The 288,358-nt window shown below is 43.0% G+C and overlaps 1 protein-coding gene across 2 annotated transcripts; it reads left to right on the top strand.

The window, feature by feature from the left end:
• The first annotated feature begins 5,210 nt into the window (after positions 1-5,210).
• RASA3 (RAS p21 protein activator 3) lies at positions 5,211-216,527 on the top strand. Of its 2 annotated transcripts, none has more exons than XM_014600460.3 (24): positions 5,211-5,373; positions 67,452-67,569; positions 90,764-90,867; positions 106,107-106,201; positions 124,287-124,363; positions 165,893-165,973; positions 170,274-170,346; positions 175,679-175,758; positions 184,084-184,188; positions 184,748-184,904; positions 185,809-185,957; positions 190,944-191,058; positions 191,939-192,013; positions 192,722-192,845; positions 193,918-194,024; positions 195,366-195,443; positions 196,961-197,038; positions 197,519-197,592; positions 205,018-205,133; positions 207,011-207,093; positions 210,640-210,848; positions 211,747-211,850; positions 213,361-213,544; positions 214,686-216,527. In XM_014600460.3, exons 1-24 carry the CDS (start codon positions 5,319-5,321, stop codon positions 214,759-214,761), a joined length of 2,517 nt encoding a protein of 838 aa, XP_014455946.1. In that variant the 5' UTR covers positions 5,211-5,318; the 3' UTR covers positions 214,762-216,527. The 2 variants fall into 2 exon arrangements, with proteins under 2 accessions (XP_014455946.1, XP_006272541.1); XM_006272479.4 differs by having other exon boundaries at positions 205,018-205,124.
• Positions 216,528-288,358: the final 71,831 nt, after the last annotated feature.

Consider the following 288,358-nt stretch of genomic DNA (forward strand, 5'->3'; position numbering starts at 1 on the left):
GTCCAAATTGATTTTTAAAAAAGATTTGGAAAAGATTCGGAGAGCTTTGATTTGGGCAGTCCCTGCTGGCTGCAGAAGGGAGCTGCAGCCGACTTGGAGCTGGTAGGTACTAGGGGTGAGGGCACCCTTTTTCTTAAAGGGCCAGAGCTGGCCTGGGCAGGGCACCTGTGGGGGGGCTGGGGGAGCGAGGGGGGGATCGGGGGGCTCATGTAAAGCCCCCCCATGCAGCGTGGGGTGGTGGGGTGCAGCAGGGATTGCCCCTTGCCCAGCAGCACCCAGTGAGTTGGGGCTTTTTTTAACAAGCGGTGGGAGCTGGGGTGGGCAGGGCAGCAATTGCTGGGCTAGGAGAGTAGGTGGCTGGTTCAGAGATTCATCAGCAGCCAAATCTCTGAATCGGATTCGGCCGAAGCGAATCAGAACAGTGATTCGAATCACCAAATCGAATCGCTGTCCCCCGAATTGGCCAAAACCGAAGTGAATATTAGACACGTCGCATAAGCCTACTATTTATAGCTTTTATTGCATCATGACCAAGTGCTGAAAGTACCGGTCTCTACTGATATTAATGATATCACTTTTAAGTTCTTGACACCTTAGGAGGAAAAACCAGCCAGAAAATCAAATGCCTTGAGGTCTGTCTGAAGAACAGGTCTATTTGTGTTGTGTAAAGTTTAGGGTCTAACCCATCTAGATTATGCCAGGAAGGGTGCTTGTTTGTTCCAGTTACGAATGCATTTGAGATGAGTACATTCATCACAAAGAACTGGACTGAAACTATCAACTCTTCATATAGGTCACAGAACAGATAGAAGATAGTATCAACTTTGAATCATTGCAAAATTATGCTAGCTTTTAACTGGAGCTCATGAGACCCTATAACCTTTTACACCCTGTTTCATGTGGTGTCCAGAAATATGCTTTCCATATTTCCTTAAGATTTCATTTAATGGAAATAAAGACAGACTAACCCACTGAAATGAAAACAGTGCATCAGGAGTACTTGTTACTGGGAAAGCAAGAAATTAAAGATGAAGTAGTTTAGGCATGCATCAAGAAAAACAGAATGCAGGGAGGAGGCTGACAGGATGATACACAAGGAGCATTGTCAAGGGAAAAGGTCAAATGGAAAGTAGTTGCTAAAAATCACAAGGAGACAAATTTGTTGTTCCTCGTGATAGATGTTAATTGGTGGGTTATAAAGATTCTTAATATCTTCACTAATTAAAATGTAAGAAGGTGACAGTTCTTCCTGAGTGGTCATAATGTTTTTAGTTTTTCTTATTAAATTAATGGAATCTACAGAGCTTTTGGAAATTTCTTCTATTCTTTTATACCTAGGTCTAGTGGTTTGGGTACCAGATTAAGCTTTAAGAAATCTGAGTTTAAATCCTAGCTGTTCCACAGACTTCCTGTGACACTGGGCAAGTTATAGTATGCCTGCATTCTTTTTAATATCAGGGAAGGGATGCTGCTGCCTCTCTACCACACAGGAATATTGTGAAGATAAATTTATTAGGGTGGATTGCGTTAATTTCCCCATCTCTAACTACTGGTATTTATTACATCTTCTAAATATGATTTACGGCTTTTCTGGCAGTTTATAATGGGCTGGCAAAGTATGACACAAACATCAACCCTGTTACCAGTAGTCTGATCCTGCCTGGAAATGTTAAATGAGTTACAGCTGCTCAGTTAGACTTCGCCTAAAAAATGGGGTGTGCTTTACTTTGAAGAGGGCTCTCCTAATAAATAAACCTGATAGGAATAAAGACCCAGGTAGGGTTTTTTTGTTTTGTTTTGTTTTGTTTTAAATCTCTTGTTCAGCTAGTTCAGGTCACGACTCTTCCCTCCATAGATTGATCTTCACTAGCAACATTGAAGGAACCTCTCCCCCCCCCCCAAAAAATCCCCCAACAGCACAACAAACAAACAACAAAGCAAAACCAAAAAACTACAGTGCTGCTACCTGGTATGCATTGGTGTGGTTTGGAAATTAATGGATACTTTGGGATGGAGAGAGGTTGTAACAAAACATCCAATAGAACTTTTTAGGCTCCTCACCAATTAATTAGATTATCATATTGCTTCAATCTCTTTTAAAGTTAAGACCATTCAAAACCATACTGTTTCGGGAAAAGTGAGTTTTCTGCATGGACACATCTAACGCCAACTTGAGAGTGTCACGCATTGATAGTGTGTAGAAGGAAATATTATTTTAGCAATATTTCAGGCTTATGGCACCCTTGGAGCCTGGAGTCCTCCCTTCATGGCTTGTAAAATTGTGCAGTGGAGCCTTATTTTAAGCGCTGAAGCTGGGAGCTATTGTAACTGTCAGATAGAGGATGCTGTTGGCCATTTAGATCATTAATAACTGCAACAAGCCGTTATTAATGATAAACACTTTTGGTATGTTTCAAATATGACTACAGATGAGCACAATTTTTTTTGTGGCCCACAGTAAACCATAATGGATTATGAGCTATGTGGTACCTGTACTTATTCCTGTGTAACTTGTTTTGCTTTTAGATGTAAAACACAACAGAATATGGCCCCACAACTCTTATCTAAGAACAGAGTAATGCTTGGCATAAAGGAAAAATATACATATTAATTGTACTTTACCAACACTAGTGACGCCTCCTGGCTCTTTCTGGTACAGCAGAGATGCAGAAAATGAGTCTAAAACAAGTTATTTAGAATTTGATTCTTGTGAGGAAGTAAGCCTTAAGAATGAGGCTTGCAAGAGAAAGAAGTTTAACATTCAGTTTTTGGATGAAATTGCATGAGGTAGAGAAGTGGCAGGATTGGGAAGTAAAGCAAATGTGTCAGTTTTATTTAGCAAATGGTCTAATGCCACCCATGAAAATGGGAATGGGAAGAGGTAAAATATTCTCTCTGAGGTGGAGTATTTAACAATTAGAAAAAGGAAGCATGTTTCGCTATAGGCTTATTGTTTTCAGTAGTACCTGTTACTGAGACATAAAATAATTTTTCCCTACTAATAAATCACTGTGTCTCTACTTTATGTTAATGATAAGTCCTGTAGCATAGAAAAGGTGAGGCCTGCCCACTTGTGTATAATCAAAATGGCTTAGTTTCCATGCTTGTGCAGCATTTTATGAATCAAGTTGGTTGCTATGCTTCATCAATGTTGAAAGAATTACAAATATAAGCTATTTTAATATGACTCCCTTCATAAGGGGAGGATTTTATGAAGCACTTAGAGGATTTGCATGCTGAGAATCTCTAATCTTATAAGTGAGAAGTATAATTTGGCTGCATAGACAAAGAGGATTGAACCAGAGAATTCCCCAAAATACTTATTGCTTCCTTTTCTCAATTTCTAACCTTGGCAGTTTCCTCCTGGAGTCAGGAGCATACCTGCTTGCAGGGAACACGGAAATGCTCAAGGTCTTCCTCTCTGCAGACCCCAGGCTTCCGTAATAGCTAGGAGTTACCAATTGCTATTTAAAACTCTCTTTTTTTCAACATTACGTATCCATCAAGAAATCAGTATTTCCACTGCTTCAAGTTATATATTCCGGACAACGACAGGACTAAAGACCCTTATTCTTCTCAGCTTGTCTGGATCTTTATCTATCTTCCTCCCCCAAATTTCCTGCCTCAGGCAAGAGCGTACTGGCCTTAAGATTGTAGAAGGAAAAAATGAGGACATCAAAACAGTCTCTTACTAACCCACTGACTCTCTTTTTAAGCTCAGGTTGACCTTCACCTATTTCTCTCTCTCTCTCTCGCTTCTGAACTACGTAGTCTGATTAGGGAGTGTAGCGGCAACACAAGGCAATTTTAGTTATTTTTTGGACAGGCCCGCAGAACAGGCTTTTGCCTCTGTTCTCAAATGTCTAAGGATCTTGGGATCACAACAGATGAAAACACTTTTCATTCAAAAGCTTGTCTAAGTCTGTCCCAACCATGCGCTCAGTTTAGTAGAAGAACCCACTGAATAAAACGAATCTTTGTCTCTTGCATCAGGATCTTGGGACAAGTTATGGAGATGAGCATTTGGGCTAGAGCCATCAAGGTGGTAGAGGTGATATCTTTTATTAGACCAAGCAGATAGTTGTAAAAAAAAATTATTTATTTGCTCAGGATAGAGCTGACAAACAAATCACGGATGTATTCAGCTGTTGGGTGTCTGGCTGGGCTCCTTCACGGTTCTGCTCCAGCAGGGAACCTACCCCATGGGGTTCTTCCCTTAAATGCTGACAACCACTTTACCCTTCCAAGGCCAGTCTTGGAGAAGAAAAGGACTAGGAACATTTCCTGAAGAAAAGCTTGCTCACCTTCTCCTTTATAATAATTGGTATTATTGTCCTTCATTGTTAATAAGCATTGATTGCATTTTCACACCACCTTACCCAAAAAGGTTTCCAGACCTGGTTAAAAACAGAGCTACTAAAAAAAACCACTGACATTTAAACCAGAATGATACAAGGGGGTGTAGGCTGTAGCTGTGTTGGTCTGAGGCGGAAGGAAGACATGGTTCTTTGGGTGAATCCGATAGCTTTTATTAGACCAACTTAAATAGTTGGAAAAGTTTTTTTCCTAGCAAGCTTTTTAAACCCGAAAGCTTGTTATGGAACTTTTCCCTCCAACTATTTAAGTTGGTCTAATAAAAGATACCAGAATGATACAGTGCCCCCACTCTGGGGCAGCTGTCAGTTTCCTGGAGCCCAATGTTTGGCTCCCAGAGCCAGGGCAGCTTGTTCCTTGCTCTCTCCCGCTAGCACCAGCTTCCCGGCTCTGCCACTGGGACTTGCATTTGCCCAGCACCACAGCTCAGCGAAGACCCGAGGCTGCCCCGACACTGCCACCCTGCTGCCCTGGGGCTCGCCGGCTTGCCCCTGCCCCCTAGCGCGGGGCGCCACTCAACGAACCCCGCAGCTCGAGTTCCCCCTCCCTCCTCGCGCTTGGGGCGGAGGGGTGGGGCCACCCGCGCGAACAAGCCAATGAGCGGCGAGGCCGGGCGCTCGCTGACTAACGAGACAGCGGCGGCGGGAGAGGAGGGAATGTAGAAGGCTGGGTCTGTTGGCTGGAGGCTGCAGTCTCACTCAGGGGGAGGCACCCCGCGCGACCGAACCAATGAGCGGCGACGCCGGGCGCCCACTGACCAATGAGACGGCGGCGGCGGGGAATGTTGAGCCGGGGGGGCGGGGTGGCGCGCGCTGTTCCCCGCGCCCCCTGGCGGCAGGCGCTCTGTACGCGCCGCACCGCACCGAGTCGCTTGCTCGCCTCGCCCCTGCTACTGCCGCGGGCTGCGTCTGGCTGGCTGGAGACGGAGCTGGGCGCAGCGCACCATGGCGGTGGAGGAAGAGGGGCTGCGGGTCTTTCAGAGCGTCCGGATCAAAATAGGTAGGGGCCGCCTTGCAAGAAAGTGCCTGAAGTTTCTTCCTTTGCGAAGTGGGGGATGCTGCAGCCTCCCCTGCGAGCCCGGGCACCTGGGGGGCGGCGGGGTGTGCAGCCCCCTGCCCCGGGACACGCCGGGCGCCCCGGGGTGCTGGGGGAGAAGCGCTGTCCCCAGACCGCAGGGTTAGAAAGTGAGCGGGCAGCTCGGCTCGGCTCGGCTCGGCTCCCCTCGGCAGTGCTCTGACTGGCCGGGAAATCCCTCCTTCCCCTCGCAGCATCGGCCCCGCACGAGGTCACCGAGTCCAGCACCCGGCTCCGACCAGGGCCAGCCCTAAGTAAATCACCCCAGCCAGGGTTCTGCCTAGCCGGCTCTTAAACCCCCCCAAGGATGGAGAGTCCAGCTCCCTGTCTGGGTAGGAAGACGAAGCCCGGATCCAAGGGCAGCGCTTTAGTTTTTTCCCCTTTTCGATTTTATTTTTTATCCCCCCCCCCCCCCCCCCCCATACATGGCAGCAGGCTCCGAACGTCAAAGGGAACCAGGGGGCCTGAAGTGCCCACCAGGGATCCTCCTGGGAGCGGAAGGGGGTCAGGTGCCTCGTTCCCCTCGGTTTTCTCTCTGGGGCCTTTTGGAAATGCTGGCGAGCTATTGCAAAAGCGACTTTGCTGTTGCCAGCGGTCGTGTCGGACAAAGTGAAATGTCTTGTTGCAGGGAAAATTGATTTGCATGAGGCATGCCACCTATGTCACGGAGCGGGGCGTAGGTGAGCTGTCTGTTCTGACCCATTGTGAGAAGTCAGAATCTGCAACTACTAGGGTGAAATGCGACGGCAGTGTGAAGGAGGGGGTTGGACTAGATGACCTCCTGAGATCCCTTCCAACCCTTCTTTTCTCTCATTCTATGAATGAAGTTGGTGTGCGGGCATTTCTTGTCACTTTTCCCAAAAATGTATTCAGGGAGTCTGTGCTCTACGAGGGAGTTGGACTTGCTTTCAAGTTAAAAGATATCGTGTTATATCTTTACTGATGGTCTTATTGCTAGCCCATTCATTCCTCGTTTAATAAGACTGGACTAAAGAAATAAGAATTTTCCTCCATTGCTTCTTCCTACCATTTTGCATGGGAGAGAAGCATGGTTCAGGTAGTAACACCCTGACTATGCTTCACTGAAAGGATAACTGGTATTACCTTATGTAGATGCCTGCCATAATTAGAATATGGTGATCCTGACAGAGATTTAATTTTAGCAACAAAAGCTAAAAGGTTTGAGATTAATTTGATTAAAGCATCCACCAAAAATAATCCTACTACAGGTTTCAGTATCTGAAACCCTATTAGATTAATGGATTTGATTATGCAGTACTACAGTAGTGATTCATCACCGCTTATCTACAGATAAAGCAGTCAGAGGCTATGAATGTGTTGTTGATACTAGGTACCTTCTGCTGCTTTAAAAAAATAAAAGATCAAATCCTCTCCCCGCATGTACCTGATGAGTTACGAGTAATCCTAATGTAGCAGAGAGCAGTAATATGTACATGATCAAAGTTGATTGCTTTGTACGGTAGAGGGCGGTAGTAAATGTACACAGAAGCCAACTTGTTCCTTCTTTTGTTCACTAGTAAGGAACCCAAAGCTGTATTCATCAACGCCCATGGAAGCCATTCCTGAAGAAATGCTGGCATAATGATTGTTTAACAAACAAACATTGAACATCATTTTGGACATCAGTGCATTCTCACAGAGATGAAAGTCTTCTCAGCAGAATAGGTCTGACAGGATTACTTCAATTTTCAAAATGACCTGAAAACATGTAATTTGATGTGAGGCAGTTCTGATTTGCTAAATCTTGCTAGGATACTTCAGGGTTCCTACTTGCTACCTTAAGAAGTGGAAAGAAGCCAAGGCATGGTCTTATCAGGAAGAAAAACTTAGTTTCCTTTAGGAAGCTCTGCACGGATGATGGATGAAGGGACCACTACTGATGCTCCTTGATTTATCCAGAATTAAAGATGGGATATCAGTTCTAATAACATTTAACGGGATATGGTATAATGTTCTGTTTTTTTCTAACCATTTCCCCATTGTGGTTAGCATTACCTTAGTCTGGTTTGGATTCACTTTCAGTCTGCTGTTCTCTCTCTTTAGGACATGATCTCCTCTTAGTCTTATTCTTGCAATAGATTTATTTTCTTCTGTAGAGAATGGCACTTTTGTTTTCCTCATAGCCGTATTGTTGTCTGTACAACTCAACCCATCTCCAAATGGCCTTATATAGACTGGAGAGGGGGTGGGGAAGGGTGACAAAATAAATTCCTTTGTGACCTGCACTTGAGGGCTTTGAGAGAGTGCGGAGTTGTTACTACTCTACCTGTTACTCAGATCTTTTATTTGATTAGCAGGAGAGAGAGGGGGACATCTCATTATCTATCTGTTTCTGTTCATAACACTTCTATTTTTTTAAAATAAAATGATTTGAGACATGAAAGCAGCCTAAGAGCAAAAAGGAAAAAAATACACTCTATATGCTATTGAAGATCTGAGTTAATCTGTTCTTATTTGGCTACCTTTTCCTGCTACTGTATTCTTATGGTCCATCTTCATTGAAAATTAATTTTGCCAGAATCCTTGATGCATAAACAAAACAATGTGTCATGTAAGACTAAACAAACACTTCCTATAAGATTGGTACTTTGAGGAAGTGTGCAGCTCTGATAATTCCATGAGTCAGTGTTTCAGAACCTGAAAGGAAGCAACATAAGACTTGTGGCAGATGATTGGTTGGAAAAACTACAGAGAGAGTGCTTCTGCTTGGCAACATAACTTGTACCTTATTGTTAATAAATATGCTATACGTAATTGCTATCTTTTTTTTCTTCTTGGCTTGTGGTCATTTTGCCATTTGACTAGCTTGGACATTCAATTACAGAAAGAAAAGCAAAGTACATATCCAGAATTCTTTGTCCTTTGTTATGTAGGAAGCAGAATAGAAAATAGTAGTCCCTTTAGGACTCCAGATTCGTGAACTTAGTTTTTTAGTGTAAAACAAACAAACCCTTTGCATGTTTGTTGTTTCAAGCTATGTAAAATTATACAGCTACTATAAAGTTCTGCATTTCTATCTATAAGCCCCTCTTAGTACATGAAGACTGCTAAGCAAGTTGTCCTAAAGCAATAAAATAATAGTGCTACAATCCTATGTATCTTTTGGGGTTTCCCATATTGCATGTTGCTGTAATGTCTTAGGCCCGGTATAGCAGGCTGTTTGGTAATGGTTGAACCTTATTTTGATTACACAGAGGCCTACTGACTTCAAGAACTGTTTGTTTAAGTCAGCATGTAGATCTTGAGTACTCACCAGCAGCTGAAAAACAGCCATGAACATTTAAACTGATGTTATTCTAAGGTAGGGGTTGGCAACCTATGTCCCATGGGCCAGGTCCAGTCTGCAAACATAGGGCTTCAGCAGCCAGATGCATCTAGTTTGGGTTAGAGGCGGGTGGGTGCCAGGATTTAGCCGCTGCTGCCTGTCACAACCCAAAGTTGTGATTTTTTTTTTGTGTGTGCGCTTCGGCACTGCTAAATTATTTTCCCGCTAAATTGCAGCTTCTTTGCATGGTGGAGTTTTCTGCTGCAGAAGAGAACCCCGGTGCAACGGAGAATTTCCCGCCAATTTGTAGCTTTTTTTGTATAGTGCATTTCTTTTTGCATCTAAGAAATGCTTGGTGCAAAGAGTTCCTGCCATTTGTATTCAAATTCGAGCCACATTACTGGTTCACATTAAATTATGCACACGTGGCGGCTAGCGATTGGCTTGCTAGCCGTATAAGAAGCTTGTGTGGTTTCCGCCCAAGTTGGAGGACTCCACAAACACCAGGAGGAGGAGACTTCACGCTGTGTGAAGATCTCTAAGCGCTGCGGATCCTCACGGACCCAACGCGTTTCTTAAAAGGCAATAGAGGCTTGACTAGCCTCTGGCCTCTCCCCATCGCCGATAGATTCCTAGATGTATCCCTTCCTGCACGAGAAACAGACGAACCCACAGAGCTTCAACAACTCCGTGGGTTCGTACAACAAGTTTGCTCTCTCCCACGGAGCTTCAACAACTCTGTGGGAGAGAACGAACCTGTCATAGTCCTCTAACGAGGATTTAAGCGGAGCTGTACCTGGAAAACTGTCCAGCCTACACCACGACCACCTTTGGTGTAAGTAAGCAATCTTTAAATCAACCACTATGCGTCTGTGACTAATTCTAGCTCGCCCCCGGTCTTCTCCGACCCCGTGTGCCCGGGCTGCTGGCCACAGCCCGCGTGTGCAAAGACGGCCCCGGACCGCTCCCGGCCCACACACTGCCATTGCTTTTCCCTGCGGTGGCACAAGGATAGTGTCCATAGCTGGTATTTTTCCCTGCAACAGTGTGGGACTTTGGCAGTAATTGCTTTCCCCTGCCACTGTGGGGATGAGTACTGGCTGCAGACACTCTCCCTGTGCTGCCATGGAGAAAAGCATGCTGCTAGGTGCTTTTTCCATGCAGCAGCTGGGAAAAGCAGTGGCGATGGCTTGGTCCTAGCACCCACCTACCGTGCACTGGGCTGCTTCTGACCCAAAATTAAAAAGGTTCCTGCCCCTTGTTCTAAGAAGGTTTGTTGATAACACCAGATTAACTTCTCTACTACTTTTGATAAATGACACACAAACTTCATCTTTTCCTGTCACAGGTAACCTCTGGTCTAAAGTTCACATCTGAAGCATGAGTAGAAAGAAGTAGTTAACCATGTTAATTTGAAGTCAGGCAGAAGGCAGGGCAGGGTGGCACCTTAAAGATTAATTCATTCAGAAATGCATAAACTTTTGTATGTAATGGCTTACTCTGTCATGTGACTGCATAGGTGCCTATGCCTGTGCCAGGTCTGGGCGGTGAGGAGCTGCATTGGGTCTGGACAGCTGGAAGCTATGCCTTTGCTGTCGCTTCTTCCTGTGCTTTCTACTCTCCCTGGCTGCAGTGGTGGCGCTTCTAGTTGGTGGGGAACCAACCTGGGGCTGAGCAGTTGGAAGCAACATCCATGGTGCTGTTGTTTCTCTCTGCCTCTCCTCACCTCTGCAGTGTGGGTACAGCTCCCCACCAGCTGGAAACTCCATCCACACTGCCACCAGGAAGAGCAGAGAGATGGAAGATGCATCTGAACCATCATCACTTCTCCCCAGCTTCTCAGCCCTTCCAACTTCTTGGTCCTGTTGCAGGCCTGGGCAAAGGGAGAGCCCTTTGGCTTTGTGGGATGGATCCAGTGCCTCTGCAGGCAGGAGGTGGCCTGTGGGTCACTTGTTGCTGACCACTGCTGTAAACTATTGGATGTTAGAGTAGACTTGAACTTGTGACTTTCTGTTCCTCCCATTAATGAATCACTTGTGACATGTCCTAGTCTCTTGATAGTGTAATTTGTAAAATGAGTGTTCAGAAGTCATGTTTATGATGACTTGCAGACTCATAAAAGTCATGTAAGTCAGTTCAGTGCTGAGGGGCATAGTTTATGAGGCTCTCGCCATATACAGTACCTCATTGTTTGGGGTAAACCTTTTGGCTCACTTCTGAATCCTCCGGCCACTTTTTTTTGTGATGGAGATGGAGGGTACCAAAGAGGACTTCTGGATACAAAAAACTTGGCACTCCCTCTCCAGTAAGCACAAAGGCCACTAATGGACAGCAACGTAGGTGTGTGGTGGGTACCAGGGCAAAACTGGCATCACGAGTGCCTGGCTACCAAGTTACACCACTGCTAATGAAAACCTCTTTACCTCTGAGAAGATGGTACTTTTGGTCCTTGTAAATACTGTAATGCAGTGTCAGATTTAGAAATAGAAGAGAAAGAGGAATAGAGGAAGCCAGGTTGAATTTTAGAAATTATCAGTTTGGAAAGAATGCTTTATTTCTGACATGGATCACTGTGGAAGGAGTAAAAACAACTAAATCTGTGCACTGCACAGAGATGAAGCAAATGTAGAAGCATCAGTTAAAATGTGCAATAAAACATTTTCTTAGTGAGTGCTTTCTTTTCTCCTTAATATATGTTTTAGAAAACAGTTACTTTGAAGAATGCATGCTGTGTGAATGATAGAGTAATGATCTATTTTGCAGTCAGTAGCCCAGCAAGTGATGGAACTAAAGAAAATTAATTGCATTTCCTGGAATATATTCAGGAATTCATGAGATCAGTGTTACATATTGAAATGTTAACAAGTACAGCTTAAACTGATGCTGCTTAGTGTATAAAGAGTGGGGAAGCAATTCAAATTGCTTTTCATATTGTCTGCTGTGCTAGAAATTATTTAAGGTATAGGCCTGACTAGTTTTGAGAGGCTTCAGAATAGTATATGCAGGGTTTGGGTTTTGTTTTTTTTATCCTTGTGGCTCACTAGTTCAAAGTTTTGTTTTTTTCCAGTTTGGTAGAAAACAGTTACACTGCTATTTGTTTTTTGTTCACTGTGCTGCATGAAAGGTATTGTGGCCTACTCCCTTTCTAGGGAACAGACTATATCTATAGCTCTTACCAAATCTATGAGCAGGGAAAAAAAAGAACAGACTTGAAGAAGATTCTATCATCTGACCCTGAAGGATTGCCCCCCCTCCAAGGAGGGCTGAAGTGCATATGATGCAGCATGGGAAAGATTTCTCAGCTGTTGTTTTGCTATCCCTTGTTTATACGAGTAAACAGAGTCTGGTAGTCTTTGGGGAGTCAGTCTGGTATCTTTCATGATTTGTAAATTAACACGTTTTATGTAAAAAATGATTAAGTTGTATTTGGGAACAAAAGCCAAGATGACTCAGTTTCTGGAGTGTCTGGAAGGTGAATGCCTTAATAGCTAAGGTTAGTAGGTCAGAAAAACAGATTAATTCAGGACGACACTAGGGAGTCTGAACATAACTTCCTGGTTTTTTCCTTTTCTAGAATTAATGGACAAACATGCTCTCTTTTGATCTCTGTTTACAGTTAACTAATGGTGACTCTCCTTGAGCCTTCAGAAATCTAGCTAGGTTACTAGCTTGACTGTCAGGGTGTTAACGTTTTCTTCCATGGCATTTGATATCCTACAGCATTTACCATTCTTCAGAAAGTGTTGCCCGTTGCATTAAAGTAGTTTTTAAACTAGTTTTTATTGATGGGCAAACAAATAAATACTCAGCTTCTTGAATCATGTTAATAATTCCCATACTTAGTAAGTCTCTTTCTAGTGTTGTTCTGATACTAATTTCTCTCAAGTTTCATGTGTCAGTTTGTGACCTCTCATCTGTTACATACAGTCTGATTAAACTACTCAGGAAGGCTGACTTCTTTCTGAAATGCATGTTTTCAATATGACAAGCTAACCGTGACCACAGACTTGCAATCTGCTTCTATATAACACAAATATTAAAATTGCTTCACTCTGCTCTGTGGCTACAAAGGATTAAAAATATGGCAAGCTGCTCAGATGGGGCATGGTCTCAGGGCCACATTTACAGCAGATTATTCCTTGTACCACATGCTGGATCCAGTCATGCCAACTCTGTCATTGGATGCTGTTTTTTATATATGCCACTAAAAATTGTAAAATGTAAACAGTGTTACTTTTGATTATCCTGCTTTCATGCTAAGAAATAATATTTTATTTTTCCAGTTTACATTAAAAACAGTACATAAGGATGAATTATTTTATACATGTTTGATTATGAATTTGCCACCATGCCAGGGAAACTATCCTTCAAGGAAAATATTCTTTTTTGTGTAGGTGGGAGGTATAGGTATGCTAACTAGCTGCTGTGGCTTCATAGGGGAGAATCTTTTCCTCCACACTCTTGCCCAGCACTACTTGCTAAATGAAGCACCTTTCTTTTAGTTAGATATGGCAATTTGCTGAGGAGCACATTACCAGTTTTAATACATCCCACTCAGATGTCTGAGAGGACAAAACTGTACAGAAGTCTCAGACAATGTAAAGATAAAGAACAAATGAAGAGGTGATTCTGTTTAAAAAGAAAACAAACCGCATGCAAGTTCACAAGTGTTTTGCAAGCTACTTCCTAGTTAGTCCTGAATGTGCAGCAAAACTAGATATGAATCAGCAGTCAAAAAGAGAAGAAACTCTTAAGCTCCCAGGGGTGTTAATATTACTAACACCAGGGAAAAGGAACAGATCTCTTGGGTGTTAAGATTAAAATGAACTATCATTATACAGATCTGAAGGTACCTTTCGAACTTGCCCGTCCTCACCTCTTGGGCCAATTGGTTGTTTTGGCATACAACTCATTTTAGTTATAAGAAGAATTGTTTTGTTGGAACCATTTGTTACTGGTTCTTTGAATTGCCTTGAGGAACTTCACTTCATGGAGGAGGGCAGAAAGTCAGAGCTGAATGGATCTGACACCCTTGGTTTGTCCATTCCCTTTGGTAAAGTACAATGCTAAATGTGGCATATCTACAAAAATGAGTCCTATAATTGTCTTTTCCAACATGGGGATGAGAGGCAGGCAGGAGAAAAGAGAGCCTTGGAATAAAGGGAGCTATATGTTTCTTGAGCTCAAATGTTGCCAGAGTTTGCTGGGGGAAAAAAAACAAGTATTAAACAGTTAATCTGTTTATAATGACTCAAGAAGACAAATAAAACTCTAATAGCAATATTATAATGCTGTAGTATTAAGAAACTGTAGCCTGCTGATTTGCATCCTACAAATGACTCAAGGGACCAGGACATTTTAATAGATCATTAAAACATGCCCTGTTATTTTGTAATGCTATATTTAAACCTGCTATGTTTAGAATTTTATCCATTTTGGGTACAAAGCTTGGTAAATGTTTTAGCAGTAGTAATAGTCACTCTTGTGAAGCTAAGAAGCTGGTTATGGGCTTCTGCTTTCTTACCATTTTTAACATTTTAGCAGTACTAATAAAAGTCCACCTATTTTATCTGTTCTTAATGACTGTTTAGCATTATGGAGTGGTACCTAGATTTAAATTCCATTGGTCAGCCTGACTTCTTTTTTTCAAACCAAACTTATCCTCTCCCCCCAAGTCACCACCAAAAGCAAACCACTTCCCTGAAACTTCAGATGTTGTATCATCCCACATGAGAGGTTTTTTGGGATGTTTGGCAAAACCAAAAAAAACTGTTTTAAAATTCTGGTGGTCTGGAAACGCTTCTTAAAGTTCATGTGTGGAAACACATTTGTGGACCTTTGTGTTTCCAAAATAACTTGACCTAGAAACTTAAAGCTTTTAGGTTGTTTTGGCGTCAAAAAGAAAAACCTTATTTTTTAGGGAGTGGTAAGAAAAGGGGAAGTGAAGTGGGTAAAGAAACCAAAATATATTGGGCCTATCTAACTTCCAGGGTTAGAAGGTTGGAGGTGCCAGTTTTTAAACCTTATTTTCAGTGATCTAGTCTCTGACTTTTGTATCTGTCTAATTAGGTCAATTTTGAGACTCATCTGGTGGTTTACTTCAAATTCGTGTCTCCCACAGATAGTGCATGCACAGAAGGAAGGGCGAGTGACTGTTCCTTCTGGCTGATGGATAGCAGCTTCTTCAGCCCCACTTTCTGGGAGGGGACCTCAGTAGTGCAGTGATGAGAAAAGAAGCTGGGTGGCCAAGGAGAGTAGGAACAGAAAGTCTTGGATTGAGGGGGAATACATGGATTGAATGAGGACTGTAGTTAAGGATGTGTTTATACAGGTGTGGAAAGAACTGGCAGATTGTGTTGGTGGTATTACATAGTGTAAAACATGCATATACTGTCAGATACTATGTAATGCTTATGTCCATCCATATAAGAAAATTCATTATTGGCTTAGAAGAGAGATGTTGGAGGTTTTCAACCTTTGTCTAGCCAGGTTTTCAAGACCTGGCTAGACAAAGCTTTGGCTGGGATGACCTAGTCCTGCTTTGAGCAGGGGTTGGACTAGATGACCTCCTGAGGTCCCTTCCAACCCTAATTTTCTATGATTCTACGATTTTTTTTAAAATTATATGAAATATGGCAAAAAATGTAATACTTTCTTTTGGTATTCACTTCAGCTAATAATTTGAGGAGAAAAGAACGTTGTATTATAAAAATATGAATTCTGTTTCTGGTATTTTAATATGTTAAAGAATTAGAAAATTTTCTCATGTCCGTATCACATCTTGTAGTGTGTGAACCATTGTTACAGTATCTCAGACACGTTTCCTGCTGAAGTCATGGTTATGCTTTTTGTCACTGCTTGCTTCTCAAGAATATTTCAAAACCTGCTTGAAAGAAGTCCGCCTTAGAAGACCATCATTTTTGTGTCAGTTTGTCTTCCTGTTTCAAAAAAGGAACTTGCAAAATTCAGGAAATTTGGTTATATAAAATGCTTCAGTTACTCATGAAAGATTTCTCTTCCTAATATTGTTGTGAATACTAAAAACCAAAGTCGGTAATTCTCTAAGGGTATAAACTTTTGGCTATGCTAGCAAGTAGCTACCGCAAGTTCCTACTGGCTTTCAGTTTTCCCCATAGGCCTTTAAAGCAAATGATAGTAACCAGTATTTTTAGTGACCTCTGATCAATTTTGTTTTCCATTGGCTAATTGTTTCAGCTTAATATTTCAAATGTAGAAAAAAAGACCACTTAAAACACTGTTTGCAGGTGTGCTTCCTACGTCATTTATGAACTCTTGCATGCAAATGCATGTGAAATGACTCTTAGGTTTTAAAGTAACTCTTATTTTTGGAAGGAGGAAAGGAAAAAGACTGTTACAATCCTGCTTCTAAACATGATATATTTTCAGAAGTATAACTAGAAGTTGCTTGTAGTTGCTTAATTTTAAACAAGAGCTCCTAGAGAAAATGGATAATGGTTGCCTTTACAGGACATCAGTTTGATTTCTAGCTAGTATTTCCCAGCTGGTGTTGGAGTACATCTGGAATCTATGAAATTCCTTTCTTTGTTCATCATTTCCTGCTTCATTTGGTAGTACAGTGCAGGGTTTTGAAGCCTGTTTCTCTAGGTATTTTATTATAAGGTGCGTTCTTGAAAATTTACTGACTTCCTAATAGCGGTCATGTGGTAGTGATTTATAGTATAGTATAGGTGGGTTTTTTTGTTGTTGTTTTTGGGGGTTTTGTGTTACACTTTTAAATCTTGGGTTGTTGGTGTTTTTTTTTTTCCCCTTTTCTTTCAATATCTCACTCCAAGTTGGCCTCCTGGAGTCCCTGGCAATAATTCAGTGTTCAGAGGGTTAGGGAGGAGGGAGGTAGAAAGAGGAACAGAATCTGCTACAGTGAATGAAAGCACCCTTTCTTAATCTCTAACCATAGAACCAATGTGTGATACAAAACTGAATCGGTTGTATAGAAAATGCAGTGTATGAGTTCTTACAGTTGCCCAGTTCACTTCTCATTTGGAAATTTAGTAGCAGCTATAAAATAGCGTAACCAAAACCTTGAAAAGCATTTTTTTATCTTTTTGAGACCATTACAATGTTTGGGTGAGTTGGAGACCCGTACAATAACAGTAGTTGAGGAAAGTGGATGAGACGGTGGGTGTAAATTGTATTGTTGCAGACAGAACATGCCAAGGAGCTGTGGGAATGCAGTTGTTTGATAGAAGTTAGTTTATATTTTTTGCAGTGCTATGTTAGTGTCTACTAGCAAAGCATTGAATAATGAATGTTTGAAGCCTGAACTTTTCCTGCTCCCAATATTGGTGGACCATGTACATTTTCCATAGTAAATGGAAGTGCAGGTTCAGTAGCTGATGATTTGCTCTTCCATTTTACTGTCTAGTTTCTACCATAAACATTCCCAAGATTAGCCTTTAAACAGCAATACTCTGGTAATGATAACTGTCTGTTGGTTTAACTTACACTAGAGATTCACAAGCTTTTTCATAAGTTGGACCCCCTTAATTACAAGTGACCTTTGAGCATTTATCACAAATGTCCAAACTACCCTTCACTTCCATTTCAAATTGTTGGACCTCTCAGTGACTGCTACAGCAATTGCGTACACAGAGAACTTAATATTAAGGAAGTATTTATTTTATTTTTAGCTGTCTTGCTTAATGCAATTTAACAGATAGTAACAAGGAGAGCTAATACTGAATGACCTGCCAGCTTTCTACAGACCACATTTTGAGAACTGCTGACTCCAGCTATCTTTCTTTCTTGTCTATTGATTTTTAACATGCTTTTAATGGAAACAGTGTATCACTAGTTGCACTAAAAGGCTTGTAAATATAGTAGTCCTATAATTACACTTAAACAGAACAACCACTTCAGCTAAAGAAGTCATTTATTTTGCTTCAGGAGATGCACAAAAGAAGTTAAGAACAGTCAAGCCTCAATAATTATGTGAAATTAGTTCTTTATAGGGGAAGATGCACCTTTAAGTCTGTGATATACAATGTTACGATTTTTTTTCATTTAACAACAGTAAAGCCTCTGAGTAAAATAATAATACAGATATATTACTGAAAATTGGCTGTGGCATTGAGATGGAGCTGGCTGCAGTGATAGGATAAGCTGTTCCTGATTCTGAGAAACATATAAAATTATGGTAACACTGATAAGCAGGGACCCTGGTTTTCTCTGATTTAACCCCCCCCCCCCTAATTTTTGGTTTAAAAAAAAAGTAACCCCAAATTCACATTTTCACATGATTTGAATGAAACACCACTAATATATAGGTATGTGTGTGTATATATAGTGGTGTACAAAAAACTAGAACTCGTGGTTCCAGAATGATACCTTTTATTACACCAACTGGAAAATGGCAAGAAAATTGTCCTTTTCTGCAAGCTTTCGGGACCAAAGTCCCTTCGTCAGGCTGTGGGAGAAGTGTAGATGGTACAAGATGGTAAAAAGTCCCTATAGGTAGGAAATAAACTTCATTTTTGCACAGAGGGAGCTGAAGATGGAAGTCTGTCCCTCTGGGTCCATGAGTGTCTTTGTGAGCTGTGTTGAGGAGCTCTTTGATGTGTTGATCAAGTAAAATTCCTTCCCTGGAGGTGTCAGATGGGAGGCAGGGAGGCCAAAAAAACTCCCTTGTTGTTCTGCAATGAGGTTTAAAATCCAAAAGCTGCTTTTGGATTTTAAACTTCATTGCAGAACAACAAGGAAGTTTAACCGAGACAGTGGGGACAGTGATTCGAATCACTGGATCTAATTGCTGTCCTCCAAATCGGCCAAGTCTGAATCGAATACTTCCCTATTTGCACAGGCCTAGTAGTAATCAGTGGCTCGATACCAGCTGCCAACCACACGTGGAGTGCCCCAGGAGTCTGGGGGATGGTTTTGTTTAATATCTTTATCAGTGACTTGGAAGAGTCAGAAGTTGGGATAGAGTGCACCCTCAGCAAGTCTGCAGGTGACACCAAGCTGGAGCGAGTAGTAGGTACACTGGAGGGTAGAGCTAGGAGTCGGAGAGACCTAGACAAGTTGGAGGATTGGACCAAAAGAAATCTTACGAGGTTCTGTAAGGACAAGTGCAAAGTCCTGCACTCAGGACAGAACAATGCCAGGTCTGGGGACCAACTGGCTAATTAGCAGCTCTGTAGAAAAGGACCTGGGGGTTACAGTGGACAATAAACAGAATAATGAGCCAACAGTGTGCCCTTGTTGTGAAGAAAGCTAATGGTGTACTGGGCTGCATTAGTAGGAACGCTGCTACCAGCTACAGGGAAGTGATTATTCCTCTCTATGTGGTACTGGGTAGGCCACATCTGGAGTAGTGTCCAGTTTTGGGCCCCCCACTACAGAAAAGATGTGGACAAATTGGAGAGAGTCCAGTGGAGAACAATGAAAATGGTTAGGGGGCTAGGGCACAAATGAGAGGCTGAGGAAACTGGGCTTATTTAGTCCACAGAAGAGAAGCCTGAGAGAGGATTTAATAGCAGTCTTCAGCTACCTGAAGGGGTGTTTGAAAGAGGATGTAGCTAGACTGTTCTCAGTGGTGGCAGAGGACAGAACAAGGAGCAATGGTCTCAAGTTGTAGCAGGGGAAGTTTAGGTTAGATATTAGGAAAATCTTTCTTACTAGGAAGGTAGTAAAACACTGGAACAGGTTACTCAGGAAGCTTGTGGAATCCTTGTAGGTTTTTAAGATCTGATTAAACAAAGGCCTTGGCTGGGATGATCTAGTTGGGGATGGTCCTGGTTTGAGCAGGGTGTTGGACTTGATGACCTCCTGAGGTCCTTCCTTCCAAGCCTAATTTTCTGTGATTCTATGCATGATCTATCCTTTGACTTGACCCAGCTAGTGCCATTTTAGTCTCAATTCAAAAGCTATCATGAGCTGTGTGTTTGTTAGCATATAGTCTATTCAACCTATTATATACACCCTTTTTATCAATAATGGATAGTATTATCTGTCAACAATCTCTGAAAGGAAACTGGATGAATGTTCGCTCAAGCCAAATCCTGGAAAAAAAGTGACGATGGTAGAAATTATGACACCCCTGTTTTTGAGGGAATTACCTTGGTGGTCAAGATGGCATTCTGTCTTAACATCCCACTGCACTCATTTTAGCTTTTGGACACCTGTGTAGTAACCTGCAAAGGAATCCTTAATTTGGCCATCTTTTCCTGTCAACCAGATAGTTTTGTGTTGTGCTTTCAGTACTTGGACCTGATCCATTCTGTAGCTAGTTACTTCCTGAGAGAAGCAATCTGAAAAGAGCTGTTTCTAAAACCCTGTATCCCAGTTTGAGTTGCAACAAATTCCAGATCCATTATACAACATCAGTGCAGTATTTAGTAATTTTTGGTATTGCATCAGTAAAGAGTTGCTAAGAAATCCAGAGTATTTTCACAGTAAAATAGTGCTTCATTTAAAAACATGGAAAAACTTTATTTCTGGTGGGGCAGAAATTCTATGTATTGTCCAACACCTCTTCCTTGGATTATGTGTGTATATAAAATGTCATAACTTTCTAGAATGCACTGAAAGTAAAATACTAAGTGAATGACAGTTTATTTTCAACTCGGGACAGACCTGAGTACTTGGCTGCTCTTTTATTGCTCAGTAAGATAATAGATCACATACATATTTTTTCTGCTGGGTGTGCAGGTTTTTTATGCTGAATATCTTGCTTCCATTTGAGAGAACTGAAAGATTAACACTTGTCACTATAAAATATTGTTGTCACCTTTTTGAGGGAGGAAGGGGGGGGTAAGGGGTGAGTCTGTGCAGCAAACAATGGAAGTACAATCTTACTTAGGAGAAAAGCCTTTGGGCCAGATGGTGACTTGCTCATCCCATGAAATTTTATTCAGATTTAGCTGAATTATAAACTTGCCCTTTTCCATTTCTTCCTTTCATTGTTACTGCTTAATGCTGGCAGCATGACAAAACACCTAAATGCTCAAAGGCCAAGCCCCTGCGGCAGCAGCATATGCTGCATTAGAATCTCCTGGGGGCAGAAAGTCAGTTTGGTAGAGTGTGTACTCAGGAAATGAAATAGTGCCTTGTATGCAGGATCCCTGGGCTAGATCCAGTTAGGTACATCATGGCCAGAGTGGACCTCAGATTCAGAGCTGGACCCCTAGAGTGTCTGTCCAGTGCCTGGGTACAGTTAAATGTCTCAGAAGAGGTGTTCTAGAAAATCTACCTGCTGAGCAGGAAGTCATGTGGAGCTAGCCATTGGGAAACTGAGCTCAGGAATCATTCTCCTTCCCTCTCTGGGGCTTGGACATCAGTGCTGCAGAGATATATCTTTGTTCCTTCAGGATTTAGTGGCTGGTCAGTGTAGATACTTGCAACTGTTCTTTGAAAGGAGGGAGCATGGGTGGCTTGTTTTATTTAAATGAACAAAAAACACTCAAACAAACCATAAACAAACAATACATGAGAGTGGGAAGAGAAGGCAGTGCCCATCTTATTGGCTTACTGGGTAGTGCACATGCCGGGCACCGCTTCAAGAACTGTGTATACATTTTTTATTTATTTTTTTTTACTTTAAAGAGGTATAGGATTTTATACCCCACTCCTGCCACCTCCCTGAAATAGTCTTGGGAGAATAGACTGAAACCTAGAACTTCACCCTCCTCATTAGGTCGTTTAAATCACTAGGATATAGAATCAGCCTCCCTCTGCATGCACTCTTTCTAGCCTTCTGGTTCAGAAATTTCTTTTGACACAATGGCAATGGAGAGGTATAGAGTGCCCCTAGCTAGTCTAGCCTGCTTCTCGGAAGTGCAAGATGTAGGTTTTACTATCCCCTCCCTCTGCCTCTGATAGACTGAGGAGTTTAACCCCAGTTCCCCTACTTTTTGGGTGAATGCCATTAAGCGTATATATAAAATGGGCACCATCACTTCATTCTTCTCTTCTAGTGGCTGCATTCTAATCTAATATTATAAAAGCCTTAATCTATCTGTCCGTAACACTTTATTCGTGCTCTGATTGGCTGACTGAAACAGCTAATCGGAGTGCGAATACAACATTGGGACAGGAGGTGGTGGCATGGCAGAGCTCTGCCATGGTGGTGTGGACACAAGACAGAGTGGGGGGGAGGGTGTCCCCCCTGCCCTGCTTCCTGGAGATGGTGGCAATGGCACAGACATAATGGAGGGGGGGGTGAGGCCAGCAGCACTGCCCCCCCCCAGCTCCCTGCAGGTGGTGACAGGGGAGGGGGGGGAGCCGAGGCCACCAGAGCTGGCTTCACCCCCCCTCGCTTCTCCTTGGAGGTGGCTGTGGTGGTGCGGGGAGGCAAGGCCATCAGTGCTGGTCTTGGCCCTGCACTGACCCCTTCTGTTGTTGCTGTCTGCAGGGTCGATCCGGGCCAACGCCATGGTGGTGGTGGTGGGGGGGAGGAAGAGTGGACCTGGGGCGATGCTGCGGTGGTGGTGGGGGGAGGGGAGGAGTGGGCCCGGGCCCAGTGCAGGGGGAGGACTGGCCTGATGTAGTAGCGGCGGGGGAGGGGAGGAGCGGGCCTCTTTCCCCCACCCTGTGTTGGCCCCAAGCCCACTCCTCCTGTCACCCCACTGCATTGGCTTGGGCCCGCTGCTCCCCCCACGCCCTCCGCTGCAGCGGGCTGGCTTCTCACCACCCTTGGGCCTGGTCCTCCCCCACACTCCCTGCATTGGGCCCAGGCCTGCTCCTCCCTGCCCTCCGTTGTTCTGTCAGGGAAGGGGGGAGTGGGCCCAGATGGGGGGAGGGGGTGGTGGCATGGGGCTCTGTCCCCTCCCCCCCATCCCAGCATTCTTGATGGTCAGTTGGCTGGTTCTAATATTATAAAAGCCTCTGTCTGTCTGTCTGTCTGTCTGTCTGTCTGTCTGTCTGTCTGTCTGTAACACTTTATTCCTACTCTGATTGGCTGCCAGTGACCTAGATGATGGCACAGAGTGCACCCTCAGCAAGTTTTTAGATGACACCAAGCTAGGGGGAGTAGTAGATATGCTGGAGGGTAGGGCTAGGATTCAGAGTGACCTAGACAAACTGGGGGATTGGGCCAAAAGGAATTTCATGAGGTTCAACAAGGACAAGTGCAAAATCCTGCAGTTCACATGGAACAATCCCATGCACCAGTACAGGCTGGGGGCTGACTGGTTGGGCAGCAGCTCTGCTGAAAAGAACCTTGCGAGGGTTACAGTGGACAGTAAACTGAATACAGGCCAGCAGTGTGCCCTTGTTGCAAAGAAGGCTAAAAGCATACTGGGCTGTATTGGCAGGTGCGTTGCCAACAGTTCAAGGGAAGTGATTATTCCCCTTTATTCAGCACTTGTAAGGCCACATCTGGAGTATTGTGTTGAGTTTTGGGTCCCCCCCACTATAAGAAGGATGTGGACAAATTGGAGAGGGCCCAGAAGAGGGCAACAAAATGGTGAGGGGGCTGGGGGACATGACTTCTGAGGAAAGACTGAGGGAACTGAATTTATTTAGCCTTGAGAAGAAGAGACTGAGAGGGCATTTAATATCAGTCTTCAACTACCTGAAGTGGGGTTTGAAAGAGGATGGTACTAGATTGTTCTCAGTGGTGGCAGATGACAGAGCAAGGAATGGCAATGGTCTCAAGTTGCTGCAAGGAAAGTTTAGGTTAGATATTACGTAAAATTTTCTCAGTAGGAGGGTAGTAAAACATTGGAACAGTTATCCAGAAAGGTGGCAGAAGCTCTATCCTTGGAGGTTTTCAAAATCCAGCTAGACAAAGTATTGGCTGGGATGATCTAGTTCTAGGGGTGGTCCTGCTTTGAGCACAGGGTTGGACTAGATGACTTCCTGAGGTCCCTTCCAACCCTAATTTTCTATGATTCTATGAGGCACTTTACACAAAATCATGACAGGCAGCCGGTAATTATATGTTTACTGTTTTTGAGTCCAGTTTGATACACCTTAAGGCAAATCTGTTAAATTTTCATAACTATCATTGGAATCAGTTGGCTTGTGTGTGTGCAAAACTGATGCTGGTGGCCTTCACTTTTAAAAAATGCCTTGTATTGCTCAGTTTGGTTTTATTAGTCTTCTTTTGAAGAACCTCAGGCGGTACCTCTGTACTAAAATAATACATAATTAAGCTAGGTAGAGGGATGTGGTGGAGAAAAGCTTTGAAATATGTTTCTATAAAAGAATTTTATTTTAAAAGTATTAAAAAGCTTCAACATTTTTCAAGAATACGGTTGCAGTTTCTATTGTTAGTTGTGGAATATGCAATAACCATTGCAGGATGATGGGAGAACTTCTCTGCTAGATTTACACGTGAAGGGGGAAGGAGGATAGTTAATTTAAGGGCTACTTTTCTGAACAAAACTAACTGCCTCCTTTTTTTTTTTTTTTTTTTTTTTAAAGACACTGTTACTGTGGACTGTGTTCTCAGCTTCCATATTAATTTCAAGGCCTTTAACATAAAACTCTAGTATGGACTCCAGGAGCAGATCAGGGGTTTATAGGCTTAGCCATAGACAACCTAATCTTATTGCTCTGGGTTCATACTCTTGAAATAATCCAGATTGGATGGTGCAGTCCTGTACCACTGTAAGGCGTTAAACAATAACAGTTTGTAAAATGAACTAAGTGGGCCAGGTCAAGCTTTCAGGTGTCATTTTTATCAGTTCATTAATTGCCTAATTAACCTTGATGGTAAATGGGTTCTTAAACTAATTATTTGGAAGATCAACCTGATTTAGAAAAGTCACTGAACATATGGCATTTATTCTGTCTAACAAGCTCCCTGAATATTTATATCTGGTCTTTTTGATACTAAGTTGTTTTATATTCATGGTTGTTTTTGCCCTACATTCTCAAAAGTTCACTGGCAAACCTAGAATTAATCCATGAAAAGGATTTTTATTTTTTGTGTGTGTGCCAGTGGTTCTCAGCCTTTCTAGATGCAAAGCACCCCTCCATAATTTTGAATTGAATGGCACTAATTTTTTATTACAGTGCACTCCTCCTTGCAGAGGAGCTAGGCAGTGGGGGCGGGGGAGCAGCCAGGCATGGAGAGCATGAACCTGCCCTTATCCGCTTATCTCCTCACTTTACCTGTGGTACGCTTCAAAGGATCTCACAGCACACCAGGATGCCCCAGCACCCTGGCTATGAGTTACTGGTGTATGCACACACGTACGTAAAGCTGCATTAAAAGAACATTATTAAGGTGGTGAAGTCAAGCACTCAAAAGATAAGTGCCGGTATTAAGGTTGTCAGGTCTGCTTTAATTTGGTCCTCTTGTGCATATGACGTTTGATGCAATCTTAAATTGAACTTGTGTTCTGTTTTTTTTTTTCCCCACAACCCCTCCTTATACAGTGTATGGGTTGGATGGTGCTCACTTAGCGAGTAGCTGTCTAGTATTTTGTTTTGCCCTCATTTTCCAGTTTGTGGCCCCATGCTTTATTGTACTCTGTGTTCAAACCTTGTTTGGAAGACAGAACTCTTAATGTCTGCTTCCTGTTGGAGTGAGTACCTTGCAATTCCCCTGAGCTTCTTAGGTGATGAATTGAGGTACAGAGTAAATATCCATGACTTTTTGGGTGCCTAATTTGAGACTTCCAAGCCCTGGTTTTGTTTGTCCCCCCAAGTACTTAGCATTATGTAGACTTGTATGTGTTCAAAGCACAGCTCTGAATTATTATTATAAATACTCACAACTTCTGCAAATCAGACCTCAAGATTTCAAGTTGAGAAACTCGGAAAATAAGGAACTCGCAAGGAGTGACCACTACTGAAAAGTCTGGTGCAAGAGGTTTCCCCTTATCACAATAAAGCTCAGGGAGAGATGGAGATCAGTTCCCCAAGACAGCTTTCAGCTGCCTTAACCATGAGACAGTCCTCTATCTTCCTGATCATCACCATGTTCCTTACACATCTTATGGCCCCAGCAACTGGGGTGGAGGGAGAGGGAGGATGAGAGATGGTGTCCTCCAGACATGTGTCACACACAGCTCTGATTCATCCCCATTCTGTTGCAGGGAGGTGGTAATGAAGGGGGAGGAACATGTGATCATGCATCTTTGCCTGGCTAGTCCAAGTGCCCCCTTTCCTTCCAGGTCCCATCTTTTGTCCTTCAGCCTTTCATTTAGCTGGCTTCCTTCTCTTTACCCAGTGTCATTCAGAGCAGAAGGGAATTGCAACGAATATCCTACCCAGACGATGCTCATTTTGAGTAGATTCTTGTAAAGCAGGCGCAGATCTTTACTGAGCGTGTCATGTACAAATTGAGATGTACTCCCCTCTCTTGGCCCCCCCCCCAAAAAAAAGTTTACAGTTTGGCCCAATTATTTTGATGGAGCCGGCAAAAGCACATTCTTGAAGCTAAGTCTCAGTCCTCACTCCAAATGTCAAGACCTTGTACAACTTGTGGCATTATAATTTCCCATAGGAAAAGTTACTACAGTTTTTAACATGAGCAAAAAAAAAGGGGGGGGTGTATTATTTTTTTTTTTTGGTTCAGTTCTTTGAAATAGCTGAGCCTTTTCGGTTGGAACTTCCCAAAAAACTGAGCCTAAGGCCCCCGCTACACATTACATCTATTGCACAATTACCCTGTTAATTGTGCAGTAAATATAGACTGACTCCTTATGCAAATTAATTATTGTTCCTTAAAGGTCTACCCAGCTATAAAGCTATTTTTTGCAAATGTTTAATAATTATATAGTTGGCTTCTATGCAGCTTTAATTTGCATGTGTAGGCAGTCTTGCCACTAGGAGACCACAGCTATTCCCATACCCCAGCCACATGTGCTGCCAGAACTGAGAGGCCCCACACCTGATGTATTGCGCAGCTGGGACCTAGAGCCCTGTCAGGTGTAGGACTCTCGGTCCTGGCTGCATGCGGCCTCTGCTGCTGGGAGCCCCCTCAGCAAAGGGGGCTTCTAGCTGTGGGAACCTGCTTCTTGTTGATGTGGGAGGAGCCCAGGATCAGGTTCCTTCTGCACCAGTATTAAGGTGCAATTGAATCTAATTCGCAATCCCATAATCATGCCTCCTGCCATGCACATGTGGCAGGAGGTATGGTTGTATGGATTACACATTAAATCCAATTATATCTTTACCTGCACATGTAGAGGGGACTTATGACAACCATCTGCCTTGGAAGAGTCCTTCCAACCCATCTGCCTCACTTGGTTTTGGACTCCTCTCATGTATTTGCAAGATACAGCATCCATTCCCTTTCTGTATTTACACTGACAGTATGCAGTATTTTTAGTACTGTAGTAAGCAGCACCTCGTCAGGTCCCCTGGGATTCATTGCAGTCTGAACTGTATATGTGTGGACATGTACATGCACACATACACACCAGTCCTGTCTGAAATGGCTTACAGTCTAAACAGGCTAGTAAAGCAGCACCCTAGGTTTCTTAAATATAATACATCTGTCTTCATGTTACGAGCTGTCAGCTTTCTAGAGGGCTATGTGTTACTTATATTTGCAATGTAACCTTTTCCTTAGTCCTGGCAAGTGCAACCCTGTTGCAAATATTATTCTACTTCTAACTAGATGAGCAAACAGTTCCTGAGACCTTGGTGTCTATTGATACCCCTTTGAGGTAGGGAAATATCTTAAGTCTTGGAGTGGAACTAAGGTACAGGGATTAATTTGTCTACTCCACATCATTGTGTATTGGGAATTGTACACTGACCTTCCAAGTTCCAATCCAATGCATGAGCCACAAAACCATCCTTCCTCCCGTTGTTGCGTAGTTTAGGCCTTGTCTAGCTTGGTGTTTTTTCTCATAAAACATCCTACTGTTGCTAAGGCTAGCCGTAACAATGATGGGAATTGACACAGGGAAGAAGTGGACCTGTAGCAACTATTGCTGTTGTGCAGTGAAATACTGTATTTTGGCAATAATATGCATCCTGCTGTTTGTTTGAGGAGCTGAACTTCAATTTGTTTCTAGATGTGGCTTTGCATTCCTGGTGTTTCCAATGAAGAGGGGAGAAAACTATCCTACAACTCCCTTTTGTGGAACAGATACATATGCAATGCACTGCAGAGAGGCTACCTAATTTAATGGAAATGGTTCATTAGGCTTGTGGGAGGGTTAGAAAGCTATTTAAAATACAAGCATGTATTCCTTGATGCTGGTATTCCTCCTCTCCTTCCTCCCTTCCTGTGGAATTTTGTATCTTTTAACCCTTCTGTATGCTGGTGTCTAGCTTTCATGTTTAAAAATATTTTAATGAACTTATTTTAGTTCCTTAGTCTTATGTTTCAAAAACCTGTCTCATTTTTCTAGTACTTCTGGTACGGGTTCTTGTCTGTCACCAGGTATACTGCTGGAGTAATGCTCCATTGGTCAGCAGGAGAGAGCTATTAGTGATGCAAAGTGTTTTGTTTTGTTTTTCCTCCAGAGTGAAGTTGTTAAGAATAATATCAGTTTCTCTGCTCCTTTTCTGGGAGTAGCACAGATGGAGTTTCACAAATGTGCGGTGAGAGGGCTGCACAGAATTTCCATGATATTGTGCTAGTAATTGATCCCTGAGCTCAACCATTGGGTCCTAATAAGACCTGAAGAAGTGGGGGAGGTGTGAGAACCTGTTCACTTTTGGGTTTTCTTGCCTCTTTGAAAAGGAAGGAAATGCCTCTGATAAGTAAAACTGCATTGTTTGCTAAGATGTATTATCTTTCGTAATGAAAGAAATAAAATGATTGCTACTTTACAGATGGGGAAACTGAGGCATGATGCGTCCAGCTGAAAGTGTATTTATTGTCTTATAGAGTGAAAAACCAGTAGTTCTAGTTCTAACATATGTCCTGGTCCATGCTCCATGGATCACACTGCCACTAAACTATGTATATGAAAAATAGTCCTGTAAGGTTTGAAGAACAAAACACTTTGAAAAATTTCCTGTTCCCAGATTTGGAGGTACTACTTTTTATATGTGCAATACCACATAAGTGTGATTTTTTTAAAAAAAAATGAGACTGCTGTAGTGAGATCTGAACAAAGAAATGGAAAATAAAGATTTAGAAGCTTTGTGGAAGGTAATGGATAATTTTCTCATTGAATCTGTTGAAGAAGCTGATCTGGATTATGCTTTAGTAATATTATTAGGGTTAAAGGATATTATTGAACTGGAAAGCACAAATAAATTTACTCTTCATATTTTTATGTTCTTATTGGTGAAAACAGCTGGGGAAGCAATTGTTATGCATATAAACATTAGTGAATAACAAGGAAAGTTTTTATTGCAGAAAAATGAAAAATGCTGCAAGAACTACTAGATGTGTTTGAATTTTGTTCTCTCTGTGGATACTGTTCTCATGAAAAATGTTACAACAAACATGGCGTTCATAAAATCTATACAAAATACAGCCTAGATCTTATTGTGGAACAGCTGTTTTCTTGTTTGAGATCATGGAGTAATAAGGAGCAAGATTAAGAAGGGATAAAATGAATACAAGCAATTAACAGAAAGCTTTTCAGAGTTTTCTTGTAAAAATTGTGGCACGCATGATGTTAAGCAGAAGCAAACTAGGCTAATTATAGATGTGCTGTAAGACACTCAACAATTTAATTCCAGAAAAAGGTTCTGCTAGTGAAAGGTGTGTATGTGCGCAGACACATTTCATTTATGTTACTTTACTGTGGACTGTGGCAGGCTCTGAATTAGATTAGGTACCTTTGAACTAAATGATACAGCAGCTAGGTAAGGAGGAGGAAATAGAAGTCTAAAAGGCATACTTAACCAGCCAAGTGGCTTTTTCCATTCTAGTAACTAGCATAATTTGTTAAGCTGTTCTATCTGTTCAGTGTAAATCTTTTTGTGCATGCACTGTTCTGTTGTTTGCACCTTTTAATGATAACAAATGGAACAGCTTCTGCCTGGATAACCACAATGATGCATCTAATGGAAAAGAATGGAGTTATCCAATAAGAGGGGTATATTCACATGTATTTCTCTCCTTTCTGCAACCATCTTTATTTAAGTAAAGAGCACATCTCCCAAGGAATATAAGATTTAGACTATTTTGAGGAATTATTTTGTTAATTGTTACTATAACTTTAACTGCTAATGCAAATTCGGGATCTACAAATGTGATTATTTTTGAGTATGGGGTAAAATGCCACATTTTCTCCCTCCAGAGTTAGAGGTAGTTCTCTTAACTATACAAACGAATATAGCATGCTGTTTTACATGGATCCAAATGGAAGAGATGGCCTTAAACCAGCATGGGTTCATTGCAACCAGCATGGGTTCAGTAGAGGCAGGTTCTGTCAGACCAGCCTGGTGGCCTTCTATGACCAGGTCACAAAAGCCTTAGCCACAGGGGTAGCAGTGGATGTAGTCTTTCTGGACTTCAGGAGGGCCTTTGACACTGTCTCTCGCCCCATTCTCATTAAAAAACTAGGGGACTGTGGCGTCGACATCTACACAGTTAAATGTGTCGCTAACTGGCTGGAGGGCCGCACCTGGAGAGTGGTGATGGATGGGTCACTTTTGACCTGGAGGGATGTGGGCATTGGGGTCCCCCAGGGCTCGGTCCTTGGACCCGCGCTGTTCAACATCTTCATCAGCGACTTGGACGAGGGGGTAAAAAGCACCCTATTCAAATTTGCTGATGACACTAAGATGTGGGGAGATGTGGGCACGCTAGAAGGGAGGAATAGGCTGCAATTGGACTTGGACAGGTTACAGGGGTGGGCAGATGAGAACAGGATGGGTTTCAACACTGACAAGTGCAAGGTGCTGCACCTGGGGAGAAAGAACCAGCAGCATACCTATACCCTGGGGAACTCCCTTCTTGTCAGGGCAGAGGCAGAAAAGGATCTTGGAATCATTATTGATGCCAAAATGAACATGGGCCGACACCGTGGGGACGCGGTCAGGAAGGCTAACCATACCTTGTCATGCATCCACAGATGCATCTCGAGCAGGTCCAAGAAGGTGATCCTCCCCCTCTATGCGGCACTGGTCAGGCCGCAGTTGGAGTACTGCGTCCAGTTCTGGGCGCTGCACTTCAAGAGAGATGTGGACAGCTTTGAGAGGGTTTAGAGGAGGGCCACCCGCATGATCAGGGGGCAGCAGGGCAGGCCCTACGAGGAGGGGCTACGAGACCTGAACCTGTTCAGCATCCACAAGAGAAGGCTGAGGGGGGATCTAGTGGCCTGTTACAAACTAGTCAGAAGGAACCAGCAGGTATTGGGAGAGTCTCTGTTCCCACGAGCACTACCAAGAATGACTAGAAATAACGGTCACAGACTGGCAGAGGGTAGATTCAGACTAGACATCAGGAGATGCTACTTCACAGTCAGGGCGGCTAGGACCTGGAACCAGCTTCGAAGCGAAGTGGTGCTGGCTCCTAACCTGGTGGTCTTTAAGAGGAGGTTAGATGAACACCTCGCTGGGGTTGTTTGACCGCAGTAATTTTTCCTGCCATGGCAGGGGGTTGGACTTGATGATCTGCTCAGGTCCCTTATGACCCTACCAACTATGAAACTATAAACTCTCAGCAGAGAAAAGCACAAACACTGTTTACTTGGTTTTGCTGTCTTCGGAGAAGAGCAGTAATTATTTTTATGATGCGTTACTTTTGTCATGCTCTTGTTTAAAGTATACCGTAGTTACCAACCCCAGTAAAAGTTAGATACATGGTCATAATGGCAGACACCACATGGTAAGAGCATAGACCAGGGGTGGGCAAAATGTGGGCCGGATGTGGCCCACCAGGCCATTCTATCTGGCCTGTGGAGCCCCTAAAAATTTTAGAAAATTAATATTTATCTGCCCCTGGCTGCCTATCTTTTGGCCCTTGATGGCTTGCTGAAACTCAGTAAGTGGCCCTCCGCCCAAAATAAATGATAAATGCCAATACGAGTTAAATTAATATTCACTTACAAAACTAGGATAAGCTGTGATTCATGTAGTCTGTCTTGATGCATCGCCAGAAAAAGATGAGTATCTATAAGACTCTACTGGCCTGCTTGAGATTACAAATTCACTGAACAAAGTAACTGGTTTGACCACAAAATACGATAATAATCTGTCCCTGAAAGGAAATCAGAAAAACAAAATGGGTTCAGAGAAGAATATTTTTTCCATGTCACTTTTTTCACTACTCCATTTTTTTTCTTTTAATAAATATCAAGTAATCTTACTTACAATTCCAGCATCCCTTTAAAGTTTAATTTTGGATCCTTAAATTCTTAAAGATTAACTTCTCAAGAAGTTTCTTTGCTCTGTTGAAAAGAACAAATCCTATAAGATGAGTTCTAAATGTAGCCAGGAACCTCAGTCGCAGAGGGATTCTGTCAAAACAAAAATCACATTTATCTGAAAATGTTGTACTGACTAGTTGTTTTTTTTTTCCCTTAACACCCTAAGTGTTACCTTGGAGGATACCTTTAGAGGTAATAGTGTTACACTAGAAGAATAAGTTACTGTAGTAACTTTTTAAATAACTTATTTTAAAGGAATTTTTAGTAAAGATTAATGCATATATTTAAGGTAGCTATATTGACGGATAATTCCCAATGTGAGTTGGGTACATCTATTAATCCATAGCCTGGATTAAGTTAAGTGCCTAATTTTGTAGAATTTGTGTATTACAGTATTTAGTAGTAGAAATATATAACCTGGATTATGTAATGAAGTTGACATGCAGAATTCTTATTTAACAATTAGTATCTTTGAACAGAATACTGTTGGATGTTTGTAGAATGTAAGTTTTTCTTAATTGGTGAAATACTCATTTCATTGCAAATCATACCAGAATAGTGTTATACACTAAGCACACACTTAGAGTAATGCACTGTTTTTGTTTTTTAGAAATGGAGAATATGTAATAAACATTAGGGTTGCGCACAGAAGTTGCTTTTGTCGCCATTTAAAATGCTTTATTACTGTAACTTAACAGAAGTGCACAGCTTTACAGCACTCCTAAAGTGCTGTACCCATTTTTAACCCTTGTTAAATAACGTATTAAATTTGAAACACTGTATTTTTACAGCACTTCAGCTGTAAATATTTACAGCGCTTTAAATAACTTCTGTAGGCTGGTCAAATTTCTGACCAGTGATGAAGCCCCAGGAGGCTGAAAAGTACCCCTTTACTCCTAGCCTGGAAAGTACAAGGAGGCTCAGAGGCACCTCCCCCACCAAACACTGCACGTCTGTCATGTTTCAGAGTGCTATAACTTTATAGTGCTATAAAAAGTGTTCTAAATTACAGTGCTGTAAAACATGCACAGAGCACTCTGTACACAGAAGTCACCCTAGATGTCACAAGTGGTAATATAGAGCCATAAGCAGCTTGTAGTGCCTTTTAACTTCTAACCACATAATAAACGTCATTTTCACTTTACTGTTACATGTTTCTCTGCCTTAAGTCAAATGACTTTTTGGGAATAAGGCAAAAATAAGGTGCATGTGTGAGAACAATGCATCCTGAATTGTGGACCTCTGACAACTTTTAATTACTTACATCTTCAGGAGAATGCTATCATATTAGAGTGGCTACACATTGCTGCCATCACCTGAGAAAGATGAGATTGTTTTGATCATCCACTTACAAAAGTTCTGTTTGGGGTGGGGAAAGCAAGATCATAACTAGGTTGTGGGCAAGAAAGTGCTGGACTAAACATTTTTGCATCACTGCATCCTACCATCTCTCATTACCCAAAATAGATATTGTCCAGTGTCTAGGAAAGTCACAGAAAATATAACTATTTTTAGCTTTTATTTCAAAAGATACAAAGTTGTGGCTGATCCTTTAATGCTGTTGTGTCATGGCTGTCTCCAGATGATTCTTTTTAGGAATTTGGAATTGTCTCTAGTATGTTCCTAAATGGCCCAGTGTATGGTCAACTGCATGTCAAAGATGGTTTGGAGCATCAAAGTGAAAGGGCAAGATGTCATATTTTGCTGCTGCATGTGCATGCAAAAATAAAACTGGCATCTAGCCACTGTGAGTGTGATTTTTAGCTTTTTTAAAATAATGGTATAATAGTGAGTATAAAATTAGTTTGAGGGAAGAAGAAGAAAAAAGCTGAGGAAGCACTTTGCCAAATTTCAGTGACTTGAAAAGATATTTAAGATACGGTAACTATTGCTTTATTTGTGAACACGCATGTTTTCATGATCATAAGAATTCACCTAATCACTAGTTAGACAGTTTAATATGCACTGAGTATACATAAAAATGGGAAATGTTTGGTTTGCTTTCCAGCCTACACTTGATACCACAGGCATTGGTGGGAGTTGACCTATGGATTAGGAGGAGTTAGAGGGTCAATACTTGACATAATTCTGCAGTAAGTACTATATGCAAAGTATTGGACTTGCCCTAAATTTCAGTCTATAGTTCCCATTGCTGTTCTAAAGTTTCCACTTAAGAGTTAAGTCAGGTTGTTCTTCGTCTAGGTCCAGTGCATTAAAACATCAAATATTTACAACTATATTTTTTTCAAGAGAGATTGCCATTTTAATGAGCAGTTTTGTGCGGTGTTCTGTTTTACTTTTAATTCAAGAATTTCAACAGGCAGGAGTTCACTAATTTTAATAATATTAGTTTGAGGGGAAATGGTGAACTAATAAAAATTAAAAAAAAAAAATTCAAGTTTTAAAACATTACTGATTGAAAGGACTTTAGTATTATGTGACTGCCCACAGCTGAGTTTTCGGGGATAATTAATATTTGGATTTCCTTCTGCTGTGTCATGTCTCTTTGATCTTGATCACTGAGGAAATTTGAAATGCATGAATCTAGCACCTTTTGAAGATGCTGATGAGTCAAATTGCAGCCAAGTTATTAACATCTGTGGTTAGATTATCTTCCTACCACTATTGAAAATACTTCCAGATTTCACTCCTATTATCTGTCTGACATGGAGGTGTAATCTGTGTTCAAAGTATTTCAGGGATCATATCTGTTGTAATGCCTTTTGTTGTGATTTGTTACTAGGTCTGTAGTGGTTGGAGTTTTTTCTTTCTTTTCTTTCTTTCAACCTATTTACTGCCACCTTGGCATACATAGTTTTTGTTCTTCCATTGTACCCTCATTTCCAATGCAGTTCTAAGTCACTCATTAAGTTGTTGCATACTCTGTTGCCAAATGTTGTTGTAGTACCCCTTTTGGGATGTGTGACAGGAAAGACGCTGTGGACTGGTTTGTGTTTTAAAAAGACTGAAATTTGGCTCTTCATTAATACTGCCATCTGTTTTCTTTTATTCTGAAGCCTGGCAACTGCTCTTGCAAATAATCCCAACCAAGTATAATAAATAAAAGCTTAACAGGTGTATATACTGTGAGTTTGCAAGTGTGTTAAAGTGAAGGGAGAAATCCTTACTCGTGGAAAGGATGCTAAATGAGGTTTTACTGGGGTAGTTCTGGGAGTAGATCCCAGTCCCTTGGACTTGGATTTAGATGTGGTTAGAGGTCCCTGTAGTGTTAAAGCAATGAGTCTGACCAGATATTGTCATTAAGGGAGACTTATTAGGTTTCCAGATGCAGCTTAAGCAAGTAATAGTAGTGGGGCCTGGATATTCCTGGATATGAGAGAATCAGTTTCTTTACCATGATCACTGAAACGAGAGGAGAAAGCTATACTGTCATCATTACTTACAAACATCAAGTGTAAAACAGCAAACTTGCTCATAGAAAGTAGCCTTGGATCAGTTCTGTTTAAACTAGTAGATAAGCAAAGGCAGGCCTTTTTACAAAAGGTACATCTGTCAGGCCCACGGCCATACTGTGCAGCTAGTTCTGTGTGCCATCTCTGGAACAAGTAGTATGGCTGGGCTAGCTCAGGTGTTGTGCCCTGCTAACACAACTAATATTACTCTTGCAGCTAGTGCATGCTGAGCTAGCTCAGGGTGTGTAGATGTATGATTAGAGCCATGATTTCAGAAGGGCAAGCTTTGAGGGATACAGGAAAATAGTCAACTGGTATGAAGATCTCTGGAACTCCAAAGTTGAATTGATCTAACTTAAAAAAATACTAGAAAAATATCTGGTTCTTGCATCCAAAGCAAGGTGAAAAATCATGTTAGGTCTGGATTTCCATGCTGAATAAATAACCACTTTAAAATGATATCAGGAAGCAGAGAGCCTACAAAGAACTGGGAGGGAGGAAGAGGCAGGGGACTGATCAGTAAAGAAAGCCATGTGTTGGGAGTCAGGAAGAGCAGGGGGAGAATTGGAAGAAGTCAAACTGAGCTAGACCTTGGAAAGGAACTTTAAAGTAAACAAATAGAAAAAAATTCTTCAGCCATCTAGATAAGATTAGGAAAGAAGGAGGTTGCCTTGACATAAGGATGGGGTGAGATCACGGATAATTGGGTGTGACCCAAACACTAAACTATGCGCTTAATTTTTCAGTAAGGATGGTGAAGGACATGGAGGCAGAGGCAGGTGGCTAATGAGAATGAGGGTATGAAAATAATACCATCTGAGGTAGAACTAAAGTTCATAATTCAGTATGCCTAAGTCAGGCAAACCACATACAGGCAGTCCTTGACTTAAGATGTTTTGAGTTACAACACACGGCACTTACGACGCTTATGAATTGACACCCTGTTTTGACTTTTTGACATCAATTTTGACTTTATGATGCTTGATCGGATGCCACGCCACGCCAGCAAACAAGTTTGTTGCATTGCCCATTTCCCTGGAGAACATCTGTCCAAACTTCCTTGGACACTTTCTTTAAGAAAGCAGAGAAGACGCTAGAAAAACCTGAAGCTAAGACTCCCAAGAAGACTCCAGCCAAGAGCCCTTCAAAAAGTCCAGCAAAGTCGCCTCAAAGAAGTCCTTCCAAATCAATATGATTGCTATTTACAATATAAATACATTAATGTAACTGTATTACTCATCTTTAATTGATTGACTACAAAATACTGGGTTATTTTTGGTGAAAATAAGGTTTCAGGCCTTGGTTCAGGAACCAATCCCCCATTTATAACATTGTTCCTATGGGAAAATTGGTTCCGAGTTACAACATTGCGACTTAAGACACAGTTTTCAGGAACCAATTGTCATAAGTCTGAGGACTGCCTGTACGTTCTGCTGCAGAATGCTGAAAGAGCTGGCTCATTAAACCATAAACACCATAGCAAGGTTTTAAAAATATATTTGGCTGGTTCTATTTAACTAGAGAAGTACAAATGTCTGCATTTAATCTAGGTAACTGTAAACTGGGTAGTCTGACTCTCATAGCATGAAAATCTTTGGAGTCTGGGAAGGAAAGAAAGATTAAATCCATGCTGGTAGATGGAAAATAAGATAAAATGTAACATGGATCTCCCAGACATGCCAGACCAGCCTGATATCTTTCAGATAACTTTTGGTTTTTTTTCCTAGGCACAGAAAATGTGGTATATAGCCTCTGTTAGGACATCAATAGAGCATATAGTATGGTGCCATGTGGAAAATTATTAGCTAAGATGATTAGTGTTATGAACTGTGAGATGAGTAAGGAACTGGCTGAATGGCAGATGTCAGTGGCTTGCCCCAAAAAGAGGACTATTAGGCTGGAGGAAAATTAGTAGAATTCTTTAAGAATCTTAATATTTTCATTAATGACATGGGCATAAGAAATAGGGGTGTACTAGTGAGATCTGCTAGTGACCCAAAGATAGGGAAGTATCATCAGCAGGGATTCTGGTTTTCTCTGATTAAAAAAAAACAATTCCCCCCCCCCCCCCATTTTTGGATTTTAAAAAGTAATCTAAAATCCACATTTTTCCATGATTAAAATGCAACACTGGAATATATAGATATCTATATAAAAATCAGGATCCCTGATCATCAGTACAGCAGAGAATCTGGATTTCATACATATTTGGGTGACTTTAGGATTGAAGTAATACAAATGGGATGAAATTTAATAGTACAGATTGCAAGGTTAGGTGTTTTGGAATTGATTAGTACAGTAATAACAAATGTTAGCTGGGAGCTCATCACCTGGAAATTATAGGGGAAGAGAAACCTGTTTTTACCAGTCAGTCCCAAGAACTACAAGTGTGATGCAGCTGTGGAAATAAGATGCATCAGGCTGGTTAAGCCCAGTGGAGATGGGGGGGAGTATTAATGCCATTGTATGACACATGGGTGAGACATTCTGGAATGTTGTGTAGAATTTTTATCACCTATCTGGTTCAAGAAAAGTGAATTGGGGCTGAAAGAGGTGCAGAGAGAGGCTACCTTTGTGGTAGCATCTCCCTTTTCATGATTAGGAAACTAAAAGAACTTGTGTTATGTAGCCTAGCAAAATGAAGGCTGAGAAATGAGTTGGGATAGCTCTCTAAATACATGGAGTGGAATTGGCACCGGGTAGGTGGAAAAAATGTATTTATGCCAAAGGACAAGTTGATCCAGGAACAAACAGCCATGATCAAGCTATAGGCTGGAAATCAAAAACATATTCTGAACTGTCATAGCAGTGAGGTTTGGGAGCAGTCTTCTAGGAAGAGCACTGGAGGCAAAATACCTAACTAAACCTAAGATGGAGTTTATGGAAAGGATGATATGCCCTTCCAGCAATAGCGGGGCACTTGGACACTGACCCAGTAGATGTCCTTCAGTCCTGTGTTCTTAAGTCTGTATTTCGGGTGAAGTGTAGGAAATTGTACAGCCTGTTTGTGTCAGTAGAATAAATTCGACAATCGTGCACCTGATGGATGGAACTACCGACAGAATAATACTTGCCATGGCTCAACTGCATTCATAAAGACTTCTTTAGCCTTTATCTTCCAACTTTAGGGCTGTAGTGTTGCAGAATGACAGTCATAGACTTCAGATGCTACTGGTATGATTTTTTTTGGCAGCTAGAGTCACCCAGGCAAATTAAAGACTTTGTGGTTGGAACCTATTTTTAGAGAACCTCCTTCAAGAAACAAAAATTACAGTCTCTTTGAGAGGGCATGTCACAAATGTTACTAATGTACAGTTTGGAATACACATCTTGCTGAAAATTGGCAAAGAATTTCCTGCTTTGATTCATGTAGTCTAGAATGGAGTTGATAGATTATTCTTCAATTATTTCATAAGTGACATCAACTTTCGTTGATTTTAAAAAAGAAGTAGTTTCAGGTGTGACACCTCCCCTTGAATATACTTGCAAAAGTGTTGTTGTTGTTTTTAAATAATGTTGCAATTGTACTTTCCAGTTGTTTTTAAAATATTTCTTTCCTTTCTGTCAGTAAAACTCTACACGTGCCAGTCTGGCAAGCAAGCATGTTCTGTTTGTATCTGGGTTTTAAAAGAGAAACAGTGCTGTCAAAGGTAGACCAAATAAACACCTATGATGACTAATAGTGAATTAGAAACATGGCTTCCTTTTTGTGTCTAGTATAGGCAAGTAGGAGTGCTTTACTAATTACTGCTTGCTAAAAAGCAGGCAGTGTGTACACTCTGATCTTCATGTTCTGTACAGCAGAAGATCCTTGTATTGATGGTCAATAATATATTAAACTTTGCCTATTCCTATTATTACTAAAAGTTTTTTAATGTTTAGTATTAATTTTCTTAAATTTTATTTTAGTAAAAGACTTGCTGAAATCGCATCCATTGTTATTTTGACCACTCTGCTTTCTTTTCTTATTTCTACCATATACCCCTTATCTGTCTTGCCTTTTGAGCTCTAATACTCAATAGGGGTGTCAAATGTACAGCCTGTTGGCCATATCTGACTTGTAGAGCCTTGTTGACTGACCTGCAGGGCTTCTAGGTTAAGTACAGACCGTCAAAAAGCCCACGGTTGAATCAATTCAGTCTTTGCAGGTTAGTCTAAGATGCAGAAGTTAAACTGAGAAAGAACTGGACACATTTACTTTTGATTCAGGAAATGCAGCCACATGCCTGCAGTGGTTCAGACCAGAAGCCAGGGGTGGGGGAACTATAGCATAGCTCTCTGGCATGTAGCCAGGATGGGCTCTGTGTTCACTTCCTGTTTTTGCTGCCCCCGAGGTCTCTGGGATTTGCAGTCCAGATTCACAGTACCAGGACTCTGCAGGGTTGTTCATCACTTCCTATTCTTGCTTCCAGGTGCCTCTGGGATTTGTAGTCCACAGTCACAGCCAGCAATAACTTTCAGTAATTTTAGCAGGGCAAGGCACCTCTGTATTCGGGGGAAGGGGGTTTTAATGCCCTCCCTGGCCTTAGACCCCAGCCAGGATTTGCCTAGTGAGGAGCAATCCCTGCCTCCCCTCCCCCCAACCCTTCTTTGGTGGAGCAGACTGCACACCCCAGCTCAGAGCTGGAAAGCATGCTGGGGGACTCTGATTTAACTTAAACCAGGAAGGTATCTGAGACAAAAGTTTCATAACTGATTTGGGTCAAAGTGGTTTAACTCTGATACTACATTCAACCAGGCTTATCTTAAACCGGTTTCAGCCATTTTGAAACTGGTTTACGTGCACTGAGCTTCTGTTCTGTTGCAGTTTTAAACCAGTTTCTGATCACTTAAACCAGTTTATGTGTAACTTCTGTCCCTATCCCTAGAGGAGCCAGGAATTCAGGGGCTTGACCTCCTCTAGAAATCCAGGGTGTGGAGCCCTGAATCAAATGTGTGCCATAGTAAGGGGTAAGTGATGGCTGTTAACTCCCATGGTAGCAGCTGCTGCTTGTCCCACAGCTGCCCTAGAGAAATTTTGCGGTATAGATCTGGCCCATTAAGAATCCTATGGTTTGGATCTGGCCTGGGGGTTGGATGAGCTTGACACCCCAGCTCTAGGCAGATGCATACATGAGCTTTTATGCAGGCATAAGTTGTTTTTTGGGGGGTTGAGGTTTTTTTTGTTGTTTTCAGAGGAGAGACTCTTTTATGCATTTGTACAGCTTTCAGTATAATAACATCTTTGGCTGCTAGTGCAATGTAAACCAAGTGCCCTATTGTACTGAGCTACATACAGTAATACATTGTAATACATTGCCCTATTGTACTGAGCTACATACAGTAATACAAATAAAGCAGATTAAATATATTAATCCAGAAACACTACATCTGGCCTTCTGCATAATTTTATGCCACTCTCTTGTGTATATCTTTTGAGTTCCTTGACTTCTGTATAGGTGAAAGGAAGCTGTTTTATCACCAGTAATAATTATGTATAATAATTTTACACCTCCAAAATGCGTCACCAACATTAAATCCTGTTTTTCCAATCGTATGGAGTTGCTAAAGTTATACTGCTGGGGGGGGGGGGGGGGTCTAGTGTTTTGCTACATAAGCACTTTGCACATCTTGAAGAAAAGAAAATAGGTCAACATTCCCTTTTTATACTGTTTCACACTTTGGTTTTGGTGCACAAGCAGAATGCTGCAACAGCTGGCTTGCAAATGCTGCAGGGAAGAATCAATTCTTCAGTGAAAAACTGGCTCTTACATCTTACGAATTTTTTTGTAAAAGTAATTCATCACCATTCCCAGTCCAGTTTGTCTCCTAATATGACTTTGCCCTCAGCCTCTTTGTTTTAGATGCACATTACTAGATCAACTACTGAACTTGTACTTTTCACCCTAAATGAAACCTTAATCTTTGCATTTGTATGAAAGACATGTACTCTGACTCTTATTTCTGGTTTCTGCACTACCATATGTGACCCATGGTAGGGCTTGAGGAGTAAACTATTTTTTCTCTTCATATAATTAGTAGGAACAATTGTGAAGTTGGATAGCCTAACATTTGGTTCTCATCAGATTGCCTGCACAGAAAAATGACTCATTCTTTGTTGGGTAAGCTTGTTTCTCAGACCAAGATTCATGTGATGTTCCCTCTCTCAGGGAGATCAAGTTAGTCACTGTTTGAAATCTTGTTTAAAAAAATAAATTGCATTCTAGGTTGATGCATTACTTATCAGATATTTTGCTTCTGCCTGCTGAGTTGGTTTAGCTACATCGATTTCTGGAAAATTTGGAGACTAATCCTGCCAATTATGAACCAGGCATGTTATCCCAATGAAATTAGAAATGTTATAGTCTTTGAATCTTTTGTGCTGGCAAGAGATTAAAAAGTGGGTGGACATATAATTTTTTTTAACCAAACTTGTTCATCCACATATTTTTAAAAATTGCACAATCATCATGGCAGTGGTTAGTATTCTATTTTGTTAGTATTCTTCTATAGCATTCATCAATTTTAAAAATATTGCATTTAAAATTTTGTACATTAATTGCTATGTAGAGGTTCTTTGGATCAAAGAGGGGAAAAAAGACCACATATTTGTACAGTGCCTTGATATGTGAAGGGGTACATAAATGCAAGTAGTACTGAAAGAATCAGTAGTTGTAGCATGTCTCTGTCTTCCTGATATTGAACCATATTTGAAAAAGTGAAACAGGGATGATGTTATAGAAATTATCTTTGCAAAAAGCTTCACACTTCAAAAGTGTATGATCTTTGGAGTCAGTGTTTTATGGAGGTAGAAAAGGTTTATGTGCTCTAGTGAAATAGGAGGTCTTTCAACATTAATTGGGAAAGAGGTAGTGGTGGTGGTTCTGCAGTCATTTCCTTAATCTGAGAAGACATGGATCACATGATGAATAGTCTCTTTAGGACCTGGAATTTAAACCTCCCCCCAAAACAAACAAACAAACAAACAAAAACAAAACAGCCCTCAATTCAGAGGATGAGTGGTAATGGCTACAGCCTGGGCATCGGCATCTTGGGCACTGACTATCCAGCTCACTGAATAAAGTTGAGATGGAGGGGTGGTAATCTTCAAAAGCATTTGCTTGTGTACTCTATTATATTGCATAGAGGCAAGGGAGCTCCATCAGAGTTCTATGCAGTACGTTAATTCTGGTACCTACAAACTTTTCATTGTGCTTCACTTTGTGCCCTGACATTCTCTTAACATTGTGGGGTTTTTTTTGGTTTTGAAAAACTAATATGCATAAGCAAAGGTGTAGACAGCTCACCAGGATCTCACTCCCTGAAACAGTAGAATATTCAAAAAATGATCCTATTGTCTGTGTGGTCCTACTGTCCTGTTCTTGTTTTGCTCCAGTATTCAAGTCCCTTGTTAATGGTACTGAAACAAATTTACAGCCATTAAACATTAAGTGTTCATCTGGGTTATTAGTTATATGCATCTCTTCCTCAGTACATGCATATGAATATTTGGCTTATCTAGGCATATAAGAGAAGTTCAAATTTTAATGAACCTTGTGTCTGTAGATATATTTGTATCAAAGTATGGAATATTCAATCACTTCAACTCAGCCTTGAAAAATGTTCTGTCTTCGGACAAGGGTTTGTTTCTTCTTGACTTCCTTGAAGGCTCAGATCAAGTGTACCTCTTTCCCTTGTCCTGTTCTTTAGGGTTATGGTAGTAGTTTGAATAAGAATTGGATCTTTATTCCTTAAGAGTTATCTGCCCCAGGTGTATAGTTCTTGCCTGAAGTCACCGTAGTCCTCAATTTTCAATTATTTGGCTGATGTGGAGCTAGTGGGACAAGTCCTCAGCTCATGTAACCTGGCATATATCCAGTGAGATGAGGATCTTACCCAGTAACTTCAGGTCATAGGCATAACAAGAACCCATGAATCCTTAGATCCTATTTTCATATAAACTACTCTTAGTAGTAAGAAACCTTTCCACCTACCACAGGAAACTGACTTTATTCAATTACTATGATGGTGTTGACATTTTAGTAACCTACTTGGTTCTTGCAAATATTCTGCAGGAGTCAAGTACTCATCCCAGTTAAATTCAAGGGTAGTTGAGTATCTCATGTATTTAGGAATTTTTGAAAATCCCCAGCCCTAGAACTCTGCTGTTTTATAACTTAATTTATCAGTATCTTCTCTTACTGTAGCTGTTTATCATTTGGTGCTAGGTACCATCCTTAGATGTATGGCGAACACTCCTGTATCTACTTAATTTTTTCTTAAAATGTACTAAATCTGTACAAAAAGAATGTAGGAGCATAATAATAGGTTGATAACCTCAAAGAGAATTATTTTAAGTTTGCAAGTAGGTGCAAAGTATTTTGATGATTCCCTCCCTCCATTCACATATATTATGTGTTAAGATATTTAAATGTAGTGTTGACATAAAACTGAAAGAAGAATAACATTTAAAGTTTGTTCGATTACTTGAATGGTGGCAAGAAGCCCAGGTGGCTGTAGTCCTTCCACTTCTCCCCACATGCATAGTTCCTGCATGTTATGTTTTAGAACAGGGATCAGCAATATATAGCATGCAGGCTGGAGCCACTGGATCTGGGCCAACAGGCTTTGCCTGTTCCTATACCCGTGCCTACTAGGGGTGTGTGAAGTGGGTGGTATTTGATTCAGATTTGGCCCGATTCGGGGGACAGTGATTTGATTTTTTCCCCCCCCCCCCCACCTCCCCGATTCGGGGGACAGTGTCCTGATTTCATTCCACCAAATCCAAATCACAACTTTGTCTTTTCTACATACCTCAAAGTAGCAGGCACGGCTCATGAACGCTACAATGGTGGAGTGAATGGAGTGTCCCATGGGACCACGGTGCCTCCCACCACCCCATGTGCTTGGCGGCAGACCCGGAAGTGGACCAAAAGTATTTCCGGTCCACTTCTGGGTCTGTGGCTTGGCAATCAGTTGCAGTGGCTCCACTTCTGGGTCTGCTCCTGAGTGCGCTGAGGACCGTCCCACGCTCCTGTGGGACACTCCATCCACCTCAGCATCTCAGCATTTATGAGCTGTCTGTTACCTTGAAGTATGTAGAAAAAACATATAAAGCTATGTCTATGGCTGAACCGTCTAATCTCTCCAAATTGAATTGGAGGCTTCCGATTTGATTCAGAGAGGTTAATGGGTCTCCTGATTCGATTTGGATTCGGAGAATTGGCCGCTGAATCTGGCCGAAGCTTTGGACAGTCCTAATGCCTACACCGGGGCCAGGCAGCTTCCAGCTGAGCTTGCACTACTGCAGCTTCTCCCTGCCTGCCCTCCCCCCCCCCCCCCCCAACTCTGGTCCCACACAGCTATGTTGTTTTGGTGGCATATTAGCACGAGGCAACTTTCCCCTTGCCTGTCCCAGGGCTAAACAGTTGAGAGCTATACCCATTTCCCTAGCCTCTCTGCTCCTCAGCTGTGATGGAAGCACAATTTCTAGCCTGTGGGAAACTGTGCTGGGGCAAAGCATCTGCAAGCTGCACCTGTATCACCACTGTCCACTGCCTTTCCTTCCCCACAGCTGTGGTGTGGACACAAGTTCAAGCCAAAGGGAGCTGTGCTGGGATAGGGCAGCTTCCAGCTGTGCCTGCTAGGGTGACCACCCATCCCTAATTGGGTAGGACAGTCCCAAAATGTAAACATCAAGTTTCAGTCCTGGCTGAATGACTCCAGCACAGCATTTGTCCTGGATTCCCTTTGACACAGTCAAACCATGGCAACTGTCATCCCAGTATCATGTTCAGGGATCCGAGTTTTCCATTCGTTGTGGAAAAACATGTATTTTCTCCTTTGAAGGAGAAAAATGCAGGAAACCGTTGGTTTCAAGGGGCTGCACACGTACATGTGTGGTGAGCAATACAGCCAGGTAATGGTGGACAGCAGGTCCCTCAGCTGCCTGCAGGTAAGCCTGTGTGTGGAAGGGGGGCCATAGGTGATGTGTGTCGGGGGGTGGGGGAGCAGATTGAGGCCCCCACCGTGAGGGAGGGGGCAGGGCAGGGTTGCTAGCTGGGGCTGGGTGGGGTTGCTGCCCAGCCAGGGTGGTGCATGGGGCCTTGGGCAGGAATACAGCACGGAGCCACAGGTGGCTCATCTGGGGGTGGCAGGTGGCTGCCATTGCGCACACTCCTGGGGCCAGAGGCATGGAGAGGCACATGACCCACCAGATTTGTGCGCGGGCTGGGGAAGGATGCAGGCTGACCACTGTGGGCTCGGGGCTCCCTGCCCTGCTGTCCTTCCCTTGGGGCCTCTGCTGCCCAGTGCCTGGGACTAGCATGGGAGAGCAGAGTGGGGTGGGGAGGCTCAGTGTCCCACTCTTGCATTTTGAAAAGATGGGCACCCTAGTGCCAGCACTGCAGCCAGGCTAGGGGAGGCTGGAGTATGGAGAAGCAATAGCAGGCAGATGCAGTTTGTAGATACCTGGTCCCAACAGCTCCCTATGGACTGGAAGCTGTGCTTGCACTGCATCCAGGGAAGGGCAGACTGGGGGGCAGCAGTGATGCAGGTGCAGTTCCCAGCTGTCTAGCTCTGGTGTGGGTATGGAGAAAGCTCCCCTGCCACTGAAGCATTGCTGAAGCCACCTGGTCCATGTTGGACAGGAGATCGGTCATTCTGGTCTGCAGCTTGAAAAAGGCTGCTGGCCCCTGTACTAGATTATTTGAAGCTGGGTGATGGTGAGATAACAAAGTATGAAAGTATTTTTTGTAGGTACTAGAATAGGGGGGGCTGCAGGGCTTGTTGCTGGCATGTTAGACCCTGCAGGAACAGCTGTAGCAGTGGGAACTGCTTTGTCCTCCTGAGCTGAAAATCACTGAGATGGGTTTAAATTCAGAAAATATGTGGAGGGGAGCCTTGAGGCTTAAAAAATTGGGAACATGCACTAAAAGGTTTTTGTGGCCCCCAGACCTAGAAGCAGGTTCATACCTGTAGTTATGAAAACACAGTTGTCTTTTTTGATTTAAAAAACAAACAAACAAACATTTGTTTTCAACAAAGGAAAACTAGTTCTTTTTAGTTTTTTCTTTCTACTGTAAACTCTGGATGACATTTAAAGAGAAATTCAACATTTTTAGGGCCCAAAATATCCCCCATGAGTAAAGGTAAATGTCATACAGTAACATAATAATCTGTTTGTTTAAAATATTTTGGTCCCATAAGCAACTATTTTCATGATTAAAAAGAAAATTTTTTTTGGCTTTTCTTTTAAAAAAAAAGAAAAAGAAAGTAATTCCTTAACCCTAGGGTTGATTGCTGCTAATAACTCAAACTGAGATGCATAAAGGGAGGAGAGATTTTCAGTTAAACTGATCTTGGAATAGCTGTTGAACTTGGGTGAGAGGAAACGAGCCAAGCAGTTTGGAAATCAGTAGTCTTATTTTTTGTCTGGCTTATGCAGTCATCTTTTGGAACTGGATTACTAGCCTTATTAAAAGATGAACTTTTACAATTATTATGCAAAATGTAATCCACAAAGGAAACATTTTATTATATATATATTTTTAGAAGAACAGTCTGCAGGGGTAATACATTTTAGTTAACGGAGCCTACCCTTTTTTTTTTTTTTTCTTCTTTGCGAAATGCTCTGTGTCCTCCAGCAGATCATGCTCTGTGCTGGAAGTGGGGAGAGATCGCTACAAGTATGTTCTGTAAGCATGACGAAGGGTTTTTGAACCTGAAAGCTTGCTTAATAACTATTCTCCAACCATTTGGGTTGGTCTAATAAAAGATATCAAATTCACCCAAGGAACCTTGTCTGCCTTCTGTAAGCATAGCATTTATCTCCTCCATATTAGGTGCTCCTACTGAAATCATGATTTTTTGTGAAATCTGGCTTCACCTGCGAAAGCAGGAGTGCCTCCAAAATTCATGACAGGGGAACCGACTTTCTAGAAAATAAAATGCTGGCTTCCTGGAGGGATCTAGCAGTCAGGGCATTGCAGCAGCCTGCTGGGGCAGGGAATGGTGGAGGGGAGGCTGCCCACTTGAAGGGCTGCTGGCAAGATGGTTGCTGCCCCTGCCCCTCATTGGCTGCGAGGGCTGCCTGTCACGTAGCAGCAAGTGGTGTGGCTGCATGATGAACAGCCCTCACAGCCAGTCAGTGCTGAGGAGCAGGGTCATACTGCAGGCAGCCCTTGCAGCCAATCAGCAGTGAGGGGCTGGGACCACTGGGGCCCCTCAGCTAAGCAGTCATGGAGGGGGGCCGTGGTGCTCCACCTGTGAAATGGCTGCCGGGCCCCGTGTTCTGCTCACGAAATCGGGGCAGGAGGGGGTGCAGCTTCCTTGAATTGGGTAGGTCCCTATCTATAACCCATTGTGTCTGAGCCTTTCAAAGTCTTGTGCCATGCCTAACTCTCATCACATCCTGTGTGGTCAGAAAATACTGTTCTGATTTCTCAGTGGGAACTGAGGTAGAGAATACCACGTGGCTCGCCCAAAGTACTCAGGGCATTGGTGCCTGAGTAATGAATTGTACCTCAGGCTCCCACCCCAAGCACCGAGGCTTGCATTTCTCCCATGTGTAGAAAGGAGAGAATGATGTTCATGTTCTTTTGTAAGACTTTTTGAGATCTGAAGCTAAAGATTAACTTAATAATGCTGGCTCTTATTATTTGGTGTTATCAGTGCATTGTTTAATGCACTTTGTATGTGAAGGCTGTCTTCTGTATTTCATCTTTCTTCTTTGCATTGCAGCTGTCCATCCTCTGTTGGGCATAGAGGACTTATCAGTAAGAAGATTATGTAAGCTCATACCAGAAAATCATTATTTATAACCATCTATCTGCAGATAATGTTGAGAGTAAAATATTCCCAGTAACATTTTGAATAAAGTCCTTTTTAACAATGCTGAATTGGAATTTGAAAATAAACTGCAAATATCTAGAATTGGGCTGCATATGTTGTATATCAAGTCTAGATATGCAGCCTATAGCTTAATTTATATAACGAAAAGTATATAAAAATAAATAATGGACATATTTCAAAACTGGTTTAATTAAATGTGCCATTTATTTTCTAGTTGAAAAGATACAATGCATCTTTCTGTAAACAGAGCAAACCAAACACACAAAACCTGGTTGTTATGGTTATGCTTGGAGTATATCATATTCTACTGGCCTTCAGAAAAATTCTTGTGCCGGCGTGGTCTGTTGCATCTGTTATAGTCTTGTGTCAAGGCGCATAGGAAAGACTTGGTAGAGCTCTACAAATCTTTCTGAACAGATGACAGCAGTGGCAAGTTGTAGTTGTATACCTTTCCTGGTATTGTATAACACTTGTGAAAAGTTTGCTTTGTCGATAGACTAAGTACAGAGAGAAGTTGAGGTTAAACTTTTTGCTTTCTTGCCTATCCCAAGCATTTTGTATTTGTCTTCAAACTTTTTTTCAAATTTGCATTAGAATTAAGTTTAATGATTTGATTACAAGCCTGAAATAACATAATTTAAAAGAGGGAGAAAAATAGATCCTTGTTGAGATTGCTGGTGTGCAGGGATCCTGCTTTTCTCTGATTTAAAAAAAAAATCCCCAATTTTGGTTTAAAAAAAAAAAAAAGTAACCCCAAATCCACACTTTTCCATTATTTAAATGTAACACCATTAATATATATCTATCTCCATAGATATAAATAGATATAGATCTATCTATCTGTAGATCTGCATCTATAGTGGTGTTTCATTTAAGTCACAGAAAAATGTGGATTTGGAATTAATTATTTTTAAACTGAAAATTGGGGATTTTTTTAAAATTGGAGAAAACCAGGATCCCTGTGGATGTGGTACTGAGATACCATTGAGGATCCTGATGTCAACTGTCCAGTTTTTTTCAGTGTTGTGGTGTTTTGTCACTGATAGCTCCCTGACTTTGAATTCACTTCCTTGTGATGGTGATTGGTAGTAAAGACAGTTAGGCTTTCACTGTTGAGATGTGTTGTTTTTATTTGCTAAAAAGTTGATTGTTCTCTAGACAAATGGCACTTAAAAATTTGGTAACTTGTGCTGGAGTGAAAGGGCATGTCTACACTGCCTCTGACTATGCTAGGGAGCATTGCTGTGATGGTGTACTCTTCCCCCTTGGCCCTGTTCTCTGTGTGCCAAATACTGAAAAATGTAAAGTAGTTGCTGTTTGGTATGTGGCCAGCTCTCTTCTCTACTTGGGGCATGCTTGGTGATACTGGGTGCATGCCTGTAACAGCAGATAGGTGACTTTTTTGGCATTTGGTGTGCACAGAGCAGAAGTGAGTGGGCAGGGTGTGCTTTCACAGCAGCGCTTTCTACTGCAGTTGGAGGACATAGACACATGCCCTTAGACTCATTAATCACAGAATAAGATAGCTAGCATGTGAGCAACTTTTTAAAAATGAAGCTTAAACACTGCAAGATCTTTCTAAGTTATCAGGATGAGACCTTGCTATAGCACTGTTCAAATCTTTATAGCTTTTCTGTGAAGTAGGTACTACTTGGTATATAATTCATTTTTGCTAGTTTGTAGACCCATTGATTTTAAATATATCAAAAGACTTGTCTTTTCATATGCTGTAAGTGTACGAGTGTCACCTGAACAGTATTATCTATTAAACAGTGGAGTGAATCCGGTGACTTAATGAAAAAGCTGGAGCAGTTTAAAAAGAGAAAAAGGTAATTGCAGTAAATTCACTTGCATGTTGCACTTGGTATATCAGTCGTAAGAACTGGTAAGTAGGGTATATGGTTAGAGATCATGGCAGTGTTATGTAGGAAACTACATGTGTGGTAAACAATATTTAATAACTATATAGAGTAGAATTAAATAAATGTAACACTATAAGTAGTTTCTTATTGGAAACACCTTCATCCTAAGAGAAGGTGTTGTCCAATACAAGATTTTCCACCTTTCAGGGAATAGTTGACGAATCTGAAGAAAACATATGTGAGAACAGCCTAGGATCTGAGTCTGTTTGCCATTTTGTTCAAAAGTGTCTCGATGGCCGGAGCCGACTCGAGGTGATTTAGAAATCACTCAGTCGTTTGGGCGGGCTGGTGAATGGAGAGGCAGACACAGCTTATTGGTTGCAAAAACTTTACTTACGCCGCTTGTAGCCGCGACGCAGGTGGTCCGGTCGCTTAAACAACTATGCGAGTTGCTCCAGCTGGCAGGGCTCAGGCCAGCTAATCCGTCCACAAATTAAGCCGGCAGGGAAAGGGTACGTCGAGGATTGCGCTCGGCGACGGGGAGAAGAATCGATAGGTGATCAGTCTATCGATCAGCTCAGCCGCAAGTCAGATCTCTTTAGAGGCACTCTGCAGCGTGCTCAAAGTTCTCTGACTTGGGCGGAAGTCGCACGAAATTTTAAACGGCTAGCAAGCCAATTACTAGCCGCCACGTAGGAATAATTTAGAACTGGCCAATAGCGGGACACAAATTTGCATTCAAATGGCGGGAACTCTCTTGCACCGGGGTTTTTCTGTTGCAACAAAACCCCTTTGCTGTGCAAGAGGCTCTCATGTGGCAGGAAAATTCCATCGTGCCGAGGCACCAAAATCACTGGGTTGTGACAAAAAAACAATACTTTTATAAATATATGCTCTGGGAAATCAGCGTGAAATATCTTTCCTTTAAAAAGGGCCTAAATTTAATGAATGCCATTGTCCTGAAGTATAACATCTTAGGATTTGTCTAATACTCTTTGCCCTCAAGGGTACCGTGGAAAGCTAAGATTCTAGGCAGGGATGCATGAGATGGATGCACAAGCCTTGGTGTGGCTCTAAGGTGCTTGCTTATTTGACCAAGGCAAGAGCAGAAGAAGTAGGGAAGGAGATGTCTAACATACATCTGTTTGATCTGTTGTCATGCCAAAAAACTCAAGGGGACAAATGCTCCCGGAAGGTAGAGCTGAGATATTACAGGTCAATTAATATGCAGAGTTTCTTGCTGACCTTGTTCCAGGTTTGTTTTGAAGGTTCTCAAATTCTGTGAATAGAAAAAAGTAGCTTTTGTTTTAACGTAAATGGCAGAGAAATTATACTTCTGGCTTTTTGTTCCCAACTGAGTTCCCCAAGGGTATTCACCTGTGCTGTGGAAAATACTCAATAAAATAAATTAAAATTAAACCCCACAGTTCATGGGCAGGGCTCTTCCATTAAGAAAGGACTCCAATTCTGACAGTGTCAAGTCTGAATTATATCAAATCTGTAAGCAAATCTCATGCTTTAGGGCTTCAGCTGCTCCTCTACAGAAGTCGGGAAGAATTTCCCCCCCCTTTCAATCCACAATTGGGCCAGATGTGTCCTGGTTGTTTTTAAAGTAGGGCTGTCCAGCTTATGGGTAGCCATGGGCGTTGCGCAGTGCAGGCCACAGACTTGGGACTGCATGACTGCTCCTGTCACGTATGCAGCCCAGCTTCTCCCTTTGCTGTATGCACAATGCCTCCTCCCTCACACACACCTTGCCACAAGGCTATGTAGGCAGCCTGCCCTGCAGCATGGGCAGCCCAGCTTCCTCTGCTATTCATGCAACATTCCCAGCCCCTCTCAATTGTATGCATCATGAGGACAGCCCACCTGCAGCTTGCACCAAACAATCTGGCTCCCTCCTTTGGCATGCATGCCCCATATGCAGCCCAGCTCCCTCCCCTTGCTGCATGTGTGGCTTGGGGAGCCTGGCCCCGTAACACTGCATTGCGCTGTCCCGCTCATAGGAGCTGGGGAGGGAACCAGAAGCTGGAAGAGGAAGGAGGGACCTGGAGACCCCAGCCACAGCTGCCACAAGATTAGTGGCCAGGAGCCTGCAGGCCACATGTTAACCCATTTTGGTTAAAGCATCAGTTTGACCACACTTGGCAGCAGGACATGATGTAAGGTAGATCAGCACTTTGGAGCGGTTAAGGGAAGCTTTTCTTAGATGTTTGGTGACGATTTATTTAACTTGAATATTTCTGACTGAGTAGTTTCTGGTTGAGTAAAGCGAAGGCAGTTAGGGAGAACTGAATTTTTGAAAAGGCTGCATCTAGCTTTGTTCCAGCCTTCTTTTCAACTTCTGAGCATTTATCATATTTTTAGTTACAACATGTTTCTTTTGTAATTGGCTATATTACAAACATTGACCAAAAGTCTTATTTTTCATATGAATGTAAACAATCCCAATTTTTGTTTGTTTGTTTGTGAGTTGGATGGTTTAATGCCATAAGAGGGAAGTAACAATTGCATTGTTCTTTTCCTATTTTTGTCTTGTTTCCACATACTTGCATTTCCTTCAACACCATGAAGTATCATGGAAACAATGAACTAAAATTGTGTTGTATTGCCTTGCTGACTTTTTGCTATCAAAATGCACACGCACACATACACACACAACAGCAAAACAGGTAAAATTTTAAAAGAAAAAAAATTGTTTTTGATAATGCTATGGATGTGTAAAGTTCTTGTACACATGTTGGTTTCCAATACTGACCAGGTTTTTTAACACTGTAGCCATGTGAGGAGGAACTAGAATACCATTAAAACATCTTCAAAAGAAGCAGCTTAATTGATGTAGGATCTTAATTGTGTATTTATGAATTGTGGGTGCCGAGTATAGTCGGAATGGGGCCGCGATGGAGTGGAATTAGGCACAAACGCGTACTGGTTGAATTGAAAAGAACTTTACTTACAAACTGACGTACAGGGACTTGCGTCGATGCACACAGTGTAGGTACAAGCAAAATCACACTGATGTTTTCCAAGCATGCAGGGTGCGGGGTACGTTGGGACGGTCGTCGACGGGGAGTGGTTGGTGGTTGATCAAGCCTCCAATTTTGCTCCAAGGTACACATGGAGTTCTCCAACTTGGGCGGAAACTACCCAAGCTTTTATACGGCTAGTGAGCCAATTGCTAGCCGCCAGGTATGAATAATTTACAATGAGCCAATCGGTAGCATGCATCCAAACGGTGCAACTGCTAGTTTTGGAGGGAGCTGATCACTGCACCAAGGTTTTTCCCGCTGTAATGAGGCATCCCTTGCACCGGATATTCGCATCGTGCTAAGAATTCTGCTGTGTCGAGGCACTTTTAATTACTAAGTACTGACATGAATATTTTAAATCTATTGCTTGTGTTTCCTGCCTTGTTCTGTTCTACTAAAAATAACATAAATCACTAGCTGTTTGCCTAGCACAATTCCATGATGGAAAAGTATGTTAATGTTACTTCCTTCTGCTGGTCATCCCCTCCCTCCTCTTTCATTCTCTCCTTCCCAGTCTCCCTCAGCAGATGTTCAGTGACTTCAAAACTTTGTTTTCATTGTGAGAAAACTCCGTTTTAGTTTTAGGAAATTTAATATTAAAGAAAAGTAACACACCAGCCAAAAACTTCAAACACATTCACAGTTTTACATTTTCAAGGGCATATAGCAATCTACAGCCACATCCCAACAATGCTAAAAATATCAGGAAAAATCTCGAGCTACAGCACATGCAGCTGGGAAGTCACATAAGATGCATCTCATTCCAAAATAACAGCAGTCTTCAAAATACAAGTCCAGTTGCAAAGTAATTAAAGATTCTACCTGGTATTGAAAGGTAAAAGGACAGTTTAGTTACTCCCCCTCCCTCCCCCCATGTTCCCCTTCCCACACACACTTCCTCATTGCTGTGTGTTGGAGAGGGGAATGGGATCAATCAAAAGGAACTTGAAGATTTTACTATACTAAATGTGTCAAGAAAACAAGGCAGACTAATTACTCACAGTAAAACCAGTTTGAGAGCAACTTTTCCAGGAGTTCTCATATTTTTCAAATGATCACAGCAAACTGTCCTTTTGTAGAAAATGGCTTCACTTTTGTTAGAAAGCTACTGCCTTATTTGGATGATACCCCTTGTGGCTATTTAAAGTAAGGTTTGTTCTGCACGTTAAGTTTACTTACTCAGATGTTTACGAAGGTTTTTTAGCAAACATTTTTTATACCTCACAATTATAGGAAAGTAAGGGGAGAGAGAGAGTCAATTTAAAGCTAGTTTCAGACCAGATATGGATAACTCTATGATGATGCTGATTAAAATGGGGAGGTTTTTTTTGAAGACCTAGATCAGAGTTTAGTTCTATTCCATCATAGGTGTTTGTCTGCTTTTCTTATGTCTGTTCATCACCATGTTGGAAAGCTTTGCGTATTCATCAATGACTTCAGATAAGTAGGTATTGTCCATGGTAGAAAGCAGCCTTCTTCCACTCCAGCTCATTAAGAATCTATAGCCCCTCTTCCCAAATGAATTTCTGACCACAGAAATTGATACAGCAGTCCTACCAATAGATAGGCTTAGCATGATTGCCTGCCTGTTGATATTTTGCTATGAGCACCAGTCTCTCCTCTGACTTCCAGGACAAAGAATGATGGTCCCTTAGAAGGACACTTGAGAAAGCTGTGGCAGGAAAAGTTCTTTGGGTAGATATGATATCTTTTATTAGACCAAGTAAATAGTTGGAAAAAATGTTCTTTGCAAGCTTTCCAATATTTTTTTCCAATTACTTAGTTGGTCTAATAAAAGATAACATATCTACCGAAAGAACCTTGCTCGCTTATGTCCTTAGACCAACACAGCTACAATAGAGAACACTGAGAAAGCTGTGTTCACTCTCTGCCTCTGCCATGGGTGCTGTCTGTGAACCTTTGAACAAATTATTTAGTCTCTGCTGTTCTACCATCCTCCATTTGTTATGTGTTGTAAGGATCTGTATTGGGTAATCTGATACTATGGTACTGAGGATTGCATAAAGACCCAAGAAGGATAAATTGACAAGGAATCTAAGGCTTTGGTCTTTTCAGCCTGCAACAGGAATTACCCTAGTATAGACATGCCTCACTGCCCAGAAAATGTGAAAGGAGAAAATAAGAAAATTCATTAATCCAGTAGGGTCATGCAGACCTAGGAAGTGCTTATCATGGTGGCACATATTGTAAGGGGGAGGAAAAATTTAAGGTAGGTATGAAAAGGATTTAGCAAGGCTTGCTATGTATTTGCTTAACACATTCCACTTTAATGTTGCCAACAAAAGTGTTCCAGAGACTTTTACCAAGAACATCTAATTGTAATAGCAAATGACTTCATAGCTTAGAAGATACTGCATATTGAGATAAACATAAATGGTAAAATGCATATACATTTGTGTGGAAAAATGAGGAGAGAGACTATTCCTGTATAGTTTAAAGTAGCAGAAGGTCTCTTGCTGAGCTAATGTTTACAGTAGTTAATATATATTAATGCAAACAATATAATACAAGATTGAGGGTTATAGTTTCTGTTTTTTCCTTCTTGTTGGCTTAAACACCATAAGGGAAAAAGACACTTGTGAGTTTTGGCCTGCTTTGTGAGAAGGAATGGCTTACCAGGACTTTCCCCTGCGGGCTGCTTTGTATCGAGAGAAGACCATACCTCTGTAGCATACAAAAGAGACTGCAGTGATGCGTTCCGTCCATGAAATGCATTTCCAAACTGATAACTGTTTATTAGTTGTCTGCATGGTTGAAATTAGGCTTCTCTAACTTTTTGTTAAGCTTTTAATCTCTTTGAGTTGATCTCCATAATACCCCTGCCAAATGTAAAGGTTAAACAGTTCAGATATCTTTTTCTTCCTCATCATTCACAACCCATGTTCAATTACACTTTTTGGCTGCACACAGAAAAAAGTTGGTTCTCTATATTTGCCCAAACTGTGTCTGTAAAGTGGTGTCACTCTTCCTTCATAGAGATGGCATATGTTCTTAATCATCTGCCCTAGGCAGGAAACTTCTATGTAGTTTCACATATTTCAGTTTTCTGGATTTTCTGGGTTGCTTGCACATAAACCACCCAAAAATTATCAGCCAGTTGACCAATAAAACATGCCAACTGTTTAAAAAAAAAAAATCACTGACTTTGTACTGAATTTATTTCCTATGTATGTCTAGACGCTTTGTTATAAGTAAAGAGGTAAATTACTGATTCTGAACTTGTCATATCCTGTTAACAATAATTTATGTTGACATCTTTGTGTGCAACAAGAACATCTGCTAATTTTAAGCTTCATTAGAAACGAAGAAAAGTCAGTTGGCAGAAATTTTAATTGCTACCTTTAAAGACTTGTTTTAAAATTATTAAAGAAAATGCATCTTAAAAGCTAAACCTGTAAGCCTTAGCTTAATTCTAAGAGAAGAAGAAAATCCATCAGTATTAATCATTTAGCAAAATAATTTAGTGGGACAAATCTGCTTGTGATAAGGGAACAAGTAAAAAACAAAACAAACAAACCCAAACAAACCCAAAAAAACAACTGCCCCTCAAAGCCCCGCCCCCCCCTCCCCCTTTCCAGGTAAGGGTGCCTGCCATGTTTATCTTTTCCAGGTGAACTTAGACCAGTGGTCTCCAACATTTTTTAAGTAGGAGATCACCTTTGCATTTAAAAGCAACCCAAGATCTGCTGTGTACTGCTGCCCTCCTCCTCCCCCTTCTTCCCCTTGCCCAGCAGGTAAGTCTGTGGGGGGGGGGGAAGGGGGTGCAGATCGAGACAGAGGAAGAAAAAATTATTTGGGGGCGCACCCCTCCAGCAGGTAAGTCGCACCCACCTGAGGCCCCACTGCCTCTGTAGCACTGTCCCTCACCGCAGGGGCCTTGATTTTTGCCTCTGTCCCTTCCCTTTCCCACAGACTGATCTGGGCTGGGATGCGTGCATGTGCATGCACATGGGCACTCAGCCCCCCACCCCAGCTTCAGATCAACTCCAAGAGGCACTGAGATCTACTGGCAGATCGAGATCCACTGGTTGGTGACCACTGACTTAGACAGTGCTTCCTTAAATCCATTCCCTGAAATAATCTTTTGGAAAAGCCTATAAATAAAACTACGCTCGGCAGTTCCAAGTGAGTGAAACGAGCAGTATAAAGCATTAGTAGAAAATGTAGGTTTAAAGTACAAGTATGGGGTTGAGGGGTACTTTGGTAGATGAGGAGAGAGAGTCACAAATAGAGATGGAAAGATTTGAGGTTGGGAAGGGGTGGGGAGAGGGAATGACAAAGTAAGCAAAAGGCAAACAAGTAAGGAAGAGAGTAGGCTTTCTTCCCAAATAAATTAAGCTTTTTAGTAGTCCTTGTCCTTGGCTGCTGTTCTTAATAAGCCTGCTTGTTTAGTTTTTCTTGGAGTGTTGACTAATGTCCTGGGTCCTGGGCCAGTATGAAATTGCACAAAGTCTTTGTGGCACCTGGACTCTTTTTTTTCAACGCTTCAAGTTTATAGATACAAGAGTAACAGAGGTCTGCTAGGAACTTTTTAGTTGCTTATAGGCTACCCTCTTCAGTGGATATTTCTATCCCATCTTGTGTATTAAAGTACAAGATACTGAATAGCTTACATTAGAAATTGAGACTTGAAGCCAGTGTATGAGCAAGACCAGAGAATAATTCTTGAGAGACCTGAAAATCATCAGGAGTTAGTTGACACAAAAAAAAGGGGTCTTTGGGAGCTGCTGTAAGGAACGAATCCAGTTATTGTGATCCTTTCTCTTCATCTCTGGTTAGGTGGTTATCAGGTTTCACATCTATAGAAGATTGCTCTGTGAAAGTTCAAGCTTCATTAAAACTATACTGTCAGCCTTTAGATGAAGATCTAGTGCCATATTTTCTTCACTCTAGGTTTTAGACTGGGGGTGTTGACCTCAACTCAGGTCCCAGGCTGGATCTGGACTATGAGGCTCTTTGCAGGTTGGGTTGGCAAGGGCAGTTGAGACAGTGGGGCAAGCAGCCACTTGCTGCAGCAGAGATGATGCAAGCAATGGGCTGCTGGGCAACCAGGGCTGTGTTGGCACAGCCTGAGCTCACTCCCCTGCCACCAATGGCCATATCTGATGGGGCCCCAGTTTCCACAGTGAGCCTCATCTCTACTTTAACTCCACCCACAAGTTTCCTTGGTCTGCCAGTAGCTTGCCGGGATCGATGGTGTGGCTCTGTGGACTGGATCTAGCCCACAGGCCATGCATGTATTTGATACTCCTGTTATTAATGATGGGTCCTAGTCTAGCTAATTCAGCTAGAATAGTGGCTATGGTTGAGTGGGCCATTGTTGGTAATCTAAAATTGTCTGCACTTCAGAGGGATGAACAGTTTCCAGAAGGAAATAGCTAGTGAATATTCTTGGTTGAAAGATGTAGAGAAAGTATAATGAGGTGAGGGAAAAGAAAAAAAAAATCTTCCCTACTGGGGGTGTTGATCTTTGGAGAAATCTTAATGCCATCAGTCATGTTGCAATAGACGGTACAAAAAGGGTTGGATTTGATGTATGTGGTATGACCGGTAAGATGTCCTCCATCAGCAGTAGAGCACTGTCACCTTTAGAGTTTGCATTGCTGGTGCTAGCTATAGTGCTTGGTGATTTCTAGAGTTAAGGTGTCCTCTTTGGTAGATGACTCAGTCATTTATTGCATTGTTAGCTTCCAGCTTGGAAACATTTTTCCATGTATTGAAATGGGGACTTAAGGAGAAAATCAGGACCTAATTTTGGTATGATGCAGTTGTTTTCCCTGCTTCCTAATTGTCAAGGAAAAACTTGCTTTCAGTGCCAGAGATGCTGTTAGTACAAAGTTACTCTTTGCTTTTGTCCTGGTTCTGATGATGAAAGTGTATTTCGACAGAGTTCTTGCTCTACAATTTTGGGGGATGGTTCCCATTTTTGGGGCTGGAACTGACAGTGAGAGTCATCTCCTGTCTTGTGAGGATACTGGGCCTTTGTGAGTTGTCTTAGTGTCCAAGGAAATGAGATTTTCTTCATGAAAAGAATTCAGACTGTCTGAAGATTTTCATTTTCTTGTCCTTGTCGAGAACGATCAGTAGACTGAGCAATGATTAGGAAGTGGCTCTTGCCAAAGGAAAACAAATGAGAGTTGTAGCCATCTGTGAAGAGAACTGCACAGTTGCCAGACAAGCGGGGTTTAAAATGTTGTGCTAGGTACAGACGTTCAGAAAGCCAGAGGTAGAAAGAATCGATCTAAGTTCACAGTTTTCTGTAAGGAGCGTAATTTAGATAGGCAGCGAACAGAACACACATTTATCCTTGGTGTGGGTTGGGGAGACTGGGTTCTGCTATTTTTAAGCCAGTCTGTGCCAAACTTCTGTTCTGTTATGTGTATAGACCAGTTTCCAATCACTTTTATAGCAGTGGAAGTGTAATGTCTGTACCTGGCCTTGATGGTTTGGGATTTGCCATTACTGGTGGCTGTGATATGAAATGTCAAGTGGAATTCAAGGAAAAGGGAGAACCTTAGTAACAAACTTGAATCCTGACCAAGTAAAGCTAAGGATGTTCTACATGAAAGCGGTGGCCACTGCTGGTCCCATCTTGCTGCCATGCACAATGAGAGGGAACTGAGGGACTTCAGTTGCTACTGTTATGCCTTTTCGAGGGCACAAGTCAGCTGGGCACCTGGGGAAACGACGCATGGAGGTGGTAGTGGAAACTTCCAGTTGTCACAAAATTAGGACCTAATTTTGGTATTAAGTCCCCCTTCTTCCTCCCCCCACCCCCCCCACACACACACACTGCTGCCCCAGTCACCATGCCTCAGTGACACTATTGGTGCCTTCTATTTGCTCAGATGCAAGTCCACAAGGAATTTGGGGCTTGAAACAACAAAACTACTTCTTATTTGACAAATTTTATTTTTTCCTGGAGCCTTACAGTGAAATAATCAGTTTTCTATATTGTATAGCAAAGTGCTGGCAGGCCAAAAAAATCTAGTTTTCCAGATTATTGAAATCAAGTCACAGATGGCTATTTGCAACCTGATTTAATCTAATGCAGCCTGTCTCTTTCTTAGAGAGCTGAGGGTGTATGCACAGGCACATTTAGAGTTTTTGCTCCATTTAATTTTCATAGGTAAAACAATGAAGCACCAAAGAGAAATCTATTCAAGGAAATAGGCCTTTACTCGCTACTAGGCTTTTTGGGTTTTTTTTAATAGAATTTGTTTTTATGCCATGTTTGATTAGATAACATGGCACTTGTGAATCAGGTTGAACATAAAATACACAATAACCTGAAGGCATTGTTACATAAAAGAAAAAGGCAGTAATCTGTACATGCATGGTTTATAGAATATGAGGTGCACTTATTTACAGTGTCTGAACATGCAACCGTGTACCTCTTTGACTCTGTCAGTCTTGTAGTTTTAATTTAATTTTCTTATTTAACAGTAGCAGTTTTTCCCTTTTTTCATCAATGTGACAGACCAACACAAATGTTTGATTGTGCTGGGCAATTAGTGAAATCAATTTATATATAGACTTGGTAGGATTTGATTTTTATTATTTAACAATTTCAATAGCTAAAATCAATGTTTGTTTATTTTTAAACTGTTTAGATTTGTATTGAATTATTATTTTTTACTTTATTTTTATTTTTTTTAATTTTCAGGATTGATGGGATGTGGGGGCGTGCACATCCACGTCCACACACAAAGATGCCCACTTTCTCCTCCAACCCAGCACACAGCGGGCATGGGGGGAGTTGCTGGGCTGTTACCCTGCTGCTACTGCTGAGCTCAGCACCAGCTTTCCTTTTTGTCTCGCAGTGGTTGCTACTTCCCTGCTCCCTAGCAAGGAAACCTCCAGCTGCTACACTGGCATTTACCCCTTACAGCTAGGGGTTTGCCATGCCCACAGGAACCTGACTGGGCACTGTGACAGCAGCCTATTCTTACGTCCCCATTAATTTTGATCATTAACGGTGGAAATATTGAGGTGAAATTGATGTTTGATGAAGTTTACTGATTAAAAAATCAAATCCTGCCATGCTTGCCTATACACAAAGTGCTCTCTCCTCTGCTTATATGGCACACAATTTTTTCAGCTGTATTGGTTCGTGATGTTTTACAGAATTTAAATTTGGACAGAAGTGAGTTAATTTTGTCCATTTTTGATATTTATCATATTTTTCAGCTGCATATTGATTTGCTAAAGCAGTGCAATCCTTCAAGAATGGAATAATTAGTTACATTTTATAAAGGATGATGTACCGGCACCGACAAGTTTAGGTAACGGATAACAAATTGTATGTATGCCTAAATGTTAGTATTTTTCAAAAATTTCATTCCACGGCCAAGCATTCCTATGGTTTGTTATAAGGCTCATTAGATAGAATCCTAATATAGGGAAAGAACATTTACATCCTACTTGTGGTTGACTTTGCACCATGTCCTGCTTGCAGATTTGTTAATACCTGATTTTTTTACTGAGGGGCATCTTCAGGGTTCAGACATTTGAAGCAGCTTGAGACAGTTGTGCAGACCTATATGCCCTTTGAAGCAGTCCAAAAATTGGTGGAAATACTCAAAAAATAACCTTGAAGGAAACGCATATGATGTAGCAGTGCTTCAAAAGCATTTACATGTGCACAGTCTACAGAATGTGACTGAGTCCTCCAACATCCCACAGTGCTTTGTTCTTTTCCCCTACCCAGAAGCAAATGGGGCAGTATCAGTGAGTAGTCGCTTGTCCAGTTTGTTTCTGTTCTACCAGAACATATTTTTCCTCCCCACCCTGGGACTTGGGAGATCAGAGACCCCATGATCTAGTAGTGGGGATATATGGTCCAGAAGACCAAGCCAGAGCAGGTAGGAGAACACTTGCTACCATCAACTCTATTCATACCTTGGGAGGTGGTGGAGAGCAGACCTGTAGTGTCCAAGGAGACTGGGGTTGTCAAGCTGCATTGATTGTCTGCTCTGCTCCTCTCCTTTTTCAATCCCTGTTTTGGCTACAGCCCCTCTGTTGTGCCCTCTGGCAGGAGAGCATACAGCTGTGGTGATTCTGAAACTATCCAGCTGGGGGACATGGTGGGGCGGGAGGGCTGGTAGTCCATACTCCAAAGTATAGCTGCATTTTTAAATGTTATGTCTGTCTCCACCCTTTAGGCAGAGGATTCTGTGCATGAGGAATATTTGGCACATAAATGACAATGGAAATATATCATTTTGTTATAACAGTTTTGGACTCCTTGCTGATCCATGGATGTTTTATGGGGTAGGGAAGGAGAAAGCTTTCCTTGAAAATGATATCATCAAAGATGTTTAGTAGAAAACCTCAAAACAAGTTACAATTTCTGAAACTTTGAGAACATGGGGAAGGTTTCTGTTGTTGGCTTACACCATCATTTTGTTTTATTCTTGACATGCTTGCAAAGAGCTTGTTCAGTAGATGTGTACTTAGTGCCGCTGAAGTGAAGTGAATCATTGTTGATCATAGCTTGTATACATTGGCTTTTTCAGATTTGTTTTTTTTCCTGTGCCTGACTTTCTCTCCCTGAAATGAAATGCCAGGGTATAGGAAGCTCAGCTGTTGTTTTCTCTGACTTTGTTTCAAGCTGTGTTAGGGAATGATTCTCTTTTGCCTGTTCGGTAAATCAAATATCACTTGCATTATACTTAAAGCTTACCAACACAAGAGTAAGCTAGGCATTTACCTCTGAAGACTGATAGTTTACTTCAAAAGTACAGTTTTACAGAGACTTGGTTCTTGATTTGCTTTAACTGGAGTCCAAGGTAGGGTGATTTTTAGCTCTTGTGTTGCTTCAGGATTGTGTACACACAACTTCCAGCATAAGAGCTGCTGCATGTTCCTGAGTAGTTGGTGCCCCTTCCTTTTTGAAGCTTCTACAAGCGTATGATTGTCCATATCCTTTGTTGCAAATCTATGTGCAATAAAATTGTATGGTACTATAAATATTGGATACACGAGAAACTGCTTGTGTAAAGGATACTAGATAGCAGATGACATTCTGAAGGGGCTAATTTTGTTAACATGGAGAACCTGCCAACTAGGCAGATTATGTAGCTAACCCATAATTCTTAGCTATGCCATCCTTCTTTCTCCTGCTTTCCCCTCCAAACCATCCAGTAAACCCAGATAATGTTTCTGTAATAAAAATAAATAAATACATATTGGTATATGTCTGAGCTAACACAAAATTAGTGGTTGATAAGCTTTGACACTAATTAAGTTGATAACGCAATTAGTATATGGGGATGGTGAGTTAATCCTTTGTTTATGGCATCCATGGTTTATTAAGGCCTTCAGCCAATAGAAAGTGTCAAATATCTGTCCCCTCTTTTTTTCTTCTGTGTGTTGACCACTTATAATATTTTGGTATTTGTTGCTCTTAGTTTCTTTTCAATACATGAATAGTCTTTTTCCAATAACTTGCACAGTATCTGTTTTTTAAACTCCATATGCATTATTACTTCTGCATTGTTTGTCTTCAGTAATTTTTTTTCCAAAAAATGGGTCTCAAAGCCATTGCTTTCAAATTTCAGAATAGTGTTGTACAAAACGCTAATGTAATACTAAATGTAATACTCCCAAAGAAAACTGTTCAGGTGAGAAAAAATGATTTGCAAATTAAGAATGTCTGGAAATAGAGGGAAGGATGATAGGGAAAAGTCAGTCTAATTTGTTTTAATTTAATTTTAAATCTGAAAAATTTGGATCATCAGAATTCACAAAACCTGCAAGGGTAAATCATATAGCACCAAGGGGGAGGTGTCCTCCTCACTCAGCTTCATGTTGAAACTCCCTTTGGAGCAAGTTTCAAAATAGGCTGGCCCAGCACAAGATTAAATGTGAGAACAGAAAGTGAAAAACAGTTTTTGAAGGGTGGGGGGTCTTTAAGCTGCTGAGAATGTCTGACTGAGACAGAGAGAGAGAAATAAAATATGGCCTCTTAGAGCACAGCCTGTAGATATGTGTATACAAGTCAGGACGTGTTGATCAAAGCTCATGCCTCTCTGAACCATTAATCTTTAAGAAGCCATCTTGCCCTAACTTCTGCCTAGGGTGTCTACTGACACATCCCCAGAATACAGGGCATGCCCTTGATGAGGGGCAGGCCCCCTCGTCTAATCAGCAGTGAGGGGTGGGGCTGCTGCCTCCTTCACCAATCAGCAGTGAGGGGTGGGGCCACAGGCCCCTTGGCCATTCAGCAGCCAGGAGCGGAGCCACCACCTCCCTTCCTCCCTAGCTGGCTTGGAGCCCCTCTCCTGGCTGTGCACCACCTTACCTCTAGGCACAGCCAGTAGAATCATGAGGACAAATGATTGACATTCATTTCTAACAAACTGAAAAACAGGACTTTTTGCTGTCCATTCTTCATTCAGAAATGGATGGGAACAAAAGGTTTAAAAACAGGACGGTCTGATTATAAAACAGCCAGCAGCCACCCTACTTCTGCCTGACATTAGGCTAACATAACTAACAACCTCTTTCTCGCTATAACCTGCTTAGTGTAGGTGCTGGTGTCGGGCTAGCCAAGGAAATGCATGTTTCTGTGCATTCTGTACTGCACTCCTGCCTGCCCACTGGCTGCTACTCCCTCCACTTGCCGCCATTTCCCCACCTTCCTGCCGCTGCCACTGATGCTTCTTCCCCCCCCCCCCCCCACTGCTCTGGCAGCGTGTGGTTCCCAGCTGCATGGCAGGGACCGCAGACCACAGCAGGAGCCAGCCTGGCTCCTGTGGAATGTGGAGATTGTTGGTGGTCCTTCCCTCCCTGCTGTTGTTATTTGGCTGCACTCTGGGGTGGAGGGAGGCAGGAAAGAGCCCCAGGGTCGCTAGGCCAGAAGCCTTTGCTAGAGGGTGGGGTGGAGCCGGTCAGGCCTTGCTGCTGCTCCTCCTGGGTCGTGTTTCTGGCGCCTCCTGCTTCCTGCCACTGCTGGTGCCTCGTCAGCTTCGCCAGGGAGCCATGGACAAATAATAATTAATTTTATAAATTTTTAGGGGCCCTGCAGGCCAGATAGAATGGCCTGGTGGGCTGGATGCAGCCCATGGGCCATATTTTGCCCACCCCTGAAGTAGAGTGAGTATTTAGAATACAAGAGGTAGGAATGCAGGAGGGAGGGGAAGGGAGGAGCAAGGATGCTGGGAGAGGCGTACAAAGAAAGAACCCATCAAAACAAAGGGGATCACAACAACTATTCCAGGTCCTGGGATAAAAATCCATAGTCCCTGTTTGAACCATACTTAACACAGTCCAGTTTGTGCATGATTTCTTGTTCCACAATTTCCTGTTCAAACTTAAAAACAAAAACAAAACTCCTGCCTGAGAACAACAGTCCTGAGGCCAGTGATGATGTGTTCAGGGAGGTTGAAGTGTTCTCCCATAGGCTTTTGTGTCTTTCTGCAGTTGCTGTCAGATTGGTGTTCACTCATTCTTAAACATAGTTTGCCCTGTCTGATGCAGACAGCAGCTGGGCATTGTAAGCAGGTGATGATTTATGTGATGTTGGTAGAGTGGCAGGTGAATGAACCCTGGATGTTGTACTCCTTATTTGGTCTAGTGATGATGTGTTCTGTGTTGATGTAGGGGCACAACAGGAATTTGAGCCCATTGTAAAGTCTGGTGTGTTGGTGAGGATGGGAGTTAGTTTGAGATGCACCATTTGAGGTTGTTATATAACTGGAAGAATATCTCCATGCTGCACCTGCTGTGTCTCAAGGAGTTTGTTTAAAACTGAAATCTAATCTGAAGTGTAGCTATATGGATCACTTTGTAACCCTTCAGATTACAATAGTCTTTCTCCAGCTGTAAAAATTAAGACGGAGTTTGTCAAGCTGCAGTTTCGTACATATTGTCTTAAGGTTTTAGAATTTATCACATAACTTCTATGTTGGCAGTCAAATACTAGCAATTTTATTGTGTATTCTGTACCACACATCCAGAGTTATGCTGAGATGCAAGCCAAATGGCAATTAAAAATAAACTACAGAAGAAGTAATAGAGTAAGGAAAGATGTCAAATTCTGTTACTTTATGCTCTTACATTAAGGTATGGGGAGTCTGCTTAATCAGATTCTGCTGTGTAGTTGCCCTTTCTGCTGCAAGTCTTCCTTTGCAACATTAACATGCACATTGCATCCAGCTGTGCTGTTTAATTTATGCAGCCATTTAGGTCATCTCTGAATTTGGCCCAAAGTCTGCAGAATGGATGTTTTTAATTAACAAGAAGTTGGAACATGAAGTTGGTTATATTAATAGTGAAGCTTTTTGAGAATTGGAGACTGGAAAAGGGCATGAGCCTTATAGAACAAACTTACCCTGAGCTGCAGGTGACTGAGAGAAAGCTACACTTGTTACAGTTGCTTAGAAGTTAGAGGAATGAAATCTATTTGGCAAGCAATTTTGCATTTTCATTCTTTTTTCCCCCGTATCTTACTAGTGGAGTATGCTCTATTGCATGCCACAACTCATAACAATCTCTTGGTAACAAAGAAGTGGAGTTTAAACCTGCCGAGTGGACACTTCCTTAAACTTTCAAAGAGCAATCAAGGCGTGTCCTTGAAGTATAAACACAGCTAAGTGGTGTTAAGGTGTTTCAGCGAAGTTCTTGGTAGAATTATCCAGTTTCCTTTCCTAGGCTTTTCTTTTGACAGTCATTTTGCTGAGCAAACTTGGTTTGTAATTTTGGTTATTGATGGAAAGGTTGAGGGAGAGACTTACTCCATTCTTATTTCAGGATTTAATACAAAATTAGGGACATCTTAAAAATATTATGAGTTTCCATTCTTTGATTACAGTCCAGTTCTCAGTCCTAGTTTCTAATATGGAGTATGTGTGTGTGTACTTCTGGTCTGTAGTTCTGAAACAAGCAAAGGAGTAATGACTAAGTCATTTTTTAATGGTGGGCACTTGCACAGCACCCATGTCCAAAGGTTTCAGGGGGATATATATGCAATTTGAATTAGACTTCAAAGCACTCTTATGAAGTGAGTCTTATTGAACCCCCTGGCATTGTACCTTAGCCAAGTCACTTTTTTCATCTTGGAGAGTAGCAGAGCTGTGGATAAAGTCATTGTTATAAATTCCCTGGTTTAACTGTTCAGTAACATTTTTGATAAAATGACTGGGGCACTTGAAAATGTTATCCTTGACCATGGCATTTTCATCTTACAGTACACATTGCTTGAGGCACATTAAAATAAAGTGGGCTAGATAATAGAAGACTAATCTGTACAATTTTAATGTAATCATATGCTTCCCCCCCACACACTTATGATCTATTCCTATTTAAAGTTTGATTTATTTATTTATTCTTTCCTTTAGGAGAAGCAAAAAATCTTCCTACATATCCAGGGCCAAACAAGATGAGGGATTGCTACTGTACAGTAAACCTGGACCAGGAGGAGGTTTTCAGGACCAAAATAGTGGAGAAGTCACTATGGTAACAGATACTTGTTTGCACATATATTTAGTCTGCTTTTTTTTAATACCATGGAACATTTCTGTTTTATATGAAGTGTATGTAATCTTCCAGATATACTTATTTTGGTGCAACGAAGAACAGCTTATTGCAGGAATTGGCAATCCCCAGCACGTGTTCCAGAGCATGGCATGCAAAGCCATTTTCTTCTGCATGCCACAGCCGGCAGCAGGTGGCCAGGAAGCTGCAAGCCCTGCTACAAGCAGCCTGGGCCCTGTGGCAGGCAGCAGCTGCCCAGAGCTCAGGCTAACTGCAGCTGGGAGGCTACAAACAGCTGCATGGGACTTCACAGCTCCGGCCCCAGCTCTGTGGCTGCGGTGATTGCACGTGCACCTCCAGTCGCACAGGCGAGAAGGAGCCCAGGGAAGTGCAACTCTGGCCTCTCCGCCACTTTCCTCCTGGAGGGCACGCATGCAGCCACAGCCATAGAGCTGGTGCCAGGGTTGTGGAGCCCAGCGTAGCTGTTTGTAGCCTGCCTGCCACTTGCTGCAGCTGTCCGGTGCAACCCCAGCTTCTCCTCAGCTGTCTACCCAGAGGCACGCATGTAGCCGCTGCTGATGATGAGGATCGGGCCCTTCCCAGATGCACTGCCTTTATCATGCCAAGCTGAGGCGCGGGTGGAGGTTGGGTTGTTTTTGGCACTCTGGCCAAAAATGTTGCTGACCCTTGGCCTACTGGATTTTTTAATTGTAAAAATAATATAATAGCATAAATAGAGGCATTATGTCTTGGCTTCTAACAGTCTGTTTTATCTTGTATGTGTTTTAAAAAAAAAATGGTTCTTCTCCTGAAGCAGAGCATATCAAATCGTCTTTAAGAATTTACAGTGCATGCAGCTCTGTCTACTTGTTATGATACTTGTTCAAAACTGACAGCCAAAAAGCAGGACCATTTAATCCAGCTGTCAGGGTTGTTACTGCTTACTGTTCTCATGACTTCACAGCTGTTCCTGAAGTGGATCGGAAAATTACAGTGGGGCTCTGCACTGATAGATGTGGCAAGGTTGGATGGTGGGAAAATAGGTGAAAACAGTATTTGTGTGAGGGGGAGAAAGTGGAAAGCAGTTAGTGATAAATTCCCCAGATGGTGATGAGTTCACTGCTTTTCCCTACTTTGTATGTATGCATTAAGCCTCTTAATGCAAATTAAGTGTTTTTTCTGTTCCTGAAATTATTACATCTCTCTGGAATGCTCAGATGAAGAGGAGAGATGAGAAGAGGCTACAAGAGTTGTCCGTTTTCCCTGTGCTCTCAACTTGCTGGGTAGCTTTTTCAGATGGAGTGGAGGGGATTGTTTTCTCCCAGTAGCTGTCTTAAATGTGGCCATTGTTAGAATCTAACCTGAAATCCTGCCTCTCCTTCAGATTTGAGCATCTGCCTGCAGCTCTGAGCTAGGTGCTCATTCACATCCCCAAACCCTCTTCTGCACTTATACTTCTGACTTTGTGCCACAGGGTCAGGCTCTTTTCTAGCTTGCTCTCTCTGTGGTCTCCTGAATGTGTCCTCCTGTCCTGTCTGTATAGTGGTTCAGCTGCCATAAGGGTGGCAGAGGGTGCCCCCATGCAGCCTGGCCTAGTCTTGTAGTTAGGGCCCTCTCTTGGTATGGGAATGATGCAGGTTTGAACCCTGTAGAGCTTAAGCGAGCTTCGAACTTGGTGTTCTGTTTCCTGGATGACTGCTGTAACTCTTAGACTTGCATAAAGAGTGAATTCCTCCTCATCTGGATGCTTTTGGATGGCAGTGGTCATGTCTGCAGTGCTTTGTGCTGAACTCCGTGCTGTCAGTGTGCATTAAAGTATGTTCCTAATAGATCGGGACACATGGGCAATGAGGATGCCTAGGTCTCGAATGCCTTGTAGCCTTATGCATGAGAGAAGTAGTGAGATGTTTAGTGTAACCAGGTGGCAATACCTTTCTGTATGTGCAGAACTTTAGGGATTCAAGTACTTGAGGTAAAATGCCTAGGTTATTTCAGGTGCCTCAGGAATGAGACTGGTCTGGATTACTGTCCTGGGCTTACCATATTTACTTGAATCCAAGATAAGGTTTCTTCCCCCACCCATTTAACATGGGGTGGAGGAGAAAGCCCCTTGTCTTGGACTTGAACACAAGATGGCAGGAGGGATGGGTGGCTGCAGCAGCTCTGGCTTTGGCTTTGACTTACCACTGCCCCTACCCCCTGCAGCACATAGTTGCTTTGGTCCCAGTCCAGTGGTGGTGGAAGAATCTCCAGCCCACGCAACTGCCACTGGGACTGGAGAAACCATGTGCTTTATGCCCCAGGCTGGAGTAGGGTCAGAGCCCTGCCAGAGCTGGAGGATAAGCAGTGGCAGGGAGGGTGCAAGCGTGAGTGGGAGAAGTAGTGGGGGGGCAGTCTCCACCTGAGGGGAGCAGGTGCTGGGGCACACAGGCATAGGGAGGGCATGTGGTATGGGGGACAGGCACCATGGGGCAAGGTGAAGGAAGGCAAGGGGCCGGGGTCAGGTTGTTTGACCGTCCCTCCCATCATGCACCCTTCCCCCCTCTATTGCCTGTCTTCTTGCTATTGCTTTCCCTGCTGTACTGGTTGGGCGGGGATTATTTCTCCAATGATTTAATTCTATACGTGGAAAAATGACAAATGTTATTTCCTATGTATAGAATCCAGTTATTGAAGGGCCATCTTAAATTTGTAGTTGTCTTGCATTTGCATAAATTGGCTAGTCACCTTCATTACTTTTTACAGCTTGCCCTTAAGCACTAATCCACACAGTTTTAAGCTGTCTGCATTTACAATTTTTCTTGCATTCTTTATTTTTCGTCTTTTCCCAGTGCAAGTAAGATATGGGATAATGGCAGGTGGAGGAGCCAGATGCATAGCGCAGCTTTTTGACCACTGGTGGCTACATGTAATTAGGATAATCGGGTCTTATTTCTGAAGTTGATGATTTGTTCTTACCTTAATTGAAAACGTATCTAGTTGAAGCTTGAAATCAGTTCTGTTTGAAGTAGTTTGGTAATTGTCACTCAGATCCAGTCTCATTCAAGTTTGTGAAGCAGTGTTGCTCAGAACCGAAAGTTACATATTCTTCTTCTGTCACAGAAGGGTTTGTGATCTTAGTTTAGACTTCATTTCACTAAAGTAATTCAGTAATTTTCCACTGAAAAAAATCCTATAAAATAAAAATAGGTTTGAGGAATAAATAAGAAAAATAAGCTTTCCTTGGGGAAAATGCCATCTGTTTTTATCTTAAAATGGTGCACTGAAGCCATTCTGAACAGTTGCTGTTCTCCTGGAGAGTGATAGGTCTTCCATTCTGTAGTGCTAAGCAGGGAATATCTCCTCCCTTGTTAGCTTTTGAGTCCTCTTTCTTCCCTTGACCTTTTATTCCTAGGTAGTCTGTCCTCTACCTTAAGGCTTTTGTCTCTGCAAGGGTAAGTAAGGGTAAATTTAAATTTTCTAGGAACATTTCTTCCTCTGGGCTTTTGGCTCGGGGGAGTTGGGTGGGGGAGAGGTGAGGGAATGTGCAGTAATTTCCTGGAAACTTAACTTCAACTTTTGTGCCACCAACTTCTAGGTACTGCTACCAGTTGCATTTCTTTCTTAGTCCCAAATGAAAATTCAGGATGGGAAGGGTTAGGTTTGTCTCTAGAGTCTCTCTTTATTTGGGGAAATTATCTGTTATCTTAGTTAACTTTGTGAAGAGTGCACAGAATATATATAGCCTTTAACCAGATTGTATTTCAAGATGTAGTAAAACAAGCACACAGGCTCATAAGGAGATTTATTTTTTCCAAGTGCTTTTCAGACAGTGCTGTGCTAGCTTATTATTCCTTTTGGGCTCCAACTCATAAATTACCTGGTCATCTCCAGCCACTTGTATTATTGCATTCTTTGCTGCTGGTTTAAATCAAATGAATTTACTAAGTAGCTGTAAATTACCAAGCAGGCCAGGTTAGTGTGCCCTGAGGGCCTATGTACATCCCTCCAATGCAATACTAAACACAGCAGTATGTGTTTTCTTGTGTATAGTCTCCTGCCTTGGAACTCTTTGGTGTAATAACCAAGCGTGGGCTTGATTCCCCCTATTGTGTACATCACTGTTATGATATATGGCATGAGCTATTAGGATAAGGACATGAAGTAAAGCTGAAAAAGTAGACGTGCCGAGAAATCAGTTGGATTTAATGTACTGACTGCAGTTGTAGGTGAGAGAAGCAGAAAGTGGCAGCTCTGCAGTTGTAGGTTCCTGATTCTCAATTTCTAATGCATTTAGGATTCCTGTCAGAACTTGGATAATCCCAAAGTAATAGGAACTTTGAACTCATGGAAGCAAAATATAGAAATTATGTATTTCCTCACTCTTTATTGACAATTTAAATGTACCAATTAAGGTTTTTTTAACTTTTTAAAAATAAAAGTGCTTAATCTTGGTTTTTTTAGCACATTGAGAGTTGCTGGTGAGAAATCTCCCATTTCATACCTGATTTGGCATTATTTTTTTCCATTAAATGTGTAAATATATGAACAGGTAGTTGCGCGCACATGTGTGTGTAGAAAATTGAAATGCCGTATTTACTCAAATACAATATGATGTCCCCCCTGCAACTGGCATAGGCAGAAAAAGACTCTTGTCTTTATAAATGCATACATGGCAACCTCATTAAATACATGATTTATCATTAAACTGTTGCCAAGGGTCTCCTTCCTCTAGCTGGTCCCTTAGCCAAGGCCTACTGTCCTGGACTTGACTTCTGGGCTCCATCCCCTTATCCTGCCCTCTGGGGCCTTTCTCTCTGCCCTGCTCAGGCTGTGGGATCCCTGGCCCCGTTTACTTCCCACAGGCCCTTAAGTCTGTGCCCTTCTTGGACTCCTGTCCCTCTCTGGGCTTTCTCCTTCCTTCTTGGGCTCCAGGCTCACTGGTACCAAGCTCTGCCCCTCTCTGGGTTCCCTCCTTCTCAGACCACACTGGGCTCCCCAGCCCCCCCCCCCCCCCCTTGTGGTCTGTGCCTTGAGTCTGATCCCTGCTAGGGTGCAAGGTGGTCACATGCCAGCTCCCAAGCACTGATGGGACCTCCAAAACCACCCTTTCTAATACCACCCACACCACCAGTGTAAATCTCTATAACTTGGAATAAACCCTCTGGCTATCGCACACCTTCTGACTTGGGTCTGAACACAAACCCCAAGCTCTTGTTCTGTATCACTCAGCTCTCTGCTACCCTGAGTCCTCTTCCCCTGCAAGTCTGCAACTTTCTACTTGCATTACTCCCAGGGTAGTATAGGCATCGGCCAGGAGCTCCTCTGCAGCTCTCCTGCCCTGGAGCTCTTCCTTCGGCAGCTCCCAGAACCAAACTAACTGCTCTGGCTCAAGCCCTGGGTTTATATGGCTGGAAGCCATGCCCTGTTTTGGTCTTGTGCCTCCCTGAGCTGCTGCAGGTATTGCCTGATTTAGCTAGCCAGCTCAGCCCCAGGGAAACTTACTGCTGCTGGCCTCTGCTGTAATACTAGTTTGTAATAGGTAAACCCCCAGGTACTTGTTCCCTGGCTGCTTATAATGGGCTGATTTTCTCCCTCCTGGGGCTCTTCCTCCTGCTCCTTCACTCTTAAAGTAACAGGAGCCTCTAGCTGTCTCTACAGGTCACTGTGGCTTGAGTGACCTGTTGGCTGTGGTGGAGCCCAGGCTGCCCTGTCTGTTGGCATGGTATTGTGCAGTGTTGCCCCACCCATACATTTGTGTCTGGTGTTGAAGGCTCAGCATGGAGACCAAAAGAAGGGGAGATTCCCTCTGACCTGCTCACAGGCTGTTCCTCCTTGCCCTGTGTGGCTTCTGCCTCCTGTTGTCCAGTGATGCCAGCTGTATTGAGCTGGTGCTATCTCAAGCTGTGCTCCCTATTAATCATCCCGCAATACCCTTTCTGCTGGCCCACAACCTAATGAACTGTGGTAAATCACAAGCCTTTAACTTTAGATGAATATAATTCATAGTTTGTACTACATATAAATAAGTGCCAAAGTACTGCTTAGATACATGTTCATGGAGTACCTGTGTAAAAACTGCCCAGTTTCAAAAAAATATAACGTGCATCAATTTTGGATGAGCTAAGTGTGTGGGTACTATATGCAAATTGCTCCAGCATGTTTAATCTCAAGGTCATTGTTTTCAGGTTTGTTCCTCAATTCCATGTGCTGAGGGAGAGCAGGGTCTGATGGTAAGGAGAGTTGGTAGGGGCTACTGGGAGAGAAGTTAGGGGGAGAAGCAGAGTGAAAAGGGACTACTTGCCCTCCAAACTTTTTTTCCCTGGTACAGCAGTGAGAGGGTGACCAATTCAAGGCAAACCTCAATAATTACATTCTGTACCTGTAAAATTATAACAAATTTATAAATTTTCCATATACAGAATCTGATTATTGGGGGATCATCTTATAATTAGGGTTGTCTTCTATTCGAGTAAATACAGTATATGCTGAATGACTCTGAAAGTGTCTTATAATAAGGGACCTACTTAAATTGCAGTTTTACAATTTTCGCGGCATAAGCTGTGAAAAATGGCATTGGCTGCAATTTTCTAGGATATCGACCAACAAAGAAAAATAAAATGCTGATTCTTCAGTGGGAGACAGCTTTCCTTGCTGCTGCTGCAGCCCAGCCTGACCTGGAAGAGAAGGTGCCAGCTGGCAGGGCAGCAAGATGTCTCTCTCCCCCTGGGGGCCTCTCTGCCAGTTGGTGCCAAGGGGTGGGGCTGGCATGTAATGACAACGAAATTGGATCTTTGGGCCACAAAAGTTACTTTCTCTTGCCACAAGTTGGGTAGGTCCCTGTTTATAATTCATACTTCCTTGCACTGATAGTCCATATAATTTCTAGTTTCTTATGCATCCATTAATGTCTTTATGTAAACAACTGCAAAATTAAAGCATAGATGAAATGCATTGTCTTGTCTAATCAGTAACTCGGTGCATTTTTAGCTATTGGTCCTGGAATGGTACATTCATGGTGGGAGGAAGGAGGAGATGGTGGTGGCAGTGCCAACTAAAATCAGTCCCCATTGTTCTAATTGGTACAAATGCACCTAGAATAGTAGAAGAGGCCTAGTCTCAAGAAGCATACCGTCTAAATCAGAGGTATGTGCATGTCTGCATCTTTTTGCGTGCATTTGTGGTGGGTTACACATAGTGGGGCTTCAATTGCAATAAGGCAATCCAGTAAACATTTGTGAAATAAAGCAGTGGAAAAAAGTGCACTGAGTTTTGGTTCTGGTTTAAAACCTATGAGATACGATAGGAAGAGCATATGATTTTACTAGAATCGACTAAAAACTGGTGCCAAGTAACTCCTGAAAATAGCATTGGCTTATACAGGTCAAGCTTCTCTACCTGAAAGCTACAAGGTGCGGTTAGCCTTCCTGACTGCATCCCCACATTGGCAGCCCATGTTCATCTTGGAATCAATAACAATGCCAAGATCCTTTTCTGCCTCTGTGCTGACAAGAAGGGAGTTCCCCAGCCTGTAGGTATGCTGTTGGTTCTCCCCCCCCCCCCTCCCCCCCACCCAGGTGCAGCACCTTGCACTTGTCAGTGTTGAAACCCATCCTGTTCTCATCCGCCCACCTCTGTAACCTGTCCAGATCTAGTTGTAGCCTGTCCCTGTCTTCTAGTTTGCTCACTTCTCCCCACATCTTAGTGTAATTTGCAAATTTGAACAAGGTGCTTTTCACCCCCTTGTCCAAGTTGCTGATGAAGATGTTGAACAGTATGGGACCGAGCCCTGGGGAACCCCACTGCCCACATCCCTCCAGGTTGAAAATGGGCTGTACACCACCACTCTCTGGGTGTGGCGCTCCAGCCAAGTGTTGATTTTTCAAATACATTAGGTCGAAGAAGGGCAAAAATTCTGAGTGATCTTATGGCAAAGTATAATTTTGTTCATAGTTTTAGTATTTTCACCTACAGGATCGTCCCGCATTACATTCTTCAGTTTATTCCAGTCGGGCTCTACAAAGTTGTCCTAATAGTAGAATTTAGACTCTTCCAACATTTGGCACCATCAGACCAATACATTGTGTTTGATGCCAAGAGAGGCCAGCTGGCAGAAATGATTTAGGTCCTTGACAGTGATTTAAGAGTATTATCTGACTTCCAGAAGTAAGATACATAACCCAAAGCCCACCAGTTCTTAATTTTTAATAGGAAAATGTAGTACTCATCAAGTCACCAGGCTCACGGAAATATTGATATGGGCCTTCAAATTAAGGCACCTGCCTGGAAAATAGGATACCAAGGCTCAGTTCCTAGGCTTTGCAACAAATGTACTGTGTGATTCTGGGTATAGTGCCCAGAAGCATGCATGTGTGTACATGTGCCTTTGCTAGTATGTGTGATTAATATTTTTGCCAAATATCAAAAATATTTTGATGCTTCATTAAATCAATCATTTGCCATCTTCCAAGATGACAGATTCCAAATTCTCCCCATCCAGGACCCATTCCTAGCTATATTTCTTCTCCAAGGATAAAATTCCTTGGTTTGTTGGCATTCAAATTGATTTTTGCCTTTGCTGTTTGTATTAAATGTTTCCATTGGCTTAAAAGGCAGTGTCAGCTGCAATGAGAAAATCAAGGCAATTTCTCTGATCCTGGGTGAAGAATGGATAGAATGTGACATCACCCTAAATCTATTTCAGAGGTATAAATACAGGCCAAAGCACTGTGAATGAAACTTACTGTCAGGCATTTCTAACATCTTGATTCCATGGTTGTTTAGTTCTTTACTAAGAACTTTTTTGCTTATCCTAAGCAGAGCAATCAAAGCCTGAATGAAAGGGATAAAACAAAAACTATTTGGGCATTTAGTCTGTTTTTTTCTTTAGACTTTGATGTGGAAGAGCATATATACCATGAAGTCTGAAGTGACTCCACAGTTACAGTTGCATTGCGATTAACACAAGACTAACATTTCTGTCTGTGTTCACACTTTTCTGAATAAACATATTTTAAAAATTTGTTACAGAACTCTTTGGGGTGGAAATTTTCTGAGTAAATTCACAGTATTATTTTAAATATTTTCCTGGCATGTTTTAAAAACTGCTTCCTTTTATCAGTTTTCTCTGTGTTTCTTTAGCTAAAAACAGTCCCAAACTCCAAATTTCCCTTTTACGTTTGATCGTATCTTGGACATAAGCCACTTCTCAAAGTTTTTTAAATGGATAGTTATTCCCCTTCCTTTGGAGAGAAGCCAAAAATTGCTGTTTCATCAGCTACTTCCCTGTTTTGATGCGCTCAGTTTGTCTGTCTGAAATGACTGCCCTACCCAGCACAGATGCTGTACAGAAGGAGCCTTGAGCTAGATGTGATAAGCAGTGCTTTGAGTTTTGGCACTTCAGTTGTTCCCAGATTTGCAACTTTACAGATTTAGGGCTGGAAGGGACCTTGTGAAATCACCGGGTCCAGGCTCCCTCTTCTAGTCAGATAAGACTGCTGGGGCAAATAAGGTGTGCATCCAGTCTCCTTTTAAAGATATTCAGGGTAGGTGCCTGTACCACCCCCACTGGGAGTCTGTTCCAGTGTCTGGTCACAAACTGCAAGTTTTTCCTTCTATGCAGGCTGAAATCTTCTAGGAGTTTATTACCATTGCTCCTGGTTTTCCCCAGGGTGCTTTGGTGAATAGTTGTTCACCTAGCCCCTGATGCTGTTCTCTGATATATTTGTAAGCTGCCACCAAATCCCCCTGAAGTCTTCTCTGTTCTAGGTTGAACAGTCAGCCTATATCTGTCAGCCTTTCCTTATATGGCTTGCTCTTCAGGGCTCTGATCATAAGAGTGGCTCTTCTCTGGACTCTCTCAAGCTTCTCCGCATCCTTCTCGAAGTGTGGTGCCCAGAACTGGATGCAGTACTCCAGCTGCGGCCTCACCAGTGCTGAGTAGATAGGGAGAATAACTTCCTTAGTTTTGTTTTGAGATGCATCTGTTGATGCATACCAGTGTATCGTTTGCTCTGCTAACGGAAGCATCACACTGCTGGCTCATATTCATTTTATGGCCAATTATGACCCCCACATCCCTTTTGAATGTGGTGCTAGCTAGTGTAGCACCACCAAGCCTGTAAATTTGTTGTGGATTTTTCCTCCCAAGATGGAGTAGTTTACACTTAGTGTTGAACAGCATCTGGTTCTGGTCTGCCCATCTAATTAATCTGTCTAGGTACTCCTGGATTGTCAGTCTACCCTGATGCGTGGCTGCACTTCCCCACAGCTTAGTCTTATTGGCAACCTTTGCCAGTGTGCTTTTCACTTCCACATCCAGATCATTGAAGATGTTGAAAAGCACTGGTCCAAGTACCGAACCCTGGGGGACCCCACTGGCTACCTTCCGCCAGGTCGACGCAGATCCGTCTATTAGTACTTTCTGGGTCCGACCCCACAGCCAGTTTCCCAGCCATCTGACCATTGAATTGTTGAGCTCATAGTCCCCTAGTTTTACCTTGAGAGCCTCATGAGACGCCAAGTCAAAGGCATTCCTAAAGTAGTAAATGATGTCGACCTACTCTCCCTTATCCAGGTGGTGAGTAACCTGGTTGTAGAAGGAGATGAGGTTAGTCGGGCATGACCTACCCACAGCAAAGCTGTGCTGGCTGTCATTCAGAATTTTGCCTTCTACTGGCTTATCGCATATGGACACTGAATTTTTCGAGGATTTTTCCTGAAATTGAAGTCAATCAGCCTGTAGTTCCCTGGGTCCTCTCTCCTCCCCTTCTTGAAGGTGGGCACAACATTGGCTGTCTTCCAGTCTTATGGGACCTCTCCTGAGCATCACTAATTTTCAAAGAGGTTCTCCAGCAGTCCTGCGATGACTTCAGCTAGTCCGTTCAGCGCATTCAGGCGGAGTTCGTGAAGTCCTGCTGACTTACAAATATCAGCCTCTCTAGCTGTTCTTTCTCCAGCTCTTCATTGACTGTTGGTTGGTGATCATCCCTTCTGTGGCTATTTTGTGTCATATTTGCATTCGGCAGGCTATCACTCTGACTAATGGAATACAGATGCGAAGTACTCATTCAGGAGTACAGTTTTCTCCTTGGTGTCGGTGATCAGATGTCCAGATGCATTGAGCAGTGGTCTCACATTTCCACTGGTTTTCCTTCTGTTTCCTCTTTCTGTTCTTGATTTTGGTTGCTAACCTGAATTCAGTCACCGCCTTTGCTTTTCTAATCTGCCCCTTACAGGTGTGGGCCAATCTTATGTAGTTCTCCTTCGGGCCTATTCCTAGCTTCCATCATTGGTAAGGCTCCCTTTTCTTTTTCAGAAGATCTGTGACTTCCCTATTGAGCCAAAGTGACCTTCTGGCCCCTGTGCCACCTTTTTTGTGTACAGGTATGGACAGCTTCTGTGCACTGAGGATCGTGTCCTTGAGGAACAACCACTCTTCATCCACACTCTTTCCCTGCAGACCATGATCCCATAGGGCATTACTCACTAAAGTCTTTAGCTTATTGAAGTCAGCTTTTTTAAAGTCAAGAATATTAAAGTAAAAAAGTTCCCACAGGTTCATTCTTCAGTGTACTCTCACTGTCCATCTTGCTTTGTCCACCACACCCTCTATTCAGTGGTCACATTTTGCTATTAAGCACCAATCTGTATCACCATTTAATTAATTTCAGTATGGATATTAATACTTAAGGTGGGAAGCTATATAAGTAGGGGAGCCTGGGAACAGTTTGGGCCACCTATGATAGATTAGTGGAAGGGGAAGGAAGGCTTTGTGGCTAGGACAGTGGGGAAATAACACAGCTGAGAAAGTGCCAAAAAAGGGAGCAATGTTTGTGGTGGGGAAGGAAGTATGGTGAAAAATCTCTGGGAGGGGTTTGTGAAAGAGACTACATGTCCTTGCATATCCTCCTATGGATCCATATGAGTAACTTGTCAGCACTGAGGTAGGCTTCAGTTATAAATGTGAAAAATGTCTGAAATATATATATAATATGTCTATCTATCTGTCTATCTATCTGTAAGTAGAGTTCTACTTCTGTTGTGAAGGTGCAAACACAGACAGGGAGGGGACTGGGATAACCTGGGGGAAAGTAGAGTTAATTACATCAGAAATACATATGGTCAGTGGCTAAGGGAGAATCTGTGCATGTTGAGATGACATTGTCAGAGGATGGGGTTTTGTGTTGACTGGGAGACTTTCAGCCTTCCAGGCATATCCACCTGCTGTCGCTTCCTGGCATAGTCAAAGTGGAAGAAGCACAGGCTCTGGATGCTTGCAAAAGAGAAATGAAGTGGGATGAGGATCGAATAGAACACATTTTAGCGAAACATGGCGCTTTTTGTTCTTTCTCTTTGGTATCATATGAAAACTAACGTGTGTTTGGGTTCTTATGCTTTATAATTGTTCAAGCCTGGATACTTATAGGCTTGAGAAACTGTTTCTGTGTTTTTTCCAGTAGAAACCTTACTGCCATGAGCCATATTTCCACTGCTGTGTTTGGCATAGCTCAGCTGACCTCACTGAGCTAGATGAATCTGCACCAGGGGCGGTCAATTATTTGGGCCCGAGGGCCACACACGGAGTTTTGATGAGCTGTTGTGGGCCAGGTCAGCACCCTCCAAGCCTCCCCTGGGCAACAACTCTCCAAAACTCCTTATGGGGCTTTGGGTGGGTGGGGAAAAGTGTTCGGGAGTGGGATGAGTGTGATTTGCTCCCTGCACGCCCTGCTGTGTGGGAGAGGTGGGGGTGCGCTGAGGGGACCGGCTGCCTGAGAGCCAGCTGCGGTTGCCATGAGGGAGGAGGAGGCGGGGCTGGATGCAGCAGAGCTTGCCTGGTCTGCGGCTGCCCCTGCAGCGCTCTGCATGGGGCCGAGCCCCTCAGGCAGCCTGCACTGTGCTCCCCCCTATGCCCACCGGCCCCAGCCCTGGTCCAGGCCCACCCTGGCCAATTGCAGCTTCTGGCAGGGCTGTTCCCAGTGCAGCTGCAGTCAGCTGGGTGCTGCTCTGCTCCCCTCATGTCTAGTGGGAGCTGCTCTGCTGACACGTACCCCCTGCTCTCCCACACACAGTAGTGCAGCAGGGGCAGGAGCGGGAGGAGAAGCTACTGCTGCAGGTGAAGGGAGCAGAGCAGCACCCAGCCGACTGCAGCTACACTGGGAAGAGCCCCGCCAGAAGCTGTGCACTGGCTGGCACGCAGGCCAGTGGGCAGTGGTGGGAGTGCAGCGTGGGTTGCCCTGGTGGGAGTGGGTACAGCTTGGCCCAATGTGGAGTACTGTGGGGCAGCCACAGATTGGATCCAGTCAGTTGATGGGCTAGATGCAGCCCATGGGCCGTATTTTGCCCACCCTGGTCTACAGCAAACGAGGATGTATGTGGTATTAATCATAATATTTTATCATTTGGGGGGGGGGGGGGGAGGTTCATGGAGAAAATGCAACAACAATCTTTGAGTTCACTATTTGTGGTAGATGCAGTTGAAACCAGGCAGCACTGGCTGCAGGTCCCTTTACATACAGTACATTTACATGCAAGGAAAAAGTGGCTTAGGCAGAGTGAATGATGCAGTCTCACTCTGATAGTGGCTTAAGTTGAATGTTTTGGTCTTGATTAGCGATTCTCAACCTTTTTGGACTTGAGCTAATACCACCCCTCACTGAAACCGAGGCACTCCTTCATAACTTCTGTGAATTGAGTGACACCCAATTTAAAAAACTAATTTATATATTACAGAGCTTACCGCCTTGCAGAGGGACTGGGCAGCGCAGGTGTGAGTTCATTCAGGCAGGGGCAAGCCTGAGCCTGTCTCTATCTATTTAGCTTAATTACTTATCTGCTCATACCTCACTGGCACCCTGGTTGACAATTGCTGGTCTCTGTGGTGTTTTAGTTGCTATGCTTCTTGCTAATTAGAATATCTCAATTTTGTTTCACAGATAATGCCATGTATCTTAATAAATGTATCGGCTCCCCTTTGGTTCCTCCTACACGAGCTTGCTCACTTACCTTTCCTCGTGGCTCTGTGGAGCCAGTTACTATAGAGGTCCAAAATTTGAATGCACCCTAATCTATTATCTGGCCCATGCAAATATTTTGAAAGATCCCTTTTATTTTTCTGCTGCCCCCACTTTTTCAAAGAGATGTCATTTAGTATGGATGTTACTTTTACCAGCCAAATACTGAGTTATTCAGCAATGGGGAAGTGCCTTTCTGTAGATGTATTCATTCTATTTTTGCTTCCAACTCACACTGTGATGTGAACTCTGGTCTTCAGTTCATGTAACAGGATGAATCCAGTATTTCTAAATGTTTTGGAATACTCTGAGGATGTGGAGTTCTCTGTGGCATGTTAATAGTCCTTGCTTAGAAGCACAAAGACAGTTTTCTTTTTAAAAAAGAAAATCCATGCACAAAGAGGTTTGGTTTGACGGGTTTCATTATTATTCATCGTACAACTCTTTCACTTCATCCACTGAAGTACTAGTGCCAAAATAAAAACAAGACTGCTTTTGCAAATCACCAAGCATTGAGAAATAAGTACAGGGTTTTGCAACATAATCTAAAGCTAAAAAAATGATTGTAGTCTGTGAGGTTCACTTCGTAATGTCTGTCTCTCTTCCTCTCAATGAACATTGCAATGATTTTAATAGATCTTTGTACATAAGAAGCTTTAAAGATTAAGACTTCTGTGGAATCACTTGGCAAATGCACAAAAGCAATTAAAAAATTCTGCTTCTTTGTTAAGAGACCCAAATCATGAGAACTGGGTTTGAAAACTTAAAAGTTAAGCTGTCCATTTCCATATATATTTTACTGCTTACACTTGCCCTATCCATTTCATACCTCAATTTGACTCTTAATGTCTTTTCCCCTTAAAACTTGCACAACCTATATTCTAGACTTTTTTTGTTCTTTTTTTTTTTTATTGTAGCCATAGTAGATAATCAGAAATGAGTCTCTTGAATGGGAAACATGACACTAGGTGAAGTTGGGTGCATGAAAAATTCTTTGGTTGTAGAAGATGAGAAGGATTACGTTGTTAATTTCCAGATATTCTCACACTTGGGCACTTAAAGCAATTGGAAGTTTTGTTAAAAGCCAGAGACATTTGCTTAGGTATCTCCCCCCCCCCCCCTTTTTTTAATTAAGTTTTCATTTATGACCTGTTGATCATTGGACAAAGAAAAAAAAAGGGTAAGACCCACAATGCAGTAGTGCATTGCAGTGCAGTAGTACATTGGCATAAAAACCTGCAAGAAAAAAGGTCCTCATGAGATCTGTGAAAATGGGGCTTCCCTCCTTCAGATTGTGGCAAGTTTTTAGCTTGGTGGGTTTTTTTGTGTGTGTGGGAAGGAGAGGGTAATGAAGCCTGAGTGTAATATGGAGAATAAGAGGCAGGAGGGAATTGATTGATTGATGTTTGTCCTACTACATTTGTCACAGTTGGGTGAACAGCATGTGAAACTTGACTCAAGTCAATTTTGGGGGTGGGGGGTGCAAAGACTAGGTGCTTTCTGACTCGGGCTGTTTATGAGAATAGTAGCTTCAACCTTAACCATGGAGTTGCTGCTGTTAACTTTTGGGTACAGCAGTTGTGTGCTTAGGAATTCCATAATTCTGTGAATAATTCCAGTCAACAAACTATCTTTACAATACAACTAAAGGCAGATTAATAAAAACATGCACAGGAAAAATTAAAAAACAATGGTTTAAGTTCAATATCCTGCATCCAAAGGACTTGAGACTGAAAATACCTTGTTTCTAGTCTGAAAAGAGGTTAATTTCATGGAGATTATCACTTAAAAAGAAGGGTATTCTGTGGCTTCCATTCCTGAAAATGCCATTTTCAGCAGTTACCATTTCCTTTTCTGTCATTGCAAGACTTTAAAGAATCTGAAGCTATTTTGACGCTTCTTGCCGAAATACTTGGGTTTTGCAAATATTGAAGCTTATTCTAACATTTTAACCTCCAGCTGGGTTGATTCTAGAGTTTTTTGTTTCTAAAGACCATGTCAGTTGCCTGTGGACAACGAAGGGAATTGCTGCTCCTGCTCTTGACTTTTTTTTTTTTTTAACGAATTTTTGTGTTAAATAAAAGTACTCGGCATAACCAACAGGGTCAGTTGATTCCTGTGGGGGAGGGAAATTCTTTACTTTTTTTGGAAAGAGGGTTCTAGAGCCCCGAGGCTGATGCCTGAGAAGACTCTCAGCTTGGGAAATACATCATGGGGTTTGACTGGTGACCTCTGGCTTCTCAGGTCTAGGCTTAACACAAAGTGGGTACTGTTTGAAGGGATACATGAAGGATAAGCTTGCAATTTAAGTGGAAGCTCAAAGTAGTCGCGTGGTTCCTTTTGATTCCTTTAGAAAGAAGATATTGTTTTTTCAAAGCCAGCCTTGCCAATGCAAGAGAGGAGGGGAAAATCAGATTAGATTTAATGTGTTTTTTCTTGCAGTTGAAACTTTACTGCTTATTATGTTCTGCATGAGAACTTGCTTTTATGAATGAGCAGTGCAATATGACTGAAAGATATTTCCTGAATTAGTCAAATTTTATGTTTCCAAAGAAGCCACTGAAAAGAGTTTCTGAAGTGTAAATAAGGAACCTTATTCTACAAACATAATTGAGTATAATGCTTATTGTGAGGAATACCAATGAGTTTAGTAGTACTACTCCATACTAGTAAGCTTTGTCTAGTAGTGCTTGCAGGATCCAAGCGTCACATAACTAGCTGCTTCCCTTGCACTTCATCCTTTGCCCTTCTCCCTTCTTCCCTTCCCTTGCATTTCTCCCCTCTCCAGTGTCATGCATTGCAAATTGGGTTTAAAAGATTTCCTTTTTCCAGTTTCCTCACCAGGCTGTTACCCTCCAGGATGTTTTCAGTATATTTCCCTGTGGTCTTCCTTCAGTTGTCTTTTCTACTCTTAAATACCACAGAAGATGATGGTTTGACTGCCCTCCTGGAGCTTTATTCTAGGACCAAACTACTATGCCTATTGCTTTCCTTTTCCCTAGTATCAAATGAATTGCCTTCATTTTCAGTATGGATTTGAGTAGAGAGTGCGTTAAGCGTATTTGTTTTGTACCATCTTTTAAATCCTCAGGAAGCCCAGTACAATTCCAGCAATCTTAATGGATAAATGGGTTATAACTGATAGTTTATTAGACATCATATCATTAATAAGGTTAGAATGAATATGTACTTTTTTTTCTCGTGTATTTTCATTCATAGTTTCATAGTTGGTAGGGTCGGAAGGGACCTGAGGAGATCATCTAGTCCGACCCCCTGCCATGGCAGGAAAGAATACTGGAGTCAAATGACCCCGGCCAGATGTTCGTCCAGCCTTTTTTTTTTAAAGACCCCCAGAGTAGGAGCCAGCACCACTTCTTTTGGAAGTTGGTTCCAGGTCCTAGCCGCCCTGACAGTGAAATAGTGCCTCCTAATGTCTAGCCTGAAACTACCCTCCACTAACTTGTGTCCATTGTTTCTTGTAACTCCCAGGAGTGCTCGGGGGAGCAGGGACTCTTCCGATGCCTGCTGGTCCCCCTTGACTAGTTTGTAGACTGCCGCTAGATCCCCTCTCAGCCTTCTCTTTTGGAGGCTGAACAGGTTCAGGTCCCTCAGCCTCTCCTCGTAGGGCCTGCCCTGTTGACCCCTGATCATGCGGGTGGCCCTCCTTTGGACCCTCTCCATATTGGCCACATCCCTCCTGAAGTGCGGCACCCAGAACTGGACGCAGTACTCCAGCTGCGGCCTGACTAGTGTCGCATAGAGGGGGAGGATCACCTCCTCGGACCTGCTTGAGATGCATCTGTGGATGCACGACAAGGTATGGTTGGCCTTCCTGACCACGTCCCCACTTTGTCGGCCCATGTTCATTGTGGCATCAATGACAACTCCAAGATTCTTTTCTGTCTCAACACTGGCGAGAAGGGAGTTCCCCAGCCTGTAGGTGTGCCGCTGGTTCTTCCTCCCCAGGTGCATTACCCTGCACTTGTCAGTGTTGAACCTCATCCTGTTCTCATCGGCCTGCCTCCGTAACCTGTCTAGATCCACTTGCAGCCTGTTCCTTCCTACTAGCATACCCACTTCACCTCACATCTTAGTGTTATCTGCAAATTTGAACAGGGTGCTTTCTACCCCCTCGCCCAAGTCACTGATGAAGATGTTGAATAGTGCAGGCCTGAGGACTGAGCCCTGGGGAACCCCACTGCCCACATCCCTCCAGGTCGAATAAGACCCGTCCACCACCACCCTCTGGGTGCGGCCCTCCAGCCAGTTAGTGACCCATCTAACTGTGTAGGCATCAATACGACTGTCTCCTAGTTTCTTACTGAGAATAGGGTCAGAGACGGTATCGAAGGCCTTCCTGAAGTCCAGAAAGACTATATCCACTGCGACACCTGCATCCAAGGACTTGGTGACCTGGTCATAGAAGGCCACCAGGTTGGTTTGACAAGACCTGCCCCTAATGATCCCATGCTGGTTGCCCCTGAGCATAACCTCCCCTGCTGGCCCTTCCTGGACATGTGCCGGGATAATTCTTTCGAAAAGCTTCCCCAGGACCAAGGTAAGACTCACGGTCCTGTAGTTTCCTGGGTCTTCCCTCCTTCCTTTTTTGAAGATGGGGACCACATTGGCCCTTTTCCAGTCTTCCGGCACATCGCCTGAGCACCACGAGTGCTCGTAGAGCTGTGCCAGATGTCCCGCAATGACCCCTGCTAGTTCCTTCAGCACTCTGGGGTGGAGATCATCAGGACCTGTGGATTTAAATATATCTAGTCCCTCCAGAAGTTCCCTGACAAGGTCTTAATTAACCCTAGGCCTGGGGGTGCCACCCACAGGGCCCTTGGGGGTGCCAGTGGGAGAGATATCCGGGTCCTTCCTCAGAAATACAGAGGCAAAGAAATTGTTGAATATGTCAGCTTTACTGTCAGGTGAGGTAATCAGATTTCCTAGTGTGTTCTGCAGAGGCCCCACGTTACCTGGCACCTTCTTTTGCCCCCCTATGCATTTGAAAAAGGACTTCCTGCTGTCCTTGATCTGGGTCGCTAGTCCCAGCTCCATTTCTGCCTTGGCCTTCCTGACCGCCCCTGCTCCCCCCCCGACACACACACACACATTCCCGAGCTACCGAGGTATAGCCCTCTCGTGATGGCCCCTCCCTTCCAACAGGTGTACACCTCCTTTTTTGTTTGGAGATGTTCCCGGATGCTTTTGGTGAGCCATGGGGGCCTTTGCACCCTCTTGCCCCCTTTGATTCCTGTAGGGATTACTTCCCTTTGAGCTTGGAGGATCGTCTCCTTAAGGAACGACCACTCCTCCCGGACACACAACTCCCTCCAGCTCTGGGACCTCAGTACTTCCCCCACTAGTTTTCTCACCTCGTTAAAGTCCGCCCTCCTGAAGTCAAGGGCTGCTGCCTTGCTGGAGGCTTTTGCCACCTTGTGCTGGATGGTGAATTCCAGCAGATGATGATCGCTACCGCCCAGGTGGTCGAGCACCCGCAGACCCCGTACCAGGTCGTCGCCCGTGGCCAGGACCAAATCCAACAAGGTGTCTCCCCTGGTGGGGCTGTGTACGTCCTGGGTTAGATGGAGGTCCTGTACGTCAGTTAAGAGCCTGCGTGAGTGGTCAGACCTGGCTGTCCGCTCCTCCCAGCAGATGTCTGGAAAGTTTAGGTCACCCATGACGACCACATTCTTGGCCCTAACTATCTCCGTGAGCTGACTTAAGAATTCCTGGTCTCGATCTTCTCCTTGGTTGGGTGGTCTGTAGTAGACCCCCACCGTTAAGTCCCTTTCTCCCCAACCCCCTTGTATTTTAACCCAGAGCACTTCCGTTCGCTCCTCCTCTGACCCAGTGTTACTCACTGTGGATGCGTGTTGCTCCTTGACATAGAGTGCCACACCCCCACCCTTCCTACCTGTCCTATCTTTCCTGTAGAGCCTGTAGCCCTTGATATTCACTGCCCAGTCATGCGTTGGGTCCCACCACGTTTTGTTGTATCCATCAAGAATGCGTTGGATGGAAAGAAGCTTTTATGGATAGGTGTGCTAGCAGGTCAAAAAAAAAAAAAAAGCAAACAGACTTTTTACCAAGCAACTTAAACCTGGGTGTTTTTTATTCTGCTACAATGTTTTGGCACTGTGTGCACCAGATTTTAGGCATGTGCTTAATTTTATGCCTGTAAATATTCTCTCAGAAGATAAATGTGTAAGTGCCTGTAGGATTAGCACCATCTTGAATCATTGTGTTAGCATTCTAGATTGGCTTTCAGTTTGGTAAACAAGTTCATGCTACAGACTTGTATCAATTTTTTTAAAAGCATACCGCAGTATTGAAATTCAAATAAGGTAACTTTCTGGGAGAGACCATGAAAAGGGGAAAAAATGGGTATGTTGTCTTGTCATTTTAAAAGAAAAATGCCAATGGAAATTTCATTTTGTGATCTTTGAATATACTTGGTCTTTGAGTGAAGTATAATACTTAACAGTTATTAAGTGACTTAAACTGAAACATTAATCATAGAATCATAGAAGTAGGGTCAGAAGGGACCTTGTAGATCTTCAAGTCCGACCCCCTGCCTGGGCAAGAGGAAAACTGGGCTCAGTTGACCCCAGCCAGGTAGGCATCAAGCCGCTTCTTAAAGACCCCCAGGGTAGGAGTCAGCGCCACTTCCCTTGGAAGTTGGTTCCAGATCCTAGCCGCCCTAACTGTGAAGTAGTTCTTACGGATGTCTAATCTAAACCTACTCTCCAACAACTTGTGGCCATCATTCCTTGTTATCCTGGGGGGCACTAGGGGAACAGGGTCTCCCCCAAACCCTTCTGGTCCCCCCCCCCCCAGTGAGTTTATAGACAGTCACAAGGTCCCCCTTCAGCCTTCTTTTGTGAAGGCTGAACAAGTTCAGGTCCCGTAACCTCTCATTGTAGGATCTGCCCTGCTGTCCCTGGATCATGCGGGTGGCCCTCCTCTGGACCCTCTCAATGTTGTCCACATCCCTCTTGAAGTGGGGTGCCCAGAACTGGACACAGTACTCCAGCTGTGGCTTGACCAGTGTCGCGTAGAGGGGGAGGATTACCTCCTTGGCCCTACTTCAGATGCAGTAAGTTCATCTAGTTAATGTAGTAAGTTCATCTAGCCTGAGACCAAAGCCTTGGGAAAGTGAGAGATTGCATATTCAAGTCTGCTTTTTAGGTAGTCAGGGGTTCAGACAAAAATAAATGGATGCAGAAACTGGAATTCTGGGACTGTGGGGCAGGAGAGTGTCCAAATGATGTAACTCTTTATAGTCTGAAGTGTTCCTTTGGGATCCATATTTAATATTAGTAGTGCTTTTCTGGTCTGATCTGCTATTTATCCTAGATGTATATCATCATGTTGCAGTTTGTTTGAATATTTTATTGAGTTCTGTATGACATTACTTGCCTTTTGGAAAGTATGTTTTCTCTAAATACAATATTTAGTACTTAAGTTTTGCTACTTTGCAATGCCTGTACATTCTGCATCAAGTGCATGAGATTTGCTGGTTAACTCCTTAACTCATTAGAGCAATATGAAAAGCCATTAAGAGGGACATATTTCATTTTAGGCCCCAGTGGGGGAAAAAAGTAGTAAGGCTGTGTGAAGCTTCGGTCGCTGATTCTATCTGGCGGAGATTTGGCCCAATTTGGAGGCCGAATCTCTGAATTTGAATCGAATCAGGAGACCCTTTAATTTTTCTGAATCAAATTGGAGAGATTCGATGATTCAGATATAGGCACAGCTTTAAATGTTTATCTTCAGATTCAGACTTGCCCAAATCAAATCAGGACAGTGATCTGAATCAACAAATTGAATCACTGTCCCCTGATTCGGGTCGAATCCAAATCAAATATGACGTGTTTCGTACACCCTTAAAAAGTAGGTGTGCAGTGATCTAAATACTTCTGCTTTGCATAATAGAAACAACGTATGCCTGCAGCAGTGTCCTGATAGAAGCCAAGGAAATGTCGTATGCTTACAAATTACAATAAAAATTGAAAGTTAATGTAAGGAGCTATTAATAAACTTGGCTGAATATTAAACTTAAAACATAATTTTGTTATAGATTCTTTATGCTGTAGCTTTAATGAATCTATCTCCCAACATTGTACTTAATAGAGACAATAGGGAAGTCTGTTTAAGCAGGAAAAAAAATCCACGTAACCATACTGGCTTTTAGCCTATTAATTAGAATTAGAGATTTATTTTTAAGTCTACATCTGTACTGCTTGCTGCATCTGTTAGTATGACTCATGCTTCAGCAAATCTGGATGGATGGAATTTAAGTAACTTCAGAAAAAAAAAATCTGTTGCAGAACAGTAGACCTGCTACTGAACCAATAATGCTGATAGATGTTTACAATTCTTGTAGGCAATTCCTTAATCATAGATTTGGGTAGGGAAAAACTGAAATAGTTACTATGAGGAATCTAAAATATTTTCTCTATTAACATAGGTAAGATTCTAGGAAAGTGCTTAGTCTTTAAACAGCTTTCCATTTTGAGAAAATATATTTTGCCCTAGTTTAACTGTAAAGCTATGATTGTTGTTGTCATTGTTGTTGATCTAGCTTGAGTGATATTCTGTATATCATTTCAAATAGAAATAGATATACAGTGTAAACTGATTTTAAAAAATCACACACATCTGAAGGGCTATTTACTCCCAGTTGTCTTAATCAGGTTTGAATTTGGGTTTGTGGGAGAAAAAAAACAGAAGAGATGGATGTGTGGAGATTTTGCAGGTTTATTGTTTAACTAATTGAACAACTCAGTATTGGGAAATAACTTGTTCACTGCTTTTTTGGCTCACTCTGTTATGTTGTCTGTCTTAAATTGCAAGCTTGTTTTAATAGGGATCTCTCCATCCCCTGTGTGTGCACACTACCTAGCAGAGGTCAACCCTGATCTTCGATTAGGGCCATGTATGCTGCTGAAGTCAAAATATTTTCTTGTTCTTGTCGCATGCTAGAAAATTTTGGTTTTTGTGTACTTAATAGGAAATGGAAATGTCAAAATGGTACAATGCTTGATGCTGAAGTTTATAGTAGACACACAGTCACAGTCTAAAGACATGTATAGTCAATATTCAGTGTGTGAATTGTATACAAATGTGCTATTTCAAGGCACCCACATTAACTCCTTGTTTTGTTTTTTGTTTTTTTTGTCCAGCCCCTTTTATGGAGAAGATTTTTACTGTGAAATTCCTCGGAGTTTTCGTCATCTGTCATTTTATATTTTTGATAGAGATGTTTTCCGAAGGGATTCCATAATAGGTATGTGTTTTATTAAATGGTTGTTTTTATTTAGAGCTTTTCATTTATAGATTCAGTATTTCTCATGCTCATCAGAATATATTCAATTCTTTGAATACAGGTTTGTTTTGTGCAACAATGACAGTGAGAAGTAGTAATCTATTTTTTGTGGGGAGGGAGGTGGGTGTGTATTGGTGCAGTCTTTACAGTACTTTATCTCAGAAGACCCAAAAGCACATTAAAATTTTTGTGCAACATAGAATCATAGAAAATTAGGGTTGGAAGGGACCTCAGGATGTCATCTAGTCTACAACCCTCTACTCGAAGCAAGACCATCCCCAACTAGATCATCCCAGCCAATGCTTTGTCTAGTTAGGTCTTGAAAACCTCCAAAGATAGAGTCCACCACCTCTTTGGGTAACCTGTACCAGTGTTTTACTACCCTCCTAGTGAGAATTTTTTTCTCTAATATCTAACCTAAACTTCCCTTGTTACAACTTGAGACCATTTGTCCTTGTTCTGTCATCTGTCACCACTGAAAACAGTTTAGCCCCATGCTCTTTGTAACCCCCCTTCAGGTAGCTTAAGGCTTGTATCAAATACCCTCTGTCTCCTCTTCTCTAGATTAAATAAGCCCAGTTCCCTCAGCCTCTCCTCATAAGTTATTTCTCCCAGCCCCCTCACCATTTTTGTTGCCCTCCACTGGACTCTTTAATTCGTCCATATCCATTCTGTAGTGGGGGGCACAAAACTGAACACAGTACTCCACATGTGTCTTCACCAGTGCTGAATAGAGTGGAATTTCCTTCACTTCCTTAGACTTGCTGGCAACACATCTACCAATGCAGCCCAGGATGCTGTTAGCCTTCTTTGCAACATTTTAATATAAATGTATTTAATATATATACCATCTTTCTCAATGGTCTCACAAAGGCTTTCAGTAGAACAGAATAACTTAACAGGAACAATGCCTATAAAAACCAGAGAAAACATGAAGTAGAAACTCACTAAGTAATATCCAGGTTTAGCTGTGTTTGCTAAATGCCTATCCAAAAAGGAAAGTCTTGCAGTGCTCTTGAAAGATGTCTAGGCTTGGTCTCTGGCAGGCCTTAAGGAGGAAGGAGTTTCAGGGCCGAGGAGCTGAGATTGGCAAAACCATGTGGTGTGGTCAGGCAGTTTTGGCACGTTGATGGGACTTGCCGGAGATTGCTTTTGGCTGACCTTAAGGATTGTAATGGAGCACGAGGGAGAAGGCAATAGGGGCAAGAGCATTTAGAGCCTTGTAGGTCAAAATCAGCACCTTGAATTCTGCCCAGAAAGCTATTAGGAGTCAATGCAAACTCTGAAGCACTAGAAGTCCTGGCAATTCACCCCTGTCAGAAGACAGGTCACTGAATTTTGCACCAGCTTCAGTTTCTAGACAGTCTTCAGGGGCAGTTCCACTGAGAGTGCATTGCAATGATTAGCCTTGAGATTGAAGTCATGGAGGATGGTGTCCAGATCTGAATTGGAAATAAAGGGTCACGGCTTCTCCACAGCTTCTCGCCAGATGGAGTTGGTGAAAGGCGCATCTAGCCACTGCTACCACCTGAAAATCCGGGTGCAGCAGAGGATCTAGGAGCACCTCCCAGGCTGCAAACTTGAATGGCAAGGGGAGACGAAGGCCCATCAGTGATGGAGGTCTCAATCCCCTTCAGAGTTGAGCAGTTTACCCAACACTGCACCTGCCTTGTCTGGATTCAGTTTTAACTGGTTCATGCACATTTAGTCCAACTTCAGCCAGGCATTGGGGAAGGACCCATGACTGCAAGGTCCTGGTCAGATGCGAGAGAGGTAGAGATGGGTGTCATCAGCATCCTGATGATACCTCACTTCAGATCTCTGCAGTCCCTCATAGTAGCATCAAATATGTTGACTAAGAAGAGCTAGAAAATCAAGCCCAGGGGGAGCCTCACAAGAAAGGTCCTAAGGGCATGTCAGGTGCCATGCTCTGGGACCTTCCCTACTACAAAGAGCAGAACCAATATAGAGCTGTCCCATGAATACCTGCTAGGCCATGTAAATGCTTTAACAGCATCTCAGGGTCAAGTGTATCAAAGACCGCTGAAAGATTTAGTGAGATCAACAGGGCACAGTTTCCCCTGTTAATCTCCAAGTGAAGATCATCTCTCAACTGCAGTTTCAGTGCTATATCCAGGATAAAAATCAAACTTACATGGGTCCAGGATTCCAGTGGCTGGAGGCTGGAGCTGTTGGATAGCCATTCATTCCCCAAGAAGGGGAGGTTGAAGACTAGGCAGTAATTGGCTGGGGAGTCAGCGTCAAGTCATGTTGACTTGAGTAGGAGCTGGACAATTGCAGATTTAAGAATGCGCAGCACTCGGCCATCCCAAAGGGAGGCACTGGCAGTCCCCACTAGTAGTAGCTTCAGTCTCCCCTGGAGCTTTGTGGGTAGTTTTTATTTTTGTTTCTCCACTCTTAAATTAACGAAATAGCACATTATCCAAGTTCCAGCTTTCACAAAATCATGTCTTTGCACAGTTAAATACTCTCTATTAACATATAGCAACAAAAAATGCTACTTATACAAGAAAGTTTAGAGGTGTAAAGGAGCCATAATTCAGTTCCTCAACTTGTTTGCATGTAAGATAAAAAAACAACCAGCTGTGAAGTTGAGGCATCTCACCTTTTTATAGAAAAAGTCGATAAATCTGCATCTGGAAGTAAAGATACTAGAAAGAGGCAGACTGATAGCTAGGTAACGTCACTCAACAAGAATTAAACGTTAAATGTATTGTGTTTTTACAGTATATTTTCACTTTCTCTTGTATTCTTTCCCCACAACAAACTTTTTAGCAAAGCATATATTCCTCATTGAGATCTACAAACTTGCTGTGTGTGTGTTGAGGGAACCATAGCTTTGAAATCTTACTTCTGTAGATGTTACGTTTTAACTTTAATGCTGCATTTTATTTCCTGTTGATTGCTTTGTTCTACATTGACTTTTCTAGAGCCTGATTCAAAGACCTTGTGTACCGAGTTCATGAATGTAACTACTTGTTTCATGTCCTATATATATAAATAAATAAAAGACTTCTGTTGGATTTACATTTTTTTAGGTTTAAGGCTATGTTAGGTGTTAGGCTGGTAATATTTGTTTTTAATAATAATTTAGTGTTTATGGGGCATTGTTATATTATAACATTTATTTGGGTTGGAGTGACTATAGCTTTGAATAAGTATTTGCTTCTTCAGATATGAAATATATTTTTTTCTTGTGATCAGTTGCAACAGCAAATTCTCCAGCATTCAAGGTAGAAGTGTTATGTTCCCATAGTGTGTAGAAAATATAAAGCCCTGAGTTAGCAAAAAAAAAAACTTTAGACAATATTTTTTTCCTCTTTGTTTAAGCCTCTCAACAAAAAAATAAACCCAGAAAGATGCACATTTATGTAACAGATAAACTTTTAGTGTGTAACAAATGTTGGTTTTTTTCGTTTGTTTGGGGGGGGTTACATTGGCGGATGAAAGGATTTTACAGATAAATACATCTGTGGTTTTGCATGTTTCATTGCTTCATTGGCATTTTCCTAAAGTTAACTTGCTAAGTCATTTAGTATTTTATTAGCTGAACTGATGATAAAGCTGTGGACAACTGTTCCTTGGAAGCAGTGTGGAATGCAAACATAATAGACAGAAATGCTGGGCCTAATTAGTCTGAAACATAAAGAGAGTACATGTGCATGCCCATTTTCTATTGCCCACTTTCTGGGTAATAAATGATTGTTAAACTGTTCTTAGCTTTTACACATTCTTGCTTTGCCTTCCATAGTGTTATTCTATCAGTATTTACTGGTTTTAAAACATAATGAGAGGCTTTCAGTAGAAAAGTTACTAGTACTAATAAAACCTAGTACCATTCTCATTAGGCTTCATTGTTTTGTGAGAGAAAAAACAGCTTAACTGTTCTTCGCTTAAAATAAAATAATGTGTTTTTTTCTCTTCCTAGCCCTGTTAATTATGCTCCAAATGAATCGGATCAGTGGTGAGCACAGAAAACCAGATATGGTACCTGTAAGAAATACAATAGTCATCTACCATTTTGAATCTGAAAGGGATTCAGAGGGCCAATTTGGAAAATCATTGATACTCAATGCACCTCCTTTGTATTAGGCAAACATGATGTGTCTGGGTGGGTACAAGTAGCAGAAGACAAGAGTAATGATACAGTGATACTATTATAGATAGCAACTGTGAAAATGCATGTGTTGATTAGATTTGAAACTGTTTGGGTATTCCTGTTTTAGTTTTGGTTAATACTTGGTGAAAGTATTAAATGAGAGACCATTTAAAAAAAATAGAGAGGGCAGGTCATGCCAATACTTTGTAGAGGAAGGCTTTTTCTTTAAGTTAGTCCAGTACCTAAAAGAGTAACCGACAAGAACCATCTCCACTGTAGGCCCCAGGCCGGTATTCCCACGGGCTTGTAATATACAGCTCAGGATGCAAGTCTGTGACCTTGAGTATATAGATCACACAAAAACAGGAAACATGCCACCTCAGTTCATTTAGCATTACACTAAAAGCATAGCTTATACTGAGTATTGGTTACATGAATTATTCTCTACTTAAATCACAAATGTGGCAGGAAACAGTAATTGCAAGACTGTATTTATTTTGGAAATTTATTCCCATAACTCTGGCATGAGAACTTCTATTTTAAGCACATGTTTGTGTTCATGTGTGTCTGGGGAGGGGGTTGTGTATATTTCTCCATACACCAAGGGGAACTTGGATATAACAAAATCCTGCTTATTTTGGAGTTCTGGGGTAGAGAAGTGACTTCACACTTGGGGGGAAATCCTTGTCCTTTTGTGTGTGAAAAAGGAGCTCTTAAACCTTTTAAAATATTGTCACTACATTATGTAACTGATTGGAAGATTAGGTTGGTATACTGGGGGTGTATGTGAGAAGGTGGTCCTTGATGGGTCCAAAACAACCATCTCCTAAACTGTTTTAGTGGTGAGACAAGGGACTCATGGAGTTTGACCTCATACATGGTTCCCTACTATGTAAGATCCCACTGATTGCAATTTCAGTCTGTGTGGTGTCTGCAAAGCTGGCTTTGAGGTATGTAGGTAAAATGCACTGCTTCTGCATCACAGTTCTGGCAGGTTGCACCCTTCTTTTCATGTTACTTTCCACTGCTTCCTCATGGACGAACTGTGGCAAACTAAAGCCAATTAGAAACACATTTGTCTTTGTTACCTCTGATTTTGGTTTATTCTAATCTGAATCTCCTGCTCTAGACAGATGACGTAATTAATGGGAAATTTTGTTCAGTCTCCTGGAACAAACAAACTCGGTTCTTCTCTTCCTTCTTGAAATGGAAAGTACTTGGTGTTGGCAAGTTTGAAGTACTTGTACTTTTCTCATGTGTATGCTTCCAAAACCGAGAAGATGTGAAACTATAGCACTGATACAGAATAGTACTGAGGAAGCAAATGTATTCCTTATTTTGAGATGTCACTGTGACATTTGAGTTCTGTTTGATATACTCTCACTCTTGCCTTGGCTAGAAGGAAGATAAAAATGGAAATCCCAGACTTAAATCAACACTTCTATCAAGAGCAGTGAATCTATATTAGGAGAAATCGAGGTCTATAGCTAAAGACAACTTTCTCATACTTTGGACAGATGTCATCATAACTTGTAGGAAGCGGCAAGCCGTGACTATACAAATAAAGGAAACAGATGACTGCAGTGCATGAAAACAAGCCTTGAGAAACAATTTCATAAAATAGAATTTGCCTGAGATAACTTTGTATAGTCTATTTGATTCCGTTTGAACTCTGAAATGTGTGCTTCCTAGATGAAACAGTACATAAAACATTTAGGTTGTATTACATATCCAGAAAGCAGGAGGATGAAAAAGCCAACCTTTGTAACAATACTTACCCTCTTCTCTACCCACAGGTTCCTGCTTTGATTTACAGATTACATATCAGAACCTTAACTCTGCCCTTTCATCTTATACTTTTGAACATGCTCTTTAGCAAACAGCCTAACATTAGTAGGTGTGAATGTTAGGGTTACTGTACTGTGCCAGTTTTCATATACCTGCTTAGTTCATTCAGTCAGGGTGTCAGCATTACTCAGATCATCTTAGTCAGACAAGCTTAGAATATACCTGTAGAGCATCCTGCTAACCAGCAAAATGCTTGCACCTGAGTTCTGGTTAACATTTGGTGTGAATGCAGCCATGCATCATCTTGTATCAGCCTCTGTATAATGTCCTCTTGAAGAGGCTGACAGAAGTTTATATAAATCTGCTCATTCTTGGGAGTATATGAAAAATGTCAGGGTCCAGAGTAAGGTTAATAGTAGAAGAACTCTTATCCCTCACCTTGTTGGCACCATCTGGGGTGCAGGGTTTCCAAACACTTTACACCTCCTCTTTGGCACTTGCATATGCTCCTGCTGAGTATCATGCACCAGTATGGGGCTGGAGCACACACACTCAAATAGTGGATTCCATCCTTAACAGAGTAATGAGGACCATCACTGGATGCTTTATGCCAACTCCAGTTGACTGCCTACCAGTCCTTTCAGGCATTCCCACCTCTGACAACTGGAGACAAGCTGCTACCCTGACCCTAAGCCTCAAAGCTGAAGATCCAAACCATTCTCTGCACTCCAGCCTAGTAGCTGCAAGCAAGAAAATCAATTATCACCTGAAATCTTGGCATATGTTCTCCACTCAGGCCAGTAAGCTCATTGAATCTGCAGATGACATGTCACCCACAGGATGGGCCTCCCATCAGTGGAGCAGGAAGTATGCTGCACAAGAACTGTGGCTAAAGAACTTCATCCCCAACACCAGCTTCCACTCCTCAGGCTGGCAGCTGCTCTGCAGGGCCTGGACTGCTCTTAACCATCTCAGAACAGGCATTGGATGGTTTAAAGTGAGCACACACTCTTGGGGCTTCTCCAATGACTCTGACTGACTGGGCCTCTGGTGCTCAAGCTCAGATGGCTGACCACATCGTCTATGAATGCCCTCACTCCTTTGGATGCCCAAAGTCTTATTGATATTGACCATTCTACCTGTTGCTGGCTTTCTTGCCCTCATGCTTCCAACATATGAGTGTGGCAGCACTTGTTTCATGATGATGATGAAACATTTCAAAAGCATGTACTGCAAAGAAGGAAAAAAAGGCAACTGCAAAGAACCTGTCTACCTGCTGTCACTACCAGTAGTTTGGATGCTCACAATCTCAACAAGTACAGAGGCCTCAATTCTTCATGACAGGCTTTGGAGAAAAAAAAGGTCTAATTTTTCCAGACTGGAGATAGAGGAGCTGAGCTGGGGATTGCACTAGAGGGAGACTCTAGTTGCTCAGTTGTGTAGGAAGTCTCTTGTACAGACAAGTCTTGGTGTGGAATTTGTCCTGGAGCAAGCCATTTAGTTGGATGGATTAGGGAACATTTGAGACTATACTTCATGAAATAGCCAGGAAAGGATGTAGTGCCTGATCTGCAGCTGAGTAAGCGGCTGCGAACATCCTTGTTATGGGGGAAGGTGCAGCATAAAGTAGCAGAGACTTCTGGCTCCTGTCCAATAAAATTATGGTTTTAAAGGCTGTTGTGTGTGATGGGAGCAGCTTTAGAAATTGAAGGTGAATGCAAGGCCATTTCCCTGGTCATCTCTTCTCTGCTGCAGTCCAATTCCGTGGGTGGATTCTAAGTTGGGGGTGAGGTTTGTGGGGGAGGGGACTTAAATGTTCAATTAGAGATTTATTCCTAATACATTTAAAGTGGTTATATACATATGAATCAAAATTAGTATTACAGAATTAGCCAGCATGAGAGCATATTTCAACACATGCTGCTCTCTACTCTGTCCTATCAGTGAGCATACAGTTATGCTTTTGGTTGGCAGTAGCAGTAACAATATGCTTTCTGGTGCTGTCTGTTGTATTTTGTGCAGGAGCAGGGAGAAACTAGTTCTAGTGTCATTAAACCTCTGCATACTAATTTACATCTCATCACTGTTCCCCCAAATTTTCTACTGCTTCTGTCTGGTGAAGCTTGAGGATTTTTCACATATGGGAAATGCAAGATATACCATGAGATTCTTAAGCAGCACAAATTTCCAGGAGCCACTCTTGTATCTAACAAAACTCCCCCATTCTTTGGTATGTTGTTCAGCCAGAAGGTGTCAAAAGTCTCTTTGCACAGATAATTATGGGAGTCCCTATAACCTGGAAAAATTGCACTGTGTTCCAGTCAGGTCTTTCAAGAATCTTGTAAAGGTTTCCCTGGTCTAAAATGATGTCTAAATCCAGATTTCTAAAATTCTGGGAGCAGGTCTGGTTTGGTCCTAAATCCTTCTCCTTTTCCAACAAACTTGAGAACAAAAATCTTTAATGCTTTTAAAAGCATTAATTCTGAAATCTCCTACCCTGGTGCATCTGTGAACTGGTAACCTGGCTAGAAGAGTAGCTGCACAAACTAATGTATAGAGAGGAAATATAGGCACATGCAGCAGGTAAACATATCGATCTTTGGCTTTGCCATAGTGCTTAATGTGGCAAAAAAGGGTGTGCTTTTTTTCCATGACCTCTTTCATTTCCCTGACAGGATCTTCCATCTTTGCAAAACTGAGGCAACTATCCGCAGCATGGTCCTTGGAGAGAGGACCATAATCCAGCAGGGCAAAGGGAGATCTGCCACTTGGAATGCGGTGGTTTCAGACAATGGTCAAACCAGAACCTGAATGCCAGAGAGGAGGAACAGGAGCAGATGTGGAGAGGGAGAATCAAGAGGGAGCAGAATGTGGTTGCATAGTGTTTCAAGCATGACCAGAGAATGAAGGAGCAAGAGGGAGAGCAGCAGAGGGAGTTAGAGTGGCTGCCCAACATGATGGAAGCAGACTGCAGTCCCCAGATCCCGCTCCATCTCTAGTGCTTGGGACTCTGTTCTGTGGTCTCCCACCTGCAGCCACTAGGATCTGGATGACCTGTGATCTGGAATGGGCAGCTATTTCCTGTTCACAGTACTCCCATAGAATTTCAGGATAAGAACAGGAACACTTTCAGGAATAGTTAATCCACCTGCATGCTGGATCCGTGGTGAGATACCAGCTGGAATGGACAGAAGTGAGGAATGTTCAGTACCAGCCTGTGCCTCAGCTTTAATGTACTGGACCATATGCACAGGGTTGAGAGAGGATAGGCACTTTTTATTTCCAACACACCTTGCCACACAAAACCATTCCTAGAGTTAGTGAAGCACTTAGAGCCCTGATTAGTGTCAGAAATTCTAACACCCAACTTTCATAGTAGCAGCACTAATGATTGTATGGTAGGCCTGGGACAGACATGGCTGCTTTGCATTCATGTACAGGTTTTGCAAATCCAGGCATGTATGCTGAGGAGCTTGGACCCAGCTACTCTGCAGTTTTGATATATCCACACTTGTTTTGGCAAAGGAAGTGTTGGAAGTCTTGGGACAGACAAGAGTTAAGATTATGGTTATGTGGCTGGAGGAATGTGGTAGTAGCAAGGGATGTGTATGTGCAAGATGGATGTAAAAAGACGCACACTGATAAGTTCTGCATCCCGTTCATCCACAGCACTTTTTGCCAACTCTTATTCTTTCATCTAAAAGAACCCTTCTTTTAACTTTTTAAAGAAGCTGCATTATGGTACTATATTAGTTACATAATGTTTTCTTTCATACAACTGAAGAAGCCTTAAGTTTGCTCCATTGGGCTGCCAGGAAGAACTGGGAAATGCAGAGAGGGCCTCTGTTCCTCCCTGACAAACTGTCATGTTGTGTGTGTCCACAGATGTTATTGGGGACATCAGGCTCTGTAATCAGCAGCCTCAACTTCAGCTTTATAAAGCTTGTTGGGTAAGTTTATACACATTGCAAGTTATCTTAAAGAACTGTTGAGTTACAACAAGAAAATGAGGTCATTAAGTACTGTGCCATAGAAATTGGGGAGACAGGCTTTTTTCTTTCTTTCTTTCTTTTTTACCATAACAAATGAAAGAACTAGCTTTAGTAGCTTATCAAAATTTTTTCCAGGGGACACTTCAATAAAACAGCAAGAAAGCAGTTTTTTGTAATAGCCATTTCTAATATTTTTGCTATGCTGTCATATTTAAACAAAATGTACCTTCCATCTCCTTTCTCCGTAACCAGGAGATGAAGATCCAAGGAAGCTTCACACGTATATTAAACTTAGAAGCAATGTGTTGGTGCATGGGGTTCAGCCTGCCCAGCACTCACGTGCCCTTTTTTGCATTGTGTGTCTGTGCTAATGGGCATTGTTTGGGATAAATACCTGCTTTAATTAATTAGCATTTTGGGTGGCTGAGCAGTGGTTTATTTTATAGGGGGAGTATGACTTCATCCGATAGAAAGCTTTGTAGTTATCATTTCATTAATTTCTGTAAATAAAAAGAAGAGAAATACTTTTTCTATTGTGTTCCAAAAAGGCTTTTGCTATTGTATTCTCTGGCTCCATGTTGAGAGACGATGCAATTGCTTAAGATTCTTTGGGCTTATTACAAGTGTTTCTCGGTCCTAGCACTTGCCACAAGTAATGTAACTGTGCTGCAGTTGACTCTGGCAGAAATTGATGTGCAAAAATGCCCTGGTAATGTTGCTAACTTCACCCAGTTTAGGAGCAATAAATGTTTATAGCATTATAATTTTTGTAGAATAGCTATTTAAATTAAAATGAAAATATGGCTCTTAACATGATACTTAGTAATGTTGTAGACTGACATAGCCATAGAAATTAAGGTGTATCCATTATAAGTTAGGCTTTCCAGAAACTGGCAAATTAGAATCCTAAACTGAGCAATAATTCCCACACTACTGCCTAGTCCCTTAGTCACCTAACAGTTATTTAAAGCAGAAGGTGGCTGTGATGGATTGGGTTATGTCTGCATAATAAACTCTGCATTGGCGTTTCAAATGTAGGAGGCTGAATGTACAAGCCTGGACTTGCCCAAAGACTTCTGCTTTCCAGGTAACTGCCTGCCTGGGAAAAGTGATTGGCCAGTGTTGCCAGTTTAGCAGATTTGTTGCTAGCTCTAGCAACTTTTGAGGGGTCCTAGAGCCAAAATGTATGCATTAAGGAACTTGTATCATTTTAGCATGTGTAGTACTTAGTAAACCGTCTGTTCACATTATTGACAATTATAGACATTAGTAGGTAAACCTAATCACCTTTTCTGAGGGTTGCCTGATGAATTCCTGCTCTCAGGAGTAGCAATATTGTAATACCACCTTGATAAGGAACCAAGAGCCATCAAGGCTACCATCCTGAGGGTCAGTCACTGTCTCTGTCAGCTCACTCCCATGAAATAACTTCCTTTCTAAATGGAGACCTGCAGAGAGAAAAAGGGTGAGCATGACTGGAGGATGGTATCCTTTCTGTCAGGATTGCAGGATGCAGAAGTGGATAGCTTGTTCCCAAGGACAGTGTCCTCCTCTATGCTGGGGGAAGCAGGCAGCCATTGTCAAATGCAAGAAGGGCTTGCAGGTGATTGGGTTGGAGCCTCAAATGCCAGCAAACCTTAGAGTCTTGAGAGGTGTGAGCTCAGATTAGGATGCTTTCAACCCATCAGCCTGCCCTAATAACCAGGTCTAAGACTGAGGCAAATATTTTTGTTTCATACAAAGATAGAAAATTCTTGTGAGTTCTAAGATAAAGTTAGGATTGTCAAATTCCTTTGCTAAGCCTGCATTTCTTGTTTTTCTACTTGGCTGCCCATTCTGGGAATAAAATGAGAAACTCAGAGGGAACAGTTGTGACTGGGCAGCCAAAGACGCCTCAGACACTGGTTTCAGGGTATAAGGCAGTTGCATGGCAGCAGCCCACATCCCAAGGAAGGTATGAGCCTGGGAAGAATGTGCCCTTGAGTCCCAGAGGTAGACTTGGAGACTAAATTGCTATGCAGATGCAGCTGGCTTTGAGACAGGTTGGACCCAGCTGTTTAGGTCAACTGGCACCTGGTGACTGTACACAGAAGTACCTAGCCAGATTGCACCAGTTGTGAGAGTCCTGCAATAAAGTCAACTATAGGCAGTGCAGTGCAAGTGACTGCAGGGAGTAAAGAATTACAAACAAAGTACTGCAGGATGCTGTTATGCAAACAACTGTTTGATGAGAAACAACAAACCCAAGTAAGGCCCAGTTGATAGTGTTGTTACACTTCTATAGAATTTTGAAACAGTAAAAGGTGGAGGCTGCTCCTTAAATCCCCTTATCACTTTATCCACTAGATTTGACTTCTAAATGGATTAGTGAGAATCACCGGACTACAGCCAGCCTCTTCAGTAAGTTCAGCTCATTAATAAGAATGGTATTTGTGTATAGAGCACACTACTGCTCAAAGAGCTTACTGGTCAGAACAGTTGTGCCTCTGTGCTGACCCTCATGGTGCTTGGATGCATGTATTCACTGTCCAAAAATATTGCCAACCACTGTAGTTGCATATTTTACTAAGGTCCCCAGTTGTGCATTGGATCTGTGAAAACTGGCCCTTGTAGCACTCACTAGAAACGGATGAAACTCTGATGCACAGTCAGGGCTGGTGTAAATGAAGAGCCTTTGAGTCAGCATCTGTGCTGTTAATGTTCCAGTATGACCTAAATTGTCCAAGAGTTTTCTGTGGGCAAGTTCATGAAATAAAGGTGACTATGAATGGAATTGACCAGTGAAAACCTGCCAGACACATTGATTGTAAAATAATTGTTCTGCAGTGGATTAGAAAAATAAGAATAACAGTAAGAACAGATAGAGAAGGCGAACCATTTCAGATTGGGATTTAAACACTTTTGTGAAGGTTACATGTTAATATGTTTGAGCATGTTTATTATATAAATGAGGGGGTCAAGATGCTCCATATGGTTTGACCATAAAAATGGAAAGCTTCAAAATTCACATCCATAATTTCTTTACCATATACATTCTCAACAGCGTGATTTGTCTGTTTCCTATAAACAATCCAAAAGCTCTCCTTAGTCTCTCTGCCATTTTACACAGTAGGTCTGTGTAAATTTAATTATTTGATCTTCCTTCCCTCCCCCCTTGCAAGTTTGAGCCATTAACTCTGGATATCCAGTAAGGAAGGTGCCAGTAATGAATCTTTTGGGTTAATCTTTAGTTTGATATTCAGCTGGAAGATGGGTCTTCCAGAGGACAGGAAAAGTACGCTATAAGCTAGGGACAGAGGGAACCAGATTTGTGGGCATGTCCGAGACCCCATAGAATTATGGGTTGCCAGCCAGAGGCAGGATCCTGGGAGGTGGCCAGGAAAAGGCCAAGGCACTTTGGAAGCTGAGTCTGAAAGAGGTGGAACTTGTGATCAGAAGCAGATTAGTGGAGACAACGAGGGGAGCAGTTTCCGCAGCAAATGGGAGCAGTCAGCAAATGGGGGTCTGCGTGGGAGTGTCTGAACGAGGCTAAGAGGACTGACCTCTGGATATTTCATTGTATGAATGATAAAACTGCTGTAAGGAGTTAAGTAGTTTCAAGTTTTCTGGAAATAAATCTGTGTCGGCTCAAAAAGCCACCTAGGTGTATTGTTTTGGTTTTTCCCCTGTTGTATCAATGTTTTCTGTCCGAATTGCTTTTAGTTTTGTGTACTGTCAAAATACATCAGTGACCCTTTGCTAAACGTTGGCAGATTTGGGTGCCTGGTCAGCTTGTTACTGGAAGCTTGTTTGTTTACAGACTGCACACAAGTTCTGATTCTTTGGATAGAGTTGGTTACAACCTGCACCCAAGCAACTCCCTCTCTTAGGAAAACTCAGGTGTAGGAGCACTTTCCTTTCCCCAGGTCTCAAGCCGACCTCTTGTTGACTGCCCTGGAATCTCACGACCTAACAGAGAGGCAAGGAGTTTTGTGTGTGATATATTTTATTTGGGATTAAAATCCAGAAGCCCTGAGTTGATGTCATTTGCAGTAATTGTAAAATGCTACTTATACAGAAATGAAATAAAATAAAATGAATGTCTTGCCTGTATTTGCTTGTCTGACTAGTATCCTGCCGTAACCCTGGGAACTTCCCATTAAGACTTTTGAAGTGTTCTGTCCTTGAAGACAGGGTCAGGAAAATGCTTTTGTTTCCAAAGTTCAAGATGCTTACTGTAGTGCAGGGGTGGGCAATTATTTCAGGTGGAGGGCTGTGTACTGAGTTTTGGCAAGCCATCGAGGGCCACATGATGGGCAGCCAGGGGCAGATAACTATAAATTTTCTAAATTTTTTAGGGGCCCTGTGGGCTGGATAGAAGGGCCCAGTGGAATGCATCAGGCCTGTGGGCCACATTTTGCCCACCCCTGCTGTAGTGTCATGTCTAAGTACAGGTAGTCATTGGACTTACAACACAATTGGTTCCTGAAAACCACGTCTTAAGTCGAAACATTGTAACTTGGAACCAATTTTCTCATAAAAAACAATGTTACAAATGGGGGATTGGTTCCTGAACCAAGGCCCGATACCTTATTTTCACCAAAAATGCCCCAGAATTTTGTACTTGATCAATTATAGATAGGTAATATAGCTACATTAATGTATTTATATCGTAAATAGCAATCGTATTGATTTGGAAGGACTTCTTTGAGGTGACTTTGGACTTTTTGAAGGGCTCTTGGCTGGAGTCTTCTCAGGAGTCTTGGCTGCAGGTTTTTCTGGAGTGTTGTCTGCTTTCTTAAAGAAAGTGTCCAAGCAAGTTAGGACAGACGTTTTCCAGGGAGATGAGTGATGCAGCAAACTTGTTCACTGGTGTGGTGTCGCATCGTATCAAATGTTGTAAGTCGAAACTGACGTTATGAAGTTGAAACGGTGTCAATTTATAAATGTTGTAAGTGCGAAACGTTGTAACTCGAAATGTTGTAAGTCAAGGACTGCCTGTATTAATGATGCTGTTTTACTCTATGCCCAGTTATAAACAGTTTCATGCTATACAATACTCTAGATGGTTAGTTCAACTGAGTATGCAGCAAGGAATTTTAGTCTTTCATTATATGAAGTGGAAAAAACCTCTCACCAGAAAGAATTATGTAAAGGCCTCTGTGCTAAACAGTCTTTTGCTAGCTCTGAAGTCTTGATTGCTGAGAATAATTCTTAGATCACTGGCTTGATAAACTGTTTTTAACTGAAATCTTTTTATGCTTTATCTTGGTGGAACTATAGCTTTACTTAAACTTGCTTCAAATGTGTTTTATTTCCAGGAAAAGTAGCTATACAGAAGGAAGATCTGCAGAAGTACCATAATAGAGACACCTGGTTTCAACTACAACATGTTGATGCTGATTCAGAAGTTCAGGTGAGATTACCTTGACAAAGGGATTTTTGTAATGGCACTTTGAAGTGCGTGATAACTAGAGTAAATGTAACAGTGTGGCTATAGGATAGGGGTATCTTATGGAAAACTTGTCAGTGACTACAGTTGTGATTTAATTGACTTTTCGATTGTATGTGTCCCTTTTTTTTTATATATGTTGGAATTGAGGAGAATAAGATGAAATCCTGTTCCATTGGAGTTAGTGGAGCTAGGATTTGCCCCTGTAGTTTTGCAATTTACCTTGTAGTTAAATTTATGTAAACTACAGTAGAACTATGAGCTAGGATGCTAGCCTGCAAAATGGCAAGTAACTTGAAAAATCCTGTAGGGAACTGGTCCGTCTTAAAGGGTCATCATCAACTTGGAAATCATGTTTACAATTACCACTGTAGATTGTTTTTATGTTTGGAAAACACATGTTAAAATACTGTTACAGAGGTTGCAAAATCAACATAGGAAATTAGGAAATGCCAGAATGAAGATTTCCAGCACAGCCTGAATGCAGCCCATTATGCTTATGTATATTGACAGTCTTTTCATATGATCACATCCTACTTTTTTTCCTTCTCTCTCTCTCTCTTTTTAAGAGGGATGGAGGAGGGGACTCATTCTGTAATCTGGCATCACACTGACACATGATATAGCTCATCAGCACAGTAAGAATCTTCAGGTCCACTTCCCATACCTCTACCACTTGAGTTAATAGAGTAAACAATAGAGGATAACAAATCACTATGGCTGACTCTGTCCACGATGTCTCTCACATTGTCATAGGGTGAAATCAGGTTGGTTAAGCTAAACTTTCTCTTGACAAATCTGTCAGCTGTTCTTTACCATCTTGTTATCTTTCAGGGGCTTACAAATCGGTATGGTCCAGTATTTTTGTAGGCATCCAAGTTAGATTGATAAGTCTGTAAATCCCTAGATTGACCTTTTTCCACCCCCCCCCCCCTGTATTTTAGGGATGTGTACTCTGTTTGGCCTTCTCCAATCTTCTGGGTGCTCACCAGATCCCTACGAGCTTGATGGGAAAGACCCTGTGGTCCTGCAGTTACTTCAGGCAATTCCTTGACTCCAGGAGAAGTCTTAACAGGCTCTGTTGATTTTGAAAACATTCAGCATTTTTCTAAGTACTTTCTCTACCTTCATTTCCTATTTTAATCTGAGTGTCTTCCCCATGCCCCTTCATGCTAACTGTGCCCATCATCTGGTAGGTGGTTGGTTGGTTGATTGATTGATTTGTGAAGACAGAAGTAAATAAGCTACTAAACACGTTAGATTTCTCTGACTTTTTTCAGTTGTCGTCTTAGCTTTGCTTCTCCTCTCCACTATGGGACCTACTTTCCTTTGGTCTTCCACTTATTTTTATTACACTTTTCCCTCTCTATTGCATCTTTATTGCACTATATCTCAATTCGTGCCTTGGTCTTTCTGGTTTTGTTCCTATGCTCCCTTACTATACTCTTATGCTTGCCCTTAGTAATATGGCCAGGTTTCCACTTTCTGTAGGATTCCTTGAGCTCCAAGTAATGAATGACTTCTCCATTTAGCCAGACCAGCCTCCTTCTACGTCTTCTATCCTTCCCTTACATCTGGATAGCATGCTCCTGGACAGTTAGTATCATCTCTTTAAGGAATAATCAACTATTCTCATGGGAATCCTGCCCACCAATTATCCTGGTTTATTACATTCTGCTTTTAAGTCCATTATTTTGCTGTTTTTCCCTTTCTTCTTTTCCTTAGGATCATAGATGTTGTCATTCCATAATCACAGTCATCTAACTTTCCTTTCACCTTTAGAAGCTCAAGCAACTCTTCACTTTGCTTCGTACAATAGGGGGAAGAGCATCTCCCAGTTAGTTTTTCTCCCATCTGCACCTGAACATTGTCCCCAACACACTTTGGACTCTACAAGTGAACAGTGCTGTTCTCAGCAAATACTATCACAGTATATTACAGCTAGCATAAATGTATATAAGCGCTCAGAAATTTACTTAAACTTCTCATGTAAGGTTTGTTTTTATTTAGCTTTTATTTTTTCACTGTATTGGAATTTGCAAATATTCTGTAACAACTACAGAGAAGGTATTTCAACAAAAGAGAGGGGTGGTGCCAAGGTCATATTAGCATATTTGGAGGTGTCAGCAGTTAGTTTCACTTAAAGGGAGGAGATGAAGGAAGGAATGTTTGTTAATAACTGAAACTGTTTTAAATGTCTGTTCAATTTTCCTTAATTTCACTCTTCCTTAAAACATTCTGAGGAACTTAAAGTGACTAGTAGTTTTATTCAGTAAAGCATGCTAAAAAATAAAAAAGCCACTTTAGTGTGCAAGTTAGCACATAACCATTTTGGTAGTTGCTCCACAGGCTAGATAACCTAGTGGATGAAGCACTGGGCTGTGCGCCAAGGACTCCTACATCCTAGACCAGGAAAAGACATTACACCTTTACCAGTATAAGTGATTGGAAACTGGTCTGTACCTGTAACAGAACAGACTTTTGGCATATATAGACTGGTTTAAAAATGGCAAAACCCAGTCATAAGATTTGCCCCCTCCCCCCACCAAAAGGCAAATGTGTGTTCTGTTCACTACCGATCTAAACTATACCACTTAGAGAAAATTGTGCTTTTAACTTAGATTGATTGTCTTGTGCTTTTTGAATGTCTGTACCAACCCTAGTCCTATATCTGTCAGTCAGCAGCCTTAATGCTACTCCCTTGTTGCAGATCATAGATGATAGAAAATGAGGGTTGGAAGAAGCCTCAGGAGGTCATCTAGTCCCAACCCCCTGCTCAAAGCAGAACCATCCCCAACTAAATGATCCCAATCAAGGCTTTGGCTAGCCATGTCTTAAAAACCTCTAAGGTTGGAGATTCCATAACCTCTCTGGGTAACCTGTTGCAGTGCTTCACTAGTCTCTTAGTGCTACTATACATCTCGAACTTCCCTTGCTGCAACTTGAAACCATTGCTCCTTGTTCTGTCATCTGCCACCAGTAAAAACAGTTTAGCTCCATTCTCTTTGGGAGCACCCTTCAGTTAGTTGAAGATTGCTATTAAATCCTCCCTCAGTTTTCTCCTCTCCAAGCTAAATAATCCCAGTTCCCTCAACTTCTCTCAAGTCATGTGCCCTAGCCCCCTAACCATGATGTTTGTTGCCCTCTGCTGGACTCTCTTCAATTTGTCCACATCCTTTCTGTAGTGGGGGGCCCAAAACTAAACACAGTAGTCTGGATCCAGCCTCACAAGTGCCAAATAGAGGGGAATAAATCACTTCCCTCAATTTGCTGGCAACGCTGCTACAGATGCAGCCCAGTATGCTGTTGTTTTTGTTTTTTTTTTGCAACAAGGGCACGCCCTTGGATTATATTTAGCTTATTGTCCACTGTAACACCAGGTCCTTTTCTGCAGGTCTGCTGCTTAGCTAGTTGGTCCCCAGCCTGTACTGGTGCATGGGATTGTTCTTTTCTAAGTGCAGGACTTAGCACTTGCCCTTATTGGACCTTATGAAATTTCTTTAGTCCAATCCTCCAATTTGTTCAGGTCTCTCTGAATCCTAGCCCTACCCCTCAGCATGTCCACTACCCCCAGCTTGCTGTCATTTTCAGACTTGCTGAGGGTGCCCTGCTTCCCATCCTCCAGGCTGTTAATGAAGATATTGAACAAAACTGGCCCCAAGAATAAGCCCTGGGGCACTTCATTTGATACCAACTGTCAACTAGACATCTAGCCATTATTACCCTTTGAACCCAGTGATCCAGCCAATTTTCTATCCACTTTATAGCGCTCTAGTCATGCAAGCTATCCCACCAACTCTGCATTATTACTGTCACATCATAGTTCTGTGACTGCAAGGACTTCCAATTCTTCATCTTGTTTCTCAGGCTGCGTGCATTCATCTACACACACCCAAGGTAATTAGCTGATTTGCCCTACTTTCTCAGGAAGAATGAGGGGGTCTCTCCTGTTGCCCTCTCCTGCCTGTGATTCCTCCAGGTTATCCACTTCCCCATTTACCTCAGGGCTTTGGTCTCCAGCCCCTGGAGAACTTGATTTAAAGCCCTCTGCACTAGGTTAGCATACCTGTTTGCAAAGAGGCTCTTTCCTCTAAAAGCACTAAATTTTAAGATAGTGTTTAGTAGTAGACCTAGTTTCTGAGAAGAAAACTTTGTTACCTTGAATCTCTGTTCTCAGGCATAGGTTTTCAGAAGAGGCTAATGCTTTTGGTTACCCAGAGAGAAATATCTTATGGCTAACTTGCAAAGAAACCAACCACAAACAAGAGTTTAAGTTGGGTACCCAAGTAAACCAGGTTCTCTGATTTTATTCATAGTATATAGTGAGGACCCTGCTTTCATGGCGTGAACACGGGTGAGTGGCTGAAGCCGAAAGTTTGAGGCCATAGCGGATGTGCTCGCAGCACGGCCCTGCCAGATTCAGTGTATCTGTGAATTCTGCTAAGTACCTTGACATGGGAAAGGAAAGGAAAGGATATGGTGAGGTATGCTAATGACAACAGGGCAAGATAACACAGTATCTTGTTTGGCTTTTTTTTTAAAAAGAAAAGAAAAATATCAGTTGGATTATACAGGTTTCCCTAACTTTAAGCAGGTTCTGTATGTGCAAATTCGCTCTTATGCAATGACCCTTTTTATACCAAAAATTTGTTATATGCCAGGTAAATTCACTCTTATGCAATCTGTGGTGGAAACCTGCAGTCAACTGCTTTGTGCAGTGCATTATGGGAATGACAAGCACCAAAATATAGTCTCCTGTGTTGATCTGTGCTCTTTGCTTGTTGTCTGTGATGCATATATTTCTGTAGTTGCCATCCCCATTATGATAGTGCTGTGTGCTTGTGTGTACTGTATGTTGTTGGTGAGTACCAAAACTATCTTGTACAAGTGGTAGAAATGGGTACAGTCAAGGTCTTGGATCACATCCCTATTTGTTACATTGTAAAGTGGGTTTCCTTCATGCTCATTCAGGTCACGCGCCATTTTCTAGGAACGTGTATACAACATAAAGTGAAGGAAACCTGTACTGGACTTCACTGCCAAATGCCTTAATACATATCATGAGGGTTGGGAAATAATGAGAGTGCATCTTAGTAGTACAGCCTACATGTCACATCATGGAGAGAAAAAGGGCTTTATCAGTCCTTTCTGCCTCTGGTTCATCTCTTCTAACTTTCTAGCTAATAAGATCAGAACATGGACTGACGGATGCGTGGGAGTCGGAAGGTATGATCAAAGCACGTATAAACACACGCACACTTTCTCTAACCCACTTAGCTCAGGTGGGAATATCCATAAGGATGGGCCAGTACAGGTTTCAGCATAGGCCAGTGGTTTTCAACCTTTTTTCGCTTGCAGACTGCCAAAAAATTTTGAACACAGATCTCTGGAAATTTTGAATGGAGGTCTGGGCCCCTTTGAATTGTAAATGTGCGCATTCGCATACTTTTGATCATAGTCATCTTTTGTGCATCCCTTAGATATAGTTTGCAGACCTCTAGGGGCCTGTGGACCACAGGCTGAAAACTACTGGCATAGGCTATACAATCCCATCATGAGCTTTGAGGTATTATGCCAGGGCTGCCATAATAGTGAATCTGGCCTAGTGGCTGGCAAAATAGTGAATCTGGCTAGTGGCTGGACTGCATTTCCCAGCAGCCCCTGCTGGCACCACTCCAGTTGGTCCCCAGGGGGACTCTAGGAGCGGTGGGACTGTGACGGCTCAATACTGTTAAGGTTTCTGTGAAGACTGGCCCAAGTGGTGCTGGCAGGGTGCGTGGCTTGGTAGAGAGCTGCTCCAGGGCCAAGGTCAGGGCTGGGATCTTGTGGCAGTGAAAGTGTGGGGCTGGAGCTAGGGCAAGAGTGATCTGCTGCTTGTACGTCCCTGCCTGTGGAACCCAGGCTTGTTGTAGGGGCATGTGGGCAGTGGACCACAGATCTGTCCCTGCACCAGCCCACACTATCACCACCACGAAATCCCTGTCCTGGCCCTGCACCAGAATAGCTCCCATGTGCGCTGCTCCATCTGCTCTCCATGGAGACCCTGGGAGTGCAGGGCTGTCATGGCCCCATGCTGTCACAGCCCCACCACTTTGGGGGTATCCGTGGAGACTGGCTGGAGCAGCATCAGCAGGGGCTGCTGGGAAATAGTTTGTTGTGGACCTGATCTGGCACATGAACTGGACTTTGCCCAACCTTGTCTTCTATGAAGACAGCTGTGGCATGGCATTGCATCTTCACTGCTGTCTTCATCTGTCCTGCCTCAGGTATGCATCCCTTTGCTGCCTTTATAGCTACCTGCTGGCAGGATAAATATTCCCGCTGAGAGAGGCCTGTTAGCTCTTGGAGGATCCATGTCCCTGCTGCATGGAGAGAAACAAAGCTTTTAATCCTTAAGCAAAATTATAAATGGCATCTTACAAGGCCCAAATTGTAGACTATATCAAGTATAAAATAAGGGAATATGTAAAAACTTGTGCAATATATGAATACTTTTGCAAGGGTGTGTTATACAGAACATAACTCAAGAGCACTTACCAGAATCATGGCTTCACGTTAATCTCAGGCAGCAAGGCATGGTCTGCATTAGAAAGACCCTGCATTAGAAAGAAAGCATGTGTACATGGGTCCTGTCCTTGGTTTCCCCCTACCTTGAAGCCCAGTACATTCCTTCCCCTGTTCCCACAATGCTGTGTGCTCTGTACTTTATCTGAACACTTAAGTGAAGGAACACAATATTTCTTCTCTTAATTAATTCAAAAACACTTAATCTTTTTCCACATATGCAAGTTTAACTGGCAGTAACTGATCTAAACATTTGCTTGGGTCAATGCATGACACAGGTTCCCGGAGCTATTGGATAGTCCACAGTCTCAATGCAAGTGTGCATCCAGACATTAAGTAAACGATCTTTGTTTGTGTGCAGTTTTCACCTTCATTGTTCTACTATAGCTTCAGCCCTGGATAGTTCAGTTGTGCCTCACATGGCTCAAGTCTGGTAGCCATACACCATATTTGCACACTTAATTAGTGGTACATTTGGGCTAGGGACAGAAATTGCGCATAAACCGGTATAAGTGATCGGAAATTAATTCAAATCTGTAACTCAGCAGAAGTTCAGTACACATCAGCTGCTTTCAAAATGGCCAAAACTGGTTTAAGATAAACCTAGATGAAGGTAGTATTAGACTTAACTGATTTAAGTTAAATCAGTTTATTGAACTTTTGTCCCAGATCCCCTCCAGTTTCAAGTTAACTCTCAGTCCCCTGGCATCCCAGGATGCTTTGCATGTCCCCTACAATCCCCTCGCAGGGTGGGTGAGCTAGCCTCAGCCCAAGCTATCTGCTCCAGCTGAGCAGGGAGGTATGTTCTAGTGCCCCCCAGCTTCTGGCCTCAGCCACTGCAGACATGTGACTGCATTTAAAGAATCAAAAGTGAATGACTCTTCACTTACTCATTGGTTCAATCTATGCATCTTAGACTAACCTGCAAAAATTGAATTGATTCAGCCTTAGGGTTTTTGACTGTCAGTACTTGGCCTTGAAGATCAAATGAATTCCAACTAATGGCTTTGTCTTTCAGCACATGCTGGCCTATGTGGTATCTATAAATAGGGTTCCACTCAAGCGTGATTGTGCAGAAATTGTGAAATGTGGCATCGCCTACTTTTGTGGGCAATGTCTGCAAAATGTGCAGGGGAAAAAAAGAAAAGAAAACTTGCATCTAATTTGTAGGATGGCCCTGGCTCTTACACAGCTAGCTATCCTTGAGAGAGAGCATTGTCATGAAAACTGGATTTAAAGCTTGAAAATTGCTCATTTTCTCTTCTGCCAAGTACAGCTCCTGCTTATCTGTGAAATTTATCCATTTACTTTTTATTTTTTTAAAAAATAAAACACAACTTGTCAATGGCCAGATAGCAACAATGGTGCTAAGGGAATGAGCTACCTCATTTAATCTAATGTGCTATAATGTTTGTCTTTCTCATTTGTTGATAACAAGAAGCACCTAAATTCCTCTCTCTCTCTTTTCTAAACCAACTATTAAAGTGCTTTTATATATATCTGATTTTCTCTAGTTATATAAAAGAGATGGGTGCAAGGTACCAGCTGGTATGGATGCTTGTATGCACATGTTCACTGTTAATATGAAACATTTATAGATATGAATAGTGAATACACCTAAAAAATAGTATGTACACTTGGGAACCCTGGGTGGCTTTGCGATAACGGTTGTTTTTTTTTTTAAAAGGAATTCTGCCCAAGGCACTCAATCCAACTCAAAAGGAAAAAAAAACCAACCCAATCTTTCCTTTTGAGACTAGTATACCAGCCATCAGATGTCATGAACTGAACCATTTCCAGAAGTCAGTGGAGGAGTTTTTGTTGTGATTTCAGTAGAGTATTCAGGGGTGTAGGTTGTAGCTGTGCTACAGACATAGGGACAGACAAGGTTCTTTGGATAAATCCAATATCTTTTATTAGACCAACTCAGATAGTTGGAAGAATTTTTCTTAGCAAGCTTTTGGGGACAAACCCTTCGTCAGGATGAGGAAGCATCTGCAGATGGTCTGTGCTTATCCTGGATGGAGTGGTAAAGCAGCCAGAGGCCAGTACGTATGCAAGAAAACCAGTCAGTTAAAATGTAAATTGAGGTGGTCAGTAGGTGAGAGGCAGGTAGGTGAGGGGGGAGGGAATGAAAGTGGCTGAGTCACTTCAGTAAAGTATGGAATTTCCCCCAAGTTTCAGAATTAACTCTGATATTAAACACAAACAGATCCCTAACTTTCAGGTGGACTGCCATTTTAACATTACTGTATAACATTTCTTTTCTTCCTACCTTCATAATATTAGATGGGTGGTAACCTATTCTATAACTATATCTCCATCTGCTGTTCTTAAACAAAACAATATGTTTTTAAAAAGTAGAAGTATTTCTTTTGTACAAATTAGACTGCTTTGAATTAAAGTGCTGTGCATTGTAAACCTGAGTACTTGTGGGGAGTGGGCACTGAGGATGGCAACAGCTAGTACATCTTTCAAAAAATGGCATAGGGGTCTATCATTCAGATGAACTCTACAGAATGATCTTTTGTGTTAATTGATTCTAGTTTAGAACATAGCATACCCATTGTCCAGCATCTGCATGAATTAACTTTGCTCAACTTTATTTAAATGTTTCTAGCAAAGAGATGAGTTGAGTACAGTTAATCACTGGCAAGTTACAGAGTGCCAGTGAAACATGTCATAACCACAGGCAATACGGAAATTAGTAAAAGAAACTATTTCCAGCTTGATATCCGCTAACTTTTCATAACACAGGAAATAAATGGGTGTGACCCTTTATCTCACAGATAGTGGCTTTTTAGGTTTCTCACTTTTAGTTGTTTTGAAGAAATGAGAAGTATCTGTCAACTCCACACTGTTTACTAAGTATAATTAGCTTATATATTTGAACTGGAAAAAATAGAACCTGTTAGTGATTAAAAGCTACATTGTAGGAAGATTTCTCGCTTTTCAAGTTTACAGATATGAACACTACACTCAAATTTTTAAGCACAAAATGACATGGTATAAAGTTTGTCAGTTTTTTTACAAGCTATGCTAAAACATAGTGTGGTCCGGCGTACCTGTTCTTGATTCAAAATTGTCATTCTTTTAAAATAAGATAAAATTAAAAACCTGAATTTTACATGTAAAAGACACGCTACATCTAAGTAAATGAAAACAGTGGCTAAAGTCCACTTAAATTATTTAAAAGGAAATGCTAACAGTTGGCAGGATCTAATTGTACTGAGGTACTATTTCTCTCTCCTTAGAAAAACAGGAAATAGGAACATCAACACTGTGCCATTTGAAGATGTTTTTCTAGTTTCTTAGTAATTGCAACGTATTTGTCTTATCTGTTAATTCACATATTTGGAGACCAACCAGACATCAGTATCTGATTCCATGGCCTGCCTTCATCAACAATCTGGATTTGATTTTGCTAAAGTATGCCATAATAAACTTGTCTAGGAAAAGAAGAAAAACTGTATTCTGATCCTTGGTCCTAGGTCTATTCATGCATTTTACATTAGTCATCAGATAGAGCCCAGAAATAGTCCTGAGAGCACCAACTAAAACATCCTCTTCTAGCTAAGTGACCTAACCACTGGGCTACAAAGCTGCTTCCTTTTGGACCCATGAATTTTATATGCCTTTCTGCACAGTGGCCTAGATTCAAAAGAGCAGAAGAAGATGGCCATGTCCAGAAATTCATAACCATGAGGCCACAAGCTGCCTTCCAATGAGGTGGAAGGTAGTATAAATTTGATTCCTCTCATACTGGGCATATCTACATGTGTGCTTTACTGAGTTGCCTAATTAGCTTCTCAGTAAACCATCAGCATATACATATGCTGATGCGTAGTGGGTGTACATGGGTGCACATGCGCCCCCTGCAAAAAGCGCCACTGACGCTGCCAGCAGCACCTGCGGGAGGTCGCCACTCACCGCCCTCCTCCCCCCCCTTGCTGCCGACACCACTGGCGGTGTCTGCTGGCAGCCCCTGATCACCACTGACTGCTGCCGATACTGCTGTGGCCACCTGCGGAAGCTCCCTGCTTGGCCCACCTCCAACACTGCTATGGCTGCCTGCGGGAGCTCCTTGCTCACCACCGCCACACCCCTGCCACTGCCTGCGGGCAGTCACTGTGCCCCCAGCCTCTGGGAACACACGGCGTTTGTGAATGCAGCACTATTAGGCCTCAGTAAACTAATTAACTCCACCATAGGATAGTACTTCCAGACGCAAATACTGTCCAACGTCGGAGTTAATTATGCCGCTGCAGCACACATGTAGATGATAACGGGGCTAGTCCCACATTGTAGCACCCTTGTGTCCCAGCCAGCCCCTCCGCAGCACATTGAACTGGGGCGGAGCAGCCCCTGGCTGGCAGGCTGACTAGATGGGTGCACAGAAGGGCTTCAAAACCACCAGGATCCGGCTAGTAACAGTTAGCAGACCCTAAAACAATTTTTGAAGGGCCAGGTATGGAGTAACTGATACTGTTGGATTATACATATCTTTGGATTTAACCGTTTTCCAAAAATTCCTGTGAAAGTGTTTTCAGTGAAAGGTAAGTTAGATAATGATAACATTTTCAGGCATAGCTGTGTTAAGAGTGAAGCATTTAAGTTCACATGTAACTTTTGGCACCAATATTTAAAAATATTGGACAGCGTCTTGTTTAAAATTAATGATGAATGTTCTTTTTAATGGTTGTCTCTTTTTTGAGGGAGAGATGCTTTTTGGAAATTTGAGCCACAGTGATGCAAACAATGTACAGATGAAGACTTAAGCAGTGGCTTTCTTTACGATGCATTACAGGCTTCAGTAGGTTGGCTCGCATTTCCTGGTTGGTCAAAATCCTTTTGTTTGTTCAGACAAGTCTACAATGTGTCATAGGTAGGAGTCTGCCATTTATTTAGTGCTTTTAAATCTTACCTTAAAAAAATCAAACTTGGTGAGCATGGTTCCTTTTTTTTGAGCTAGCTTCAGTCTATGCTAGGTCATTGTAGGCCGTTATGGGTGAAATTCCAAGCTGAGATGTGTAGCCCATACTCATGCTTTGGGACAATTTTATACCAACATTTTTTCCCTCTATGATGCATAACTCTGGAAAAAGCATGGTAGTCTTGAGATTGCCAATTACTGAGGCCACCACTTTGTTTGATCACATGGAAGAAGCTCAAGCTAGTTTGGCATAGTTTTGCAAGAAGAGAACAATCACCAGCTAAGCTGTGGTTTTGTGTGGGATTTTTTTCTCTTACACATTGTGTTTAAATTAAACCACAAATTTGTGACTGCTGGAACCGTAAGAGTGGAAAGTAGCATTTATGTGATTTCAGTTGTTTTACATCTATCTTTTGATATTTCTCAATCTGTAGTGACTAATGGATGGTTATAGTGCCAGCCAAATTAGAATGGGCAAAGAGCGGTTTTTACTGAGTCATTTCAAAAGAGAACCTTGGTTCTATTTTTCACTTTTGGGAAACAGAGCTAGTCACTGCAGTTTCTTGCTAAAGGATAGACTAATATTGTAAATATTGTAAAAACTGCTGCCTTTGCATTTGAAAGTAGATGAATGGACTGGTAGACAGCCACATACTGTATTTTCTTGGGTATAGCATTCTCCCAAATAAGACATGCTTTTGGGAAGGCAGAATAGAGGGGAAAAAAACATGGTTTTTTTTTATGGCTGCATAGAGCAGGGATGGGGCCTAATCTTCATCTGTCTCCCTGCTTAACTAAATGCTGAAATCTTAGCTGGTGTTGAACCCTGGTCTCCATTAGTGGAGCTATAACTTTGAGAAGAGCTACAGAGTCCCCAGGGTTGTGAAATAGGAGAGAGACCAGGAGCAGCTAGAAGAGAGCAAAATTTCCATAAGAAAGGTTAGCTTGATTCTTGGAACATTAAAATGACTGAAAAGGAGATGCAATTGTTAACACCTGTGATGTGAAGAACAGTGAATCATTAAGTCAGTTGATTGCCTCAGCTACCATGATAAAGTCATTGTCTAAGATGTGCCACCACTCCTGCACAGTAGAGCAGAAATCAAAGCAGTGTGCGTTTATTCCAGGGAAAACATCAGCTTATCCATTTGACACAGACTCCAATTTTTTTTTGCTAGGGGGAAATGTGTAGGGGGTGTGGTATGCAAATGATAGGGTAATTGGTTGGATTATTGTGCTCAAAGAGCACAATATCTGAGTGAAAGGAGGAGGGTATTGAGTGTGGTTCTGAGAGGCTCCAGAGTGTGTGTGTTCTGGCTCTGGTACTGGTTAATAACAGTATAATAAACAAGATCCTGATTATTGACGTGACCATCTCATTTGACAACTAGTAGCAGGCTTTCTCTGAAGCCCAGGAGCAAAAACTTTCCAAATACAGGCCACTGGCTGATATCTTGTGGGTGTTGATCTTTAGGGGGCTTGGATCATAGGACCCAAATGAACGTTCTGAGAGCCTGCAGAATGTTCTGCTGATTATTCAAAGTTGATGAGGTGCTACTCATAGCATCTGACACCCTCAGATGGTCACAGGACATCTACACCGAGCACGTTAACTGACCATCACCAATATAAAGAGATCTGGCTGAGACTACCTGCCTGAAGGAAGAGCAGGTGGTATGAACTAATGAAGAGTGCCCTCTACCTCCCTCCTTCCCCACCACTCCTTACACCTATAGACTCTTGTAATTCCCCCATTCTGGCAATTGTACATTGCATGCTAAAGAAATTGTCTAAGAATGTCCTACAGTCCTGCAACAGTTCACATGCACAGGGGCCCTGCCTCTCTTCTTACCATAATATCACTTGGGAAGTCATAATCTTTTTACCCTGGGCTAATTTAGACTTCATGACTTTAGACAGTGTTAATATACAACAACAATGAATTTATGTAGCTTCCATGCATAGGGTCCTGTCGTGTCTTCCAGTTTTGCTAAGCCAACTGTAATTTTAACATTTTCTTCATATATGGATTGGAGGTTGCAGTTAAGTGGACAGTTGGCAAATTTGTAGCTTGCACCAAGCTGAGTGAAATTGCAGACACTCGGGAGAATAAGATTAGGATTCAGAATGACCTTGATACATTGGCGAAACAGTCCAAATTTAAATGAATTTCAATGAGGATAGATGAAAAGTCCTGCACTTAGAACAATCACATGTGTAAATATGGACTGCAGAAAGATTGGCCAGACTGCAATATTTCAGAAAAGGATTTGGGGGTGATAGTGGACCACAAGCTAAATGTGAGCTAACCGTGTCCTGTTGTTGCAAAACAAGCTAATGGTATACTGAGTTGTATTAAAAGGAATGTCACCTGCAAATCAAGTGAAGTGATGTTTCTGCTCTGTCAGTACTGGTGAAGCCTGCCTGAAGTATTGTGTCCAGGTTTGGGCAGCATGCTTCAAGAAAGTGGAGAGAATCCAGTGGAGAGTGACACAAAATATTAGAGGTATGAAAAACATGACTTACGGGAAAGGGTTGGGTAGGCTGAAAGAACTGAGATAATTTAGTGTGGAGAAGAGAATATAGACAGGAAACATGATAAGTCTTCAAATACCTGAGGAGTGGTTAAAAAGAGGATGGTGATAGACTATGTGGCTGCAGGAGACAGGACAAGAAAGAAGGGTGTTAAATTGCAACAAAGGAAATTAAGGTTGGATGTTAGGAAGAACTTTCTCATTGTGATGGTGGTTAAGCATTGGAAGAGATTCATAGATGTTAGGGTTGGAAGGGACCTTAACAGATCATCGAGTCCGACTCCCTGCATAGGCAGGAAAGAGTGCTGGGTTTAGATGACCCCAGCTAGATGCCTATCTAACCTCCTCTTGAAGACCCCAAGGGTAGGGGAGAGCACCACCTCCCTTGGAAGCCCATTCCAGACTTTGGCCACTCAAACTGTGAAGAAGTTCTTCCTAATGTGTAGTCTAAATCTGCCCTCTGATAGCTTGTGGCCATTATTTCTTGTAACCCCCAGGGACGCCTTGGTGAATAGCGCCTCACCAATTCCCTTCTGTGCCCCCATGATGAACTTATAGGCAGCCACAAGGTCGCCTCTCAGCCTTCTCTTGCGGAGGCTGAAGAGGTCCAGGTGCCCCAGTCTCTCCTCATAGGGCTTGGTTTGCAAGCCCCTAACCATATGAGTGGCCCTTCTCTGGACCCTCTCCAGGTTATCCACATCCCTCTTGAAGTGCGGCGCCCAAAATTGCACGCAGTATTCCAACTGCGGTCTGACCAGCGCCCGATAGAGGGGAAGTATCACCTCCTTGGATCTGTTCGTCGTGCATCTGCTGATGCACGATAAAGTGCCATTAGCTTTTCTGATGACTTCGCCACACTGCCGACTCATGTTCATCTTGGAGTCCACTAGGACTCCAAGATCCCTTTCCACTTCCGTGCCACCAAGCAGGTCATTTCCTAGGCAGTAGGTATGCTGGACATTTTTCCTCCCTAGATGGAGGTCCTGTACACAGGATAGGAACCTGCATGAATGGTGGGACTTTGCTGTCTGCTTCTCCCAGCAGATGTCTGGGTAGTTTAGGTCCCCCATGACTACCACCTCCTTAGTTTTTATGGTCTCCGAGAGCTGCCTCAGGAGCCCCAAATCTAGTTCTTCCCCTTGGTGCGGGGGTCTGTATCAGACCCCTACCACCAAATCCCTTTCTCCTTGACCTCGATGTAACCTAACCCACAATCCTTCTACTTTCTCCTCTTCTGATTCTGTTTTGATAAGGGTCGATGTATATCGCTCATTGACATAGAGCGCCACCCCTCCCCCTCTCTTCCCCACTCTATCCTTTCTGTACAGCTTATAACCCTCAATGTGTACTGCCCAGTCATGGGAAGAATCCCACCAGGTTTCTGTTAGCCCTACTAAGTCATTTAGACTACCTGAAGCAGATGTGAAATGGACAGTGTTTAAGAGCATTTTAGGCTGTCTTCTCTGGAATGGCTTAGACAGGAATGGGCTTTCCTTGAGAAGGGGTTTGATTAGATGACCTCTCTAGGTCTCTTCCAGCCCTATTTTTGTGATTCTAAGTGTGCAGAGCTCCTGTTGACTTCAATAAGAGCTATTCCTGTGCAGAATTAGATTCCTAAATAGATTAATGAATAATAAAAACATATTGCACTCTTAATTTTTCAGCTTTGCAGCTGTGAATTTGTTTTATTTGAGCATCATCATTGCCACAGTTACCAGTCTACAAGAAGGTAAATCCACTGACAGTTCTGTCAGTGAAGAACCGAAAACTGAATCCTGGCCAGTCTCTATTGCAACGTTCCAGACATGGTTTGGAAGGAATATGATCCATGAATAAGGAAGTGCTGCCGTTCAGCATTTAAGTGAGCAAACACTCCAGTTGTACCTGTTTCTGCAGAACAGCACTCCTGTATATGTTGATAAAGGGCATTATTAGTAAATGTGCCAGTTTTCAGGAACAGACTGGAGTAGGTTTAGTGTGACTGTTTCTAATAACTAACACAAACTGCCTCACGACTCTCAAAGCTTTATAGCTTCTTGCCTGTATTTGTGCAGTGAGTAGGACTGCAGAGGAATGAAAACCTTTGTAGTCAAGGCACTGAATTTAGGACTTAAGGTATCTGATTTTGATTCATGTTTAATTTGCACTTTAATTTGTCAGTGTCTTTGATTTCTCATTTGTAAAATGAAGGGAATGTGCCTTTGCTCCCACCATTTATTTGCCTGGTCTATTTTTATTGTAGAGAGATCTAATTTATTTCTGTGCACTTGGTGATAATTGGGGCCTCTAGGTATTACTAATGATAGCACTTGTTTTGTCACAAATTGCCAAAAGACAGGGAATGTAACAACTTCTGATTTCTTTAAAACTTACAAATATATATTTTACTGGAGTATATAATTAAATAAACTGATTTATCAAATGCATTTGTAACATTTTTCTGTCTTTTCTTTAAGAGATGCATTATCTGGTATTTTGCAGGCAAGCTAAATGGCAGTGCTCAAAGGTATATTAATTTAGATGGGTCCCTAGGTTTTGCCTAAAGGCATAACTGGCACCAGGAAAAGCATGATGTTTACATATAAGCTGTGTTTTCTGTGAATTAAACAGCCACGCATGTTAGCACAGCCTTACATTAAGGTACACCCACGACTGAGTTTAGTAACTAGAAGTAATGAGGTATTCTGGGACTATTCATAGGATTTGCCTTTTTAAGTGATGTCATGACCTCTTAGTTGCTTTCCAGAGGCTTGTGTTACTTTTTTATGTTTGCCTGTGTTCCAGTTCCTTATAAAAGAAAAACAAAGAATACAACATTTTAATAAATTAAATTGCAAATTGCAGTGAGGTTTGAAACCACTTTTTGCAAATTCAGTTTCTAAAAAAGAAGCTGTTATCTTGCATACCTAATTTGAACTTTACCTTTCAAAACCTGCCTGTAAGTAAGCCACCCATGTATGTTCAGCAAAGCATTTTGAGGAACTCTGTGCTTTCTCTTCAGATAACAATATTATCTTTCCTTTAAGTTACCAGAAATATATCTGTAAAAACATTAACTCCTATATCTTGGGGTTTTCTCTGAAAGGGCATTTTTCTTGAGTATTCCCTACATCTTCACTGCTGCTTCTCAGTGCTTTTAAAAATAAATGATTGTTGTTTGTCTGAGAGACATACAGTGAAGGGGAGAGAAGAAACAAGAGGAAAGAAAGACTACAGCTCCTATGGCCCCTCTGTACAATAAGCAGTCTCAGCTCCCTGTTTTTTATATAGCCAGTGTCAGTGATCTGCTGTGTATGAGCACTGTGTCAGTAGTGAGTATTAAAGTACGTTTTAAGGTAGGATAAGTGACTTTGTGGATTTTTACAGGGTTTTTTGCCCCCTTTCTTTTAAAGGTTGCCTTAAAGGTGGGAGAAAGTGCCACCTTTGCATATATAGACACCTCTGCACTTTCTCCCACCTTTATATATAAAAGCTGACTGACAGGTGTTAGTGGCTGGTTACATTGACAGAGTGAATCTGTGTTTTACAGCTAAGATAGATATGGGAAGGTGCATGTGTGAAGGGCCTTAAAATTAGATAAGAAGTTTTGTTTGAGATGATAGAGAGGGTGGAGCCAGTGGGTGAGGATCCAAGGAATCCGATTATCATGTGCGAGCATTGTTCTCCATGGATGTGCTGCAGTCTTCTTGTAAAGTTCAATATGTTAAAATTAGATAATGGCATAATAGGATATTTTAGTTTCTTAGTCAGACTGGAGAACCTGTATTGCTGAGTTGCTATAACATCCAGAGCTATGGGAAAGGACAAATATTGTTATCTACAGAAGTTAAATTAAATGGTGAGAGGGTTGATTTCACTTGGTTGGGGAAAAATAGCACCTTAGCTGTATAATTGTTTAGTAAACTAATATTTAAACTATTTTTGATGTTGCTGATTGGCTTTATTTCAAGTTGTAAAGTTGCAGCTGGCTGTGTAATACCACAATTTTCATGTGGCATTTTTTCATTGTGTATTTCAGGGGAAAGTCCACCTGGAACTGAGACTGAGTGAAGTCATAACAGACACTGGTGTAGTTTGCCATAAGCTTGCAACACGGTAAGACCTCAAATGTAACAAGAATAATAGAGTCATAAGTATAGTTTGACTATGATTTGTTACCTAGACAGTACTTCAATAAAGGGATATCTTATATTCAAACAGAGTGCAAATTGCATTTAAAAAGAAGAGCTAGCTAAAATGGAATATTTTTGTGTTCTGAACTTAAATTGCCTACTTATTTTTGATTAGTTCTTCAGTTTTATAGTCTTTGTTAAGTTTTTCATAAAAGGACTCCAAAAATATTCTGTATGGTTTTCTTTTTCATTATTTTGAAGTGTTAATAAAGCAGCCATCCAAATCTACATTAAAGTATACAATTAAGGATAACATAAGTATCTTTGTCTGTTGTGTAAAGTATTGTGCTAGCCAAGTGATTTCATCACATAACTTATATAGTGAGAGTACATCACACAACCTGTATAACAAACAGGAGCCCACCATCAGCTGTTATAGGAAATTCAGAATCTTCCACCTCAAATCACTTACCCAGACTAGTCACTTACCCAGACTAGATGAGACTTTACAATGCATATTCTAAGCTAGTAAAACTACTAGCATAACACTCTTCCTTCCCCTGACACTGTCTTTTCTAACTTTAACTTGGCAGATGCATTACTGATATGGTTTCAGGACAATCTGACCCACTTCACTTCACTAGCTGTTTTAATTTTTTTTCTTTCATCTGTGAAACCAGATTCTAATGCTTCATTTTGGGGTTTGTTTGTTTTTTGAAATTAGTGATAGTTTAATTCTTGGAAGGGCAAAGTGAAATTTTCGGTCACCTTACTGCTTTTCATTCTGGGCTATTCAGCAGGAAGCCAAATGTATTATTACAGTGACCATATGTCCCATTTTAGCCAGGACAATCCTGGATTTCAGAGGCTGGTCCCAGCCAACTGTTGGGAATTATAATGGTTGTCCCAGAAATGCAGGGTGCAGTCTGGCCAGGAGTCGGAGAGGTGCAAAGCACCTTGCAGATGGGTAGACGGGCACTGTCCCACCCCTGCTGGGCAGGAAGTCACCCACCCCTGTTGACTTGTGAGGGTGGGAGCAGAGGGGGTGATGGGGGCAGGGTCCCAGATTTCTGTATGCTCAGCCTATGTATGATAAGTATGAACAGCAAGTTCTCATATGGTAACAGTTGTCTGGCCTTTCCTAACTCTTTCTGTCTTCATCTGATTGGACAGCTTTTAAATCCTTATTCAAATCCTTTCTTACGTAGTATTGGATTTAAGACCATTGCTGTTGCTTTAACGGTACATTGGAAAGTGTTTTAAATTGGATTGGCTTGGGTAGTGTTCTATAACCTCGACTCACAAAGTATTGTTTAATAAAAATTAAAAATTAGCATTAACTAAACTTTCAGAGGGTTTGAGTTTCTAACCACTGGGCTCTTGCTGACAACTCACAGCTCCTAGGGCCCCTCTGTCAATTTTAAATCCCATTAGTTATCACACACATTTGGAAACTGGATTGCCAAGAACTTTCTCTTAAGGATCCTTTCCACTGTTCTGCTGTGCGTTCCATAGATGATTTGTGTACTCTGGCTGTCATATGTGGACTATAAACTGCTTCAGTATGCTGTTGACTATTGTAAATGGGAGGGGGCTTTGGCATAGATAAGGAGCCACAAAAAATAAGCATTTGTAAAGCTTGCAGATTCTTTGGTAAAGTTTATGTCTATATATTCTGTTAGAGGAGAAAGGGAAAGAAATCAAGTGAAGAAGAAAAGGAAAGAGGTTTTAGATAACAAACAGCGCTACAAAAAGCAAGCTGGAATTTTTCACGCAATACTTTTTAATTTGCATTTTAGCAGGACGTGCAAAGCCCTTCTTGTGGATTGCTACTCTGTGATTTTTTCCACCCTCTGAATCCTCATTTCCAGTCGCTCATGCACAGTCCAATTCTAATGCATAGCCATATAAGGAGAGAGCACAACAATTTACTTAATAAATATCTCATACTACGATCTGTATAGCTAAAAATTGCCTGCAGAAAGGAGAGAGGGGGAAGTTAAGTTGGAACCTTTCATTCATGATCTCCTTAGTTAAGAAGTTTGAGCTTTGCTGAATGAGAAGCCTGTAACTAGCATTTGAGTTCTGTAGAGGCATGCATCTGGCTTTATTGGGGACAGTGCATGAAAGTGTGTAAAGCAAGTTTGAGACTGGCATTTAGTATCTGCAGTAATACATAGTGTTTGTGACAATATCATATAGAATCTCAAATGATTACAACTGACATTACTCAGAACATCATACTTTTACTGCTTTATTTCATGCATTTTGTTTCTTTCATTTTGGCTTTTCTAAAGTTTTTATGTGCAGTCTTGTTTCTCTATGTACCAGGCATACCATTCTACTTTATCAGTTAGTTCGGAATTTCCTGGCAGTCATAGATCTACCTTAAATTTTCCTGGCTGAGAATTAGGTCTGACCAGAGAACTGACCCTTCGGGGCATCAGGAAGTAATGAGCAGCATGCCCATGTCTCTCCTTACAGTGGCCTGCTATCCTTATGAATATTGCTGCCATCCCCTCCTCATTTTCTACTATCCCAGGAGGTTAAGAGGCCCCAGCTCCAGCCTTCTGTAATGTCAGCCAAAGCAGGTCCCTTTGATCTAAATAAAAACTGATTGAACATGAACATTAAAAGGATTAAACACTGAACTCTTAAACAGTTATAATTTTAAAATGCATAAAGCACTCTGGGCTTCCTTAATTTCTGTAGACAGGGTTGTGGAGGTCCATACCCACTAGTTAGGTAACTTCTTCCTTGAAACCATTCAGTATTTTCATTTAGCTGTAAACCACTAAGCTTTATCAAAGTCCCATGGCCTTTGCCAAATGCCACAGCACAATCTATTAGGCTGGATATATGCAGCAGTGATTATAAGAAGAGGCTTTAACGGATTTAAAAATTACATTGAAAATACAGATGGAGGCACTAGGTAAGCAAGCTGTATTTGCTAGCTGCTGTTGCTGCTCCTGCATGCAAATAAATACTGGGCATGTCTACACATTCATTAATGCTCCTTTGGTAATGCGCATTAAATTTAGTACTTCCATTGTGAGGTACTAGAAAAAGGTGCATTAGCCTATTTAAATGCACACTGGTGAAAGTGGACAGTTTTTCTGTGACTTTTTAATGAGCATTAAAATAGGCTAATGTGCATTCAAGTAAATGTGTAGATACACCCACTGTAACCTATTGATCGCAGTGCACAAGGATTTGTTCATCACCCCCCACTTTCCACCACGGACTTAAAGTGGCTCTAGATAGAACTGCCAGAGTGGGAAGGAGCTACCAGCTGATGCTCATTGAGTTTATTTTGTGAGTAGCCCTTTAGCTCAGTTGGTTAGAACATTCTGCTAATAACACCAAGGTTGTAGGCTATTCCCCAGTGGGACTAGATGATCCTTTCAGCTTTATTTTTCTATGAAACTTATTAGATACAGCAAGTGAAACAGGAAAAAGATGTGAACCATAAGTTTTGATGCTGCAGCCACACTGAGCCCAGGCTTCAGCCTGCTGTTGCCTCACTTCCGCAACAAATAGAATTCTAGTATAATAACTGTCTGTCTGTCTGTCTGTCTGTCTGTCTGTCTGTCTGTCTGTCTGTCTGTCTGTCTGTCTGTCTGTCTGTCTGTCTGTCTGTCTGTGTGTCACACTCCAGGCCAACTACACATATGCTGCCCGCAGGGCAGGCGGTGACTGGCTGGCTCGGAACATTACAGATAGATGGACAGGAGGAGTCAGAGGCATTTGGGGGCCAGGAAGCGGTCCAGGCAGTTGGGGGCACAGCACTGCGTGGCACGCTGTCTGCTGAGGGATGTTCCGTGCCATAGGCCTCTCCCTGCTGCAGTGCATTGCCTGCCGCAGGGCACAACTCGCTCTCTGCTGCAGGCCGTGTCCGTGTGGTACACTGCCTGCCACCAGGCGCAGCATGCTGCCTGCAGTTGGGTGTGGCTGTGTGGCGTGCTGCTGCAAGGCACTGCTGCGTGGCGTGGCAAACTGCACTGCACCTGCTCCCCTTCCAGCCACCTTCTGCTCCCTGCCATCTGTTCTTGGGAGGTACGGTGCGGCGCACCCCTGGACCACATCCAGTAGCAGCAGGAGGTGGCGAGGAGGGAAGTGGGTACGCCCCCATGGCAGCATGCCCCACCCTGCCCTGCCACACCCTTGACTGCCTGTCCTGCTTCCTGGCCCCCAACCACCTCCGCCCTGGGAGGGGGAGCGGTTGGGGGGGGGGGCGTTGCACGTAGCCAGACACCAAGTGGGGGCAGCACAGGGCATGTGTTGGCAGCTAAGGCTGCCATATGTAAGCTTTATGCCACCTCCCCTTTCTGGGAGGCGGCGTGGGGTGGACTGGTGAATGGGGGTGGTGCATGGGACCAGACGTGGAAGAAGCCAGGGGAGGAGGGCATGTGCCTCTCTTTGGACCCCCCCATGCGACGCTCCTAGTCGAGCTGCTGAGCTCTGATTGCCCCACGACCCGACCCAGCCAGGGCTCAGTTCATAGTGACTGGGCCCTGGCCCAGCCGGGTCATGGGGTAGTCAGAGCCTAGTGGCTCCTCCAGAGGCACAGCACCACGGAGCCAAAGGGGGCAGGACTGTGGCCCCCAGTCTCTGAATGGGGCAAGGATGGGCTGCAGCTGTGGGCTGTACTCAGCCTCTGCTTCATGTCTCGTTGCTGCTGCTTTGACAGTGGTGCAGCACCATGCGAGTCCTGCTGCTGGGTGGGCCGGGCAGCGGGGCACATGGTGCTGCACCACTGTCACTGCAGCATAGGTCCCTGGATTCTGCTGGAAGTGGAGGGGAACCCCATCCCCTACTTCCTGGCAGAGTCCCGGGACCTGTATGGCTGGGGGCAGGTAAGTTGACCAACTCCATTGCGCAGGTCTTCCCAGTGGCACATGAGTGCCAGGAACTGCATGTGCACTGTGGGGAGCCCCACGCAATAGAGGGAAGCTGGCTTGGCTGTGCTTCTTGCCACCATATGCAGCTTTGGCTGGAGCCATGTGCCACAAGTACCCCGAGCACTCGCTGCCTGCTGCTGCTGCTGTCACCAGTGGTAAAGCTGTATGCCATTGTGGGGGAGTGTGTAGGGTGGGTCTCCACCCCCTCTCATACTCTATGAACCGACACACACCCTGCCTCCACAACCTCTCCACATATACACACCCCCCAGCATACCCTATGCCCCCCCCACACAGACTTCACACTCCACCATACACATACACCCACCCCCAACCACACCCCACACACAATATACAAGAGTAAGACTTTATTTTTGAGTTATTACATAATCATCTCTATATACGCTACACAAACACAAATCATGACAAAAATATATTTTGTAATGAAATTTAAATATGTTACAGTAGGTGTTTGACTTTTAGTATATTATTTGTTTTTTTTCTGGTTCCAAAATGGCAACCCTCCCCTCCCAAAAGAAGTACTTCTGGGGGCAATGGGAAGTATTTTTGGTGGCAAAGGTTAGGGGTTAGGGGGCAGGACTTCTGGTCCCAAGATGGCGACAGGGGGCAGGGCACCCGTCAAGAGGCAAGGACTACCCTTATGGCTCTTGACAGCTCACCAGAACTCGTTAAGTGGCCCTCCAGCTGAAATAATTGCCCAGCCCTGTTCTAGATAGTCGCATCTTCTGTTACATGCCTGTCTCATAAGCCAAAGGACCCAGTGCCTTCTTGAGCTTCAGAAAGCTTTCTGCATTGTACTTAATACTTCAGACAGAGAAAGATTGCTTGGAATGTTCCTGTGTTAAATAGAGAATTGTGTCCTCAGTGAGGCTGTAGGACCCAACCTGTGATGCTCCAGTTTCATCAAAGTGGCTTTCCTCTTGATTAAGGGCTGTAATATCTCATGCTGAAGTTATGGGCCTCGGCATCACTGTAATAAAGGAGAGTGACCGTATGTTGCTTTGTAGAAATCCCTGGGCCTTACTCTAGCCCCACCAGTGGAGATGATATTTTAAATAATATCTTGACTTCTGTCTGTAGAAGTGCCTTGGGGACTAGGCCTCTCAGCTGTCACTGAATGTCAGTAGGAGTTGGGAGAACCATCTCTTATTCTCCTTTGTGAAGCTCAGCTTCTCTATGTAATTAACATCATTTAAATGTCTATATTTATTTGGAGTCCCTGATTGCTCCTTTAAATGTTACATTATGTCTTGCCTCCCTAAGTTTAAAAAAAGCTTGAAAACATCTGTTCTTAGAAAGTGTTTTTCTCCCTGCCTTTTGTTCTTTTCCCACAACAAATTGACATTGCTGAGTTTATAACTCTTGTGGCTTTAGCCAACCACTGCTGTATTTTTGATTTTAAGTAGCAGCACATTTTTTCTATGAGTGATTTGCAGATCTGCAAATATATTAGTCAGGTTGAAGTTTGTTTGGTTAAATAACCATAGTGGGGAGGGTGTGAGGCTTTTCTGTACAGTCATCACCTGTTACTAGCAGCATGTCAGTGCCCTGAGTGCTCTGTTGTTTCTGAGCAGCTGCGCTGCTATAGGGAGTGCCGTTTGAATACATGGTATGGAAAATGTTTCCAAGGACATGGTGTTGGTAGGGGCTGTTGCATAAACATCTGGTAAGAGCAAATGATTGTCTATTGTATTACTGTGATGCATGCTGTATGATGGTGTGAGTGCTATAAGGGATGAATTCTGACTTGTACATGGAACAGCATCAAAAGGGGCTGTTGGGATAAACAAACCGGGAGGAAACACTGACTAGATGTGAAACACCTGCAACAGTGGTTGGACTATTGACATTAAATGGTTTGGGGGGTGGTGAAGTACCTCTCTGGAGAGAAAGGGAATAGCAATTTGCTAGGGTTGTTAGGGAAACAGGCTAAAACAGAATGGTTCTGAAAGGAATCTGAAGAAGCCTGGTTACGTGGCATATATGGGGAAGACTATAAACCCTAGGTTTACAGGATCTTCTAAAATTTCCATTCTCTTGCGCTGTGGCTTTTCTATTGCTAAGTATATGTTTGATTTTTGAAAAGTCCTGGTCTAGGAAGGAGAGGATTGTGCAATAACTTCAGGAGGCCACTGTGAGGGCGGACAGTGTTGTAGGTAGTTTTGGGACCATTACACACATGATTTTAAGTTAAATTAAACATGGAGTCATGACCTCCCCAGTTCCCTGAAGGCTTCCCTTCTCTAACAAACACCACATATTCCTTTTCTGGTTTGTGTGTCTGATTTGTTTTCATGCAGGTGCCTAACTTCCCAGACATTGGGACAAATAATAGAACCTGGGTTTGATTAAAAAGATGACCAGTGCATCTAACGCTGCAGGTCAAATGTATCTGTTTTCTCTAGTGAGTTTATTTTCTCATGGAAGAATGTAAAAGAAAGAATCCAGCTGTCAGGAACGGTAATGACTCAGTTACAAATAAAACTTTCTATGATGTCTTTTTTTTTTTTCTTTTTGCGGAACATAACAAGACTCACTAACCTCTAATACATTTTTCCTCATTTGCCATGTGATATTTTTAAAATGTGGTACTGTTGCTTGATACAAATCCTAGTTTTGAAAAACAATCACAGACTGCAGGCAGTTGGGAACGTATGATGTAGATGGTTGGGTCTGGAGCCTGTAGATCACATGCTGCTCTAAATAAATTACCAGTGAGTCACGCAGGAGCACAGCAACTTTTTAGCTCATTTTCTCTGGGTCAAATAAAGTTTATTTTCCTGCATGAGATTTGAACTGTATCAATAATAAAATAATGATGGTGCTGAATACAGCTAAACTTTGCTTGCATCAATCACTGCACCTGGCACCATTTACAAAGCTTTCATCTTTTGTTTGTAACCAGTAAAGAATACTAATAGCTAGGTAAAGTAATCTCAGGGTTTCAGTTTCAATAAACATAAGTATGTGCTATAATGTATCATAATGTACCTGTTCTTGACTGCGTATGCTACATCAAAATGTGCCTTTTCCCTTTTATTTTACTGCAGGACTGACTCTTAAGCCTCTCACCTAAGACTTGCCATTGGATCTGATCTGCGATCCCAACAATCATGCTTCATGTCATGCTACACGTGCGTGGCAGTAGGCATGATTTTGGGATTGAGGATCAGATCCTAATCGTTCAGTTTCTACTTGCTAGTGTAAGTTAAAAGCTAGGTGTCCACATGTCTGGTCCCAGGGCTAGATCTGCCACACATTCAATTTAAGGCATCATACAAACCAGCCATAAGAATGTTCTACATGATGAACATTTTTATAGCTTGTTTGCCATTTTAGGGCACTTTAATCACTGCATAAATATAGTGCATAGGGGGAGGCCTTGGTTTTGGTTCTAACCATGTGTGGTTTTTTGTAACCAATTGAAAAAAATAAAAAACATCTGGACTAAGATTAAATCGTATGTCATGGCATCAGGTACTTTATAGTGCAGCATTGCAGAGAAGAAAAATGCCGGTCCCTAATAACGCAAGATGTTTTTCCCTGCCACCCAAATCAGTCCCTCTTCTCTTTCATCACCACTGAAAGCTCTACAGTCCTGCCTATTATGCAACCTGGATAGTCCCTTTAAATTCCCTATCCCCATGTATATCCCCTCCCATTTCCTTGTTGTCCTCTTTTTAAGCCTTCTACCTAGTGTAAATGTTACTTATGTATCCTCCTCATATTTGGTGTTCCTTCAGTGCTGTCCATCTGAGCTTGAAGCTCACCCCACCCCTTTCCTGATGTTCTAGGCAAATATCTTCTCATTATTTGCAACCCTAATGACAGGCATGTGTTTTGTTAGGCCTTTCAGCAATGATTGACCCCAAGTAGGAAATGGTGTTTTAAAGTCTGTCCTATGTTGAGATTAAATCATTACCTGATCATGCAGTGCAAAGTTGGATGCGTAAGGCTGCATTTTTAGTGCATAACTCGAATGAGTCTATTTTAAATCAATCTATTTCAGTACTACATGCCAATATTTAAATAATTTGAGAATGCTTCCTCTCAAACACAACAGTAAGCATAGCCTGAATTTACAAATTGAGACTAAATTACTCAAGCATATATCCTTTTAAGAATAAATGATATAACATCAGAAATTATGTGAGGTAACGGTGTTAGTGTAGGCTGGGGCTTGGGGTGCAATGCTGAGGCAGCCATGTTTACTGCAGGTTTCTGAAGGGGTGAATTTTGTAAACTGCAGCTGGCCAGAGCACAGGGATTTGCATAATTATAAGAAGTGTTGCTGGGAGATACCTCTGCAAGGATCACACAAATCTGTCTTCTTACTGTCCAGAATTCCTTTACTGAGTATGAGGTGGGGAAGGGCAGGCAGCAGCTCCAGTTCTGGGACTGAAGCTGCAGCTGCCTCTGCACCCCCCAACCTGCCAAGTCCTCCCCTGTATCCTCAAGATCCCGCTTTCCCCAGTCTTCTCCCTCCCCACTCCGCACTGCTTCTTCCCCTCTCCTGCACTCCTTCTTACTTTTACTCCGTGCTCTGTGCCAGCACTCTGTCTTCTCTGCAGCCTGGAGCATGGAGGACATGCTTCAGCCTGGCCATGTAGCAGCAGGGCCAGCTCTAGGCTGCTGCTCTGCCATAGGCTCAGTGCGGCATGCTGGAGCAGGGAAGGAACCTGCTAACCCAAAGCAAAGGTAAGTGGGGGATAGAGATTTGCAGCGGGTGGGAGGTGGGGGTGGGATGGGAAGAAGTGGGGCAGAGACACAAGGCTGTGGAAAATGGGCACAATGAGGGGTAAGTGAGGGTGGGGGACAGGCAGTAGGGGGCAAGCTGCCTGCTTCTTTTACTACTTGGCCCCTTACTTTCTGTTCCTCATTGCTCCCTCCAGTGCCTGCCTCTTACTGCCCTCTACCACATGCCTCTCTACTGCCTCCCTTACAGTCTGTCCCCCTACCACCTGCTCCATTACTGCCCCCTTCATCACCTCTCACACCTCCTCCTGCAGGGGTGTGTGTGTGTAGGTGGGAATGAGCTTAAGATAGTCCTCCAATAATTAGATTCCATACATGAAAAATGATGATAATAAATCTATAATTTTTCTATGTCTATAATCCAGTTATTGGGGGGAGTTGTTTCAAATTCAGTATCATCTTGTATTCAGGTAAGTATGGTACTACAAGTGATTTAGGGTACAATATTTCTGCAGGTGTTTGCTATTGAATTTTACACCTTAACTTATATGAGTATTCTTGTTCTTTTGTCTAATTTTTTGGGTATTTTGGGCTTCTATGAAGCAGAATCATAGTTTTTCAGGAATACCATTCTTAAGGTGCAGTGGATACCTGTGACAGAACACATTCCACCTATTGTGAAGGCCTCCCTTATGTCTTTACAACACCACCTTATGCTGTACTCAGGTTCGAATGCCACCACTCTGAGGAGCATTCAGAGCCAGGAATACTTGCCACAGACCACTGATGTGAAGAGCTATTTTGCCTCTTCATTGAGTGCAGTGCAATCCCTCCATCCTGCAGGACTGCTTTTGTGCTTGTCCTTATTCAGACTGCCAGACAGGTTCCTGTGGTCTTACCCACATTACATCTGCATACAAGTGCAGTGTGGCCTCCAATGAGACAAGCCATTTCTAAAAATGCTTTGGAAAACGTCAATAAAATGAAAGCAAAATGATGCTGCTGTCACTGACTTATCTGTGACCTGATATCATTAGTAGTTATTTGTATTTGTAATGCATAACTGGATGGATTTCAAACCTGACAGATCAGTAAGGTGTGCCACTTATTTTGCATTAAAAATTCTCATTGCTGACAGTGTATTGATTTGCTGCACTTTTTTCATCTACAATTTGTCACTTCCTTTATAATGGATGCCAAGAAAGGGTCCTGTTCCAAAGTAGATATCTAGAAAACCTATCTTTTGAATTTAGAGCAGCACTTGAGATTTTATTCAGAGGCCTAACCTGTATCAAGTGGCTCTATGACATACACCCTGCATAACATAACGGAGCTAAGTAAGTGTATGTGCTGTTTTAACCCTGCAGAACTGAGGTTGTCTTGATCATCCTTGGCATGTAATATTTTTATTGTTTTAAGGCAACTCCTATAAGAATATTGTTCTGGGATATAATCCAAGCTAACATTACACTGTACTCTGAAAATCTTTTACTTAACTGCTGTTAGTAGTACTACATAAAATAAAGGTGAAAGAGTATTTTTTTAAAGTAAATTAACAGTAATTAGGTTGGTCAGTTTCCTTGTCCAATCTTATTCCCCCTCTCTCCGTTCCAGTACTCCATCAGGGAGTCCTTGAGTCAGTTTGCGTTTTGAGAGAGCAGATGAAGATGAGAAGGGAAATTTATTTTTAAAAGACAGTGTAAGCATTGGTGATTGTAGAAGCATAGAAATTGGCCACAGAAGCAGCTGTAGCATCTGAAAGTTCTTTTAACTTATTTTCTGTTGGCTTGGTTCCATGCTGAGTGTTACAATTTTGTGGAAATACAGTAATCTTATCATAAACTCCATATAGTTGTCCTGGAAGCTGCCCCTTACAGACTTATTGGTCCTATTTGGATTCATCCTCTAGGCTTTCTAATTGATAATCAGCATAAACTGAAATAGTTTGAAAGGAATAGAAGTATATTTGTATTTTGACTTAAAAAATTTTTTAAAAAAATGAAAAATCAAAGTACACTTGTATGAACACATGTGCGTGCGTATTTTACATCATGAAGCAATTTTTTTTTTGTAACTATCAGGTTCTGTACCTACTACTATTTTGCCCTGACCCAGATGGCACGTTTTGGGCAGGATAAAGAGCAGCTGTGAAAACTATTGAAAATACCAGCCCAAACCAATAAACATTGTTTTAAAGCAATATAACATTTTACTCCTTTAAGTATTTAACGTTCTAAACTATATGTTTCTTCAGTTAGGGTATAGTTAATTTTATTTATATTTAATTTCTTAATATAATGCACAAATGTAGGTGCTGGCCTCCACTGAGTTAAAATAATTCTTCAAATCCAGCCCGTTTTCTGTTCTGAAGTGGCACACAGGAACAGAAATCTGAATGCTGATAGTGACCTCAGAATTCCTGCAGTAGAAGTAAATTTTCAGCTGAAGACTGCAAGGCCAGGTTCCTTACCCACCACCCTTTTGCCCTTAGATGGCATGTTGTGGGGAGGATAAAGAGCAGCTGTGCCCTACTAATTCTCAGCACTTCTATGGTCCCTTAGGAAACCATATACATAGTTGACAGAAGTTAGAGCAACTATTGGCTGTTCTTATGCTGGGCAAACAGAGTCTGGTCCACTGAATCAGGGGACTGAAAACAATTCCCCATTTTCCTTTCTCTCCTATCCTGAGTAAATCAGACCTTAGGGAGACCAATGTTCTCTGAGATACTAGTTCAGACTGTTTTCTACATTGAACATACAACCAGGGAGAGTAAGTAGGGAAGATGTTAAATGGGTACTATTAACTCTAAACCTTTTTCTCTGCAGTACACAGTAGCTTGTACCCAAGTTTAGTAAAATATTTGTAAAATGAGCCACAGAGCTTCTGGGACCACTAAAATTGATATTTAATAAATCTTCAAGCTGCAAAAGTTGTAGATTATGAGGGTGATGATGAAATATTTGGGAACTACAGACTGGTCAGCCTCACCTCAGTCCCTGGAAAAATCATTGAGTCCAATCCACAGGGAATCCATTTCCAAGTACTTGGAGGAGAAGATAGTGATTAGGAACAGTCCAGCATGGATTTACCAAGGACAAGTCATGCCTGACCAACCTGATTGCCTTCTGTGATGAAATGACTGGCTCTATGGATGTGGGGAGATCAGTGGATGGGGTATATCTTGATTTTAGCAAGGCTTTTGATATGATCTCCCACAACATTTTCACAGGCAAGCTAAGGAAGGTTGGATGAATGGACTGTAAGGTGGATAGAAAACTGACTGGAGTATTGGGATCAGAGGGTAGTAATCAATGATTTGATGTGTAGTTGACAGCCAGTATCAAGTGGAGTGCCCCAGGGGTCAGTCCTGGGGCCAGTTTTGTTCAATATCTTCATCAGTGACCTGGAAGATATAATAGAGTGCACCCTCTGCAAGTTTGCAGATGACACCAAGCTGGGAGGAGTAGTAGATACACTGGAGGGTAGGGGATTGGATTCAGAGTAACCTAGACAAATTGGAGGATTGAGCCCAAAGGAATCTCATAAGGTTCAACAAGGACAAGTGCAATGTCCTGCACTTAGGATGGAAGAATCCCATGCACTGATACAGGTTGGAGACTGAGTGGCTGGCAGCAGCTCTGCAGAAAAGAACCTGGGGGTTACAGTGAACAATAAGCTGAATATGAGCCAACAGTGTGCCCTAGTTGCCAAGAAGGCTAATGGCATACTGGGCTGCACTGGTAGGTGTGTTGCCAGCAGATCAAGAGACGTAATTATTCTCTGTTCAGCACTGGTGAAGCCACACTTGGAGAACTGTGCTCAGTTTTGGACCCCCCACTACAGAAAGGATGTGGACAAATTGGAGAGAGTCCAGTGGAGGACCATGAAAATGGTGAGGGGTCAGAGGCACAAATGAGGACAGGCTAAGGGGATCAGGGCTTATTTAGTCTAGAGAAGAGGAGACCGAGAGGGGATTTAATAGCAGCCTTCAACTAGCTGAACGAGGTTCAAAAGAGGATAGAGCTAGACTGTTCTCAGTGGTGTCAGATGACAGAACAAGGAGCAACTGTCTCAAGTTGCAGCAAGGGAAGTTTAGGTTAGATATTAGGAAGAATTTTCTCACTAGGAGGGTAGTAAAACATTAGAACAGGTTACCCAGAGCGTGGTGGAAGCTCCATCCTTGGAGGTTTTTAAGACCCGGCTAGACAAAGCCTTGACTGGGATGATCTAGTTGGGGATGGTACTTTTTTGAGCAGGGAGTTGGGCTAGATGACCTCCTGAGGTCCCTTCCAACCTTAATTTTCTACAATTCTATGAAATTGGCAAGCTCACATTAAAAAGTTTAATTGGGATATTCCAGGAAACTGTAGGCTAGTATGGTCGCATAACTAATGTCAGTCAACATGATTTAGGGCAGGAGTTGTCAACCAGGAGTATGTGTACCCCTGGGGATACTTGGGAAGGCCCCAGGGGGTATGCGGTGGCAGCGCAGAGAAGTGGGGGTACTTGGGAAGTGGCGGTGTGCGGGGCAGAGCCACCACCACCATCCATCACTCCATTCCACTGCTGCTGTGCGCCACTTTCCCATGCTCAAGTATCCCCATTTCTCCGTGCCACTGACTTTGTGTCTGACTGGCCGACAACACCCTCTTCCCACTCCGGCACACGGCAGCTGCCCCCACCACCATCAATATACTCAGTGCAACTGCCACGTGCCAGGGGAGAGGGGATGCTGATGGCCAGCCACACGTGAAGCTGGTGGCGTGAAGAAGTGGGGATACTTGGGCACAGGAAAGCGGCGCATGGTGAGACCACCACCGCCATCCATCACTCTGTGCCACTGCCATGCACCGCTTTCCAGCACCCAAGTATCCCCGCTTCTCCATGCTGTTGGCTTTGCATGTGGCTGGCTGTCAGCATCCCCTCCTCTCCGGTACACAGTGGCAGCACTGAGTGTGTAGATGGCGGTGGGGGCGGCCACCATGTGCAAGCTCCCCATGCTGCCGCTATGCACTGAGGGGAGAGGGTGCTGACGCCCAGCGGTGACACGAGAGTGTATAGATGGCGGTGGAAGCCACGTGTGAGCTCCCTGCACTGCCAGCTCCGTATCTGGCTGTCTGTCAGTGCTCCCCCCCGCTGCTCTGCATCCAGAAGGGGTACCCTGCTTTAAAAAGGTTGAAAAACACTGATTTAGGGAAATTGAGTCTTATGTTTGCGTGAGGTCCCAAATTTGGTTGAGAAAGGTAACTGTAGACATAATGTACTTAGATTTCTATGAGGCATTTGCCTTAATGTTATATAACATAAGGATTATAGGAGAGTAAGGCGTGAAGGGACCTCACAAGGTCATCCTATCCAGCTTCTTGTGCAAGTCAGGATCATCCCTGACTAAACCATTTCAACAAGTGTCTGCCTAAGCTGCTTTTGAAAATTTTCAGGGATGAAGATTATGCACCGTTTCTAGGTAGCCTATTCCAATGCTTGACCACCCTCATAGTCGCACCTAATCTCCAACCTAAATTTCCTCTGTTATAGCTTGAGGCCATTGTTCTTAGTCCCCTTACAACCACAGAGAAAAGTTGTTTCCATCCTCATAAATTCATAGATTGTGAGGCTGGAAGGGACTTTGGGGGATCATTGGGCCCAGCCCCCCTGCAGCAGGCAGGAAAGGCAACTGGGAGTCAGGTGACCCCAGCAAGGTGGCCATCCAGCCTCCTGTTGAAGATTTCCAGGGTAGGCAATTGCACCACCTCTGGAGGGAGCTGATTCCACAGTCTGGACACCCTAACCGTTAAGAAGTTTTTCCTAATATTGAGTCTGACACTGTCTTCCAGGAGTTTGTGACCATTACTCCTGGTTGTCCCCAAGGGTGCCCTGGTGAATAGTTGTTCACTGAGCCTTTGATGTACACTCCTGATGTAGCGGTAAGCCACTATCAAGTCTCCTCTCAACCTTCTCTTTTTCAGGCTGAAAAGTCCAGATCCCTCAGCCTTTCCTTATATGGCTTGCCATGAAAGTCTCCAAGGGTGGCCCTTCTTTGGACTGTGTTGAGCTTTACCACGTCCTCTTTGAAGTGTGGTGCCCAGTACTGGATGCAGTATTCCAGCTGCAGTTTTACCAATGCTGAGCAGAGTGGAAGAATAATTTCCTTGGTTTTGCTGGAGATGCATTGATTGATGCATATCAGGGTATTATTTGCCGTGTTGGCTACAGTGTCTCGTTGCTGGCTCATATTCATACTGTGGTCTATTATTACCCCCAGGTCCCTTTCATTCATGGTGCTGGTCAATTTGATGTTGCCAAGCCTGTAGGTATGTAGGGGTTTTTTGTCCCCAGGTGGAGCACTTTACATTTCCCAACATTGAACTTCATCTGACTCCCATCTGCCCAACTTGCTAGCTTGTTCGGGTCCGCCTGTATCTGCAGCTTATTTTATTGAAGGGAAACTGGGTGACAGTGACCACGAGCTGATCACCTTCACCATCTGCCGTAAAGCTGGCAAGTCAGTAATACAGAAGTCCTCAACTTCAGGAAAACTGACTTTGACAAGCTAAGGGGGCTTGTCAGTGAGGCCCTAAAGGGCCACAACCCAAAGGGGAGGGGAGTTCAGGACAAGTGGTTGCTCCTCAAGGTAGCAATCCTGGCTGCGCAAGCAAAGTCCATCCCGTCTCAGAGGAAAGGCAGCAAAAGGGCACAGCAGCCCCCTTGGCTCTCCAGGAAACTGGCAGACCTCCTGTATCTTAAAAGGAAGACCTACAAAGGATGGAGGACTGGAACAACCACCAAGGAGGAATACTCTGCTTTGGTCTGGACCTGCAGAGAGCAAACCAAGAAAGCCAAGGCTGCGATGGAACTCCAGCTAGCTACAAATATCAAGGACAATAAAAAGTCCTTTTTCAGATATGTGGGGAGCCGGAGGAAAAGCAAGGGCAACATTGGACCCCTGCTAAACCAGATGGGACAACTGACAACTGATGCCCATGAAAAAGCAAACTTGCTAAATGGGTACTTTGCATCAGTTTTTCACCAGTCCCATGGGATGCCCCTGCCCACTGTGGGTCAGGGAGGCCCGGGTGAGGGAGATTCCTTGCCCTCCATCGAAGTTGACCTCGTGAAGGAACACCTTGAGAGGCTGGATACCTTCAAGTCAGCTGGCCCTGATGGTTTACACCCCAGGGTACTCGATGAGCTGGCAAGCATTGTTGCTCAGCCCCTGGCATGGATCTTTGAGAGCTCTTGGCACTCTGGTGAAGTGCCTGAAGATTGGAAGAAGGCCAGTGTCATGTCTCCCTTCAAGAAAGGGAGGAAAGTAGATCTGGCAAACTACAGGCCCATCAGCCTGACCTCTACCCTGGAGAAGGTCTTGGAAAAGATTATCAAAGAAGCCATTCTTAACAGACTAGCTGACGGCAATATCCTGAGGGATACCCACAGCGGGTTTGTTGCAGGTAGGTCTTGCTTGACCAATCTCATTTCCTTTTACAACCAGGTGACCTATCACCTGGACAAGGGGGAAGAGATTGATGTTGTATATCTTGACTTCAAAAAAGCCTTCAGTCTGGTATCCCATGATCACCTCTTGGCAAAACTGGCCAACTGCGGCCTCGGGTCCACCATGATCTGCTGGCTGGGGAGTTGGCTCTGTGGTTGGACCCAGAGGGTGGTAGGTGAAGGAAGTCAATCATCATGGTGCCCTGTGACCAGTGGGGTCCCACAAGGCTCTGTCCTTGGACCTGTATTGTTTAACATCTTCGTTAATGATGTGGACATTGGAGTCAGAAGTGGACTGGCCAAGTTTGCCGATGATACTAAACTCTGGGGTAAAGCATCCACACCTGAGGGCAGGAGGGTGATCCAGGCTGACCTAGACAGGCTCAGGGAATGGGCAGATGAGAACCTGATGGTGTTTAACATCAAAAAATGCAAGGTTTTCCACTTTGGGAGGAAAAACCTGTAGCATCCTTATAGGCTCAACAGTGCTACGCTAGCTAGCACTACAGATGAAAGGGGCTTGGGAGTCATGATTGACCACAAGATGAACATGAGCCTTCAATGTGATGCTGCGGCTAGTAAAGCGAGCAAAACACTGGCTTGCATCCATAGATGCTTCTCAAGCAAATCCTGGGACGTCATTCTCCTGTTGTACTTGGCCTTGGTGAGGCTGCAGCTGGAGTACTGCGTCCAGTTTTGGGCTCCACAATTCAAAAAGGATTTGGAGAAGCTAGAGAGTGCAGAGGAGAGCCACACGTATGATCAGAGGTCAGGAAAACAGACCTTGTGATGAGAGGCTAAGAGCCATGGGACTCTTCAGCCTGGAAAAGCGCAGGCTCAGGGGTGATCTGGTGGCCACATAATTTTAGCTACAAATGTCCAACTCGGGATCCTTAAAATTCTGGTTTATTAGGCAGATTGAAACACTGTAATGAAGTTAAATCAGAAACCTTGGGGCTGGTCCCCTTCCCCCCCCCCCCCCCACACACACACAGTAGCAAGCTACAAGAGTCGGGTATACCTATCCTACAAGCGCTGGAGTCTGCTGTCGATGGCCAGTCGAGGCTTCTTTCAGCGTGGTGTTATCCTCCAGAAGGGGATCGCCAGCTGGTCCTTCTGGCTGGACAGGTCGGGTGCTGGTCAAGTTGGAGATCAAGAAGGCGCCACTGAGGGTCACTTTTCACTGCTCTTTTATGTGTCCTTGGCAGACTTTGGTAACTCCCCAGTGTTCAGGTTTGCCCAATCCAGGGGTCGTTGACCCTCGTAGGACTTCCCCCTTGTGGCTACTGGATGGCATCTGTCAGCCCCAGAGGTCGTCCGCATGTACATGCAGGTTTGGGAGTCCGTTGATGAATTTTGAATAGGGCTCTGGGAGCGGTCGATCTGGAGATATTCAGCCCAAAAGTTGGTCCCCGGCGTTGATTAACTCAGGCCAGGGCTTCTAGCCCTTGATCAGTGACATTTAGAGATGTCCTGGTTGCAACATTGTCTTCTGTTGATTTCTTCCATTGGTTGATCTGTGGTTTCCCTAGGTGTTAATTGCCGTCTGCTACTGTGTTACACATTCAATCACTGATTCACTCGCTCTTTCAGGGGCCTGCCTGATACAGGGAAGCAGCAGTTTGACTCCTGCCCTTGTTAACATTGTTACTAAACACATTTATAGTTGAAAGGTGAGGAGTATAAAATATAAGCTACAAATGCCATGGCACACAAATAGATAAAAATACCAAAATACGCGGGGAGATACAAAATGCACACATACAAATTTTAAAACACAATTCCTTATCTTAAAGTGAAAGAGGAAGGAAGAAAAGGTAGAAGAGGAAAAGCATATTCAAAGAGGGGAGAGCAAATGCAGGCAAGAGGAAAAGGGGGGGCTTTCTGCTACACTATAAGCTTTTCAGGGGTGCTCATCAGGATCTGGAGGAATGTCTGTTCACTAGAGCGCCCCAAGGGATGACTAGATCGAATAGTCACAAACTCCACCGTGACCGATTCAGGCTGGACATAAGGAAGAACTTCTCTACTGTCCGAGCCCTCAAGGTTTGGAATAGACTGCTGCCAGAGGCGGTTCAAGCACCCACTTTGAACACCTTCAAGACACATTTGGATGCTTATCTTGCTGGGATCCTATGATCCCTACTGACTTCCTGCCCCTGGGACAGGGGGCTGGACTCGATCCTTTGGGGTCCCTTCCAGCCCCAATGTCTATGAAATCTATGAAAATCTGTGAAGCGTGACCATGCTTCCCCATAGCTTGGTGTCATCCGTGAACTTGGCCAGTGAGCTCTTCACCCCCCATCCAAATCATTGATAAAGATGTTGAAAAGCACTGGACCAAGCACCAACCTATGAGGGACACCACTGGCCACTTCTCACCAAGACAACATACATCCATTCTTTAGAACTCTCTGGGTCCTAGCCCGCAACCAGCGCCCTACCCACCTAACTGTCTCATGGTTAAACCTACAATCCTCCAATTTCCTGACGAGAACATCGTGGGATACTAGATCAAAGGCCTTTGGAAGTCAAAGTATACAATGTCAACCTCCTCTGCTTATCGAGTTGATGAGTTACCTGATCGTAGAAGGAGATGAGGTTGGTAAGACAAGCCCTACCCATGACCAAGTCATGCTGGCTGTCATTCAGAATTCTACGTTCTGCAAGCCTGTCGCAATAGGCTCCTTGATGAATTTTTCCAGGATTTTCCCTGGGATAGAAGTTAGGCTGATTGGCCTATAGTCATTATAATAATTCTTCAAGTATTTAAAGACTGTTATCGAATCCCCCCCCTGTCTTCTCTTCTCCAGATGAAGTAACTTTAGATTTTTCAGATTTTCCTCGTAAGTTCCGTTTCCCAGGCCTCTAATGACTTTTATTGGATTCTTTCCCATCTGTCCACATCTTTCTTCAAGTGTGGGGCCCAAAACTGGATGCATTACTTGAGGTGAAGCCTCATCAGTGCTGAACAGAGTGGAAGAATCCCTTCTCTTGATTTGCAGGTGACACTGCTGGTAACACAATTTAGATTCAGTGGGTAAAGCTTGATACTAGACAAAATGAGCCTAAAAGCAAGGTGCAAATGTGGCAATGGTCAACCATTGGAACAACTTGCCTAGGGATGTCTGGGTTCTTTATCACTTGAAGTCCTTAAAATAAAGCCTGACTATCTTTCAAAAAGGTGTCTGTAAATTAAAAGACAACATGGGCTTGGTGTAGAAATTACTGGATGAAGGTTTTTGGCTTTTGTAGTTCGAGATCAGACTAGATGATCATAATGTTCCTTTTGGCAATAAGAAATATGGTAAAAATGAATGGGTTAATTTTGGTAGATGCCTAAGTTGAAAGACTTGCACAGACCTCTCAAATTCATGTTCACATTAATGTAATAACTGAAATTATGCACCTGATCATAGGTATTATTTAGGCCTGCTAATAACAGAGTAGCTGCCTGACAATGCCCTAGTTTGTATAATGATTTTAAACTGGTTTTCCTAAGATTCTAATGGCCAGAGAATATATATATAATGCATGTTCCTATTATACATCATATACTAGAGCCTTGCATTTACATTATCTTTCATTCATAAAGGATTGAAACATGCTTTACAAAACTACAGAACAGCACCCATGGAAAAATGTCTTCATTCACAGATGAAAAGCAGTCTCCTTTGGGATGGAGTATGATAGCTTTGAAGCGGGTCAAAGAAAAATTGATGGCCACTTAAGGCAGAAAGCAAAATATCTCATTTGGAAACTGTAAGCAGGATATGAACACTTCTACTTGGCCAGGACACCAGCCTAACTCTCATACTCTTCTAATGGGGGAATTCCCAGGTGCTGTTTAATGAACCTAAGTGGTCAAGACATTTCATACCTTATTTGAAAGCCTGCTCCTTAGCACTACTGTATGGCAGTAGTTCCATAATGGCTCAGAGGGAATGGTACTACTTATCTAATCAGGATCACTATCTCCTGAATTGGAAAAGGTAAGAGAGGATTTTTTTAAATGCAGAGGACAGCATACAGGATCATTACATGTAGGCATTGTCACTATACCCTAATGACTCTCCCCTTCCTCCCCATCACATTTAATACTAGGTTGCCCTTTTGTAATATAAACCAATGTCATATCAGGAAGGCTTTAATTATAGTGGAAGTTTGAGTCTGGACCCACTTCATTTGGTCTTTCCATGATATGACTTGACATGTCTTTTTCTGAGGTCTCCCAGTAGTTCTGCACTGGATATATAGGGTTGTCTTCTAGTGAGAACATACACAGAAATGCACTACTTCCCACTTGATCTTATAAATGGGCAAATAGTCTATTTGGAGCCTGCTTTCATATCGCAGAATACCTGGGCCCCTGAGCATACTCAAGAAAATACCATTAGGTGCCATTTACTTGAGGGAGTAAAAAGGGGTAGCTGTGTATGGTGGAAGGATGAGTAAACAATCCAGCATTCTGTGACTGCCGACATTATTTTAGTCAGTGGTTCATGAATCCTGTTTAGCCTTTGCTTTGGATATGATGGAGGTTAAGGAGGAATGTATTAGTTACTTTCTTGGAAAAAATAAATATATTATAAATTGTTTCGTTTTTTAATGTGATGTCTTGTTTCATAGAGAAAATGCCTTGTATTCCTGTGAACACTTTGGATTAAACAGAATTTTACAAACATGATGAGTTGGGTTTTTTTTCCTTCACATTTCACCAGCTGGACAGAAAAAACATACATTTTCACATTCTGGCATGCAGTCGTTAACTCGGTACCAATACATTTGGCTGACAATATTACTTTTTTATTTTTCTGTGTTCGTACACATGACTTTTGGCAAGGACAAGTCTCTCTTAGATTACACTATCAAACATCTTCCAGGTTGTTTCTGGCCAGTTAAAAAGGACAGAATCTATTCTGTGTCATCTTTTGGTGCACACTGGATTAGTTGTGGTAGGAATATGGAAAAGCATTAATTTGCTTACCTTAACCTGAGAATTTACAAAGAATAAGAACCTTTGTCAGCTGCTTTTATTATGGCTGATAAACCAGTTCATTTTGCATATATGAATGAAAGCCTTGCATCTACAATAAAGACCAGTGCCCTTTAATAATACAATGTTGTTAATCAAGATCAGAGTATCTCTAATTCCTCAGATAAATGCAGTTAGAGTTATTCTGAGTTTAGGTTTTTAATTTATTTTTTTAAGACATGATGTTTTGCTTTGTACTTGCAACTACTTCATCTGAGCCAGGGCATACAAGAGGTGCTCTAAAGATGGTGGTATTTTGCAAACAATTTTGATTGGTTTCTAGATGCATAAGTAATAATTTATTTTGTATTTTTAAATGTAAAATGTTTTAGGTTTTAAACCAAGAATGTGCAATTGCTGCTGTAATGCATCTAGTTAAATTTACAAATTTTCGTAAGTGGAGATCTACTTTAGCTATTACATAAATCTTTCTGGATTCTTTAAAATGTTCAAGGACTGCTGAAGGAATTACAAAGGATATTTGTAGAATATCAAGGGAAGTTTAGGCTAGATATTAGGAAAAACTCTGTCACAAAGAGGTACTGGAACAGGTTACCCAGAGACATTATAGAATATCCATCCTTGGAGGTTTTTAAGACCTGGCTACACACAAAGCCTTGGCTAGAATGATATACAGGTACTCCTTACTTAACATCTTTCTGGGTAACATTGTTTCATTATTACATGGCTGATCTATTAGAGAACATACTCTTTTAAAGTCATGCAGTGTTCCGTTATAACATTGTTTGGCTGCTGCCACTTAATTGGATTCACTTAATATCGTTTCACCTAGTCACATTTTTCAAGAACGTAATTACAACGTTAAGCGAGGAGTAGCTGTAGTGGAGGATGGTCCTGCTCTGAGCAGGGCATTGGACTAGATGACCTACTGAGGTCCCTTCCCACCCTAATTTTCTATTATTCCATTATATTTTTCTGGGGCTGTAAACAGCTATTTACAGAAGCAGCAGATTAGGCAGGGGAAAGAGATCAGAATGGTGCTCAGGGAGTGTGTGAAGCTAATTAGTGGCATGCCAGCCAAGAAGATTGTCCTCCACTGAGTTAAAACAGGCAACCTAAGCATAGTTCTGCTTATCAATTTGACCCAGTTATTGTCACTCACTACATCAGATTGTGAGAATCCTTAATAGAAGCTAGAAGTTTCTCCTGTTTTGTTCATGTTCTGTTTCTTTTCTTTTCTTTTCAATGTACTTCCTTCAGCTGTGTTTCATTCTACTTACTGACTGTTTTTGCTTTACTCAGTGGCTCCTTATTCTGTTCTCTCCATCTGTTGCCTCTTTTATGGTTCTGCCTTTAGTTGTTTCTTTTTTTTCCTCTCTATTCTTCTAATTCTACCTGTCACCTTACTGGACAGTTGTTAGATTTGACTCCCTTCCTGGTTTCTGTTCTGTCAAGTATCCCAGCTCATCTTGGATGTCTCTTCACATTCATATTTAAATCATTCCAAGGGTGGTTATTTATATTTCACCCTTCTTAATCCCTCTCTTTTACCTTTCTTCTCTTGATACCATTGCCTGTCTGTTGAACATTAGGTAGCAATTGTCCATGCCCTTGTATTGACAGCTTGCCAGTGGAAGGGGAAATCAGTGAGGTGGAATCTGGGTATGCTTAAATGTAACTTGTTTTATTTGCACCTGTGCTCTGGTCCCAAAATCAGGTGATTGGGCAGCTTGCAGGCAACCCCTTCCTTCAGGACTGTCAGCTCACAGTGTGTGCCTGGAAGCAGCTTTGCCTCAGGGACTGATTGCAGTCAGAAACCAAAGGTTCTTGACAAGCGCTCATGCTGTTCTCCCACTCCATCCTCCAAAAACCTTTGTATGTCAGAATTTACACCCTGCAGCGCATGACTCTGAACACTAGTCCTCAAGCCAAAAGCAAGAATATAGGAGGCTTTACACAACAACACCAGCTGGTGTTCTGTCAAAAGCATTCTTCCTTTCCATCTCTTGAAGTTGTGCCTTCTGTTTAATCTCCGGTTCTTCTTTCTACACTTCTTTCATGTATATGTTCCCTTCTTCCTTCTGTTTAATGCTGCCACAGTCCACTATTGTCAAAGCTAAAATTCTTTGCACACTGATTGTTTGTCACATTACAACCACCTCCATTCTGTTCTTCTCTCTTGTGTTCCCATTGCCTCCACCTCTTTATTCCATATGCTGTTGAAGCTGCTCATTTAAGATCACCCAGTCCTTGAATATGAGGTTTTTAGCCTTACTGTATTGAGCTGGGACTTCTTCACCCCTAACCATGGATAATTTCAGCTCTGATCTATTCCCTCCTACTCCTTTGCTGTTCTGGTGATTCTCCCAGATGTTAAAGCCCGAGGTAGAAGCGCTCTACGTTTTGCACTTTACTCTAAGGTTAGGTCAGGAGCAAACAGAATAGATGAGGCCAGCAGGTTGGGGCGCTCCCCCATCAGCGGGGCCAGTCAGTGATGCTAGACCCCCCACCTGTGCTGGCTTGGGCTGGGGGGTGGGCTGGGGCTGTGCCTGCATGGTGGGGGCATCTACTTCCCCGCCGCCACAGACGTGCCCAGACCCACTGACAGGCGCAGACAAGAGCTGGGGTTCCAGGGGAAGCTTTTCTGGCTCGATTCTGTGACAGCTTGGCTGAAGCTAATGAGGAGATTTAGTGCAGGGGTGGGCAAAATGCGCCCTGGGGGCCAGATGCGGCCTGCCAGCCCATTCTATCTGGCCCATGGGGCCCCTCAAAAATTCAGAAAATTAATATTTATCTGCCCTGGGCTGCCTGTCATGTTGCCCTCGGTGGCTTGCTAAAACTCAGTAAGCAGCCCTCGGCCCAAAATAATTGCCCGCCACTGGTTTAATGGAAGCCTGCAAAGCAGCATGGGATGGTGGCAGACTGCAACCTAACTTGAGTTGGGAGGGGATCTGGTACAGAATTTCAATAGGCTGGTTTAACCTAAATCGCTTAGTGAAAGTATCGTCTCCTAGAAATGGTTCCTTCTCCTCACTGGTAATTTTTTTTTGCATTCTCCTGCCTGACCTGTTTAACACATCAATGGAAAGTAATAACAAGGACAAGCCAGATGCGGTGTACGCTAAGCACATCCTATGTTTCATAGTTGGTAAGGTCGGAAGGGACCTTGACAGATCATCAAGTCTGACCCCCTGCCATGGCAGGAAAGAGCACTGGGATCAAATGACCCCAGCAAGGTGTTCATCTAGCCTCCTCTTAAGGACCCCCAGGATAGGAGCCAGCACCACTTCTCTTGGAAGTTGGTTCCAGATCCTAGCTGCCCTGACTGTAAAGTAGCGCCTCCTGATGTCTAGGCTGAATCTACCCTCTGCCAGCTTGTGACCGTTATTTCTAGACACTCTTGGTAGTGCTCGGGGGAACAGGGACTCCCCCAGTGCCTGCTGGTCCCCCTAGCTAGTTTGTAACAGGCCACTAGATCCCCCCTCAGCCTTCTCTTGTGGAGGCTGAACAGGTTCAGGTCCCTTAGCCTCTCCTCGTAGGGCCTGCCCTGCTGCCCCCTGATCATGCGAGTGGCCCTCCTCTGAACCCTCTCAATGCTGTCCACATCCCTCCTGAAGTGCGGCGCCCAGAACTGGATGCAGTACTCCAGCTGCGGTCTGACCAGTGTCGCATAGAGGAGGAGGATCATTTCCTTGGACCTGCCTGAGACGCGTCTGTGGATGCACAACAAAGTATGGTTGGCCTTCCTGACTGCGTCCCAACACTGTCAGCCCATGTATGGATCTTCCTTAAGGCCATGAAGTTTTCATCAGTGAAGAAAATTAGCTAGGTTGTTTTATATAATTAAGAAAATTAAAAGGATTTTCTGTGGTGTCTCTAAGAATGCTTATAGCTCATGCATAATTGTCTCTTAAAATGCCTAAACTGCTTTAGTGATTTAACTTCACAACTTTATCGTGCAAATGGTATGGTTCACACACAGGGTATATCTGTATAGCACAGTGCAGTGCTCTGTAGATGCCCAAATTGGCTGAGAAGGTGTTAGCAGCAATATAGTTAGGTTGAGGTGGCCCTCCATCCAGGTGAATTGGCCCAGCTAGCTCGAGCATGTCTGCATGGCGCTGTGGTGTGCTGGGTAGTCATGGCCACAGTTTTTATACTGTTCCTTTATTTAGCATGGCAGATGGTACTCAGCATGTGTGGCTTTTAAAAAAAAAATCTTTTCAAAGCTGACATCAGGGACCAATCTAGGTATTTTGGGTTACAGCAGTGAGAGCATATCTAATAAGCTGCAAAAAGGTGAAGAAATCAGTGTAATTTACACTATAAAAAATTCTGCAACCCCCCTCCTCCCTCCCAACAAACCAACCTCTTTAAAATAACGTTGTCAGTGCTGTTTGTCATGTACGAGTGATGATTATTTTTTCTTGTATTTAATGTAATTAAAATGTCCTTGGGTATTATAGTACTACGCAATATTCTTCTTCCTTAATAACTTTTAGGTATTAAATTTTGTTTTGCTTTTACATTCGCCTTGTATTTGTATGCTTATTTGCTATGCTTTATTTGTTGTCTTTGTATATTGTCTGTATAACTTAATAACATTTCCCTAGTAAAAAAAATTGGGATAGAAATTTGTTTGAGCCTTAAAAAATCACAGTCCTCCCTTTCTTTTCTGTTCTACTCCAAAGAGATTCCTACTGCACTGACTGTCTGTGTAGAAAGAGGCACAAGTATAATACAGAAGTCAGATTCTGCATTCATGAGCAATTCAGTTTACACTGAAGTCAGCTGAACACCTGTATTGGAGGTCAGCATTTGCCTTGAACAGAACCTTACAGGCGGTACTGATATCCAGCCTCCACACCCAATGAGACTATAGTACTTAGGAAATAGCATAGTGATAATGTACCTAAAGGTTATTCCAGTTCAGGAAAGAACCCTCCTTCAGGACAGCATATGCTTAGGGGTCTTTCAAAACTGGGTCCCTAATTCATTGAAAGAGGGAGATGGAAAGGATTGGGAATTGAAACTGGCTTACAACCAATTTAATATTTGTATATGCTAGCTGCTACTATGTGTGTTGCATGGCATTTAAAAGATATTTTAAAGAGAGAAATTAGAATTGCGTTTGCTTATTTGCTTTAATCTAGCTGAATGCTGCTAGAATACCAAACACTGAAATTGGAGTGCCATTCAGTGACATACTATGTAGGCCATTGTGCATGTTACACGTAAAAGTTCTGGAACCAGGGCTCCTGCCATCCCATGAAAGAGTTTTGTGAAGTTGATGAGGAATGCAGTTCGGCCCTTTTGTTGTTAACACAGTTAGAATTGTGGGTGAAGTACTGGCCTGACTGGAGTTGATGGGAATTTTGCCATTTACTTGAAGTTGGACAGATTTCTGGCCCCAGTCCTAGAGCTTTATGGCAGTGAACCGTCATGTGGTGGAATACCAAAGACTGTTCCAGTTAACTCTGACTCCTTCCAATATCCTGCAGGAGGCGTAAGGATCTGGGGTCACATCTAAAGACATCTGAGGACAGGCAATGTCTAAGAAAGCTAGTATATGCTAATGAGGGGCTGTACAAGAGAAAGATCCTTTAGGAGAAAGGTACTAAATTTGTGGGACTGGGCTCAAGTTATGTTCTGCATCCTTAAAAAAACTTTAGGCTTGCTGGAAAGGCAAGAGAATTTCATAGGTACGCAGAAGTATGGGTGAGGATGGTAAAAATGAACACTCCTGCATCTTTTTTCTAAGAAATGTTACATCCGTGCTTGTTTCCTGCTAGTCAGCTTATCCTAGCTCACCAGGGCATAGCACAGTGACATTCAGTGTCAGGGGTGGGACTTCAGAGAGAAAGATGAGGGGACTTCAGAGAGAAAGATGAGCCAGGAGACCCAACTCCAGGTTCCAAAAAATTGCAGATATATGGGTTCTGGTCTAGAGGAACCCTTTCATCTTGGGGAGATAGGGGAGGGAAGAAGACTCCAGGCAAAACAAAGTAAGAACTTTGGCTACTCTTTTGTTTGAAACCAATTTTGGCAAGAGAAGACCATTGCCAGGTATCGGAATATACTCATTGCTTGAGACTTGTTTTCCACCAATTTTTGCATTGTTGGGAAAAGGGGGAGGGGTGAAAGCCCTGGTTAGGGAGCTGAAGCAGTCAGTTGGCGTAGGATGATTGTTTAGAGCAGTGGTTCTCGACCTGTGGCCCAGTCAGCATGCTGCTGGAGCCCATGTGACATCCTGTTAAAATATTTTTTGAATGGATACACAGAAAGTAAGTTTTGAGGGTGAGGCCCACCTAACACATTCAGAGCTGCAAGTGTGGCCCTCTATGGAAAACAGGTTGAGAACCACTGGTCTAGAGACCCATAGGAAGGGGCCTAATGTGAGCACAGACCATATCAGTCGGGCAGCATCAGCCTCCTTACCAGCTCCTTGAATGAGGCAGACTCAGCTTGTAGGTCTGAGGGAACTCACTGGGAAGCTGGTGCCTAAAGAGTCAAAATTATCCCCAGTATGTGAGGGGCGGGGGAGAAGGGTACAGAGCAATTTAATCACTAGGGCTGGTTGGATGAATGCCAACAATGTGTGTCTAGCCACAGGAAAAGGGGGCTATTTATTTGGTCGTGCTGTTGGAGAAGCTGTAGTCTAGATGCATATCTGGCTGTGACTGGGGATTCATAGATGCTAGGGTCTGAAGGGACCTCAATAGATCATCGAGTCCGACCCCCTGCATAGGCAGGAAAGAGTGCTGGGTCTAGATGACCCCAGCTAGATGCCTATCTAACCTCCTCTTGAAGACCCCCAGGGTAGGGGAGAGCACCACCTCCCTTGGGAGCCCATTCCAGACCTTGGCCACTCGAACTGTGAAGAAGTTCTTCCTAATGTCCAGTCTAAATCTGCTCTCTGCTAGCTTGTGGCCATTATTTCTTGTAACCCCCCAGGGCCGCCTTGATGAATAAAACCTCACCAATTCCCTTCTGTGCCCCCGTGATGAACTTATAGGCAGCCACAAGGTCGCCTCTCAACCTTCTCTTGCGGAGGCTGAAGAGGTCCAGGTGCCCCAGTCTCTTCTCATAGGGCTTGGCCTGCAAGCCCTTAACCATACGAGTGGCCCTTCTCTGGACCCTCTCCAGGTTATCCACATCTCTCTTGAAGTGTAGCACCCAAAATTGAACGCAGTATTCCAACTGCGGTCTGACCAGCGCCCGTTAGAGGGGAAGTATCACCTCCTTGGATCTGTTCGTCATGCATCTGCTGATGCATGATAAAGTGCCATTAGCTTTTCTGATGGCTTCATCACACTGCCGACTCATGTTCATCTTGGAGTCCACTAGGACTCCAAGATCCCTTTCTGCTTCCGTTCCACCAAGCAGGTCATTTCCTAGGCAGTAGGTATGCTGGACATTTTTCCTCCCTAGGTGCAGCACTTTGCATTTCTCCTTGTTGAATTGCATTCTGTTGTTTTCTGCCCATTTGTTCAACCTGTCCAGGTCTGCTTGTAGTTGTTCCCTGCCCTCCGGCGTGTCTACTTCTCCCCACATTTTTGTGTCATCCACAAACTTGGACAGAGTACACTTCACTCCCTTGTCCAAGTCGCTGATGAAGACATTGTAGAGTATCGGTCCTAGGACCGAGCCCTGCGGGACTCCACTACCCACACCCTTCCAGGTCAATACTGACCCATCCACTACGACTCTCTGGGTGCGACCCTCTAGCCAATTCGCCACCCACCGGACTGTGTAGTCATCCAAGTCACAGCCTCTTAACTTGTTCACCAGTATGGGGTGGGATACCGTATCGAAGGCCTTCCTGAAGTCTAAGTATTATGACGTCAACCCCTACTCCTGCGTCCAGGCGTTTTGTAACCTGGTCGTAAAAAGAGACTAGATTAGTCAGGCATGATCTACCTGATATGAACTCATACTGGTTTCCCCTCAGCATAATTTGTCCTGCCGGGCTCTCGCAAATGTGAGCCTTGATAATTTTTTCAAAGACTTTGCCAAGGATGGAGGTGAGACTGACTGGCCTATAGTTGCCGGGGTCCTCCTTCCTCCCCTTCTTGAAAACGGGGACCACATTGGCCCTTTTCCAGTCCTCCGGGACCTGGCCCATGTGCCGCGAGCATTCAAATATTCCCGCCAGTGGCTGCGCAATGACGTCAGCCAGTGCCTTCAGTACCCTCGGATGGAGCTCATCCGGGCCTGCCAACTTAAAGGCATTCAGTTCCTCCAAGTGACTCTGCACCATCTCAGGGTCTACACATGGTAGTCTGGCGCCCTGCTGCTGCCTCTCCACAATCCCAGTGAGAGACTTGTCTTGCCCCTCACTTAGGAACACTGAGGCAAAGAACTCATTGAGGAGTTCAGCCTTGTCCCCCGTCTGTCACCAATTGCTTCTGCCCTAATTAGTAGGGGTCCTATTCCACGGTGGGCTTTCCTTTTACTCCCTATATAGCTGAAAAACAATTTCTTGTTATCCTTAACTTGGGATGACATCCTCAGCTCCATGGTAGCTTTGGCCCGTCTAACTGCCTCCCTACAAGCGTGAGCGGAGGAGGTATACTTCTCTTTGGTAATCTCTCCCTGTTTCCACTTTTTATATGCTCCCCTTTTAGCCCATAGGCTGCTCTGGATTTCTCCGGTCAGCCAGGGAAGCTTTCTGGCCCCTTTCCCTCTTTTTCCTCACATCGGGATCACCTCCCTCTGTGCCCGAAGGATCATTTCCTTAAGGCACAGCCACCCTTCCTGGGCTCCCATCTCTTCAAAACTCCTACTCTGCAGTGCGTCCTTGACTAATCGCCTGAGTTCATTGAAATCAGCTTTCCTAAAGTCTAGTACTTTCATCCTACTAGTTACCTTACCCACTCAACGTCTTATGATGAATTCTATTATTTGGTGATCACTGTCCCCCAGGTGACCACCGATCTGTAGGTCCCCTACCATGTCATCCCCTGTTGCCAGTACCAGGTCCAGTAAGGCATTCCCCCTAGTGGGACCATATACCTCCTGCATCAGGTGGAGGTCCTGTACACAGGACAGGAACCTGCGTGAGCGGTGGGACTTTGCCATCTGCGTCTCCCAGCAGATTCATAGATTCATAGATGTTAGGGTCGGAAGGGACCTCAATAGATCATCGAGTCCGACCCCCTGCATAAGCAGGAAAGAGTGCTGGGTCTAGATGACCCCAGCTAGATACTCATCTAACCTCCTCTTGAAGACCCCCAGGGTAGGGGAGAGCACCACCTCCCTTGGGAGCCCGTTCCAGACCTTGGCCACTCGAACTGTGAAGAAGTTCTTCCTTATGTCCAGTCTAAATCTGCTCTCTGCTAGCTTGTGGCCATTGTTTCTTGTAACCCCGGGGGCGCCTTGGTGAATAAAAACTCACCAATTCCCTTCTGTGCCCCCGTGATGAACTTAAAGGCAGCCACAAGGTTGCCTCTCAACCTTCTCTTGCAGAGGCTGAAAAGGTCCAGTTTCTCTAGTCTCTCCTTGTAGGGCTTGGTCTGCAGGCCCTTGACCATATGAGTTGCCCTTCTCTGGACCCTCTCCAGGTTATCCTCATCCTTCTTGAAGTGTGGCGCCCAGAATTGCACGCAGTACTCCAACTGCGGTCTGACCAGTGCCCTATAGAGGGGAAGTATCACCTCCCTGGACCTATTTGTCATGCATCTGCTGATGCATGATAAAGTGCCATTGGCTTTTCTGATGGCTTCGTCACACTGCCAGCTCATGTTCATCTTGGAGTCCACTAGGACTCCAAGATCCCTTTCCACCTCTGTGCCACCCAGCAGGTCATTCCCTAGGCAGTAGGTATGCTGGACATTTTTCCTCCCTAGGTGCAGCACTTTGCATTTCTCCTTGTTGAACTGCATCCTGTTGTTTTCTTCCCACTTGTCCAACCTATCCAGGTCTGCCTGCAGCTGTTCCCTGCCCTCCGGCGTGTCCACTTCTCCCCATAGCTTTGTGTCATCTGCAAACTTGGACAGAGTACATTTGACTCCCTCGTCCAAGTCACTGATGAAGACATTAAAGAGTATCGGTCCAAGGACCGAGCCCTGTGGGACCCCACTGCCCACACCCTTCCAGGTCGAGACCGACCCATCCACCACGACTCTCTGGGTGTGACCCTCTAGCCAATTTGCCACCCACCGGACTGTGTAGTCATCCAAGTCACAGCCTCTTAACTTGTTCACCAGTATGGGGTGGGATACCGTATCGAAGGCCTTCCTGAAGTCTAAGTATACGACATCCACCCCTCCTCCTGTGTCCAGGCATTTCGTAACCTGGTCATAGAAAGAGACTAGATTGGTCAGGCACGATCTGCCCGCCACAAACCCGTGCTGGTTTCCCCTCAGCATAATTTGCCCTGCCGGGCTCTTACAAATGTGAGCCTTGATAATTTTTTCAAAGACTTTACCAAGGATGGAGGTGAGACTGACTGGCCTATAGTTGTCCGGGTCCTCCTTCCTCCCCTTTTTGAAAATGGGGACCACGTTAGCCCTTTTCCAGTCCTCTGGGACTTGGCCCGTGCGCCACGAGCGTCTGGGTAGTTTAGGTCCCCCATGACTACCGCCTCCCTAGTTTTTATGGTCTCCGAGAGCTGCCTCAGGAGCCCCAAATCTAGCTCTTCCCCTTGGTGTGGGGGTCTGTAGCAGACCCCTACCACCAAATCCCTTTCTCCTTGACCCCCATGTAACCTAACCCACAATCCTTCTACTTTCTCCTCCTTTGATTCCGTCTTGATAAGGGTTGATGTATATGGGTCGATGTATATTGCTCGTTGACATAGAGAGTGACCCCCCTCCCCTTTTCTTCCCCACCCTGTCCTTTCTGTACAGCTTATAACCCTCAATATGTACTGCCCAGTCTTGGGAAAATCCCACCAGGTTTCTGTTAGTCCTACTAAGTCGTAGGTGTTTTCTGCAAGCAGGAGTGCTAGTTCATCCTGCTTGCTCCCCATGCTCCTAGCATTAGTATATAGGCACTTGAGCCCTGTGACTGGCGCCATTGCTGCCCCCCAGCTCTGATTCCCAAAGGGCCCCTTATTGCTTACCCGCTTATTGCTTACCTGTGCTGTACTGCTGGCCGCCCCATGGATTGCAGGCTCCCAATGTTCTCCTTCTTCAGGCTGGGCTGTCCTTGTGGGTGCCACATGGTTTGGTGGTCCACGGCTTCCCCCCGCCCTCATCTTCCCCTCCCCCTGACGAGCCTAGTTTAAAGCCCGCTGGAGGAGATCCACCAACCAGAAGAGAACACACGCTTACCTTTGGGGGACAGGTGAAGCCCATCCCAACTGAGCACGTCCCTCGTTGTGATGTGCGGGTCATTGTCAAGGAAGCCGAAGCCTGCCTAGAGACACCATTGCCGAAGCCGCCAGTTGGTCTCTCTGATGCAGTTCTCGTGTCATCTTCCACGTCCGCTCACTGGTAGGACAGAAGAGGATATCACCTGTGCACCGATCTCCCTCAGCATGCTGCCCAGAGCATGGTAGTCCATCATCAGGTGATCGGGGCTTCTCCTGGCCGCATCATTAGCACCCACACGGACAAGGACCATGGGGTAGTAATCGGTGGGCTGAATCATGGCCTGGATTATTCCCGTCACATCCCGAATCTTTGCTCCGGGCAGGCAGTATACCTCTCGTGTTGAGGGGTCCTGGGGATCTTAGTAGGTGACCACACAAAAGGGAAGAGGGCAAGAAATACCAAGTTAGCAAGGAGACATAATTACAGGAGGTCCAAGCAGCTGAGAAACCTGCAGGCATAGGCGGCAGAAGGCTGGGGCTAACGGGACTTAGCCCCCCCAATCTGAGCTGGCAACAGCAGTTCCAGTGCCACCATCACTGCAGCACCATGCCCAGCACCCCCTCTGTACACTCCTCCACCATCCTGCACACAGCACCAGCATACATCAGCCCCAGAACAGCCCTGCGAGATGGAGGGGCAGGATCAGGCAGGCGCACTGCACACCTCCTAGCCCCCCCAAATAATATTTTCTAGTGCCGCTTATGCCCCCAGGTCACATCTGACCAGCTTCCTTAGACTGCCAGAACAAAAAACTGAGTAAGAGATCTTCTGTAAAGCTGTTCCAAGAACAGTTCCTGAACATGTCAGCAAAGGAAGTCAGTGCATGGGTCTGGGAGTAGTAATCTCAGGCTAGCAGAGACCTGGGAAGGTTGTCCAAGATCTATGTGGAGTCCACCAGGTAACGTCACTGCAAACGACTATTCCAGGTCCTCTTAAGTCTTTGGAAGTGCCCCATTCAAAGATTTAGTAGGGGAGCTAGCATATTGGGACATGGCTAAAGCAAGAGAAAAAGGGGAAAAATTTAAGGGCACATGGAAAATGACAAAAGCAATAGAGAAAGGAAAGGTTCCATTTCTTTGGTGTACATGGAATCAGACCAGGCACAAACTTAGGACTATCGTATTAAGAAATAAAGGTTACCTGCATATTCTGTACCTTGGGAAAAGGTCTGTTCACAAAGGAAATATACCCAGATCTAGTCTGTATTGAATGGCAAGGCAATAAAAAACACTTCTGGATACAGGGAGCTCTGTACCTTCCTTCGCCCCCTCCACATGTACTGGTGGTAATTTTGGCTCACTTTCTGGTGAGTACCCTCTGTCCTACACAAACTCATATCTGGTCTGAGTTCAGATATTGGTGGAAATTGAATTTCTCTGAAACTTGAAATCCAACTCATATAAGAGCCATGACCCCTAGTTTGTGGAATAGGTAGAGTAACATCCGGCTCTTTGTCCTTAAAGCTGACTGTAAGAGTCTGCAGTAACTACAGGCATGAAGGATCAAAATACCAGGATAATCAGGCACTACTTTGCATTGCAGCCATCTGATTTCATTGTTCAGCATAATCAGAGGCAGAAAAATGTATTGATTTCTCTCTGTTTACCTGTAAAGCAAACCACAAAAGGTAAGAAAGTCAGTCTGTGGTATGAGTGCCACAAGTGGCATAGACAGCATCTGTGCATGGCTGGCACATGGCAGATTAGGAAGGGGGCAGACAGCACAGTGGCAAATGGGGCAGGTAACAGATGGAACAGATTGCAGGGCAGGGTAGAGCAGAGAGTAGAAAGCAGAGCACCAGATCAAGCAAGAGAACAGGATCAAAGTGGCACTTGAAACAGGCATGGGGCTTAATTTTGCATACCGTCCGAATAGGTTGTCCTCCACGGGTGTAAATCATGACAATGGTGAGAAACTTAATTGGCTGCCTAATTAGCATTACCTAATTAATAGGAGTGTTCTAGGGTCTTTCCACAGGGTGGAGAAGGCGGGAGTGCAGGTAACGTGTAAGGTATGTCTATATTACAGTCACTTCAGCTGTTGTAGATGTCCCTTAGCTCCAGTTAACTCTTAGTAGCTGTGGTAGAATGTGTAGTAGCTGTGCTGAAGTCTGTGCTACTGTAAGTACATACCTGACAGTGCCTGAACTGTATGTGGTTTAAAGCTAGCTTGGGTATGTCTGCAAGAACCGCAGTTGCAGCAATGACTAGAGTGTGAATGACTACAGTGTGGATGTACACCCCATGCTTGGAGGCTGAAGGAGTGTCAGGAGGAAAATTTGTCCTATCTTTGGGGGGGAAGGTTTACAGAATTTCATGCGTTGGGGAAGGAGGCCCTTGGCCATGCACAAGAGACTTCAGACTTGCCAGCAAGGTAAGAGAACTTGTAGGGAAATAAGCCTAAATGACTGTGGTTCTAAATGATAAATTAAATGCTGATATTTCCCTTGCCTTCTCTAGCTTCCTTTCCTCTGTATAAGAGTCATATTCTAGCAGTAAGTTGGTCCTAACTTCTCTACAAATAGTGCTGTTTCTATTTCTCTCACTTCATGCAGTTGATATGCACATATAGACCTGAACATGAGTACATACAGCACACACCTTTGATAATTGTATGCTTTCTACCTCTGTCTGCTTGCTACTTCAAGAAAGGGATGTGGAGGGGAGGGAGGGGAAAGACTATCTTGCATGCTTGAATCAGCCTGCCTTATATCACTAGGCAGAATTAGGGTTTGGCAGCATGTTGCCTGTGAAGAGCTTGGATCTGGTCTGCAAAGGTCTGATTTGCTGGGGGAGAATTTAAAGGAGCTACATTAAAGCAGCCACTTAAGGCCTCCTGTTCTGCCCTTTTCTGCCAGATTTGGTGTCCCCGGTTAGTATTCAACATGGCTTTCAGCGGCACTTGGTAAGTCGAGGGTACAGAGCAGTGTGAGGGGAACAGAGTTGCAGGGGATTAGTTGTGGGAGTGGTGGACTGGCAGCCTATGGTGGTGGCTAGGTCACAAGCACCCGGCCTGACGCTCTAAACTAGTGATTCTCAACCAGGGTGCCATGGTGCCCTGAGATGCCTTGGAGCCCTTTCAAGGGTGCCGCAGGGTGCTATGCAATCTTAGTACTGCAAACATGATTCACAAGATAAACCCAGAGATTTCAAAAAGGAATCCCTAGTGCTATAAGCATTTTGGCCTGTTGTGTCCTTTCTGAGTTCTTTGCAACAGAAAAGTTGCTCTATTGTTTTTCTGTAGTAAAAAACCCCAACAAAACCAAGTGAAAACACAGAGCTGGCATTTTCCAAAGAAGCCTCGAGTCTAAAAAAAGGTGGAAAAACACTGCTCTAAAAAGTGACTGACCCCTGGGCTGAATGATTTGCTACCTATGGAAACTTGGTTCCAGACTTCACCATTCCCAGCTTCTGTTGTGAAGGAAAGGTCCACGGTGGTTTTACTCCCCATGCTTGGAAGTCTCTAAGCAGCAGGCAGGTTTATTTTCTCTGAGGCGTAGAATGTTGTCTGTTGTGCAAAGGTTCCTCCTTCCTTTACTGTGAACTTTTATGACCGCTCCATGGAAAGGACAGAGAGTATATTTAAAGCAGTGTGCCCCATTTCCCTTCTCTTGCCTTCCCCCACCTTTCTGCAGTTTTCTATAAGATATGTACTGTTGTGAAGTTTTCGGTTGCGAACCACTTTTGAAACTGAAATCATTTTGTTCTCGTTCCTTGAAACCTGTTAATTTTATAAGCCACAGGCAAAATATAGCGAAACAGCTGCATTGAGAGTTTTCCCATATGACCTACCACGTTCCCCAGCCCCTCCCAGCTGTGCAAGAGGTAGCTAACTTATCCGGGCTGTAGACTTGGCATGGTCAGATGCTAAGAGTTGAACTAAAGAGGCTCCATTAGCAGCCAGAAGCTTTCCCTTTGCAGTCTAGCAACACAGCCTGTTAGGTACTGAATAATCTTGCTCAACTTTGGCTTCTTGTCATTAATATTATTTAGATGCTAAACTAATTTTGCAAATGAATGTAATACTTTTTACTGATTTCTTTTCATTGCTTCCTAGAAACCACACCAATCCGTGCCCTCCCCCCAACCCTTTATAAAGGTGGTGATAGGGCTTTTATGTATGTACTACATATACAAATAGGGAAGTGTATAAAAAGCTTATATATGTATTAACAAGCTCAGTGACTTTTATACCCATGTGTCAGAATTAGCTCCTGCTTTAACTGTTAGGAGGAATAACTGAAACTTTTGTTCTAACACCTCTTCTGCCTGTGAATTATGGTGTGGGCTCTAATACATGAGGAGAGACATAATTTTTAATTTACCTAACAAACTTCCCATGACTAAAGAAAATGGCCTGTAATTTAGAGCACTTCCAGGTTTACAGAGTTTTCTGCAGCTGGTAAGAGTACACAAAAGCTGTAAACCCATGCGTGCCTTGCTGAATTTTTTTGCAACTGCCACTAGTACTCAGTTAAATTGGGGAGCAAGAATGAATCTCTCTCTAGGCTTAGCTATTTGTCTCAATTCTGAAACTCTTGAATCTGTAGCCTATTTCCTCCAAGATCCTTAGGTGTTAACTGTGTTTATATGAGTTGAAAGGGGCGTTGGGTGCAACTTATGTCAACTCCTGTTTCCTGTTATTATGCATACTGCTTCTCTCAAGGTTGTTTTTGCTTTTTCATTCCCTTTGCACACACAAAAGAAACAGAACGTTTGATGCTTGAACTCGGACTCATCCTGGCTCTCAGTACATCTCTGCATGCCGGCTTTATGGTTTTTGGAAGAAGTGCTCTTATTCAAAGGGAGAAAAGTGTTCTTGACACCTATGCTTGCATAATGGACCTCTGCTATTTCATCCTGTGAGGAGAGAGCTGGTTTGGAAGTGATCCATTCATGAAAGCCTGTTGAGATTAGTGTTTCATTTTGTAGGCTATCCTTAAAGAAATGGCAAAACAGGCATGTGTGGTGGACATTGGTGCACAGGCTTGGCTGAAAAGTTTCTCTTTAATGATTCATTCAGCTAGGCAGGTGTTTTAGGCCATGTGTATGCATGGGAAGTACTTTACCTGCATAGGAAGACCTGCAGTACTATACCAGCAAGAAGCTTGTATAGCTGGACCAGCAAGCTACTTCCAAGCAAGAAGCTTGGAAGTAGCTACTCCAGGGGTTGTCAGCTGGGGGTACGCGTACCCCTAGGGGTACTTAAAAAGATCATGGGGGGTACACGCATGCCGGCAGGTGGGTAGGGACAGAGTGGGCCCTGGAGTGTGCCAGTGTCTCCCCCAGTGCATTCCCATACTTTTGTTTCCTACCTGAGGCAGGGGGAAGGAGGGAGGGATAGGCATGCAGGGCACCGCCAGCCCCACACGGTACACAGTAGCGCCTCCCTGCCTCCCGCCTCAGTTTGCTGTCTGTGCCTGCTCCCAGGAGCAGGGCCAGGGGATGAGGGCAGTGGCACCCCTCTGCGGGCCACACACACCGCTTGGCTGGCTGGACTGCTCCAGCCCTACTCCCTCCCTCACCATGGGGGCCTCGATCTGCCCTCCTCCCCCAGCCCTTTAAAAACAAGAAAAAATTTAAAGGGGTACATGAGCTGAAACTTTGAGGCAGAAGGGGTACATTTGTTAAAAAAAGTTGAAAACCCCTGAGCTACTCAACCAAGGCTGCACTTTGTACTAATATAATAAAACTACCCTCCGGTAGTAAAATAACTACTACTTTTAAAAGAGTCATAGCAAAAAATACGTTATGTTAGGGGCTTCTGTCAGTATAGCTGTGGAGGTCAGGGAGCGTGTCTCTTCACACTCCTGACTGACCTAGCTGTGCTGGGAGAAGTTGGTGGAACAGAGCAGGGGGTGGGTGGCCCACCTGTGGTACAAGTGGCACAGCGGCCTCCGTGTGTGGTTTGCAGCAGATCAGGAAGGGGACAGGTAGCACAGTGGCAGGTAAGACAAGGAACAGATAGCAGAGCAGTGAATTGGGCAGAGGAAGGGGATCAGAGCGGCACTTGTGGAGGGCACTGGGCTTAATTTGTGGGACTCCTGCCGAAAAGGTTGGCCCCCACTAGCATTCACTTCCTCTGCTCTTTTTAATTGCATCTATGCTGCATGCATTTCCAGTTCTACAGTGGGGTGGGTTGAGCCATTCAGTATGTCCCTTGACTTACGGATTTTTGGTGCAGGTGTTCTTTATTCCCAGTTGGGTCAAAGGAGCATTTATGGCTTTAAATGTGGTTCCTGTGTGGTAGTACCCTTAAGTGTCAATTAGCCAGATTCTACCTGTGCAGAAGGTAAATGCATAACAAGATCATAGCAGAGCCCAAATAAAACCAGGACATGATGGTCCAGTACACTTCTTGGTGAGGGTGTCTACTTTTGTTACAGTTTTGAACTTTGGTTTCACTAGGGTATTCAGAACCAATCAAAAAGAGATTTTCCTCTTCATTCACTTACAGTAGTGCATCAAGAAAAGATATTCCATAAATTGGAATGTGGTAATGAGGTTAAAACTAATATGAGACTCCCAGTTGGGAAGCTTTGGGTTCTAGTGAGGTACCTAAATAAGACTGGGGAAGTACGGACCTTGTGCAGTGTTATGTTGAATTGAGCACTGGCCCAGAAAAGCTTAGGGCTTGTCTGCATGGGAAAGTTTTCAGTTACACCCATGTAGTTTAATCTGTGTGGTTATACGACATAATTATATCTGTTCAAATTCACACTTTAGTTTATATGGTATAACTTTCTACGTAGCCAACCCATAGTCTTGAATTGACTCAGGCAGCATCCACCTACTCCACAGTTTGATTAGATCTGATGCAATGTTTACTAAGCTGCTGGGCAAATGTCACATTTTAATTTATGAAAATTGTATCTTGGCTCTTCCCACTTTTGAAAATGTTTGTGTGACCTTCCCTCTTCCCTCTTCATTTCACAAGATGTTTTAAAGCATGATGCTCTCTTATCTGTTCAGTGAAGACTCTTATATCTGAGCATATATAAATAAACACATTAAATTTAATAAAATCCAATGTGTAAATTAGATTACAATGGTGTACAAAGCATAGGATTAAATATTAACGAAAGATGAAGTGTAAAGTGAAAAACTTACAAAGAAGAGGAAGTGTTTGCTTCTCTCTCCTGTATGTTTCACGTGTACATATTCCTTCTCAGTGCTTGCACTTCTCATCGCTCCACTTTCCTAAAGTTTTATTTCAGTCCCCTTCCAGTCAACCACCCCACATATTTGAAAGGGAGTCCTGGAGTATATTTTTGCTCTTCTTTTCTTTTTTTAATCAATGAATTCTACATTTCTCGAAAAAAAAGCTTTTACATTTTGAAACCAGAAGCTGAACTAATGTACTGTGTGTACAAGTAGGAAAGGTACAGCTGCAAGTTTGTTTGTTTTTTACCTTGAAAGATTTCTTCCTCACAGGGGTCTGAGTAGGGTGACAACCCTTTTAGTTGTGTTCTGTTTCCACAGTACCTTGACCTCTTCAAGATGGACCTAAAAAACACTTGTGTTGATTCTTTGAGTTCCATTGTTTGAATATTTTACTATTTGAGAGAAAGATAGGTCATACTTATATTGGCTGTTTATTAGGGCATGCCGTTTATTTTTGTTCAATCACAAAGGCCACTATGCCTGTGACGCACATTGTTTGATTATTGCCAGAATGTCTAATGTGTTTTCCTATCTTAAAACAGCACCTATTAGCCATGTACAAACACACCTCAATTTTTATGCACCAATTGTTATAAAAAATTCAAACATGAAGTGGTTGTGTCTCCTGGATGATGGTCTCTACAGAATCTTGAATTATTATTAATGCTGGGGGGTGTTATAAATTCCATTCAAATTAAGATTTCCCTGTACTTTTAATGCTGGTTTCTGACCTCATTGACATTGCTCGTGTAAACTGAAAAATAATTTTTGGTCTAAGGAAAAAAAAATGGCATTGTGCTTTATGGCATTTTGATCCTTTAATAACAGTGTGCATTCTGACAATGATAGTGAAAAGGGAGATAACCAACTTCAGTTGCCTTTCCAACCTTATCTGAATCAGTGTGTGTTATTTCTTTCCTGCAGAGTCCTAGAATGCCAAGGCCTGCCAATCGTCAATGGACAGTGTGACCCCTATGCCACCGTGACCTTAGCCGGACCATACAGGTAAGTAGTGAAAACTCAAGGGCTTTCCCATTGTAGAATTGTAATGAGAAATTGCTGTTTGTTTCCTTTCAGCTAATGGAAATTTGATTTCTGCTACGGACAGGGGATTTAGCTATGCCTGCTACACCAAGCAAATGCCGTGAGGCTTATATCAGTGTTGATAGGTTAAAGTATTGAATATTTATAGAGTAAATGGAATCTTGCAGAGTACTTAATTTATGCCTTAACTAGTATAGTTTAACTGATATCACTTCTTACCTGGCAATTGGAAGTCAGTGTTCAAGCAACTTGCTTGTTCTGTGTGAGTTGAAGACTAAATTATTTGGGTTTTTACTTCTGCTTTAGGCCGCTTTTTAAATTTTAATATTTGAAATCCTTTCAGTTCTGAGATGTATATATAGCACCTCAGTATCTATGGAAAATACTGTATAGGGCCCTATTCAGATAAAAATGGTAGGGCAGGGCCTAAATAATTAGATAATATTCAGTGCTGTTTATCTTAACTGTTAACCTAATAATAATTTTAAATGGGGGCTTGAATTGGTACATTCTATAATTAGATTTTGGGAGTGTCAGTGGTTCATTTGTGCCTCTTTTTATCAGGTGAGTTGTTTTACAAACAGAGCCGAGCTGTTCTATCTCAAGGATTCAGCCTAATTAGCACAAACACTTCAGAACTTTCTGTTGTACTAGGTAAACTGTTATAAATGAAACACATTCTTGCCAAATAATCGCCTTATGGTGCACAACAGGTTGACGCACCTAATCTCTTAAGATATTTTAAATTGTGCCCAACATAATGGCCACAATATTTGGGCGATATGCATCAAAAGTTTGAAATGACTGCCTTGTTTAAATGACACCAGGTGAATAATGTTAACGTGATTACTAAAATGAGCTTTTTGGCTTCTCTTTTAGTGATAATTGTCTTTACTTTTCCTTGGGTGTGCTATAACAACATAGCGATCATGTGGGTCTGCACATGATTGGCAGCTACGTTGCTGTAGCAGCACACACCCCTGTTTTCGTTGTAGTGCGCCACTATGGGGGCGTAGCAATGAAATCTAACCATGAGCATGGCACACTACAGGTGGTTACTGCACCGTGCATTAGTACTTCCAAAAAGAAGTACGAAAGCACAGCGCTGTAACAGTGTTGCCATATGGCAACTTGTCTCAAAGTCCAGTGATATAGTTTAACTCAATTAATATGACTCTGTACGTTAGGGGGCTGGAGGCAAACAGTACTGTCTATCTCCACATACAAGGCTTACCTCTATCATCTTCTCATCACTGTTTTTCCTACTTGATTCAGAAGCATACAGCTCACTCCTGTCTGTTGCTTAGTAATTGCCCAGTAATTGTCCCTGTCTTAATCATACTGTTCCATATCCTGTTTTCCAATCCTCTCCCCTTTAAGATGTACTTATCTGTTAAAAAAGCTGACTGGCATTTGTGACTGATGAGATGGGATAGGCAACTATACATTATATCCCAGAAGTGATTAGTATCTCTTATTGCTTGGTTCTTTGTTACAATAGTGAGTTTTTTTAATCTCAAATTATTTTCTTCTTTGTTAGTGCCCCCTGTATCTTTGGGGAAGGAACTGTGTTTAATCTGTCATGTGCAGCACCAAGTAATAAGCATTAACTAACTTTATTAGCATACATTTGTGTGCTAGTATAGAGCCTAGAGGTCGCAGACAAGACTGGAGGCCCATTTTTAGGAACTATATGAATAGAGTAAGGGACACTCCCCATCCCAAAGATTTAACACAGACTGAATACACAGATAGGAAATGGCACTGTTTACATTTCATAGATGAGAAACAGAAGCATACCTCAGGCTAAGTGGCTTGCTCACTGTCACACAGGAAGTTTGTGGCAAAACTGGGAATTAAAGCTATACTTCCTTCCCCACAATAAAATAATATAATAATGTTAGGTGGGAAATTATAGCAGTGCAGTGTAAGTTGCTTTTCAGAGTAAGAAATGAAGGACGTGCCCAAAGATGTGCTTTTTTGTTTTAAAAAAATTCCCATGATGCTAGTATCCCTTTGACTTTTACTAACACAACTTTCATACCTTCTCACTTCTGATAAATTGCAGAGAGTCTGGATGGCTCAGGGGACTGGTAAAGAGAGAGGGAACTTTTACATTCTAATTGGCTGGATCAAACTGAGCCTGGCTTTTATAGAGTTCGGAAGTTATCTACTGATAGCTGCTTGCTGGCTTTTGTAAACTAAATTGATGGCTTCAGTCCAAAGGCTAATGGCCAGGTATCTACATCCTAAAATACAGCCACAGCTGGCATGTTTGATGGCACTCTCAGTTGATGCCAAGGGCTGAATGGAGCATGAGCATGACCTCCATATCAGGACTAAGACGCACATTGACTAGTCCTGGGGAGCCTTGCTCTGTTCAGGTTGGTTCTACCCCTGGATAAGCAGAGGCCTTCAGTTCCTTTTGTTCTCAATCCATGTTAAAAATTGTTACCGTACTGCTTTTACCAGTATATTGGGGAAAAATTATATATAACTTCATAGCGGGTCCAAAAATATGAAATAATGAAATCTTTTGAGAACTGAACTATTTTTAGAGAAGTGAATAAATGATTGCATGCTAAAATGTTCCTTTAAAAGCCTTCTTCAATCTTCCTGGGAGAGTTATTTAGCATTTTTCATTATTTAAATCCTTTGAAACATATTCCTTTGACTGCTAACAGATGTTCATTTCAAGATGTGATGGGATCTGGTAGCACAGGGTCTCAACAATTGTCTCCTGCTATACTACGTGAGCATGGGAGGAGGCACGGTTGTTGGAATCAGGAATCAGACCCAAATTGTGCCTTACTGCCCATGCAACGGGAGCCCAGGATCATGATCCACCTGCACTAGTAAGTAGCAAACTGGGTGCCTAGTGCACCCACAACTGGGAGCACCAAGTCAGTGGACTAGTGCTCCTGAGGCTGGGAGCACCAATCAGCAGACTGGCACTCCCCACCCAGGGAATGCCCTGGCCACACGTTCAATTTAAGATGTGATAAGAGCTAGCCACAAAATTATTACGCAAAATGTGTGCAATCGTTTTGTAGTTTATTCCCTGTGTTACTGTACCATTAATTGTATGAACATGTGACCAGGTTACTGGTTAATCATGCCTTCAGAGTAATGCTTGCCAGGGGCCTTTGACTCCGCATACTGCTAAAAATCCTAAACTTACAGGGCACAGACAAAAGTGACAATTTTTGCCTAATCTGACCCCAAAAAGAAGTCTAAAGCTGTGACTAAACAGAAGTACACAGCTGCAGACCACTTTTAATGGGCCTTCTGTCTTTGCCATTGAACAAGGGTTCAAATGAGCATGCTCCAAAACAGACTGCGTTCTGTAAGTTGTTTCTGTGGAGCTCCCAGCCTGTTGCTGTTTTTAGAATGGGATAGAGGAAAGGGAGTGGAGGGAGTTTGGTCTGGGGTTTTTGCAGCCAGTGCTGGAGGGTGGGGCAGGTGGCTTGGAGGCCCTTCCTCCCCCTTGCTGAGGTGGGAGGGCTTCAATCCACCCACTCCACCCTCCAGTGCTGGTTGCAGAACTCAAAGAACAAGCTCCCTCTTCTTCCTTTCCTCCCTTGCATTCTGAAAACAGCATCTGGGCTGGAAGGAGGAGTGGCTTCGCTACAGAGACCGGGCTGCAGGCTTGCTGCAAGCAGCTGGGATTGCTAAATCCCAAAACCAACAACTTCTGTTGGATCCAGGGAATTCTATCTCATAGCGCTTCCTGCAAAGCATTGTGAGATGCAACGGGGAGCTCCTCTTCTGTCTCTGACCCTGGTGCATCCATTTGACTTGCTCTTTGCCTATCTCCTTGTGTGTTTTTAAACTGTGAGAATTTTTGGAGGCTTTCTTCTTTCAGAACTGAACAGGGTAAAACTCTGTCCGCTGGATATTACTACACAAGGCCCACTTCCTACAAGTTGCTCCGTGTGGGTTTAGAGTCCTCTCTGACAAAGCAGTTTGCAGGATCTGGGCTGAAGGGTGTGTGTTTCCAAATGTGGATGATAGCTGTAAATACTTGCACTTTTTAATATGTACACATGCTTAAGTTGTTTCTTAAATGTGTGTTCCCATGATATTTTCCATTACAAAGAGTCTCTCTCTCTCTCTCTCTCTGCATGCTGCATGGAGTTATAGATTTACAAAAAATAAATCAAGCACATGGGCTACTTCAGTATTCCATAGCTGCATTGGGACATATGCTTCTACTAATGTGTTTTTTGTTTTTTTTTTTCTTCCCCTGTCCTTAATTCAGATCTGAAGCCAAAAAGACTAAAGTCAAAAAGAAGACCAACAATCCACAATTTGATGAAGTGTTTTATTTTGAGGTTGGTATTTCAAAGGAATGGGTGATAAGCTGAAATCCTACACTGTAGATAGTTGGCACAGCATCTTGCTCCATGTTGTGCCAGCTGTCTCCTTTGAAGACTGATTCAAACCCCAGGCGAGAGACCAGAAGCATCCAGGATCAGACTAGTTGTCTGCTGAGGCAGCAGCATGTCACTTTTTTCAGATGATTAGTCAAGTCTTCTAGGTAGCCTGTCTTCCTGAGCAGGCTTTTCAGTTGCCACTAATTCAGCCCTCCCTACTCAGCCATCTTTTGAACTAGAGCTGATAAACAAATATTTTCCAGACTCTGGTTTTATAGTTGCTCTGCCCTATCTTCTACAGTCAGTGGTAGGAGAGTTGTCTTACAGGAACTATAAAGACCTTTAAAAGCAATGGGGGAAATCCATTCAAAATGGAATGCCTCAGTGCCTTGCCAGCCTTCTGTAACACCAAAGCTTTCTTTTCAGCTCTATGAAATCCGGAGAACTTGTTGTAATGCACAGTATTTTCAATTAGTCCAGAAATAGCCCATTTGAAGAGCTCCTTTTTTTATCTTGGTAAGAGTAGTAGGGAGTTCTGTATGTTTCACCTACATCCCTGAGACAGTTGTTCAGATTCTTTTCATTTGGTGTCCTTTGTGTATAAAGTATACATATTTTAATGTTTAAGGAAGTGTTTATCATGTGTGATTTAGGCCTGGTCTGTATTTATAATTAAATTGGTTATAGGAATGGAAATAAAAACGCATCAACCCAGCATAGTTATGCTGGCAGAAGCCATATTGTAGATGTAGTTATAGCATCAAGAAACTTTCATTTCCCAGTGTACCTTATGTTGATCAGGCCTGGTCTGCATTCAGAACTCCTGCAGCCATTGTAGTGTTATTTAAGAGCTTGAATTTTATGACACTTTTATACCAGCAAAAGTCTAAAGGCCAGATCCAATTCCATCTATTAAACACCCAAGTGTGATCTATTCCTTACTGCTTGCATCCTTGAAGAACTGTTAACCTGTCAATTTTTGCAGTGTGCCTTCATCTTGACCTTAAGACTAAGTCACAAAAATGGTGAGGAGCAGGAGGCTTCCCCCTGCCCAACCTTCCTCTCTTCCCGCCCCTTTGCATTAACAGTTTTTCAGAGCCTTGAGCAGGGTGGAATTAGGATCTGCCCCTTTGGGCAGAGACATTTGGTCTAGCAGAAGCATGCATTTGTCAGTATGGTATATTTTGGCATGGCAGGACAGGATATAACTTATACTATGAAAACAAAACAAAATCCCACATTTGCCAAGATAAACTGCAACTGTATTAGGAGGATTTACTAGGATAGCAAATGAGCAAATCGTTTCTAAGGTACTTCACAGAACAGTTAGCCTGCGTTAACCTAGGAGAAGTGGAGTAGTGCCCACTGTGAACCCATGTCAGTGCTAGACCTGAAGTAACTGGTGCTGTCTAGCCCATGTGCTGGCTTGGATTTCTGGCAAGATATCCAAGATGTTATTAGTAGTGCATTAAGCAACAGCAGCGTGTAGATTCATTCACAGGTGTTTGTCTCATGCTGTCTCACCTGTTATGAAGCTGCTGTCAATGACAGTGACACATGAACAATACTCTATAGAAATAACTTCAGAATGGGGAACTCCATTTCAGTGCAGGTGGTTTTCAAGGCACAAGCAAACAACGTTTGGCAGCAAGAACTTTTAATGAGAATGTAATTAAGGAATTCATTCTGGGAACCACATAATGATTCATAGCACACCTGACTGACTTCTATGCCTCTGCATGCAGCAAAAATGGAGCAGGCAATTTTAGAATTAAAGCACTGAAGCAGTATAGGAGATCTTGGTGCAGAAGATGGGTGGAGATTATCAGAGAGCACAGTGTAAGTGAGTGGTTCTCAACATTTTTGTATCAAGACCCATTTGTAAACATTGATGGCCAGTCCCAACCCAGTGCCCCTCACTACCAACCCATTGCCCCCTGCCCCCAGGCCCCAGCCCCACAGTGTTTAGACAGGGGGAGGGTGTGTGGGTGGGGGGGGAGGCAAAGGAGATCCTTGCAGGCTGGAGCTCTGCCAGCCTGCAAAGGAAAAGCCCTAGTTGCCCACATTTTTTTCTCCTTTAAAAATGGATTCCCCTTCAAAGTTTGTTGCTGTATTTTTCAAATTTGTTTACAGCCCTTTCATGTATTCTTGTGACCCATTTTTGGGTCATGACCCACAGGTTGAAAAACTCTGGTCTAGGTAGAATCTAGGGATAGGGCTGGAGCTCTGAGCACAGGGGGGCTTAATTAGCCTGCTTTCTCCTACAAAATAGGCAGGTAGCCAGCCTGGGCTGGGGAGAAGCCTGACCTCAGTCCTGTAGCTTCAAGCATACTAGCTATAGCTTAAATTTTAAAGGATTTTCTGTGCAGGTGGAAGCAGAATTCGGGGCATAACTCTGTAATGAAGATATGCCCTAGTGCATAAAAGGCAGCCTTACTAACTTCATATAATCTCTAGTCTAGTTATTACCCACCCAGCTGAGTAAGCACCCAACCAGCAGAGCTTTATCTGGTCACATAAGTCAGTCCAGTTTAATTAGATTCTGTTTAAATTTAGTTATGGAAGTTAAAAACCAATATAGGCTCATTATAAACCAGCATGTATCAGACTTTAGTTAAAGTGCTATGATTTCTAAACTAACCCTGAGAGGTTCACCTTTTCAAGGTGTTGTTACAAGCACTAGTGTCAGTGGGATGGTCATTGTATAAAAAAAAAAAAAGGTAGCAGAAGTTTTAAAGGAAGCTAATCTCTGCAATTGCTACTTCACAAACTCTTAACTACAAGAGGGAAAAGAGCTCAAAGCTGGATGGAGTCAATGCCCTGATCCTGTCTTCTAGCATTCTGACTGAGCAGTGTAGTATGTGCTCTGTTACTTTTGAAGTCTTTTTTTATACTTTCTGTGTCCATAATTTTGCTCATTATCCAAAGGAGAACTTCACTGTTTTACACCAGCTTCTGCTGTCTTGGGAGCCAATTTCATGCCCTGGAAACTGCAGGCAGGTGATGACATCATAGGACCATGTCTACACCTGGTGTAAGATGGCATAATAGATCAATCCAGTGGAGATCCATCAATTGCCATCAGTTGACAATATGATACCAGGCTGCCACCCTATGATGGCTTTGCTGGAATTCATGCTGACCCATATGAATCCAAGGTGGAAGACAATATTTGAATGTCAATACATTGAATATTTTCCTCCCCAAAATAAAAGGTTGGCTTTTTGTATTGTCTTGTGCTGCTTATTGTAGGTTTGGCTTCAGTGGAGTCATTTTTTTTGACAGGGTCAGATGTAAGGGGTGTTGCAAGTGAAACTTGCACCTGGTGCTTAGAGCAAGACAGTCACCACCTCCCTAGTCCATGGCTGCTGTAGCATTTTTGCTCAGCATGTTTTAGAACCCTGTAGGGGCTAAAAGACTGTGGAAGCATTCCTCATGTACAGGAACCAAGGACCCTTTCACAAACCTTGTAAGAGGTATGCCAGGGCAGGACAGCATGGGTTAAGGGTGGAGAGGGCAGACCATGTTTGCTAAGATTTAGTGAAAGGCTGACATTATATAGACCGCCTTTCTGACTGCAGAGCAGCTGAGAATTGGGAGGGTCATAAAGGTAGGCTAAAGGCAAGCTAACATCCTGTTCCCCCTAGCCTGGAATTCCTAATTCAGTTCTTTGAATTACTCCTAATTTCAGAAATACTTTTATAAGAATACTGCTCTGTGCTTTGGTTGAACCTTTAGGTCTGGCCTACTCAGATTAACGAGTGTTATATGGTAACATGTAAGTATATAAGTGCAACAAAACTGAAATAAAAGGGGGGCGGGATTTCTTTTTTTTTAATTTTTAGGCAGAAAAGATTGATTCAAGTTTTACAGTTACGACAAAAAATAAAAACATTTTTGCTTTATTATCCCTATCTACAAGGGTAGCCTTAGAGTAAAAATGTCATTTCCAGTAGCATGGCTGGGGCTATGAGCAGGATAATATCTTGAAGCATCATTTGAAGTGGTTTGTAGGGTGGAGTAGAGAAAATTGTGCCAAGCTGCTGAAATGATGTAGTATGTTTAAATTACAGTGTTTTGTGGATCCCAGGTGCATTTAAATCAAATATATAATTGAGGAACATGGTCACCAGCAATTTTAGTCCCCTTTAGATTTCACCTATTACCTTGTTAAGGAACAGAAATAATGCTGCTGATTGGAGTTCATGTGCTAAGCAGCCTTTTCTGATTCCTCTGTTTCACAGTTAAATCATTTTCTTTTTCTGTATGCACCTAGTGATGTACAGGGAAAAAAAGAAGTTAAGCTTATAATAAAAGCCATTTTTGTGGGTGGGAAGTACTAAGCCACAAGAAGATTTTAAATCTATAATAAAGATGAGCTGCTGAGTGGGTTCAGTGCCCAGGTGCATATGAAGCCTTTTTGCTAGTATTTGAACAGTTTGCTGTGGTTATGGCTGGGTGGGGTGCTTTTTCCTCAAGTTTCTGTCACCACTGTCAAAACAAAGCTCAAAGCCTTTTTATTCTGCTGTGCTAGAAGCAAACAGATTTTTAGATATCTCCAAATTAAAACTTTTACCTTGTGGCTACTTTTGCAGTTTCTCTTTGGTGCATCTGCTTTGCTATTTTTGTTTTCTCACGCTGCAGGTTTAGCTGGGGGAAAAGAGAAGTTGTATTCTGTTATTAAGAAGTTTAAGAGCTCAGTCCTGTATTCTGATGTGTAGAACCCCAGTGTCATATCTCTTAGAAAATTACCTCCTCTGCACAATTGGGGGTGGGGGATGGATGGCAAAGGGATACAATACGCTGATTTCAAATGGGTAGGCAGCATGTCCCACTTTTAAATTGCCCCAATTATAATAGATATGTTGGGGAGTGGAAGTGCAGATCTTTTAAATGTATCTTTTTACAGAGTAGAAAAATATTTGTTGTTAGGAGCCTGTATTGGAAATTTGATCACTGAATTGTTTCTTTTTCTTTTTTTAAGCAAACTTCTAAATATTGATGACATCTCTCTTGTGTGATTCTGTGTGTCTGTCTAAATGTTAGAGTCAAAGATCTGATAGATTCCTTCACTCACTATACAGAAAAAATATTGGAGTCTGGTTATAATTATTCTTGGTTCTGATTCTGCATCCAGTTCTACAGGAGTGATCCCTGCTCAAATATGCTTAAATGTTTGCAGAATCAGAGGTTAAGTTAAAGATGAATGTAGGCTCTCTATATGTTGAGAGCTTTGTGAGATCTCCTGCTTCATAGAATTAATGTTCTAACTATGTCTCCTTCATACCAGGTCACAAGACCCAGCAGCTACAACAAAAAATCCCATTTTGATGTGGAAGATGCTGATGAAGTTGACAAAATGGAGATCAGGTAATAGGAAAAATTCTGCAACTGGTACAGCCTTATTTTTCTGTCAACATGTGACTTTGTTAAACTCTGTTTTTAAATTCACAAGCACACTTTTAGTCCTTATAATTTGAGATCAGACTATTCATTAGTCTACATCTGTCTGCTCTTTACCCCTCAGGTGAAGAGCAGAAAATCACAGGGAAGATTTGAGAAGTGTATGGGACACCAGTTCTGTTGTAGGAAAGGGCCTCCCACTTCCCCCAGTACCCTTCAATTAGTTTACCTACTAGAATTATTAGCTGGTAGAGGTCTTAAAGATGAACCATTTATGCCTGGGCTTCAAACATCAGTTCTCTTCCCACTGGGAGTTGAAGAGAGATTATATGAAGCTCACGTTTTAAGATTCCTCTTTCTTTTATACCTTAACCTTAATAAGCTCCAACTGTTGTGGAGGGACGTCCTTCCACAACAGGAAGCTCTGAAAGTTTCTCTTCTCTATTTTGCTAAGCAGTCAGAGTGTAACTGTTTACTGTGAGAATAAGTATGGGGCATGCACACTCCAATGTCCAGGACAGAAACATTTCTGCCTGGTTTTTTATAAAAACCAGCACATGTTTGATGGAATCTGTTGAGTAGACCTATACAAGATGAGTTAATGGGAAGAATATAGATGAAATGTTGCAGTGAGTAGTGAGGACTCTACTACTTATACCAGCAGCCAGAATGTCTCTGCTTGGGTGGGTGGGCGGGCCAGGCCTGCTACACTCTTTGCTGTTTGATATCATCTCCCCTGTACCCATTTACCATCACATTGGAGGGGTACCCAGTCATTACTGTATTTAATCTTACAATACTCTGTGAGGTAAAGTGTTGTTACCCCCTTTTTACAGATAGAGAGCCCAAGTACAGAAGGGCTAAGTGCTCAGGTCCCTTGTCTCACAAGAAGGCTGCAGTAGTACTGGCAGTCAGAAAGGTATTTCATGTATCCCAACTTAGCACCCTAAGCACTGGGTGCTATCTCACAAATTCTGTTTTGGGGTGATATTCCTAGGGGCCCCTTCACTGGTGTTAAAATTCTTAACCCAGTAAGATATACTTGGCAGTTCTGATATGTATGCTGCTGTTGCAGACTTTCTCAAATCCAGGCAGATCTTGCTGCCTTGATACTGTTCCAGCCACATTTACTTGCAACCATGAAGGCTAGAAACATACTTTGAGCAAAAGCTAAGCTTCTTTAGTCTTTGTGGACATTTATACACATACTTTTCTGTCCCGTGACATGCCAGAGATCTGCTGCTTCAGAGCGGACTTGATTAATTGAGTCTGCACCACACATTAGCTGAGGCAAACTGTGCTGCGCCATGAGCAGTTGTATAAGCGGCGAAATGCACAGAAAATGGCAGCAGTGCACTTTTAAAATAAAGCACCTCTGTGTTAGTTCAAAAGCACACCACTTCCATTTTCTCAGTGCTGATGCACATTTAAACGCTTATACAACTGCAAGTGTCACAGTGCCTGGGTGCTTTTATGTATAAAAATGCCCTCTGTGGGTGTGTCCAGATGAGTGCACATGTGCCTCTTGCAGCATCTCAAAGGAGTTTGAGATGCCACAAGACGCACACCGGGAACAAAAAAATGTTCACCATGCTGGATATTTGCAGTGCAGGCTCAAAATTTGATACCTGGATATCCAGGTATCAAAATAAAACACAAAAGAAAAAAGCAGTCCCTGAAAAAAGCAGGGCAGGGCTGGGTCCTGCTGCGCACTTTCTCCCCTCACACACTGTGGGTCCAGCAACACTGCCGCCAGAGGCAGGTCCCAGCCAGGCATGACACCCAGTCCCTGCAAGTGGTGCAGGGCCCCAGGTGGCAGCCTGAGTGGCCCAGGGCTGCCTTAAGGTGCATAGTGCCAGGCCGGGCTGGGCCCGCGCGATGTGGAATCTGTGTTGTCTTGATAAGAAGTGGCTAGTGGTGTCCCTCTGGTGCCAGTGCTTGGTCCAGTGTTTTTTAACATCTTCATCAATGATTTGGATGTGGGGGTGAAGAGCTCACTGGCCAAGTTCGCGGACAACACCAAGTTATGGGGAAGCGTGATCATGCTTGAAGATAGGCTGCAGATACAGGCGGACCTAGACAGGCTGGCAAGTTGGGTGGATCGGAACCAGATAAGGTTTAACATCAAGAAATGTAAAGTGCTCCACCTGGGGACGAACAGTCCCCTGCACACTTACAGGCTTGGCAACGCCAATCTGACCAGCACTACGAGTGAAAGAGACCTGGGGGTAATAATCAACCACAGTATAAACATGAGCTGGCAGTGCGATGCTGTAGCCAGCAGGGCAAAAAATACTCTGGCATGCATCAATCAGTGCATCTCCAGCAAAACCAAGGAAGTCATTCTTCTGCTCTGCTCGGCATTTATGAGACCACAGGTGGAGTACTGTGTCCAGTTCTGGGCACTGCACTTCAATGAAGATGTGGAAAAGCTCGAGAGTCCGGAGAAGGGCCACCCATATGATCAGAGATTTGCACAGCAAGCCATATGCGGTAAGACTGACCTGGGACTCTTCAGCCTGAACAAAAGAAGGCTAAGAGGGGACTTGGTAGCAGCTTACCACTACATCAAGGGCTCAGTGAACAACTGTTCACCAGGACACCCTTGGGGAAAGCAGGAGCAGTGGTCACAAACTCCTGGAAGACCATTTCAGGCTCACCATTAGGAAAAACTTCACAGCTAGGGTGTCCAGACTGGAATAAGCTCCCTCCAGAGGTGGCACAATTGCCTACCCTAGAGATGTTTAAGAGGAGACCGGATGGTTACCTTGCTGGGGTCACTTGACCCCAGTTGTCTTTCCTGCTTGGTGCAGCGGAGCTGGACCTAATGATCTTCCTAGGTCCCTTTCAGCCTATATTCTATGAATATGGCACAGGCAGCACCGGGTGTCAGGCTGCTGGGGCTGAGCTGTGCTGCCCTGCACTGCACGGAGGGGCAGTGCCAGGAGGCCCCAAACACCCCAACAGCTGCTGCTGCTCCTGGTGAGCTGTGGGCCATGTGGGGGGGCTGGGGCCATAGCGGGGGAAGCTTTGGGCCCTGCAGGGGAGGGCCCTGGCCTGGTGGGAGGGGAAGCTATGGTCCCTACAAGGGGGACTGTGGCCCTTTGGGAGGGGGCAGTCCATGTGCTCTGTGGGGGAGCCATTTCCTGTTGGGGCAGGGGACCCACATTTCCTGAGCAGTCCCCCATATAGTCCCCCCCACACCCACAGTCCCCCCACAATCCCTCACACCTACTTGCACACCCCAGGCACCCCACATCCCCCCCCACCCTTTCCCACACCCATCCTGCAAACCCCACATCCCCCCTTCACACTCATTGTGCCCAGCTGCCAGACAGGATCAGAAACTGCTGGCAGGAGCTGTGGTTACAGGGGCAGCTGTCCCCACATCCTGGTTAATGAAGGAGTCAGGAGAAGCTCTAACTGTTCTATGATAAAAAACAAAAACAAACATCAAAACATTTAGAGTGTATTTTATTATGATGACAGAGACACTGATAGGCTTCCAAATTGCTTTAAAGTTGTACATTTATCAATAAAACATTGCCCAACTGAGCGATCCCCCCAGCCTCTCTTTCATATATAGTGGTCTTTTGTTTTAATTGTGGAAGAATGTAGGTTTTGGGGGGGAACACCAGAATTCCTGCTAGTGAGGCAAGTGGCAGAACCCAGGGAGAGGAGCCTGCTCAGCGCTGGCACCTGGAACCCAGCTGGAGGTGGCTGACCTCCTGGCCACTTGGGGCCAGGAGGACATGCTTTGACAGTTCAAAGAAGGCCACCACACTGAGAACATCTTCCAGGCAATAGCTGCCTAGATGGCAGGGCAGCGGCACACATGGCGGTAGTGCCACACAAAGGCCACCTGTGCAGCCAGTGGCATCTGGCCCAGAGGTTTAGATTGCCTCTGCTGTGGCCATGCAGTCCCCATCCAAGTCTGGCAAGTGCGCAGCCTTGGGGCGGCATGCTGTTGCAGGTGGCAGCAGGTCATTGCCAGGCAGCAGGCCCCCCACCCCCGGCAGACTGCTGCAGTGGGTTGAGGATGCAGGGAACTCTCAGTTAAGGCTGCTTCAGCAGTCCAGCTGGCACAAGGGGCAGTGTCCCCAGATACCAATTGGCCAGGCCCCAGAAGCTCCTGTATATCTGTCTATTCACTGATCGTGGTCCCTAAGGCTCACCCAACTAACTAGTAGCTCCTTTCCATGGGCTAATGGATGAAAGGAACAACTGGTTTTGTGGGACAGCTAAGGGAAAAAACAGGATAGGAGTGACGTGGGGGTCAAAGGGTAAAAATGTGAAACTTAGTTTTCCAGAGGGGGACACAGAGCAGAGCCCCCCAGGCCGCATCCACCAGTCATCCAAGGAACCGGTGGACACTGCCCATTTTGCTCTGCCTAGAAACGTGCACGACCAAGCGAGAGGAAAGCAGCCCTGCGGTCCCCAGGCACCTTCCTGGCTAGAGCCTCCTTTCTGTTCATATACAGGGCCTACTTGGTCAGGGCCAGGAGGAGGTTGCCATGTGTGTCAGGGTCTCCCTCTGCCTGCAGAAGGGGCAGGAGACCCCCGAGAAGCCCCTGAGAGGAAGTAGCCCTGAGCTGCTTGCCAGAGCAGGTGTTTATACTGCTGGGGCCAGCACCGGTGTTGGCCCCAGGCTCTAGCTCCCCCTGGCTGCAGATCCAGAAGGATCTGGGCAGGGTTATTTTGCCCCAAGTGACCTAACATGCCCTACACCAAAGTGCATGTCTGGGCCCGTGCCCTGAGGCAAAAATTCATGGCTCAAATTTGTCCTGCTCCTATTTGAGCTGCTGCAAGCACACGTGCCTGCACATGTGGACGTGCCCTATGACTCTGGAAACTGGGTCTCAAGTCTTCAGCCTGTAATGCCTATGTGTTAATCTGACCCTATGTGTATCATTGCATTGTTTTGTATATTTCAGTTTATTTTTAGTGACCTTTGTTTCTTACGACTAAGCTGCATATAATGTATGTAGTTTTTACTTTAGCATGATTTCTGAACAAATGTGTGTTTGCATTAATATTGTGTATGTGACAGTGGTTAAAAAGATTCTTTTTACTGTTCTGAAGACCAACACATGACCATTCATAAGCTCTGAGGAAGAGGAAGAAATACTTTGTGGAGAGATTTATGAAACATCTGGCAAAAAAATCAACATTTAAAAAAATAATGAAAGCAGATAAAGGGTTAGTTCTGGATGGGCAAACTCCTTCTTAAGTTTTTTCCCCTTGCAGGACAGAACGCTTTTGTTTTAGCCTCTCCTTCACACCCCCTTGAGTCTCTTCAGTCCTTGGTTTAGTTTGCCATTGATGTCTTCTCTCAGCATACCCTGGATAGATCATGTAGCTTACGTTTACCTAAACATTTTGTGAAATCTTCCCTTCTCTGGTCTCTGTCTGAATTTGAGTTCCTGCTATGAATTTGAGTTCCTGCTATATATTATTTCTAACTATATGAAAAAGTTCTAATTTAGAGTGGGTGTAGGAAGTTGCCGACTAGGGTATATAATTACATTAGTACCAGATGTTCTTTTCACATATGATTTCACCCACACACCTCGTATTTTCACTGTGAAGAAAGGGACATTCTTGTAGAAGCGTGGCCCTCAAAATACAGTGCAAAATTTAAGCTGTTACTTGATGTGTTGTTGTGTTTTTTAAACATTGAGCCAATAAATGTGAAGCACATAGAGTCGATTTCTTTGATTGTTGTGTGTAAAGTATCTTTCATTCTCTACGCACGTGTCCAAAGGCAAAGTTTAAAATTGTTGCATGTGCTAAAATTAAGGCTTGTCGACTGTTTAGTTTTACTGTTGGACATCCACTCTTGCAGGATCTCCTCCGTTTTGAGCAAGCTAATTTGCAGCAACTACACTTAGTGCCTGCTTTCCCCATAAAAACGTGTGGTGTATCATATTTGAAAGTTTTAGTAATGGAGAGCATTTTCCTAGCATTCACATAGAGTAGGAACAAAAGGAAAAGTCAGTTGCTGCAAAAAAATTGTAAAATCAAGCTTTGGACTATAAACAGTGAATTAGCCCCTGCAAAGCTGAATAAGTCCCTTCCTTAACTTGTTTTTGGCCATTTTGTATTAGTATTTAATGATACCACTGAAGTCATGCTGAGCTCATTCAGAGCCCCATTGTGCCAAGAGTAAACTTGCTCAAGAAGTGAAAGGAGGAAAACAAATTAAGTTAAAAAAATTTTATTTTTCCCCCCATACTATCAACAATTTTCTCAAAATATTGAACTAGGAAAATGTCAGTGAACTCTAGTAGGCACTCAAAAGCTAGTAACTGCTCCAAAAGAGCTTGCAGAGGGAAAGGATGGTTAATCACTAATAAAAAATAAATACATGGAGTGTGAGACATAAAGGCATGATTCTAGGTAGGATAAACCTTTTAAAGGAACATTGGCCCTTATACTTCAAGATGTTCTAACCACAAACTGCCGAATACTAAGAAGAAACCTTCCCCCATATGAAAGGTGGCGGATATTTGTCTATGACACCTGTTACTGCAGCTTCCAATTTTATAATCTGAGTCTAGTACTAGTTCCTGTTGGAGCTAGAGTGCCAAAATGATCCAGTCCCATCATTTCTGTGCCTTGGCAACATCCAGCGGAAACTTAAAACTCTACCTCCTCATTATTTAAAATGTGCTTTTCCCACATATTAAATGTATTGTTCTTCTCTTGTATCAGAGTTTACCAAAAATGAAGCACATTCTTCTAGGTTTGGGGAAATGCAGACAAATGTTTCCTCAAAGATAAGGAAATAGACATGAAAGATGTATAGGCTTTTGATGATTCATTGTGTGACTATCCATGGCTTACTGGTTGGTTTAATCTCACTAAGCGAGGTTGCTTTTCAAGGTGGGCAATGCTGTTGTATCTGCGCTCTATTCCACTCACTTTTTCAAGCTGATGGTTGGGGATTATTGATGCTACTTGTAAGTACTGATATCAACAGCTTGAAGGCTTGCAGGTGGCACCATGCTTGATGTGTTCACACATGTAGGCTCTGTCACCTTCTTACATTGAAATATCAACCTGTATCTGCTAAAACGGTACAGTTATTGAAATTGAGATCCATGATGAAACTAAAAGCACAAGAGTCCCAACTGTTTAGAGCAATGGTGCTCAACCTTTTGGCCCTGCAGGCCAATGAGTGGGGAGGGGCTCGTGCATGGGCCCCAGCACTGCCCCCTGATGTCAGAATTGGTCTCCAGGGGCCTGGCACCTCCTCTTCCCCCCTAAATGTCATGGGATTCAGTCCTAGGGGGTCCTGCATCACCCCTTCCTGCCCCAGTGCACCAGAATTGGATCCTGGAGGCCTGGCCTCACCCCTGTGTACCAGGCTGGGGCCCTGGGACTGGGGCCTCTGGGGGTACTGCCCACTCCTTCCCCAGAATTCCAGGATCAGGCTACCAGGTCCTTGTGCTGCCCCTGCCCAACCCTGTGTGCTGGGATCAGGTGCCAGATCCAGTGCACAGGGCCCAGGACTCCCCATGGGACTAGAAAGTTGGCAGTGGAAGTGCTACCGCTCCCCTGCTGCCAAATTTCCAGACCCATGAGGAATCCCACAGGGCAAATGACACAAGGCAGCAGGCCAAAGGTTGAGTACTCCTGGCTTAGAGTTTAAATTAACAAATGCCTGGTAACTACTGACATGACAGGTTGCTGACTAGGTGCTTGCCTATATTTCAGGATGAGCATTTTGATGTCAGATTGAACTCTTATATTCAATGGGAGATTCACATATCTGTGCAGGGCATTTATAGTGGCTAGTATGGATACCTTTTTTTAAGGCCCAAAAGCTGAGTCTGAATAAATGCCAGGTCAAGCACATAGTGTATTTAAACTAGGGTAAGCCAGTTAAAGACACCAAAAATGTGCCTTGGGCACAAAGAAATCAGTAGTCTGATTTTGGAGCTTAATTCCAGAGCTATGGTTTCTGACACCTTGGCAAAATGAGGCTACACCTGTGAACTAGAAGAGTCTTCTGCTTTTGCAAGTGTAAAACGTGATGTAAGCAAAATGGATGAGGAAAAGCTATTGTAGGTCTCTATATATTGGTTTTCATGGTGATGAATTAACAGACTCCAGAAGTCTAAGGTCATCTCTGGCTCCTTGGAAACTGGCATAGTGTGCTTTAGAATTATTTTTTAGTCTCCTGAGAGTTGTTGGAAAAATACGTATCTATATGAAATGGCTAACAGCTGTTTTTCCCCTTAGTTTCAGGATATGAGGTTGTTAATTATTGATTTTGTTTTATAACAGAGTTGATCTTTGGAATGCCAGTAACTTGAAGTTTGGAGATGAGTTCCTAGGAGAACTGAGACTTCCTTTAAAATTCCTCCGGCAATCCAGCTCATATGAAGCATGGTACTTTATATTTGCTTTACTTTATGGAGAATAGAAACTGAACTGTTTCTAGTAAAGCACATGCTGTCTGTGTACTAAAAAAAATTACTATTGCAATACAGTAAATTTAATTTGTGTTCATATTTTCTTCTGGTTTCAAAAAAAGAAATGCCCAAGCCAAAATTTTCAGCTATCAAGACAGAAACACATAATGCATAGGTTTGACGGTATGATTTGAGATTTTGGCTTGGGATTGTGTACATGTATATAAACCAGGGGAGAATTTTAATGTACTGAATTTAATGATGTTATGCACTGTATTCAGCAGCAGAGACTTCTTTTTATTGCTATATCAGATTTAATATTGTCTGTGAAACTTTGTGATCAGATCTTTCTGTAAAATTACCTGGGGATCTTTGTGGGAAACCTAATTCAGAACTTCAAAAAGTCACTACTTTTAGGAATGCCATGTGTGTTCTCTACAATAGATTATGTATATGTATATATGTATGTATATACATCTATAGCATTTAAACATATATTTTCTGTTTCAAGAGAAACTTTTTATTTTGTTTGTCAGGTATTTTCTGCAGCCCAGAGACAATGGCAACAAGTCACTGAAAACTGATGATCTTGGTTCCTTAAGGTTAAATGTGGTTTACACTGAAGATCATGTGTTTTCCTCAGACTATTACAACCCACTTAGAGACCTCCTGTTAAAATCTGCAGATGTTGAGGTAAACTTTGCTCATTGCTGCATGCTATTTTACCTATTTGCCCTCAAAGACCCATAAATATTTCTTATTTTACAATTGTGGGTATCATAAGTGAATTTACAGCATTCCCACTGCTTGTTTTGCCACAAGAGATTCAAAGCTGTGTAGTTTTCATGCTTGTTTTTGGTCCAGACAGAAAAAGATCACCTTCATGCACTGATGGTAAGTAAAGACACACCCAGTAGTAACAGTGATTATGAGCCCACTTGCTCTGTAGAGCTTTTTCTAATTCGACATTTGAAAAGGCAGAATAAACTTGTGTTCAAATGACTAGTTTCATTAACTGTGAAGGAACATGTTTGCGTGTGTGTGTGTGTGTGTATATATGTGTGTGTGTATATATATATATATATATATATATATATATATATATATATATATATATATAGGAATTCTTATTTTGTGTGGGTTTTTTCATACTAATTTTTAAAATGTTGAATGGACTCAGCCACATTTCTGTTCAAATGGTACAAAATATTTTTAGCAGTTATACTAGTTCATCTTTTCCAAGAGAAAACTCTTTCATTTGACAGCAGTTAAAATGTAGACAAAGATTTAGATTTAATCCTTAGTATTTCACAAGCAGCTGTGATAGTCAGGGAAATGAACTAACAATAGAGATAGGGGAAAAAAAGGGACTGTATTGTAATTTTTAAATTGCTGCCCTCTTGTGATCAAAACTTACAACAAAAAGTAACTGAAAATTAACATGTAGTCCTCTCTCTCTCAGATATATTTATGTAACTGGTTACTGCCATTAATATGTATGGCTCTATTAAGGAGTTTGTGAAAAAGGAAGTTTGTCAATAAGGGATGGTAGTTATTGAAACACGTCACAAAGTTTTTGTTTTTCTCCACTGTTCAGCCTGTTTCAGCATCTGCTGCACATGTGTTGGGTGAAGTTTGCAGAGAAAAACAGGAAGCAGCCATACCCTTGGTCAGGCTTTTTTTACACTATGGCAGAATAGTACCTTTCATCAGTGCAATTGCAAATGCTGAAGTGAAGAGGACTCAGTAAGTACAAACAAATGGCATATTAATATTGCGTGCACACAGTAAAATACTACTTGCTGCCAGAATTCACTCTGTTTATGAAAGCATTTAAAAAACTTTCATTATTTATTATTTGCATTGTAGTAGTAGTAGTTACAGGCCCTAGTCAAGAACCTGGGGCACTTTGTATAATTATGTGCAGCTGTAACAAAAAGATGACTCCTGCCTTAAAGAACCAGGTTAGTTAAAGTGTCACTAGAACTTCCTGTAATCCCCTGCAAAGGTACCTCATGCTACTTCTTAGAACTTTCCTTTTCCATGATGCTTATGTCAAAGACTGGACATCTGTTAGGTCACTTACTTTTAGCTTGTAGGCTCTATGGAGGAAGAACCATCACTTTGTCCAGTGCATGTACAGCATCTCACCTTTGAGGTCTTGGTCCCTGACTTGGCAATAATAATAATTCTGAAATCCTGCAGTGTTCTGTGTTGTTGGTTGTAGCTGTGCTGGTCTAAGGACATAGGCAGACAAGGTTTCATAGTTGGTAGGGTCAGAAGGGACCAGAGCAGATTATCAAGTCAAACAGGAAAGAATGCTGGGGTCAAATGACCCTGGCGAGGTGTTCATCCATCCTCCTTTTAAAGACCCCCAGGGTAGGAGCCAGCACCACATCCCTTGAAAGTTGGTTCCAGATCCTAGCCGCCCTGACTGTGAAGTAGCGCCTCCTGATAGCTAGCCTAAATCTACAATCTGCCAGCTTGTGACCGTTATTTTTTGTCACTCCTGGTAGTGCTCGGGGGAACAGGGACTCTCCCAATGCCTGCTGGTTCCCCCCTGACTAGTTTGTAACAGGCCGCTAGATGCCCCCTCAGCCGTCTCTTATGGAGGCTGAACAGGTTCAGGTCCCTCAACCTCTCTTCGTAGGACCTGCCCTGCTGACCCCGATCACGCGGGGGGCCCTCCTTTGGACCCTCTCCATGTTGTCCACATACCTCCTGAAGTGTAGCGCCCAAAACTGGACGCAGTACTCCAACTGTGGCCTGACCAGTGTCACATCGAGGGGGAGGATCACCTCCTTGGACCTGCTGAGATGCACCTATGGATGCATGACAAGGTATGGTTAGCCTTCCTGACCGTGTCCCCACACTGTCGGCCCATGTTCATTTTGGCATCAATAATGACTTCAAGATCCTTTTCTGCCTCTGCCCTGATGAGAAGGAAGTTCCCCAGCCTGTAGATATGCTGCTGGTTCTTCCTCTCCAGGTGCTGTACATTGCACTTGTCAGTGTGGAAACCCATCCTGTTCTCATCTGCCCACCCCTGTAACCTGTCTAGGTCCGGTTGCAGCCTGTTCCTCCCTTCTAGCGTGCCCACTTCTCCCCACATCTTAGTGTCGTCTGCGAATTTGAGCGGGGTGCTTTTTACACCCTTGTCCAAGTCACTGATAAAGATGTTGAACAGTGCGGGCCCAAGGACCGAGCCCTGGGGGACCCCACTGCCCACATGCCTCCAGGTCGAATAAGACCCGTCCACCACCACTCTCTGGGTGTGGCCCTCCAGCCAGTTAGCGACCCATTTAACTGTGTAGGTGTCAACGCCACAGTCCCCTAGTTTTTTAATGAGAATGGGGTGAGAGACAGTGTCGAAGGCCTTCCTGAAGTCCAGAAAGACTACTTCCACTGCTACCCCTGCATCTAAGGATTTTGTGACCTGGTCATAGAAGGCCACCAGGTTGGTCTGACAGGACCTGCCTCTAATGAACCCATGCTGGTTGCCCCTAAGCATAATCCCCCCTGCTGGCCCCTCGCGGACATGTGCCAGGATAACTCTCTCAAAAAGCTTAGGGTTTTTAACCTCTCAAAAGGTTCTTTGGGTAGATGCGATGTCTTTTATTAGACCAACTAAATAGTTAGACAAATTGTTCTTTGCAAGCTTTCAGGCACAAACACCCTTCTTCAGGCATAAGGAAAATCTGTTGGTGCTTATGGCACACTGTGGGCACATTATAACCTGCCTGCAATCTGATAAACCCAGGTAACCTGTCTGCATTTTACCAGCTACATTTTATCTCCTTCTCCCCTTTCCCTCTCCCTCCCTCCAAATGCCTTTTCACACTTATTGTTTCCCATTCCCTTTGAACCTCACTGACACGCATTTGCATTTCCACAGATCTGTATTTTGCATTTTGGCTTCTATTCTACCCAAGAAAGTACACAAACACCAACAGACTTTTCCTATGCCTGAAGGAGGGCGTTTGTGCCCAAAAGCATGCAAAGAACAATTTTTCCAACTATTTAGATATCACATCTACCCAAAGAACCTTGTTTTCCTACAGTGTTCTCAGCAGTTCACATAAAATCAGTTCAGCTTTGCAGGATTTTAAAGAACCGTCTCTTTCAGAATAAAAGTATTTGCTGAACTTTGTACGAGGAACAAAAGCCATTTTCTCTCTAATCATATCGATACTGAAATTTAAGGCATCTTGGGGCATTCATTTTTCCAAATGGAGGACTGAGCAGCAAAGGACTAAGTTGATTGTGGCACTTGTGGAAAATAGGTTCACTCTTTTTTACCAGTCACTTCTGAATTCCTATCTTGAATAATGGTCTGCTGCTAGATTTTCATGGTAGTATGTAATATCCAGACCATGTAGATTATACCTATGTACAGATGGTCAGAAAGACCAAGGCTTAATCAGTTCAATCTTTGCAGGTTTGTCTGAGCTACATAGACTGAACCGATAAGCAAGTGAACACGTATTAACTTTTGTTTCCAGAAATGCAGTCATGTGCCTGCAGTGGCCCAGGCCAGAAGTCACAGGATGCTAGAGCATGCCTCCCTGCTGGGCTGGAGCAGACAGGTTGGGCCAAGACTAGCCTGCGCACCTTGCAAGGGAGTGGAGGGGCTTACAGGGGAGGTGCAAAGCATCCTGGGATGCTGGGGGACTGAGTTCACTTGAATCTGAAAGGGACCTGGGACAGAAGTTCAGTAAACCAATTTCAACTAAATCCATGAAGTCTGATAGTACATCCATCCAAGTTTATCTTAAACTCGTTTTTGCCAGTTTGAAAGTGGTTTATGTGCACTGAACTTCTGTTGTGTTACAGATTTGAACCAATTTCTGATCACTTCTACCTGTTTATGTGTAATTTCTATCTCTAGCCTCTGAGAAGAAGTTATAGCTCTTTGATGGTTGCTTTTGTACAGACAGCAGATGGTCTTGATCCATTGCCTTGGAGATTCTGATTTAAGGTAGTAATCACCACAGACAGTACAAAGTTAAGATTTTGAGTGAGCAGACATTTCAGAGAAGCCAGAGACTGAAATACTCTCTCTCCTGTAGGTGTAGTCCTTCCAAGCTGTGGGTGGGTTTGAGGTACCAATGTATGGACACTGAGGAAGTTTGCTTTTCTCAATCTGTCATTTACCTGTTCAAGAGGCAGACGGAGCATTCATTTTCAAAACTAACAAAAAAACAAAACAAAACCCCTGAACAATTAAGTTGGAAAAGTAGCTCATCATAAACTTCCTTTCTATAAATGGTTGCTATTACAGTAACGTATCAGAAGCTGAATAGACGTGTTATTGTGTGTGAGAGAGTAAGCAAGAGACTACAGGCCCTATTTTGCATGTCACACGCAGGTATCGTTTAAGTAATTAAGATGTAGAAGAAGTAGTTGGATGTGCAAATACATAATTGGTTTAAATTGCCTTTGCAAATAATAGAGTGCAGAAAATTGACCTGAAATTATTTGCATTCTCCGAAGTCCAAGTGCAAAAAAAGAAACTCAAGAAACAACAGAATGAAAATCATGCTTTTGAAGTGGAAGTTTTAGTGGTTTCTTGCTGAATTGTTTGAATGCACATAGTGTTGTGAACTACTGTATTATTTTTTTTTTAAGGGGAATGTTCTAGTTCCTGTGTATAATAAAAACCTGCTACTTTGGGAGGGTTGACAAGTCTTGTTGGGAAAAAAACAGTTGAGCAAAGAGCCTCACAAAAATTGTTCACAGGTTTGGGAGTGGTATTTATGGCTTCCTTCACTATTCATGATTCAACCCCAGGTGACCAGGCTGTATATCAGTGTTGCAAGCAATATATCAAAAGGGTTGTAATAAGGCCTCTACAAAGCAGAGCAGGTGCTAAGAAGCCACAAAGGGAAGGTGTAGAAAGCAGCCCCAAAAGACAAATGTAGTTATGTCTATGTAAATATTGATTTAATGTAACAATTGCTTTCTCCCATGTCCAGGAAGTCTTCCATAATCATTTTTTTTAACAGTAAGTTTGACTTAAAAGGTGAAGATGCTTGTCTTTGGACCTGGTGCGCCAAGCCAGTGTACTGCAGCTGTGCAACTAGGTTAACAAACATAGCCAATCCTCTGCTCTTTTTATGTATCCAGACCTGTAAAGGAAACTTCATCAATAATTTTTATGAAAGGTAATGGGATTCTACATGAGTCATAAGGTCCCACCCCCATGGGAATTATGGTATATGTAGCAGACAATAGGCAAATCATAGGATGAGTGTAGTTTAGCTACAAAAGGTCACTTACATCATTCAGACTGATTATTCCCTAGCCCCACAAATACTTTTGTGTGGGAAAAGCTGGCAGGTCGTGCATGACAACACAGATATTCTTCCCCCATGCAATTTTTTTTTCATTTGGATTATAAGACCCTTTTGGGCAGAGTCTGTGTCTTTACATGTGTATATGCAGTGCAATAGGGCTTTTTCAAACTATCTTAATACAAATAAAGAAGTGTTGACAAAATCTGTCCCTGACAATCTCATGTTGATTGCCTCCACTCCTCCCTCCCGTTCCAATGTGGGATTATACCAAACATAATGCATTTAATGGCAGCCTTTAGGCCACAGTCAAAGGAATATACACTTGCTCATTAAAAAGAAAAACAGCTATTAATCACCTTTCATTGCTGCTTTTATTTCCATTCACTGGTTGTTTTGTTACAGACAGACTAAATTATAGAAAATTGTTCCTTTCCAGAGACCCAAACACCATTTTCAGAGGAAATTCATTAACTTCCAAGTGCATTGATGAGACAATGAAGCTGGCAGGGATGCATTATCTTCAAGTTACACTAAAGCCAATTATAGATGAGGTAAGAGCAAGAAAGTTTGTTTGATAAAATTTCAGCCTCAGAGGTCTTCTAGGAGCAGGTATTGTTTGCTTCTTGCCATTTTAAAATTGCTTTATCAGGCTAGTGTTCATGTTTTTACATGAAAGCGTTGCAGCATTTACTTATCCAGTGATTCACCAAGTTCATGAACAGTCGACTAGCTTTAAAGACAGACAACAAAAATTCGTTTGAACTAGGTCTAAAAACAAGTTTCCTGTCTTATAAAACCCACTGCTTATGTTCTGAGAGGGAAAAAAAGCAAAATAAAAACCTACAAAAGTCAAAACTTCACATCAGAAAGTAGCCGGAAATCCATGAAGAACACATGTCATCCTGTAGTTTTAAATGAATATGATTAATCCTAGATTACTGCATATGTGACAGCTTGCAGTGTGGCAGTGTGCTATTATCTCTCCAGTCCAATATGGCAGTTTCTTCCATTGCTGTAATTAAACACAATTTGGACCACATACTTCCTTGTAAATGATTTAGCACTTTCTTAGTTCAGCTGTTAACTGTGATGTCACATCAAGAAATATTTTCCCTAAGACTGTTTTACAATACTTTCTCTTTGGTGCATGATGTGTTTTCTTAAATGAATTGGGAGGGGTTGAAGAAAAACCTCCTTCATGTTAGATGTAAAAAAAATATTGCAGAAAAAATATAATGGAACAGTTTGGAAAAATTAAAAATAATAAATGGCTTACATGTGATGTTTTACCAAAAGAAAAAAAAATCTAATATAAAGTTTGGATACTGCTCTTTACCCAAGATAACTACCTTTTTAAGTCATCTGTTACAGGATTTTTACCTTCAGAGGATAAACTAATATATTAATTGTTCATTATGTGTTTTATTTTAGATCTGCCAGGTCCATAAGCCTTGTGAAATTGATCCTGTGAAATTAAAAGATGGTGAAAATTTGGAAAATAACAGGGTAGGCATGTGATAGTTGATGTTCTTTCTCACTGGGGTCCTCAAACATTTGGAGTTGCCAGGGAGGCTTTCATACTTTGGTTAACACTGGACACTTTTAATCTGATAGAAATGCATGTGAGTGTATTGTATATCAGCTCCATTGTTAGATATAAGATGCAGCGCTGAAATCTTTTTTTTCTTCCATGTCTTGTGTCCTGTCTGAGATTGTTGATTATGGGTATGTAGCAGGATTTGCAGATCCGTTAGAATCTGACAGGGCTGTGTTGTGAGTGCTTCTCCTATGACTGTTATAGCAGTTGTGATATTCTAAGATGCGATATTTATAAAATGTAAAACAAGCAAAGAAGTACATAGCTTGTTGGTATACCACTTGACTAAATGGATGTGCAGTGTAACAGTAGAAGAATGGACCCCTTAACCAATGGTTCCAGCAAAATAATTATGATTTTGTAAAATAAAATTACATGCTTTTCAGAATACAGTTTTACTTGATATCCACATTTGTGAGTAGTAATAACACTGTACTTTCAGCCCTCTACTTTGTGGTATGCCTGATCAAGGAGCGTATCCACTTCAGATTGGTCTGTCTTCTGTTACCAAAAAAAAATGCATATGCCATTAGAAAAATGGAGTAGCCTTGCTTTTTATGGAAGGAAAACAATTCATTTAAAAAAAATCAGTTTAATGCACATGTTCACTGTTTCAGGAAAATCTGAGGCAGTACGTTGACCGCATTTTTACTGTTATTACGAAATCTGGTGTAAGCTGTCCTACGGTGATGTGTGATATTTTCTTTTCACTGAGAGAATCAGCTGCCAAACGTTTTCAAGGTGAGTTTCAGTCTAGCTTTTCAAACTTTACTTTAGATGATTTTCAAGAATTGTTATTTACTGTCACAGGTGGAAGTGATTAAAAATACATTTCACACTTGATGCCATTTAGGGTGCCTGCAGCCGTAAGGTATTTTCCTCAATGTACAAATAGCAAGACTTTTAATGATGTACCAATTCTTCCTTCAGTGTTGTTCTGCTCTGAAACATGATGTGGTAAAATGGCCAGTAGTGATGCGTACTTGTGTAGCAGCTGTTTTCAGGGACAAATAATTTTGAAACAGCTAGTTCTGGAAACTCATAAAATCTGACACTTCAGCTGCATTCTTTTCTATTCCTACATGAACCTGTAATAAAAGCCAAATTTTAAATTCCTGACAGTACAAGCCCAACAGTAGATTTGCACAGCTGTAGCTCAGTAAATTTTGTTGATGAGACGCAAAAAGAAATGGAATCTATTCCACTCTTCCCTCTGCAGGAGCAAACACAACATAAAGCCAAACCCCTTTATTTTTTTCACTAAAGTAGACAAATCTGACTGCATGTGTACAAAGAGCAGATCCTTTGCATAAGTGTGCTATTTTTACATAGTAACTTTTGGAATAGAAAAATCTTCAACAACATTTCATTGATCATCATATTATGCTCTTTATCCATTCAGTACACTATTATTAAGTTTGTGCTAAGTGCCCCACATTATTATTGAGAGGCAGTCTCTGCACTGAACTGCTTATGATCTATGAAAATTATCCATATACTTTGGCTGATTAATTCAGATATCACATTTCAATATGACTTTCCTGCACAAGGAGACTGGTTTTCCATAGACAATCCATGTCATAAATCCTGCATTCTCATATAGGGAGGTAGCCTTCACCTTGGTTTCTTTCATTGCTTTATCAACAGCTGATATTTGACTCCAAATGTCCTCCTTTACCTGTTTATCCCATAATTTATGAATAAATAGATAGATATGTACATACTAGCTATCTGAAGGCATTTCTGACATTAACACTGAAAGTTCTCTGTAAATTATCTATTGAGATAATGAGTAGGATTGTCTCTGTTGTAGGTGACCTAGATGTAAGGTACACAGCTGTTAGCAGCTTTATTTTCCTGAGGTTCTTTGCTCCTGCAATTCTTTCCCCAAATCTCTTTCAACTTACACCACACCATCCAGTAAGTACTGTATTTACTTATCTAGGTATTTATGTAGACCATTTGCCATAGGAAGAGCCTCTGCCATGTATTCTATTAATTGCTTATTTACAGCCTTCAGGAGGAACAGCTTGATATAGTCTAGAAGTTTGTTATATATTTGTTTTGCATATGAGTAGATTATGTTGGGTGACTGGATAGGTGAAAAGCTTATGTGAAAAGCTTGGAGTTTGAAATGAGGTTTTTGTTTAGTTACTACATAATCATTTAGTACTAAGGCAAGCTAAAGCAAGTACTAAATGACTGCGCAGTAACAACTATGAAGTCAGGCACATGTGTAGACGTACCCACTGGCAACTTCACTATGTGGACACAGATGCACCAATGGAAGAGTGGGGTTTTTGTGGCTTAGCTTATGTTTTTTGGGAACCTACTTTGGAAGAAGCTTCTTACTATAAACTAGCCCTTAGGCACTGTTTAGCTTCTTCCTGTTAGCCAGCAGGTTCAGGGTCCTGTAACATATGCAAGGTTGTGTTTTTTTGCTGGTGTTAAGCTCTGGCAAGCAAAAGATTCATGTGTGAAATGAAGGGGTCACCGTTCTGTCAAGTGCTACACAAGCTGAAATTGTACTGCTTCATTCTTTGCTTGGTTGTGCCAAAACAGGGGTTTCAACATGTTAGTTGCCTTATAAATAAAATGTACTTCATTTTTATGCACAACTCTCCCCCTCCATTTAATAAGTTACATCACAGTTTGTGCATGGGCTGGATATTAGCACACAGCCCTGTGGCCAGACTCTTTCTCTTAATTTAAGCATGGTCTACAGTATGCCTAATTAATTCTCAGCTGCTGCTGAGAGGGTAGCTCCACAACAATTTTCAGTTGTCCTACATCAGTATTGAATTAGGCAGTACTGGGTGGCACCTTAGAGAGTAGCATTTACCAAAGTAGGTTCCCTATGAGAACTCATGCTTCTCTGAACCCGTCAGTCTCTAAAGGTGCTACCATACCACATGTTCTGCCTGACTCGCACACCTAATGACCTCTGCCCTCAATATTGGATTATTTCAAAAGCATTCTGAGATGCTTTGAAAATGAAATCCCAGAATCCTTAATTTTTACTGTTTTTGTAAAAAAAAAACAAACCCAAAGCAATCGGTTCTAAATGTTCACTTCGAGGTATGGAAACTTACCAGCTCTTCAGAAGATCCAAGGGCTGTGAAGCATCTGTATGATATGAAGAGTGTGCATTGGCGCATCTTTAAATTTATGTTAATATTTATTTAAGAGGAATAGAAACTATCCTGAGTGTGGGGTTTTTTCTGTCCTTTGTCTTAAATACCACTATTCTCCCCTTCATAGGATCCTCAGACCTCTAGGACTTTGACGCTCATCTCTAAGACCATACAAACACTGGGCAGTTTATCCAAATCTAAATCTGTAAGTGTTTCAGTTTCTCTCTGAGTTATGGTTATTGATGAAAGTCTATATTCATTTCCTTTTTTTTCCTTTAAGCAAATGGTTGCATCATTGTTGCAATTAAACATTTGGAGTGATTGTATAGGGCTGAACCTGAACAAGCTGGTATTCAGTAAGGCTAGAGCAGTGATGCTTGACTTTTTTGGCTAATGGGCTGGCTGAGCAGTACCCAGTCCTTTAGTGGGCAGGTTTCTGCCTGGTGGATCCAATCTGATGGCTGGAGTGGGTGCTGCAGGGACCCATCTGCCTGTGTGCAGAGGGACAAGAACAGCCAGGCCCAATCCAGGTTCTTAGGGGCCGGGGGTGGTGGGGGAGAAGGGAAGAGGTGTGGTCCCAACCAGGCATGGCAGGGAAGGGAGCATGGCTGTGCTGGGCAGGGTCTGTATGGGGCTTGGGATTTGGCAGTAGATAGGGGTCACAATATTAATTACTATCGTTCTCAACTGCCAAATTTCCTGACCCGTAGAGAGCTCCACAGGCTGCATTTGGCCTGGAGGCTGGAGGTTTAGCACCTGTGGGCTAGACATGACTTAACCTACTTATTTATTAACTGATGGCAAAAACTACGGTTATTTTCATATGAACTATGTGTTAATAAATAAAAAGTCATATATTCCTAGAGCAGAGTCTTATTCTGAGCCTTTCCTTCAAATATTTTTGGGGAAAATGTAGTGTTTAAGGTTATTAGCCCTTGGAAAACAAGGTATAGCACTAAGTAGTTGTTCTGCTGGATTTTCTGCACTGCCTCAGTGGTATATTTAAATTCTAAGCTCAAGAAACCATCACTAATGGTGAAAGCTAGTGTACTTTGCATGTCTATCCAGTTATGCCAGTTAGTGGTGATAGTGGATGGTGGTTTTGCTATGGACATCTCTCCACTAGTAATCAAATAGTTATCAGGTGTTGGCTTTTCAGTCATTCCTGACTAGTCTGGATTCACTGAACAACCTTTTATGAGAATTTTAGAGGTTTACAAATCCCTTTATCCCATCAGATCCCAGGGTTTCTGGTAGTTTTGCCTGTTTATTTTGGGAACATGATCAGAAAGAAGATTTGAAGCTTGTACAGAATGCAAATAGTAAATAGAGTGAATTAAGTCAGCATTTGGAATGCTAACTTGGACTTTTGCAGTAGTATAGCTTACTTTTGTCTAAGATGGTGATCTTCAACCTATGGTCTGTGAAAGATGACAATAAAAAAAAATATGTGAATACCCACACTTACAATTCAAAGGGCTCCACACCTCCATTCAAAGTTTTTTAGGGGTCTGCAAATGAAAAAAGATTGAAAACCACTGGCCTAAGAGGTTCCTGAGAAGTACAGAATGTGCATCCAAGCAGCTTGAGAGTAGCTTCAAACTCTTTTTCTTTTTGAATATAGTGAAAAATGGTGATTGTTTCACTCTTATTTTCTTCTGCTGTTGGCACTGTAGTTATGGATAGTACCATATGATGTATTGACTGTTGGTTCCATTTCAGGCCAGCTTCAAGGAGTCCTACATGGCTATTTTTTATGACTATTTTAATGAACAAAAATATGCAGATGCAGTAAAGAATGTAAGTAAATATAAGTCAATCCATAGACTATTTTATTAGGTTATTGAAGCTGATATTTAGAATCATAAACGTTATGTACTTACTGTTAGAATTGGTGTTCCTAAAAATCAATGTATAAAAGTCAGTTTGCTATAGCTTACATATTAATATATGTGCACATTCTGTGTTCCCTGCAAACTGTACTGAGCACAGTCCGGTCCAAGAGGAAATAAAGGATGGTGAGTAATCAAGCAAAAGCATAAAGAAGAGATAAGAGTACATGTGTGTACATTTTGCGGTTAGGAACATTCTTCCATTTGTTGTTTTTAATTTGCAGGCCAGGAAACCTTTGCAGATTCCCACATTATGTGCTGTAGTTTTTTTTGTTTTTGTTTTTTTGGTTTTTTTTTTTTATGCTATCGCAATAATATTTGTATGAAACAGTAAATTCTGGCTTATGTTGCTGAATTACTTTATCTGCACACTTTCTCCATTTTCAAGTTCCTAGATTTGATTTCATCTTCTGGAAGGAGAGACCACAAGAGTATAGAGCAACCCATACTTCTTAAAGAAGGGTAAGAACATCTTCAGATTAGAAATATTTCTATTTCTGCTTTTTTAATGCAATTGTGAGGCACCAGTTCTTCCTTGACCCTCTGACTCCATTGTTGTATTGCTACCTTTGCCTTTGTGGCTGCTAGCTTATGTTAACATCCATTCATGTGTGTTTTAATATTTTAATTTCATATGTGTTATAAAATCTGTGTGCAAAAACATCAGTGGAATTTAATTACCATGGTTAGTGCTGGATAAATATGAACCAAATCCCTCATTTAAAATAAAGTTAATGTTGTGACTCCCATCACTAAAAAGTAAATAAGATTAGGTTTGTAATTGAATTGCTGACGACTATTAAATATAGAAAGGTGACTACCAATTCTGGTTGGTCTAAACAGCTCATATCACACGTGTGACAAAGTAGTATCCCTAGAAGTCAGCTTCTCCATTTTAAGTCTGTACATTATCATTCTTTTGCTTTTGAAAATAAATGTATGATTTGTAACTTTTCCCCCTCTCATAAACTTGACCTTTCTGCCTCTATCTTTCTTTTGCTCCTGTCTGATTTTTTTCTGTCTTTTCTTGTTCGGCCTGCTGGCTGCTGTTGTAAAGGACTCTTAAACTAACAGTAAAGAAAGTTGATGGTAATAGTTCATGCAGGTAAGATGGTAGGGACAGATGGTACTTTGCTGTAGTTACCTGCCTGACAGCATCTCCTTCCTCCATAGCTACAGACATATCTGACTTACCTTGCGAAAGACGTTTTCTTTGTTCTGTAATTCTGAAGTGCCAATGTGCAACCGACATTTGTCATATACTGCTTAATAGTGTAGAACTCCTTAAAAGAAAACAAGGAAGTTGCTGAACATAGAGAATAAAAGTGCCTTTTACCTGTAGGCAGAAGCTCTGGCTTCTGGAATTCACTTAATATTCAGTGCACAAATTCCTAAGACCTTATTGCAAGTGAGTAAGATGTCAAAATACATTTTTCTAAGCACTGCTTCAGTAGCATACAAGTAAATTGTTCTCAAGGTTAAGGTATCAACTTCAGCTGTTTAATTTCCCCACCCTGTCACATAATTGTCATGCTTTACCTTTTTGTAACCAAACCTCTCTTGGACTCCCTTAGTTTGATTCTTTTCCAGAACAATTGCTTGGCTGGTCAGTGGAGTTTGTTTGCCTTTACTGTGCTTTTTGTTTTGTTGGCTTAGTCTACTTTTTATCAAAAGAAAAAAGATCTCTATGTATGGGATGTGCACATTCAAATGGACATGCAGTACCCCAGTGAGGTAACTGCCAGCTTGCTCTTTGCTGTCTCTGAGCATGTTATCACTGCTCAACAAATAGTTGTCTGATTCTTTCCAAACGGAAAAGAATTGGAATTGTTCATTCCTATCCTCGTGTGCCAGAAAGATATTCACACCCACACTCCCAAACAAAGCTGAAATAGATTCTAATTCAAATCTACCACAAAAAGGGAAGAATGATAAGTCTCTTCAGCCAACTCACCTGGAAATGAGTTTGATCTCAGAATGCTTTTCTCTTGTTTCTTGCCCATTTGTTCAGACCAACAGCCCAAATGTTACACAAGTATGAGGAACAAGAAAATCCTTTAAATTGTTCTTAAAATTGCTTGTGGTGCTTGTTGCTTTTCACCTGCTTACCCAGGAAATAAAAACACAAGACATTTATAGATGTACCTTTTTGTCCCACAATGCGCCAGAGATCCACTGCTTCAGAATAGACTCGATTAATCAAGTCTGCTCTGCATGCAAGCTGATGCAAACTGCGCAGCACCATGTACAGTTGTATAAGCAGTGAAATGCACCTCCACATGCAGAAAATGGCAGCGGCACTCTTTTGAACTAAAACATCTTCTATGTGTGTTATTTCAGAAGTGTGCCCACTGCCATGTTCTCAGCATCGATGCACATTTTGCTGCTTATACAACTGCAAGCAATGCAGCACCGGGCACTTTTCAAAGTGCCTGGTGCTGCAGCAAGTGCATGTGTAAAAATGCCCACAATGTTCTGTTTTGTTTCCACAATTGTGGAAGCCCAAGGATTTCAACGGTACTTCTGATAGGCTATCAAAGGTATAGTTTTAAATTAAGTAGGGTGAATTTGATTAGAAATGTGCTGTCAGTTTCAGAATATTGAGCATAGATTTCTAAAAGGGAATGGGTTTTTTAAAACAACACATCTACACATGTGCTTTAATGCACATTAGCCTATCTTAATACACATTAAAGCATCACAAAAAAGCCATGCTCTTTAGATAATGCACATTAAAATAAGCTAATGTACATTTTTCCAGTACCTCACAATGGAGGGTACTAGATTTAATGCATATTACCTAAAGTGCATTAATGAACATATAGATGCACCCAGCATGTGCTCGTTGGTCACTTTTAAAGATGTCACATGAAAAGAAGAACCTAATGAGCAGTTGATTCTTCAGTGTAGATAGCCAAGTCCATTTGGAAATTCTAGTAACAAAACATTGAAGGGCTCTGTCTTATGAGGTCTGGAACCACAGCTAAACATAGTTCCATTACACTTTTCTCATGTGATCCAAGATGCAAGACTGGGATGAAACAGTTATTGCCCAGACTTCATAGTAACAGACAGTTGTTGTCAGTCATAACAACTATATAACTCTGTAAGTGTACAGTTTAAATTATATGTTCCAACAATGACAGGTAGTTAGCTGTGTTAGTCTGAAGTTAGGCAGAACTTTATAGACTAACTAAATCAGAGATGCATAGCAGAAACTTTCGTAAGCAACAGGATTACTGTCTGACTGCACTGGATGAAGTAAGCCCACTGCTTATACTATGCATCTCTGGTTTAGTTAGTTCTATAAGAGCTCTGCTACATATTGAAATTAAAGCTGGATAGAAAGCAACCATAGAGTTGTTACACATTTTCAAGCACTAACTTTGTAGCTGGTTGGCTCTTTTTACAGCTGGATTTTTTTATGGTGTGATTATTGCTTTGCATGTATGGCTGGTCTAAATTTATTGCACAATTAACCAGTTAATTGTGTGATCTGTGGGGCAGAGCTGTACTACTACCCAGCACATCCACAGGTGGCAGATAGCAAAATGGCCTTCAGGAAAGGTTAGCTGCGAAATAAGTAGTGGTAACTCTGACAAATAAATAGATGCAGACCAAGCAGCGGCAGCACCACCAGGATGTGGTGAGAACAGCAGATGGCGGTGGTTTCCCTCTTAAAAAGCCACATATATCCTTTGATGTTGCTGTGACATGTTGAGTATAGGTCGCCACTATAATAAGTCTGTCCAGCCCCCAGTCATGGGTCTACAAGCCCTCAACAGCAGAGCAGGTAGACAAAGATGTTATTATCTCAATGGCTGTGATGGTGGATGAAGGCTGCAGCTGAGTGATACCTCCAGATATCTTGGCCTCCTTGCCATTAGATCAAGGTCCCGTTCTGTCAAGAGCCATGTGGAAGCTGATGTACAGCAGCTTCTCCACAAAAAAGGAAGTCATGCACAGGCATCTTCCATGAAAACAGCTTTTCCAGCACATTCTTCAAGCCCTTTGGTGACCCAATAGCAATGGGAGAATATCAACAGCATGTAGGGTGCCCTCAAAGCCACCATCATCAGCGCCTGTGAAGAGACACTTGGATTCTCTACCAGGAAACATCAAGACTGGTTTGATGAGTATGAGAATGACCAGGAAATCCAAGAGTTGATTGATCACAGGCACAAGGCCTTCTGTGCTTGACAAAACAACACCAACTCCAAGCAAAAGAAATTGAATCTGAAACAAGCCACGGCAAAGGTCCAAAGGAGGACCTGCAATCTGAAGAACAAATAATGGGAAGACAAGGATAAGGAAATTCAGCATCTTGCTGAAATGCACGATACACATGTTTTCTTCAGTGTCACCAAAGCCATTGATGGTCCAAGCACTTGAGGGCTAACCCCCTTGAGACCTGAGGATGGAGAAAACCTGATCAAGGAAAGAGGAGCCATCAATGCCCATCAGAAGGAGCATTCTGAAGATCATCTCAGTTGAGACTCTGCTGTTGATGAGAGTATTCTCAGCTCCATCCTGCAACACCCAGTCAGAGATGATCAGAATCAGAACCCCTTCAACTCTTGATGAGGTAAGGAAAGCCATTGAGCAGATGAAAAACAACAAGGCACATGATGTGGATGGAATCTCCACTTATATCTTCAAACAAGGAGCTGAGGAGCTCACATCACCGCTTCATGCCCTCATCTTAAGGATCTGGAATGATGAGGAAATCCGAGAGACCTCAGAGATGCCATGATTGTGAGTCTTCAAGAAGGGAAACAAGTCCAACTGTGGAAACTACAGAAGGATTACGTTGCTGCCTACTACAGAGAAGATCATTGTGAGAACTCTCCTGAACCATCTCCTTCCGCTTGCTGAAGAGCTTCTCCTGGAATCTCAGTGTGGGTTTAGGGCATGCACAACTGACACGATCTTCATAGCTCACTAGCTGCAGGAGAAATGCCGGAGACAACATAAGCCTCTCTACGTGGCCACCTTTGACCTCATAAAAGCTTTTGATTCTGTCAGCTGAGAAGTTTTGTGGAGGATTCTTCTGAAGTATGGATGCCCACCAAAATTTGTCACCATTTTCTGCCTGCTCCATGACGGTATGTGAGCTGTGGTTGTCAGTGATGGATCTACCACAGATTCCTTCCAGGTTAAAATGGAAGATAAGCAAGGCTGTCATCGCTCCAACACACTTCTCAATATCCCATGCTGTGATGCTACATCTGACCACCAACAAGCTTCCAGCCACAGTGGAGCTAAACTTACCAAATGGGTAGTAAATTGTTTGATCTCAGCTGACTCTAACCCAAAACCAAAACCACCCTGACCTCAGTCATTGAGCTCCAATACACCAATAATGCTGTAGTGTGTGCTCACTCAATAGTCAACCTTCAGGCAATTGTTGACATCTTTACTGAGGTATACAAGAAAGTGGGACTGACGTTTAACATTCATAGAACTAAGGTCCGCCACCAACAAGCTCCTAATGAACCAGTCCCCAGCTCCAGTAATCCAGATCCATGGTGAGACTTTGGAGAAGACTGAGTATTTCCTGTACCTCAGAAGCCATCTCTCACAGAAGGCTGATGTCAACAAAGAAATCCAGCATCGCCACAAGTGTAGCCTTTGGGCACCTGAAGTGGGTGTTCTAAGGTCACAACATCAAATTTGAAACCAAGCTTATGGTTTATCAAGCAGTCACGATCCCCACCTTGCTATATGGAGCTGAGACCTGGACAACTACAGGAGACATCTAAAGTTGTTGGAGAAGTTCCATCAATGTTGCAAGTGGGAGATCATCTGAATCCAGTGGGAAGGCAGATGCACCAATGTTAGCATCCTCCTGCAAGCAAACACCATGAGTACTGAGGTGATGATCATCCAACATAAACTTTGTTAGGCTGGCCATGTCATCCGGATGTTTCCAGACTCCCGAATCAAGTTTATTCCCTCAGCTCAACAAAAGCGTAGGCTCAAGAGGAGGGCACAGAGAAAGTACTTCAAGAATGTCCTAAAGGCCAACTTAAAATGCAGTATCAGTGTCAACTCATGGGAGACTGTCACCCAGGACCACCCCAAATGGAGGAAGAGTCTGCTGCTGCTGGGAAGTCTGTACTTTGAAACCTCATGACAGCAACAGGAGATGGAAAAGCAGGAACAGTAGAATCAGCATGTTGCAGACCAAAACAAGAATCCAGTGCCACCCACCCCACACAGAAACATATGTCCGAGCCATAGTTGAGTCTGTCAATCCCGGATAGGCCCTATTAGCCATCTTCAGCTACACAGATAAGACAACCATCCTTAACTGTGGGGGGTTGCCAACAAAGAACTGTCATAATTACTTTGCACTTGTAGCAGGTCTTACTTTACATGTGTGGCCAGTCTAAATTTGTTGCATCATTAGCTCGTTAATTGTGTAATATAATGTAATGTAGCAGGGGCCTAAGATACAAATCCAACCCTGCCATATTCTAACTATACTATGACTGCCTCAAGAAGTTTAGAGTCAAAATGCACTGTTTTAGGGACCAGGGCAATCCCATGCATAGTGCAGTGGCAAGAGGGCATTAACATTGAAATGTTTTGTGGCAGGAAGGCTTCATTTGATCCTGGTCTCCATGTCTCAGGATCTGGGGCTCAGTCTGACACAATCCAGTTGTTTCTAACTAAGGATGCAGCATCAGGAAAGGAGATTCCAAGGTTCCAGTTTCTCAGTGTGTTCTAGTTCCATTTTGTGTATATTCTCTGTGCTGCACAGTACTTCCTGCTGATTTAAAAACTACTTTTATAGCAAGTAGTTTTTACTTTCTCTGTTATCCTACCCAATTTAATACACTGTGGCAATGAATCCACTGGTATGATATGTAAAGTAGCTATTTATGAAACACTCCCTCTCTCATTCATATTTTTCACTAATGGTTATGTAGAGCATTGTGAAATTGCTGTCAGAATGTCCAAGCTACCTTGTAACCTGTGTGTTAATTTAGCAGTTAGGCATGCAGGAATTATAATATAGTTCTTTGTTAAATTAATTTCTACCTGAGATTACAAAGAGCAACTTGATAAATGGAAAAGCTACCAACTTCTAACAGATTAATTTGCATTGTGATAGAAAATGCAGATTTCTTGACTGCAGCACTAGTCTGTTAATTGGAAAGAGTTACACAGCATTCAGAGTTTTATATTACTAGATCATGGGAGTGATTATAGCACATCAGGACAATCCCTGCACTAAAGAGGCTCTATTCATTTTAGCAACTGTGTAAAGCCTCTAAGGATCTGTCTTGCATAGGAAAATCAATAGCATTAGGTCAGGCTTAGTGAACATGAGCTAGCCAACTTTAGCCCTTTTTCTTAGCCTAGATGCAAGGTAGCACCTCTCACTGGATTTTTTTTTTACCAATTAAGTGGCAGTCTAGGCAAGAATCTAAAGTGCAAGTCACCCAATTAAATCAACTTCCTGTTTAAGTTGTGCATCAAGAGAAAGGTCTTCCACTGCATTGAGCCTAGCAAAAAAAGGACAGGCTGAACTAATAACATTAAGCACGTGTAGACATGCCCAGAAACTGGTTTAAAAATGGTGGAACCTGCTCTAACATTTGCTCCCCCCACTACAACCAAAGCGTGAGTGTATGTTAGATTGGCAAATTACCAATCTAAACTGCATCACTTACAGAAAACTGCATAACTTAGATTAATTCTGCCTCAGACTTTTTGAATGTCTGTACCTAGCCTTTAAGCCTACAAAACCTTGCCCATTCTTTCTAGTCAAGATAAAGCCCCACATGTTGCAGGTATTGTGTGTGTTTTCTTGGATTTGACAATGGGATATTGTTATACAGTGCATTTATGTACAAACTGTTATCTCATTTGCAACAGGTTCATGATCAAAAGAGCCCAAGGTAGAAAACGCTTTGGTATGAAAAACTTCAAGAAGAGATGGTTCCGCTTGACTAACCATGAATTTACCTATCAGAAAAGTAAAGGTAACAAAGGTTTGCCTCTCCACTTTCTAATTTTTATGTTGATAAAAGCAGGGATTAAAAGGTAAATGATTGTGTTAGAATTAAAAGAATACTATTGAAAGGGTTCATCATAAACTACTACTTACAGTATATTTAAAAAGAAAGTTTCTTCCTCTGTGTCTGCATCTATAGAAAATAGTTTGTCTGTGCATTGTTTTTGAGCAGATACAGTGAATTTAAGTTCACATTCCCCTTCACTTCCTTTTCTCTCTGTTCTTAATATCAATCATTTGATAAAGGGCAGATGCAGTGAACTGAACTGTATGAATTAAAGTCAAGGCGGCAAACTCATGCAGTTCCATGGGCTGGATGAGTGGTACGGGGTCCATACATGGACTGAATTGTACCCACAGGCCAGCCCTGCATGCTAGATCTACCATGTGTCCTGGAGTGGGTGCCATATATTGTGAGGTGCTGCTGTGAATGCTCCAAGGCTGTGCTGCATATGGTGGGCTCCACCACTCCAAGACAAGCTGGAGTGAGCGCTGTTTATGGACCCATCCAGCATAGCCCACATGCTGCCTGTAAATCAACTCTGAGACACACGGGCAGCACTGGGGGCTGGATGATAGGGCTCCATGGGTCAAATCCAAGCTTCAGGCCATATCCGTGACACCTCCTAATTAAACCACTGTGCTTGTTGGGGTACATTTATTGATTAAATCTCTAAAGTATCTTCTCTGTTAACATATGCTGTGTGTATGTGCACTTGTGTAACAGACAAGTTAAGGGCTAGATTTTGATTTGCATTCTTCTACCTCAAGTCTGGCAAACTTGATATGGGAGCATTAATTTATAGATAAAATTTTGAATACAGGATTAGTACTCAAAAGTAAGGCTGTTTTAAAAGTTTGAATGGAACTTCTCAGACTCTGCAGTGGTTGTTCAGCTTTGTTACACACCCTACCCTTGTTAAAGGAATAAATGAATATAAATTGCTTTTCATGTGGGGGTGGGAATACTACCCATGACCACTATACACAAATTTAGCCTTGTGGAAGAAATTCAACTGCAGTTCACAGAATTTCCTCATTTGTTAGTGTTTGATATTTCACTCAGATAAAGTTAAATGTTTTAAATGTACTGGATGCAGATTAATTATTTACATGCAACTACTGGAGTACTGTTGGTTTTCATTTGTTATCTTGTTGTTTTGTTTTTGTTGGGCTTTTGTTTTATGTTTTGTTCTTCTGAGAACAAATAGATTAATTCTCTTATTCTTGCTTTCATTATCACGCATTTACTGGATTCCTGAAAGCAAGTTTCTCTTTACTGTCTTTTGTTAATTAGGTCCATTTGTTCAAGTGACTGGAGCAGCTCAGGGCTTGAACACATGCTTTGAATTTGCAAATATTTGTTCATTAATATTCTTACTAGTAGGTGAGATTATTTTGGGACCTTCCAGCTAGATTGGATTTACCTGTTCCATAGAGAACAATTATCATATGTGGTGGGGAAGCAGTAGGGCTTAGAGCCTGGAGGATCTCAGTAATTTTTTAGATTACTTAACTCTCACTGTCTTGTCTTTGAGGTCTTACCTCATCACCACCATCCTCTGTCACCAGAGTTGATTTTCTTCTCTGCCACTTCCTAAAAGGAAATACTTTGCCCTGCTGGAATATTTAATTTTTTTAAGAGTTTGGCTGGCAAGACACATTGCCTTAATTTCATCTCTGCTTTTAGCTACAACACTAAGCCCCTGAAGGCCTACTAGTAAACCCTGCTGAGCTAGCTTTTTTGCAGCCACACTGACCTTCTCTTTCCTAGAAATCAAATCAGGGCTTTGGATAGGGTAGAGTGAAGCCGTGAGCAATTATATGGCTTCTGTTTGTGATTGTTTGCTGCAGGTGATCATCCTCTGTGTAGCATTCCGATAGAAAACATTCTGGCTGTGGAGAAATTGGAGGAGGAGTCCTTTAAAATGAAAAACGTAAGTAGGTCATATTAATTTTTCATTTATTTAATTTCTCTGGATCCTATGCCACCACCAAATCAACTTTTTCCCTTTTGTAACCAGTGTTGGATTTCCACTGAAAGATGTACAACCACAGCTGCGTGTTCTGTATATAGTAGCATGGATTTCCAAAAGTACTGCCCATTCAGATTCTTAATGGAGCCTTGTCAGCAGTACTGGAGTTTAGTTATCTGCAGCACCCACTCCAATCTAGGCTATGTGTAGTTTGGTGTAGTGAAGACACCTCACTGTCTGCCCTTTCAGCAGTCTAGCACCTGAGACATGGGAAAGAATTAACGACTGAAATATTTTGAAGGAACATGTGATCTTGCAATAATCTACCAGTTAGAATAACTTCTGAAAATACAGAAATTATGGCGAAGCAATAAGTATAATACTATGTGTAAGCAAGAATAGTATCCCATACCCATACCAACATAACTTTTATAATACACCAGCATACTGATATGGTATGAAATTTCTGCTGTCTCATATATGGGACGGCCACATTTCTTACAAGAGAGGCTACAGTTTTGCCACAAAAATAATAGAAATCATAAAAATGAAACTCAAGGAGTCTCATGATGCACCCTGTTACTCTCACAGAGGGGACAGCATACAGGTTCGTGGGAGAAGTGGTTGAGAGAGAGTTTTTGGCCCCTAGGTAAGAACAGAGGTGTTAATCATCCTATCTTTAACCCCCATGAGGCAATACCTCCAGGAGGGAATGATATTCCATAGGTAACATTTTATCTGTTTCTCTGAATATTGTTTTTTTGCAAGAAATCAAGGAACTTACTAAAAGCAACCGAGACAATTGTAGCCTGTACATAAGCAAAGCACTTCATCCTACATTCATGTCTGCCATAGATACTGTCTGGTGAAAAAAACCCCCAGAAATGTGATTTTCAGGAGTGTTGAAATAGGGGCAGCAGAACAGGAAAAAGCCAGGTCAGGTCCTGTGATTCCCACTGTACAGACCTTAGAGGTTTTTAATTCTTCTGTCTCTACTTATCACCTAAAACAGGTTTTTATACAGAAATTGTCATGGATCTCAGCTTTTAGTATCTTATGTCCCTCCCCATTTCTGCAGTTGTACAGCTTCTGAGACCAAGATGGGTAATGTTCAGCTTCTGAGACCAAGATGCGTAATGTTCAGGCTTTGACCAGATACTGGACTTTTGTGATGGTATTCTGTCTGATGGGCCAAGTAAAGTGAAGTCCTGCACTTGACTCAATGGTATTTCCCTGTTTAAAACATGAGAAATATAGCATTTCTCAGTCTGTCTGCTGGTGTTTGTAACAAGATGGAGTAGACTTAAGCTCCATGAGGGAATGTCTTCCCTGCATAGTTTACTGGACCTCATGAGTTAATTGTGAGAAGCCATGCTACAAAATAATTTCCAAGCTACACAGAGGGTGTTGGCAGCTGCTGGGTTGAACACAGTTAAGCTGCAGCCTTCCCCTGCCTGACAGACCAGCCCATTCAAGTTAAAATCAGATACATGCTTGAATTTAAGGGGTTTTTGTGTGTAGACAGGACTTGAGTTAGGGCCAACACTTGACATGTAACTCAACTTAACACTGCCATGAAGACAAGCCTTCAATTATGTTGGCTTTGCAGAGTTAATGTGCTGCTTTTTTTTTTCCTAACACAAATACCATCTTGGTCTTTTGAGAACATTGCTTAAAGAGCAACTGCTGTCTGGTGTTTTTTTGAGAATGAAAAGGTCTTGCAATCACTTGAAATTCTTGGCTTAACTGTTGGCTTCTCAGTAACAGTTGTCATGTGTTAGTTCACTTAGGACTGGTATCCCCTTACGCAACTGCATATCCCTTAAATCTGTTACTTTGTTGTAATGTACAGGACTCCATTAACCCAAGCAAAGTGTTAAAATGTTCTTTCCTGCAGTTTTTTGCATTGAAGAGGTTCAACTGCATGCTATAGATAGTTCCCTGCTTTGTTCCTTTCACCCCAAATTACCAGTTTTATCCTGGGAAGTTTAAAAAAATGTGATACTACCACATCACCATAGTACTAGTTATTAATCTCGCATCATTTTGACCGAGCTCTGGTACTAGAATAAAAATACCCAATACAAAGAAAAAGTCAAGGGCAACTTTCCCTCTCCCTTAAATTAAGTGAAAAGGTCGACTTGTGAATTAGAAAGTATATTCCCACTCAGTTTCCAAGAGCATATACCTTATAGTGTAATAAAGGGAATAAATAGTGATCCTATATACATTCAGGGGAGCTTGCTTTAAAAGACTTCTGTTCTTGATCCTCAGAGGTATTAAATTCAGGACAAAGATTTGTTTGATTGAAATGCATAAAAGTGAATTTATACTTAAAAAAACAAAAACAAAACAGAGGAGCTAGGGGGTAGAAAGCAATACTAGGAGGCCAGTTGTATCTGCTGAGTGTTATTACTTCTCCAGCATAGTGTAAGGGTTTTTCTTCAAAGCCATGTACAAACAGTGATGTGCATATTTAAATGGGGGTGGGGAGGACACTCAGGAGGACACAATAGAAATGAAAACCGGTGGCAGCCAAACATTTGGAAAAATTATGTAATCTACTTTGTTTTGCCTTTCCAGTGCTACAGTTAAATCATTACCTTCTACCACAATTAATCCTTTGCACATTAGCAGGTATCAGTTAATCAGGTGAAGGGAAATGATTTGACGCTTTGCCTTTGGATGAGGCAGGAAGGGCATAAAAACAATTGAATCCCTGGCTTTGATTCTTAGATTGTAAACTGTTTGGGGCAGGGCCTGTTCATCTATTACCATGGGTACCCAGGCTTGATTAAGCATTAAAATACTACAAGTGCTTAATTATTTGTGCAACTAATCCACCACTAAGTAGGCACAGAAAACACAGTTGCTATTTCTTTCTTGTTATTTTTAGAAGCTACATTTGTTAGGCATGGATGGTTATAAAAAGAAAATCCAAACAAAGCGTGTGATGAAATAATGTATGATAGCATTAAAGCAAATTTGTCAGGAAGGCTGGTCCAAACATGACCTCTCCGTCCTCCCTTGAACAGCATTTCCTTTCAGCACTCCATGTGTTTTCTGTCAGACTTCCAAAAGCTGGAGCCTGCAGCCTTATTAAAATAGCATCTCCAAGGCCATCTGCAAAGCCTACTTGGAGCCCAACAAGAGAGTTAATTTTAGTATTTTGTATATGGTCTCCTGCAGGAACAGGACTAGTCTGTTGCATGCTGTGCTAGGCTTTGTTGTTTAACCTAAAGATGTAATCTGACAATACACAGATCCGCATGTGTTTAATAGGACTTGGTGCTGCTTTGGGATTTGTCCTGTAACCTAAAATTAAAAAAAAAAATCCCTTGCATGTTCCTCAGGAAATATGCTGACTGGTGCACTGCACCTTTGGGTACACTGGAAGTTTATGCCATTAAAAAACTTTTTCCTTTACTGGCTGATCTTCTAAACTGACTGTTGTGTTCAGTTAAAACAAGCTGATAATTCAGTCTGTGGCTTGCTTCCTTTTTTCAGATGTTCCAAGTGATTCAGCCTGAAAGAGTCCTGTACATTCAGGCAAATAACTGTGTTGAGGCCAAGGACTGGATTGATATCCTCACCAAAGTTAGCCAATGCAACAAGAAACGCCTCACAGTTTATCACCCTTCTGCATACCTCAATGGGCACTGGCTGTGCTGTAAGGCTACTGCAGATAATGCTCCTGGCTGTACCCCCTGCACTGGGTAAGGACTGGTCAACTGCTGCTTGCTCTGAATTTTGCTATGGATGTGATAAATCAATTCAGAATAATTCTCAACGGCATAATATTCATGAGAGTGCAAGCAGCCAAGGCACTTTTGGGTTTGGACAGTAAAAAACTTGTCACGCATCAACCAAATCATTGTCTTCTCATTCCTAACTCAATTTCTCTCTACAGATCCTGGCCAAAATTATCTGTTTTCTCGGGCATGGGGCAGCAATAGCAGTCTAGCAGTACAGGATGCTGTATTGTGTGTTTGAATTGTAGGCAGTTTTAATACTTAAGATTTGGGGCTCACATTCGGACAGACTTCTTTCTGATACTTGCTTGCAAGTTTATTTAGACTGAAGATAGCAACCTTTTACTTCTGTCTAGACTTGCATTTCAAGCTAAGTTCAAATTGATTGTGACTGAGTATCATTCCTGCTTGTAGGGCTTTCCATAGGCTGTATGGAGTCAGTTGAGGGTCTCAGTTTAGTTCCTAAAGGACAGCTGTCATCCTCACAGAGCCAACAGATCAGGAGCTGTTGGCCCTTGAAGCCAGGATTTGAACAGAGACTTAGCTATCTTCTCAGTCTGTCTCACTGTTTCAACAAAGTGACCTGTGCTCTTACGAAGTCTTCTCTTAGTCCAATATAAGGTGTACTGAATAGGCAGTGCAAAGGGAATTTGAACTATCATCAGTCAGGCAGGTCTGTGTTAGGAAGCGTTACAAGCTCCAGGACACTCAGCCAAGCACCTTTTGATTAATTCTCATTTTTGAACCTGGGAGTGATGCGTGCTTTTAGGCTTGTTAAGTTTGAAGTGTTGCTTTTATGCTGTGAAACATGAGACTTTTTAAACTAGTCTTGAACCATCTTATTTCTGTCCTTTTTTTATAGTGGCCTACCAGCAAATATACAGCTAGACATAGATGGAGATCGAGAAACTGAACGCATCTACTCCCTCTTCAACTTGTATTTGCCAAAATTGGAGAAAATGCAAGGTGGGGACCGAATAAGAAAATTACTTAGTTTGAGTTTATGCTTCAGATGAATCTAGACCAGCTCCACAGACGCATGTTTGTGTACCAGTGTGTCGTCATTCATTAACTGCCTTCAGGCAACAGAAAAAGTTGTGAGACTTATTTTTGGTGCACAGTGCAAGCTCATAAGCTATATAAAAGTTATTTGCACATATTAAACAGTTGTTTGAGATAAGGTCTCAACCAGAGAATCCTAAAATAGTTGAAGAGCATAGTTTGCGTGCTCTGAATTGACAAGTTAAAGTGTGCATTAGCTAGAAGTTTACTGATCTGTTAAAGAAGCAACAGTCAAGCTGAGATTTCAGCAGGAACAAGGTTTTGTATTACTAGAAACCATGTGCATGCCTCTGATTCAATTCCATAGAGCATGCTGGATCCAAACAGTTTCTTCACCTCAACTGCTTTACGTTTATCAGTGAAACCTGACCCCGTGAATGTTTAAAAATAAAAAGCAAAATGGGGCTGGAAAACTGGAAGATGCATGTTAGTGTGGGGTGGAGGGGAGATATGGAATGAGGGATAGAAGTACAAAGACACAAGAACAGAGGAAGCTAGTGCTTCTAGGCAAGCCAGAAAAGCATTCTGCAGTACAACATGCCAAACTAGAGATCCTAATTCAGCACAGGGTGTGGCAGGGAAACCTTCCCTGCAGTGCTAAGCTTTAAATAGTACTATATTTTATAATATGATATAAGCCAGTGGTGTCAGACATACAGACTGGAAAGTCCTTTAATCCACTTTTGGCTACCACGCAGTTATGTGAACCTAAGATCTCCTACCACTTCCGAGCTGCCTCTCCTCATGCCCATCTCTCCCAATGTCCCCTCCCCCTGGTCTTCTGAGTTGGCATGGCCAGAAGAAGCATCTAGTTTCAGTTATGGGAAGGGGATGAAGTTTCTGACACAGGCGGTTCAGCAAGGAATGGTAGTTTAGAAGCAGAGACTGAAACAGCAGAAAATCTAGAAAGCCAATGATACATAGGGGTAAAGTGAAAGATTTATTTCCCCCTTTGTAACAAAACACAGTTGAAAGCAAAGGCACTTGACAGATTCATATAACCAGTTGCTTTAGCCAGTTGTCCTGCCCCCCAACCACATAGTAGCATAACAAGTGAATGTTTGAGGTTGTATTGATTCTATTTTAACTTGTTTGTTCTCCAGTCCTTTTTCAGTAGCATTGCAAAACATATTTAGGAGTTACCCACTCTGTAAATCAATTTTAGTCATTTCTCTTTTTAAAAAAGTCACAATTTGATTTGTAGTTGTTTTTTTGTGAACATAATGCAGTTTGCTTCTTAACCAGTAATAGTTAGTTCCTAATGCAAGTTGAACCCATATTAAAAATTTGAGTTTCTAATTGTCAGCAAAATGAGATGTATTGGTTTACGTAATCTGCAGATGGATGGTTTTCTACAGTCTCCCCTTTTCAGGTTTGGGGCTTTTCCTGTAAACCTGATGACTTGTCTTTGCAGAGGCTTGTGGTAGCAAATCTGTGTATGATGGGCCAGAGCAGGAAGAGTATTCAACATTTGTCATTGATGACCCTAAGGAAACGTATAAAACACTAAAGCAAATCATAGAAGACGTTGTGACTTTAGAACAAGAACATGCTCAGTACAAGAGGGATAAATTCAAGAAGACAAAATATGGAAGCCAGTAAGTATGGATTGTGCAATACCTCTATAAAATAGTATTTCATTTGCTTACTTCCTGGTTTTCAAAACTATTCATGGTGGGAAACATCCTGCAGTACAGCTACATGTAAGGTTTTGATTAGGGTTAATGTATTTCTTTTTTTAACAGTTTACAAATAAAATGCTTACTTTTTTTTCAAAGGTAGTATGATTGGTAACAGGTGTTTGAGAAAAATTATATTAATAATGGAAACTTTGTAGCACTAGTACGAAAAAGTGATTCTATGCCCATCAGATATTTGCTCAGAAGATGCAAATATTTAAGAATTAATGTTGTGTATTTCAATTGTAAGTAAAGTTTCCTTTAACCTGCAACATCTATTACCATATTACTCGATTATAAGATAAGGCCCCCTCCTTTAATATAGGGGGAAGCCCCTCATCTTAGAATTGAATAAGAGGGTGATGGGGGAGTAGGGCCAAGTGGCTGTTGTGGCTCAAGCTTCAGTCCCTACCTGGGGTTGTGGCCATAGCTGCAGCTGTTGCCTGTGTTTCCCCCGTCCTGCTCCCTCCCCACACTGCCTCTGCATCCCATCATCTTCCCCTGCATGTCACCTCTGCTGTCCTGCCGGTTTCTCTCCCCTTCCCCCCTGCCCCCTTATTTTTTTCTCCATGCCAGCAGGTACTTTTCCATGCTGATTCCTAGGACATTGACCATGGCCTCAGGCTAGAACAGGGATGGAGCCTACTGGTGGAGTCAAGGGGCGGGGAGGGGATAGCAGAGGCTGGGGAGGCGAGGAGGGGAAAAGGGGGCCCAAGGTTGGGGGTGCAGCAGGCAGGAGACAAAGGTGGCAGGAAGATGGACAAAGCAGGGGGCAAGCTGTTTGACTGCCCCGCCATCACTTATCCCCCACTGCCTGCCCCCCTGCAGCAATATGGGAATGAATTAAAGATGACCCTCCAATAATAATTAGATTATATGCATGGGAAATTATAATAAATGTATGTTTCCCAAGCATAGAATCTAGTTACTGGGGGGTCATCTTAAATTGAAGGTTGTCTTAGATTTGAGTAAATATGGTACTTTAGAAGAATCAGTATTTTTTCCCAATAAGCAGGGTGGCACATATGTAACTTTTTCTTTAACTTTTTTCCCTTTTTAGGGAACACCCTATTGGAGACAAGAGTTTTCAGAGCTACATCAGGCAGCAGTCCGAAATCTCAGCACATTCCATTTGAAGTGTAAAGGAAGTGACAGGATGATGCTGAAGGATGAATCACTGAAGCTTAAAAAGCTTAAAAAAGGGAAACCACTTGTAGCACAGTGTAGATAACAAGCGCAAGCTTACAAACTCTGTGTCTTGCTAAGTGTGTTATTCTCTCTCCAAGAACTGTTATAATAGTTGCTATGCACTTTATTCATCTGGTTATCTACAGATGATGGAACTCTGCCTTCTAGGCAGTTGTTGTCGTGTGTTTTTAAATATGCTTTGGTTTCTTGGAATCTAGTGATCAGTTCAATGATCAGGTGCGTGGACTTCATTTTGCAACTATCCCTCATGTTACAGAAACCAAGTAAGCTGCTGCTTTGCAGCATTTTCTAAAATGGTTTGTTACTGGTTTTTTGTTCCTGGTTACTTGTATATTATGCCACACATCTGCATTACGCTCTCTTAGAAAAAGCTTAGTAACACTTTGCTTTTAATGCCTACATTTAAAAAGGAAGTGGAAGAAGATCCTTTTTGGTGTAGTCCCTCACATTGCAGCTTGTATTATCATGAGTACATCAAGGAGCAGGCCTCTTGTTTTTACAGCAGCATAACTTTTGTTAAGAATGCACAGTTTTTAATAGAAATCCAGATGTGAATGGTACTCTTGATATTTTTGAGATACAAAGTTGTTTCTACAAAGACACTGAGTAGACTTCTCTCCCTTCTATACTAAACCTTGGTGCTGTAATTAACTGAAACAAGTTAGGTTGGTAAAACTGACCTAATGTCAATGCTATCCTATTTGTATACAGTCTTGTCACAATATGATTTCAATGGCTGTATCTGAAGTGCCAATTTGAAGGGATACTGAACAATTTGTTCTGATTTTTCAAAATGACAGCAGGAGGATTGTGTTAGGGCACCATACCTAACAACTGAGATACTCGGACTCCTAAACCTAATGCTAGGAAAATGGCTTTTCTATTGAATGACATTTCATGGGTGAAATCCACACTGCCCTGGCACCACTTTATTTTTGGTGTATAGTTTTATACTTTTTCCAAGCGTGTTTTAAAATATTGTTTTTAAATTTTTAATAGAGTTTTACTAAAGGCAACTTAAACTTCAGTATGTTAGCATACACGATGGTTAATGTTATGTGTGTAGAGAAAGTGGAATGAACTGTGTATCTCATTAATACCAACAAAAGTCATTAAGGAGGGACATGAAGGTCTGCTAATTATAAGATATATATTTATGTATGCTTTTTAGTTGTATGCCATAAACCTTTTGTCTGTAAGGTTCTGATTCAATAAAGTATATGGCTTTGATATCTCAGAAACCCATGCAATGTCATGGAGTTCATGGGTCTTACGTTTCTGAATTGGACCAGAAAAGAGTAATGTGAAGATAATCCATATCTTTGCCTAGAGTGTTACAGAATAAATCTTCAGCAGTATCTGCACTGCATTTGGAGTGTATAAATTGGCCAATTTATTTTGAAAGTTCTGTTTGTTAGTGTTGGTGTTAGGAATCAGATTTCTTTGTTTTGACTGAAAATATTGTAGACCAGGTTTCTAACAGATATGGTCCTCTTATTCATTGTCACCGGGAAGAATGGAGAAGGGAAAGTAGTAAAGTGTTGCAGAAAATGAATTTGACTCGGCTGTTGGCTGCCATAGAACTGCAATTTTTAACGTGTGTTCGTAACTTAATATTCTGTTTATAAAGTACTAATGACTTGTAATGTGTGTTCCACTTGCCAATTAAATGAAATGTTTTATTTCTGAAAAATGGTGTATTTCTAATCCAAGTTTAAAGAAAAGACTAGACGGCTGTTGTAGCACTGAGACATTCAGTAAGATGCACTCCGTGCCAGTGATGTTTTTAAAAATTCGATCTGTTAAACACGTGTTTGTTCTAACATTCACCTTCAAAACAACTAGTTAATTCCTGTTGGCATTTGATTAACTCTACTTCTATGAATTGAGTATAATCTACAGGACTTTCTTTGCTAAGCTGTAAGTACTGCAATTCCATTGGTGGATCTGGCATGGAAATTAGAAAACAATCTGAACACCCGGATGCATGCAGTAGTCCAGCTGGTGCTCAAGAAACCACCACTCAGTACAACAGACCCAATCTCCTCTTCTGAAGAGCTATTAGCAAATGCTCTGTAGCTGAATGTTGCAGTAGTGGTCTTGGCAGGTACACCACAATCTCTGCCATTCAGCAGAAGAAAGAAAAAGATTGCATTGCAGGTGTCTAGTGACTTGTTGCCACTGTATTTCTGTGTAAAATTGCTGTAATCTCTCAGATCCTCTACTTAGACAGCAAGAATGCAGAACTTAACTGGAACTTCAGTCCTGAGAGCTCTGAATAAGCAGCACCTTTTAAGTTTCTGCACCAAGGAACATGGGCAGAGTTGATTCGACTCCCTTCTACTCTACCACCATCTTTGTTCTGAGGTGGCTTCAGAATTTCCTGGTGCCTGTTTGGCTTCCCAGACCTGTTGCCATGGCTTTATTTCATGCCATGATACTTGCACCTAGTTGTTTATCATGCTGTTTGCCCTCCCTCCTCCAGCCTACCAAGGTTGGCCAGTGAAAGGCAAGAGGAGGTGGGACAGGCTTTCTGACCCATATCCTCTTTCTTAGTCTTTCCTCTTCTCTCTGTAATGCCCTACTGTCAAAGATGGATGGCGAATCCTGAAGAATCAAAAAAGTGCAAATGAATGTCCTAAGAGTGACTAGCTATAAAATAGTTGGAAATAAGTGTGGCTGATAGAGGCCTGGATTAAATCAGTCTTTAGGAGACTTCTTATCTTAACATGTGCAGATCCAGATCTAAGTCTGCATTTTAGGTAAAGACCAGCTCTTACTTCCCTGGAGATAAATCAGGGCACAATATACACCCTTCTTCAAGTTCCCACATTCGAATGTCCTTGGGTCCCTTCCAAACACCGGTCATGGCTAGAAACCCTTGAGTTCTAGAATCCCTTATGAACCTGAACAATGGCAGCTTTGTAACCTACAGCAAATGAGGGGGTAGCCAGTCATTCTTTCCCATCTACTTGCTGACTCTCTGAAAGCTCTTCTGAACTCATGCAGCCATGTTTTGAAACCTAATAAATAAAACTTTATAAAGCCAAATGTTCACTGTAAAATGTAAGCTATCTTTAGCATTAGTAATGTTGAGACATGCACATTAAACGCAAAGCTTTTGTAGCTGCTCTTTTGCATTAACATCTACCTTCTGGCTACCTTGTGTAATACTTTTGAGGTTGGCCACAAATGTTTGCTTGATAACCTGTAATCAAACACACAAAACAATCTGGGAAACATTTAGGTCACCTGTTTGTCTTCTTTCCAATTTTCTAGGATTAAAAACTCAGAGTAATGCTGAACAATTTGTAAGAATGGGCAATTTTATCTTCTCTCACACTGGCATCCTGGTGCTGTATCCCTGCTCAGAGATGCAAATAATTTTTTAAACAGAAAAACAAAGTAATACATACATTCATGATCCAGTCTGCTAATAACTCCAGGAATCCTAGGTAAAGAACATATGCATGCATTCATTTTCTAGTATTAATGTCCAGTGCACCAGAAAGGATCCAGTCTGGTAATGGGGTTTTAAAAAGGTCCTTGACTATCTCACTTCTATAAAAGAAATGATGACAAAATCCTGCATGACCATCATCACTCCTTAGATCTGTGTGGCTGCAAAACTTCATATCTGAGAAACAAGCTCTTCTTAAAGCAGTGCACATGGCTTTAGCCTGCATTTTTGGAGTATGTGGGGAGCAGTTGTTTCAGTGATGGAGAGACATTGTTATGGTCCTTTAACAGCACTCTTGTGACATATTGATGATGTAGACATATAAAGCTTTCAAGTGGGAGGGACAGTTACTTTGGCTCTTACGAATGATGCCATAACGTGGTGCAATATCAGGTGCTGAATCTTGTACATGTCAAGATTTTTTTCTTCATTAAAGTACATCAAGTCCTGAGAGGTTTAGAAACCATGGTCTTAATGGGTAAATTTTAACATCCTGTGAGCCTGCTCCGTGTAAACAACACAAAATGGAAAGGGAAGTGAGTGGTGCACACAAGAGACGCATCCAGGGAGTCCTGCTAACAAAAACAGCACCCGGGATCCAAAGAGTCATTGCAGAAACATCTGATCTATATAGAAGTAAGAGTGTCAGTGGCCTCCCTTTAAAGTCTGAGTTTGGCAGCCAAATTGAGAAGAAGCTACAAGAAGCTGGTAAGAAACTTTGTACATCTGAAAAAGAGCTTGCTCATTTAAATGCTTATTTGTGGTTCAGAGAGCTGCCTATGTGGTATTGCTGGTGTAATGCATTTGTATCCTTTTAACATGAATCCCAGTTTTCTAACAGTTGTCTGTGTTTAATCGCTTTTGTCCAATAGAAGTTGTTTTAATAACCTTATTTTCTTACACATACCATATACCTTTTTTCTTTTTTCTTTTTTTTCAAAAAATGCTGCTGGAAATTGCAGTTTGCATTATATACAAGGAAATACAGCAAAAGCAGTTTCTGCTGCTTAGGCAGCAAAAGTGAAAGCAAAGTCTGTACATGATCCATAGGGAGCTGAACAACAAGCTGGCTCAGCTCCCTAGCTGCTGCTACTCGGTTACTTACTACAAGAAAGGATCTTTTGTTTTCTTCATTCTGCCTTTCAAAAACAAAGTGCATTATCTTATTCTGTGGGTGAATACTGACCCTGATGGAGAGCATAAAAACCCTGCCAATCTTCATAAGAAATGTACTGTGGTCATTATACAGGTAAAATGCAAGCTCCAGTCCATGGCTACCTGCATCTATGGCTACCTATTGTGTAGGGAGAATGACATATAATGTGATCATTTTGGAACATTTGGAACTGCAGTTTTTATGTGAGGCACCTTTTGGATTCATTGCAACTGAGGGGAGAGAGATTCTGAAAAAAATATGTTGGTCAAGAAAGACATTGTTGTCCTGAACTAGCAAGTCATTGCATTGTGTCTTTAGGTAGAAGGCAGTGTAGAGGTGCAACTTATAAACTAACTGAATCAGAGATGCTTAAGCTTTCATGAGCAAGGCCTCACTTCAGCAGACACTGTGGATAAAGTGAGGTTTTACTTGCAAAAGCTTATGCATCTCTAATTCAGCATCTACACATGCAATTAATGTGACTGGATATACTCCAGCTCAATTTGAGCTGGAGTAATCTAATCCTGACATCACTGTCTACATGTGCGTTTAAGCGCAGTAATTTTTTGCAATGCTGGATACCACTTGTATCTGATGGGACTGTCCAGCAGCAGAGTATATTAGTCTACTGTGCCCTAATTGTTGCGTACATGTAGACAGTGACACTTTGCTTCACAGAAAATTAGTCTGTTCAGGAACCGTGCAAGAAGCTGCCTGCTGCTGTGAGCAGGGCGGAGCTTACGGTGGCAGGCAGCTTCCTGCGCAGCTCTGCTGTTCCCTGTATCACTGGGTCACACACACTGGGCTGCAGAAGCGCTGGGGGACAGTAGTAAGGTGGGAGCCTGCAACAGGTAATGCGCAGCCACCACCTTGCGCACACATGGCAGGCACAAATCCCCCCCCAACCCCTGGGAGCGCACACAGTGGCGGGAGCAGCTCCCCCCCCCCGCCCAAGTCCACAGCAGGCAGGCATCAGGGTGGGAGCTGGGCTCTATTTCACTGCAGCAGCCTCTGCCTCCTGCAGTGGCATGCTTTCCAACAAGGAGGTGATGCAGTGGGGGAAAGAGCAGAGCAGGCAACTGATGAGTTCTCTACTGGAGGCAGAGTGCTGTGCAAGGAATAGTTCTCTCCACCTTTGGAGCTAGAGAGAACAATTCCCTGCATGGCTGTCCACCTCCAGAGGTTGCCAAGGACGTGCTCCTCTGCTGAAACCAAATCACAGGCTGAGAGGCATTGCAAGGATTCTTCCTCTCTCCAGCCCTGACAGTGACCAAGAGCACAGGAAAGCATTCATTGCCTGTTTGCCTTGCTCTTCCCCTGAGGGGCTGTGGGGGTTGGAAGCTGAGCACTTTGAAAGCCAAGCAAACCCCGTGTCATGCTGTGTAGCACATGCAGATGTAGCAGAAAGCATTTCACTTGGAAGTGCTTCCTAATAGTTCCTGTTTCTTCCAGGGTTATTTAGTGAGCCCATCACCAGGCATGTATGTCTGTCCACTCATCCTTTGAAGTTCTTCAAATGTTGCATCTGTCCAGGGAATTAATTGTTTCTAGTTTTGTGTGGCCTGCTCATAAATGCACAAGACTGGCTTAGGAAGTGGCACAAGACGCATGGGTGAAAGCCCGTTGCGCCCCCACACCCCAAAGCCCCCCAGCACAGATGGTGTTCTCTTCGATCCTCCCAGTCTCGGGCTATGGGCTGAGGAGGGAGAAGAGGATCCAGGTCGTGAACCAAAGACTGCGGCGCTGGTGTCATCGGGAAGGCTTTGACTTCCATGAACACAGTCTGCTCTTAGGTGAGAGAGGCAGCGAGCTGCTGGGAAGGGACGGCCTCCACCTCTCTCCGCTGGGGAGGAGACTCTTCTCAACCAGACTGGCTGACCTGCTCCACTGGGCTTTAAACTAAGCCCGCCAGGGGATGGGGGGACTACTGCCACTGATGGCCTGCTGAGCAACCCTTGCAAAGCCAGTGGGCCTAGGCACTTAAGGGAGCCTACCCCTGCCCCAGCCCTGGATTAATCTGTGGGCAAGGCAAGGGCCCCCAAGGGGATACTTACCTGCCTGTACACGAATGCCAGGAGCTTGGGGAATAAGCAGGAGGAACTCGTCCTCCTGCTTAACACAAATAATTACGGCATCATAGGGATAACAGAGACCTGGTGGGACTCCACCCTTGACTGGAACATGGGCATAGGCAGCTATACCCTATACAGGAGAAAGAGAGACAAAAGGGGTGGGGGTGTAGCTCTCTATTTCAAGGAGAGCTAGGCGTCCCTGCAAGCTGATATTGGCGACCAGGGTGGACTTCTGGAGACCCTCTGGGTTAAAATCCATGGGGAACATGGCACAGGGGACATGATGGTGGGACTCTACTATAGACCTCCCACCCAAAGTCAAGAGCTTGACCAAGAGTTCACCAGGGAATTGGCTGAGGCCACATGCTTCCGGTCCATGGCTGTCATGGGAGACTTCAACTACCCAGACAACTTGTGGGAAGAGCGCTCAGCTAAATCCAAGTGGTCGCAAAGCTTCCTTTTGTGTGTGGATAACCTCTATCTGACTCAAGAAGTCTACGGGCCAACGAGAAGTAAAGCGCTGCTCAACCTGGTATTGGCAACCGGGGATGACCTAATCAGCGACCTAATGGTCAATGGGAAGCTGGGTGACAGTGACCATGAGCTGATCGCCTTCACCATCTGCTGTAAAGCTGGCAAGTCAGTCAGCAATACAGAAGTCCTTGACTTTAGGAAAGCTGACTTTGACAAGCTCAGGAGGCTTGTTGGTGAGGCCCTAAGGGACCATGACCCTAAGGGGAGGGAAGTTCAGGAAGAGTGGTTGCTCCTCAAGGGAGCGATCCTTGACGCACAAGCTCGGGCTATTCCGTCTCGGAGGAAAGGCGGCAAAAGGGCACAGCAGCCCCCTTGGCTCTCCAGGGAACTAGCAGACCTCCTATGGCTAAAAAGAAAGGCCTACAAAGGATGGAGGATGGGATCCACCTCCAAGGAGGAATATTCCGCATCAGTCTGGACCTGCAGGGAGCAAACCAGGAAAGCCAAGGCTGCGATGGAACTCCAACTGGCTACAAGTATCAAGGACAATAAAAAGTCCTTTTTTAGCTATGTGGGGAGGTGGAGGAAAAGCAAGGGCAACATTGGACCCCTGCTAAACCAGATGGGACAACTGACACCCAAGAAAAAGCCAGCTTATTAAATGGGTACTTTGCACTGGTCTTTCATCAGTCCCACGAGACACCCATGCCCATTATGGGACACGGAGCCCCGGGTGAGGGAGATTCCCTGCCCTCCATCAATGCTGACTTCATGAAGGAACACCTTGAGAGGCTGGATACCTTCAAGTCAGCTGGCCCTGGCAATCTACACCCCAGAGTACTCGGGGAGCTGGCTAGCATCATAGCCCCTGGCATGGATCTTCAAGAACTCCTGGTGCTCTGGTGAAATGCCTGAAGATTAGAAGAAGGCCAATGTCGTGCCTCCCTTCAAGAAAGGGAAGAAAGTAGATCTGGCAAACTACAGGCCCATCAGCCTGACCTCTATCCTGGGCAAGGTCTTGGAAAAGATTATCAAGGAGGCCATCCTTAACAGACTAGCTGACAGCAACATCCTGAGGGATACCCAGCATGGGTTTGTTGTGGGTAGATCTTGCTTGACCAGTTTCATTTCCTTCTACAACCAGGTGACCTATCACCTGGACAAGGGAGAGGAGATTGATGTCATATATCTTGACTTCAAAAAAGCCTTCAATCTGGTATCCCATGATCACTTCTTGGCAAAACTGGCCAACTGTGGCCTCGGGTCCACCACGATCTGCTGGCTGGGGAATTGGCTCCGCGGTAGGACCCAGAGGGTGGTGGTTGACGGAAGTCAATCGTCATGGTGCCCTGTGACCAGTGGGGTCCCCCAAGGCTCTGTCCTTGGACCTATATCGTATAACATCTTCATTAATGATGTGGATATTGGAGTCAGAAGTGGACTGGCCAAGTTTGCTGACAATACCAAACTCTGGGGTAAAGCATCCACACCTGAGGACAGGAGGGCAATCCAGGCTAACCTTGACAGGCTCAGGAAATGGGCAGATGAGAACCTGATAGTGTTTAACACTGAAAAATGCAAGTTTCTCCACCTTGGGAGGAAAAACCCACAGCATCCTTATAGGCTCAGCAGTGCTACGCTGACTAGCACTACAGATGAGAGGGACTTGGGGGTCATGATTGACCACAAGATGAACATGAGCCTTCAATGTGATGCTGCGGCTAGTAAAGCGAGCAAAACGCTGGCTTGCATCCATAAATGTTTCTCAAGCAAATCCCAGGATGTCATTCTCCCCTTGTACTCAGCCTTGGTGAGGCCACAGCTGGAGGATTGCGTCCAGTTTTGGGCTCCACAATTCAAAAAGGATGTGGAGAAGCTTGAGAGAATCCAGAGAAGAGCCACGCACATGATCAGAGGCCAGGTAAACAGACCTTATGATGACAGGCTTAGAGCTATGGGGCTCTTTAGCCTGGAAAAGTGCAGGCTCAGGCGATCTGATGGCCACCTATAAGTTTATCAGGGGTGTTCACCAGGATCTGGGGGAACAATTGTTCACCAGAGCGCCCAAGGGATGATAAGGTCAAATGGTTATAAACTCCAGCAAGACCGTTTCAGGCTGGACATAAGGAAGAATTTCTTTACTGTCCGAGCCCCCAAGGTCTGGAATAGCCTGCCAGCAGAGGTGATTCAAGCACCCACATTGAATGCCTTCAAGAGAAATTGGGATGCTTATCTTGCTGGGATCCTATGACCTCAGCTGACTTCCTGCCCCTTGGCAGGGGGCTGGACTCTGTGATCTTCCAAGGTCCCTTCCAGCCCTAATGTCAATGAAATCTATGAAGTGACATTCTTCTTGTACCCAGTGAACTTCCACTGGGAGTATCCTTATAGATGCTGGTGTGTGAAAGACCTGAATCCAGTCCTTCACTGTCAGTTTCTGATCATATTTAATGATGATACAAACTTGCCTTGGTGGGTTCGTCAAGAATTTTCATAATGTTCTGAAGATGTGGACTGGTGGTGGTGGTTAATTGGTGGTAGTGTCAGGGATGATGCTCCCCTACTTCTCCAGAATATTAAACCCAAAGCTCACTGGCTAATAAAGTTAACAAGACACAAAACATAAAGATTCACTAATAGTTCCATATAAAAGCAATGTTATATAAAAAAGGTACTTAGTAACAGATTTAAACTATAAAAGAAGCCCTTTTTTGCCTGTCACCTAAACCATGCCACCATGGGTGAATCAACCCTTGCTAATGCAAGAGCATTCCAGAGTTACAGGTCCTGGATGAAAGCAGTCTCCTGGGCTAGGGCCAGATATTACACATAAACTGGTTTAAGTGATCAGAAACAGGTTTAAACCTGTAACAGAACAGGTGTTCAGTGCACATAAACCAGTTTGAAAATGGCTGAAACTGGTTTGAGATAAATCTGGTTGAATGTAGTATCAGACTTAACTGATTTGGCTCAACCAGTTTATGCAATGTCGGTCCCGGACCTCTTGCTAGTTTCAGTTAAATCAGAGGCCCCCCAGCATCCTGGCATGCTCTCTGGGCTGGGTGGGGCTCTCAGCTCCACAGAAGAGTTGGCCCCTCCCCTTTGCTTCCTGACTGGAGCTCGGAACAGACTTTCAGGCACAGCAGGGTCTGCTGGCTTCCCTGTGCTCCCCTCTCCTCCCCTCTCACTTAAGCAAAGATCCCCTCCTCCTCTCTGCCACAGCAGGGACCATAGCCAGCATGTGGTATGCTAGCTAATGCTGACAGGTGTCTGTGTTTCTCTCTCCAATTTCACTGGGATAGGCAGACAGAACAGTGACCGCTTAGGACTTTTGGAGCTAATCAACAGGTCAGCCAGTAAGCTGTTTAAGAAGTTTGAAATAATGTGGAGAGAAGCTATTGTTTTGCTAATCGGGTGATAAAGACAGTTATCACCTCCGGCTGGCTTGTTTGCCTGTCAGTTTACTGCAGACTGTATGACGAAGCAGGGAGGGAGATCAAAAAGCTCTGTATCATCACACACACACCCCCTTGCCTCAGAGTGCTAGCCTGGGGCTGGGGGCTGGCAACACTTCTGCCCACTGAGCAGCCATTGGGGAAAAAGCCTGGGACCATGCAGGCAGACCTCCCTAATAAGAGTCCTGCTGGGGCCTGGCCACACCCCCCTCAGCTCGGCTAAGCTCAGCTCCCTGCAGAAGGGAATGGAGGGCGGTTCTAGCACCCCCCGACTTCTAGCCTGAACCACTGCAGGCATGTGCCTGAATTTCCTCAGTCCAGACAGAATGTCTGTCCAGTTTCAAACCAGTTCATCCTTGTCATGTTAGACTAACCTGCAAAGATTGAATCAATTCAGACTTAGGCTTTTTGAATGTCTGTCCCTAGCCCTGCTCTAAGGGACACTTGCATTTCAATCAGAGTTGCTGATATTCTATACACTTTGACTTCAGAGACAAAACTGATTTTTCATTAACTGATGAGATAAAGTTGATTTTTCATTAACTTGCCTGTGTGTTTGAGATCCCTATAAGCTTAACAGAACATGATCCATGTGATAAAAGTATTAGTAGGTTAGTCATGCAATGCATGTATAAACGAGAAGTCTTTGGGAAGCCTTTGTGACCTTGGCCTGGAAGTTTGGTCTGTAGCTCTTTATATACATAAAAAAAAAAAAAAAGTTTTCTCTCTTTAGGCAGTGTCATTGGTGTACAGTGTAACAGGCATTAACTCATTGTAGGCATCAGAATTGTGGATTTTTCTATCGTTGTCAGACACTGAAGTCCTGTAGAACACACTCCTCTGAGAATGGAAGGATTTCTGCAACCAAAAATGTGATATTTTTAGACATAGAGAATTTTGCTGAAAGGAACAAAGGAGGAAGAATTTTTATGAATGACTGTGGAGGATAAGAGACATTTGTTTAAAATGGGAATTGTGTGCAAAATGTACATGAAGAATTTGCATTATTCTTCATTTTAACAATATTTTTGTCACAACTCAGCTACTGTTTCTGCTTTTGATGCTGTTTAAAAGTTGCAGTCCTGTAAACAGGACTTCCCAACAAATGGTGGAGAAGTTCAGTTATGACTTCATTGTTTGGATCAGAAAGAATGGGGAGAACAAGCCCTTTTAAACATAGTGGATCAGACCTGTCCTTGCTGAAAACAGCTGAAAGCCCACTGACTTCAGCAGGGTTCTGCCTTGCTTACAGCAGATCTGAGTTTGATTAATTTTGGTCCGTTTTGGCACAAAGTTTTCCTTAATGCCCATAGCTTCATGAGAATTACTTTAAAATGCTGGTGCTATCAGCAGTAGCGTTTGCAGATCCTCTAAGGTGTTCTGGGACCAAGGAAGGTTTGGGAAGCATGTGCCCACCAAAATCCAGTACTCAAGAAAATAAGGTTAAATAAATTGAAATAGCAATGTTATTCCTGAAATACAGATGATATATGAAGAGCAGCCCTCTCGCACCCCAGCCTTAATAAACACTTATGCAATATTTTGCTTCTTAGGGACTGTGTAATAATCATCCACACTATCATGGGGTAGGCCTATATGTGATGATGATCTGAAAAAGCATCATACATAGGTATTTCTCCAAATTAGTATTTGCTACTATCATGCTTGGTCTCTATTTACAACTAATGTGATGCTTGGTTTTAGCACTTCAGGCAGTGTCTAAAGTGCTAAACTATGGTATTTTGTACTCTAACTTAACCAAAAGATTGTCTGTGAGTTAATAGCCAACTGCATGCTTCCCACACCAAGCTGTAAAGGTCTGGTAAAGGGACTGATCTGGGCTGAGATTTTGTCCAGAGGAGTCTTCTTGGAACAAAATCCAGTCTCTGCTGAAGGACATGCAGCAGGTGTGTTGGAGAGAGGGCTTGGAGCTCTAGGATCACCCTCTAAGGTTGTGACACATGCAGCCTACATCCTATGTTGATTTGCACCTGCTGTATTTCTCCCTGGAGCTCTCTTGCATTTAAAAAATTCAGTTTTCAATAAAAATATAATTTCCAAATGTCTCTGCTTTCAGAAAAAGCAGCATTACAGGTAATTAGAATAGAAAACTGTCACAAAACAGCTTTACCTTTGACACGTAGGTTTGGGCAATACCTGATCACCTTCCAGCTGCTAAGCATAACAATGTGCAGAGTTCATAATTCCTGTTGTGTCCCAATTCTGAAATAAGGACTCTGCTTCCTTCACGCTCTTTGCTATACTGGCTGTCCTGGATGAATTCCTACAACTTGCAAAGTCTGACTCCTTACCTATTAGCACAACTTGCTGTAACAAAATATGCATGCTCTTTTCTGTGCCATTAAATAGTTTGCAAATAAAAGTGCTCCCTTTTTTAAACTGCAGGGAGGAAGAGAGACTTGATATATGCATGGACCCATGCTGCAGATTTTCTAGAATTCAGTTCCAACAGGTTTTCAAATCATTGAATGATTTATGTTGACAGGAGTTCCTGACTTCATTTCTGCATCCAGTCCTCAGCAGAATCAATAAAAATTACCTGCATTCAAACCTCCCCATCAAATTGATCCAATGGAAATGGATAAAATGCAATGGCAGTCTCAGAGGAAATACTTCACCCTATTTTTTTCTAGTAATGTTAAAATGGAAGAACTAAAATCAACATCTCCCCCCTTTAATGCTTGTCTTTCTGGGACAGATGAGGAATAACATTTATATTAGGAATATTAATAAATTCTTCAGAGTACAGTATGTATTACCTGAATTTAGATTTTTTTCTCTCTCCATAAATTGTCTTTTTTCATCCTGCCTTCTGTCTGCCTCCATTGATCTTTTAGTTCCTTCCTTGTTGCCTAGTCCATGGATTTTCAGGATGGCAACATCATCTTTTGCATTCTTAGGTGGATCAAGAATGCAAATCTTGACCTCTCTCCTGCAATTCCTCTCAAGCCTGCTGCCTTCTAGTTGTGCTGGGCTTCCCACTGCTTGGAGGATTGGACCCATGAGTGTGAGCTCTTCCCCAGTTGCATCCTCCTACTGCATGGGGAAGGTCTTGAAATAAAGTGTGTAACTGGCATCATGCCTTCCATTGTCTACTGCTCTGGGGGGTTGTGCCTGCTCACATCCTGGGCTTGTGCTGCCATGAGTGCAGAGGTTGCTGCAAAACTGTAAGGTTTATCCCAGGCTCTCAGCCAAAGTGCTGTAAGCAGAAAGGACTGATCCAAGAAAGCTCAAGCCAAGCACTGGGCAGAGCTGAAATTGTGAGTTAAAAAGGAACAGGGGGTAAAACATGACTGTATCTGGCAGGGACCTGAATTTCCTTAAATGGTACTTAGGTGTCTGAAAGAAGCCACTTACATGTTCTCTTCTCTCCTGAAGCTGCGAATTCTGAATTGCAAACCAGGGGTGAAACTGAGGACTCAAACTGGTAAGGAAGCACACCAACATTAGAATAAGATGGAAGTAGGCTTCACACTCCCCTTCCAATACAACACGACATGGTCCTTGTTGGTTGGAATTGGAAATTTGGCCTTGGACCTAACACCTGTTGTGCTCCAAGGGTGAAAAATCTCATGGGCCATGTAAATCAAGACTATGAAGGCATGCGTGTAAGGCGGCTTACAGCCACTCCACCAGCCTCTGGGAAATTAATAAAAAGTAGTGACATGGGTACACTGTATGCTTCGTTTGGAAGCATGCAAAACTGCTGAACTTGAGGGGGACTTAGGTGCTCAGTGCCTGTGGAAATCAGGCCACTTCCAATTTGTTACCTAAATATGGTTTGAGAAGCTTAAATTTAGATGCCCAATTCTGAACATTTTGGTCATAATTCCTGCAAGTTGCAGTGAACCTCAGCTGGAAAGGAGTTAATAAGAAAATTTTACATTGAGATCATTGTTATCTATATCAAAAGATAAAAACACAGTATGTTACAATGTAACTTCCCTTTGAACAAATATAGTAATAGTGCTGCAACTTTGACTTTATATGGTTGAGGGACAAAATTTGGGCGATTTAGTTAACATGTATCTGCAAGTTCCTGGAACAATACAAAATTAGATCATAACTGGTATGTGCCACCCTCCTCTTTTAAAGCAGTTAAAAGGGTACAGTTGTCCATATCCAGGGTGTTAAAACAGAAAATGTCAAGCAATTTTAATAATTTGGTGGTAGTGCCACCAGCTGCACTTATCCAACATGGGGGGGGGAACCCCTTGTCTTGGATTCAAGTACAAAGTGTATGGGGGGGGAGGAAAGGGGGTGTGAATGGCGGCTGAAAACACAGTGACAGTGGTGGAAGTGCAGCAGCAGTGAGCAGGGATCTCCCGCAGACGCTGCCAGTGCTGTCGGTGGCTGGGGCAGCAGCTACCTGCAGGCGCCACCGGCAGCGTCATGGGGACAGTGTCAGCAGCGCCTTTTTGCAGGGGGTGCACATGCACCTGCGTACACCCCCTACGTGTCGCACCTGAAGTGGGGGGACAGGCAGCTGTTGTGGTTCTGATTTGACTCCCGATCCAGGCTCGGGGTCAGGTTCAGACTGGGAGCTGTAGCCGCTATCTCTTCCCCTGAGCTGCTGCCTCTGAGTCTCTGGCTCCAGTAGGACTCTGGCCCTGCTCCAGCCCAGGGCACAAAACGTGGTTGCTCTGGCCCCAGCCCAACCCAGTCTGGTAAAAGCAGCGCATGGTGACAGCAGTTCCAGCTATGGAGCCTGGCCATAGCTGCCATATGGCTGGGCTGGAGCCAGAACAACCACATGCTCCATGGTCCAGGGGCTACAGCCTGCTGGAGTCAGAGGGTAAGTAGTGGCAGCAGGGGGGTGGGAGGAGGCAACATCTGCAAGAGAGGCAAGGGCCGGGGGGGCAGGCATTGGTGGGGGGGCAGTGGCAGGGGAGCAAGCACTGTGGGAGAGGGCAGGTGCTGGGGAATACAGGCATGGTGGGGGCAAGCAGGAGTGGGGGGCAAGTTGTGAGGGGGACAGGCAGCAAGGGGCAAGGTGTGGTGCAGCAAGGAGAAGGGGTCAGGCCACTTAACCTTCTTACCACCTGCCCCCCTACTTCCCCTGCACCATCTGCCCCCATTGCTTGCCCCCTCACTGCCTCTCTCACTATCTGCCACTGCAGCTGTGGTGAGGATGAGTGAATTTTAGATGACTCTCCAATAATTAGACTATATACATAGGAAACTATAACAAATTTATAAATTTTCCATATATAGAATATTGGGGGGGTCATCTTAAATTCAGAGTCATCTTAGATTTGGATAAATATGGTAAATGTCCTTTATAGAGAAATATTAATAGTGGGGCAGGAACTAGGTTTCAGTAAGTTAGTGGTTGTTCTGGCATTGAGCTGAAGAAGCTGCTCTCTCAACTAAAGCAAATGGAGATTTTGTTGTAGTTTACTACTCCATAGTAATGCCAGAATAATTGTTGCTAAGTGTATAGTATTGCAATTTAATGCTTTATTCAAGCTCATGTCTTTTTGCATAGCCAGGTGAAGTTTAATAAGAAAGTCGATAACAACAAACAGGAGGTTATGAATGGGGCCCACGACCAAGAATGTAGTATGAGAGTAAGTTTTGAATTTTGTAACATACCGCACATAGCATTTCTAGTTGTTCTGCTTTTGCTTCTGAACTGTTCCATCTCCTTTCAAACCTACAGGAAACACAGACACAATGCTCAGAAGTAGAAGAGTTTTACTTGGAGCAAAAGGCTAGTAGCTTCCATATAAGTAACTAATCATTATTCATCAGAAACCCTAGCTAATGGAACAGTGAAATGACAGAATTCAGTGAGAAGGGGAAAGGAAAAAGCTAGAAAACAGCTGTCTTATTGAACATAAGAAACAGTTAGAGGGAGGAGTGTGTCTGTTACCCACTAGGTCAGTGATTCTCAACCAGGGCACCACAGCACCCTGGGATGCCTTGAGATCCTTTCAGGGGTACCACAGTGTGCCATGCAAGAATAGTACTCCTAAATGTGCAAACATGATTCATAAGATAAACCTAGAGATTTCAAATAAGAATTCATAATGTTAAAAATATTCTCACTGATGCATTTTGGTCTTTCTGGGCATGTCTACATGAAACGTTGACTGTGCAGTAGCCTGATACTGCTTCACAGTAGCGTTGTGTGGCAAAAACTGGGATGCGGCACTACTGTGTAGTAGTATTAGGCTTCTGCACAGTAGCATAAAAAAGGCGTTCACTGGTGCTATTTCACAGTAACTTGAGTTTATTTATTTACTGCTTGTTTATACAAGTACTAAATAAATGTGCAGTAACCAGTGCACAGTAGTGTCTGGTGTAGACATAGCTTCTGACTTTGCAACAGGAGACTTGCTCTAGTATTTTTCTTTACTCAAAAATCAAGTGAAATCTAACAGCTGACATTTTCCAAGTGGTGCCTTGCATCTAAAAAGGTTGAAAATCACTGAACTAGGTGGAGAATTCAGGTCCTTCCTGCTGATTGTTTGAGGCTACTGCCCCTAACTTAAAGTGCAAACCTTGAAAGGGATAAGTGTCTTTGGATTTCATGGCACAGCCCTCTAGGCTAGGGACAGAAGTTATACACAAACCAGTTTAAGGGATCAGAAACCGGTTTAAACCTGTAACAGAACAGAAGTTCAGTGCACTTACTTTCAAAATGCCCCAAACTGATTTAAGATCAACCTGGTTGGATGTAGTAGCAGGCTTAACTGATTTAGGCCAAACTGGTTTATGGAACTTCTGTCCCAGACCCACTCCTGGTTCAAGTTAAGTTACAGTCCCTCAGCATCCCAGGATACTTTGCAGCCCTAGGCTGTGTTGTCTGCTTCAGCAGCATATGGTATGCTCCGCCCGTCTGCTCGCTAGTTGGAGCACTATCACTCCTCTGGCTGAGTGAGGAGAGGGTGGGGGGAAAATCCACCCCTCTGGCCCAGCATCGGACCCCCAGCCAGATGTTACTGGGGGGGGGGGGCAGAGGGGGCACCTGTTGCACCTGCATTCAAAGACTTCTATTGTAGAAGAAAAGAAAATAAATCAATTAAATTCTAACAGACTGGGGACTTTCATTTTTTGCATGTTGCCTGTGCATTTCATAGGTATTTAAAGGTAATACTGCCGGCTCTCACAATACAGTTTACAGAGCTTTGAATTCAAATCTTGCCAAGTATGTAAAGTAGAAATTAATTTAATTAAAATGTATCTCAATGTGTCAGTTAAATCACTGAGAATATCTTCCAATAGGTTTTCGCTTCCTAGGTTTACTATTTCAAACAGTATTCATAAGGTTCCCAGCATCATACTGTTTGGCTTTGAATGAGGTGCTCCAATTCATCGGTACCAAGTAGATCAGTAACGGCCTCTACTACATATCTAGTTTTGGTCTGATCCCATGGGGAAGAGCTTAACAAATTTCACTGGATGACAGCCTTCATTTTTATCATTTTTTTATCATTTTCATTTTTAAAGCTATTCAAGTCACTTACTGCTCTGTTGTCCTGTTTTTCTCTTTACTAGAAAGACCGTTCTACATTTGTGGAGATTGATCTAAGAGACACAGTTGAAGAGGTAAGAATAGAACAGGCAAACCTGAATATGCTGTAATTATGAGTATCCTAAAAGAGGGAAGTGTGGGGTGAACAGCATGGGAAATATTGTTCAGATCTGCTATCAGCTGCTTGCTAGCTGAAATCTATCCATACTTCAGAGTAATGTCTTAATACTGAGGTTTTTAAAGCGTACTCCTTTATAAAATATATTCACAAGTGTTACAACAAAGCAAAATGTCTGTTATTAATAAAAGGTGGAGTTACTTCTTTTAAAATGAAAAGGAAATGGGGAGAATTGTAGCCAATAATCCATACATCTGTAGCTGGTAGATTGAGCGAATTGGTCATTAAGAAGAGAACAGCGTCTGGAAGGTCACTATTTGAGCATGGGTTCAGCAAAGGACAACCATGATTCACTAGTCTCTAAGAATTCTTTGAAGGTGTCCGTAAGGTAGAGGATAAAGAACAACCTCTTGACGTAATTTATACTGTCAAAAGACTTTTGATAAGGTCTCAAACCAGAAGCTAAGTAGAGTAGGGTAAAAGGTGAAGTATTTTCAAGGATCAAAAACAGTCTAGGAGACAGAAAGCAAAAGAGTAGACTTCAACAGTTAGCTTTTTTACCATGATGAAAATGAATAACTGGGAGTCTCAAGACTGTGGCAGAACTTGAAGTTGTTCAATACTGTGAATGGGGGAGGTAAATAGTGAGATGGTTAAAATTTGGAGATGACAAGAAGTTATTTGGGCAGCACTGCATGTTAAAGATAGTTATAAGCTATGGGGAAATACAAGACAGTGTGGATAAAAGTCTACATTAAAATATTTCCCATGAGGAAAGACTGTAAAGGAAATTTTCTTTAGGGATAGTGCAGGGAGTGGTATAGACCCGCAGGGGCAAATGCAGATATGTAGCAAGATCTCTAATGTGATCAAAGAAATAAACACTGCAAGAACTGTCATTACTGGCGGCTTTCTTTTGTAGTTACAGCTTGGAAACCAAATGTTACTAATAATAGTAGCACCCTATTTCTGGATGTGATAGCTGACACATTTCTTCATCAGTTAGTCACTGAGCTAATAATGGGAGATGCTGTTTTAGACTTGGTAAATAGTGAGGATTTAAGGAAACAATTTTGGATCGTGCGATCATGAGCTGATTCCATTTAAATTAAAAGGAAGGACAAATAAGAATCAGTCAAAGTTTACATGTTCAAGTAGACAAACTTTGATAAACTTAAGGATAGTAGTTAGTGAAGTCAACTGGACTGAACAGTGTAGGTGCAGAAATATGAAAAGGGCGTGCAATTTTTTTTAAGTCACAAAAAGGCACAAGGCACTAAAACATCTGGTACTCGTATCCCAAGCAATGGAGGGAGGTGGGGAGAGCAATAGTACAAAGTACAAGTTTATGACCTCTAGGAAGGAACCAGAATTTTGCTCGAAGTAAGGAACTTCTTTTGTTATTTCCAACTGATCAGACAGACCTTGAATGACATCACATGGAGGTTTGTAGGTATCAAAGAAGTGATGCTTTGGAACAGCTCTCAAATTACAGAAATGGGGAATCCTTAGTTAACATGGTGTTTTGATGATGTGCTTGCCTTTAATAGAAAGGGGCCAGTCTTGATGATCTAGATACCTGCCAGTCTTGGGTATTAAATTAATTCAGGTTTAAAAAAAAAAATCAGGTTTAAAAAAAATATATTAAAAAAAATCAGGACCAGAGAGCACTTTGAGGACCTTCACAGAGACCTAAATAAGCTGCTAAGCAAATGAATAAAACCACTGCTAGTGAAAACAATGTTGAACAAAATGCAGTGATACATATTGTAGGGGGAACTTAAGCTAGTCACTAACTTTACAAGAGTCTAAGTTCATTCCCTTAAGTCAAGAATGGGAGCTGGGCATCAAAGCATAGGATGCAGAAGACATGACGGAAAATACAGAGAATGTTATGAAGTTTTATATAAGTCAGTGGGGAAACTTCATTTGGAAGATACTGAACAGTTCTGGTTGTCAGTCCTTCTCAAAAATGGTGCTAAAGGATGCTCAGAGGGAAGCAACAAAAATGATCAAGGGCACAGAAAAATCCTTGTATGGTGAGCAAATTTAAAGCATGGGCTTGCATGCCTCAGAAAGGAAGGTCATGATAGAAGTATAGAAAGTAGCAAATGGTACAGAGAAAGTAGATGGAGAACGTTTGGGGTTTTTTTAATCTTATAATGTGAAAACAAGGAGAGAGCGAATGAAATGAAGAGGTGATACAAATCCAAAGCTGTTAATAGAAGTTACTTTTCTCCACCACATACGGTTAAGCTGTGGAGTTTACTGCCTCAGGAAGTTGTTGAGATCAAGAACTTAGCTAGCTTTAAAAAAGCTGTATATTTATTGTATCGGTAGTGGCAATAAACATTTTAAAAAGGGACATCACTCATCATACTGCTGGGGTTATACCAACCTCTGTCTATCAGAGATCTGGATGAGACCAATGACAGTTCACAGTACTTGTATCTTTCTAATGAGGGGTTCTTACACCTTCCTGTGAAATATCTGGTTCTGGCTACTGTCAGATAATTGATACCTGACCAGAGGGATCTATGTCTGGTATGCTGGAATGCTTCAGAAACACTAGTTGTTCTGCAGTGGTGGCCTACTTTTGTCCTGTTCAGGTACCAGAGTCCTCCAAGCTTATTTTGTAGCTCAGAGGATCTTCACCTGTTTTCATTTTATCCTGCCTCACTTTATAATATAATCAGGACTAGTAGTAGAGATGACATCTTTTATTAGACCAACAAGATTTTTGCCACAAAAATTCTTTAATTGCAAGCTTTCGGGCACAAATACCTTTCATCAGGCATTGGAGAACAGATTGTAAAAGTCCTCCTGGGTAGAAATGAAAATTCATATTTCATAGGATTTCACAGTGGAGTCAATAGATGGAAAACTCCTCTGGGCAGGCACTTCATAGCTGATATGAAGCCTCTTGCCTCCAGTGAGGATCTGTGATGATGCAAATTGCCTTGAAACAAAGGCAGGAGCAGGATCTCAGGTTTCAGGTGGTCACAGTTGTTTCCTGCTTGGGAAAATATGATTTCATTTCAAGAAAAGATTTCATTTCACTTTATAAATGTGCCTTTTTGCCATTGAAGAGGACTAGCTATAGCTTCCTGTAGAGCTCAGTAGCAGCATTAAATATACGTTTTTGTAAGTCCTTTTGACCAACTACCTCCCCTCTCCTCAGGATCTGAGTGGGATCTATAGCCTATATAAGCTCAGAAACAGGGACCTAAGTGACACGACAGATTCTGGTTCTCAGTACTGCCCAATGTTGAACTGACCCTAAAGCCTTAGTCAGCCAATAGCATAAATGTGTTACTCCGCTGCAGGTTCACTGACCACATTTCCAAGCAGGCTTGCATCCAAAGTAAACCAATCCCGTTAAGCACAGGCAGGATCCAGTTGTGCATCCACACTAAGGTACATGCACACCAAGGGATTTTCCTTCCTAGGCTATAACTGTGCCAGTTTGAAAACATAGGCCACAAAGAGCAGTACCACAGAACTAATGTTATGTGGACTGGAGATGCCAATTGAGATGGAGATCTGATAAGCCACTGTTTTTGCTGCATACTGAAAGCATGGCTCACCTTAAAATACGAACATCGCAAAAAGAGGATTGTGAGTTTGCCATTTTATTTCCTTTCACTGATTAGCTAGATCAGATCCTCTTGGCTTGCAAGAAATCTAGTTGCCAACCTGATAAAAGCAACCTGGAATCTGTAAGTCAACTGACCTCAACATGGATTTGCTGATGTCCTTTAATTCCATAAGCTATGCTGATTTGAGGCTTAGTAACACCAGAAGTAGAAGCAGCAGTAGCAAATGTGCACAGGGAACAGATGCACCCATAAAAAGGCACCATTTTGTTGTATTTTGTGTAGCAGAGCTGCCATTTAAGTTTTGCTGCATGTTGTTAGATAAGAATATCTTGATTAAATTCTTGCTATTTGTAAATATATATTATTTGGGCTTCAGATAATGGAAGACATCTTGATAGAGGAGAAGCAACCTGAAAAGGAGGAAGGACCACAGGAAACAGTGTATGGAAAATATTTTAGACTTCACAGAAGATGTTATTGGGAAAAACTAATGTGAAACTATGTTTGGTCTTTTTATATCATTAATGTGTTGCAGGAAAAGTTGAAAGTTGCTGGTAATGAAAAGGGGTACAAATCGGGGAGATATATATAAAAGAAAAGATATAGTGCTGCAGGTATTGCTGTGCCCCAAATATTTTTTTTCTACCCACCTTAGCGCCAATAACTAGAGTTGTGCTGTCACATAAGAGCACAGGTCCAGTACATTACTTACCATGCCAGCTGTAGATGACACAGCTTTTAAACCCTCCCATGTTTAACAAGCCTTTTTTTCCTCTTGACCTTGGATGAGATGGAAAGCTGCTGTTTACTCTAGTCAGTGCCATGAAATGTTTGGTTTCCTGCCTGGTCCCTTCCTGGTAACCAGGGATGCAGGCACAAGACATACTTTTTTGGTTGGGATTCTCAGTGAGTAGAGCAAGTCTCAAGCTGCACTAGAATCCTGGTGAAAATGAGGTGCCCTGCCTTGTAGCTTATGGTCTGAATCAACAAATCAAAGTGCATCTGGTTGTCCAAACCCCCAAAATAGGAATAAAGCCTTTGAATCTTGGCTCTGACGAACTATAAGATTACCTGACTATTTTTATATTCCCAAGGAAAGAGGCTATGGGTAACAATCTGGCAGCACAGGTATATATTTAGTGAAATAAGTATTTTCTTATACCTGATAAGACTTGTTTTTCCTTTTCTGTAGTTAGCCATTGCTATCATATCTCCTCTGTGTTTATTCTCTGAGGATTATTTTTGAAACCCTGTTTCATTCTTTAATGATTTTATTTTCCCTGCAAATGTTGCTAGTTCTTGTAGACTCCTAAGTATACTCCAATGCATTGGAACCTCAGCAGAGACTACAGATGTGTAAGAATAGAGTTGATTAGGAGGCTTTTTGGACAACATTTCCTTTGTTGGAAAAAGTTGATTAGTTAAAACTAAAGCTTTTTGTGGGAATATCAGTTTTGTCAAACCTTTCAACAAGAAAGCTTTCTCAGCTTGGGCAGAATAGGCAAGTACATGCCCAGATCACTGTGGTACTGGTTATCAATTAGTGGGTGGGCTGTGAGAGCTTTGAAAGGTGTTGGCTTTGTCCTGATGGGGAACAGGAACATTTTATTGAAAGTGGGGCACATCTACATGTGCAATTAATAAGCTCTGGCACAGTTTGTGCTGGAGTTTATTCATAGTATCATAGAACTTAGGGTGGGAAGGGACCTAAACAGATCATCAGGTCTGACCCAGGCAGGGACAGGTGCTGGGATCGTATCTCCCCAGCCAAATATCTCTCTACCCTCCTCTTGAAGAGGCCCAAGGTAGGAGAGAAAAAGGAGTATTCCCTGACTAGGAATTGAACCCAGGTCACGGTAGTGATCATACTGAATCCTAACCACTAGACCATGAGGGACCCATGGCCTTGTTTTGTCTTGAGTGGAACTAAGTTGAGGGTGTTATTGTTCCCAGGGAAATTATTGTTCCCAGGTGCCACGTTTACATGTGCACCTGGGACCGCAGCACATTGAGCTGGGGCAGAGCAGCCCTGGCTGGCAGGGCGCCCAGGGGGGGTCAGCCTGCCAGCTGGCTCTGAGCTAGCTCAGTGTGCTGCAGAGGGGCTGGTTGGGGCATGAGAGTGCTCCAGGGTCGGGCTAGCCAGCAGGCAGCCCCAGCACTGAAGTACCCTTGTGACCCAGCCACCATGCGTTGCAGCATACTAAATGTCACCACAGGTACTATCCTATGGTGGTGTTAAGTAGTATCCTATGGCAACATTTATTAGTTTACTTCAGCCTAATAGGGGTCCATGTGTAGATGCTGAGACTTTATGGTGGAGCCAATTAGTCAGCTCTGTAGTAAACACCTTATGTAGATGTGCTCAGTGTTTGCCAATGCAAAAAGCAATTGATCTCCAAGATAAGTATTGCCCTGCTCCAGCATCCAATTGTGCAAACAGCCTTGTAAGTAAGATGTAGCTCACCCAAAAACTCAATGAAAAAAAGGGCCAACTGTTTCAGCAAATCGTAATGGTGGGTTTTATTTGCAAGTATAATGAACAGTACTTTTCTGCTAGATTTGTTCAGCTGTCTTTGAGACCTCATTATCCAAGTCACTTGGCAATTGTTAGTGCAAACACAAAGCTGCTGTGCTCAGGATGTTTTAATTCACTCTTATTTTGTGGCATGGATTTTCTGCTTCTTCCCTTCTGCCCTCGTGTTCAATACATAGTCACTAGGTGGTGCTCTTAGTGCATGCTACCCTCTCAGCAAATGCAGTGTTGTGCAATATTACTAACTTGAACAGTCTATGAACACTATCCCACTAGCCAGATCTCTTGCTGTGCCCATGTCAACCTGGAAAAAAATATTCATTTTCATTTGGTGTTACCACTAAAAACTATAAATTCACTGGGCAAGGTGCAGGGCTGGCAACACTGGAAGTTCTGCAGCAAGTATGGTACAAGGTGATCCTTTTTGTACTTTGATCTGAACCTCATACTAAATCATTTCCAAAAAGTTGATTTTATACTTCCTTTAGGTGATACAGTCCATAAAATGGTGTTGCCAGTGCTTGTTAATTTACACCAAGCATTGCAATTTTGGTTCTTACTGAATAAGTTCATGAAAATGGGATAAACTTCTCTTTACTTAAGATTTTGGACCTCTCTCTCTCTTTCTCTTTCTCTTCATACAATGCTTGTAGTCCAAGAGAGAATACACAGAGTTGCCAGCTATACACACACACGAGCTATAGCCCCAGATGTTTCCCTGGAATGTAATAACCAAAAAATTAATCTATTAATCCAAACTGCTTTATTAGAAGAGATAGCTAATAGTCATTCATTTTACAGATGATGTAGGTGAAGGTGGGTTTTCACTGTCAAGTTCCTGAGTTATAACTTGTGTTGCTATTATCTAAAGTCCTGTCCATAAGCAAAACCCCTCAATTTGTGTGTGTGGTCGTGAAGGGGAATAAACTGAAACTCAAATGAACAATTCATCTTCTGCAAGCATGACCACTCTGCAGTTGTGGATGTAACTTAGTTCCACTCAAGCACTACTAGTCCTCTAAGGCTGTCCCATAATTCCCTTTGTGCACCCAAGACAGCAAGACAAATTCTTACATGATCCACTGGGAAAGCATCCATAGAGCATCTCAGCTGACTGCCATGCTAAGAACCATGCCTCAGAAATCTTAAAATCACAGAACAGGGGGTTGGCAATGTTTTTGGCTGGGACCTCAGGTCATCAAGTCCAGGGTTGTGCTGCCCCAGACATGCGTGCACCCACCGCTGGCACAGCTCCTAGCTGGGGCGCCCGAACCTGGTGTATCTGACTGCAGACTCCTAGTTGCAGCTGGCCCAGGCTCTGGGCAGCTGCTGCCAGCCATGGAGCCCAGGCGGCTCGCAGCAGGGTTTGCAGCCTCCTACTTGCCCAGAGCCCAGGATGGTTGCGGCGTGCCAAGGAAAATGGCCTCATGTGCCATGCTCTAAAATGTGTGCCATGGGTTGCCAACCCCTGTCATAGAATCCTAGACAATTACAGTTGGGAAGGGACCTCAGGAGGTCATTAAGTCCAAACCCCTGCTCAAAGCAGGACCATCCCCAACTAGATCATCCCAGCCAGGGCTTTGTCTACTAGGTCTTAAAAAGATTCCACCACCTCTCTGGGTAACCTGTTCCAGTGTTTTACTACCCTCCTAGTGAGAAAGTTTTTCCTAGTATCTAACTTACACTTCCCTTGCTGCAAGGGAATCTGAGTGCCAAGCAAATGAGTACAGTACCCCGTAGACACAGCAACTCAAATGCTGTTTTCCAGTGCAGTTGCTCTCTTGGGTTAGGTTGTCCCGAGCGGACTTACTTGATTGTAGACAATTCAAAGTTAATTTTGGTGTGCATAGTCATTTTAGGCACTGCTGGGAATAGAAGCCAAATCAAATAGAAACCATGTCTGTATGGTAAACTCCCTGTCCTCCATTGTGCCATATTTGAGTATGCAGCACAACTTTGGGTGAGCTACCTCAGAACTGGAATTAATGTAGCTTTTTTCATCGGGTGCTGAGAGACAGGTTGATTAGCACTGAGCTATACTGCCAGTTAGCTTGCCCCAGCATGCAGTGACTACAGTGCTTCCATTTTAAGAATCAGCCCAACTAAAGTAGTGTAGTATGCTTGAGGATGTCACCACTGGGGATGCAGTGCTTATAAGATCATAGGAAAGTAGGACTAGAAGGTACCTTGCAAGGTCATCTAGTCCAGTCCCTGACTAAAACATGCGAGCTAAGGCTAAAACAGATATTGGGTTTATCCCAGGTCTGATTGTCCTGGGCCTTGACTCGTATCAAAACAGACACAGGACAGTCCTTTACAAATGCAGCTTGAATGGCAATTAACTCAAGTTAGGCTTGATTGTTCACATGAAAAAAGTGTTATCTTGGTCCTTCAAATGGAACAATGGTCTGGTAGTCTGTAGGATCCCAGAATAAAAGGTTTTGTCCTAGGAGAAATCTGATGTCTATTTTTAGCCTGAGTCTACTCTTGAAAATTTCGAAGGGTGCATATACCACACCTTCTCCAGGTAGCCTCTTCCAATGCTCCAATATACCTGCAAAGCTACAAACTTCCTCCTAATCTCCAACCTAAATTTTCTCTGCTGCAGTTTGAGGCCATTGCTCCTAGTCTCATCCCCTACAGCCACAGAAAAAACCCATGTCCATCCTCTTTATAATCATCCTTTAAGTATTTGAAGACTATTGTCAAATCCTGCCACAGACTTTTCTTCTTCAAACTAAATTCAGTTATTTCAACCTTTCCTCAAAAGTCTTGCTTCCCAGGCCCCTGATAATTTTTGTTGTTCTGTGCTGGACTGTTTCCAATCTGTCTACATCCTTCTTGAAGTGTGAGGTCCAAAACTGGACAAAGTACTCCAGGGTAGACTTTCAGTACTCCACATGGCCTCCAAGGTAAGAATCTCATACCCATCACTCCCATATCAGAGACGGTCAGAGAGACTTCCAAATCAGACGGCAGGCCCAAAATATGATTGAACTTAAACAACAACAAAAAATCCTGGATTTTTAAAACTTTTTAACAATTTTGTGGAGTTGGTTTAAATATTTCTGAGAATCCTAGTAAAATGGGAATACTTCTTCTCTATTCAATAACTGTTGAGCCTGAAATGTTTGTCAAGTGTTTTGAACTCCCCAGGTGGAGTGGGCAATCAAAATATCAAATGTTAACTTGTGACAGTGAACATCTGGACTCCTTTAGTACCCCCTTAGCAGCAGCCCGATTAGACTGATGGTGATGTGCAGTCTTAAGTGAAGAGCTGCTTGTAAACTGATCAAATCTTTCCTGCATTTATGATTTGCAGGCCCCCAAGCCCCTGGCTGTGCTGCTTTCCAAACTGGACCAAGTGGAACAAGCAAAAGGAAAAAACAGTAGTTACAAATAGGTAAATCTAGTGCTTATGGGGCATCTGAAATGCTGGCCACTATAATAATGCAGACACCTATCTAATGGGGTGAGGCATAAAACAGCACTGAGGAACAGGAGAAATTTTCTCCACCCATTTCCTTTCCTGTTCTTCTCTGCCTCCTGCTTCTCTTCCCTATTTAAAGTACCCTCCTTTGCCCCCAACCCCAGCACACAGGAACAAAGATCTTTTAAAGATACCTTACACTAACAGGTTCCTGCCTGCGTCTATGGGTGCTGCTTCGGTGGCACAGGGAGGTCTCCTGTGATAGTGTGCTGCTATTCACCAAGTGCAGCCAACACAAGGAGCCTCTAAATTAATGGCTGAATCCAGAGAAGAGCTCAGATCATGCAGCAGCTGGTGGGAGTTGTAGACATGTAGCACCCCTCCAGAACTAATCCTCAAAAAGCAACATAAGTCATGCTGACCTCAAAGGCAAAATAAATCATGCTGACTTTGTGGCTTTATCCTGTGCTGCTGCTGAAGAGCAGACTGGGGGCTTTTTTTGTTTGTTTGTTAATTTATCCCTTGGAGTCATGCAGCATGGAGCTGCAGAAATTCCTTCTGAAGAATTTGTTGTCCATTGTTTCAAGCACAATATGATGTCTGAAACCAGGAATGAAAATGAATGTGGTTCTATACTGGTCTCTATTTTAGAACCTCATTAAAATCACATCTGCCAAACAAATAGGATTTGAGAGTGACTTCAGAGTAGAATAGTGATGGGGGTGGGAAGCATGTTGCTGAAGGCACATTAGCTGGAAGAGTACATGTGTAGCAGATTGTGTTTAGAATAAAGTTGCCCAGTCAGTCTACATGTCTTTATTCTTATACAGGAATTCCAACCTTTGAATATGAGGGCCAACATAGATCAACCTGGAAAGGCCAGCTGAGAAGCAAGCACTAATTAAATTAAGAAGAAACAGAGATCTAGACTGGTGTATTCCTGTCCTTGTGACAGCTCTGTAAGAAGCCCTAGTACTGGAGAAGGAAAAGGGACGTATGATATGGAAGAGGGACACTGAGTGACTTTAGGGAAGGTGATCTCTGCAAAGTTTTATTCAGGGGGTTTATTTCAGGGAAGGAGTGTCCCAAAGCAAAGCAATTCATCTGTGCTTCTGTCTGAGACTTGCTTGTTTAACTGAGCACATTTAATGGGTGATGTGCAAGATCCCATCCCTGCTATCTCTGTGTCTCCCAAAGAGAGGCTTTAATAAGTACAGCAGAACCCAGACAAGCCTATAGGCTACCAAAACCTTCCTATTAATGTGGCTAGTAAGGCAGCTTTTATCTTACCTCATGCACTCTGAAGCAGGACGGATAAATGTGATCGCCTTAGCTCAAGTACAAATTCTAAACTATTAGATGACAATTAGATCTTTTACACTTACCAGATAGCTTAAGAAGTGGATTTTAGAAGTCCCTCACTGGGGTTGCCAAGTGTCTGTAAATTTGCAAACAGTCAGTAAAAAAACAGGCTAAAACATCTATCCATAAAGTCCATAAGAAATGGAGCCATCCTTAAAAAAGCTAAGTAACTGGAAGATTGACTGAAGCTCTGCCTTTGAAGCGGGTAGACAGACAGTTGTCTTTCTTTAGGGCTTTATGCAAGGGGGGGGAGCATGGTACAGGTATAGAATCATAGAAAACTCGGGTTGGAAGGGACCTAAGGAGGTCATCTAATCCAACCCCCTGCTCAAAGCAGGCCCAGCCCCAACTAGATCATCCCAGCTAAAGCTTTGTCTAGCCAGGTCTTAAAAACCTCCAAGAATTGAGATTTCACAACCTCTCTGGGTAACCTGTTCCAGTTTTTTACTACCCTCCTAGTGAGAAAATTCTTCCTAATATCTAACTTAAACTTCCCTTTGCCACAACTTGAGACCGTTGCTCCTTGTTCTGTCATCTGCCACCACTGAGAACAATTTAGCTCCATCCTCTTTTGAACCCCGCTTCAGATAGTTGAAGGCTGCTCTTAAACACCCCCACCCCGTCTTCTCTTCTTCAGACAAAATAAGCCCAGTGCCCTCAGCCTCTCCTCAGAAGTCATGTGCCCCAGCCCCCTCACCATTTTTGTTGCCCTCTGCTGGACTCTTTCCAATTTGTCCACATCCTTTCTGTAGTGGGGCCCCCAAAACTGAACACAGTACTCCAGATGTGGCCTCACTAGTGCTGAATAGAAAGGAATAATCACTTCCCTTGACCTGCTGGCAATATACCTACCAATGCAGCCCAGTATGCTTTAGCCTTCTTGGCAACAAGGGCACACTGTTGGCTCATATTCATCTTATTGTCCAGTGTAACCCCCAGGTCCTTTTCTCCAGAGCTGCTGCCCAGCCAGTCAGCCCCCGGCCTGTACTGGTGCATGGGATTGTTCTATTCTAAGAGCAGGACTTTGCACTTGTCCTCCTGAGGTCCCTTTCACAGTGTCCTTTGCACTTTGCACTTGTTGAACCTCATGAGATTCCTTTTGGCTCAATCCTCCAATTTGTCCAGATCTCTCTGAATCCAAGCCCTACCCTCCAACATATCTACTATTCCCCAGAGCTTGATGTCATCTTCAAACTTGCTGAGGGTGTACTCATCTTCCAGGTCACTGATGAAGAAATTGAACAAAACTGGCCCCAGCTCTGACCCCTGGGCGCTCCACTTGATACTGGCTGCCAACTAGACATCAAGCCATTGATTATTACCCTGTGAGCTGGATGCTGCAGCCAGTTTTCTATCCACCTTACAGTCCATTCATCCAACTTGTACTTCCTTAGCTTTCCTGCAAGAATGTTGTGAAAGACCATATCAGAAGCCTTGCTAAAATCAAGGTACACCTCATCCACTGGTCTCCCCATGTCCACAGAGCCAGGCACCTCATCACAGAAGGCAATCAAGTTGGTCAGGCATGACTTGCCCCTGGTGAATCCAGGCTGACTGTTCCTAATCACCTTTTTCTCCTTCAAGTGCTTAGAAATGGATTCCTTGAGGGTCTGCTCCATGATTTTTCCAGGGACTGAGGTGAGGCTGACTCATCTGTAGTTCCCTGTATCATCCTTTTTCCCTTTCTTAAATATGGGCACTATGTTTGCCCTTTTCCAATCATCTGGGACCTCTCCTGATCAACATGAGTTTCCAAAGATGATGGTCAGTGGCTCTGCAATCTCATCAGCCAACTCCTTCAGCACCCTCGGGTGCATCCCATCTGGCCTCATGGACTTGTATATGTCCAACTTTTCTAAGTAGTCCCTAACTTGATATTATGGTGTGGAGGTGATTAGGGGCTAGTGGGATGGAGGCAGCATGGTATAAAACCACTGCTGTAGTCAAACAGGGTTGCCCGTGCAAGAAATATTATTTTACTGCTAATCCACAAACCTTTTACTGATAACCAAACTTTTCTACCATGGTTGGTATAAAACCCCTACATTTGAACCCAACCCTTGTCCAGGGACTGGCAGAAGGGTTACATTTACATTATGTAAAACATGTGTGAGTAAAGAAGTTCGCTTGTAAAAAGCTTGCAGATCGTCAGTTTAAAAAAAAATTATTTTGGGTTGGCAGCCCTGCCCCCCATTTTCCAAATGAACCCTTGTTTAGAAGGTTAAATAACATCTATATTCTCCTCCAGGCAAATGGCCTGAAAAATATCCTGAGAGCCACTGATCCAGTATTTCTCCTATATTTAAATAAGACACAGATGTAAGAATTAAAGATGCCAGCATATAGACAGCTATATGCAAATAGGCAGTGAGATTTCCTTGAATATCCCCTTTTTTGAGACTAGTAAAGCCCTCCTTTGGCCTAGAAACCTACCTACGTACAGCCCAAAACTACAAATAACTGGAGGCCAATATGAGACTACGATTCACTCTGAGATCTGCAGTTGGCATGGGAAGGTGGTGTCAGACCGTGTATCTGGACAGAATATGTGTCTGTGGAAAGAATGAGATAGATGACTTATATCACTATTTGTTGTCTTGTTTGTTCTTTGAAGAAAATGGATCTCTTCATTAGTTGGAAATTTAAAATACTGGGCTAATAAATAAAAAAACAAATTTGCCTTCTTTCTAACAATTCAGATCCTGTCCTATACTCCTTAGGTGTATTTGCATTTATTTAAAATTACCATATTTACTCAAATCCAAAATGAGGGCCCCCCCTCCCCATTTAACAAAAGGTGAAAGCCCCTCATCTTGGATTTGAGTATGAGGCGGTGGGGCTAGACAACTACTATGGCTCCAGTCTCAGAGCTGTAAGTGGAGCTAATGCCTGTCCCCTGCCTTTCCCCCCCCCACAGTCTTAGCCACCCCCCCCCACCTCTTCCCTCTGTCTCCCCTTACTATGGAGTCAGGGACCGAGCTATCATGCCACCACCACTGCTACTGGGCCAGGCTGGGGCAGAGCTGGAGCCTGCCAGAGCAAGAGAATAGTGGGAGGGGAGAGGAGTAAAGGGGATAGAGGCCTTGCGGTGCGGCTTGAAGGGGAGGCAGGGGACACAAGGTTGTGAGAGGGGGCAAACAGTGGGGCAGAGGCTGAAGAGGGGAGAAGGGGATGTAGGCAGCAGGGGAGCAAGTGGAGGGGGGACAGATGGCAGGGAACAAGGTGTGAGGGTGCAAGGAGCAAGGGTCAAGCTGCTGGATACCCCTCCCCCCCTCACCTTTTGCCTGCCACAGCTTTCAGTGTTGCTGCAATGGTGGGGAGGGGAGACACAAAACTGAGATCCTTCCACAGGTGCCAAGGGGGGCCTCACATTGTTAGCACTTTTAGGTTTACAAACACGATTCATACGATAAACCCAGAGATTTCAAATAGAAATCCATAGTTGTGGTCCTTCTGAGGTTTTTACAACAGAAAAACTGCTTTAATTTCTATAATCAAAAACATATATACTGACTCATTTTAAATGCCTAAGTAGGCTCCCATACTAAATTAATATGCAGTCGCATGCTTAGATAACAGTATTATACTATTATTTGAAAACATCTCTTCCACCTATACTGTCAGTATATTTGTCTGAATGAGTACTGTAATCCCCAAAACAAACACAAAACCTACACAGATAAAAACCTCCCCAGTGAGTCCAGAAATTGATACTTTCCAAGAATAAAAGAAACCCCCAACAGCTACAACAGAAGTCTTCTTAAAGCTTCTTCTGGATTTGAATTTTAATGAAGACTCATTCTACATCCCGTGCCAAATCATCACAGCACAGTATTCAGCACTCTAGGTTTGATGTACTCGGGACCCCACATTGTTATTGCCACGATAGCAGGACTTGCACAGGATCCTTAGAAAGTGGCTCTCTGAATTCTTCCACAGTTCTTACGCCTGACAGATACAAAGTGCTTGAGGACCCTTAACCCTGAAAGATTATTTCCCTGCACTGTGAATACAGCTTGCTGCAAGAAGTCTGAAGAGATGTCTTTATTTCGCATGAACATAATTCTGCAAGTGCTCTTCATATCACTGTTCTGGCATCAGAACAGAAAAAATTTTCTTCACAATCTGTTTTAGTGATGCAAATGGGCTCAAAGCAATGTAATTACTTTTTATGTTCCTTGGACGAAGCAATGTAAGCAATCCTTTTATTGCAACATACCAGTCACCACCATGACTGAAAACCTGAGTGCCATCCATCAGAGCTGGCAACGAGCAATAATCACAACAATCGGAGCAGTAGCAAATTGGACAAGTAAGTTTTAGAAGATCTCAGCACATATGTTCATTAGAAACTCCAAAGACTATAACTTCCCTTTTCCAGAGTTTTTTTTTAAATACTAGAGAATGGGGTTTGGTCACACTGCTTCCTTAAATGATAAGGGTAGTGCTGGTTTCAGTGCCCTTAAATAGGTTTAGCCAAAACTTGCAGCAGCAGGAAAAGACAACATTTCAAGTCAGTGTCTTTTTTCATATCAGTTTTACTCAGGGAAATATTGGGCAGGCATAAAGCAAAACAAGTGTTAAGGGAAAACTGGATTTCTCCTTCATCCTTCCACACAACTGACTTCACACGAGGAACCTGGTTGTCTTAGCATGTGTATTGAAAATATTGAGGAGTGAGAAAACTGGTAAAAGTCAGGATTATCACAGACCAGAATCTCACATTCTTTAGCTCTTTTCTGAACCCTTCTCCAATTTTTCAACAGTTTTTTAACTTTGGGTACTAGAACACTAGACAGCTTCAGTTGATGGTTTTACTAATACCTTAAAAAGAGATCATACGACTCCTTGGTCTTGGTTGATATTGCCTTTCTTCTTTTACCAAAGAATAATACTGGGACTTCACATTCAGTGACCTAAATAGACCCCTAAGTTCTTTTCAGAGTCACTGACTTCCAGGATACAGTCTCGTGATCTATAAGCATGACATGCATTCTTTGTTCTTCATCTCAATTACATAGGAAGTATGGAGGTATGCATTCTCGTATACTTTATGTGTAGTATAGCACTGCACCGCACCATGGTGTATTTACCCATACTTTAAGTTGTGTTGAGAACTTCTGATAAAAGGCATTATATGCATCCAAAGCAAAAGTCCTCATTTACTTTGTGAATGAGCCTGGGACCCCAAAGTGCAGGGTCTCTAGCAAGGAGGTGAAATTGGCAGTTTAGTTTTCAAGGCATGGGTTTTGAGGGGCTTCAATAGGACACAGCCCCTGGGAACTACAAGCAGCCCCCCACCCCCTTAGCACTTGGCAACCCCTCTACTTTCCTGAAAGACATATTGGTCTGGGTGCTCTACCACCTACAGGTGGCGTTTTGGCAGCAGTGCAATCCCTGCGAGATGAGTGCTCTACTTTGAACCCTTAGCAGTGTACAGGTGGACACCTCTGTCCAGGGACAACTGTGAACCATAACATTCAATTTTGTCTGCCTCATTATGTTTGTCTGCAGGTGATGCTACTGGGCAAAAATGTGTGGCTAACTGGGCTGTTAAAGATAACAGCAATTTACATTGCTGAAGAACTTCAAAAGCACTTAGCACGCACTTGGCTACCTCTTACTATTAGAAATAGGTAAGAGGTAACATTACCTACCACTTTGAAATGCAACTGCCATGTGGGTGAGTTGGATCCCTTGTTTAACAGAGCTCAGTAGTGTAGCAGAAAAGTTGTGAAAAAAGCCCAGTCCTCAGAAAATATTATTCAAGCTAATGAGATTTTACAAACAGAGATGACTTGGAAGAACTATAAAGACAATTAATTGACAGAATTCTTGTAGTTACGAATGAATGGCTTTAGACTTTGAGACTCTTCCCTCCTCTCTTTTTTTTGGAACCTCTGGGGAGAACTTGGGGATTTACAGGAAAGTATACACAATGTCCTACTGCTGTTTACTTCTTTAATTGCACAGACGCACGGATTCCAAGAATTCTGCTAGCAAGTATAATTGCTGAATATGCACCAAAATCCTGGACTATGGTAAAAGAGAAACTGCATTTGTAAATGCAGTGTAATAAAGTAAAGTAGTGTGTCAAGGTGTGGTATTTTTTACCTAAAACAGTACAAAATATATAGGAAGGTTAAAACTTTACATTATCCTTTAAAGCTGTTTTAGGATTCCCAGGGTGGGAAATTTGGGTATAGTGTGATATACTGTATATACATTTGATGTAGAAAAATCTCAATATTTTACAGAGTCAAAGATTTTTGTGGGTGATTTCTTCTGTTAGAACAACAGCATTGTTGACTTTTCCTCAGTCCTGAAGGATGCCCTAAATTCAACAGCTCATCTAAATCTATCCAAACTATGCAACAGTTCCACTAAAAGATATCACCCACAGAAATCCTTACCTCTTGCATAGTTCCTGTACCCTCATGGCTACAACATCACCTCAACAGATTAGGGATGATCCTGCCTCTGGCAGAGGGTTGGACTAGAAGACCTCTAGAGGTCCCCTCCAGCCCGACTTCTCTGTGATTCTATGGTTACTCTAGAAATTATTTCCCCTAAATTACTGTTGATTCCACTCAGGTATTATAGCTTTTGAACATAAAAAGCATTTTCAAAATTAGGGTTCTGAAAAAGTACAGCACTGCTGGTATCTAAATGGCTGAAGCCATAACTATCCCTTATGAATCTGATTTTTCAAGACTTCTAACCTCACCCTCAAAAACCCCAGTACCAAAGGAAATCCACATCCCATGAACTTTGTGGAAGGAAGTATGGAAATTTTGACTTTTAAAGCTGTAGAGTCAGAAATTTTGAGATGGTTCCTAACTCCTCCTAAAAAGGCTTGGCTTAGAAACTCCAAATCAGTATTGTTTGGTTAGCATTTCTGAGAAGTGTTCTTTTGGGAGTTAGTATGGGAATTACAGTATATAAACAACTTTATAATATAAACCTCTCAGGACCCGGAAGAAGCAGTTAAAGCATTCACTGGAGCAGGGGTAAAAATAGTGGGATTATGGGTCTTGAAGGAAGGCGGAAGAGCGTAAGTCCATAACATAAACAGTGTCTTTCACAACACCATGCAGGATTTGTCATTAGTCTTTTAAGAAAGTTCTTTTGTTCTACCAGCACATTGCAAGAAAAGACCTAGAAACTCCCACACCGATAGTGCACCTTGGGACTTTCTCACTTTTCAAAACTACAACTGGTATATGTAGTGAACAATATCTATAATGATAGGGGCAAACCCAATGGCATATATATATTGCAGAACAAAATTTAAAAAAAACTAAGGACAGGTTATACTGGGTTGGATCCCCACCTATTCATTACCAGATTTATGATAATCAGTTGTTTTAAAAGTTGTGGCATTCTTGTTAAGAAAGCCAGTTGCTGTTCTGGGTTGTTAAGTGAGGGCCTAGAGGTTAGGACTTCTTTTCTCACCCCTGACAGAAATTTGCTATGTGTCTTTCAGCAAGTTGCTTCTCCTCCTTGCCTCAATGCACCCATCTATGAAACAGGTGTAATGATACTCTGATTACCTTATCATAATGCTTAACATTTGGGAAAGCACTTATGGAGCTCAGCTTTGATGCAAAGAATCAGTAGAATGTACAATTTGCTGTATTCATTATGCACAGAGGGTGCGGAACATAATCATTCCTTTTGGGATATGTGTTAAAAGACAAAAGTCATCAGTGTGTGTACAAATGTCAGAGTTGTAAGTAACACATCGTATAAATCCTGTATATGCACCCATACATAATGTATTGTATTTATATTGATATATCTATATAGATATAAAGATAGAAACACAATTTTGTGCTGTTACCTTCTGCTGCAGTACATGGCCCCACTGGTGCACTTTGCAGCAGGACACATTGTCCCACTGCTCCATGTGCTGAAGGTGCTGGCTAACCCACAGGCAGTCCCCACGCTGAGGTATTCTGTGCCCCAGCCAGCCAGGGAGTGGCACATGGAGACGGGGGACCAGGCAGCCCTGGGCTGGCTGCTCCCCTGTCCCAAGGCACACTGCACCCCAGCCAGCTGCTCCATGGCTGGCTGAGGCTCCACATGCCTCAGTGTGGGGTCTCCACGTTTTCCTGGCACATGCCACTTCAGTGTGTTTTCTTCCACTTTTATTTTCGGGTGGGCTTGGGGGGGGGGGGGGGAGGGGGGGGTTGCTACCAGGAAATCCCAGTAGCAAATTGTGCCCCAGCACTGCAAATTAGCAGTGTTGTGCATGGGTTAATGTGCAATGCATTCGGTTTGTAGTGCCACAAAGAAGTTTGTGGTGCCACAAACCACACGTGCCTGCACATCTGGATCCAGCCATAATGTTTGTTTATGAGAGGCTGTCTCTGCCACCAAGCAAATGTCAATGCAATGTTCTTTTCTGTGGGTTTGTTCTTACATCCTCCCTGTCTGAGAGACCACAGTAGATAATGAAGTATTATTTACTCTTCTTCCCTGAGTGCATTGCCTCTGAGATGTACTTAAAAACTCTATGGGCCAGATCTTACTCCACCTTTCAGTGTAAGTGCAATTATGTGCCTCCATGCTATCTTATTCTCTTCTGTTTGAGTCCCTGAAAACATATAATGCAATTATTTTTGTAACATGCTGCTGTTATCTTAGCCTTAAAATTAAGTCACAAAAAAGCACCCACCTTTTGCATTAATAATTTTTGCAGACACCTGAGCAGTGTGGAAGAGGATTCCACTTAGGTGTCTAATAGGCAAGGTAGTCTTACATAATTTCTTGAACCTGGATACTATAGTCTTGACTTTCCCAGTACTAGACATAAGTGAAGGGTAAGGTGGAAACTTAGTGGTGCTTTCCTTCCTTTCTTTATATATCCTTTTTTCTATGGGAAGTCACTAAATAAGTAAAACCACTACTGTATCTTTCTTCAAACCTGTCTTTAAGGTTCGTCCTCATGGTTATTCCTACAAAACAGTGCTAGGTGATGACAGCAAGGCTGGTCGTAAGTAGAGGTGAATCAAAGATTAAGGAAGAAAACTGCACGTTTTAGTTACTCTGTCAGTCACATCCCCACATCAATTTACCAGTTTCATCCACCTGTTACTCTCTGTTCTGCATCTAGACTGTGTGTGAACTGTGGAACAGGAACTGAATTTTTACTGCATATAGCACAGTGACTCTCTAGAGGCTATAGGTATTACAGTAATTAAAATGAGTCCTGCAAACCCATATAGATCCCAATTCAGAAAGTCTCAAGTCTCTTAAAACACAAGATCAAATGTAATCATTGAAATGTAGTTGTATCAATCGTCTTTGAAACCTTCATCACTAAATGGTAAACTTTACATACAGGAGCTGATTTGAAATACATTTTAGATTAAGCTTTCTTAAACCACTGTATCAAATGACTCAAATCCAGGTATTTTGCTTCTAAGAAAACATTCCCTTTTCTTGCTTTAATGTTTAAGTTATTTCTCCAGAATACACAACTCAAATAATTGGGAAAATTCATGCTTTCTCAGCCCGACAAAGGGTATTTATACCAAAAACCTTGCAAAGATGAATTTTTCAAAATATTTAAGTTGGTCTAATGAAAGATATCAGATTTACCCAAAGAACCTTGTCTGCCTATGTCCTTAGATCAACACAGCTACAACCTATACCTCTGTGAAAATGTATATTATTTAATTTGGAGCAAGTCACAAGGACTGTGTTCTAGTTGGGTATGTTGATATAAAAATGGTCAGTTATGCATCTGACTGTCAATTGGTATGTTCCAACACATGCTTTGCATTCACAAACAAAGGTTTGCAACAAAGTAGAGTTTTTTCTTTTACAAGCTAAATTCTATTGTAGACTTCCAGGGTGTGCCTGGCCCAACACATGGGGGTTGTGGAAGTTTAGTTTTCCAGACACCCAAAAATGTCATGCAGGTTTGAAATTAAACAAAGGCTACAGTGGCCCAACAGCTTGTAGAGTCAAACTTCAACAGCTTGTACAAGCTATTGTACAAGGACTGTCATGGTCAGTCCTGTTACGCATCTTGCAGGGCTAATACATTCACTTTAATGTCAGTGAAACTTCCTCCTGAAATGCCTGCTGTTCAGCGATTGATTTGGCCATTGTCTCCGTCACAGAGATTCTAAATTAAGACAATACTGGTTATAGCCTTCGGGCATTTTTCCTCTTTGCCTTAATCCCCAGTAAAGAATTAATAATTGGTGTCTTCCCTGGAAAACCTGAAGCAAATTATTGACTCATATATTGGACTAAATATATTGACATAGCTAGAACTAAATTCTTTTAATGCTATGATAAAAATGTTTTTACACATTTATGCAGATTGAAGATTTTGTCCAGCACACATTTATAGGAGCCGGTTAGCTTCCTTTACCAAGTGTCAAAAATATACTCAACCTTTTTTTTGTATGTATGTGACTATTTCTCCAAGGTTATGGAATGGAGGACTTCAGTGGCTAACCTGTAGCAGTACAGGTTAATAATGCTCAGTGAAGCCATATCTGGTCATTCTAGTTTGGAAGGTTCTGTTGTGAAGGAAGAGATGAGCCAGCCAAGTTAAATACACATGCTGCAACAAAAGTATTTTTGAGACAGGCTTTCTTGCTTGTGGTGGTGGTGTTCCATGTGTTTGAAACAAAGACAAAGGTAGTCCTCATTTTGACACCAGGCACCAGCTATTACTGCACTGAACAAAAATAAAACTTGTGATATACTTTGTGCATATAAACCAGCCCCTTTTTAATGATACAAACACTTTCTTTCTCCTCTTGCTTTGTTTTACTAGTTCTTTCAACTGTGTTTGCATTTCCCTTGGTCCCTCTACAGAAAGAAGCCAGGTTTGTGACCTGGACCATTCATGACATTTGGGCATCTGTACAGGTAGTGAGAAGTAAAGCTAATACTTTTGCACTGAAATCATGGCTTTGCTGAAGGCAATGACAAAAGTCCCAGTGGCTTCAGTATAGCCAGGATTTCACCCCTGTGATCTTTGAACTGAATAATTTCACCAGCACTTCTAACTTCCTAGTATAGCTGAAGAATAAATGTATGCCAGTGACTTAAAGAATGGTTTGTCAGCTTTTGTCAGAGCTTCTGTTTTGATGTGTGTCCAAAATACAGAAACAGCAGGATAGAGTAGGCAGCATGCAGGGGTCAAGTTCAATGAATTAAACTTTCATTAATTGATTTTGAGTTTTTTTGTCCACAAATTAATTGTGCCTTGAAGGAAGTTTGATTTGCTCTAATTAAATCAGGGGGATGGAATTAGCACTCACTAGCATTGGTGTAAATTTGGTTCGACCGCTGAAGTTAGCTGCTGTTTATCAAGGTAGGACTGGCTCCAACTGGAATAAGAACCAGGCCTTGTGTTTTCTGTCTCCCTTGCTGAGTGAAAAATCAAGACTTTACTCATAATATCCAAATAAGCCACATGGTTAAAATGCACTGAAAGTCCATTTTACACTCCAGCTCATCATCTAGTAAAATGCAGCCAATCAACACAATAGACCAGACTGATTAATTTGTGAGACAGCCTCCAGTATGTTTTCAGCTTGCAGCCTGCGGGAGCCAGGACTGTCTAATACACATCATTAGGACTTCCATCAGTCCTCAGCACTGCAGTCTCTGCAAATGTGTTTAAATTAGTTCTGTTTAGTTCAGGAAGGTTTATTGAGGCAATTCTCTAGGCCTTTTGAGCAAAACCAAAACTCTTTAAAGCTTTTAAGAAGCATCTGCTGCCTTACATAGCTCTTGCACATCTGTAATGTCTTACTATACTTTTGCATGCCAACTCCTTTAATTCTGCTTGTAGCTAGGAGAGATGCTGTTTAATTTGTAAATACTGTATAGAACATACGTGGATCCCATGGTTCCTTGCACATCCACTGGGTGCCAGCATTGCTGTGCTTTGGCACACACTCACGGCCAAAATACAGAAGGAGGGAATAACTTGAAATGGCCAAGAAAGCAGCAGTGCTATTTAATAGCAAACAAATGCTAGCAGCTCATTTTGGTTTCCATCTGCAAAAGTTCATAATTTGGCCTGCCTGGGTTTTATTGTATTGTTACTTCAAATTTGTATAGCACTTCACAGACACTGCTTAATTGATCCTCACTGCTCCTTTAAGTAGGTCAGGGCCTTTTAACTTATACGATGAAATCCCCACAATAGGATTTTTATCACTGACAACAATAGGTCCATGATTTCACCCATACTTTTTAGTCCTGATGAGTAGAAGCATTGATTTGAACTTGCAGCAGAGGCCATCTGTCAAAACAAGGTCAGCAAGGCCTGTTTCTGTTGCATAAACATGTAAAACAAATCAATATGTTGTACATAGCCTGTTAATATCATTAGCCACAGTGCACAGCAAATACTATGTGCAAAACACACCTGATCATGGGAAGTAGCAGTCCTTCCTTGGTCTTTAAAAATATCCAGTGGCTGGACATTGCAGTTAGACAAATTTAATAAGGCACAATTTCCTAGCTGTGAGAGTAATTAAACACAGAAACAAGTTTCCAGTGGTGGATTCCCCATTGCTTGGAGTCAGTTAGCCAAGGCTGGCTACCTTTCTCAAAGATGTTATTTAATACAATTTCTGGAAGACATTCTGTAGCACATTTGGAGAAGGAGGTGGGGTTCAGGCTATATGGTTGTGATAGTCCTTCCTGGCCTTGGAGTCCCTTAAGCCATTGTCCTTCTGTTCATCTTGGCTAAGGGCAGAAGTTGCACATAAACCGGTTTAAGTGAGCAGAAACTGGTTTAAACCTGTAACAGAACAAAAACTCAGTGCACATAAACCAATTTCAAAATGGCTGAAACTGGTTTAAGATCAACCTGGTTGAATGTAGTATCAGACTTAACTGGTGTTAAGAGCGATGTTGGGAGTGCTGAATGAACTCGCTGAAGTCATCACACGACCGCTGGCGAAACTCCTTGAGAATTTGTGGCACTTAGGAGAGGTCCCAGAACACTGGAAGAGGGCCAGTGTTCTGCCCATCTTTAAGAAGGGGAGGAAAGGGGACCCAGGGAACTACAGGCCAATCAGCCTGACTGCAATCCCAGGAAAAATCCTCAAAAAAATGTATCAAGTAGTCCATACATGATAAGCTAGTAGAAGGCAAAATTCTGAATGACAGCCAGCATGGTTTTGTCGTGGGTAAGTCATGTCTGACTAACCTTATCTCCTTCTACAGCCAGGTTACTCACCACCTGGATAAGGGAGAGTAGGTCAACATCATTTACTACTTTAGGAAGGCCTTTGACTTGGTGTCCCATGAGGTTCTCAAGGTAAAACTAGGGGACTATGGGCTCAACAACTCAAAGGTCAGACGGGTGGGAAACTGGCTGCAGGGCCGGACTCAGAGTGTACTAATAGACGGATCTGTGTTGAACCAGTGGAAGGTAGCCAGTGGGGTCCCCCAGGGTTTGGTAATTGGACCAGTGCTTTTCAACATCCTCATCAATGATCTGGATGTGGGGATGAAAAGTACACTTCGGCTTCCTACGATGAGAGACATGCTCGGGTGGGATGGGCTTCAGCTTTCCCCCAAAGGTAAGCGTGTGTTCTCTTCTAGGTTGGCTGATCTCCTCCAGCGGGCTTTAAACTAGGCTTGTTGGGGGATGGGGAAGATGAGGGTGGAGGAAGCCATGAACCAAAAAACCAAGAGACACCCACAAGAACAGCCCAGCCTAGACCGATGATGAGCAGAATAAATACCCAGGTAAGCAACAGGGGCCCAGGTAGTACTGAGATTAGGGGGCCAGTGCACACATCTTCAGGAGGCCTCAAATGCCTCTACAGAAATGCTTGTAGTATGGGGAACAAACAGGAGGAACTTGCCCTCCTGCTAGCTGACACCAAGCCAGACATAGTGGGGCTCACAGAAACATGGTGGGACCCAACACACGACTGGGTGGTGAATATCAAGGGCTATAGGTTGCATAGGAGGGACAGGACAGGGAGGAAAGGTGGAGGTGTGGCGCTCTACGTCAAGGAGAAATACACATCTTCATCTAGTAGCACAAGGTCAGATGAGGGGCACACTGAAGTGCTCTGGGTTAGAATACAAGGTAGTCGAGGGGAAAGGGACTTAACGGTGGGGGTCTACTACAGACCACCCAACCAAGGGGAAGAGCTAGACCGGGAATTCTTAAGTCAGCTCATAGAGGTAGTTAGGTCAAAAGACGTGGTCATCATGGGTGACCTGAACTTTCCAGACATCTGCTGGGAAGAGCAGTCAGCCAGGACTGACCGCTCATGTAGGTTCCTAGCAGAGATACAGGACCTCCATCTAACTCAGGAGGTGCACAGCCCCACCAGGGGAGACGCCTTGTTGGATCTGCTGCTGGCCACAGGCAACGACCTTGTGAGGGGGCTGCAGGTGCTTGACCACCTGGGCGACAGCAATCATCGCCTGCTGGAATTCACCATCCAGCGCAAGGTGGCAAAAGCCTGCAGTAAGGCAGCAGCCCTGGACTTCAGGAGGGTGGATTTCAATGAGGTAAGAAGAATAGTTGGGGAAGTACTGAGGTCCCAGAGGGGAGGGGAGTCGGGTGTCCAAAAAGAGTGCTCGTTCCTTAAGGAGACAATCCTCCATGCCCAAAGGGAGGTAATCCCAACAAGGGTCAAAGGGGGCAAGAGAGCGCAAAAGCCCCCATGGCGTCGACACCTACACAGTCAATAGAGTCACTAACTGGCTGAAAGGCCGCACCCAGAGAGTGGTGGTGAACGGGTCATTTTTGACCTGGAGGGATGTGGGCAGTGGGGTCCCCCAGGGCTCGGTCCTTAGACCTGCACTGTTCAACATCTTCATCAGTGACTTGGACGAGGGGGTAAAAAGCACCCTGTTCAAATTTGCCAATGACACTAAGATGTGGGGGGATGTGGGCACGCTAGAAGGGAGAAATAGGCTGCAATTGGACCTAGACAGGTTACAGGGGTGGGCAGATGAGAACAGGATGGGTTTCAACACTGACAAGTGTTGCACCTGGGGAGGAAGAGCCAGCAGCACACCTACAGGCTGGGGAACTCCCTTCTTGTCACTGCAGAGGCAGAAAAGGATCTTGGAATCATTATCAATGCCAAAATGAACATGGGCCGACAGTGTGAGGACGCGGTCAGGAAGGCCAACCACACCTTGTCATGCATCCACAGAAGCATCTCAAGCAGGTCCAAGGAGGTGATCCTCCCCCTCTATGCGGCACTGGTCAGGCCACAGTTGGAGTACTGTGTCCAGTTCTGGGCGCTGCACTTTAGGAAGGATGTGGACAGCATTGAGAGGGTTCAGAGGAGGGTCATCTGCATGATTGGGGGCAGCAGGGCAGGCCCTACGAGGAGAGGCTAAGGGACCTGAACCTGTTCAGCCTTCACAAGAGAAGGCTGAGGGGGCATGTAGTGGCCTGTTACAAACTAGTCAGAGGGGACCAGCAGGTATTGGGAGAGTCCCTGTTCCCCCGAGCACTACCAGGAGTGACTAGAAATAACAGTCACAAGCTGACAGAGGGTGGATTCAGACTAGACATCAGGAGGCGCTACTTTAGTCAGGGCAGCTAGGATCTGGAACCAACTTCCAAGAGAAGTGGTGCTGGCTCCTACCCTGGGGGTCTTTAAGAGGAGGCTAAATGAACAACTTGCTGGGGTCATTTGACCCCAGTACTCTTTCCTGCCATGGCAGGGGGTCAGACTTGATGATCTGTCAAGGTCCCTCCCAACCCTACAAACTATGAAACTATGAAAGTTTGCTGATGACACTAAGCTGTGGGGAAGGGTAGACTGACAATCCAGGCAGACCTAGACAGATTGGTTAGATGGGTAGATGAGAACCAGATGCAGTTCAACACTGAAGTGTAAAGTGCCTTATCTGGGGAGGAAAAATCCACAACAAACTTACAGTCTTGGTGGTGCTATGCTAGCTAGCACCATCTCTGAAAGGGACCTGGGAGTCACAATTGACCATAAAATGAATATGAGCCACTAGTGTGAGGCTATAGTTAGCAGAGCAAACAATACGCTGACATGCATTAACCAATGCATCTCAAGCAAAACTAAGGAAGTTATTCTCCCACTCTACTCCACATTGGTGAGGCTGCAGATGGCGTACTGCATCCAGTTCTGGGCACCACACTTCAAGAAGGATGTGGAAAAGCTTGAGAGAGTCCAGAGTAGAGTCACTCGTATGATTAGAGGCCTGAAGAACAAGCCATATGAACATGGGCAACTGGTGCCTCCTGAGCCGGGGGGGCGCTCCCACAGAAGCTGGCCTTGGCATCAGCAGAAGGGACGGGGTTGGCAAGCACCTGCAGAAGCCGCTGGTGGCATCAGCAGTGGGGACAGAGCTGGCGAGCACCCTCAGAAGCTGGAGGCAGCGTTGGCGGCAAGGACAGGGCTGGCAAGCACCCGCAGAAGCCGCTGGTGGCATTGGCGGTGGGGACAGCCCTGTCAGGGGGGGCACATGCCCCCCCTCTCCATGCCTCCCTTACCGGTCGCCTATATGTATGAGGAAAGGGTGACAGATATGGGACTGTTCAGCCTAGAAAAGAGAAGACTTCAGGGAGATTTGGTGGCAGCTTATAAATATATCAGGGGTGAGCATCAGGGGCTAGGTAAACAACTATTCACCAAAGTGGCCCAGGAGAAAACCAGGAGCAATGAAACCAGAACCTCCTATAAGAAGATTTCAGACTGGATATAAGAAAAAACTTCACAGTTTGTGTGACCAGACTCTGGAATAGAGTCCCAGCGGGGGTGGTGCAGTCACCTACCCTGGAGATCTTCAAAAGGAGACTGGATGCACACCTTGCTGGGGTTATTTGACTCTAGCAGGCCTTCCTGCCCAGAGCAGGGGGTTGGACCCAATGATTTCATGAGGTCCCTTCCAGCCCTAAACTTCTATAAATCTGTGGTTTGGGTCAAACTGGTTTATGAAACTTCTGTCCCATGCCCCTTCCTGGTTCAAGTTAAATCACAGTCCCCTGGCATCCCAGCATGCTTTCCAGCCCTAGGCTGGGCTGTGCTGTCTGCTCCAGAAAGCAGGGCTGGCCTCGCCCCTCTGCTCCCTAGCTGGAGCAGTGAGAGGTGACTGAGGGGGATCCAAGCCCGGCTGGGGATGCAGCCCAGTCTATATGGGGGACTGCCCCCACAGGCAAACTCCAGCTGTGGTCTGGGGCCACCCCTTTCCCTGTTCGAACTTACTGCTGGCTGTGACTGTGGACTACAAATCCCAGAGGCACCTGGAAGCAGGAAGAAGTGATGAAAAACCCTGCAGAGTACTGCTGCTGTGATTGTGGACTGGAAATCCTAGAGACCTTGGGAGAGCAGGAAAAGGAAGTGAACACACAGCCAGAAAGCTGTGCTCTAGCACTCCCTAGCTTCTGGTCTGAGCCACTGCAGGCATGTGGCTGCATTTCCTGAATCAAAGGTAAATGTCTGTTCACTTCTGTTTCAATTGAATTCCTGCCATTTAGACTAACCTGCAAAGACTGAATTGATTCAACCTTAGGCTTTTTGACTGTCTGTACTTAGCCCTTGTCCTTCATGGGAGACCAGAAAGTTGTGCATTGCTCTCAGGCTCATAATATTTTGGCTTTAGAGTAAGATAGTGATTACACTGAATCTCATGCTTCACAGCTTCAGCCAATTGCCTGCTAAGGTCAAAAAGGAATCCTCCCCAGACTCACATTTGGTTAGATGTTTTCTATTTTTCTTTCAGTTTCCTCTGAAGCAGCAAAAAATAGCCAATGCTGAAGATGGGACTCTGAGGAGTGCATTCCAGCGCTCTGAGGTAGTACAGAGAATTCTTTTTCTCAGATGTCTGACTGATGTCTCTTGTTGGCGTACTCAGGATCATAATGATTGCCAGGTATGTGGCTGGGAAAATGTCCCCCTCCCCAAGTCAGGTTGTCAGGGTCTTTGGGGAGTTTTTGCTTTCTTCTGCAGCAGGACATGTGGTTCACCTGCCAAGATATCATTTGTGCACATTTAGCCCCATCAATTCTCATTGACTACATTGGTGGATACTTCATCTTTCCTGTTCCCTGCCTGAAACACACGACAGTTTAGTTTCCTGAGGACTGAAATGCTTTAATCTAACTAAAGTATTTGGGCTTAATATAGGGTAGCTGGGTTAAACGTAATGACTTGTGATATATGGACAATCAGAACTAATTGTTCTTTCTGGACTTAGACTGTATGAAATGTAAATGCCACATTTTTATATTGCTTGATGCAGGGGTGCTCAACCTCTGGCCCACAGAGCCATAGGTATCCAGCCTGTGGGGCTCCCCACAGTTCAGGAAATTTGGTGGCAGGAGAGCGATGGCAATAAATATGGCCACCCTCCCTTGCTACCAAATTCCCAATTTCTGAGCCCCACGTAGGAGGTTGGGGCCAGATCACACCCCCTCTTCCCACACCCCTTTTCCCCTTGGGGCTGGGCCATGCCACTTCCCTCCTCCTTCCCCTCACCCCCACCAAGCCAGATTGGAGCCAGGATACCCCTTGCCCCCCTTTGCACGGCTGGATGGTGTCCCAGTCGCTGGCAGAGGGTTCGGGATTGAAAGTATGGTCGGGGGTAGAAAGGTAAGAAAGGTTTACTGACTTAACAAAAACACAACTATGCATAGTAACAAGACAAACAATGACAGACAAGAATAATTTGCATCAGCAACTTATCGGCAGTCCCCTCTGATGCCTGATGTATGACAAGTTTCTCTTTCCACAAAGCTCAGTGAAGTCAGGTGTCCCTGATCAGCGCTGTCTGTAAGGTACTGGGAAGGACCTTGGAATTCAATCCTTGGGCTTCTCGAGATCCACGGGCCCACTGATCCAGGTCAACAGCTAATTAATCCTTTTCACAGAGCTGTATCTTCCTTCTGAGTGATTTCCGGATGTTTTAGCCAATTTATAGCTTCTGAACTGTACTGATAACTTACAGCCACTCAGATTCTTTTTACTTCAACTGTCCTTAGACTGACCAATAGCAGTACAAGCCTTGCATTCCTTTTGATAATTTAATTTTAGTTATGCCACAGGGCCTTGCTACTTCAAGGCTTTGCTAAATTTACTAGGCCTTACTTTATACATGGCCTTACTACATCTTAAACTTTAATTAGGCTCTAAGCAACAACATACAGCTTAATATCTAAACAAATACAGATAAACACTTGGTCTAATCTTCATAGAGCCTTCAGAAAGTACTTTTATCACACAGACATAATTTTCAACTGTAACAGATGGGTCTCTGCCATGACCACCCTGGGTTGGATCAGGATCATCAGCAGAATCCAGCCCATGGATGGCTCGGGCGCTGCCTATCCAACTTGTGAGTCAAGAAAGGTAAAGCACCACTGGCTTAATCTCCTGATAAAATAGAGAGAAGAGCTAGTACATGGCTGTAAAGAGTTATGATGAAGTATTTTTCAAAATACTGTGTGTTTCTGCTGTTCTTATTCATTTCATTTTTATGTTAGTGTTTGAATCCTTCTCCTAGTGCAATCATGGAACCTGGAGAGCACCAACATGCTTATTGCATGATATTCAGCAGAAACAACAAATTACACACAAAGATGACAATTTTTTGTGCTCTTTTAACTCTGCATCAGGGCTGGCAGACAGGAACCCCAAGAAGCATTACAAAATCTAACAGTCAAGTGCAGCTGCAGCTCTGCATACTGTTTGCACTATCAATCATTCCTTGAGCCATTTTATCAAGGAGACAGAGTCCTGCTGTGACATGACACACAGTTTCATTTGTGAAAGGCATGGCATTATGTTGGAAAGTGATCTTAGAAATGCCAAAGTCTTTAGCATTATTGGACTATGAGGTGTTTGCATGTTTTGTTAGTCCAGTGATTCTTAGCCTTTTTGGATTCAAGGCATCATTCCTTGGACTGAAGGCATTCCTCTGTAACTTCTATAGAGTGGCACCCAATTGAGTAGCACTCAATTCCAAAAAGTACTGTAAGCACTGTACTGCTTACCTCCTTAGAGAGGGTAGTAGGGGTAGGGGATTGTTCAGGCGGGGACAAGCTTGAGCCTGTGTTTATCTATTTAACTTATCTCCTCCCACCTTGTTTATCTTACTGCACCGATACCTCACTGCCCCCTCCAAACAATCTGGTGGCACCTGATTGAGAATCAGTACCTTAGCCCATAGAGGGTAGGTGTCTGCTTGTATCACTCTACCCATGCACAGAAACTGGGCAGTCTTTTCTAACAACTGTGGTGTTCTGCCTCAAGTACCTGAAGGCTTCTTAACAAACTCAACTTCAGCGTTTGCTAGGAGCCCCCTGAGTTGTTTGGCACCGCTTCAGTTCTATAAATTATACTTAAGATTTCAAAACCCATATTGGCTTATAAAGGTAATATAAGTAGTATTTGCGATATCATCTTGAATCCCAATGAGAGAGACAGAGCAGGGCACTGGAGGCACTTTGCCCACATGGTTAAGCATGAGCACAAAGCTGCATAATGACAGGAATGGCAAGTACAAATGGGAGCATTGAAGCACCCAGGGAGGATTTGTAACATCTCTTCTTTTTCTGATGTAAGATAAATGACTTTGGAGATTCCAGATGTGGAACTTCACATCAAGAAATCTCACATGTAAACCTCACGGTAGTGCTTGCTAGTGTCTTACGCTGTTGGCGTGTTTACACAAGATGCTTTACTGCAAAGCAGTGTAGTTTATTGCACAGTAAGCATGTGCATCTATAAGTGTACATGCTTACTACATAGTAAACCTCACTAATTGTGAGCAAATTTGCTACCTTCAAATGCAAGTAGTAAATTCACTCACGTTTAGTAATGGCACAGTAGCACTGATGTGCACACCTCACCGGGAGCAAATCTGTTCCTGGGCAGTCGGTCACAGAGGGCAGAAGATTGCTCCCTGCCCTTGGGAGCTGCCTGCTGTCAGGGGGAGGGCTCTGCCACTGAAGCCTGGGTGGGGACAATGTCCCCTTAGCCTGGCAGCAGGGATCTCCAAGCCACCTGCTCCGAGATCGCTATTAGGGCCTGGGAAATCTTTATCTCCATGACCAACTTTGCCATTGTGATTGGGGAGGGCTGGCACTAGGAGATCCTTATCTCCCAACCTGAGATCTACGGTCATAGGTCTTGAGCTGGGAAGCCCTTATCTCCCAGTGCTAGCTCTGCAGTTACAAGGCCAGTGCTGGAAGATCCTTATCTCCCAGCTTGAACCCCATGAGGGGTTGCGGAGCTGGCACTGGGAGATGAGGCTCTCCCAGCCTGAGCCCCATGACTGCAGAGCTCAGGCTGGGAGATTGAGATTTCCCCGTGCTGGCCCCACAAAAGTGGAGGTGGCACTGGAAGCTCTCTGATGATGGGGACTGGGGAATCTTTTCCCAGCCCATCTCAGTGTTTGCAGAGCTGGGCAGGGAACAGGTCTATTCCCTACCCAGCCCAGCCTCCCCAGCCTGTTCTCTGCCCAGCCCCATGCTCATGGAGCTGAGTGGGGAGTAGGCTTCCCAGTCTCTTCCCCACGATCGCAGAGCAGGGGCCAGGAACTGTCCTGGTCAGGGGAAGGTCCTAGTCCCATGCCCCAATAGGGTGATTGAGACACAGGGCTTAGAAAGAACAGCAGAGGTTGGGTAGGTCCCAGCACCCTTCCCTAATCCACCAGTGGGGCAGCAAACTAGCTGCTAGCTGCCCCACCTGCAAATGGGGCCAGGGGCTGGGACCTGCCCTGCTCCTGCAGCTTTTTCCAAGTCCCCTGCCCACGATCAGGGAGCCAGAGCCAGGAGCTCCCTGCTGCTGGGGCAGGCGGACATTGTTCCCACTCTGGCAACAGGCACCCCACTGGGGGCAGGAGGCAGTGTCCCAGCTCCAGCCAGGATACAGCTGTCTTCTGGCCTGGTGCTCTGTGCCAGCCCCTAGGCTAGCACTGGGGGGAGTCTAGAGCTCCCCCTGGTGGCAGCTGGGTCCTATTGCAGGGTCCCAGGAAGCAGGAGCAGTTTGCTGCCAGTAGCAGCAATTTTGCCCCTGCTTCCCTGCGTGTGTAGATGCCTGCCTAGGAGCATTTACTTATAAGTAGTTTACTCACAAGTAAACTGATCCCTGTTCAAATGCACATGTAAATGCACTCTGTTACTAGAAAGTTACTCCATTAATCCTTCTTTAGTCTCCAATGTTGAAGGAGCCAAACAGAAGCACATTGAAGTAAATGGAAAGATTCCTGCTGACTTCCCTGAGTTTTGAATTAGGCTCCAAGACTTTGATTCTCAATCAGGGTGCTGGGATACCCTCAGCTGCTACCAGATCCTTTGAAGGGAGAGGAGAGGATCTCCTTTACAAGATGTGAGGAGAGATAAACTAAGTAAATAATTCTGACTCAGGCTTGTCCCTGTCTGGATGATCCCCCACTCCTACTGCCCAGCCTCTGTGTAAGGAGGTACGCACTGTAATACATACATTAGTTATTGCAGTTGGGTGCCACTCAATTAAAACTAGTTATGAAGGAGTGTGTGTTTTGGTCAGGACCTAAATACAGCATATCTGTTGCTATGGACCCCTTATACCAGTGGTGTTCAACATTTTTGGCCTGCAGGCTGGATGAGCAGTGCCAGATGGTTCAGCAAGCTGGATCCCATCCATCAGGCTGATGTAGCACATGATGTGGGCCCAGCTGATTCCAGGTGATTCAGCTGTGTGGGGCTTGTGTTTGGGGCTGATCCAGCTGCATGGGTCTAGGGCCTGATGCAGCCATGCAGGGACAGCTTAGCTGGGGCCCAGTTCAGTTGCATGGGAGAAGCCTGGCTGACACCTGATCCAGTTGTGTGGGAAGAACCTAGTCAGGGCCTGTTCCCACAAGCTGCATCAGCTCCCAGCTGGACCATTTCTGCATTGCTGAATCAGATGCCAGCTTGATCCAGCAACACAGGAATGGGGCCTGATCTCTCTGCTCAAGGCCAACCTGGCCATGGTCACTTCAGCTACATGGGGCTTGAAAATTTGGCAGCATGGAAGTAATGGTAGTACTAACTGCCACCACCCACCTTCCCCCCACTACCAGATTTCCAGGCCTGGGAGGGGGACCTGTGGATCCACAGGCCAGATCTGGCCCACAGGCTGGGGGTTGAGCACCCCTGTCCTACATAATACCTGTGCCTCATGGATATTTTATTTTTCTTTTATTTGCTCTCCTTTGTCATAGTCATGCAAACATTCCTTACTTTTAAAATGAGAAGATATGTAACACAAAACAATAAATCAATAATTCAGGTTTAGACTCATTTTAAGTTAGGCTTGTCTGCAGTTGCCTCATGGTGCTATTTAAATTAACTTCTTTTAACACTTGTGTCATTGCACATTATAGCATCCAGAAGAATGTGTGCAAACTGGGGAAGGTGCAGCCTTCAGCAACTTAGCACACAACAGTAACTCTGAATGTCCTAAAAACTTTTCATGTTTTTATGCTGGCAAGTGCCAGCAGCCCAGTGTTTTAGAAGCATGTACCTGTTTTCCTTGTCTTTCGTATCTTTTGCAATCATTCTCTTGTCTTCAAAGCAAAAGATCTGGAAGGCTATCAAGAAAAAGACAGCTGATTAAGTGATTTATTTATGAGATTCATAGTTAGGTGGAGAGGCACAGAGAAGTTGGAAAGCTGTGGACTGAAGTCGGTAATGGGTCCTGACACAGTTCACAAATGATAATGCAAACCAGACAAAACTATGCAGAGGAGGGCAACAACTTAGCAAACTTTTAGCACAAAATTGTTTATAGGGAGCCATTGGTCTCTTTTCACCTTGCAAAAATAATCACTGTCCCCTCTACTTTATAATTTTTATTTTTTTACCAGAGCTACTGTTACCAAGGTGAACTGCCCTTGCAGTGAAGTGTTGGCAGCATGATGCAGTCTGTAGCTTTCCAAAGCCAAAGAGATTGCGCTCGTTCCATCCAAACTTGGACTGAGCCAGCTCCACTTGGGTGGCTTTGACACGTTGGCTCTGAGGCAGCTTGCATTGGCTGCTAGCCCGGAAACATAAATACATACACTAAAGATGTGCCACTAACTAAATACCCATTACCCATTTCTAGCATGCAGTGGCCAAATTAATGGGAGATGTCATGATTCAAGTGACATCAGTGTTTTCAGTGTTGCTGAAAATATAATAGTTAAACTTTATAGGTGAACAAATAATATCCCACCCAAGACTTCAAAGACAGATATTCCTAACTGTGTGAGGTGCTGAGCACTAAAGTTAGTACGTGTGCTGAGGGCCCCTAGCAGATGTTCAGTTAAAGGTACCAGTGGGATCTGAACCATGATCCCAACAATCGTGCCTCTAGCAATGCTGTATGTGCATGGCAGAAGCCATGACTGTGGCTCTTGGCTTGAATGTGCTCACATGGCTGGGAGTCCCAGTCAGCTGATTGAGTTAATGCATATTGGAGACCTTAGGGCTGGCCACACATTCAATTTATGGTGTGATGGGAACCAGCCGCAAAGTTATTACATATTTTTTGTTTAATAACTTTGTGGCTTATTCCCTATTTTATGGTGCCATTAATTGAATGAATCTGTTGCTAAGTTACTACTTAAGACATAATTATCTGGTTAATCATGTCTTAAGTGTAATGTGTGCCAGGTGCTGAGAACACAGCAGGAATCAGCCCTTAGTTGACTTAGGCACAAACCATTGCTACCACTAGCAATAAATATTTGCAGGTTACCTGGCTATTCCCTCACAGAGCATAATTGTCAGGTACACCCCTCACTAGAAAAGAAGTTGAAACAGGAACCTGGTAGATATTTTATGATAGGACAAATAGCAAAGTTGAGTAAATGTACCTAGAACTTTAAACTCAGAAATTAAGAAACAGACACTCTCACACAGTTATATCTGAGCAAATACAGGGGCAATTTCAGGCTTAGTTTTACACTGAAATGTTGGGTTCCTTTGAAGAGGAAACTCCAAGCAGCATAAACCCAGGAAAAAACAACACTGAATGAGAAAGGCTTTGCGTATGAAACTCAGAACTAATGTGGTAGTTTTTCACCCAGCCCTTCAGTTCAGCTACTTTGTGATCCATCGAATCCTCATCTTCAGATTCTTGTATCTCACTAAAAAGCAAACCCATATCCAAATACTCAATAGGGTTGTAAGTTTTCTATAGTTTTGGAACTGTTCTATTTTGGGTGAACTTTATGAAGTTTCAGAATGGAAAAAAGAAAATTGTGGAAGGGGAAGCGCCTCTAAACTAAAAAGTATCTAGCTAAATGACACTTCTTGAAAAATCTCCTGCAATTACTGTGTCTTTGTGAAATGCTTATTTTAAGTCAATGAACCAAATTTCAAAGCTGGGATGGAGATTCCAATTTGCCTCATCCAATTCCAGCAATGTTCGGGCCAGGGTTTTAAATCTGGCCCATATTCAACTATTCATCTTCAAAAGTAAAAATAAAAACAAAAACGGTAGAAGTAAAAGAACTCCAAAAGTGCTTTAAAATAGCTTGAATATGACTTAAATCCAACAAAAGCATGCAGTTTTTAGAGTTAAAGAACATACTTTATCCTTAATTCGGCTGCTAACATTATAACCCACAAAATGCGCTGCTATTTGCACCACAGTCCTACATGACTGTTCTGGACTCTGCCCAGAGATGGATCCAGGTTTCCACGGGTGGAGGCAGGGGCCAATATTTCATGTATTCAATGTTTGCTTTGAAGCCAAGTTTGAGAGAGAGCAAGAGAGAGTGAGAGAGAGAAGATATTTTGAGGTTTCACAGGACATGCAGCCATGTCCTTCCTTCTCCTTCTCTGCTGTATTCAGTTTTGCCTCTAAGCGCTTGTGAAGACCCTTTCAAGATAACATTATATTGTAACTGAGGCATTAAAGTTTGCCCACAGCTTGATGCCTGCTATGAACAGCAGAACAACATCCACTGCCCTAAAACTTACCTTTCCAACCTATCTGACCTGGAGTTGGATGAGCCAAGTGCGCCATTATAGCAAAAAAGGCTAACAGCATACTGGGCTACATTAGTAGGAGCATTACCAGCAGATCGAGGGAAGTGACTGTTCTGCACTGGTGAGGCCACATGTGAAGTACTGTGTCCAGTTTTGGAGCCCCCACTACAGAAAGCATGTGGATAAATTGGAGAGAGTCCAAAAATGGTGAGGGGGCTGGGAAGCATGACTTCTGATGAGAGGCTGAGGGAACTGGGCTTATTTAGTCTGGAGAAGGGAAGACTGAGAGGGGATTTAATAGCAGCCTCCAAATACCTGAAGGGGGGGTTCAAAGAGAATGGAGCTAGAGTGGTCTCAGTGGCGGCAGATGACAGAACAAGGAGCAATGGTCTCAAGTTGAAGCAGGGAAAGTTTAGATTAGATATTAGGAAAATTTTCTCACTAGAAGGGCAGTAAAGTACTGGAACAGGTTACCTACAGGGGTGGTGGGATCTCCATCCTTGGAGGTTTTTAAGACTTGACTAGACAATGCCTTGGCTGGGATGATCTAGTTGAGGATGGTTCTGCTTTGAGCAGGGGGTTGGACTAGATGACCTCCTGGAGTCCCTTCCAAACCTCATTTTCGATGATTCTATGAATGAAAGGAAGCTACATGGTCCCACTTTTGTTTTTTTTCTAATATAACAATCATTGGGGCTTCCTCCTTTCAGAGCTTCACAGGATTCTCATAAGGTAAGCGAGTCTGTCTTGCAGTGGTAAAATGGGGTACATGCACATGGCTCAAATTTTTAGCAAGACTGCAGCTAGACACTGTATTTTGCTTTCTTTCATGCATATGCTCTCTTTTACTTGAAGCAGTGTCTCATCCTACAGGCTTTCTGGCCACTGTGGCATGAAAGATTTATCACAAAGCAGAAACACCCTTTGTGTCAGTGGGGTTGCTTATGCATATGTGCACATGTATTCTATGGACCAAGATAACTACAGTCAATATTAATACCCAGAAGTATTTCCCCATGGCCGTGCCCGTGAGTGGTATTAACTACAGCAGTTCTATCTTTTGTGGGCTCCACCCCTTCTAATGAGTCCTTCAATGACCCATAGAGAGTTTGTTGTACAAGACTATTTGTATACTGTCTTCTGGATGGTAGATAGATCACTAGCATCACAGTGGGTTATGGTAATGTGAAAGAATTGCATCATATAATAAACTTTATTTAATTCTCTAAGATTCTCTCTCTCAGACTCTGAATAGTGTTCTTAAATTACACATATTTAACAACATATTAATTAAACAAGAAGATGGGACTGGAGTAAATTGCATTACTGGGTAATTGCTGCACAGTTGTATGTGGTCTAGAGTTATAGCCCAGATTTTTAAAAATCTGCTTTAGAAGCACAAGTATGCCATTTCTCTAGAGCAGTGGTTCTCAACCTTTTTAGATTCAAGGTACCCCTCATCAGACTCGAGGCACCCCTTGGAAATTGCAAGCTTTTAATTTTCACTTGCTTTTTGACCATGGAAAAATAATAGGGTGATTTTTCTGTTGCAAAGAACTTGATGGAAGGTCAAATGCTTTTAACACTACAGATTCTTATTTGAAGTCTCTGGGTTTATCTTGTGAATTGTGTTTGTACACGTAACAGCACTAAGATTGTTAGCACTATGCAGCTCCATAGAAAGGATCTCTAGAGACTCCAGAGTGCCATCACACCCTGGTTGAGAATCACTGTCCTAGAAATTAACTAGAAAAACTACTCCTAACTGGTCTTCCATCTTTTAATGTCTTACATATGTGAAAATATGTACATTTCTATCATGAAGTCTAAATACAACGTGCAGTTTTTCAATAACATAAGTAGACCATTTTAACATTACATGAGTGGATAGAAATGATAAATACTGTTATTATAATTGTACAATTCCATGTGCATAAATCATTGCTTGGCTCACAAGAACACTTTAAACATTTAAATACAACATTCATACAATTAATTATATTTGAATATTCATAGATGCATGTGATTTAATGTTGTGTGTTGTGCTAAAGAGTTTAGAGTTAAAGTTCCTTCATTGGTGGTCAGAGGGTTTGTTTGGGATGAGCCTGGAGTTGCCCCACTGGTGAACTTCCAGCTCTGTAGTGTATCAGTGGACTCAGGTGAGTAGGCTGTGCTCAGCACTGTCCTTGCTGGGACCCACCTCTGCAGCATTGCAGACAAGCCTAGAGTTGTTTAAAGAAGGGACGTACCTTTTGTGAAAAATTCTGAAATTGAGAACTTTTATCAGCATTATTAAGAGTATTTAATACAGTTTTTTTGTAATTCCTGCAAAATTTTAAAACAGGATCTTTGAAGTATGAATGCAATAATAAAGTCTTTATAAGATGAGAGGGTGGGTGGCTGGGGAGGATTGGTGCATGTATGGAGGGGGAAGTTGTCTGGGGTGCATGAGGGGGTGTGGGGTGTGCCTGGGGGGGTTTTGGTGCCCACAGTCCCTGCCACCAGTGGCTGCACCAGGCCATGAGGCCTCAGGGTGCTCAGGGCCCATGGCAGGCAGTGCCCCTGCCACCCCTGGCCTCAGGGCACTGGCGCGAGCCCCATGGTCCCACCCTCCACCGCTCCCTCTTCTCCCTCCTCCCCTACATCTGCCACTGCTGCCCTTTTCCTGCCACTTCCCTACCTTCCTGCTTGCTGCCGCTTCCCTGCCTGCCGCTTCGACACCACGTGCTTCCCGACTGCATGGCAGGGAATGCAGGACGCAGCAGGAGCCAGCCTGACCTGGCCTGGCTGGCATTCCATAGAGCCAGCTGGGAATCGTGGGGGCCAGGAAAGCTCCTGCTGCCTCCTGTGGTCCCTGCAATACAGCTGGGAACCACATAGTGCTGGAGTAGCCAACAGGTTGGGGGCGGGGTAAGGAGAAGCCGCGGTGGTGGTGGGGAAGTGGCAGTGGCAGCAGTAGCAGGAAGGGGGGGAAGTGACAGTGAGCAGGAGCACGGAGCCCACATGGGTGCCCCTGGGTTAGGGCTGGTGGGGACCCAGGGTGGGGCAGCAGGAGTGCAGGGCCTAGGCTGGCAGGGGCTCTATGGAGCCGGACCGGCTCCCCTCTCTCCCTGCTGGTGCAACCCAGCCTGGCTCCATAGACCTCCTGCCAGCCTGAGCCCCATGCTCCTTCCACCCCACCCCTAGGGTATTGGCTTGGGCTCTGGACTCCTACCCACTGCCATTGCCCACCCCACTTGCCACTGCTGCCCCTGCCATTTCCTCACTTTCCCACCTGCCGCCACTGCTTCTCTCCACCCCTCTGCTTGCCCACCTGCTGCTCTGGCACCACGTGGTTCCCAGCTGTATTGCTGGGACCACAGGATGCAGCGGGAGAAGGCCCAGCTCTGAGGACTGGGGCAATTGCAATCAGTCCTCCCCTCCCCGCCATTCTTAGCTGAGTTCCACTGCCAGAGGGAGGGAGGGCGGGGGAACAGCCCCAGGGTTGCCAGACCAGAAGCCTCTTTTATAGATTCATAGATGTTAGGGTCAGAAGGGACCTCAATAGATCATCGAGTCCGACCCCCTGCATTGGCAGGAAAGAGTGCTGGGTCTAGATGACCCCAGCTAGATGCTTATCTAACTTCCTCTTGAAGACCCCCAGGGTAGAGGAGAGCACCACCTCCCTTGGGAGCCCGTTCCAGACCTTGGCCACTCAAACTGTGAAGAAGTTCTTCCTAATGTCCAATCTAAGTCTGCTCTCTGCTAGCTTGTGGCCATTGTTTCTTGTAACCCCCGGGGGCGCCTTGGTGAATAAAAACTCACCAATTCCGTTCTGTGTCCCCGTGATGAACTTATAGGCAGCCACAAGGTCGCCTCTCAACCTTCTCTTGCGGAGGCTGAAAAGATCCAGTTTCTCTAGTCTCTCCTCATAGGGCTTGGTCTGCAGGCCCTTGACCATACGAGTGGCCCTTCTCTGGACCCTCTCCAGGTTATCCGCATCCCTCTTGAAGTGCGGTGCCCAGAATTGCACGCAGTACTCCAACTGCGGTCTGACCAGCACCCGATAGAGGGGAAGTATCACCTCCTTGGATCTATTCGTCATGCATCTGCTGATGCACGATTAAGTGCCATTGGCTTTTCTGATGGCTTCGTCACACTGCCGACTCATGTTCATCTTGGAGTCTACTAGGACTCCAAGATCCCTTTCTGCTTCCGTGCCACCCAGCAGGTCATTCCCTAGGCTGTAGGTGTGCTGGACATTTTTCCTCCCTAGGTGCAGCACTTTGCATTTCTCCTTGTTGAACTGCATTCTGTTGTTTTCCGCCCACTTGTCCAACCTGTCCAGGTCTGTTTGCAGCTGTTCCCTGCCCTCCGGCGTGTCCACTTCTCACCATAGCTTTGTGTCATCTGCAAACTTGGACAGAGTACATTTCACTCCCTCATCCAAGTTGCTGATGAAGACATTAAAGAGTATCGGTCCAAGGACCGAGCCCTGCGGGACCCCACTGCCCGCACCCTTCCAGGTCGAAACTGACCCATCCACCACGACTCTCTGGGTGTGACCCTCTAGCCAATTCGCCACCCACCGGACTGTGTAGTCATCCACATCACAGCCTCTTAACTTGTTCACCAGTATGGGGTGGGATACCGTATCGAAGGCCTTCCTGAAGTCTAAGTATACGACATCCACCCCTCCTCCTGTGTCCAGGCGTTTCGTAACCTGGTCATAAAAAGAGACTAGATTAGTCAGGCACGATCTGCCTGCTACAAACCCGTGCTGGTTTCCCCTCAGCATAATTTGTCCTGCCGGGCTCTCGCAAATGTGAGCCTTGATAATTTTTTCAAAGACTTTGCCAAGGATGGAGGTGAGACTGACTGGCCTGTAGTTGCCTGGGTCCTCCTTCCTCCCCTTCTTGAAAATGGGGACCACATTGGCCCTTTTCCAGTCCTCCGGGACTTGGCCCGTGCGCCGCGAGTGTTCAAATATTCCCGCCAGTGGCTCTGCAATGATGTCGGCCAGTGCCTTCAGCACCCTCGGTTGGAGCTCATCCGGGCCTGCCGACTTAAAGCATCCTGCACCGACTTTTAGGCAGAGGCTTCTGGTTGGGGGTGGGACTGGATGGGCCTTGCTGCTGTGGCTGCTGGGTCCTGCCACCCCTAAGTCCTGCTGTTGCCCCCCTGGGTCCTGCTGCTGCTAGCACCTTGTCATCTTTGACAGGCAGCCAGTGGCAAATAATTAATTGTGTGAATTTTTATGGGCTCTGCAGACCAGATAGAATGGCCTGGCAGGCTGGACTTGGTCCATGGGCAGTATTTTGCCTGCCCATGACCTAAGGGGATGAGGAGGTTCCTGGGTACCTAGCATGGGGTCCAGAGCCCTGAGAAGGGGGCTGAGTGCCTGGGCCTGTTAAGAGGCCAGATGAACCCAGAGAGAGAGGGGATGAGTGCACAGGGACCTAGTGAAAGGCCTGGTGAGCCCCAGGAGAGGGGCAGAGTCTGTGGGCCTATTGAGGGACCAGGTGAGTCCTGAGAGAGGGGCTGAGTGTTAAGGAAGACCTCTGAAGGGCTTAGGGTGAGCCCAGAGATCTGTGGAGGGTCCCTGAAAGGGTGCACCCACAAAGACGAGAGGGCTGAGAGCTGGTGGACTGACTTTGGGAATCTCAACTGGCCTGTGCAGGGTCAGGGCCCAGGAAGGGCTGAAGGGTGAAACAGGCCATTGCAGAGACCGCCAGAGCCAGGAGACCCTGGAGTTCTCAACTGGCCTGAGGTGGGGCCAGGTCCTAGGAGAGGCCAAAGGTCCTTGTGTGGCCACAGCCAAGAAAAGAGGTCAAGGGGCATGCAGCCTGGGATGATGATGGCTGGTGCTAGGCCATCTGAGGAGGAAGGATCAAGGAAAGGGGTCCAAAAGTGAGCTGGGGGCCAGAAATGGAGGGCTTGGATGGGAGATGGAGCCAGGGTCAGGAGGCCTGGTGGTTAGCAGCCGAGGAGGGGCATAGGACATCTAGGGGGACCCCAGAGAGGGACAAGTAAGATTAGGTAGGCCTGAAGACCAGTTCTGGGTAAGACCTGAAACTGCACCCTACTGGGGCTGGTTTAGCATGGTGGGGCTTCCTGCGGCGGGGCAGCCTCCATGAAATACCACTCATGGGCTACCCCAGGGAAAGAGGAGGATGGGGCACCGGAAAGCCTCAGCTCCCACTGCCTCGTGGGTTACCCTGTGGAGGGGGAAGTTTAGGGGAGTGCACCCTGACAGAAAGGCTCTTGGGCCCATGTGAGCTCAGAGGCCCAGCGCAGGGCCAGGGAAGACTAGGACCATGTGGGTCCAGAGGCCCAGTGAGAGGTCAAAAAACAGAGTGCAGGATAAAACAGGTCCAAGGGCCTGGATAATGAAGCCCAGTAAGGGGCCTGAGGAATATATTGAGGCCCAGTAAGCGTAGTGGGACCAGAGGGATCAAGTGGCCCAGTGAGGGGCTGGGAATAGAGTGCAGGACCAGATTGGTCCGAGGGCCTGGAGAGCGGCTGGGAAAGTAGAGAACTAAAAGGGTCCAGGACCAGGGAACAAAAGGGGCTGGCAGCCTTGAGAGGTGGCGGGAGGGAGACCCAGGGGCCTAGTAGCCCAGGGAGTGGTTGTGAGAGACCAAGAGGTCTGGGGGCTGGAGGAGAGACCGAGGTCTGGGAACCTGAAGGGTCTGGCAGCCCAGGAAGGGGCTGTGTGGAGAGCCTGAGAGGTCTGAGGCTTAGGATGGGGCTGAGGGAGGCTGAGGGGCCAGGAAGCCCAGAGAGCAGCTGCACCAGCAATTGGTAGAACATCTGTAAGGCACGGTGTAGTGGAGGTACAGAGCTATGCAACTGGCCCATTAGGCTAGGACACAATCTGGGTGGTCATTGTAATAAGACCAGGGCAACCCCTACACTCTGTATGACAACTAAAATCAAGATGTGGCAGGTGAGAGCTGGGCAGACTGTCCATAGAGCAGGGTATCTCAAAAAAATTGTTTTGGGTGCCCAGTGACACATAGCTTCTCTGTTCACATGAAATCTACATGTCAGCAGGAAAGGAAGGAACAGCGCATTCATTCCGAAGGAGAATGAATGGTTTACTGAGCTGACATTTCTTTGGTTCAGTGATAAAATATGTGCTCTACAGAGCATCAGTGGTAGCAAATAAAACTGCCTGATACCAATCTCAAATGTTTTATATTTGCAAAGTTTCTGAAAATACAACACATGATAGGGAAAATCAAGCTGGCCCTGGAAAAATTCGGACGTGATCCTGCTGATACCCTCTATTTTCACTGAAGCTCAATAGGAGATATTAGCACCACTGGGAGGTGCTTGGTTTCTTGAAAGATCAAGTACGTAATTTCTTGCCTCCATGGGTACTGTGTGGTAAGAGTCCAACCCAAAGGCCACCAAAGTCAACAGAAAAATTCCTATTGAATCAGACCCCAAATATATGTGTTGCTGTTTCACAATAATTTACAGAGAGGTGGGTGAGCAGGGCATGAGCCCCCAGGCACTGCCTAAGCTGAAGAGGCTGAAATATAGCTGGCAGAGGGGGACACTTTACCCTTTCATCTCCCATCTCTCCTCTGCACCATGTACCTTACCTGTAACTGTTCCTGCTCCAGCAGCAGGGAGGGCAGAGCAGCAGTGGCCAGAAGTTTGCTGCTTCAGAGGGGAGATGTAACTTCCTTTTTTGCTGCCCAAAATTGATGCTTAAATGGCTGCTCAACACACGTGCCAGCAGCAAAGCAGGTGACCCCCTCCCCTGCTCCACCTCCCCCAGCAGCAGACTTCCAGCTGTTGCCCTTGTACCATGTGCTGCCACTGCCTAGGGCACTGTACTATTTGAGGATAAGTCTACCCTTCATTGTACTGATCAGCTCATTCTGCAGTTTATCGTTTCGTACATGATCCTAAATTATGCCTCCTGCATTATTCTGGTGCAGATTAGGCCGGCTTGGATAGTGCTAGGGGAAACAATGCCACACAATGCTTCCACAATGAGAAACAGGACTGGGGAAACCTAAACAGAGATAAAGATACAGGAACAAATTCAACCAGTACATAAACAGGGGCTCAACATCCCAACCTACTTCTGCCTCCCCGATAGTGTCAGCACTGATCCAGGCTAGAAAAATGTGCTGTTTTTCAAAGAGCAAAACTAGATTAGCTCTTTTCTTCAGCAGATTCCCTGACTTACGGGACATGCAAACTTCCCCTTCAGCTTGGGCTTCTGCCCAGTCTGCCTGGTGGATATGCAGCATGATCTTTGCTGAAGAGCGCTTCGTACCTGCAACCTGCAGCTGTTCCATCCCAGCCAATTTTGTGGTCCATTTAGCAAAATTAACACCAGCAATAGCAGGTTGAGCCCAGTCACAGTGCCTGGCTTTCAAACTAAACTGCTCCTGGGTTCCTTCTGGTCCCTGTTTGTACTTCAGGGTGTACATCCCTACTAGCCACATGAACAGAGCTAATATTCTCTTGGGCAGTGCATTTCCACCACACTTGGCAGCAGCAGTCAGTGAGAACATGCCTACTCATGTTGAAATGTGACAAAGGAATCCCCATGTGACAAACTGAGATAAGTCAAGTGCTGCCAGAAAGATATATGAACAGTTGCATTACAAAATACATTACAAATCATTAGAAAATACACACACTTACTTATATATTAATACATGTATAAAATACATAGTGTGTGTGTGTGTGTGTGTGTGTGTGTGTGTGTATACACACAGATACAGTAAAGCCTTGCCAGAAAGGCTTTACCATTGCTAGTATACTTTACTAAGGGGAAACAGGTGGTGCTTGCCAAAGTGAGAGGTTAGAAGCTATAGGACTGCAATACACTTTTTCCAGGGATATTGGTCACAGAGAGGCAGTCAATTCTCATACAGTTAATATTTGCAGTCCAGCTCACATGTCTGGGTGCTGGATTTCGCTCTTACGCTGTAGTCATAAAGCAAAAGAACAAAAGGTCATATTTTGCCATTAATACTTTTGCAGAACACCACTGACAGTACTGGGAGTCCTAAGTACAGATCAGTGGCAGGATGCAGCCACAACATCTGCGATCCAAAATGAGCTTGTAGGATGTTGTCTGCTCATTTCAATCTAATGTGACCTAATATATTCAGATAATAAACCATTTTTTAAAACAAGTTGTCACAATACACATAGCTACCCGATAAAGTAATTCTCAGATACCAAATCTGAAACTGAATATTTAAAGAAAACCAAAACATGTATGCTATCCTATTATAGCATTCTTGGAATTACCTGAAAATCATTTTAGTTCTGTCTTTGCCACTGTATTTTTCTATTATAGAACTTAGCCAGAAGTGCTACAAATTAATGATATTCTCTTATAAGATTAAAGCCTCACCTTCTACCACTGAGGTTAATCAGAGCTTTGCCATAGATCAGTCCAGGGATCCAGCCATTCATAATGGGTATACTTTGTTCCCTTCAACCCATATTTTCTCTGGGTCCATATATTACTTGGATGTACTATCATCCTAAATGGATGGCTAAATGAATAGTGTTTTGGAAAACTATCTTATGGTTCTCCCATTACTTGCTTCCAAATAAATAAAATATTCCAAAATACCATATATTCCAAATAAATCAAAAGGCATAATTTCTCTTTACAGTTCTTTTTTCTTCCTCAGAGTTGGAGGTAATAGTTCAAAATATCTGGAAGGGTGATATTAATTTTTCTTCCTCAAATCTTCACAAAGATATTTTGGATAACCACAAAAGTATCATCCACATTCCTTTATTGTAGTACGTGGGGATATGATTAATTCAAAACCCAAGTACTTTAAACACAGGCCAAGCCCAAGAGTGCACAGCTCCAAAAAGAACCTCTTGAGACTCCACCTAGACTGTTGACAAACCTGGCTTTGAAAAGCAATGGATATGATCCAAGATTAACAGGCTCTGTGACAGTACTGTTAAATACCTGTCATGCTAATGTGAACCAACGAGGCCATCTGGGGTTGTTTAACTGTTTTGATGTGTGGTACCATGGCTTGGCCTGAGGACCTGGAGTCTCTAGCAAGATCAGACATGACAAAATTTCTAAGCTTAGCCAGAAAGAATAATTATTCTTTTGGTTCCAATGAAGTAGAAATTACTCAATACAGCCCGTGTGACAACAGTTTGAAATACAAGGTTAGAATAGACTGAGCAGGGTGCAGCACCTCCGTGACATCTGAATATTATGCACACTGGGTTATGCTACTGCAAATGGGCCTTTACAGCAATTTCAATCATTTCTGTTACTTTTGATGGGATTATAGTATCAGTGTTTTTGAAATACCGCACTTGTTCCTGAAACAGCTTTTAAGGCTCAGTTCTGCACCCTTTGAAATCAACAGTAAAACTTCTACCAATTTCAGTGGGGCAGGATTACACCTTGTGCCTTTTGGGGCTTTTTCCTTCTCTTCAAATACTGAAAGGCCATGCAAACAGGTCTAATTTTTTTCCAGAGCTAATGCTACTGCAGGAGAAGCTGGCAAAAAAATGCTAATTAGCTTTGTGACAAAATATGCAATTTCAGTTTTTTCCATCATGAAATAAAGTGACAGCTGTGAATTGGAAAAAGGGAATTTCAACTAATTTCTCCAAGACAGGAAACCGTCTGTAACAGGGCCAGGTAAGACTTTCTTCTCCAACTACTAGTTGTGTGACCCAGAGACAGAAAAGTGATGCATCTACTGCTGTATGTGTACATAAAGGACTATAGCATGCGGATCGCTTCCCTCCACTAATGACTCTAAATAAACAGAAATCTTAGTCTTGTTGGCAGGGGCAGGGAGAACGGGTCAGTAGATTAAAATAATGCAGTCTCTGAATTAGTGGGTTGGTAGTTACTGTTAACTGGCTCAGCTAAGACTGTCTCTGCCCTCTAATAATAAAGGAAGTTTGAGATGAAACTATTGCAGCCCAAGACAAGGGAGAAGAATGATACTTTTATTCGGCTCCTCCAAGAAAAAAGGATCAGAGAGCTAATGAAAAGTAGAGACAGAATAGAACTCTCCCATATTCTTGACAGGTATGGCTGCCTGCTGCTAGCATGGGCAACATCTCTGAAGAAGGATCATTGCTATGCTGGGATACTAGCTGTCTTATTAACTGATGAAACCGAGGTTTTACAGAACTGCATCTAGATTAATTTGTTTTGTGAAGTTTCATTGCGAGCTGTGCCAAATGAACAGGAGAACTTAATGGTGCAGTTTTGCTTCAGATTTAAGAGAACGCAATCTTAAAACATCTCTCAGAAATTTGTTACAGGCAAACAGGAGGCAGGGTAGAGATGCACCTTAGAGACTAACTGAATAAGAGATGCATAAGCTTTTGTGAGCAAGAGCTTGCTTCATCAGTGAGGTCTTGCTCATGAAAGCTTATGCATTCCTGATCCAGCTAATCTTTAAGGTGCATCTTTACTCTGCCTTTTGCCTGTCTTCAGCCTAACGTGGCTAACTACCTCTCTGTGCTCATGTTACAAGCAAATTACTTCTCAGACAGACTGCGTACACAGCTTGGCTCCTTCGCCGGGGAAGTTCAAATCTAGAGCCTGGTTCTTCACTGCCGCATACCACAGGGAGTCATTTTTCATCTTTGTGCAGTGGACATATACATTTTCCCTGTGCTGGCAGGCTGTGCCCATATCCATGTTTGCATCAGATGCAAGGCAGTGAGAATTAGGCAGCAAGATTCTCATGGAATAAACCAACGCGCCCAGCTGAAAATCTGAGAAAGTTCTGAGAAAGTTCAAGCCCTGATGAAAATATTGTGGCTTGGGCCTGTCTCAAGTTTTAAGAAGAAGAAATGGCAAAATTACAAGCCACAGTGACTAAATCAGAGTTATAGTTCAGATGGCAGCATGTGTGAAATAACCCCATCAGAGCCTCTGCAAGAAAAGCATGATTTGCTAATGGATTTGATCACTTTTTGAAAACATAGCTGAGCTGGAAGATAATGACAAATCACTTAGGTTACTATTTGAATGTGTGAGAGTTGCTTTTCCTCTGTTAAGATCAGCAGGAGCAGCTTGAAGATTCACGCTTTCCTCTAGCCCAGGGATTCTCAACCAGGATGCCAGGGCACCCTGGCATGCCATCAGATCATTTGAAGGGTCCCATGAAGTGTGAGGAGATAAGTAAAGTGTGACGTGATAAGCAGATAAGCTAAGAAGATATAAGCAGATAAGCTAAGAAGATAAAAGCCGTCTCAGGCTTGTCTCTGCCTGAAGAATTCCCTGCCCCCACTGCCTAGCCCCTCTGCAAGGAGGTAAGCACTGTAATAGATGCATTCAATTTTTTTAATTGGGTGCCATTCAATTCAACAAAGTTATGGAGGAGTGCCTCAAGTCCAGTGAGGGGTTTCTTGAGTCCAATGATGGGGGCTTCAATTGAAAAAACATTGAGAACCACAGTCTAGCTGCTATAATGGTACAGTTGTAGGTCTCTTTCTCCTTTTGTTTATTTTGCTTAATACACTTTTAGGGGTGCCTTACAAACAGGGGTCTACTTGATTTGGGGTTTGTGTTTTTTTGTAGAAACTGAAAAATGGCATTGTTTGTGATCGCCAAAAAATATTGCATTGGCTGTGAATTCCTGTGAAATCAACCTAACCCCCCCCCAGTGTATTATTAATATAATGCACTGTTTTAGAATGTCCCACTGCTTACTGCAATACAAAGACAATGCAACAATCACTGCAGCCATAGATCACATGATCGAGAGTTATTGTCTGCTGATGACATAGACTAAGTGAAGGCACCAGTCAGTGAACTGAAAATGTTTCTATTAAGGTTAGTATTAATTAGAATTTCTAAACTTCCCCCTCAGGGCTCTCTGACACAAAGGGTGTATGCCCATTGCTGAAATGATCAATACCAGGTGGGACAGTACTGACCTTGGTTTTATCACTGTAGAGAAAAAAATGATCCATTTATGAGGCATTAAGTGAGGTATGGCAATTTACTTGATAAGTGTATTAGTGAGTTGGCAGAGTGTGTATATGTTGCATTATTTTAACAGATGTTACTAAAATGGGGACATGCATGAGGACACAAAGGAGCAGGCTAGGAAAATGAATCTGAAACTTGTCTTCATTGAAATCAGTAAAAGTGGGCTCAGTTGACTGGGTTGAAACCATGTGACTAGGACAGAGCTCAAGAAACAGGTTGAATGAGAAGCCCATAATTACAATCAGAGAAGAAACAATACCTGGAAAACAAGTCTGCCAAAAGCCAGCTAGGGGACTAATTTGTAAAGCCACATGGAAGCAGAAATATCCAGTACAGTTTTGGCTGCAACTACAGTGCATCATATCAGAGATCAAAGAAACAGCTAGCCCTGTCTGTGGGAGCATCTGCATGTGCACTTTACTGCAAATTTGACTAATTAGCTCTGCAGTAAAGCATCACAGTCTATATGTGCACCCCTATAAGGGCACAGTAAATTAATTAACTCCACTGTAGGACAGTACTGCCCAACACATACTATGCTGCAGCCAAAATGTATGTGTAGACTGTTACCAGGACTGGTTAGGGCACAAGGGTGGTACAGTGCAGGGACTGCCTGCTGGCTAGCTCTGCACTGCAGCACCCTTGTGCCCCATTCAGCCCCTCCACTGCACACTGAGCCAGGCAGACCCCCCAGACCTTCTCCCAGCTGGGGCTGCTTCGCCTTGGCTCAACATGCTGCAGTCCCAGGGATACACATAAACACTGCACCCGGGAGCAATAAACTCTGGTGCGAACACCAGAGTTTATTACTACATGATAAATGCACCCTGTATGCCACAGGTAAAACCACCCTGAGAAAGTATGCCCAGTTCAGAGCATTTCACTATCAGAAAGATGCTGACAAACAGAAGGGACTTTTAAGTACGGCTAAAAAATTTGATTAAAACAAGACTTACTGGGCAAGATTATATTAAAACTTGTAGTTTGGCTGAAAGCAACTTGGGGAGTAGCTGGGTCAATTCTACACTAGTATTTAGGAGGCACAAACATTAACAAAAGAAAGGAATTATTTACTGTGTATGAAGGGCATGGGTTTATGATCTGAATATTGATAAAACATTGAAATGTAATTGCATACACCAATGGTCAGCAACCTGTGGCTTGCGGGACCTATGAAGGGATTGAATCTGGCCCACGAGGGTCTAATTCAGTCCACATCCTACTAAAGGCATAATGAGTTGGGGCAGGTAGGCAGGGACCTCAGTGCGAGGTGTAGATGTTTCCCTGCCTGCATCTTCCATCTAGTTTTCAAACTTCTTAGCGCCATGAGGTCTTCCCAGGACAGGCAAGCAGATGTTGTGGTGAAGACTGATGCACCATTTAGCACATTTACCAGAAAAACTGGATACATCTCCACCCCAACCAGAATACCTATGCTGAAACCTGAAAAGCTGTGGCTCCTTTCTGATCCTATGAAATCTTCTTTTGGCTATCCTCTACTAGGGCCACCTTCCATGCCTGGTGCTGATTTTTGCGGACGTGTCTAGTGAATCTAGATCTGCATTTGACCCCAGAGGTATCAAAGTTTTCCTTTCCCTGCATCTAGCTAGAAAGACTTCAACTCTTTTCCTAGTGCTTTGTACAAGACCTAGCAATGGAATCAGTCACCCAGCTTTTAAGATGTGCACATCACACGTCGATATTTATGGGAAAACAGTGCTTCTGACAGTGTAGCAATGTCATCTTCTGTTTCCAATATTAAAATAGTAATCTAAAAGCTCTACAGTTCATCTAGGCTTTGACCTACAGTATATGCAATGCAGCATGGCTACCAATCCAATAACCATCCTCTATGCATAGTGAAAGAGCTTGCTGTTCTTTTTAGATATTCAGAGCATGATATATGAAGGGCACAAATGATTTTGGGTACCCAACTTCATGAAGAGCCATGAAGGAAAGCCTTTACTTTTAAGATGGTAGGTGTCCAGCATTTTCAGAAAATCAAGCTCTGAATATCTCAAAAGTGAGATGCCCAAAATCATGAATCACTTTTGGAAAATCTTGGCCTTAGACAAGTACCGGACACCTAACAGACTCAATCCCCCAGCATATGGTTCTGAACTCTGAAATCTGGCCACACCTTTTGTTCAGAGGAGTGCCTCTTAGTTCAAAGAAATGTCATTTGGACTGTGTTCTGCATCAAGTGATTTCCAGAAAATCCTGTTCTTATTCTGATGGAATTTGGGGGCAGTATTTGTACAGCTGTACTCATCATTTTGTAGCATCTCTTGTTAGGTTTGATGTATACTGGAAGTTTTCCCTTTGAAAACAATAATTAATTAAAATGTTGTGCAATCCTGTTTTCCCTCAAACAGGACCTTGAAAAAAAACCCAGAAATGTAATACAAGTTCAGGCTGTGCTCCTCGCCTTTTCCCTTCTGTCATGAAGAGAGAGCCTGTACATTCAGATGCTCATACACATATCATCTGCAATTAGGGTTGTGCAAAGCTGCAGGTGCCAATTTGATTAGGAGGAGATTCAACCCAATTTGGTGGCCGAATCTCCAAATCTGATTTGAATCAGGGGACCAATTTAAAGGTCTGAATTGATTTGAAACTCTCTGGCTCCTGCAGCAGCCTTGGGGCTTCTGGGGGCGTGTGCAGAACCCCCCTCCCATGCAGCATGGGGCAGTGGGGGGGCAGGGCAGCAGGGATCATCCCTCGCTGTGCAGGAACCAGTGAGTGCGGGGGCATTTTTTGGGGGGGTTCTTAAAGGGCCAGAGCTGGGGCAGGTGGGGCAGCTATGGGGAGGGGAGTGAGGGGGTCAGGGGGCTCATGCGGAGCCCCCACACAGCATGGGGCAGTGGGGATCGCCCCCCTGCCTGGCAGCACCTGGTGAGTCGGGGCTTTTTTTTTTTTCTCAAAGTGCCAGGAGCTGGGGCAGGTGAGGCAGCCATTGCAGGGCTGGGAGATTGGGTGGCGGATGGGCCTGTGTGATTTGGAGATGCAGCAGCAGCCAAATCTCCAAACCAGATTCGGCTAAATCAATTCGGGACAGCGATTTGAATCCCCGAATGTAATCACTGTTTTCTGAATTGGCCAAATCCAAATCTAAAGCGAATACTAGCTACTTTGCACAGCCCTATCTGCAATATATAGAGATTTAATGTGATTTTCGGGCAATCAGTACTTCATACAAAATTCAAACAAAATTGTAGTGGGTTTATTTCCATTGTTGAAAAGTCAGGCAACCAAGGGATTTTTCTTGCTTTTCATTCGTTTAACTACCAGCTGATTCTTCTTAGATGGAACATCTAGTGCTTTGCTCCCCCTCTTCAGCCCACCTTTTCCCCCAGCTGAGACCTTCAGCAAGACCAACTCACTTAGGGTATGGACAAATGAAATCTTTAACTACATAAAATGGCTTAGTGTTGGTTTTAAAAAGCTGCAGACAGATAATATATCCCTGGATGAACTGGGGCTAATTCCATGATACTGAAGAATATATTGGTAAAAGTACATTTGTCTATATCTCCTCCCAGATGGCAGATTTGCCAAACAATATCCTATCCTGCTTTAAACCCTTTGCAGGGGAGCTCCTCAGGACTCTCTGTCAGTCTCAGTTATTCTGTTTATGGTGACTGGATGTGACCTGGCCCATTTAAAATCTGACATGAAGACAAAATCAGGCCATTTCTGCCTCAATTGTGCTAAGGATCAGGACCCTCTCTCAGAGATTCCCCTTCACATTTAAGCTCCATGACCTTTGCTATCAGCCTTCAGTCACCAACCATAATCTGCTTTCTCCAATCTCCAGCCATCAATATGTCCACTCCAGCTCACCATGCCAGTAAGCAGAGCTGCATCCCTGCACAATGGGGCAAGGCAAAGGTGAAACAGGCCTTTAAAAGCTCAGAGCAACCAGGATGCATGTGATTCTATTCTTTTCTTTCTTCTTCAGCAATCCTTTGCAGTCAAGGATGATTGTCTTCCATGATTCTCTTATCTGTGCATCCAAAGATGACTGATGAGGCCTATCCAGGATCAGCAGACTCAACTGCAGTTTGGACATATGTTTCCATGTGAGGTGGATGGTGCTGGATTCCTGGTTTGGTCCATGACATGCTGTTGCTGCTACTTCCGCATTTTCATCTCCTGTCATTGTTGTAAGGTTTCAAAGTACTCCTCTCCCTGGGCTTTCCAAGCAACCCCCAGGGCAGGCTCCACCAACGGCTAGCCACTGGTACAGGGTGATAGGAGGAAGAGAGCATCCTGGCAGTTTTTCACTAATGACCTGAAGAGGTTAAAACCTGAGACTTCCAGTTATCAGAAACTGAACCACCCAGTGGACATATTGGTTTCTATCCCAGAAGATGCTGAGAGAAGAGCTGCAAGGGACATTGGCATACCAGTGCTCCTGAACATGAGGCAACACAATCTTAACTTGTCTGAACAGGCTAAGCCAGTCTGACTTGGTACTAATGACATCTCTATTAGCTCTTTTCACTGTACAATTTCATGGTATACAAATTCCTGTTATCCTCTACCAATTTATATGGCCTCCTGTCTAAATCCTTGGTCTATATCCTTTGTATCTTCAGTGAGGCTCAGAGCCCTACATAGGTGAATATAGAAAACACCTTATTGGAATATCGCACTCTTTATGGTCGCCCACTGTCAGCACAGACCTTTCTGGCTCTCTTATAATGCTCATGTCTCAGTCAAAGTGCCACTGACAATTTCGTACCTGACTCATACTGTATGATAAAACTGTCAGGATACGTACACAAAGATTTTCCAGCTCTCTGCAAGCATTTTCTGTGTCACTGTATTTCAAGAATTGGTGGAGAGCAGTACAGCACAAAAAAGGTGGAATATTATGTCTAGACAAGTAGTTGACTGTATGATTTGGCTCAGCGTGTTATAGTGTTGCATTCATACAGAACTGCCAGTGTTCTACATTGTGGTTACAAAATCCATAGTTCAAGCAGAACACACAAAACCTAAGAAGATTTTTTTTTGTCTATCATTCAGTTTGCTTACCAAAACATAGCTAAATAACCAGCTTCTGAATCCCTTTGAAACAGTGCCTGCCTTCTCCCATTTACCAAATAGTCTCAAAATACCACAATCCATTTTTAAATCATTACAATTGAAAAGAGTTCTTGTGTTTACATTACTAGCATTTTCCTTTCTGTACTGATTGGTAAAACAGAAAGGTTAACTGCTCATGTTAAAAAGGTGTAAATACTTAACCCTGATCTATAGCTTTTTTCTAATGAATACATGAAAAAAATCTAACATGTTTAGAGGTTGCTTGTTTCCCAGGCAATTCAGTTTCTGTATCTATACAATATTATTTATGAACAAGCAAATTCTATCTACAATTAAATGGAAAGCTATTCAAAATGCAACCTACTCTGAAAAAAAATCTATGCTCAAGCAG

Source organism: Alligator mississippiensis, chromosome 1 (genome assembly GCF_030867095.1).
Source record: "Alligator mississippiensis isolate rAllMis1 chromosome 1, rAllMis1, whole genome shotgun sequence".
Lineage (NCBI taxonomy): Eukaryota > Metazoa > Chordata > Crocodylia > Alligatoridae > Alligator > Alligator mississippiensis.

Bases quoted from the DNA above. Each gene is read 5' to 3' on its own strand.
- RASA3 (XM_014600460.3), top strand. From the start codon at position 5,319: ATGGCGGTGGAGGAAGAGGGGCTGCGGGTCTTTCAGAGCGTCCGGATC. The intron at 170,347-175,678 runs GTTGGTATTTCA...CCTTCATACCAG, and splicing joins ATGAAGTGTTTTATTTTGAG to GTCACAAGACCCAGCAGCTA. The intron at 210,849-211,746 runs GTAAGGACTGGT...CTTTTTTTATAG, and splicing joins GGCTGTACCCCCTGCACTGG to TGGCCTACCAGCAAATATAC.